The sequence below is a fragment of the Symphalangus syndactylus genome, chromosome 4 (assembly GCF_028878055.3).
Source record: "Symphalangus syndactylus isolate Jambi chromosome 4, NHGRI_mSymSyn1-v2.1_pri, whole genome shotgun sequence".
In the NCBI taxonomy this organism is placed as follows: Eukaryota; Metazoa; Chordata; class Mammalia; order Primates; family Hylobatidae; genus Symphalangus; species Symphalangus syndactylus.
Window position 1 is genome coordinate 81,791,807 of NC_072426.2, and position 246,159 is coordinate 82,037,965.

General features: G+C 46.3%; 5 protein-coding genes and 1 long non-coding RNA gene across 13 annotated transcripts; 3 read left to right on the plus strand and 3 right to left on the minus strand.

The window, feature by feature from the left end:
• Positions 1-98,338: 98,338 nt before the first annotated feature.
• On the minus strand, positions 98,339-153,034 carry LOC134736375 (uncharacterized). The gene is made up of 4 exons (XR_010120351.1): positions 152,020-153,034; positions 127,751-127,895; positions 104,904-105,277; positions 98,339-100,162 (listed from the first exon to the last, which is right to left on the minus strand). It is a non-coding gene; the product is annotated as an uncharacterized lncRNA (long non-coding RNA).
• TMEM72 (transmembrane protein 72) lies at positions 116,177-141,619 on the plus strand. 8 transcript variants are annotated; one of them, XM_063637394.1, is made up of 7 exons: positions 125,004-125,908; positions 127,173-127,235; positions 127,730-127,777; positions 132,526-132,592; positions 136,617-136,688; positions 138,255-138,394; positions 139,260-141,619. In XM_063637394.1, exons 1-7 carry the CDS (start codon positions 125,815-125,817, stop codon positions 139,736-139,738), a joined length of 963 nt encoding a protein of 320 aa, XP_063493464.1. In that variant the 5' UTR covers positions 125,004-125,814; the 3' UTR covers positions 139,739-141,619. The 8 variants fall into 8 exon arrangements, with proteins under 8 accessions (XP_055131245.1, XP_063493464.1, XP_055131241.1 ...); XM_055275266.2 differs by lacking the exon at positions 127,730-127,777; XM_055275267.2 differs by lacking the exon at positions 127,730-127,777 and having other exon boundaries at positions 127,178-127,235.
• An 11,356-nt stretch (positions 153,035-164,390) lies between the features above and the next one.
• RASSF4 (Ras association domain family member 4) lies at positions 164,391-200,188 on the plus strand. The gene is made up of 11 exons (XM_055275264.2): positions 164,391-164,534; positions 175,238-175,337; positions 176,840-176,915; positions 187,679-187,821; positions 189,188-189,279; positions 189,978-190,144; positions 194,768-194,869; positions 195,160-195,211; positions 196,424-196,545; positions 197,383-197,480; positions 198,747-200,188. Exons 2-11 carry the CDS (start codon positions 175,276-175,278, stop codon positions 198,805-198,807), a joined length of 975 nt encoding a protein of 324 aa, XP_055131239.1. The 5' UTR covers positions 164,391-164,534; positions 175,238-175,275; the 3' UTR covers positions 198,808-200,188.
• Positions 181,444-184,037, minus strand: DEPP1 (DEPP autophagy regulator 1). Its single transcript, XM_055275274.2, has 2 exons — positions 183,804-184,037; positions 181,444-183,242 (listed from the first exon to the last, which is right to left on the minus strand). Exon 2 carries the CDS (start codon positions 183,215-183,217, stop codon positions 182,579-182,581), a length of 639 nt encoding a protein of 212 aa, XP_055131249.1. The 5' UTR covers positions 183,218-183,242; positions 183,804-184,037; the 3' UTR covers positions 181,444-182,578.
• Positions 200,189-203,190: 3,002 nt separating the features above from the next.
• Positions 203,191-206,362, minus strand: LOC129480118 (uncharacterized protein ZNF22-AS1-like). The gene is given in 4 exon segments (XM_055273891.2): positions 203,191-204,175; positions 204,815-205,914; positions 206,028-206,141; positions 206,144-206,362. Coding segments are annotated over 3 exon segments (372 nt in total). The 3' UTR covers positions 203,191-204,175; positions 204,815-205,875.
• On the plus strand, positions 206,188-210,815 carry ZNF22 (zinc finger protein 22). Its single transcript, XM_055275272.2, has 2 exons — positions 206,188-206,481; positions 208,770-210,815. The coding sequence occupies exon 2, from the start codon at positions 208,859-208,861 to the stop codon at positions 209,531-209,533; it is 675 nt and encodes a 224-aa protein (XP_055131247.1). The 5' UTR covers positions 206,188-206,481; positions 208,770-208,858; the 3' UTR covers positions 209,534-210,815.
• The last annotated feature ends 35,344 nt before the right edge of the window (positions 210,816-246,159 follow it).

The window sequence follows — 246,159 nt, forward strand, 5'->3', positions numbered from 1 at the left end:
TGACCACTAAGTTAACATCTTCCAATGCAAGTTATAGAAAAGACACATATGAATTTCTTAGGTAAGTTTGATAGACTAAAAGACAAATATCAATAACATTCAGTAGAGACCAGTATTTACCATATAAATGAATATGGGTATTTTAAACTAAAACAAATAAATGTAACTCATTAGATTGTAATCCAAAAGAAGTTGATGAAAACAAGGCGAACAAAAGTTTGTTTCTGTAACTTTAGAATGAATATTTGTTCCTTTCTCTTCAACATATATTCACTCACTGATATGCTTTAGATGTTCATCGCTTCCAAATCGCATGTCAAAATGTGATCCCCAGTGTTGGAGGTGAGGCCTAATGGAAGGTGTTTGGGTCATAGGGGCGGATCCCTCATGTATGGCTTGGTGCTGTTCTCATGAGAGTGAGTGAGTTCTCACAAGATCTGGTTGTTTCCACTGTGAGTGGAAGCTTCTGAGGCCTCACCAGAAGCAGATGTCAGCACTGCACTTCTTGTACTATCTTCAGAATCATAAGCCAATTAAAAGTGTGTGACACCTCCCCCTGCCCTCTTGCTCCCACTGTCACCATGTGACATGCGTGCTCCTCCATTCACCTTCCACCATGATTGTAAGCTTCCTGAGGCCCTCACCAAAAGCAGATGCCAGCACCACACTTCCTGTACTCTCTGTAGAACTATGAGCCAATTAAACTTCTTCTTTTCTTTATAAATTACTCAGCCTCAGGTATTTCTTTATAGCAATGCAAAAATGGCCTAATACAGAAAATTGGTACTGGGGAGTAGGGCACTGCTATACAGATACCTGAAAATGCAGAAGCAACTTTAGAACTAGGTAACCAACAGAGGTGGGAAGAGTTTGGAGGGCTCAGAGGAAGACAGGAAGATGAGGGAAAGTTTGGAACTTCTTAGAGACTAATTAAATGGTTGTGACCAAAATACTGATAGAAATATGGATAGTGAGGGCTAGGCTGATAAGGTATCAGATGGAAATGAGGAATTTATTGGGAACTGGAGCAAAGGTCACCCATGTTACACTCTCTCAAATAATTTGGTTGCATTGTGTTCACGTCCTAAGGATCTATAGAAGCCTGATCTTAAGAGTGATGACTTAGGGTATTTGACAGAAGAAATTTCTAAGCAGCAAAGTGTTCAAGAAGTGACCTGGCTGCTTCCAACAACCTATAATCAGATAAGTGAGCAAAGGAATGACTTAAAGTTGGAACTTATGTTTAAGAGGGAAGCAGAGCATAAAAGTTTAGAAAATTTGAAGCCTGGCCATGTAGCAGAGAATTTAACCAGGCTGCAGAGAAACCACTTGCTAGAGAGAGTAGCATGACTACAACAGAGCCAAGTGATAATATCCAAGACAATGGGGAAAAGACCTCAAAGGCATTTCAGAGATCTTGAAGGCAGTACTCCCCAATACAGGCCCAGAAGCCTAGGAGGAAAACAACGGTTTCAGGAGCCAGACCTGGGACACCACTGCCCTCCACAGGCTTGAGATGCTGCTCCCTGCATCCCGCCTGCTCCAGCTCCAGCTGCAGCTCAAAAGTCCCCAGGTATAGCTCAGGTCACCATTCCAGAGGGTGCAACCCATATGCCTTGGTGGCTTATGTGGTGTTAAACCTGAAGGTGCACATAATGCAAGAATGAAAGAGGCTTGACAGCTTCTACCTAGATATTAAAGGCTATATGAGAAAGCCTCGGTGCCCAGGTAGAGGCCTGCTGCAGGGGCAGAGCCCCCATAGAGAACCTCTACTAGGGCAATGCTGAAGGGAAATGTGGGGTTGGAGTCCACATGCCGAGTCCCCACTGGGGCACTGCCTAGTGATGAGCTTCAGATGAGACTTAGTACTTTGAACTTGATGCTGGAATGAGTTAAGACAGAAGAGTTGGCAGGCGGGGATTGTATTTTGCAATGTGAGAAGAACATGAGATTTAAGTGGCCAGGGGAGGAGTTATAGAGTTTGGATGTTTGCCCCCTTCAAATCTCATGTTGAAATGTAATACCCAATGTTGGAGGTAGGACCTAGCGGGAGGTGTTTGGGTCATGGGACAGATCCCTCATGAAGGCCTTGGTGCTGTCCTCTTGATAATAAGTGAATTCTCACAAACTCTGGTTGTTTAAGTGTGTGGCACCTCTTCCCTCTCTCTCTTGCTCCCACTCTCACCATGTGAGATGCCTGCTCCCCCTTCACCTTCCACAATGAGTGGAAGCTTCCAAGGCCTCACCAGAAGCAGATGCCAGCACCACACTTCTTTTGCTATCTTCAGAACCATAAGCCAATTAAACCTCTTTTATTTATCAATTACCCAGCCTCACATAGTTCCTTACAGCTGTGCAAAATGGCTTAATACACTCACTGAATTGCTCGGCATAAACTGAAGCAGTAAATTTGGGGAAAACTGAATTTCTTTCTAGTCTACTACCTTAGGAAGGCCTTAAAATTCCATCAGTGCATTTTTAAACCAGGGTTCAGGCCTTGCTCTATTCAATGAGTGTGTACATTTGAGGAGCCTCAGAAGAGTCTGAATATGCAGTCAAGTGTTGTCATTCTCCTCATAAAAGGAATTTGGGCAATCTCTTTGATGGAACAGTCGATGATGGAGCTGGACACACAATTTCGGTGTGCTGAGCCACTCATTTATTTATGCGTACTCACTTTGTGTTTCCTACAAGCTAATCTTTGTGTAAATATAGCCAAGATACCATGAAAATTCCCATGTGGAGTCTGTTTGGAAGGACATTAGTAATGCATTTGAAAGTTTCCAGCAGATAAAGACTAGAATGAGAAAAAAAGAATACTAAGTGACAAGAAAGGCATCCAGAGGGTAGAGGCTCCATTCAGCTGCTGACCTGTGGTTCCACTGTGGAGAGCACGTGAGAAGTCCGGTTTCCTGCACCTCTCTTGAAGGCCGCAGTGGCTGACACAGAGCTGCTCTGAAGCAGCAGGTCTCTCTCTGGGCAGCGTCCAGCAGAGGCAGGTGATGGCTGCAGAGTGTGGAGAGGGCACCATCTGCCTGGAGAATGGTAGATCTGCTGTGGATTTTCTCTGCTTTTAGTTTTATTTTGAATACAGATTTGAATTGTGGACATTGTTGCAGGACATGGAATCTCTCTCTTAAGCTTTTTACATAGCCAATTCTAGGTCTGATCACAATCCACACCTGGTTCTGGAGAACGACACCACTTTGCTCCTGTGGAGAGGCAGGATGCTGTAATCAAACTGCAGTATGTGGGAGGCAGGCTGTGACTTGGGGAGCGTGTTCCTGCCTCCTGGTTCTTAACTCTACATTGATGGAGGCCAGGCAAAAGACAAACAGGAATGAGTGATGAGAAACTGACCTTAGGTGGAGTCCTGGAGAAAGTCTTGGAATGCCACCTTCCACTGCTGTTGCTCTATGACCCCATCTTTTTCTTAATCCCTTGGCTGGAGAAACTGTAGGAAAAGCCTTTCCTTCCCTCAGCTCCTGGAAACCCATTTGAAGTCTGGTTCCTGTCATCCTTGCAGCCTAACCTTTTCTCTGGGAGAACCTGATTGAAGAGTGTGACCAAGAGATTTATTCTCAGGACTGCCACCAGAGATAAAAGAAGGGTCTGGGAGTGCAATGAAGAATTAGAAGCCTCAAAATCAAGCCATATTTCACAAGTTCCACTTGCACTTGCGGAGGGGAGGGGAGAAGAGAAAAGAAGGATGTTTTCACGCTTGCTCCTGCTGCGCTCCAGCTGAGAAACCACACAGCGACCATCCTGCTGGACTCCTCGCCTTGCCCATGGCACTCGCTGTGGGAATAGGGACCCAGGTAGCATATTTGTCATTCACACTTTCTTGAAATCAGCATCATACAATCACCAGCTTCCTTGGCATCTGCTCTCTATCCATTCCATAATAAATACCTCTCATTTCGTTCACATCGATATACAGTTTACTCCTTTCACATTAGTTCACTCAAATCAATTTCCTGAGGAAAGCACCATGTGAGGTTTTTGGGGGTCTAACAGTGAACAAGACTTGGAATATATGAGCAGGGAGCTTACAGCCCAGTGGGGAGACAGGCATTGCCAATATAAGAAATCAATGACAGTAAAGTAATTGCACATTGTTGTAAGTGTTGTAAAGCAAACAAATAGGACCTGAGATAATGTATATACTATTAAGAATTATATTAAATGCAAATCAATACAGTTCTCAAGTTAAAAGGCAGGAGAGGAGTGTCTGTTCATGTCCTCTGCCCACTTTTTGATGGGGTTGTTTGTTTTTTTCTTGTAAATTTGTTTGAGTTCATTGTAGATTCTGGATATTAGCCCTTTGTCAGATGAGTAGGTTGCAAAAATTTTCTCCCATTGTGTAGGTTGCCTGTTCACTCTGATGATAGTTTCTTTTGCTGTGCAGAAGCTCTTTAGTTTAATGAGATCCCATTTGTCGATTTTGGCTTTTGTTGCCATTGCTTTTGGTGTTTTAGACATGAAGTCCTTGCCCACGCCTATGTCCTGAATGGTATTGCCTAGGTTTTCTTGTAGGATTTTAATGGTTTTAGGTCTAACATATAAGTCTTTAATCCATCTTGAATTAATTTTTGTATAAGGTGTAAGGAAGGGATCCAGTTTCAGCTTTCTACATATGGCTAGCCAGTTTTCCCAGCACCATTTATTAAATAGGGAATCCTTTCCCCATTTCTTGTTTTTGTCAGGTTTGTCAAAGATCAGATAGTTGTAGCTATGCGGCATCATTTCTGAGGGCTCTGTTCTGTTCCATTGATCTATGTCTCTGTTGTGGTACCAGTACCATGCTGTTTTGGTTACTGTAGCCTTGTAGTATAGTTTAAAGTCAGGTAGCGTGATACCTCCAGCTTTGTTCTTTTGGCTTAGGATTGACTTGGCGATGCGGGCTCTTTTTTGGTTCCATATGAACTTTAAAGTAGTTTTTTCCAATTCTGTGAAGAAAGTCATTGGTAGCTTGATGGGGATGGCATTGAATCTATAAATTACCTTGGGCAGTATGGCCATTTTCACGATATTGATTCTTCCAAGCCATGAGCATGGAATGTTCTTCCATTTGTTTGTATCCTCTTTTATTTCATTGAGCAGTGGTTTGTAGTTCTCCTTGAAGAGGTCCTTCACATCCCTTGTAAGTTGGATTCCTAGGTATTTTATTCTCTTTGAAGCAATTGTGAATGGGAGTTCATTCATGATTTGGCTCTCTGTTTGTCTGTTATTGGTGTACAAGAATGCTTGTGATTTTTGTACATTAATTTTGTATCCTGAGACTTTGCTGAAGTTGCTAATCAGCTTAAGGAGATTTTGGGCTGAGACAATGGGGTTTTCTAGATATACAATCATGTCATCTGCAAACAGGGACAATTTATGCAGCCAAAAAACACATGAAGAAATGCTCCTCATCACTGGCCATCAGAGAAATGCAAATCAAAACCACAGTGAGATACCATCTCACACCAGTTAGAATGGCCATCATTAAAAAATCAGGAAACAACAGGTGCTGGAGAGGATGTGGAGAAATAGGAACACTTTTACACTGTTGCTGGGACTGTAAACTAGTTCAACCATTGTGGAAGTCAGTGTGGCGATTCCTCAGGGATCTAGAACTAGAAATACCATTTGACCCAGCCATCCCATTACTGGGTATATACCCAAAGGACTATAAATCATGCTGCTATAAAGACACATGCACACGTATGTTTATTGCGGCACTATTCACAATAGCAAAGAGTTGGAACCAACCCAAATGTCCAACAACGATAGACTGGATTAAGAAAATGTGGCACATATACACCATGGAATACTATGCAGCCATAAAAAATGATGAGTTCGTGTCCTTTGTAGGGACATGGATGAAACTGGAAAACATCATTCTCAGTAAACTATCGCAAGGACAAAAAACCAAACACCGCATGTTCTCACTCATAGGTGGGAATTGAACAATGAGAACTCATGGACACAGGAAGGGGAACATCACACTCCGGGGACTGTTGTGGGGTGGGGGGAGGGGGGAGGGACAGCATTAGGAGATACACCTAATGCTAAATGACGAGTTAATGGGTGCAGGAAATCAACATGGCACATGGATACATATGTAACAAAACTGCACATTGTGCACATGTACCCTAAAACCCTAAAGTATAATAAAAAAAAAGAAAAAAAAATAAAAAAATAAAAAAAAAAAAAAGGCAGGAGAGGAAGTGGGAGTGACTGCTTGATGAATACAGGGTCTCCTTTGGAAGTAATGAAAATGTTTTGGAACTAGATAGCAACGATGGTTGCACAACACTGTGGATGTATTAAATGCCACTGAATTGTTCAATTTAAAATGGTTTAATTTCATGTTATGTGAATTTCACCTCAATAAAAAATAAAGAAACAATAATCTGTGCTTATCTGCTCATATATCTGATATCATTCATCATAATCATATCCAACTTTATTTGCTGGAAAACTACAAGTTTATGTTTTATACCACAATACCCATTCATATTTGATATAGACTTAAAATCTTCTACTATCTTATATGTAAGTATATATGTTACATAGTACATATGTTACATATATAGCATGATACATGTTATATATAAATCATATATTTTATATATATAAAACATATGTGTTTTATGTACATATAACTTTTCTATATCTACAGTGTTAAATTTGACCCAAGGCTATCTCCATACTTTGAGTTCCTACATAACAAACTGCAACTTAGCATATAAACAAACTGAAACCTAATTTGGGAGTATAATTTTTAAGCTTGTTGTAACAAACAGCCAGATATCAGCCAATCATAAGCAGTCAAGCAGTCAAGCTTCAGCCAGTCACAGGCAGCCAACTGATAAGGCCATGCCCTAATAAGGCAATGGCTAACTAATCAAACTATTTCTGTGCTTTACTTCTAGGGTCTGTCTATAAATGCTCACAGCTCATGTAGAGTGGAGCTCTCTGAACCTCTTCTGGTTCTGAATGCTGCCTAATTCATGAATCATTCTTTGCTCAAATACAATCTGTTAAATTCATTTTGTCTAAAGTTTTTCTTTTAAGAATAAATAATTGAATTGCTTTTTGCTATTAACATAGATCCATTTCCCTTCATAGAAAGGTAGCAGCCATCTTGTGTGAAATTCTTGTATCTCATTGTCTGTAGTAAACTTTTCCTTAGTCTTTTCCTCCAGGCTGAACTATCCCAGGACTCTTTATATTTTCTTCCTGATCAAGTTTCCCATCCCTTAAAGTCTTACCATGATTATCTTTGAAGCCCACCCTATGGTCTTCATATTCTTTCCTCAGTGAGGTTACCTTATGGGGCTCTTTGCAAGTGTCCTCTCCTACAAGGGTACACCTGGATCATGCCAGATATGCACCTGCACTGAACACAGAGGCTCCACATGCTGGAATATGTTGTCCTGGCTCCATCTTTCATAACTCTTACCCTTTCTGCACTCAGCCAGCTCTCCTGAGCTTTGGTTTCACCTGTCCATTCTGCCTCTCTGGGCCAGCTCCACACTGGTCTGCACACTAGTCTCTTATAAATATATTTCTGATCTCTTCTCTAATTGAATAAAGTGATCGAATTGTTCAAATATCATGGAGATGAATGCCTCACTCAAAGATAGCAGACTGTATTCATATGCTCCAGCCTTTACATAAGAAAGATCATGCATCCATTGCACTGCATAGACATGTGTCCCTGGCAAGAGCCCCTGGCTTGGGCATTTATCCTGAACAGCCATCCTGCATTCCTCCTATACTTGATATCCCTCTTCTCTCCCTGGTTCCTCATCTTCCTAGTTATTCTTCACCTGGTTTCATGCCTTTAGTCTTCTTTTTTGCTCTTCCTCTTTGTTTTAATAACTTGTTGGGAACTCTTTTCCTGGGTCGAAAAATTATGTTTTCTACTCTGTTTGGCTCTTAACTTTATACGGCTTGAACATACCCTCTGGCCGCTTTGGTACATGAGAATTACATGCACAGGAGTTTTGTCCCCACTGAACAATTTCATCAGCTGAAGAGAGGAAGTAGGTGGCATACATGGTCTGTGCCATATTCCAAACACATATCTGTTTTCTAAAGTAAAACGAGTTACTTAAGGACAAGAAACTCACAATTTGTAAACAAAAATCACAAAGGAAGTGCTCAGAAAATGGTTTCCAAGGTGGATTTTCTCTAACTGAACAAGGGCCCAGGCATCATTCCATTCCACCTCTTGAAACAGATGACTTCTCCTGGTTCCCACAAAACAGATTCTGTACTACACTGACACTTGTTATGGGTCCAGTTAATTCTAAAACTCTGTGAAGTAGATGGGACAGCATGGTTATCCTTTCCTAGCAAAGGAAAAAAAGAAAATGCCTGTAAGGTGAAAGGATTTACCCTCTGTTATGCATGAATTTATTGTGGTTTGAATCTTTGCTTGTCTGAAAATATCTGTATTTTCCCAAGCTTGTAGAAGCATTTCTTTCCACTGCTCTCCAACTTCCAACATTGCTATCAAGTCAGCACCTCTCATCCTAATCCTGTGCATGTTAGCTGTATTTATTTTCTCTCTTTCTCTCTCACCTTTCTCAGTTTTAGTATCATGTCTTTGTTTCTGAAATTTCACAATGATATCACTGGTAGATTTTTTTGTGTTCATTTATGCGAATTTATGATACTGCATACACAGAGGTTTTTCAATCTGAAATCTCAAGCCCATTGGTTCTGGGCGTTTGTCCAGTATTATTTTTCCAGTAATTTCCTTCTGATTTTTTTCTGTGTTCTCTGGAATACTTCTTAGTTAGATACTGTTCTTCTGGATTGAATCTCTAATTTTTTTTCTTTTTTCTTTTTTTTTTTTTTTTAGATGGAGTCTTTCTCTGTCACCCAGGCTGGAGTGCAGTGGTGAGATCTTGGTTCATTGCAACCTCTGCCTCCCGGGTTCAAGCAATTCTCATGCTTCAGCCTCCTGAGTAGCTGGGATTACAGGAGCATGCCACCACACCCAGCTATTTTATGTATCTTTTAGTAGAGACGGGGTTTCACCATGTTGGTCAGGCTGGTCTTAAACTCCTGACCTGGTGATCTGCCCACCTCAGCCTCCCAAAGTGCTGGGATTACAGGTGTCAGCCACCATGCCTGGCCTCTAATTTTACATCTAGCTATTTTCCATTAATCCCTACTATGCCTTTTTGTCTGCATTCTATGTTTTTTACCTCTTTACCTGCCACTCCTTTGTAGATTTAGTCTTGATCTGTTGCCCAGGCTGGAATGCAGTGTCATTATCTCAGCTCACTGCAACCTCCACCTCCCTGGTTCAAGTGATTCTCCTGCCTCAAGTGATTCTCCTGCCTCAGCCTCCCAAGTAGCTGGGATTACAGGTGTGCACCACCAAGCCTGGCTAGTTTTTGTATTTTTAGTAGAGACAGGGTTTGACCATGTTGGCCAGGCTGGTTTCAAGCTCCTGACCTCAAGTGATCCACCTGCCTCAGCCTCCCAAAGTGCTGGGATTACTGACCTGAGTCGCCACACCTGGCCTAATGTTTTTAAATCAAAATCTTTTTTTTTAATTTCTGAGAGATCTTTCTTGTTTTCTTATTGAATTTGTTTTTAGCATCTCAGTTGAGATACAAGGCAAGATCGTGACTGAAGGGAAGCAGCCTGCTCTGAGTTTCAAATACAAAATTGGTCTTTTTGTCAGAACAAACAGCTTGAGAAAAAAGAGTCACTAAAACTAATTGTTTTTCATTATCAAAAACATTCAGTGCTCATGGAGAACAATATTTGAGACTCCATTCTATTATGAAATAATTGGGGATTATGTATTCCAGGTTTTATCCCAATTATTTTAAAAATCAACACTTTTTTAGAATCAATAATTAACTATTTAGCTAACCACTACTTCCTGCATCCCAAGTCTTCCTCAGTTTAACTACTGATATTTTTGTTTTAGTTTGCTTGAATAGATTTGCCAGAAATTTCTGATAATAGGGCTTATGATTAGTAAACTTCGGGTCCTTAAAAAAAAAGGGCTCAAAGTTTCTCAAAACAACCATTTTCAACCTTGTAATTTTGGGGGCTTGGATTAGAATTCTAGCTCAAAATCACACATTACAAAATTTTAAAGATACTGATCTATTGCTTTCAGAAATTTCTTGCTTTTAAGAACTCTGATTCCAATCTGGTATGCGTTCCTTTATAGACAACGTGTAGTATTTTTTGTTTGCTTCGTTAGCTCTTAGAACTTCTTTTTCGTTCTTGGTTTTCTGAAATGTCACCACACGGTGTGCTTATGGTTTGTCTGTTACAGTTACCCTATTTAACACCCAGTGAGCTATTTCTACTTGAGGATTCATGTCTTCATTTATGAAAAAAGAAAAAAGTCTTCTGTTATTTATTTTCTCCCTTCAATTCTCATTTCTTTTTCTTTTTCAAGTCCTATTAGACAGAATTTGGAACTCTGATAAATCCACTTTGTCTCACAATGTTTCTTTAATACTTTCTATTTCTTTGTCCTTTGGGGATACATTTTACAACAATTCTTTGTTGTCATTTCCCAGTTTACAAATTCCGTTTTCAGCTATATTTATTCTGTTCCTTAATCCACTATTTTTATTTTATTTATCTTTTTTCCCTCCAGATCTCAAAGTTTTTGCTTTAATTTATATATAAAATACTCTAATCCATTTCTGTGACGTTATACATGTTAATATTAACTACACTTATTCTTAATAATTTCTTGATTTTCTAAACTTCCTTTACTATTGCAATATCTTCTTCATGTAATTTGAAATTTTAATGTATTCGACATGTCCTTTTAATGATGTTGATTTCCTGCCAGGGTTTGGAGATTCTTGATGGCCATCTTTGCTTTTGCTTCTTTGACTGAGAGGGGAATTGAACATATATTTCTGCTGGGTAAGGTTTGCTCTGTGTGTGTGTGTGTGTGTGTGTATACATACATGCTTCTACTAATATTTATATGTATTAAATGAATGAAAAACAAGTCTCTGTCTTCACAGATTAGTTATAACCTATGGCATCAGTCTACCCAGAAAGGCAGTCTATCCTGGAATTTAAGTAATTTTGGTGGTAGACAAACCAGTAATGCCAATTACTAACTCTACGACTTTGGATAAATTATTATTCTCTGAGCCTCAACTTTCTTAGCAAAGTGAATATAGCTCAAGAGTAACGGGAGGATTAAGTGTGCTCTTGCAAATCTGTACACTAGTGCCTGGCACTAGCAAACAATAACACAAGTGTTAACTGTTATTTAGGTTGTCTCCAGTCGGAACCTATTAATGGAGAAATTGACACGGAAAGGAAGGAATCATTTAGTAGAATTGGTAATGTGATGTTGGGTGAAATACTTTGATCCAAGAAATGTCCCTGTCCTTGCTTCCTCTCTCACTGTCCCCTCATAGAAATCCTCGGTCCCCCTATGTCTCATGTCCTGAAACGTCGGGTGGGAGAGGCCCTGAGACACATCCACACAGCCCTGCAGCACGGAGGTGAGCATACTAGGCCAAGCCTGGGCATGAGGAGAAGAGAACACTGTAACCGCCAGAGGTTTGCAGCTTTCTCTGAGGATGGGAACCCACGTCCCCCCTCAGGGTTTCATCCTGCAGGCCCATCTGTTCTGTGTTTTTGCTTTTGATTTCCACTGGTAGCTCTTGTAGACAGCTGAGCATCTTTTCTCCCAAGAAGTGAGCAAGAAAACCTTAGCCAAAATCAGCAGCTGTTGGTGTGCTTAATAGAGAAAATATCTCCCAGAGCTGCCAAGGCCACATGATACAATGAGATCTGGGAAGCCCAAGGTTCTTTTCCCAAGGCACAAAGCAAATTTTAGCACAAAGAATCCACTTGGCTCACTTCTGCCCTTGGGTCATAAGTGCAGGACCCCAGACTCATTCTTCAGAGGTGCTGCCCAGCCATTTAGAATGGATCGTGGTGGTCCATGGATGTCTGGGAAGTGGTTTGCTTCTTGTCTGTGTTCCTTCTCTGTGGCTGCAAGCTTGCTGGGGCTGGATTCCCAGGCTCTCCGACAGCAGGAGTGCACACGCCCTGACCCAGCCTGGATTATGTCCCTCTATAGATTGGCCATCATTCCCACCTCTCAGGTCTCAAATCAGGCTATGAGTGCAGATTTCGTACCAATCTGTGGACTGTGGGTTTGCTCAACTGGGACCTCTGGGGCCTCCAGAGGAGTGAAGAGGAGACAGAGTGCTGACAGATTGGGCAGATGACCTTCAAGATCAATTAACACTCCCTGATTGCAGCCAACTCCTCAGTTCTAATCCTAGCAGATGAGCAACAGGGCCCGTCACTTGCCCCAGGTCTCACATTCCAAGTCCTGCACTCTCTCCTCTCCTCTTACCGCCCCACCCTGGAGAATCCAGGAAAGCCACACTGCCCCTGACTGCCTGGACTTCCCTCACCAGCTGAGCTGCTGAGAGGCTGGTGGACTGTGGGGCGGAGCGACTTCTGACTCTCTGAGGAAGAATCCAGCTGAGAGCCCCTCTTCTTAAGTGCTTCCAACCCAGCCAGTCCGAGTAAAGCAGGTCTGCAAACAGGGTGAGCAGGGGTCAGAAGGGAAGAAACAGCCTCTGTAGACATCAACACCATGCCTTAGAACTGAGGCCCCAGCTGGAGCCTCGCTAGCAGCCTCCCAGTCAATCAACAAAAAGATCCGGAATGGGGGACAAGGAAGATGCATCAGGGCCAAGCCTCGCGCCAGATCCGGCCTGATGTTTCTTGGTGCCATTGATTGTCCTGGCTGCATTCTGTTCGCCTGAGGTCAGTCCTGCCACCAGGCCAGGGCTGGCGTAACTGCCCTCCCAGCCAGGCCTTAATCCCATTCCCTGGAATTAGGCCTCATCTTCCTATTTCTTCTTGGGGGGCTTGTAGGGAAGGGCTTTTCCTGACAATGGACAGGGCTTCTTCTGGTGCCAATGACAACTCCAGGGTTGCAACTGTAATGTTTCCCATGGCTCCTTCCATCCAGACATTCTCTCACCTCATCTGTGGATTTCAACAGTTGCCCAGACTAGACCTGAGTTTTCATTTGATATCGGAGGCATAGAAGAGGGGAAGAAACAGGTGCTTTAGTGTTAGATCTCTGTCAAAGTCCTGGCTCTGCACTTACTACCTGTGTGGCTTTGAGCAAATCGCTTACCCTCTCAGAGCCCCCACTTCCCCCACAGAGAAATGGGAGAATGGAAGCTATCACGGTGGCTTCCATTTAGAAGGAGCTCCTCCCAGCCCTTCTCTAGCAGGTCAGAGGAATGGATGTGCATCCACCACTCCCTGGCATTTGGAATCCCAGCCAAGTGCCGATTCTGGCCTGGCCATGTGCTCCATCGCTCCCAGCACACCACTCTGCATGGTGGGACAGTTACCCATCTATGGTGCCCTCCTGAGCCATCACTGACCAGGCTTGGGTCTCCTTGGACAACCTTTATTTTGTGGTCTGCCCATCGTGGGTGGCCCTGGCTGCTCCCAGGGCAGGGACCATGGCACTCAGCCTGCATCTCAGGAGTACCTGTCTGCATTTTACACCTAGCAGTTTCTCCATGAAGACTTGCTGGGTTGAAAAGAGTTGAGAACATGGCATAAGGTCAACAGCTGCAGGTTGGGGATCAAGAGAACCTCAGCTTCATACTCTAACTTTACTCAAATTACCCAAACACTTCAGTGCAAACGCATCCTCAAAACTGTTCCTCTCGTGTGTCTTCTGCCTTAGAGAATGACACCAGCTCCCACTCAGTGCCAAAGCCTGGGCTTCATTTCTCACTGTGGCCCTCACCCACCCTCCCCACTCCACCACCCTCTCTATCACCCTCTCCACCACCCTCTCCATCATCCTCTCCATCATCCTCTCCATCACCCTCTCCACCACCCTCTCCACCAGCCCTCCACAACCATCTCCATCATCCTCTCTACTACCCTCTCCATCATTACCCTGTCCATCACCCTATGCTTCACCCTCTCCCTCCTACCAATCTCCAAAACCTGTGGCTTCTGCTTCCTCTGTCTTATATCTCATGTTTAGTCTCTAGAAGGCAGGTTAGTTTAGTGACCAGAGAAGAGGTCCCATGCCACTGGGCTTTCACTAATGTCATTTCCACCACCTGCATGATCTCATGCCAGCAAAATCTTTCTCCCAGCCTGAATAACTCTTACTCATCCCAAAGACCTCAACTCCAATATTGCCTCTTCTAAGTATCCTTTCTTGCCTCTTTCCAAATTGAATTAGGTGTTTGCCCTCCCAGCCTATATGGATTAGATGTCCACCTGCTCAACCTATATGCTCCCTTCTCACCCCCATAGAGTAATTGACATTCTTTGTGAATACTGCTAGTTTTCTTGTCTGTGTTCAACACTAGATGGAGTGCCCTCCAATGGCAGGGATGGTGTCGGTACTTTTCAATGTGATGTTCATTCCTAGCAGGCTACAGACAGGGTTTAGTAAACACTCGGCATTTCTTGAATGGATAAGTTCTCTTTCTGTAGAAATGAACTTGCCAAAGTTGTAGGTAAGACTCTCCCAGATTAAAGGCTAAGGAGCATGACCACTAAATTCATCATGTAAACCTGGGTTGGATCCTGGATCAGGAAAGGGCCATTCATGGGACAATTGGTAAAATCTGCATGAAGTCTATGGATTAGACGAATGTTCTATCAATGTTAATTTCTTGATGTTGTTCCCTGTACTCAGATGGCCTGAGAAATTGACATCTAGGAAATCTGGACCGAAAAGTATATGGGAATTCTTTATGCTTTTTTTCACCTTTTTTGTAAAGTATAAAATTATAGAAAATCGAAATTTAAAAATGCAGACAAAATAAAGGTGTATATTAATTGAAAAAAATGAAAACTAACTTCAGGATTCCCTCAGAACTTGATTTTTTCATTAGTAAATTTATCATCAGTTTTCTTTTCCTTCTGCTTCTCCTTTTCCTATAAAAAGCAGTATCTGTATGACAGGGCGTGGGAGGGACTCACTGCTGAGAGCTTACATGACAGGCACGTGTGTGATAAGTGAACCCTGCTGGGTGCCACCAACCAGCCTAGCAGGTGACTGCAGAGCCCCCAGTGGTCAAGGTGGACCAGGCCAGCCCAACACACTGGCCCAATGCACCGGCCCAAGCGCCTCCTGCTGGACGGGCTGGGCAAATGACTCCACTGGACTCTGAACACTAGAGCTGCTTCCTACTGTGCTGAGGACAGCACCCGTTCATGGGAATGGGTTTCACAAACAGAAAAGACCCCCAGGAAGGAGAGAGCCTAGCCCAACCCCTAACTCCACCCCGTCTTTCATCCTCAAGCCAAGACAGCTCGTCCTCCGCCTCGTCCTCAGGGTGCGGACAGACTGTCTGAGTCTCAGGGTTGGGGCCTTCCCTTCAGATGTCAGGAGTGCAGGAGAGGTTGCAGGTGAAACCCCAGGCCTAGTTCACCAGCTTGAGACCCAAAGCTGGACAAACATCCCCTGTGGCAGCTGGCAGGCCTGTGCCCTCCAGGAGTACAGCTGGTACAGGCCGGCCTTCCCGTCCAAGACTTGCAGATGTGGGAGCCATGCCACTGCCTCCTCCTACAGCTGCAGAGCCCCTGCACTCAGAGTCAGGACACCCCACACTTATCCACCCAAGCTCCAGAAGAAGGGCAGCCAGCCTTGGCTTGGGCATCTGGGGCAACATGGTAAGCACTTTCCCACAGGGCTGCCCTCAGGGCTGTTCAAAAGCTACTCTTTGGAATGAAATCAAATCTGCCCCCAGCAACATCCACCTACAGATCAAAGTCCTACCCTATGGTGATTACACAGAATCGGTTTGTTTTCTCTGCCTTGTTGCAGTCGTTGAAACATCTGGAGACAGTAACCGTTTTCCTCCAGTCTTTTTTTAGACAGCGCTGTGGGATTAGACAGTTCTTCCACTCGTCTTCAAACAGCATGGTTTCTAGATCCCTCAAGATGTTATCACTGTCTCGTATACTCACTTTCAAGGTTCTTTCTATAATGCAATGGACAATGAGACTACAAAGTTCCAGACAAACTAGCCAGCACAGAGGACAGTAGGGCCGTCGCCTCCTCTGATCTACACCCCATTTTTGCATTAATGCATCCCATCATGGCCTTGTTAGCAATGCGTGACGTCATTGCTCCCACTGAAGCTGCAAGACACCCACAAACTCCAAAACATTCACTCTCTCATATTTGCACAATTAACTTTTGAATGCCAAATAAATGTTATATGTTAATCACTGCTAATATTTTATCTGTTAGTTTTTGTCTCTACAGTTAACACAATTTCATAACTATTCCTGGGCCTCCCAAGAGCATGGGAAGTCCCTGCTAATGATGTGCATGGTGGCTCCAAGCATGTCACCTGAGATGGGAGAGTGTGCAAAAAGACAAAGCTCTGCAGGGCCCTGCCCACCTGATCATGCTCCCTTACTCCTGGGGAAGCCAAGCAGAGAAGACTCCAATGCCTTGAACCATGGATATGAGGCATTGTGAAGGGACTGTGTGCTCTAGAGAGGGTGTGAGGGGATGCAAGGGATGCTGGAGGCAAGGTGCACCTCTGGACAGGTGCACATTTGGAATCCAGTCAGGAACCAGCAGGCCTATGGGCCTGGAAGGAGGGTCCTGGCAGCCCAGACACCCCTCCCCACACTGACAGGAGTTAAGACAAAGGCATCACTCTGCTTCATCACTTCTAAAAGAAAGAGAGGCAAGGAGATTGAATGTACACCTCACAAAGGGTGTGATTTACTGCTCCTGAAAAAAAATGCTGAACCTTTTTCATTCTGATGATATCCAGACTCCAGAGGGGCAGCAGTTCACTTCAGCGGTAGACAGTAATGTACATCTCTGCTCTGGAACTTCAACCCACAGTCTGCAAGAAGAAACCCCACCTAGGAAAGTGGCACCAAGAAAATGCTTCCTGCCAAGACAATGCATTAAATTTATTCCTTACAAACACATCTCAACTGGGGCTATTTCTGCCTCAGTGAACTGTCAGAAAGGGAGGCAATGTGGTGGTTTTTCTTTCATCACATAAAGGAAGTCAGTAAAGTGGAGCACTAGGATTGTACTAGCAAATGCATCAACAACAGACACAAAGTAGCCTTGACCTCATGCAGGATTCCACAGATGTTAAAGTGTCTGTACAGATGAGTGGGGTCACCTGTGGCCAAGTGGTTTCATCATTAAACCATCCAAGGATTAGACCATGTCTAGTCTAGAGTTCATTGAAAGCAACTTCTGGGTGGTCACAGCAACAATTGGGAGGTTTGGGGTACTTACTGTGGTCCCAGGAGGTGTATGTGGTCTCCGGGCATGGATGTTACTCATTCATTTCTTGTTGGTCCAAAAACATGGTATTTAGTGAATGTTTTACATCATTTCTGCTTTGAAGTTGTGGCAATTTGTTGTTTCATTTAAGATGTTCATTTTCTCCCTCTCTTTTCTCTACTAGTTTTGGTTTATGTTTTCAGTAGCATTCAAAGCAACTTTAACCATAAATCTCAGTGCCTTGAAATTATTTTTAATTAAACAAAAAACTCATTTAATATAAAACAAATATATATTAATTAAAACTCTGAGGACAGCCTTAGCAGAGGTATAAATTTCAAATCGAACCAATCAGAAAAAAGAACCAACAGAAATTTAATAAATGGAAAAATTCGGGAAGAAAGTAAACAGTAATAGCTGATGGTGCATTTACATGGTGTCATGCACTATTCTGAACACTTTATAAATATCAAAGAATTATTTCACTATCCTATGAGTTACGCATCTTAAAGACAAAAAACCTTAGATGCAGAAAGGTGAAGTGGTTTTCTTATGATGGCCTTTCTAGTAACATTAAGAACTAGAATTTGAATTCAAAACCCCCACCCTTAACTATTATACTGCTTCTTTCTTGATATAAAGTCTATTAAATAGAAGTCAAAAAATTAGACCCATTGTATAAATAATTCCAAATATATCACTGATTATAATAACTATTACTGGGCTAAATTTTCCCTTCGAAAGGCAAATTATGTCAACTTAAATGTATTGTTAATACAAAAATCTTACACACAAACACATACAGGATTGAAATTAAGATAGACAACAGTATCAGAGTTGTCACAGAAGCCTGCTAATCCCCTGCTCACATTTCTAGAGAGATAAGCATGCCACTCCAGCCATTGGCTGGTCCCCCTTCCACTCCCCCATGTGCAGGTCTCTATCCAGAAGGGAATTCTCTGACCAGGGAAACGCAGGGAAAGTGACTTCTATTGGATTCTCATGACCACGTTACTGAGTTCCCCACATTAAAAGGTGAGCAGGGAGGGCATGTTCTACTTTCTCCTGCAGCTTCCAGGACCTGCCTGTGCTTTGTCATTGCAGGGCTGGGCACATTGCTGCCTCTGGGAGGCCAAGCTGGTGCTCGTCTCATGCTCCTCACTCCCAGGCTTTGGCTGGTTGAGCACTTTAGTCATCCAGTCTGCAGGACCAAGAATCTCCAATTCGGGGAAGAAGGAAAAGGAGAAGGAAATTCCATTTTTCCCTTAAGCACAAGACTACTTTTCCATAATAAAGCCACCTCTGTTCTTAGGACTCATCCAGCTGTGCTCCCAGTGGACTAAGAACCCAAAAGAGATGTGCAAGTATTTATCTCCTTCCAAAAGCTGGATGGGATTTTAACAAACATGTCAGAAATTGAAAGAAGCAAGAGCACAAAAGACCAAGGGTGTAAATAATAAAACTAACAAACTTGATTGTATAGCTAGAAATAGAAAACAGACAAATATATGGAGATGTTGTTTCTACCAAAAACAATAAATAATAAATAAAAATTTTATAAAATTCTACTGTGTACAATACCACCTCCCTATCCCCCGGAGATTTGTTCCAAGACCCCCGGCAGATGCCTGAAATCTTGGATAGCACCAAACCCTATATACTGCTTTTTCCTGTACATACACACCTGTGATAAAGTTTAATGTACAAATTTGGCACAGTAAGAGATTAACAATAATAGTAAAGCAGAATAATTATAACAATATACTCATGAAAGTTATGTGAATGTGGTCTCTCAAAATATCTTACTGTACTGTACTCACCCTTCTTGTGATCTGTCAATCTTATCATCAGAACAGTGAGTGAGTGACCAACTGGCAGGTAGCATAGGCAGTGTAGATACCTGGACAAAGAGATGATTCACCTCCCCAGTGAGACACAGCAAGATGGCACCAGATTTCATCGTATTACTCAGAATGCATGCAATTTAAAACTTATGAACTCTTTATTTCTGGGAGTTTCCATTTAATATTTCTGAACACCTGTTCACTGGGGTAACCAAAACTATGGAAAGCCACACTGCATATGAATGAGAACTACTGTACTTTGCTCCCAATACAATTTTAATTTTGAAAGAGGAAAAATTATAACAACTACATATGTAGAATAACCCAGAAATGAAGAAGAAAAGAATAGCCTCTCTGCCCAAAATAAGGTTAACATTTAAAAATATGAAACAACTTCAAAATAATATTTAGATTTAAAAAGAAATCAAAGGTAAAAAGGCTCTTTAAAAGGAAATGTAATTCAGAACATTATTTATCGAAACCTATAAGATATGGCCAAAAAGTACTCTAAGGAGCATTTACAGCCTCAAATGCATTGGCTTTAAAATACACTGAAAATAAATTAAAATATTGTACTGAAGTAACATTCAATTTCAGAAGAACTCCAAAGTAAACAAAAAACAATTTTAACAGAGGAAAAAATACATTAAGTTAAAATACAAGTTAATGAAATAAGAATGATTATTAAATAAGAATGAAATAAGAGAAGGTAATAAAAGGCCAAGAGTTCTCTCTGAATGGAGGGCTCACACCTACCTGACCCTTTGCTGGAGTAATCTCTGAGCTGCAGTCTCAGATTACCTGGTACCCCACAGGCACTCTCTCTGAAGCCAGAGGGTTCAGACCCACCTAACACATCACAAAGCCTCAGTGATGGTGAACACATGACCTCAGAAGCCTCTCAGCCCATCTTTCCCCAGCTCTACTCAGAAAGTTGTTTCTCAGTTGAGCCACACTCTGACAGTTCCTAACCATAGACAAGGGAGGAGAGAATATATATGTGTCAGGCAGAAGTGGCCTCTCTCTCCTTGGTGCAAATGCACCACCAGGGCCCTCAGACTGCACCCACTGCAGGGAGACAAAAGAGGAGAGCAGGGCCAGAAGAGAGAGCTGCCCTGAGAGACTTCCAGGTGCTTGATTGGCTCCCCTGGCATGGATCAGTGAGAGCCAACCCCGGGAGACATCTTGGGCTGAGCTACTAACACTCAACTCCTCCTGCCTGCACCTTGTGGAGGGAGTAGCTGGTCAAGCACCAAGTCCAAGGAGAAGGTCTGGCCTCCTCTCCTGAGAGGAGGAAGGATGGGGACAACCAGGAACAGGGAGGACTGGGGCTTCTCTAGGAGACCAGGCCCTCACAGGAAAGAGAAGCCCCACAGACATGGAGGCCGGCCAAGCTTTGCCCATTGGGCAGTGCTATGGACTGAGCTGTGTCTCCCCCAAAATCAAAGTGTTGAAGCCCTAATCCCCAGTATGACAGGATTTAGAGGCAGGGCCTTTGAGGAAGTAATAAGATTAAATGCAGTCGTAAGGGTGAAGCCCTGATCCAACAAGACTGCTATCCTATAGGAAAAGGAAAGCACATGAGGAATACACACACACAAGGAAAAATCCACATGAGGACACAGTGAGAAGGCGGCCATTCCAAGTTCAGAACAGAGTCCTCACCAGAAACCAACCCTGCTGCCACTTTGTTCTTGGACTTCAGGACCTTGAGAAAACGAGTTTCTGTTGTTTAAGCCACCCAGTCCGTGGTACTTTGCTATGGCAGCCCAAGCAGACTAACACAGTGAGAAAAAATAAATAAATAAATAAATAGCAAAACAAAACACAGCCACTTCCTCTATTGGAATAGCCAAGATTTTTCCTTTTACACACTATATGTTAGAAAGAGAGAGAGTAAAAATGTAAAGAAAAGTGTTGGCTTTTTTATTTTAACTAGTGCTTAGCAAGTTTAAAACAATATAATGGTGAAGACCATCACACACGCATCCCCTCATTTGACACTTCAGGTCACGGCATCTGTCTGAACCTCCATGGCTCATCCCATTCAACAAATGTTTGACTGAGCAAATGTTTGACAGCAGGTCTTGCGGAACATATGTGTGAGAGGGAAGGACTGACAGGGTGATGCCACAGAGATGAGCAGCAGGGACCCAGCTCAGCACTCTCCCTTCCGGGCAGAGCCGTGTCCTCCCACAAGTGCGTCGGGGCAGAAGCCACAGAGTCCACGTGGGGTCCCTTTCACAGGTGCACCTGTGAAAACAACTGCACCTCCCTCATCCTCCATGTGCGTGCCTGACAGGGCCTGGCTCTCTGGCCAGGGGCCAGGGGGAACTGCCCAGAGACGGCCCTTCAACACAAGAGCAGCAGGAGTCAAGCGGGAAACCCGGAGAGCCGCTCCCTGAGGAGGAGCAGCCCCAAGGGATTGTGGGGGCCGGTGTCAGCTTGACCTCGGACATCCCAGCACAGGTGCAGAGGAGCACAGCACCGTAGTCCCCCCAGCTCAGTCGCTCTCCCTGCTGCCTGGCCCAGCTGCCCAGCCTCTTTGTCACTGGTCACATGATTCTTTCACAAAACAAGTAGAAAAAGGCATGGTTGTATGAATTTCCAGCTCCCTACCCTCCAGCCTGGGCAGGTCACGGCACCTGTCTGAACCTCCATTGCTCATCCTATTCAACAAATGTTTGAGCAACCATTTGATGGCAGGTCTTGCGGAAGACATGGCTTATACAACACGAAGCACATGTTTCTTTTGCAATTGCAGCACATCTTACATGTATGTAAAAAGTAGCTCAATTAAACAGATGAGTGTTAATATTCAAAGATGAGGAAACACATTCTCTACATTGTTGGTGGTGTTTATGTCTGCAAAGGGAATTCGGATTGGGGGTATGGATGGAAATTAGAGCTTGGAATCCACAATCAGACCAACACAGGCCTTTGGTGGCTGGGAGAAGGGTCGGGTGCCCTGACCTTCAGGGCCTCCAGCGCTGGGTTCGGGGTTCCTGACCAGGATCCTGAAGCTCCACCCGCTCGACAGCCTTGCAGAAAACACCAAGGGGAGCTCAAGACTCTGTAAGTATCTGTTCTTTTTCTGCTCACAGTCTCCACAGGAGGGGATGGGGCTGCATTCAGCTGCTAAAGCCTCTTCCTCTGTAAGTTGGATATTAAGGGATGGAGTCCAGCTAGATAAATAAACCAAGTCCCTGAGGCGAGACCGTTGCTGCCCCCATAGACTGGAGAAAGTTCCCATAGTCGGACTCCGAGCCAGCAGCTGAGGGGCCTCCTCATGTTTCAGGATTCGGGGGAGGAGGGGCCACGAGGGATCAGCTGTGGATCACATCCCAAACCTCGCTCCTCTCTGGGCTAACACCGCTGGGCCTGGAGATCCTCGTGTGCGGAGGAGGACGAAAGTGTGCCGGCTGCTGGCTGGATCCTGGAAAACGCAGAGGGGAGGGGAGGGCCTGTGGGGACCCTAAAGGCCCCAAGGAGAGGCCGCGGGAAGGCCAAAGGCTGGCGCTGTTATTCCCGGGCATGCCAAGCCCCTGGTGCACACAGGCCTGTCGGGCTCAGTAAAGGACACAACACAGCCCTTCTCTGGGCTCCTGGCTGTCTGGTGGGGGAAAGGAGTTGGAAAAAGAAGGCCCATGTATCTTAAAATGACAAAAAGTGATGGCCACATACATTGTCAGATGCCTATGTCATTGTCACTTAAGGCAGTATGGGGACAGGTGGCAAGACAAGCACCGTGCAATAATGAGTTCCAACCTGAGTTCTGGTGCTCTGCTAAGGGGACCTGTGTGCTGGTTAGAGGCCAGGGAGACAGTGTTGATCCACAGACCTGGGAGGAAGAAGTCACCAGGCTCTGTGAGGATCAGCAGAAACCAAGCAGCCATCCCACTGCACTGCCCAGGAACCTGGTGGGCATCACACATTTGGAAATACATTTAGGGAAAGGGGGCAGAAGACAAAAGGGAGCAATAAAGCAAGTAAGAGTGTCTGTCCAAAAGTCACCAAGAGCAGCTTACAAATCCTGTTCACAGGCGCTCTTGCCTAGACGCCCCTTCCAGGGTCCCAACGCTTCAGCGCAGCCAGTGTCTTTCCTGTCTTTCCACCCTGAGTCCTCAGGCCAGGCCAGCTCCGTGTCCGGGTGCCTCAGCACAGCCTTTGTCCCCAGCCGTGGGATTGGGAGGCTTCACACCACTCCCTCCAGCCTGATCTGGGTGTGAAGGCAGCACCTGCATGCAGTCCTAACCCGCACCCTGCCTGGAGCACACAGCCCCAGGTGAATGCTGGCTGGAAGGATCAGTACACTCATCATGTAAGACAAGAATGCTATCTCCATTTTTGGACAAATAAACTGAGGTTTTGATTTGTTTGTGTATGTAATTGTAAGAGTAAACTGGGAGTAGTTCCACAGCTTCTTATTCTAAATCTGTCTCACACTACCTTCTCAAAGTTAAGTGGAGACCCTGCCTTGATTGTTTCAGCAGGCCCACTTGAAAGTTGCCAGTGAAGGAGTGTTCTGGTCCTGAATTGAAAGGGACACAACAAAAGGAGCCAGTGGCCAGTGAGAACACCTCAGAGGGTGTCCACACATCAGCCCCCCTGCTCTCTCCACCATATAAGCGTTTAGCATTTGCAAACGTGAGTGGAGAGCCTCAAGGTTTCGCTGAACTTGGAAAGCATCAAAGAAGAGCCACTAATATCTCCATTCACTATGTGCTAAGCACCCTTTGATACACATTGCAGGGTTAAAAAGGTAAACCAAAGCACAGTAAAATTTTTAAAGAGTTTGAGCAAACAGGGATTCGTGAATTAGGCAGCTCCAAAGAGGAAGTGGTTTGTGAGTTCCGTCAAAGGAATGCAAGAAGGAGATTTCTGTAATACAAACAGGGAAGTCAAACAAAAGAAAATATTTAATTGATTATGGATATGCCATTGCCTTATTGAGTCTATCCCACTGAAAAACCTCTAGTTACATACAAGCATACCTTGGAGACATTGCGGGTTCAGTGACAAACTACTGTCTGCAAATACTGCAAATATCACAATCAAGTGTGTCACATGTTTTTGGTTTCCCACTGAACACCAAAGTTATGTTTATATTATACTACAGTCTATGAAGTGTACAATAGCATTGTGTCTAAAAAAGCAACGTACATACCCTAATTCAAAAAGACTTCATTGCTGAGAAATACTAATGATCATCCGAGCCTTCGGAGACTCTAATCTTCTTCTGGTGGAGGGTCTAGCCTTGATGTTGACAGCTGCTGATTGATCGGGGCAGTGGTTGCTGAAGGTTGGGGTGGACATGGCAATTTCATAAAATAAGACAACAATGAGGTTTGCTACATCCGTTGACTCTTTCATGAAAGATTTCTCTGTAGCATGTGATGCTGTTTGATAGTATTTTACCCACATTAGAACTTCTTTCAAAATTAGAGTCAATCCCCTCAAGCTCTCCCACTACTTTATTGTAATCTACATTTATATAATATTATTAATCCTTTATTGTCATTTCACAATGTTCACAGCACTTTCACCTGAAATAGATCCCATCTCAAGAGACCACTTTCTTTACTCACCTGTAAGAAGCAATTCCTCATCTGTTCAAGTTTTATCATGAGATTGCAGCAAATCAGTTTAATCTTCAGGCTCCACTTCTGATTCTAGTTCTTTTGCTGTTTCCACCATATCTGTAGGTGCATTCTCCACTGAAGCCTTGAATCTCTCATAGTCATCCACAAGGGTTGAAATCAACTTCTTTCAAACTCCTGTTTATGTTGATATTTTGATCTCTCATGAATCATGAATGTTCTTAATGGCATCTAGAATGGTAAATTATTTCCAGAAGATTTTTAATTTACCTAGATCCATCAGAGGAATCACTATCTATAGGAACAATAGCCTTACAAAATTTGTTCCTTAAATAATAAGACTTGAAAGTCAAAATTACTCCTTGATTCATGGGATGCAGAGTGGATGTTGTGCTAGCAGGCATGAAACATTAATCTCTTTGTATATGTCCATCTTGGGTGACCAGGTGCCTTGGCAATGAGCAGTAATACTTTAAAAATAATCTTCTTTTCTGAGCACTAGGTTTCACTTATGTGTTTAAAATATTCAGTAAACCATGCTGTAAACATATGTGCCATCATCCAGGCTTTGTTTTTTCAGAAAGAGGATATTTAGCATAATTCTTAAGGACTCTAAGATTTTTGGAATAATAAATGAGCATTGGTTTCAACTTCAAGTCGCCAACTGCAGTGGCCCCTAACAAGCCTGTCATTTGAAGCTTTGAAGTTAGGTATTGACTTCTCTCTACCTATGAAAGTCCTAGATTGTATCTTCTTTCGACAGAGGACTGTTTTATCTACACTGAAAATCTGTTGTTTAGTGTAACCACCTTCATCAATGATCTTAGCTAGATCTTCTGGAGGACTTACTGCAGCTTCTCCATCAGCTCTTGCTGCTTTACCTTGTACTTTTATGTTATGGAGACAGCATCTCTCCTTTAACCTCATGAACCAACCTCTGCTAGCTTCCAACTTCTCTTCTGCAACTTTCTCACCTCTCTCATCCTCTATAGAACTGAAGAGTTAGGGCCTTGCTGTGGATTAGGCTTTGGCTTAAGGAACACTGTGGCTGTTTTGATCTTCTATTTGGACCACTTAAACTTTCTCTGTATCAGCAATAAGGCTGTTTCACTTTCTTATCATTCATGTGTTCATTGAATACATGAATGATGATTTTCTCTAAGAAATTAATTTTCTCAAGAATGTTTCCTTTGCATTCACAACTTGGCTAACTCTTTGGTGCACAAGACTTAGCTCTCAGCCTGTCTCCACTTTTGACATGCCTTCCTCACTAAGCTTAATCGTTTCTAGTTTTTGATTGAAAGTGGGAGATGGGGACCCTTCCTTTCACTTGAACACTTAGAAGTCATTGAAGAACTATTAATTGTCCTAATCTCAACATTGGTATTTCTCAGGGAAAGGGAGTCCTGAGGAGAGGGAAAGAGAGGGAAACAGTCTCTCTCTGTTCAGTAGAGCGGTCAGAACACACACAACCTTTATCTACTAAGTTCGCCGTCTTATATGGGTATAGTTTGTACCCCCTGCAAACAATTACAACAGCAACATCAAAGATCACTGATGACAGATCACTATAACAGATACAATAATAATGAAAAGGTTTGAAATATTGTGGGAATTACCAAAATGTGACAACGAAGTGAGCACATGCTGTTGGAAAAATGGTGCCGATGGACTTGCACAACACAGAGTTGCCACAAACCTTCAATTTTTAAAAAAGCACAGTATCTGTCAAGTTCAATAAAGTGACTTGCAATAAAACAGGGTATGCTTGCAATTATAAGTGAGCTGGCTGCTTCTGACTGGTTGAGATTACGTTCTGCTTTTCTTTAAGATAGATATTTACAAGAAATAGCTCAAGTTAAGTCTCTGTAATGTTTGCAAAGCAAGTAAGGTTAAAATCATTTAGGAGACTTAACAGGCTTTATCTGCTCAGGGTTTCTTCAGGCCTGGTCTCAGTGTTAACTGTGGCAGCTGCCTCTGAGATGGCCCCCGAGGATGTTCATTCAGTGTGAGAGTGAGTGGCTTCTGAGGCTACAGAATCACAGCCATTGCAGTTTCCCCACTCTCACAGTGGCTCGCTCTTGGGGAAGCCAACTGCTGTGCTGAGAGGACACTCACGCAGCCAATGGCAGAGCCACTGGACCACCTGCCAGCCGTGTGACTGAGCCACTTTGGAAGAGAAGGCCACATGGCTGCAACCACAGAGACACCAAGCAAGAACTGCACAGCCCAGCCTTGCCCAAATCCCTGACCCACAGAAACCATGAAAGGTCATCAATTGCTCCTGGTGTTTTAAAGCCACAACATTTGAAGTGATTTGTCATGTAGCAATAGATAACCAAAGCACATTAATAATTTAATCATCACAAAAAACAAGAGTACATATACTATTACCTTTAATAAATGAGGAAATGGGACATGAGGCAAACAGCCAGTATACATTTGGTAGAGACAGGTTTTGAATCCATATGGTTTGCTTCTCATTGCACTATCCAAGACAGTGGCCAAAATCCATTAAAATTTTTTAAAAATGTGACATTCAGTTTCTCAGTTTGTACTATTCACAATTCAAGTGCCCAGTGTGGCCAGAGGAAGCTATATTGGAGAGTGAATATAGGACATTTCCATTATTGCAGGAAGTTTGGTTGGACTGTGCTGGTGTGGGGCATGTTCAATTAACCACCACATCTAACATCTAAAAATAAACTGGAGATCCTTGCTTGAATTCACCAAGGGAATTATCAATTGTGGGTTGGTCCTGGAGTGTAACTGGATGGTACAGACAGCAGGCTCTAGGCATTTGAAGATTCATTCCCCACTCTGGATACACCAGGTTGGAAGAAACTCACACCTCATAGAGACCCTCCACCTCCTTCCCATCTTCTCTCAAGTTCCCTGGCATTTTTTGATCACTCAGCTTGTTAAAACTCAGTATATCAAAACACCACCAGCACCCCAGGGTGCTCATCTCTCAGGCCCATCACTGCTTGGTTTTCTTGTCCATTGATCAGCACACGCATAGAAGACTTACCTGGCCTGGGCCCACTACTGGGCCAGACCGACACCAAGGAGAATAAGATGCAGCCCCTTGCTTCATGGTCCTCACAGTCTTCTGGGAGGTTTCCTGCAAGGTGGTGCTGTGCTCTGCAATAGAGGAATCTTGGAGGAGCTGTGGAAAGGCAGAAGCTGAAACAGGAACATGCAGCTGCTAGAGGTGCTCAGGAAGGACACATGAAAAGATGCATTTGAAGTGGTAGGACAGGAAGGGATGCCTGGCAACAGCAAAGAAAGGCTGGGGCACTTCCCACACAGGCAGTGGCTTCAGAGAGCACAGCTTGCTCCAGGAAGAAGAAAGAGTCTGAGGGTGCCACGATGATGAAGACAGATGCCAGGCTCTGCAGGGCCTCACATGGAAGGAGAATGAAAAGAGGATGTGTTGCCTTTCCATTCGCCTCTACACTGTGGGGCTGCATTTGGGTCTAATGGCTGCCTGGTCATCAATGCACACTGGAGGGTGACTGGGGTGGCCACACTGTTTTGATGTGGCTCCTCCACTTCCCCACTGATTCTAGCTGGGCTCAGGTGGGTGGCAGAGAACAGCATGTAGAAGCATGGCAGGCACCATCGGCCTGGATGCAGAGGGACTCTCACAAACCTGTAGAAGGGCTCCAGCCAATTCACAATAGACATCAGATGAGTATCTTCAGCAGCAAGAGGGAGGTTACTGCAGCTGCTTTGCAGACAGAGGCCAGGGCAGGGGCAGGGGGCCTGGGAAAAGGCAGTACCGCATACAGGGTCAGCATAGAGATGCACAAAAAGGGCACGACAGCAAACTGCCCACCCATTCACATATGAAATGGCAGCCACAAATGCAGAAGGAAGTAGACCTTGGAATAAAATCTTCAATAAATCAATGAGCAGGTCATTCCGTGACTTGGAGTTTTGGTCACTTGCTTCTCAATGAACTAGCCATTCACAAATTGTTTTTCAGTGAATTGATCTGGTTTCCAGAAAAAGGCCCTAAGCAGAGGACTCCACTGTGGCTTCCAGAGTGTTCACTCTGGTCACCTGCTCAGATGTAAGAAATGCAAAGGAAACTGAACTGCTCAACTCTCCGAAGTCCCTCTCTTTCCTTATCTCTGAGCACAAATCCTCTGCACAGAAGGCTGAGGTCATTCTCCATGGTATGTTTCAAACCTTCCCATCTTCACTAAAACTTCTTTTCTTCAGGTTTCTTTCTTGTTCTCTTGCTGTCATCTTGCCCTCCTGCCTGCTCTTGCTCTTTCTTTCTATAAACAATGATATAAATTACCACTTAGCCTGAGCTGCTTAGCTTATTCCCTGTTCTTTATGGAGACAGCGTGTTCCATAATGGATCGCCTTTGTGCAAAGAAGCAATCCCAGTAATTAGGCACACTTTCATGGAGAACCCAAGCACCATAACTCAGGAGATCATAAGCATTTCTACCCTGGTGAAGTTCAGTTTAATGCAAAATAAACATGTGTTTCCTGTCCCTTATTCTAAATCGATTGGGCCATTTGTCTAATTTAAACACTATAAATTATATACATCCTCCAAAGATAGGGATGAGGTAGAGGCCCTTGATGTATGCTTTTTCCTATGGCTTGAATCCATCACTGTCTCCTGCAAGGCCCCTTAGCTTTCTCATGAGTGGATGGAGGCCCCATAACTCTCTGATCTGCTTCATTTTCTCTGACACCCCTTAGGATCCTTTTTCAGACAATTTGGCTAGAGAATTATGGCTGACTTTCAGAAGAAAAGGAATGAAGGTTAAACTTGAACTGAATCTTGCAATACCTTGTGTTTTGTTAGCACAACCTTCAAATTCTCTCCAATTTCTCTTCTCTGTCCATTATAAGATTTTACAAGGGAAAAGTCAAAGAAAGTAAGGCAGTTTGGGTATGGATACTTGTGGCGTGCAATTATGCACCATTTTTAGCCAATTTAGCACAACTGAATATTGGGGGAGGGAAACTCTCTTGATCAAATCATTAGTTTCTCTGGCATATGAGCTTTCAAGAAGGGTGAAGACCTCTCTTGGGATTTACATCTCCAACTGGGAGGTTTTCTTGACTTTTCAAATCTTGTAGGTAGATTGTAACCTGGTTATCAAATAGATTCCATTTTATTATAAATAAATTAGGCCCTATTTTGTTCCCACTTTCACTTTTAAAAGCTAATCTTTGTTGTCATGCCTATCTGTTAAATCACGTAATACATGAAAAGGAAGGAAAATAAGAGCTCAATGAATTCAATTTCCTTATTTTATAAATAGGCTGAAACTAACAAAGAGCAGCAACTGAGATGGAACTAGAACTAAGATTCTTGAATATTGGTTCAGTTTGTAGGGGTTAGAAAATATGACAAAGTCAGGCATAAGATAATTCTGTAATCACTGCTACTGTGTGGCATTGCACAGAGGTTTCAGATAATAGAGTAAGTTAAGAAAAATAAAGCAAAGCTATGATTTTGAAAACAAAAGAGAAAACTCTATGTTTCCAACTGAAAGGATTATATACCTAGAATACCAAGACAAATAACTTACTAAACAAAACTGTAATAGAATTCAGGGAGATGGGTGATTAATAAGAATGCCATACAGAAATCAATATTTTGTAGTAAAAAAAAAGAAATAGAAAAAAGTCCTCTTTTAAAAATTTCTTAAGCCCTTAAGACTCCTAAAAACTAATAAGAAATGTTTATGGCATATATAAATAAAGCAATCATACATTCTTGAAAAACTATAAAATACCTGAATCAACGAGAAACAAATCATTTTTCTGGCTGAGAATCCCCCATACTGTAAAATTACCAGTTCTACCAAATCAGTTAGGAGATTTATTACACTCAAATCAAGATTCTCAAAGGATGATTTATAAAATGTGACAAGGTGATTCTAAAGTTCTTCTAGGAAACACATAAGTATAACCAATAAAATTTTGAGAAAGAAGAATTATGAAAAGAGGCTTGCTGTTTCAGATAAAAGAATACATTTTGAAACAATACTGATGGCGGAATTGTTAAGCAACCGATGAAGCAGAAAAGGAGTAGAAATGAGTTCATATATAGTGTTTCAAAACGGTATATCAAAACTGTGGGGAAAAGGTGAGTTATGATTAATAAATAAATAAACTGCTGTACAGCCAGCAATACAATTAGAAGAGAAAACAAAGTCAGTTCCCTCTTTGACCGATATGCAAATGTGAATTCTAGCTAGAATAAAAGGATAAATATAAAACTTCCAGTGGAATAAAAGTACATATAGGAATTTTTTAAATACAAACTTAAAAAGGTGGAAGAATCCTTGCTGAACAAGGCACGTTGTTGATGAATTATAAATAAAAAGAAGGAAATGGCCGGGTGTGGTGGCCCATGCCTATAATCCCAGCACTTTGGGAGGCCAAGGCAGGTAGATTACTTGAGGTCAAGAGTTCAAGACCAGCCTGGCCAACATGGCAAAACCCCATTTCTACTAAAAACACAAAAATTAGCCAGGCATGGTGGCGCATGCCTGTAATCCCAGCTACCCGGGAGGCTGAGGCATAAGAATCACTTGAACCCAGATAAAACTTAAGAGTCCAGCCATCCCATTACTGGGTATATACCCAAAGGACTATAAATCATGCTGCTATAAAGACACATGCACACATATGTTTATTGCGGCACTATTCACAATAGCAAAGACCTGGAACCAACCCAAATGTCCAACAACGATAGACTGGATTAAGAAAATGTGGCACATATACACCATGGAATACTATGCAGCCATAAAAAATGATGAGTTCATGTCCTTTGTAGGGACATGGATGAAACTGGAAAACATCATTCTCAGTAAACTATCGCAAGGACAAAAAACCAAACACTGCATGTTCTCACTCATAGGTGGGAATTGAACAATGAGAACTCATGGACACAGGAAGGGAAACATCACACTCCAGGGACTGTTGTGTGGTGGGGGAAGGGGGGAGGGACAGCATTAGGAGATGATATACCTAATGCTAAATGACGAGTTAATGTGTGCAGGAAATCAACATGGCACATGGATACATATGTAACAAACCTGCACATTGTGCACATGTACCCTAAAACCTAAAGTATAATAATAAAAAAAATAAAATAAATAAAAAGGTAAGAGTTCTGTATGACAGAAGACACCATGAACAAAGTATAAAGATAAGCGGCAGAGTTACAGGCAGGGAAAATGTTTACAACAACAAGAATGAACAGTAATAATTCCCAGAATATATGTGGAAATCCTACCAAAAAAAATAAGACAAACAATATAAACATATAAGCAAAATGTATGAACGTTAGATTCATACTAAAAGGTACTGATGGTTAATAAATATATAAGATACAGTACTTGAGTAAGTTCTCATATAAATAATGACCTATAAGTAGAAACCAGGAGCCTTCCTTCTTTCTCTCTCTCTCTCTCTCTTTCTTTCTTTCTTTCTTTCTTTTCTTTCCCCTCTCTGGCCCAGGCTACAATCTACTCGGCTTGCTGCTGCCTGCGCCGCGGAGTGCCTGGGACTCCCGGCGCGCGCCACCGCTGCCTGCCTTTTCTCCGTTGGATGCAGGCACGCGTTCGCCATCTTGGCCACGCTGGTCGCCAGCTCCTCACGCCGAGTGCTCTGCCCGCCTCAGCCTCCCGAGGTACTGGGACTACAGACGGAGTCTCGCTCACCCAGTGCTCGGTGTTGCCCGGGCTGGAGGGCAGTGGCGTGGTCTGGCCTCGCGGCAGCCTCTACCCCCCAGCCGCCTGCCTTGGCCTGCCGGGGTGCTGGGATTGCAGCCCCTGCCCGGCCGCCGCCCCATCTGGAAGGTGGGGAGCGCCTCTGCCCGGCCGCCCCGTCTGGGAGGTGAGGAGCGCCTCTGCCTGGCCGCCCCGTCTGGGAAGTGAGGAGCGCCTCTGCCCGGCCACCCACCGTCTGGGAAGTGAGGAGCGCCTCTGCCCGGCCACCCACCGTCTGGGAAGTGAGGAGCGCCTCTGCCCGGCCACCCACCGTCTGGGAAGTGAGGAGCGCCTCTGCCCGGCCACCCACCGTCTGGGAAGTGAGGAGCGCCTCTGCCCGGCCACCCACCGTCTGGGAAGTGAGGAGCGCCTCTGCCCGGCCGCCCCGTCTGGGAAGTGAGGAGCGCCTCTGCCCGGCCACCCATCGTCTGGGAAGTGAGGAGCGCCTCTGCCCGGCCGCCCCGCCCGGGAAGAAGTGAGGAGCGCCTCTGCCCGGCCGCCCCATCCGGGAAGAAGTGAGGAGCGCCTCTGCCCGCCCACCCATCGTCTGGGAAGTGAGGAGCGCCTCTGCCTGGCCGCCCCGTCTGGGAAGTGAGGAGCGCCTCTGCCCGGCCGCCCCGTCTGGGAAGTGAGGAGCGCCTCTGCCCGGCCACCCCATCCGGGAAGAAGTGAGGAGCGCCTCTGCCCGGCCACCCTGTCTGGGAAGTGAGGAGCGCCTCTGCCCGGCCGCCCCATCTGGGAAGTGAGGAGCGCCTCTGCCCGGCCACCCATCGTCTGGGAAGTGAGGAGCGCCTCTGCCCGGCCTCCCATCGTCTGGGAGGTGAGGAGCGCCTCTGCCCGGCCGCCCCGTCCGGGAGGAAGTGAGGAGCGCCTCTGCCCGGCCGCCCCGTCCGGGAGGAAGTGAGGAGCGCCTCTGCCCGGCCGCCCCGTCCGGGAAGAAGTGAGGAGCGCCTCTGCCCGGCCGCCCCATCCGGGAAGAAGTGAGGAGCGCCTCTGCCCGCCCACCCATCGTCTGGGAAGTGAGGAGCGCCTCTGCCCGGCCGCCCCGTCTGGGAAGTGAGGAGAGCCTCTGCCCGGCCGCCCCGTCTGGGAAGTGAGGAGCGCCTCTGCCCGGCCACCCCATCCGGGAAGAAGTGAGGAGCACCTCTGCCCGGCCACCCTGTCTGGGAAGTGAGGAGCGCCTCTGCCCGGCCGCCCCGTCTGGGAAGTGAGGAGCGCCTCTGCCCGGCCACCCATCGTCTGGGAAGTGAGGAGCGCCTCTGCCCGGCCTCCCATCGTCTGGGAGGTGAGGAGCACCTCTGCCCGGCCGCCCCGTCCGGGAGGAAGTGAGGAGCGCCTCTGCCCGGCCGCCCCGTCCGGGAAGAAGTGAGGAGCGCCTCTGCCCGGCCGCCCCGTCCGGGAAGAAGTGAGGAGCGCCTCTGCCCGGCCGCCCCGTCTGGGAGGTGAGGAGCGCCTCTGCCCGGCCACCCATCGTCTGGAAAGTGAGGAGCACCTCTGCCCGGCCACCCATCGTCTGGAAAGTGAGGAGCGCCTCTGCCCGGCTGCCCCATCTGGGAAGTGAGGAGTGCCTCTGCCCGGACACCCATCGTCTGGGAGGTGAGGATGGCCTCTGCCCGGCCGCCCATCGTCTGGGAAGTGAGGAGCGCCTCTGCCCGGCCACCTATCGTCTGGGAAGAAGTGAGGAGCGTCTCTGCCTGGCCGCCCCGTCTGGGAAGTGAGGAGCCCCTCTGCCCGGCCGCCCCGTGTCTGGGTAGAAGTGAGGAGCTCCTCTGCCTGGCCGCTCCATCTGGGAGGTCTACCACGGAGGCCAGAAGCAATGTGGGGGCTGGACGTGGTGGCTCACGCCTGTGGTCCCGGCACTCTGGGGGGCGAGGCGGGTTGATCACTTCGGGCTAGGAGTTCGAGACCAGTCTGGCCAACTTGGCGAAACATGAAGAATACAACAGACAAACCAACCAACCAACTCAATGACAACAAAACAGGTCTACCCTGGAGTCATACTCTAATTTTTTCTATTTTCCTCCCTTTCTGATCCTTTATCCCACTTTCTTTTTCTTCCTCTTCCTTCTCCCTCTTCTTTGTCAAATAGAGGATTGAGTTATTATCACTGATCCATATAAAGTCCCTCTCTCATTTATTTTAACTCCCACCCCCATTTCTATTCCCCGACTTCCCATGTGCAACCTTCCTAATATGTTTGATACGCATCTTTTTGTTTGTATGTATTTTTAGAAAATGTTTATTGTTTTTGTATGCAAAAAAATTAATAAAAATCACTCTAGTAAGGAAAAAAAAAAAAAAAAAAAGAAACCAGGAGAAGAAGCACTGGATTAGCACTGAGACAAAATAGCATCCACTGATTTGGGAGAACCAGTGTCTTCACTATTGAATCTTCCCATTCAGGAACATGCTTGGTCTATTCATTTATTCAGATCTGTATCCTTCCATTAGTGTAATTGCTTCATTTGTAAAGACATAGATTTTTCATTGACTTTGGGAGGTTTTTTTTGAAATTCCCTTTCAAATTTTTCTTATTTCTGTGTCACTCCTTTGTTCCCTAGTCCTTCATTGCCCTCCTATAAGACATTCTGTTAATATATCACATTAAATAAGAAATGAATAAAAACTCTAGCAACATTCAAGCAGCATTCTCTGAAGACACAGAAAATCTTGTAGAAAGAATTGTTTAAAGAACGCATGGCATATAAGAAAATGTAGAGGTGGGAAGCAAAGGAGATGATGGCTGTTCGTGTGCACCTGAACCAGCTGGGGTCCTAGTGCAGAAGACTCTGGGATCTGATTCAGAGCAAGGAGTTATCCTCATGCCAGATGAGGGGACATTCCAGGATGACCAGGGCTAAGAAGGCTTTCAGCACACACTCCCTCTCGCCTTTTCATTTCCCTCCACCATAAGCTGCGGGCCCTGAAGTTTTTCCCTTGTCTTTTTTTTTTTTTTTTTTTTGAGATGGAGTTTCCCTCTTGTTGCCCAGGCTGGAATGCAACGGTGCAATCTTGGCTCACTGCAAACTCTGCCTCCCAGATTCCAATGATTCTCCTGCCTCAGCCTCCCTAGTAGCTGGGATTACAGGCATGCGCCACCATGCCTGGCTAAGTTTGTATTATTAGTAGAGACGGGGTTTCACCATGTTGGTTAGGCTGGTTTCGAACTCCTGACCTCAGGTGATCCACCCGCCTCAGCCACCCAAAGTGCTGGGATTACAGCACCATGTCCTGCCTTCCCTTGTCTTTTCCACACTTTCCTTCTTTCCTCAGGTTGACACTTCAGACCTCCAGGCTGCTTGACTCGCATAAGTCTTGAACCCAGCTTCCCTGTGCAGGAAAACATGCTGCTGCCTCTTGCTTGTCTATGGATCCCATCAGGTTTACCTGGATGGATGGATGGATGGATGGATGGATGGATGGATGGATGGATGGATGGGCTTCACCTCTGGCATTTGTTCTTCTGGATTTAGACATCTCTTATCTAAGAGATTATATACTAGTAACTAAGTTCTAACCATTTGATGTGGCTTTCAACTCCACCAGCCGATTCTCTAGCCCTCCTGTGGCTTTCCTGGTTATCCTATTGAGTGCTGCTTTAGATATCTCATTCATGTCTTCCCAGGTGTGAGGACAGATCATGCCTCTAAAGATGCATGTTAATTTTCCAGAAACAGAAACAATTTGAGTTTCAGATCCATGTGCATCAGTTCCATTTAAATCTGTCATTAGCACCATGAAGTCAAACTGCGTCAGAACTTTTCAGCATTAAATATGACCTGATGGATGTTTCCTGTGTTTCTTTTCCTTTGCCTTAGAAAAAATAAGCTGCCCTTAGCCATATGAGAATTTAAACACAGCTAAAATATCAGTCCCCTACAACCCATGTCTATGGACACTTACACAGAATAGCTCCAATGGTTTAACCGATAGCAAGTCCAAATAAAGAGACCACTGCAGTGAAAGCCACCTCAAAATAAGGAAGCTCATCCTGGATTCACCACACTCCACAAACTCCCAGGAGGACAAAGTTGTGACTAGCACATAAGAATGAGAACAACAGTGCCAGGAATTGAGGTGAGCCAGGAGTCCCTCAGCAGGAGGTAAATCATTTCTAAGAGATGAGTAAACACCTCATGCAGCTGCTGTTTTAATTTATCATGTGCTTGACTGAAAAGCAGTTTGGAAAGTTGAGATGAGCTTTTTTTTTTTTTGGAGACAGAGTCTCACTCTGTAGCCCAAGCTGGAGTGCAGTGGCGTGGTCTCGGCTCACTGCAACCTCTGCCTCCAGGGCTCAAGCGATTCTCGTGCCTCAGCCTCCTGAGTAGCTGGTACTACAGGCATGCACCACCATGCCCAGCTAATTTTTTGCATTTTAGTAGAGACGGGGTTTCACCATGTTGCCCAGGGTGGTCTTGAACTTCTGAGCTCAGGAGACCCACCCGCCTCAGCCTCCCAAAGTGCTGGGATTATAGGCGTGAGCCACCATACCCGACCTGAAATGAGCTTGCTTTTTTCTTTTTTTTTTTTCTTTTTTCTTTTTTTTTTGAGATGGAGTCTAGCTCCTTCACCCAGGCTGGAGTGCAGTGGCGTGGTCTCGGCTCACTGCAACCTCTGCCTTTGGGGCTCGAGCGATTCTTGTGTCTCAGCCTCCTGAGTAGCTGGTACTACAGGCACACACCACCATACCTAGCTAATTTTTGTATTTTTAGTAGAGACAGGGTTTCACTATGCTGGCCAGGCTGGTCTCGAACTCCTGACCTCATGATCCGCCCACCTTGGCCTCCCAAAGTGCTGGGATTATATGAAATGAGCTTTCTTAACCTCTCATGCACTCAGGATACTGGATGATTTAGTTTCTGTCTATCAGATAGCATTCACAAGGCTTTAATTTGGAATAGAATTAAGTACTCCATGAATGCACTAAAGAGGCCAAACAAAAGGTAGACGTTGGCAGAGAACACTCTTTAAATGGCCCAAATATATGTTGTTTATAAGAAATTCACTTCAAGTATAACAATATAGGCAAGTAGAAAGTAAATGGATAGAAAATATATATACATATATATATATATAATGCAAACACTAATCAAAAAAATGAGTAACGATGTTCATATCAGATAAAGTAGACTTCAGAGCAAAAACAATTACCAGAGACATTATTTAATGATAAAAGAGTCAATCCATTTAGAAGGCATAGAAATGCTAAACGTGTAAGCACCAAACAACAGAGCTACAAAATATGTGATGTGAAAACAGATAGAACAAAAGGGAGAAATAGACAAGTCAACGGTTATCATTGGAAACTTTAACACCCCCTCTCAACCACTGGTAAAAAAAAACTAGACAAAAAGTAATCAATGACACCATCAAACAGCAAGAGCTCATTGACATTTATAGAACACTCCACTCAACAGCAGAATGCACATTCTTTTCAAGCACCCACCAAACCTATGCCAAGATAGACACTGCTATCATTTGAGTGTTTGTCCCTTTCGAAACTCATTGTAAAATTTAATCCCCAATGTGGCAGTATTGGAGGCCTTTAAGAGGTGATTGTGTCATAAAGGCTCTGTCATCATGAATGGACTAGTTCATTCATGGATTAATTGGTTAATAAGTTGTCATAGAGGTGGGACTGGTGGCTTTACAAGAAAAGGAAGAGAGACTTAAACTAGGACATGAGCATGTTAAGCCCTCTTTCTACGTGATGCCCTGCACCATCTCAGGACTCTGCAGCAAGTCTGCCCCAGCAAGAAGGTCCTTACAAGATGCAACCCTCAACCTTAGGCTTCCCAGCCTCAATAACCATAAAAAAAATTTCTTTTCTTTATCAATTGCCCAGTTTTGGGTATTCTGTTATAAGCAACAGAAAACAAAAACGACACTATCTTAGGCTATAAATCTAGCCTCAGCAAATGTAAAAGAATTGAAATCAAGAGAGTATGTTCTCTAATCACAATAAAATCAACTAGAAATCAGTAAGAGAAAGATAACAGGAAAAATTTCAAGCACTTGTAAACTCACAAGCACATTTGTAAATAGTCTATGAGTCAAAGAGGCTATCTCAAGGAAAATTTTTAAATGCATCGAGCTAAATAAAAATGAAAACATAACACTAAAATTTGTGGGACACAGTTAAAAGCAGTGCTAAGAGGGAAATTTATAGCACTGAATGTACACAATAGAAAACAAAAGTACCTTTATCAAGAATCTAGAAAGAGAAGACAAAAATAAATCCAAAGCAAGCTTCCAGAAATAACAAAGATAAATCAGTGAAATTCAAAAGAGAAAAACAATAGGTTATCAATGAAACTGACAAACCTCTAATAAGATTGGCAAAGGGAAAAGAGAGAAGATACAAATTACTAATATCAGAAATGAAACGAGGAAAAACAATACAGACCCTTCAGACAGCAAAAGGATGATGAGGGAAAGCCATAAACAACTTAGCACACATAACTACAAAAACTTAGATTTAATGGACCAAGTCCTTGAAAAGGACAAATTACCACAGCTCATCCAATATAAATAAATAGTTTGAATAGCCCATAACTATTAGGTAAATTTAATTTGTAATTTTAAAACCCCCTAAAAGAAATATTTATGCCCAGATGGAAATATTTATCTCCAGGATTCTGCTGGAGAATCCTACCAAATGTAAAGAAGAATTAACACCAATTCTGTACATCTTTTCCAGGAAATAGAAGGGGAGGGAATGCTTTATCAAAGTTTAAAACTTTCGTATTATTACTTTAAAGAGACAGGGTCTTGACATGTTGCCCAGGCTGTTCTCAAACTCCTGAGCTCAAGCAATCCACCACCTCAGCCTGCTGAAGTGCTGGGATTACAGGTGTAAGCCACTGTGCTTGGCCTAAAAACTTTTGTTGAAAGAATGATAAGATGAGTTACAGAGTGTAAGAAAATATTTGCAGATCATATATCCAACAAAGCACTAATATCTAGAATATATAAAGAAGCTTCAAAACTAACAATTAAAAAAATCGAATTAGAAAATGCACAAAAGACACAAAGACAAAGTGGATATACAGATGGAAAATAAGCCCGTGAAATATTTTACATCATTAGCCTTTAGGGAAATGCAAATTAAAAACACGAGATACCACCAATATACCTACATTAATAGCTAAAATAAAAAATAGTCACAACACCCAATGCTGGGTGCAACACCCAATGCATGGATGCAGAGAAATTGGATCACTCGTACATTGCAGGTAGGAATGTAGAATCATTCAGCCATGTTGGAAAACAGTTTGGCAATTTTTTTAAAAAATAAACATGCCAATAACATATGACCCAGTGATTATACTCTTGGACATTTGTCCTAGAGCAATGAAGGCTTACATTCACACAAAACTTGTTTACAAATGTTTATAGCAATTTATTTACAACAGTTAAAAACTGGAAACAATTAGATGTCCTTCAGCAGATAGATGGTTAAACAATTGGGTACTATTAATATAGATCCATACTATGGAATACTACTCAGCAGTAAGAAGAAACTGTAAATAAATACATCAAACAGATGAATCTCCAGAGAATGATGCTAGTGAGAAAAAGCCAGTTCCAAAAGATTACACACTATCTGATTCCATTTACATAATATTCTCAAAAATGACAGAATTATAGATGTGGAGCACACAGTAGTGGTATCCAGGGTCTAAGGAGGGGTGGAGATAGGAGAGAAAGTGGGTATGACTATAAATAGACCATATGAGGAATCCTCATGGTGGTGGAATGCCCTGTAGCTTGGCTGTTCTGATGTCAATATCCTGGTGGTGATACTGTACTGTAATTCATGGTACCATGGATATACCAGGATTTGTTTAACCACTGAAAGCAACTGGGTAAAGAGCACATGGGGTCTCTGTGTAATATTTCTAGCAACTGCATGAGAATCTACAATGATCTCAAAATAAAAGTTTGATTTTAAAAAGGAAAAAATGTTTTTAATCCGAATATTTTTAATCCTAAAGGCATATGGCACCAGAAAATAAATAAATACTATGTTAATTCTTTTCACCACAAATGGTCCTTCATAAACTCTTCAGAGTTTTTCTAAATGGAGAATTGTAATTCTAACTAAAAGATCTACTACTTATCCTGAATGTGAAGTCAAGGTAGAGTTATCACCATCCCAATAAACTGCACATTTCGCCTCTGCCTACGCCAAGGATCAATCAGTGTGTCATCTCCAAAACTCTACATCAGCTTATGGACTGAAGCAGCCTGGCTTATGACATAATCATTTCACTATTGGTCACTAAAATGATCTAATTACATTCCATGAAAATGTAACTGGAAACAAGACATTGTTTGACAGTGTTTGTTGAAAACCTTTATCACAATATTACCCAGAGGAGAGTGGGAAGAAACAGTTTCCAAACAACTCAGTTTCCAAACCTGAACTCAATAATAGCCCCTTCTCTTTCACGTACATCTAAATATCTGATCCAGGTTTTAGACAAACTGTATGTGTGTGCTCATGTGCCACAGCACAAAGGAAGAGGAGCCCCACCCTACTCTCTGCTGATGATGAGGTTTACTATTGAGAACCAGGAGGGATCTTCAGAGGCAGCCAGCCTTGTGGGCTCACCATGCTCAGAAAGAAGAGTGAACACTAATTTAGCTGGTGTGGCCCTACTGCTCTAGTCAGACTTTCCACAACATTCTATTCAGTGAATCCATGGACTCCCTGACATCACTCAGGGAACATTTGTAGTCCACATAGCCTGTCAGTCTCAGCCAGAGACAAAAATCCAAAATTCTACTCAGCTAGCCAGTGGATGCAACCAAAGCTGCAAATTCCAGATATCAGAGCTTCTACATTCTGTGGATCTAAAGCCTTGATCCCCACCCTAGGACTTGAGCAGCCCCTGGAGTTAACGTAGTGTTCTTTCCTCAGGAGCCATCTTTCATCTGCCTAGAGACCTGCTTCCACGCAGAGTAGGACAGCTCTCCATTTGGAGATGACTCCATCGAGCTTTGTAATTTCCATAACAGGAAATTAGACCAAAGACGATGAAGGCCTTAAGGGGTAGGCTGCCCCCACTGTGTCCGGAATCACTGAGAACTAGGCATGGCAGGTGTTACCATGCCCCTACCAGATGGAAGGGTGCTGTCCTGTGGTGATAACATTAGGACCCCATGTCCCAGTGCCCAACCAAGCCAGCGCCTTGCTCCCAGTCATCACCACCAAATAGATACAGTGGCTAAGACTGGGTTTCTGCTCTGTCTCTAATTTTCTATTCTAGTTACCTAGAATAGAAATAGAATAGGCTGTAACCCTCTTCTTCTGGCCTGTCTCTGCTTCCTTTTCTCCAAGGGCTGAAACCTAATTCCTTTATCTCCCAGCTACTGACAAGATGTTATCACTCACCTGACTTTGGGTTTTGCCAATTCTCAAAGATTCAAAGAGGCCATAAGGTAGAAACTCTTGTGATTTTTCTTCAAACAACCAGATCCGCAAAAAAAAAAAAAAAAAGGCAGAAAGAAAAAAAAGAATCTTGAATTAGAATCATCTTGGATAACCCTGGACAACAGGGATATTTAATTCAATTCAACTCAACAAAAACATCTCAAGTTTCTATGTGTGTCTGGCATTTTTTCAGCTTTTGGAATCGTAGAGACTAACACAATACAGCTCCTGCCTGCCTGCCCCAAGCATGTTGCTAATTGGGAAAACATACATATAAACATAACTCCTTAATTTAATATAGTACATCATGTGGCTGGAGGGTTTCATAAAATATGAATTTTTGTTTCATCAAGAGTAGTGTATGGGTCCCACAGAGGAGGACAAAGGGAAAGCAGGGGAGAAAGGACTGGGCAAGAGCCAAAAGAGGGAGAAAGAGAGTCCCCAGCATTAAAAAGGACACATTAGATGAGGTTGTGTGAGCAGCAGGCACCTGCACTGCCCCGGGGGGTGGCAGGACCTCCGAGGGAGCTCCCTGGGGGTTGGCTGCAGGGAGACTGCCCGCAGGTCCCAGCAAACAGCCCCACACGCAAGCCTGGGATGGGATCCTGGCACCGTCTGCTTACCAGGAGCCAGGCCAGACAAGGGGGAACCAAGGTGTGGAGCACTGGACAAGGAATGAACCAAAGGTGGCCAGCTCGACCATGAATAGAGTCCTCCTAGATGCCCTCCTCAAACTAAGTCCCCCTTCATAGACTTTTGGGATGAGTGGAACAAACCCCAGTTGTAGAGATGAGGGAGATTTCTGCCAGCCCTGGCAGAAGTGGGGCAGAGAACTGATTATAATTGATTGCATAAAACTAAAGCTCTGACTATTTTGTGTGTGTGTGTGTGTGTGTGTGTGTGTGTGTGTTTGAAGATTTTTTTTTTTTTGAGACTGAGTCTCGCTCTGTTGCCCAGGCTGGAGTGTGTTGGCATGATCTTGGCTCACCTCCCAAATTCTCCCACCTCTGCCTCCGGGATTCAAGCAATTATCCTGCCTCAGCCTCCCGAGTAGCTGGGACTACAGGCATGCACCACCACACCCAGCTAATTTTTGTATTTTTAGTAGAGACGTGGTTTCACCATGTTGGCCAGGCTGGTCTCGAACTCCTGACCTCAGGTGATCCACTTGCCTCAGCCTCCCAAAGTGCTGGGATTACACGTGTGAGCCACCACACCTGGCCGTGAAGATTTAAAACCACTCTACAGTGATAAGCACAGGATATAGAAGAAATATGGTGGAGGGCACTAGACCCAGATGTGGACTCCTATGAAATCTACATGGAGAAGCTGATGGGAAGACTGAGTCTTGAAGCATGAGTTAGAGAGACTGTGGTAAGGAAGGGGCATAGAGGGAGATCCAAGTGAGATGACGTGTGTGGAGGTGGGGGAGACTGAAGGGAAAGCTTAACAGAGGGCCCCCCCATGGATCTACCTCTGGATCCACCTCCACAATGCTCTTAGGTTTGGCACACTGCTGCTCCCTACCTTCTGTTAGCAAGCAGCCCGTGATACCTGGCAACATATTTGCATGGCCCACTCTGACCCTCTGTCTCTTGTTCAGGAAATACCCTAGAACCACAAACATAAGAGCGTCTTTTACTTTGCAGCTAATTTAGGGTTCATAATCTTTCATCAACACTAGGATGATAGAACATTTGAACTGAAGATTTAACAACAACTTTGTTCAAAACTGTTCTTTTGCAGATGGAGAAACTTAAGACCAGAAACGAGAAATAACCTGTCACATGTCATGCATCCAGAAAGGGGTGGAGTTGAAATCTTCATCCAGGTCTCCTGATGGCTAATCCTGTGCTGGAGGGTCAGCAGCTGCTTTGTAGAACTGCAAGGGGCAGTATTCAGCTTGTGTTCTATGAGGTTGGCTCCCCGGGTGCCCCTCAGAGTTGTGTGATGCCAAGCCCTGAGGCCACGCTGCACTGCCCCCAACAAAGGGCAGCCGAGACTGGCCAGAGGCTCACAGCTTCACCAGCTACCTGGGCATCAGCTTCTCTGCAGTGTCCATGCCCAACACATCGGGAGTTAACAATGGTGTGAAGAAATGGCAGGAAATTGTACCAGGTGTTCCCACCTTTGGGGATGAAAGGGCCCAGTGTCAGGGAAAAGCATGGTGCCTTCTTCTGCCACAGAAATGAGCTAGGCAGGGAGAGGAATCAGAGATGACTCTGTTTCCCTTCTTGTTCTATCAACCACCTCCCAAATTCTTCCACCTCCAATTCTCCGCTACTGCCATCAAGAAGCCAAAAGAAAAGCATTTGAAGGAGATGTCCCAGAACATAAGTGGAGGGCAGAAAATGTGCTGTTGTCACTGGAGCAGCAGAGGCCAAGTGACGTCCTTTAACTGCCCTCGCCCTGGACACCAGCCTCCAGCCCCAGGTGGCATGCATCCTGAGGGTGCAGTGGTGGGCTGAAGAACTGTCTTTAAAAACGCACTTTTCCTAGGAAGGGGGAGCTTGAGAAGCTCAGAGCATTGGAAAGTAATGAAAACCTTCTTGATGGAGAAGCTAATAAAAAGGAGAGACCCATGGACAGCACGGAGGGGGCCAGGCCCAGAGCCCAGGAGGCAAGAGCTTTCCAGCCAAGGGCGACTCTCAACTGGCTGGAGAAGGGAACTTTGTGACAACTGGCTTGTGTTTGGGCTACAGCCACTCGGGGGAGTCTTTAAAGAAAAGTAAAAAGTAGGAGAGCCAGCCAACTGGAGATTTCTGGAAACGGGACTTTCAGATACTCCCCAATTCAGATTTTTATGTACCGAACTAGTTTTACGCTAAAGTTACTCAGAACAACAACGACAAAAAAAAAAGACAGAGAGAGAGAGGGAGAAGTTAGACTATCCTGCCCCTTCTTAGATGGTTACAATTTCCTGTTCTAACCTAGTGTGCAGGTTTGATTGGGAGGTGAGTGAACTTTAGGGAGCAGGACTGGCAGAGCAGGGCTCCAGGAAGCCAGGGCCTCACAGCACTGCCACACACCATGGCCTGGGCCCGTGGCCTCCTTAGAGGTGGAAGGGGCTTGGAAGGTGGTAGTATCAAAGCTTGTACACAAGGATTATTTGACACTTCTTCTGTCGAAAAGTGGAGTCTACTCCCCCTCTCAACTATGGGCCAGTCTTAGTGACTTGCTCCTAACTAATAGAATGCACCACAAGTAGTTTGCAAGACTAGATCATAAAAGATGATAGATGATGCACTTTCCATCTGATGTGCTCCCTCCTCCCCTCCCTCTCCCTCTCACTCTCTCCATCAAGATCTCTCCCTCTCCATGGGAATGCTGGCACTGGGAACCCAGCCACCATCTTGTGAGGAAGCCAGATCACCCCTTGAAAAAGCCACACAGCCACACATAGGCATGAAGGAGACTTCAGATGACTGCAGCCCCAGCCCGTGACTGGGAGCTGCCCCAAATGGTGCCAAGTGGGACAGAGATGAGCTGCCTCTGCCTGCATTGCAGATTCACAAGCAAATTAAATGTTGTTATTGATCTCAGCTACCATGTTTTGGGGGCAGTGTTTTATTACATACTAGTCAATGACCATACTAGAAAGCTTCTTGCTCAAGCTTTTTCTTAGTATTTGGAAACTGAGACCTCAGAGCTCAGGGAGAACAACACACAGTCAAGGGTGCTCTGAGGTGAGGTCGAGCTGCTGCTCGGACTCCAGTTTTTGGCCTCCCTAGCTGCAGTGGTTGATTTTGAGTGTTAACTGGACTGGATTAAGGGATGCCCAGATAGCTGGTAAAGCATTATTTATTTTCAGTTGCTGCATTAATTATTCTCAATGCTTCAGTAGGCAGTTTAACATTTGATGAGAGTAACTGGGTTGCCCCAGGTGTGTCTGTGAGTTTATTTCTAGAGGAGATTGGTGTGTGAGTCAGTGGACCCAGTGGGAAAGAACCACCCTCAATGTGGGTGGGCACCATCAAATCAGCTGGGGACCCAGATGGAACAAAAGGTGGAGGAAAGGGAATTCCTTGCTCGTTCACTCTCTGCTGAAGTTGGGACACCCTTTTTCTCCTGCCTTGGACAACTTAACTCCAGTTTCTCCAGGCTTTGGACTCCAGGACTCACCCTAACTGCCCCTACACACCCTAACTCTGTGTTCTCAAGCCTCTGGCCTCAAGCTGAGCCATCAACTTCTCAGGTTTTGAGGCTTTGAGCCTTGGACTGAGCCAAGCTGCCAGCTTCCCTGGGCCTCCAGCTTGCAGACAACCTGCCATGTGACTTAGCCCTTATAATCATGTGAGCCAATTCCCCTAATGAACTCTACATATCTCTCTCTCTTTCTCTCTCTATTGCATATAGATCATATATATGTATGTATATATATATATATATGTGTGTATATATATATATGTATATATATATATATATACATATCAGTTCTATCTCTGAAGAACCCTGACTAAAACATCAGCCTGTGCCTCTCCCTCTGCCCCACAGGTGGACACATAGACTGTGTTTACCACCTGAGTACTCCCAGCAGAGAGGGGAAAAGGAAGCCGCCCCATCCCACTGGGTGCCCCCCCCCAAAAAAAAACAATCTTTATCTTCTCATGCAGATGTCAGTCCCTGGGCTGGGCTGCTCCCCACACCCAGGCTCCTGGGAATGGTATGTCTTTCATGTCACCTGTTCCTGTTTGTATGAAAGAGCCTGGACACCAGGCAGGGGTTGGGGGGACAACTACAATGCCTTTTGCAGGGCTCTACACACTGAGGCTGCAGCCCCACACAGAGGTGGGGAGAGCAAAGCTGTTCCCAGCCCTGGCGTGGCTGCCTGGACACACCAAGGGCCTTGTCTGAAGTCGGAGGAGCCCGGATCCTGGAATTAACAGGAGAAACATGAGAGCAGCCTCTTTCACAGGCTCTCTTCCAATCATAAAGGTGCCATCCAGTTCCCCACAAATAAAGCACAGGCCATCTTACAGAGAACTTATTATCAGAAGAAAAAAGTGCCGGACTCCTTGCTGGGCTCCGGGGAGCTCACTGCTGGGATGGATGGAGTAGAGTCTGCAGGCAGCAGCCTCACAAAGCCCAGAGGCAGGGTCACTAAGAGCCAGGAGAAAAGCCCCAGGCCCTGTGATGACTCCCATTCTTTAATGCATGTGCTTCATTGTGCATCTTGGATGGCAGTCCTGGCATCCAACAAGATCCAATTAGTCAGTAAAAACATGCTCAGCAATTACCGGGAGCCCAGGTGACTCTGGAATGCCTCGAGGAACTGAGACCCTTCCCCTGCAGCTCCTACCAAAGGAAAAAAAATCTAAACACGTTGCGCAATGGGAGCTGAGGGGATGCTGCCCAGGTAGGGCAGGAAAATGACAGGAAGGCACAGAGGTGGGAGGAGAGGCAGGCCTGAAGGTGGAGCCTCAGGAGCTCAGTGAGAAGTTGTTGAGCATCCTCAGTTAGCCCTGGTCTGGACCCACTGTTCTGGCACAGGCCCGATGCTCTTCCCCTGAAAAGAAGACCCCCAGATTTGATCCCACCACCTTTCCAGCACCCACCCTCTCTGCCCTGCTGCATCATCCATGCACCTCCAGCTCAGAACAACTTAGAGCCAGGCGCAGGCCCCCTCTTCTGGACACCCCTGTGAGCACCCACCACTCACTCCAGCTCCTTCTCACCCTAAGTGCACCTCTCCATCACCCTTACTTCATGAAACTTCTGAATCTGTCTCCCACTCTGTGGTGGGATTTCATGCCCTTCCTCTTGGCAGATGCAGTATGTGTTCAGGTCTAGCACAGAATAAGTCCCTCATAATCTCTAGGTGACTGGAGGCTCAGAGACCCACGGGAAGCTCCCGTTTGATAAAGTAAGACAGACCCACAGTCCTTTTCTGTGCAGGGCTCTATCGACATAATCAGGCTGTAAGTGAAGGCCACACACAAATGCTGTTGAGCCCAACAGAGGGAGGCAACACTTCTTAGGAGGCTTCAGGAAGACTTTCTGGAGGAAGGGGCATGGGGCACATTCCCTGCAGAATCTAGAAGATTGGAAGAGTTGAAAAACAAGAAGTGGAGAGGAGAGGAGGTTGCTAATCTAGGCAAATCAGTTCTAAGCAAGATAAGGTAGTGAGAGACTGAACGACATAATTCAATCAGGGAAGAGCACACTGCCCCCAGATAGAAAGAGAGGATTCCTGTCTGCGGCAGTGGGCTGGGGCTGCCATAACAAAGTACCACAGACTGGGCAGCCTAAACAACAGAATTGCATCTGCTCCCAGTCTGTAGGCTGGAAGTCTGAGATCAGGGTGTCGGCAGGGCTGGCTTCTCCCGAGGCCTCGCTCCTTGGCTTGCAGATGCCATCTTCTCCCTGTGTCTTCAATGGTTTTCCTGTGTGCAAGTCTGTGTCCTTGTCTCCTCTTCTTATAAGGCCATGAGTCCTGTTGAATTAAGGCCCACCCTAATGGCCTCATTTTAACTTAATTAACCTCTTAAAGGCCTCATCGCCAAATACAGCCACATTCTGAGGTGTTAGGGATTAAGGCTTCAACATAGGAATTTGGGGGGCACACAATGCCCCCCATACCAATGCTGTCATGATGCCCCCACACAGTGGGCCAAGGTGGATGGTAGGGGCCTGGAGAAGGGGCCACCCAGGGCAGGGAGAATGCAGCCGGGCCCAGGATGGCACACATGAAAAGCAGGCACAGGAGGGTGAGCCAGTGCCTCTGAGCAGCCCTGAGCCCCAGGCACACCAGCAGGGCTGGAGTACAGGGAAGAGCTAGGAAGCATGTCCTGGGCCCAGCCTTGCATCTCACTCCTGCCGTGACAGCCAGCGTCGGGAAGGCTGGCCCTGCCCAGGAGACCTGCACCTTGTCTCTAGTTGGATTCCCCAGAAGCAGACTCTGAGATGAGGACACACACACAACTGAATCACTAAAGATGTGATTCCCAAAGACAAGTAGGGGCCTGGGTGAGGAGAGGAGGAAGACAGCTGGGCTGTGGCCTTGGATCGAGGGTCCTGTCTCCGACAGACACAGACAGGGAAGGGGGTGCAAAATCCCCCAGGCACTTCTGCTCCTTGCAGGTAAAGCAGCTCCTATAACCCAGGAATCCTGCAAGGACCAGCCCAGGCCCCAGTGCCAGCACTGCCCTCAAGTGAGAGTGGGAGGGAAACAATAAGAAGAGATCTGAGGGGATCTCAGCCAAGAACCGAGATGATCTGGGACACACCCAAAGAGAGGCTATACCTGCATGGGTGCTGTCAGCAGCATAAAGCGAAAACGCAACCACAATGGCTTAAACCACATGGGCATTGATTATTTTACAGAACAAGAAATCCGAGCTATGGTGGCTATGAGGTTGGCTCGAAGATGTCTTGAACAATTCAAGTTCGTTCCACCTCTTCACATTAATCCTCCAAGCCTATTGACTTCATCCTTAAACTTGTTGCTTCATGATTATAAAACAGCTGCCACAGTCCCAGGCATCACAGGCAGACATGAAGAAATTCAGCCAAAGCAGAAATGAGAGTTCTCACCCACACTCTTTTGAGAACATTCCAGGTAAACATCCTATCAAGCCTCAATAACAAAGTTAATATCCCTGCCCCTTAGTAAAGCAATCACTAGCCACAAAAACTGAATGACCATGATTATTAGGCTGGGGTTAGCCCTTGAGCCTTCAGCCTTGGAGGGGCCCAGCATCCCCCATGCATACTGCAGCCTGAGCACATATATATATATATATACATATATATATCAGCTAACAAGATGGGGGAGGGATGGCCTTGGGCAGTATCTACCATAGAAGTAGTACCTTAAGCCAAAGAAAAGCAACTGCTGTGCTGAAATTCTCAACATCTGTGTACCTGGAGGGGAATTGTTTGTGGTCTCCAGGCCTTCCTAGTGATCCTGAACTAGCACTATGTGTTTCCTTGGCAGCCTCTGCTTCCTTGCCAGGCCCACTCAGCCTGTGGTCACAGAACTTCTCTGTCCCCGCCTTCACTTCCTGTGCACACGGTGCCCTCTCCTGCACAGCAGTTGCCAAAGCCTGGCACATCAGCTCATGGTGCCTCTAGTGTCCACACACAGTGTACCAAGCACACGTCCAGCCCCATTTTCCCAGCTTTGTACCTCATGTCAGCACCTCATCCAGAGCCAGGGGTTAGGGTTAGGTGGGGACCGGAGGGGCCCAGAGAGCTGAACAGCCTGCCCCAGCCATTCCCACACTCCATGCATGGCCTCTGCCACCTGATCTTTTCACAGCAGCTTGTAAAGAGTGAAGAGGAGTGGGGAGTTCCCTGGAGATGCCTCCTCTGGCAGCACAAAGAGTTTCTGAAGACTCCAGCTGGAGGACAGGATGGGCTGGCAAGAGGCTGTCTAATGCCTTCCCCAGCCCCTTCCTCAGCTGGGGTTTCTGATTCATAGCGCTGGACCTGCTCTCTGACTCCTCATGGCTCCAGGAGGGCCCCTGGCATCAGTGTGCCCCTGAGCACTAGACTCTCCCCTCCAAAGGCAGTGAGGGCACCGCCCGGCTCTCCCCAGGAGCTGGCACCAAGTTAAGGTGGCAGCTTCCCAGGGCACCCTAAGAAAGTCCATAGTCACCAAATGTTGAGGGCTGGCCTCATGGGGGTGGTGGGACAGGGTGTCCTGGGGCTGGACTTGGCCAATTTAAGGCTTGCTGCCCACTCTGGGTCTTTGGACAAGCTCATCCCCAGGGCCAGGGGAAGCCCCGTGAAGGAACACAGTTTTGCTCTGCTGTGCACTGCTGCCTGCTGCTCAGGGCCCTAACGTCAGGACTCCCACCTCCTCTGCATGTCCACTGCCTCTCTGGGGTTTGCTGTCAGCTCAGACCAGGGGACAGAGAGCAACCGTCTTTCCATTGTGTCAAGCTTTGCACTGGCTCAGTACATCTGGGCAGCCAGCTGGCTGTGCTTCCAGGGCTGCCAGCACTTCAGGTAAGCTCTCTGCCCAGCTCAAATGCCCAACTCTCCGTGAAATTTTTGCCTTTTTAATTTAAATCCTTGCTTTGTCACTTAAACTTAATGGCACTGTGATAGCAGGCAGGGGTGGGGAGGGGCAGCCTGGACAGAGCACGGACGTGGCTCAAGTCATTCATTCCTGAGTTTGCTTCTAGGTGTCCTGGGACTCACAGCAACCCGCAGAGCTGGGAGAGGCATGAGACCCTGCTAACAGATAAGGAAGTCAAAGTCAGAAAAGAGAGACCACTTGTTTAAGTCTCATACCTAAGTGAAAGACTTCTCCATTTACATCATATGGCTCCAAAGTTGGATTTTATCAGGCTTGGTGTACCCAGCTGGAGAATAAGAGAATAAAGATGGTTTCTTTTAAAATGCTTTTGTGCAGTCTCTCTCTCTCTCTTTCTCTCTCCATTTCTCTCCTTGAATCTAAATGCTACAGCCGAAAGCACCCAGGGTCTACCCCTTCCCTCCCTCCAGTGTGGATCCTGCAGGAAAGCCAAGATCTACAGGCAGGAATCTCCTGTGGAGGGAGAGAGCAGGTCCTGGCGGCCCCAGGAGTCCACCTGCTTGGGGAAACTTTCCTGTGTCACTCAGGGCATCCACCCAGAAGAGGCGGGAGAGGGAGCTGGAGCCAGGTCACCAGCAGCCACCTGCCCGGAATGAGGAGGGGGACCAGAAACCAGGCGTTCTGGGTCTGTGGGTACAGAAAACAGGAAGGAGCTGCTCCGCTCCCCACCCATGGGGGCCTGTAGGAGGGGAGGAGAGGGAGAGAGGGCCAGAGCCCCCAGCGCTGCAGCTGCCGCCACAATAGAGGCATTGAAGCTGGTGCAGCAGAAGCGTGCAGGGGCTGGAAGAGGAGCACGGAAGGGAGGGGCTACCAGGAGAGCCCCAGATGAGAGAGTCTAACGTCCTCCTGACCTTTAAATCTGGCCTCAGTGCCAAGAAGGAGGGCAGACCGGACCGCAAACAGCCCCCTGGGCTCATGCCTGCATCTCATTATCTGCCCTGCCCCCAGAGGCATCAAATGCCTGGTTGTTCTCAGATTCCCCACCCTGCTGCCTGTCGCATCCTTTGCTGAAAGATGTGCTGTAGGCGCCATGAAAGAAGGAGCAGGACCTGAGCAGAGTCCCCACTCCATGCTTGCTCCTATACTCTTTCTCACTCCCCAGGTCCCCTGGTAAGCAGATGCCTCTGGAGGCTGGAGACCTGGGTCCTCTCCTTTCCTCTCCCTGCTGGGATGATGGGGCTTGCTCCAGGGAGAGGAAAGGAGAGGACCCAGGTATCCCCAGGGAGAGGCCTAGAGAGGGCCTCGTCCAGCACTGGGCTTTGTTGTGAGTCCCCAGTGTGGTTCCCATGTGTTTACACCAGTCTCAGCCCTGGCTCTGCCTCTCACTTGCTGTGGGCCCCCAGAAGTTCCTTTGCCCTCAGACCTGCAACCTATCTCTTGTACAACAAGGAAGTTGGAACACAGGATCCCACGCCCGGTACGTAATCCATTGAATTGACTTTGCCATTGGTTGAACAGATACTCTGGCGGGAGCAGGTTACACTTTTAGCTTCTTAAACATCTCTCAAATCTGTTCACTCTTTCCATCTCCACCCTCACTGCCTTAATCCTGTGTGCCACCATTCTTGCCTGGACCAATATTCTCCAGGCCTCCAGATCTGGAGGCCCCCATCCAAATCATCCACTTAATAGTGAAATGCAAACCTGATTGTATTACTCACCTCCTAAAATCCCTTCAAACACTTCACATTGCTTTTGAGCTAAAGATGCAAATCCTTCGCATGGCCCAGAAGGCCTTACATGGCCCAGCCTCACCTCTCAGCATCCTATTTCCCTCTTGGCTTCCCTGCTCTCCAGCAGACAAAAAAGTGCCAGGTTGGGAGCCATGTCTTGTTCTGTTCATCAAGCTGTCTCCAGCGTGTGGTGTCATTCCAGGCTCAGCCAGCAGAATGAAGTGGACAAATAAATGATGAACACTAAAGATGGCAATTATCTCTCATAGAGACGAAGAGAACAAACCCCTTGCCAAAGTGCCTTGTCAGGTTGATGCCCAATGTTCCACCATCAGAAGCCAAAACTAGATCCCTCCCGGGTCCCTTCAGACTCTAGAGAGCCTTTGTTGCAAGAGATCTGATGTATATTTATAAGACATGCAACCCATGCTGACACCGTGAGGCAGCTTCCTTTCGTTGATTGCCTGTAATGTGACAAGCACTTTGCATTTGGAGCAGACCTCCCGGATGGGCCTGTGCTCTCACTCAGATGCGCAGAATTAGGCAATCCTCCTGTTCAACCTTCCATGCAATGACCAGTATGGAACCAGGAGCTGCTTGAGGAAAATAGGAACCATGTGTTTTTTTGTCTGGAGATAAACCAGATTCCAAGGGGACACAGGTGCCCTGGGAAACATGTCAATGAATGAAGTTTCTCAAGCCAAGAGACAGTCAGCAGCATATGTATGAGCAAGGGGTCAGTGGTGCTACAGCATCTTTAGGGTTGGTTCTGCAAGAGGCCTCCTTCTCCAAGCCTGCACCAGCCATGGGCATTATCAGGAGGCCACACGTTCTTTTGTGGCCCCATGAAAGAACAGTTCTCTGGCCAAATGTTTACAGCCATTGTCATATTTTCCAAGGCAAGGCCATGGGGGCTCAAGTCAGCACCAGCTCTGGGAAGGAAGAGATAAGCTGAGGCTCAAGAACCAAGGTCAGAAGGAGAGGAACCAGCACACGAGGAAGGTGAGGAATGGTATCGTCTGAGAGGCATGGCCGATGCCCTTGGGAGGCATTACGGGACCAGGTGCACCCTTGAGCCACCAGAGCCATGAGAGTGGGCCTGAGCTAGAGCCCCCAGCCCTGCAGGGGTCAGCTGGGATGTCCCCAGGCCTGGGCACTGAAACACACCAGGGTGAACATTTGCGGGAAAAATAAATCCATGAATGAGCTGAGCTACTGTCATCTTGAAGCTACCTGTGTTCTCTTGTGCAGCCATTTTTTCCATTTGAAACCCAATTCCCTCACCTACCCCATCCTATGGCTGTTCTGGAAGAGTGAGCAGGTGTACGGACACCTCACGCAGGGCTTGCACGCTACAAGTGATCAGGAAACGCTCATTCCCTCCCTGCCTCTTTTGGGTTCTCAGGCACAGTTTACCCCTGTCAAATTCCCATCAGACTAGATGCTCTGCCCAGCCCTTTCAATGCTGAGGTTTCACGCATCTGTAAGATAAGCCCTTGGGTCTGGCCAGGCCTGGGTGTGGACAGGGATGCTCACATTGAGCCTGTGGACACAGAAGAGTCTTTATTCGGGCAGACTCATGAGCCCTTGTTCTGACTGAGCCTATTGGTGCATTTGAGGGGGGTCTGGGGGAGTGAGGATTTAAAAAAAAAAATGTCTTGAGGGATACGGGGGAAGGAAGAGGAGCCAAGTGTCTGGATGGTGTGACCCCAGGCCACAGCGCTAGAATGACTCTCAAAACATTCTCCTTTATCAAGGAAACAAGAATGTGAGTCACACTCTTCCCGCACCCCAGGGGTTTCTTTGCTGAGCAGGGCTGCAAACTGTTCAGCTAATTAGGCTGCATCCTGACCTTAGCCTCCATCCAGAGCAGGCCTCCCTCGAGGGGAGCCGGGGTGCTGCTGCCACCTAGGGTCAGGAGAGTGCACTGCAGGGGGACGGCAGGGCCAGGAAGGAAAAGTCAAGACCCTGAATAAAAGGGCAAGTGGTCCCAGCGTGGTTCCGTTTACAAAGAACTTCCCATCTACCACTGCTGGGCTCTTAAAAGAATCCCATGAATTCAGCAGGGCAAGGTTTTACTAACTTCTCTTTACATATAAAGACGCTAGTGATTGCATGGCTGGGGACAGGAGTCTGGGACATTATGGGTAGACTGTGGGAATTCCTCATGGGGGGTTTAAAAAGCTATTGCTGGTGTAAGTTGGTCTGTAAACATCCTTGGGAAGAACTGGGGAGCTGACGAGCCATGGGGTCCTGATAACTGCACTGAGCTTCACTAAAGGCCACAGGGTCAAGGGCTTAAGAGACAGAGTCAGGGCCACTGGGTCTCTTAGCCCATCATCAGGGCCCCCACTGCCTGCCGGGAAATGCCAGCAAACCCACCATCCTCAAGGTGCTGGCCAGTCCAGCTAACAGTCAAAAAGGAGGAGGATGGTGATAGATAGAAATGTTATTTTGTGTATTTATTTTATCACAACCTCAGGTACATGACTGCTATGGGCTGAATGTTGGCATCCTCCTGGAGTAGACATGTTGAAGCCTGACCACGATGTGATGGTATTTGGAGGTGAGGAATCCAGGAGGTGATGAGGTCATGTGCATGGAGCTCTCATGATGGGATTAGTGCTCCTATAAGAGACCTGAGGGCCGGGCGCGGTGGCTCACGCCTGTAATCCCAGCACTTTGAGAGGCCTAGGCAGGTGGATCACGAGGTCAGGAGATGGAGACCATCCTGGCTAACATGGTGAAACCACGTCTCTACTGAATATACAAAAAATTAGCCAGGCATGGTGGCACATGCCTGTAGTCCCAGCTAGTTGGGAGGTTGAGGCAGAAGAATCACTTGAACCCAGGAGGCAGAGGTTGCAGTGAGCCAAGATCACACCACTGCATTCCAGCCTGGGTGACAGAGCAAGATTCTTGTTTCAAAAAAAAAAAAAAAAAAGAGAGAGAGAGACCTGAGCTAGCTTGCTCCCTACCTCCCTGCTCTCCCTTATGTGAGACCACAGCAAGGTGCCATCCCAAACCCAGAAAAAGGCCCCCTGGACACCACATCTGCCGATGCCTTGATCCTGGACTTCCCAGCTCCGGAACTCTGAGAAGTAAATGTCTGCTGTTTAAGCCTCCCAGCCTGGGGTGTATTTGTTACAGCAACTCAAGCTGACTGAGACAGTGACTCACCCTCTAGCCTGTTCTGCAGGAAGGAGAATCAGGAGTTATGTAGCAGGAACACAAGGGAATAAAATTCTAAATATTCAGTTCTTCAACTTCCAAGCTAGGTCTTGAAATTCACATATTAAACAATAGAGAGAAAAGTCAAAACTTGGAATTTACCAGAGCCAAGTTGTGGTAAAACAATTTGGAATTCTAAAGGTAAAGCCCCAGGGAAGTGGGGACTACTTTTTCTTTCACAGATTAGAAAGAGAAAAGAGGACTGGGGAGAAGAGATGAGTGTCAGGTGCTAGGACTGGGAGAAGGGGGAAAGCTGGGGCCTAGGGCCATGCAGAGAGAAGGGTCATCACTGAAGGACTTCCCAGGCCCTTCCATCCCAGCGCCCTGAGCCACTAAATCAATCGCCCTTTGTGAGTGGCCTTGCAGGTCTCCTGTGTGGGAAGCCAAGTGAGCTGAGGCTGTCACAGCCATCAAGTGAGGTCCATGCAGCCATCTTTCTCTGTGTGCTGCACAGGGACCAACCGCAGATGTGATTCCCCCCAGTGCCCATCCACGCAATGCCATCTACCAAGCACCACTTCCAACTCTCACAGGTGCCCTGGGACAGAGGCTGCTGTCCCTAACACCTAGAGGGTCTGTTCTTGCAGTGTCTGTGTCACAGGTACTGGACAACTCAACCTGAGTGTGACTTAGTCCCATCACTGTCATCACCATATTTCGTTTTATGGATGAGCAACAGGACCCTAACCTTCGTGACTTCCACTTGGTATGGAGCTTAGAGGAAAGTGACAGGGATGAAGGTCTCTCCTGTCCAGTCCCTTGACACACTGCACTTGCCTCCCCATCCAGGGGACCCCGCTGGGCCAGGTGCCATTGTCTGCTGTCTCTGACCCTCCCCGTGTGTGTGTGTGTGTGTGTGTGTGAGCATGTAGCTGTAAATAGTACTTTCGTGATTTAAAAATGCCCAGAAAATCCCAAAACGCAGAGATTTAATGTCCATTTATTCCCTGGGGCAATGTTGCCTCCATTAAAATGGTAAAGAAAAAAACAAATAATAGAAAGAACTCATTTCATTTTGTCAGAGGGGTACTCAGCATGTTTGCATTTTTACCCTCTATTCTTTGCCACAGTAGGAACTTGCTTTTTTCTGAGTGTACGCGCACACACACACACACACACACACACTCACAGTCAGTGCTGTACTAGGCTCCTGCTGACTGTCCTATCATAGTCTTTCCTACAGAACCATCTCACCTCTCTCTGGGCTGATTGTCTTCTACAATCAATAAATGGTTCAAAGCCTCGCAAATTCTGTAGATGGGCCTTTGAAGGGGGCTGCACAGTCTCCCAGCTGACCTCAGGATGAGCTTCAGGCCACGGGAATGAGAAAGTGCACAGAGGCCCCTGCAGGAACCCTGGTGCCTGATGCTTCCTCCAGAGCCAGGCTGCCCAGGTCCCAGCCCTGTGGCTCACAAGCTGTGTGACCTTGGGCAGGTGCCTTTCTCTTTCTGAATCTCCGTTTCTTCCTTGGTAACTGGAGATGATATTAAATAGCACCTGCCTCCTAGAGTTGGTGTGGGATTAAACAGTTAAAACCAGAACAGTGTTTACAGCAGCACCTTTGGTATAGCAGGACAGGAGCTCCAGATCTTGGTCCTGAAGGCTCAGGCTCTGGGGCCTAGAGGCCTAGAGGCTCAAGCCGCATTCAGAGCCACACTCCCACCTGAGCCTGTTGTCTGGGCCTTCGGTGTCTCTGTGGTTAGGTCCCTTGGTCCTGATTCCTTTTTCAGGTTTCCAAGTGAAAGTTTCTTGTTGAGCCTGTGAACCTGACCTTCGACCCCTGCTCATCTGGCCCACCCGGACGCCACAGCTGCTCTGTTTGGGGGTTCTCTCCTGTCCCCACCCTTGCTTGGCAGCTGCTCCCATCAGACAGGTCCTCCTGTTTATCCCCAGACTGGGAGTGCAAACCTTGCTCAGGGCTCTTGTGGCCACAGGCACCCCCAAGGCAGAGAAGGAAGCCAGGAAGGATAAGGCTCTGCAAACTCCTGGAAACAGTTCAGAGATGAAGAAAATTACACCACTTGAACTCTACTGGCCAGAGTCTTGGGAAAGGCAAACTCTCCTTGGGCCAAAGTGGAGGGAACCACCCCACCCCTCCACAGGCATCATGCACATGGCCCATTGGAATGCGCTGAGATTCACAATGACTTGATAAGGATTGGGGGCTGAAAGCCCAGCAGGATGACTCTGAGCTGGACCCAGCCCCACCCTGGGGGTTCCTGCCACACAGCAGTCAGTTTGGAGCCACGTGGCTGCCATTCCTGGTGACTTCCCAAAGCTACTGCAACTTTTTAAAAAGATAAGCACATTTTCATTGTGTTTTTAACATTCTTTAATGGTTTTCAGCTTTTTCAATATATAATTACCGAAAAAATCACTATGAATAATAATAACCAGAAACCACCAAAACCTACATGCAAAGTAATATGTTAAAAACTTTACTCATTATCTTGTCTAATGTTTTACAATCTGCATGAAGCAGGTAGTACTGTCATCCCCACTTTACAGAGGAGGAAACTGAGGCCTAGAAACAGGCATACAGCCGGTAAGTGGCAGAGGCAAGACAGGAGCCCAGCTCCTTCTCCACCAACTATTTTGCTGCATCATCGTCATCATCAGCATCTTCTGGTGCCTGCTACACCATCCTCTGCTTCTCAGGGACATGTCTGAAGCCACAGAATCACTGTTCCGCCGGAGGCCAGGTTAGATTCAGCCTGCGAGTAGCCTACATTCTAGGGTATCAGATGGAATGTCTTTCTCTGTCCTGCAGCCACAGCCATCAGCAGCACTCTCTCTCTGGCCTCCCAGGGCTTCCTCTGAGAAGCCCCCATGGGCACTGCAGGTGGCTGACCTCCAGGAGCACACAGCTTTTGGAGTTCCAGGTGTTCCCCTGAGAGCAACTTGCTTGGGCACTGCAGGCTGCTGGGGTTGCCGGTGACCACTTCCTTTCCATTTCTTTTCTCGATGTCATGAGCCAGTCTTCCTGGTCTCTGCTCCCCAACTCCCTCCCATGGTTGAGAAGGCCCTGGCTCTCCATATTAAATCTCTCTCTACTTGAAATAGCTGGAGCACTTCTGCTTTCCCACGAACCCTGACCAAAGCCTCCCAGCCCCAGCTACAGCTGACAGGCTCAAGAGCACCACAGGCTCTCAAGGCTGGCCTGGCTCCTCCACACACAACCCCTGCAGATCTCTGCTCACTCCAGACTCCCCCTGCCTCTGGCCAAGGCCCTGCCTTCCTGCCTTCAGGCCGAGCGCCCATTTCTCCAGGAAGGCTTTTGTGACTGGGCTTCATGTCCCTTGCACCCTGTGTATTGATCTTCCTGCTTGATGCCAAGCCCTATGAACACAGCAATTCTATCTGGCTTTGTACACTATTGTACCCAGCACAGGGTCTAAAAATACTTTTTGCATAAATGAATGAGTAAATGAAAAAATATTGAGAAGTCTTTGAGATCCTGATGCCATGAGTATAGAGAAAGAGAATATATGCATCTTAAATCCATTAAAGTTTGATTTAAAATGCATATTGGCACTGGCTTAAAGCTGGGTGGGCTCCATGGGGTACAAAGACAAGCCCACCAGGAGCCGAGAGTTGAGGAGTATGAACAGACACAGGTCTCCATGCAGCTGCAGTATGTTACAGCTTCCGGTGATTTCTGCCACCCTTTGTCTCTCTAGGGTCTGTGTTCCTGCCAAGAGAAAAGGCAGTGGCAGGAAGGACGCTGCTCCAGATGTCAGAAAGGCTTAGCGAATGGTTTACTGTAGTTCACGAAGTTTCTACAAGAGTAACCAATTGGCATCAGCTCCCTGAGCTGCCTGCTTAGAGAAGGAGCCTATGGCACTAAACCATTTTTGTATATTCCATCAAGATCTAGGAAAGCAGATTTCCTTTTTCAAAAAGCAGAGAAACTGTCCCACCCTGCAGTCATTGTGAGTGCAGAGGGACGGGGAGCCAGCGATCCATGAATTGCCAAGCCAGATTGCAGCTATAACCAGATTTTAGTTTGTGAAGGTTTTTTACAGACCTTTTTATACCCTATCCAGTGAGTATGAGTTAGGCTGGAGAGCAAAGGAATTGCAGCTTTTCCACACCACACACGGTTTGCGGTTGGCCCCCACCAGGTGGCTCCCCTGGCGGAGGACTCTGCCCTTCCCGCACCTGAGCGTAGCTGGGGCTTGTGGTGTGCGTGGAAGTGGCTGCGGAGTTCTTGCCTATAGAAACTGTTCAAAGTAACCACCTGAATTACTCCTACCATACTCTTTCTTTGACCTTTTGTTTCTTTTAAGCATGATGTCAGCACTGATTTGAAATCATCAGGTAACTTCAACCAACGTAAAAATCCTGAGTTGCTTAAAAAAGAAAGAAAGGCTGCCCCCAAAGTGACAGGCTTTCTAACTTGCCTGTGTCTTTGCACCTATTTCCCCAGGACGTGGGAACACCCTTTTCCCACACCCACTTCATTCTCCTCCATGTGCCTCACGTTCTGAGAACATCCTCCTCTTGACTGCATTTCTTACCCTCCTCGGGCTAGGGAAAGTGTGGTCTCCCTTTCAGCAAACTCAGTTCCATATACGTTTCTTTCTCTCTGAGTGTCTGATGCTATATTGCATTTATTGGTTTTCTTGTTTCTCTCCCTAGCAAACAGGACATTCTTTGAAGTCCTGCTGGCACATATGCAGTCCTCACACAACACCTGGTGGATGATTAATTCATTTTAAGAGAGCAGATGAGCTAGGCTGTCTACAAAAGTGTCGGATCCAGCTCCCTCCATCCTTCCTTCGCAAAGCAGAGCTGGCCAAGCCTGCGCACCCACGGGCTGCCTCTGCTTCAAAGGGCGGAGCCTGTGCAGTGAGCTTTTGGCCACCTGGTGGCACACTGAGTGCTCGTCAGCGCGCATGGCCTGAGCGTTCTGCCCTGACACTCGCTGGCCTCTGGGCGCTTCTGTCTTTGACAACGTCCTGAACACTGTGGGAAGGCTCACTAGCATTCCACTCCTTCCCTAATGTGGAGTGGATGTGATTTGAGGGGTTTGGCCCCCACCCCAGCTGCAGGGGTAAGTCACACTAGTTTGGGCTAATTAGTAGAATCTCATCTCCTTAGCGCAAACAACATTGATTCAAGAATGATCAGGGATCCCAGCCCAAGCCAAGCCTTGCTGCAGCAATCAGCAGCTCCTGGGTTTGCGGGGAGGATACGGCGTGTGTCCCAAGGTGGGTCCACCCAGCGAAGCCGGTATTCCTCCTTGATGACTTTGGAAAGAGTCTCTCTCTCGTTCCGGAGGGTGTGATGTGTGAGGCTGGAACCACGAGGGACACCAGCTTGAGAACAAAGCCAAACTAAGGGGCAGGCGGAGCCAAGACGGAGGAGGCGAGTCCGGATCCCAGGAGCCCCGTGACTGCTGCTCTCGGCTGACTCATCACAAAGCATCCAGACGCGTCTTGGCCCTGCGTCCAAGACGCAAAGTTGTGCGGCAACCAAGCCTAGAGCTAAGCATTCACCAGGAGTGGAGACAAAAGCAGTGACAGGATGGGAGCGAAAACACGGATCCCGAGAACGAGGCCACGAGTGCGAAGCCGGGCGTTGTGCAAACGTCCCGGGCCTCTGCTGCCCTCTGGCGGACACCGTGCGGGAGCCCAGAACCGGAGCGCTCCGAGCGAAGCCGACTCTATCCGACACCGCCGCCTCCCAGAAGGCTGCCCTGGGAAGTCACTGAAAACAGCCTGCGGAAGATTTCTCCTGTGTCACGTGGAGGGAAGAACAGTCCCTACCTGTTAGATTGCCATGAGGTTGAAATGGCCAAAATGGATAACCGTGACCAGAGTTATCCTCCCACCTGAAAGAAGCAGGAGGAAACCGACAAAACTATAGAGACAACTATTTTCAAAACCCAGCACACCAGACGCAGAGGACAGTGATCCTACCGCCCAGAGAGTTTCCGGGCCACAGTACGGTGTGGGGAACTGGACAGGGCTTGACCCCATGAGCGCAACCTCACGAGTTGAGGGACTAAGCCGAGTCCTCAGGGCAGGCACGGCGTCCCTGGAGGAAGAGGGGGCTGCACAGACACAACTCCAGTGATCCACAAAGGCTGCGGCCGGGGTGCAGCAGAGCGGCTCAGCACGTGCAGGCGAGGAAGCTGCCAGAGGCCCAGAAAGATCCCCGTGGGGCTGGAGGGATGATCACCCTGTGTACACACAGGGCGGGAACAGCTCCTCCTCCATCAGCCGGACTGCAGGCCCACCACTCAGGAGGCACGGGACAGCCCTGCTTCAGGGGTGGGAGCAGTTATTACTAAACGCAGCTCTATCCCCATCTGAGAAACGTCAAAGGCAGGATCGGAAAGCATCAGACTGTTACAAAGTTACTTAACCGTATCCCGGAACAAAGCCCGAAAATACATACAGGAAAACAAAGATACCCAGCACACAACAAGAAAAAAGTGACAATGTATACCAACCAGTAAAAAATGACCATGCATGAAGTGAGGGAGAAAAAAATTACCCATAATGAAAAGAAAATGCAATCAGTGGACGAAGTGCCAGGACACAACCTGTCAAAATGGGTGGGATTTGGCTAAAGCAATACTTAGAGGGAAAATGTTAGCACTATACTAGGTTAGAAAGGAAGAGGGATCTCAAATCTCAGCTTCCGCCTTAAGAGCGAATTAAACACAAAGTAAGAAGAAAGGAAACAAGAAAATTCAGAGCATAGGCCAGGCGCAGTGGCTCAAGCCTGTAATCCCAGCACTTTGGGAGGCCGAGATGGGTAGACTATTTGAGGTCAGAAGTTCGAGACCACTCTGGCCAACATGGTGAAACCCCGTATCTACTAAAAATACAAAATTTAGCTGGACGTGGGGGCGTGCACCTATAATCCCAGCTACTTGGGAGGCTGAGGCAGGAGAGTAGCTTAAGCCCGAGACGTGGAAGCTGCAGTGAGCAGAGATCGCACCACTGCACTCCATCCTGGGTGACAGAGACTCTGTCTCAAGAAAGAAAGAAGAAAGGAAAGGCAAAGGGAAAAGGAGAGAGAAAAAGAGAAAGAAAGATCAGAGCAGGAAAGGAAGAGAAAGAGAGAGAAAGATTGATTACAGCAGGAAAGGAAGAGAAAGAGAGAAAGAAAGATCATATCATAAATCAGTGGAATAGAAAAGAGAAAAACAAAAGGGACAAATCAATGAAATTAAAAGCTGGAGTTCTTTGTTTGTTTTTAGAAGATCAATACAATTGATAAACTCCTGGTCAGGTTGATCCCCCCAAAAAAGAAAAAAGACTCAAATTACTAACATCAGGAATGGGAATTGTGATATCTATCACTATAGATTCTACAGATGTTAAAAAGAAAATTAAGAGCATATTATGATAAACTTAAGACCAATATATATGACAAATTAAATATAATAGACGAATTCCTTGAAAGACACTATCGGCACTTAAGAGTAAACAGATCATCTGAATTAGCCTTATGTCTATTTTTTACATTAAACTTGTACTTTAGAACCTTCCCACACAGAAACCTCCAGGCCCAGATAACTTTATTATCCAACTTAGGAAGAATGAACATCAATTCCATACACACTCCCGGAAAATTGTAAAAGACAGAACACTTCTCAAATTGTTTTACTCTGGTACCATGACCAAAGACATTACAAAGAACGAAAACTATAGACAAATAACTCTATGAACATAAATGCAAATTTTGTGTGTGTGTGTGTGTGTATATATATGTGTGTATGTATATACACTGTATTTTATTTGATTTTACTTTATTTTATTTTATTTTATTTTATTTTATTTTATTTTATTTGAGATGGAGTTTCGCTCTTGTCCCCAAGGCTGTAATGCAATGGCATGATCTCGGCTCACTGCAACCTCTGCCTCCCAGGTTCAAGCGATTCACTTGCCTCAGCCTCCCGAGTAGCTGGGATTACAGGCACGCCACCACACCCAGCTAATTTTTGTATTTTTAGTAGAGACAGGATTTCACCACGTTGGCCAGGCTGGTATCAAACTCCTGACCTCAAGTGATCTGCCCACCTTGGCCTCCCAAAGTGCTAGGATTACAGGTGTGAGCCACCGCACCTGGCCTCTATATATACACTTTATACCAAAATACACTTTAAACAAAATTTCAGCAAATGAAATCAAATCCAACAGTATGAAAGATCATGACCAAATGAGTTACATGCCAGAAATGCAAGGTTGATTTACAATTTGAAAATCAATTAATGTGATTCAGCATATTTCGAAATTAAAAAAGAAAAACCACATAAGTGTCACAATAGACATAGTAAAAGCATTTTCAAAAATCTAACATCCATTCTGGACATAAACTCTCTCAACAAACTAGGAGTAGAAGGAGCTTCCTCAACCTGGTACACAGCCTCTACAAAACCTTCTGTTCGCATTACGATTAATACTAAAAGACTGAATGCTTTTCCCCTAAGATGAAGAACAAGACAAAACTATGTACTCTTACAACTTCTTTTCAACATTTTTCAACATTTTCTAGCAAATACAATACAGCAAGAGAAAGAAAGAAAAGGCACTGAGATTAGAAGGGAGAAGTAAAACTGTCTTTATTCATAGATAACATGATTTTCTATATTGAAAATTCAGTGTGGCCTACACAAAAAGATACTAGAATTAATAAGTGAGTTTAATAAGGTTGCAGGATAAAATAAAATAAAATAAAATACAGTGTATATACATACATACATATATATACACACACACACACAAAATTTGCATTTATGTTCATAGAGATATTAGTCTATAGTTTTCATTCTTTGTAATGTCTTTGGTCATGGTACCAGAGTAAAACAATTTGAGAAGTGTTCTGTCTTTTACAATTTTCCGGGAGTGTGTATGGAATTGATGTTCATTCTTCCTAAGTTGGATAATAAAGTTATCTGGGCCTGGAGGTTTCTGTGTGGGAAGGTTTTAAAGTACAAGTTTAATGTAAAAACCAATTGTTTTATATTTTCACTAGCAATGACAATCATAAATTAAAATTTAAATCTAGTATCATTTAAAATAGCATCAAAAATATGAAATACTTAGGGATACATTTAACAAATGATATGAATGAACTGTACACTAAAAACCATAAAATATTGCTCAGAAAAAAATTTTAAAGAGCTCAAAAAATGGAAGATACGTTGCATTCATGGATCAGAAAGTATAATACCACTAAGATGTCAATTTGCCATCAAATTGATCTAAAGATCAAAAGACCCCCTCCCTGTACCCTAGATTCCTCTCTATCTCCTGGCATCTCCACTTGAATATCTAATACCACTAATATGTCAATTTGCCCCCAAAATGCAAAAAAAAAAAAAAAAAGAAAAAAGAAACTTCTAGAAGAAAATACAGAGAGAACTATTTGTGAGAAGCTTACTGAGGCGATTCATTCAACGAAATGCCACTCAGCAGTAAAAAGAAACGATCAGTCCCCATATAAGCCCCCAAAGCAGGGAGTAGGGGGTTTGCAGAAACTGACAAAGTGATTCTGAAAGTCAGATGTCCCTAAATAAGAAGAGCTACACATGGCCCAGACACATAAGAACAAGTGAGATTTGACAAAGGTGCAAAGGTAATCCAACGTGGGAAAGATAGTCTATTCCAGTCTATCAAATGGAAACAATTTGATATCCATATGAATCAAAATGAATTAAATTCATATTTTGCAGCACCTACCAAAATTCACTCAAAACAAAACAAGGAATCTTCTATAAGAATATATAGGAGGAACTATTTGTGATAAGCTAATGTGGTGATTCATTCAGTGGAATGCTACTCAGCAGTAAAGAGGAATGAACCATCGATACAAGCAACAACGTGGAAAAAACTCATAATCATTATGCTGACTGAAAGCAGCCAGACAAAAAAAAGGGTTTTTGTTAGAAGCTATTTATATAAAATTCGAGCAGACTAAGCTATACTGATGGAAAGCAGATATTTTGTGGAGAGTCTTCCCATGTGCAGAGATGCAATGGGGAGGGCAGAATGGAGGATTACAAGGGACAGGAGGCAATGTGTGGGGTGACAGATAGGGCCACTATAGTGATTGTGGTGGTGATTTCATAGATGTAGACATATGTCAGAACTTAGATCATGCACTTTAAACATGTACAATTTATTCTGTGTTGTTTCTACCTAAATAAAGCTGTAGACATTTATAAAGAAGGAAGACAGGAAGGAAGGAGGGAAAGAAGGAAGGAAGGAGGGAAGGAGGGAAGGAAGGGAGGAAGGAGGGAAGGAAAGGAGGAAGGAAGGAAGGAAGGAAGGAAGGAAAGAAGGAAGGAAGGAAGGAAGGAAGGAAGGGAGGGAGGGAGGGGCGGGAGAAGGAGAGGCAGGGAGGAAGGAGAGGGAGGGACAGAGGAATTTACACCCTTGTGGAAGGAAGGAAGGAAGGAGGTAGAAAGGGAGGAAGGGAAGGAGAAAAGGATTCACTCCCTTTTGTCACGTGTTCAGACTCTCAGAAAATATCATCACTGAGCATTTTCTCTACAGAAGCTTTCTCCACCTGACCTCTGGGACACCGTGTGCCTGTAGTTTTCCTCATACTTTCCTGGATGGTCTTTCTCCTTCCCCCAACATTGCCCCAACCTCTCAACTGGCAGCGCCCTAAAACTCAAGTCTTCTTTTCTCTAACTCGCCTCCTTTGGTGAGCTCACTGGATTTCATAGCTCTGAATCGCATCTCTACACTGACCACCCTCAAATGTCTCCCTGTAGCTCAGACCTCCTCCCTGAACCCTAGAGTCCTCTCTATCTCGTGACATCGCCACTTAAATATCCAGTAGAGATCTCAAACTTGGCATTTTCAAAATTCCCACAAACTATGCTTCCCACTGTCTCCCCATCTTAGTAATTCCCAGTGCTCGAGTTAAAAATAGCACATGCACAACAAAACCAAAAAAACACAGAATTACCCTTGGCCTCTCTTTTTTCTCGTTCCCCACTTGCAAATCCTTTGACAAATTTGTCAAGTACATCTTCAAAATTTACCCAAAATCCAACCACTTCTCACCACCTATATAGCTACAGCCTCGGCTCAAGACGGAGTGATTTAGTGTCTGGTCCGATCCCCGTGGCCTTCACTCCTGCCTGTCACTGGCCCTCAATAAAGCAGCTAGAATCTCTCTCACACACCAACTCTTACAGCTTTTTTTTTTCCTCTTTTTACAACATTGTCCAGAACCTCAAACACTGTGCCAAACAGAAGCAGTTAGAATGGGTGTTTTAGTCCATTTGGGCTGCTATAAAAAATACCCTAAACTGGGTGGCTTATAAACAACAGAAATGTATTGTTCACAGTTCTGGAGGCTGGGAATTCCAACATCAAGACACTAAAAGATTTGGTGTCTAGTGAGGGCATGCTTTCTGCACACAGTCTCACTGTGTCCTCATACAGTAGAAGGGATGAGGGGATCTCGGGCCCTAACCCCATTCCTGAGGATTCTGCCCCCATGACCTAATCACCTTCCAAAGTCCGCACCTTTTAATACCATTATCTTGAAATTTTCAACATATGAATTTGGGGAGGCCCCAGACATTCAGACCATAGCATTGGACATCCTTATTTTGTTTGTAATTTCAAAGGAAATGGGTCTTATGTTTCTCCATTAAATATTAGGTTTGTAGTAGGTTTTTTTGAATATAACTTTTGCCAAGTTAAGGAAATTTCCCCCTGTTCCTCGTTTTCTATGCTTTTTTTAATCATAAAAGTTGTTGAATTTCATAAAGTAGTATTTCTGTATAAATTTTAATTGCCATGTAATTTTTCTTCAGTAGTCTTTTAATATGGCAATATTTTTAACAAAAGATTTTATGACAACTTTTCCAATGATGAGTCACCCTTGTATTCCTAGGTGGCACCCTACTTATTTATAATACATTCTTAACAAAAGATTTGATTCACTTAGCCAAGATTGAGTTTTTCCTTCAGTGTTGATATACTAATCAATTGAAGTCTTCTTCTCTTTATATTTATTGCTGTTATCGGATACTTGAGTTATGAATTACGTTAGACTCATAAAATGAGCTACACAACTTTCTCTTTTCCGATCTTACGGAACCACTTATAAAGATTAGCAATTAACTGTTCCTGGAAATTTAGTAAGATGCATCTATAACCCATCCGGGCTTGGGGCTTTGAGGAGGGGAAATCTTTGAATACCACCTTACTTTTCTTAGTAGTTATTAGTTTATATAACTTTTCTAATATCTTCATCATTAAGCTTTGCCTCTTAGTCTTCCAAAACTGTTTCTATTGAATTCAGTTTTTCAAGTTCATTAAAATATAATTGAATGCACTATGAGTGTTCAAGTAACAGGAAAATGCTGATACTTTTAGCTATGTTCACACACTAATCTGGGCTTATTTGAATAGGCCACCCTTCCTCTCAGTTGAAACAGAAAATCGTGTTGTTTGATAACATTGTTTCCCTACATCATTCATGTCCCTAGAATTATGTACGACAAATAACATCTCCAATAGATTGTGTGCCCCACGTCTCCCCTTGAAAGTCTATATTGTTTTAATAGAAATTCTCAGAGCCCATGGCTTGCCTAGCTTCTTTCTATGATGAAATGTGGGTGCATCCTTGACAGCCTTCATCATAGCCTTGGTATTGCTCATCACCAAGGGCTGATGCTGTGGCTCCCACATTCTTAGGATGCATCCCTCTCCAGTCAGTGCCTAGTGCATTGCTCATATAATAATGTTGCCGTATTGATTACAATTAAACATGTTATCTCTACTGTGTTACAGTAAATCACAGATTCAGCAGAGAGAACAGTTACCTAGGACTCCCAGTTAACAGTAATATCTTTCTGGCATACCTTCAGTTTGGGGAATGACAAGCTGAAACCATAATAACTATTATTCACTGAGCACCTATGATAAGCCTGACATAAATTGGCACCTGAGAATCTAGAATCTTAAAGCCACAGAAGGAAAGCCTTAGAAACTTTGGTTCATTTTTTTTTCTTTTAAAGACAGGGTCTCATTCTGTTGCCCAAGCTGGAGTGCAGTGGTGCAATCATAGCTCCCTGCAGCCTCAACCTCCTGGGCTAAAGCGATCCTCCCACCTCAGCCTCCTGGGTAGCTGGGACCACAAGTGTATGCCACCATGCCCAACAATTTTTTTGTATTTTTTGTAGAGATAGGGGTTTCACCATCTTGCCCAGGCTGGTCTTGAACTCCTGGCCTCAAGCCATCTTTCCACCTCAACCTCCCAAAGCATTGGGGTTGCAGGCTTGAGCTACCACTCCCGGCTTGCTTCATTGATGAAGAAAATATTGATCACATGGGTTAAGTGACTTGCCTGAGGCCACTTAGAGAGTAAGTTAGACCAGGGATTCAAATTCGAATCCATCCGTTTTTTAACTTCTCACTGAAATCTAGATTTTTTTCAAAAAGAATTTTCCAAAGAATAGCCTAAAATCAAATGGTTTCTGCCAAATCAGGTATAGCTACAAATTTTTAGGCTCCCAGTTACCATCTTAAGTCCTGGACAGCTATTAAGTGGCATGCCTATGCTGGCTCCTGCCTATTGAAAGCAGTTGTCTGGAGTCTTGCACTGAGAAGGATTGTGCAGCTGAGCTTGGGCTAAATGAGAAATTGCAGAGATTGGATTCTAATGCTGTTTGTATTTATCAGAGTTCTCCAGAAAAACAGAGCCATAGGGTATATATATATGAGAAGAGATTAGGAATTGGCTCACACAGTCGTGGGGGCTGGCAATTTTCAAAGTAAGCTGGCAGGCTGGAAATGCTGGCAGGAGTTAATGTTGCAGTCTTGAGTTCCAGGACAGTCTGGAGGCAGAATTCTTTCCTCCCCATGGGACCTGGTCATTTCTCTTAATGCCTTCAGCTGATCAGATGAGGCCTACCCAAATGATGAAGGGTAATCTGCTTCTCTCAAAGTCTACCTATTTAAATGTTTAAAAAATACCTTCACAGCAACTTCTAGACTAGTGTTTGACCAATCAACTGGGCAGCATACCCTAGCCACATTGACACATAAAATTTGCCATCACACTATCAAGATCAGGAAGACAATATTCCGTAACAGTGGGTCTCAGACTTCAGCATGAATAGGAAGCCCCGGACGGGCTTGTTAAAGCATGGATTGCTGGGCCCCAGCCCCAGAGCTTCTGATCCAGTAGAGCAGGGCTGTCCCTGTGAGAGTTTCCTGAGATGCCGATGGTGTTGGCCCAGGGCCACACTTTGAAAACGCCCCTGAATGGCGTCATTGCTACATTGCTGAAGTGATTACACTGAAGCATCATGAAAAATCATCATACAATATGTTTCTAATCTATAGTTTCTATATAATAAAAACAATTTGAAAATTTTCTGAATGCCTAAGTTTTCAACACGAAAAACTTTACTTTTAACCCAGGAAAATATCCACCCAGTCCTTAGCTTCTCATAAGATTATAATAAAAAGTTGTCTCAGAAGATTATAATAAAAAGTTGTAATCACATACCTTCAATCAATATTCCAAAGTAACAGAGACATGTCACTCACAGAATTAGGAGTTGGGCCACCCGGGTTGGACAAGATCCGGTCACAATTCTCAGTTTGTACAGCTGATCAGAGCCAGATCTCCTGATTCCTGGTGCGTCTCTCCCTCAGGCCTTCGTTTCCACGTCCATAAAATGGGATAGTTGGCTTGTGCTCCCGCCAGACCTGAGAATTCTTTTACCCAGGGTTTACGTATCTTGACTCAGTTTGAAGCAGAACATTCAGACAGGTAGTACTGTCAGAGAGGAGATGGTCTGCCCTGTAAGGCGGGACTGTGGGTGCAGGAATCTGCGCTGGAGGGCACTGGGTAGAAATTTCATAGGGAAGATTCAGATTGCAGATTGGACACTTCATTCCTCTCACACTGCGAACTTCTACAAGTCCCTGAATTACAGACCCCATTCCTGGGACAAAGCTTAAAAGAAAGAAACAAACTTTAAAGAAATATAGGAAGGTGCCTTTGTTACTATAATGATTATGGATATCTGTTGTAAAAAATAATACTCATTGAGCCCATACATCGTACTTGCAGAAATGCAAAGCTATGTTATTAAAGCTGTTTCAGGGTTTCAGAAGATTAATAAATTGAAGGTCTCTAAACCTTCAGCAAAACTGTTCCAACTTGGATTAATCTGGAACTGAATGTCACATTGAATCCTGCCAAGGCTTGGCAGGGCCCCAGGCAGGAATGATTTACATTCCGTCCAGAAAAGCGGCTTTGGGTCCTGGAGGAACCAGTGGTTTCAATGCAGCCCTGACCAGGATAGCTGGATGGGAGTGTTCCCCTGGGTGGGCTCAGGTGGCACAAGTAAGATGAGGGTCACCCGGTTGGAGTCCCAAAGCACTGCTCATCTCTCAGTCACTATGACTGGTAGAAATGCCACCAGTTTGTGCAACGAAACAAATCTACATTTATTTCCCTGTGAAGCTGTGATTCTTAGTGTAGCACACACAATCCAAGGTCAGAGTTGAGACTCAGTTCCTGCTCTGGGAGTTTGTGGACATGACCTTCAACTCGAAGCCGGAAGAACTGAGTTTAAGACCAGGCTGTGCCCCCTTGAGAGCTCTGTGATTCGGGCAAGTCAGATCGCCCCTCTGACTCTTCAGTTCCTTATCAGTAAGTGAGGCTAAACTCCCAAGCCTGGTGGACTCCACAGGGGACCCCTCACCTAGAGTTACTAAGGTGCAGCTTTCCCCACTGTTAATACCTACAGTTCATGCAGATCAAAGAAGACTTAAGACCCAACTTGAGTGGCTTTTATAGAGTATGTCACAAAGGCAACACTATGGCATAAAGTACTCAGCACCTTTCCCTGCCTCACCTTCAGTGGAAGCCTGGTCTTGAATTGTTTGTGGTGTTCAAGGACACCAAGGAGGCTCACCCTGTGCTAAGGCGTCACTTCAGGGCACCAGGAGAGCTATAAGAAGAGGTAGGTGGGAAGTGGTCATGAAAGAGGGCCTGCTAGAGCTTTTAGGGGAGGCCAGAAGAGGGACTGTGGCCCGTGAAAGGGTGAGGAGAAGGCCATGCTGACAAGGACAGCGGTGCACATGTGTGAGGATTTTTGGAAATCTTTTGCTGTGTGTCACATCCCCGATATGCCAGCCCTCCAAAGACTTAATTAAAGTCTTATGTTATCTTTTTTTTTCTCTCTTTTTTTTTTTTTTGAGACAGAGTCTCACTCTGTCGCCCAGGCTAGAATGCAGTGCTGCGATCTCGGCTCACTGCAAGTTCCACCTCCCAAGTTCACGCCATTCTCCTGCCTCAGCCTCCAGAGTAGCTGGAGGTGCCTGAACTACAGGTGCCTGCCACCACGCCTGGCTAATTTTTTTTTTTTTTTTGTATTTTTAGTAGAGACGGAGTTTCACCGTGTTAGCCAGGATGGTCTCAATCTCCTGACCTCGTGATCCTCCTGCCTCTGCCTCCCAAAGTGCTGGGATTACAGGCGTGAGCCACTGCACTCGGCCAATCTTATGTTATCTTAAAACACTTTTGGAGTAGAAATTATATTTCTCTTCATGCATCACAGTGCTAAGACTAGAGCTTAAGGCTGAGGCTGACAGGCCTAGATAACTTTGGGTTGCATATATTTAAATTAAGAGTCAGCACATTTTAGGATGAAGCTTCAGGTAATGATCATGAAAACAATTCTTAGCATCTCTACAGACTCCATCATTTTCGAAATGCTTTCTCACGTTAATGCAACTCCATTCTATGTGTTAAGCAAAGCATGGGCTTTGCTCCCCTACAGAGGTGGACACTGAATGCAGAGGCTACTTTTCCTAAGCAGAGTAACCAAAAGAATTCCATGTCCAATTACAGCAGGATAAGGAAAGCTGTGAGGTATTTTATTAATTAGAAAATGCTGGATCCTCCTGTCTAGCTGAGGTAAGGATGAACTTTGACCTCAGAGCCTGCATATGGCAGTGTTTATGCAGAGACATAGTCCCATATAGACAAATAAATATGGTTGTCTTTATACATATATGTGTATACACACACACACACACACACACACACACATCTCACTTAGCTAGACACAGCCCCATCTTGAGGGCAGAGAGTGGTCCTGTCTTTCCAGTTCACCTCTTCCAGTGTCCAGGGGTGACCAGTAAGTGTTGGTGGTGGTGCTAAGGAGAATGGGCCCATCTGTGTTCCTAGACTGTTAGTGGGAAACAGAAGCCATCTGATGAAAGGTCACCTATCTTTGTGACTGGGTGAATGAGTTGGGGTGGGGGCAGCTTTCGAGCTTTCATACAGCTCTAAAGACAAGGCTGGTCCACCTCTAGTCTGAGCTCCATACCAGGCTCTTGCCAGCACCTTCCTCCCCACTCACCTGTGAATGAGGTTCTTCTCATTACTCTCCCTTCTCATACGCATGTATTTCTGATGCGTCTATACATCAGCTCTGGGTCTTGATCCACCCATGTCAGCCCAGTTCATCTACAGGTCACTCTTGTGTTTCTCACTGTGCCTGGCAAGGGCACCACAGCACGGCTCATGGATGTAAAGGCAACATGGTTACCAGGGGAGGGGTGCGTGAGGGTACAGGAAGGAGGACATGGAAGTCACAGGTGGTGGGCCAAGGCCTGACCTGACAGGGGAACCAGTGCAAAAGACGGCCTTGCCCTCCTTGCTAGGACAGTGCCTAGAAGTTGCCCACTGTGTGGCCAGTTCTGGTCACTCCCCTTACAGTAAGGGTACTATGAAACAAGAGGAAGAGAATCAACGGGCAGAACTAACCCCACATATTGGGCAGACCCTGCATGAATTGTGGTAAGTATAAAAACACAGTGGCTTCCCAGGTCTACCAAGCCAAGTCACTGCTACAGTATGGGCCAGCGGAGCAACAACCTACTGGGTCTCGGCACCCCCCGTCAGCTTTCCAGGCCTGCTGAGGGGGCTGGTTCCTTTCACTCCCTCTGGGTCCCCCACCCTGCTCCAGCAGCACAGTGTCCAAAAGCTTGGTACCTATCAGCTCAGTCCACAACAGTGCACAGTCCCCTTCTCAGTGGAAACACTTCTGCCCTAATCACCCCCTCCAGCAGGGCTGGCAGGTATATGACCATCGTTTTGCTGCCCCTGTCTCTGGTCTCCAGGGCTCCAGCACCTAGCAGGGACTGCAGGATAAATGCTCCTCACCAGCTACCTTGTATCCAGTCCAGATTCCTTTCTCCTTCAAGGGCAGGTGGGGGAAGTTTGCATTTCCCAGGCTCCTTCCAAAAGTAAGGAAAAGCTAGCAATTCTCATTAATCAAAACAGCAGTAAATCCAAGCAGACAGGACTTCACTCCTCTCTCACTGTGAGGTTCTACAAGTCCCTGAATTACAGCCCAAATTCCTGGGACGGAGCTTAAAAGGAAAAACAAACTTTAAAGAAATACAGAAAGATGGCTTTGTTACTATAATTATTATGGATATCTGTTGTAAAGATAATACACACTGTGCCCGTATATCTTACTTGAAGAAATCCAAAACTATATTCACCTCAGCCACATCGAGAGCTGAATTATCATTTGTAAGAGACCAAATTATTTTATCAAAGTAACAAGATAACTTTCAAATGGTATTTATTTGTGGGGCTGGGCCAACAGCCAGAAAATATCTAAATGAGAACTCAGATTCATCTAAACTTGACATTTTCAGTTGATCTAATGGCTAATTTGTATTCGGTCCACTAACTCTTCAATGGCTTCTAATTAGGAGACAAGCAGAGAATTCCAAGTCCTGTGGTTTGTGATCTGGGTGCCTTATCTCCTAGATGGTTCTAGGCTATCCAGGTGGAATACTGGAAAGTGGGACAAATGGAGGCAGGCCTGGAAAGGAGATGAAAGGAAAGACAGTGGCATAGAGTGACTATAATTAATGACAATGTATTGTCATTAATATATATATAATATAATATAAAAAATATATATATTTTTTTTTCTCGAGATGGAGTCTCACTCTTTCTCCCAGACTGGAGTGCAGTGGTGCAGTCTCGGCTCACTGCAACCTCCACCTCCCAGGCTGAAGCAATTCTCCTGCCTCAGCCTTCCCAGTAGCTGGGACCACAGGTGTGCACCACCATGCCAAGCTCGTTTTTATATTTTTTTTTTGGTAGAGATGGGGTTTCACCATGTTAGCCAGGCTGATCTCGAACTCCTGACCTCAGGCAATCCGCCCGCCTCAGCCTCCCAAAGTGCTGGGATTACAGGCATGAACCACCACGCCAGGCCTGTATATTTCAAAATAGCTAAGAGAGGACTTTTAATGTTCCTAACACAGAGAAATGATAAATGCTTCAGGTGATGGACACCCCAATACTCTGGCCTGAACGTTACATGTTACACGCGTGTAACAAAATTTCACATTTACCTCATGGATATGTACAAATATGTATCCATTTTCTTAATTTAATTTTCTTTTTAAAGACGGGTGTCAGAAAGCCAAAATTAGATGCTGCACAGCAAGGTTTAAGTTAAGGGCAGTGCTGGAAAACAGAACAAACCCTTGTGGCCATGCCTCTCAGCCAGGTCAGGGACCCATTCCTGCAGTCAACAGCTGGGAAGGCGTGGAACCTGGGAAGGGGCAGCCTGGGGAGGGGAAAAGGCTGCTTGGAGGTGGAGGGGAGGCCTCCTCGCTCACCACCCAACGGCAGAGATGAGGCGTTGGAGGAGCCAGAGAGGAAAAGTACCCGTGCCGCAGCAGCGCTCTGCCAGTGCGCATGCGCACATGTCCGTGAGCCCCGCGCTGGGGTTGGATCTGCCTCCCTCAGCCTGGCTGAGCTGCAGGAAGATCGGTATTCAGGCAGAGAGCATATGCAGTTTGGAAGAAAGCAAAGTGCTTTGCAAGTGAAGGGGAGCGGAACATGCAGCCCCAAAATCTGCCACTTTGGCATAAGGATTAATTGGAGCTGTCGGCAACTGAGAAGAAGCAGATACAAGAGAAACTCTCAGCCCTCCCCTATTTACCAAAAAGCAGGACATAAATTTGTCAAGGTGTGCCCCCGCCCCTCTCTACCGGGAAGGACGGAGTTAATCACCAGACACAACCCGAGCCCCTCCTCAGCCTGGAGAGGGCACCAGAGGAACCCGCACAGCACGTCCTGGTCCCACTGAAGCCCTTCCCTTCCCTCAGCTCCCCGTAGGGTGGCCTTCCTGCCCTGCGCCTCCCCAGAAACTCAAGCCCTTCTCCTCTGTCTTGTCACTTCTCTAAACAAGCATTCTCTTGTGAGGTGCTATGAAAGCTCGAGCTCTGGCCACCCCTTGGAGTTCCTCACTGCGGACGTTCCCATGGGTGTGCGTGATGCACGTGCTAATAAACTCGTGTCTGTTTTTCTCTTGTTAATCTGCCTCTGTCAGCCTTTTTCAGAGCCCCAGCTAGAGAACCTAGAGGGGCAGAGGAAAAAGATTTTCTTCTCCCTACAGAAACAAACAAACCTGCACTCGAATCCCAGGCATGCTGGGCGCTCTCTGGGTGCTGCTGGTGGAGCCCCTTTCTCCCTGTGTCCGACTGTCCTCACTGGCAAGGCGAAAGCAGTAACACCGCCTGGAAACAAGCCGGCTCTCCACAGTCTCAGCTGTTTGCATCCTCTCTCGTCCCTGTCACTCCCTCATCTCTGAGGGTGTCCCGGGGACGCTGCTGCCCTGTGGGCACCTAAGACGGTTCTGCCTCATTCTCCCCACTCCTCATGTCCAGGGTGGCTCCAGGGGGTGTCCTTAGAGAATCTTTTCCCGTCCACACCCGAGTCCTCAAATTCCCCAGGCGAAGCTTCCTCAGCTCAAGGGACTTCCCCAGGACCACCTCCCACCCAGAACCCCTTCCCACACTCCACTTCAGACCTTCTCATGCCTGCTGGGTTTCCTGGGGTCTAGCCACGACCTCAAATCTAAAGTCTCCCCTTTTCTCCATTCTACTTCCTTCTTTCTTTCCTGCCTCCCTCTCTCTTTTCCTTCTTTCCTTTTTTATTTATCTTACTTCCCCTCCAACCCCGCCTTCCCTCTCCCAGTTGAACACTCACTCATGAGCAGGACCTTCCTAGCTCTGATTGTGTCTTACTAGCAAAGACCCTGCCCATTGCCTGGTTCTCCTCTCAGATCCTTTGCCCTGGATCCTGGGAGGTCGTGCCCTGGGGCAGGCTCCACCTCCTTGCCTCCGGACACTATCGCAGTTGGCAACTCTAGTGGACACCTGGTGTGACACAGCGAAGTGAGGGAGATGGGTTCGTATTTTCCAGGGAGCCCCTCAAGCCTGCCAGCTCCAGGCCTGGCTCGCCAGCCCTCTGCAAATCCACCGGCAAACTCACACACTCCAGTGCACTCCCATCGCTCACGTTACCAGAATAGGTTCCTAAGACTGTGAGTGAGAGAGGGCAAGGCACCCAGGGCCACGTGGAGCGGGGATGCCACAGCGGGGGACCCGTCCAAGATAGTTTCAATAGTCATGGTAAGAAACGATCAGTGCCTGAGGAGTGGCAAGAGTGAAGAGAAGGGAGGGATGAGAGCTGGGAGGAAGGAGAGGCCACTGGAAGGCAGGTGTGTGGATAAGCTCAGCAGCAGGCTCTGATCAGGGTGTTGGGTTAGAGGTGGGGGTCTAGCAAAGGGAAGAGCTGTTGATGGGGGAGATGGTGGGTTCCCTTTTGAGCAGGGAAGGACAGACACGCCTGTGGGACACCTGGGTGAGGATATCAGGAGGTGGGGGATGGTGTCATTCTGGAAATCACTCCAAATGTACCCCAAGAACAGAATATTTCCCAAGGGTGCTAAGGAAACCTTCCTGCTTGGTCTCCTGGTAGAGAGCAGGTGTCTAATGGGGAAATCAGGAATGAGGCTGGACGAGGAGTCAGGGTGAGGTGGACGGAGAGCCCAGAGCCGTGATCTAAAGACCTGGCTCCAGCTAGGCTCCCCACCTCCCCTGTGTCCTCAAAAGCAAGCCACGGATGCTCGAGCCTCAGTCTGCCTGTCTGCAGAAGGTGGGAAGAGCCCCTCCCTCACACCTCCATCTGGGGGAATGAGGAACCGGGAGGCCTGACAGACCATGGGTTCTGAAAGCACGGCAGGCCTTAGGATAGAAGGGACAGCTTCAGACCAGGGTGGAGGCTCCAGGCTGGAGAGCAGGAAGCTGAAGTTTCAAGACATAGGGCATTGTCATATCATTTTACTCAGCGTAGCTGCCTTGAGCAGCCAGACCGATCTATCCTGGAACATGGGACAGGCTTCTTTCTCTTCTTAATCACATGTGACAGCTTCACTGGACACTTGCTGTAGCCTCTGAGTCCTTGTGGACCTGCTGCTTTCCTCTTAAGAAATTCAGACTTAAATCCCAGCTGAGGAAAGTCTTGTGAGAAGCAGGTATGCTCTGGGCCCTGGGACCTGGAAGGTCATAGGATGAGGCAAGGACTCACCGATGGGTTGGGAATGTTTCCTTCCAAGGCTGGCAGGCTGAGACATGCCCTGTCTGGGTGACCATGCCGCTCCCAGGCCCAAGCATGACCAGGGGAGTCTGCAGAAGGCACAGAACATGCAACAAAACAGAGCATCACCTGCTCCTTCAGCCACTGGAAAACAGTGCCATCAGCGAGACCAAGGTGAGCTGCCCATGCTCCAGGTGCACAGAAGGCCAGATTGAACGCCATCAGCCCAGAATAGTAGTGTTTAGTGTTCACCCCTTTTCAGAGCTCCAGCAAAGACCAGAGGAAGTGGAAGTGCCTGATTCAGGGTCACCCTTCACATCCCCCACAAGGGCAAAGGGGAAGTGGTCTTTGGTGATAAGGGACCAACATAAGCCAGAGCTGCCGACAAACACTGGAACACTGGCACCAGAAAGGACCCCCGAATCCAGTCATCGTCTGAACAGTGAGAGTACGCCCAGCCACCTGGATCCGATGGTGGATGGACAGCACTTGCAGTCAGAGCCCCCAGTTCACACTGCACATGCCCCCTCGCTTCACCTCCGACCTTAGAGAGCTCACTTCATGGACCCAGGCTCCATGCCCTTGTCCCTCAGGGCTGTGGCTGCCATCAAGCACTGATAGGGGCTGGCCCATGGTCAGTGCTCAGTAACTTGCAGTTTTTTCTTTTCCTAAGGCATCACTGCTCTCTTCCTGTCCTCTCTTTCTAGGGGCAAGGCTTCTTACAACCTTCACCCAGCACAGCAACAAAGGCCCAAGGGAGAGGGTTCCCCCTCCTCTGCCTGTGGCCAGCCAACAACTTTACCTCTCCAGGATCAGCTTTCCACCTGCCAATGAGTGGAGAAACAGACAATGTGTGCAGCTGCTTCTTTCAAAAATCTTCGGACTGCCTGTCCCACACTGCACGGTTCTCTAGCAATAGATGCTCACATTCCCATGTGGTCTCAATGCCCAGGAATTCCCTGGCTGCTTTCCTGGGCAGGTGACCATGAGCAGCTCAGTATTCTGGCTGAGACACCTCATGATAAAGTTGGCTTCAGACTCTAACCTGCAGCGGACTCCAAGCTTAACAACTCAGTATGAGAGAGGAAGTCCTAGACATTCTGGGAAAACATCATTTCTGGAAAAATTCAGACTAGCAAGTGGTCTAAATAACGATAATGGATATGCTTATTATGTACAAATAATGAGAAACCAGAATTGTGATAGGGTCCCTCTCTTCCTGTTACCAGTATTTTCAAATGCACAAAACATCATAAAATGCATAAAACGCCTCTAAGCAACACTCCACTGCCATTTAATCTCCCTCACTGATGCCATTTACATGTCCATTAAAGGGTTCTCACACGACTTCTCCACGCCACCTTCCTCTGCTCACACGGGCGGTTTATGCTTTCTGCCTGCGCTCCTGGGCTCTGTGACATAGTCAGGAATGCAGTCTTTGTAAGAGTCTGTGCTGAGAAGATTGGTAAATTGCGTCTGGCAAATCCACGGAGATGCCTGCTCACACCCTGATTCTGTTGTTTTCACTGGAGCATCGCACATGCCCCAGGCCTCCGAGGAGGTCTTTCTCGCCACTCTTCTGTCCCAACACAAGCAGGTCCTATCATTCAAAGGGCAGCTCAGAAAACAATGGGCACAGAAAACAATGGGCAGTGGAAGGGTGCTAAGAATGAGCCCATGTGGTTTTCCTAACACCATTACATCTTTCCAACACCAATTCTCTGACACCAACTGCATGTCCAACAATTCAATTCCATTCTGACACTGAACACCTAGAGTTACTCAGCCCCCACATGGTGAGGCTCCATCCCACAAGACTGCCCCCATTCAGACCCAACTGCAAATGCAATCCCCAGGACACCCACACTTCTGCCTGGCCAACTACAAATTTGGGGGTGCCCATGACTCCCCCTTAGGTTTAACAATGCACTTGAATGACTCACAGAACTCAGGAGGACACTCCTCATAATTACAGTCGTATTCTAAAGACACAAATGAATGGAAGAGGGGCACCAGACAGGCTGGATGGGGAGTCAGTGCACAGAGCTCTCACACCCTCTCTGGGTGCACCTACGTGTCCCCCGGCCCTGAAGCTCCGTTAGCCTCCTGCTTCCGATATTTTACTGAAGTTTTGTTATGTAGGCATCATGATTAAATCATCAGCCATTGGTGATTGCACTCCATCTCCAGATCCTCCTCCTTCCCGGAAGGTCAGCAGACAGGCTGCAAGTTCCCACCCTCTAATCCTGTGGCCAGTGCCTCTGGCAACCAGCTCCATACTGAGGCTGTCTCGGGGCCTGCCAGGTATTGACTCCTTGGAATAAACTTGGGTATAGTCCAAGGGGCTCATTATGAAAAACAAAAAACACTCCTGTCACTCAGGAAATTCCAAGAGTTTTAGGAGCTCTCTGTCAGATATAGGTTCAAAGACCAAATATGTATTTCTCATTTTGCCACACAGGCAGAGCTGGGTTCACCTGGCTGACTCTCAAGGCATTGGCTCTCAGTGAGCTTCAGGGTACTGGTATCTGTAAAATAAGCATCCTGAGAAATCCCAAATCCACCCAGCAGGAAGGCTGTGCACACCCAGGATGGTGTGAAAGGCCAAAGGGTGCCAAACAAGTGTGCACCCAAACAAGTGGTCAGACAGCCCACTGTCCCGGATGAGACGCCGGCTCCTGCCCACCAGTGCTGCCGGGATCAGAGCCAGAGGGGGCTCACCTGCCCCACCGGTGGGAGTGCAGGATGGCGCCCCCACATCAGAGCACAGCTCCTAGTTTCTGTCAAGCTAAAGGTCCATCAGCCCTGTGACTCAGCAATCCCACTTGTGTGTATTCACCCCTGAAGAAATACAAGCCTGTGTCTACAAAAGAGAATTGTACCTGAGTGTTTGTAGCAATTTTCTTCATAACAGTCAAAAAAGTCCTAGAAACAATGGGTGAATGGCTAAATGAATTGTGGTCTAATAAAAGGAAATGAACTACTGAATGTGTGAATCTGATCCAGCAATCCCACTCCTGGGTCTCTACCCAGAGGAAAAGAAGTCATTATTTGAAAAAGATACTTGCACATGCATGTTTATAGCAGCACAATTCACAAAAGCAAAATCATGGAATCAAGCCAAATGCCCATCAATCAACAAGTGGATAAAGAATCTCTGGTATATATATATATATATATACGTATATATATATACACACATATATATACGTATATATATATACGTGTATATACACACGTATATATACGTGTATATATATATACACACGTATATATACATATATATGTATATATATACACATCTATATATACATATATATATATACATATGATGGAATACTACTCAGCCATAAAAAGGAATGAATTAACAGCATTTGCAATGACCTGGATGAGATTAGATACTATTATTCTAAGAGAAGTAACTCAGGAATGAAAACCCAAACATCATACGTTCTCACTGATATGTGGGAGCTAAGCTATTAGGACGCAAAGGCATAAGAAATGATACAATGAACTTTGGGGACTTGGGGGGAAGAGTAGGAGAGGGGCAAGGGATAAAAGACAACAGATATGGTGCAGTGTATACTGCTCAGGTGATGGGTGCACCAGGTTCTTACAAATCTCCACTAAAGAACTTACTCATGTAACCAAATACCACCTGTACCCCAATAACTTATGGAAAAATAAAACTTAAAAGAAGAACTCAATAAATATTTGAAGATTTAAAAAAATTAAGAAGCCAGACACAAAAAGGTACATATTTTATGGTTCCATTTATAATAAATCTAGAATCATCAAAACTAATCCACAGAGACTGAAATAAAGTATGGTTGTTGGTGGCTGATTGGAAAGGGGTAGAAAGGGGCTTCTTAGAGGCTGACAATTTTCACATTTTGTTTTGAGTGTAGTTAAACAGGTATAAATGATTATCAAAATTCTGCAAACTGAAGGCTTAAATCATGCGTGTTACTGTGTCAAAAGACAAAATTACAACAGATATAAAGATCTCTTTTTTTTTAATTTTATTATTATACTTTAGGTTTTAGGGTACATGTGCACAATGTGCAGGTTTGTTACATATGTATCCATGTGCCGTGTTGGTTTGCTGCACCCATTAACTCATCATTTAGCATTAGGTATATCTCCTAATGCTGTCCCTCCCCCCTACCCCCACCCCACAACAGTCCCCGGAGTGTGATATTCCCCTTCCTGTGTCCATGAGTTCTCATTGTTCAATTCCCACCTATGAGTGAGAACATGCGGTGTTTGGTTTTTTGTCCTTGCGATAGTTTACTGAGAATGATGTTTTCCAGTTTCATCCATGTCCCTACAAAGGACATGAACTCATCATTTTTTATGGCTGCATAGTATTCCATGGTGTATATGTGCCACATTTTCTTAATCCAGTCTATCGTTGTTGGACATTTGGGTTGGTTCCAAGTCTTTGCTATTGTGAATAGTGCCACAATAAACATACGTGTGCATGTGTCTTTATAGCAGCATGATTTATAGTCCTTTGGGTATATACCCAGTAATGGGATGGCTGGTTCAAATGGTATTTCTAGTTCTAGATCCCTGAGGAATCACCACACTGACTTCCACAGTGGTTGAACTAGTTTACAGTCCCACCAACAGTGGAAAAGTGTTCCTATTTCTCCATATCCTCTCCAGCACCTGTTGTTTCCTGACTTTTTAATGATGGCCATTCTAACTGGTGTGAGATGGTATCTCATTGTGGTTTTGATTTGCATTTCTCTGATGGCCAGTGATGATGAGCATTTTTTCATGTGTTTTTTGGCTGCATAAATGTCTTCTTTTGAGAAGTGTCTGTTCATGTCCTTCGCCCACTTTTTGATGGGGTTGTTTGTTTTTTTCTTGTAAATTTGTTTGAGTTCATTGTAGATTCTGGATATTAGCCCTTTGTCAGATGAGTAGGTTGCAAAAATTTTCTCCCATTCTGTAGGTTGCCTGTTCACTCTGATGGTAGTTTCTTTTGCTGTGCAGAAGCTCTTTAGTTTAATTAGATCCCATTTGTCAATTTTGGCTTTTGTTGCCATTGCTTTTGGTGTCTTAGACATGAAGTCCTTGCCCATGCCTATGTCCTGAATGGTATTGCCTAGGTTTTCTTGTAGGATTTTAATGGTTTTAGGTCTAACATGTAAGTCTTTAATCCATCCTGAATTAATTTTTGTATAAGATGTAAGGAAGGGATCCAGTTTCAGCTTTCTACATATGGCTAGCCAGTTTTCCCAGCACCATTTATTAAATAGGGAATCCTTTCCCCATTGCTTGTTTTTGTCAGGTTTGTCAAAGATAAGATAGTTGTAGATATGCGGCATTATTTCTGAGGGCTCTGTTCTGTTCTGTTGATCTATGTCTCTGTTGTGGTACCAGTACCATGCTGTTTTGGTTACTGTAGCCTTGTAGTATATAGTTTGAAGTCAGGTAGCATGATGCCTCCAGCTTTGTTCTTTTGGCTTAGGATTGACTTGGTGATGCGGGCTCTTTTTTGGTTCCATATGAACTTTAAAGTAGTTTTTTCCAATTCTGTGAAGAAAGTCATTGGTAGCTTGATGGGGATGGCATTGAATCTATAAGATCTCAATTGGCTTTACTTATGATTCTAGAATCAAGCAACACTTCATTCTGTACAACAGAATAAGTGTTCCCATGAGCTGGGCAGGGGAAGTTGGTTTTGTAGACAGAGAAAGGGCTGAAAAAAGCGGAAACAAAGAACAAAAAGCATATTGTTCATTTCAACATTACTTTTCTTATAAGGTGGGACCTGGACAGAATAACAGAAAAATAACAGATTGATTAACACCAGGTTGCTTCAGATTACTCTATTTTATAAGGATTGAGGGCATGAACTTCATCATTACACCAACTGAACATTGAAAACGAACCTGTGTGGGAAATGTGGATGTTATCTCATCTGATTTCTCAGCCCAGATAATGACTCAGTTTCAGTTTTCTGAGCATGGCTGACTCCATTTTGATTTTTAGTCTGGCCTGTTGGGGCCTAATGCAGTTTAGTCCAAAACAATGGCCTCCTATAATTTTTGTTTAACAATTGTGTGCTGTATGTATCTCAGTTTTTTAAAAGCCCTCTCAGTGAGGATCATGGGTCTAGGAACCATATGGAGGTCTGTGACTCAGTGGGAAGGGGTGGCCCTGGCCTGTGAAGACAGAAGGGGGTCCATGTTCCAATCCTACAGGCTCTGAAATCCAGAATTGAGTCAGATGTGGTGACTTGCTGAGGATGGGTTTCAGAGCCCACATGGACACTGCTCTATCCTTGCCTCTCCCTGAATCCTCTGAAGGCAGTGTCTATGCAGTGCATTCTCGGATCACTATCCAGTGCCTGCCTCCCTCTAGTCCTGAGCTCCTAAATCAGAAACTCCTCGGACACAGGAAGTCCAGTCATTTGTTTCACCTCTGTGTCCCCCAAGCCTGGCAAGGACAGGCTGACCAAAGACGTTCTGTGAATGCAGAATTGTTCTAAATTGCTAAATACCAACATCAGCTATGGATGACTCAGAAAACCCAACCTTACACACCAAAGTATCCAGGTAGTCAACACACTTTGACTATATTAGCCACATAATTATAGCATTTCTACACCCCAGTGGTGGTGGGGAAGGAATGATTTCCTACGCCACACAGCAGAGAGACAGCAGATGCAGGCCACTCACTCAGGAGTTGTGTTGTGAGGGCAGCAGAAAAATGGGGCAGGGACTACAGGGTGATGTTCTCTCTCTCTCTCTCTCTCTCTCTCTGTCTGCCCTCCCCCTCCTCTCCTGCAGGAAATTCCAATCATGTATGCATTTTATGAAGCAATTGATTAGGGAGAAAAAAAGCCACCTGAAGTCCTCTCTCACCCATTAACTTCTACTTTCTCCAACTTTCTTTTGCAATGAAGTACAGGGAGACTAGGGTTTAAAACTCCTGCTTCAGACCTGTTGGCCCCAAGATAGACCTGCATTCAGGTGGTCCTGACAAGTCCCTTAGGTAGGTCAGAGCTGAGGGTCTGCACAATTTCCAACATCACCGTGGAAACCTCTTGCTATGGTTTGAGTATGTCCCCTCCAAAATTCATGTGTTGGAAACTTAATCCCCAGTGCAGCAGTGTTTGGAAGGTGGGACCTTTTGGGAGATGTTTAGGTCATGAGCACTGCACCACTATAAAAGGGCTTGCGGGAGTCCATTCTCTGTCCTGTGAGGATGAAGCATTCAAGGTGTCACCATTCAAGGTGTCACCTTGGAAGCAAAGAGACCAGGCCCTCACCTTCCACTGCCTTGAGCTTCACCTTCCCAGCCTCGAAGAGCTGTGAGAAATAAGTTTCTGTTCTTTATAGATTACACAGTGTAAGGTATTTTGTTATAACAGCAGGAACAAAGACATGCCCCTGTCATGGGGTACATATATTGAACTTTGATTATCCAAGTATACCACCCTAGGCATGTGAGACCCCAGCTGGGCAGCAGAAGCACCCACACCCCGTGGCACACCCCGTGGCACACCCCGTGGCATGCCCAGTGGCAGCAGGAGCAAGATCAGCACTGGGGCCGCTCCACAGGAAACAGCTTCTGGCCCCAGCCATGAAGTCCTCCAGTCTCAGCCCATGGGGGAAGGGAGAAGAAACTGCGCTAAGCTTGCAGGCCTAAGTAAGCGTCCTGTGAGTGCACTACATTTATTATAGGAACACGGCCCTCCAGAGGACAGAAGGGCCTTCTTTCAAAAGACAAAGGACCAAAGCCATTATTCAAGCAGTAAATAGAAATGAGATTGATTTTATAAAACACATGGTTACAAATCAATTGATGCAAGTTCCTTTAACAAATATTTTTAGGGGCACCTACTGTAAATCAAGCATTGTGGTAGCCACCAGATAAAGGGGACTGAGTTGTATTAAACATGGTTCCTGCCTCCCAGGAACTCACAGAAGCAGGGGCGGAGGGAGTCAGGCACACAGACAGCTGAAACTGCTCAGCCCTGTGCTTAGCATCTTGTGAGTGTTCAGAAATATTAGCGGCACATGTAATCCCAGCACTTTGGGAGGCTGAGGCAGGTGGATCACCTGAGGTCAGGAGTTTGAGACCATCCTGGCCAACATGGTGAAACCCCATCTCTACAAAAACACCAAAAAAAAAAAAAAATTAGCCAGGTGTGGTGGCAGGCACCTGTAGTCCCAGCTACTCGGGAGGCTGAGGCAGGAGAACGGAGTGAACCCGGGGGACAGAGCTTGCAGTCAGCCAAGATTGTGCCACTGTGCTCCAGCCAGGGTGACAGAGCAAGAATCCATCTCAAAAAAAAAAAAAAAAATACAAAAATTAGCCGGGCTTGGTGGTGGGTGCCTGTAATCCCAGCTACTCAGGAGGCTGAGGCAGGAGAATTGCCTGAACACAGGAGGCGGAGGTTGCAGTGAGCCGAGATTGCGCCACTGCACTCCAACCTGGGTGACAGAGCGAGACTGTCTCAAAAAAAAAAAAAAGAAAGAAAGAAAAGAAAAAGAAATATTAGTGGTTACAATGAGACAATGATGATGATTACAATGAGATAAGGGCAACCATAGCAAATGGATGAGATTTTCGGGCAACATAGAAGATAAATGGCCACGTCTAGTGGGGTGGTCAGGGAAGCGCTCATGGGTGCTGGAATGCTCACACTGGTGGGCAGACAAACAGACAAGATACAGAGGGCCAGGAGAATGTCTCGGTAGATTGCAAAGGGCCTACAAGTTCTCCTGGGTAGTCAGAAGCCCTTCTGGAGGACTGAGGAATACACCACGGACCCAGAATCCTGGCCCAAGGACCAGGTCTGTTCACATTAAACCTTGTGCTGGTACCATTGCTATAAGCAGTCTTCAAGAAAAGCTATGTTGTTGTTTTTGCCCAAGCAAGGGTCCCTTCCCATTTTATCATCACATATTTGAAGTGAATATCAGAGATGAAGATTAATTAATTGCAAAGAAAAATTATTATGCAATGATCTGTACAATGTCCACCATAAGTCTTACCAATTCCTTGGACTTCTCCTAATGGGAAACCATGTAACAATTTCAAATGGCATTTTACCAGAGTCCAGGGGCTTTTCAAATCCATCTGCACTCTGGTTCCACAAATGAAAAGGGTGCACAAATTAGAGATGAAATGTTGGGTGTGTGATGCTTTGTATTTCAATTCCACGGATAGCTGACTCCATGCTGGTGTCCAGGATGGCCTGTACTCCAGGTTCTCAGGCTCTGGATTGTGCCGCTAGCACTCACTTCAGTGTGGATCCAAATCTGAGGATGGCTTTCCCAAGCGTGCACAAGCCCCTCCATGGGAGAAAAAGAAGTGATCTCGATTCAGAGGGTGGACTCTATTTGAGCTCCTTAGGTAGGTGTGAAGGTCGCTAGGGCTTGTTCTGATTCCATAAGCAAAAGCAGCAGTTCTCTGAGAGCCTGACCTCATAAAAAGATGGGCGTGGTGGGAGACAGGCCTCTCCTTCCCTCTGTCTTCTCTTTCACTCATTAATCTTCCTGGACTTTTCCAACTTCCTGCATTCCCAGAAGACAATACGACTGATGTGCAAGCTCAGAGCTTCTTTTGTTTGATTGGGCTTTGATTTTGTTTCTAATACACTTTCCTCTGCAGGAAGAAGTCTAACTCCACTAATGTCTTCTAGGGAGCCATCAAGTGACATCCAACAGTGTGCATTCAGCACAGCAAGAGGGTTGCAGACACAAAGCCCAGGCCACAGGCTGTCCAGCTCGCCCCACCACACTGGTTACAGGACAGAGCTTCTGCCTTCCAGCTCTGTGAGAATGATGGTGCCAAGGAGATGGGTGGTCAGGGAAAGCAGAGCCACATGGAAGGCATGGCCTGTGTACCCTGCAGAGGCCATGGCAGGGACTGGCTCTGGCTGCTGCAACTATATCACAAACACATATGGGAGTAGACAGACTCCTGAAGTTGAAAGAAACTGAGAACTGCAAGACAGGACCACTTTATGGAGGACCTGAGATTCCGCTCAAGAAACTAGAGTAGGACAAGACTTACCATGCTGGACTTGGTCACTGGAAAACAGAGAAGAGTCCACGTGCAAGCTGACTCGGCTGGACTCCAAAACCCACAGCCCTTTGCTATACCCCCAGTCAAAATGGAGACAAGCTTGGTCACAGGCAGTTATGCACTGCAGTTGACTTGTGCTAGCTTGTGAGAGCTGACGGTTAAATTTTCAGCTATTTTTAGAGCTGGATGTTAAACAAAGCCATCATTAAGTAATTTTCAATTAAATAAATTCGATAAAGTGTAATAAGTACCCCAAACTCATCAGATCCTAATTATTTGACTACATTTTCCTCTTATCTCTGCTCTTGGTCATTTAGTGTCCATTGTACTGCACAGGGGAGATGCTGTCTAACATTGCGATTCTAGGCATCTCTTGCCAGTCCTGCACTCAGTGACATCATGTGGGTGGCTGGAAATCAGCCACAGTGGGAGTATTTTTACCACAGAAATTGGCAAATGCTACAGGTAAGGGCTTTTTCCCTGGACTGTTTTTGTTAAATATTTACCGGCCAGCACATTATTGTCCCAGAGCTTCATGAGGGCTGCCTACATGACCTGCAGGGGAACTAGAAAGCTATTAAAATCTTACACTGGGGAATAACATGGTTATTCTGTTTTTGAGCCACCCCTTGGCTGTCCTGTGGCAGAGAGTCAGCTAGCAGTCGATGGCACCGCATCAGAGGATACATAGGCAGACCCTGGGGCCCCAGCAGCCACTAGGGTGGTAGCCAGGGAGGTGGAAAGGGCAGGGCTTCTGTTGAACTGGGAAGCACTAGAGGAAAACTAGAAGCAAATGCTGGCCTTGAGGTTTTAAGCCTGAGATATTGGCGGATGCCGATGTTATCAGCCAAGTTAGAAGCCTCAGAAGGCTTAAAGCAAGGACCAGGACTGAGAAGAGATGAGCCGCTTTAGGCTGTTCTGAAGCAGAAGAAACTGATGGTGCCCATGACCTTGAACACAGAGTGCAGGCTAAGAAGAAATTGGAGGACAGATGCTCACGTGCTTAGCTAGCAGATCTTGTCTGTGCCCAGTAGTTTTTACAGTTTTACAAGCCTGTCACTCCCTGTCACTCAGAGCCTGACTTCATAAAAGGATGGGCGTGGTGGGAGACAGGCCTCTCCTTCCCTCTTCCTTTTCTGCCACTCATTAATCTTCCTGGCCTTTTCCACACCACACCCAGAAAGCAGGGGTGTAACTGGGTCCACCAGGGCAGCAATTGCAGGTTCAGCAAGGAGCCTCTGGATCTGTGGCCAGCACAGACCAGACAGACACACTGTGCCAGGGTGGGGAGAAGTGGAGATGCAATGGCGACCCCAGGCACAGGCCCCCCTGGGAGGAGGATGTGGGAGGAGAAGGCTGCACAGGTGAGGGTTGGGCCTGGGGTCAGGCTCCACCTCCCTATGAAGTGTGCCCGGCCAGCTACTGGCTCTTGGCCACCCTGGGAGGGATGAGGTCAGCTTCCCACTCTGACCAAGGACTGGGGAAGCAGAATATGCCTGGGTCCAGAGGTGGGGAGACAGGAGAAGAGGCCACACCTGTGTGGGCACACCTACCAGCACTGGGACAGGGTCTAAGTAGGGTGGAGTGGGAGGCTGGGAAGAGTTCAAGCCAAGAAAATGGGGTGACCCCAAGGCAGAGGCCTGTTGTCCAAGTGCAGCTGTTCAGAGGCCATTTGCCCTGGTTTGGGGTAGGAAGGGCCTTCATGTGTATGGGGTTCCCGCTCGCCCTCCAGGCAGCCTGAGGCATTGGAGAATACAGGGCCAGAGCAGGAGGACTGGGCAGTGTTCTGGGCCTGCTCCTTATTAGCTCTGGGGCCAGCCTCACACAAAGTGTGCCATTCACGTCTTCATTCAGTGCAAATATCTTCTATGTGCCAGGCCCTGAGAACACTGGGGTGAGTGGCCCCACGAGGTCCCCCCACTGAGAGAATGCACACCCCAGTGTAGGGAGGCAGAACAATGAACAGGAATGTGAATGAGAACACACAGGTATGTCCCTGTGACTTGTTTAGTCACCTATAAAATGGGACCAGCAATGTCACCAGCCCGCAACAGGACTGTGGGACATCATGGATGGGACCTGCTGGAACTCAGGGGAAACGCCATGAACTCACCCACAGCTGCCTTTGCTCTCTTTTTCTTATAATAAAATGTACATAACATACAATTTACAATTCTAACAATTTTTTTTTTTTTTTAATTATACTTTAGGGTTTTAGGGTACATGTGCACAATGTGCAGGTTTGTTACATATGTATCCATGTGCCATGTTGATTTCCTGCACCCATTAACTCGTCATTTAGCATTAGGTGTATCTCCTAATGCTGTCCCTCCCCCCTCCCCCCACCCCACAACAGTCCCCGGAGCGTGATGTTCCCCTTCCTGTGTCCATGAGTTCTCATTGTTCAATTCCCACCTATGAGTGAGAACATGCGGTGTTTGGTTTTTTGTCCTTGCGATAGTTTACTGAGAATGATGTTTTCCAGTTTCATCCATGTCCCTACAAAGGACACGAACTCATCATTTTTTATGGCTGCATAGTATTCCATGGTGTATATGTGCCACATTTTCTTAATCCAGTCTATCGTTGTTGGACATTTGGGTTGGTTCCAACTCTTTGCTATTGTGAATAGTGTCGCAATAAACATACGTGTGCATGTGTCTTTATAGCAGCATGATTTATAGTCCTTTGGGTATATACCCAGTAATGAGATGGCTGGGTCAAATGGTATTTCTAGTTCTAGATCCCTGAGGAATCACCACACTGACTTCCACAATGGTTGAACTAGTTTACAGTCCCACCAACAGTGTAAAAGTGTTCCTATTTCTCCACATCCTCTCCAGCACCTGTTGTTTCCTGATTTTTTAATGATGGCCATTCTAACTGGTGTGAGATGGTATCTCACTGTGGTTTTGATTTGCATTTCTCTGATGGCCAGTGATGAGGAGCATTTCTTCATGTGTTTTTTGGCTGCATAAATGTCTTCTTTTGAGAAGTGTCTGTTCATGTCCTCTGCCCACTTTTTGATGGGGTTGTTTGTTTTTTTCTTGTAAATTTGTTTGAGTTCATTGTAGATTCTGGATATTAGCCCTTTGTCAGATGAGTAGGTTGCAAAAATTTTCTCCCATTGTGTAGGTTGCCTGTTCACTCTGATGATAGTTTCTTTTGCTGTGCAGAAGCTCTTTAGTTTAATGAGATCCCATTTGTCGATTTTGGCTTTTGTTGCCATTGCTTTTGGTGTTTTAGACATGAAGTCCTTGCCCACGCCTATGTCCTGAATGGTATTGCCTAGGTTTTCTTGTAGGATTTTAATGGTTTTAGGTCTAACATATAAGTCTTTAATCCATCTTGAATTAATTTTTGTATAAGGTGTAAGGAAGGGATCCAGTTGCAGCTTTCTACATATGGCTAGCCAGTTTTCCCAGCACCATTTATTAAATAGGGAATCCTTTCCCCATTTCTTGTTTTTGTCAGGTTTGTCAAAGATCAGATAGTTGTAGCTATGCGGCATCATTTCTGAGGGCTCTGTTCTGTTCCATTGATCTATGTCTCTGTTGTGGTACCAGTACCATGCTGTTTTGGTTACTGTAGCCTTGTAGTATAGTTTAAATTCAGGTAGCGTGATGCCTCCAGCTTTGTTCTTTTGGCTTAGGATTGACTTGGCGATGCAGGCTCTTTTTTGGTTCCATATGAACTTTAAAGTAGTTTTTTCCAATTCTGTGAAGAAAGTCATTGGTAGCTTGATGGGGATGGCATTGAATCTATAAATTACCTTGGGCAGTATGGCCATTTTCACGATATTGATTCTTCCAACCCATGAGCATGGAATGTTCTTCCATTTGTTTATATCCTCTTTTATTTCATTGAGCAGTGGTTTGTAGTTCTCCTTGAAGAGGTCCTTCACATCCCTTGTAAGTTGGATTCCTAGGTATTTGATTCTCTTTGAAGCAATTGTGAATGGGAGTTCACTCATGATTTGGCTCTCTGTTTGTCTGTTATTGGTGTACAAGAATGCTTGTGATTTTTGTACATTAATTTTGTATCCTGAGACTTTGCTGAAGTTGCTAATCAGCTTAAGGAGATTTTGGGCTGAGACAATGGGGTTTTCTAGATATACAATCATGTCATCTGCAAACAGGGACAATTTGACTTCCTCTTTTCCTAATTGAATACCCTTTATTTCCTTCTCCTGCCTGATTGCTCTGGCCAGAACTTCCAGCACTATGTTGAATAGGAGCGGTGAGAGAGGGCATCCCTGTCTTGTGCCAGTTTTCAGAGGGAATGCTTCCAGTTTTTGCCCATTCAGTATGATATTGGCTGTGGGTTTGTTGTGGATAGCTCTTATTATGTTGAGATACGTCCCATCAATACCTAATTTATTGAGAGTTTTTAGCATGAAGGTTGTTGAATTTTGTCAAAGGCCTTTTCTGCATCTATTGAGATAATCATGTGGTTTTTGTCTTTGGTTCTGTTTATATGCTGGATTACATTTATTGATTTGCCTATGTTGAACCAGCCTTGCATCCCAGGGATGAAGCCCACTTGATCATGGTGGATAAGCTTTTTGATGTGCTTCTGGATTCGGTTTGCCAGTATTTTATTGAGGATTTTTGCATCAATGTTCATCAAGGATATTGGTCTGAAATTCTCTTTTTTGGTTATGTCTCTGCCAGGTTTTGGTATCAGGACGATGCTGGCTTCGTAAAATGTGTTAGGGAGGATTCCCTCTTTTTCTATCAATTGGAATAGTTTCAGAAGGAATGGTACCAGTTCCTCCTTGTACCTCTGGTAGAATTCAGCTGTGAATCCATCAGGTCCTGGACTCTTTTTGGTTGGTAAGCTATTGATTATTGCCACAATTTCAGAACCTGTTATTGGTCTATTCAGAGATTCAACTTCTTCCTGGTTTAGTCTTGGGAGGGTGTATTTGTCGAGGAATTTATCCATTTCTTCTAGATTTTCTAGTTTATTTGCATAGAGGTGTTTGTAGTATTCTCTGATGGTAGATTGTATTTCTGTGGGATCGGTGGTGATATCCCCTTTTTCGTTTTTTATTGCGTCTATTTGATTCTTCTCTCTTTTCTTCTTTATTGGTCTTGCTAGCGGTCCACCAATTTTGTTGATCTTTTCAAAAAACCAGCTCCTGGATTCATTAATTTTTTGAAGGGTTTTTTGTGTCTCTATTTCCTTCAGTTCTGCTCTGATTTTAGTTATTTCTAGCCTTCTGCTAGCTTTTGAATGTGTTTGCTCTTGCTTTTCTAGTTCTTTTAATTGTGATGTTAGGGTGTCAATTTTGGATCTTTCCTGCTTTCTCTTGTGGGCATTTAGTGCTATAAATTTCCCTCTACACACTGCTTTGAACGTGTCCCAGAGATTCTGGTATGTTGTGTCTTTGTTCTCGTTGGTTTCAAAGAACATCTTTATTTCTGCCTTCATTTCATTATGTACCCAATAGTCATTCAGGAGCAGGTTGTTCAGTTTCCATGTAGTTGAGTGGTTTTGACTGAGTTTCTTAATCCTGAGTTCTAGTTTGATTGCACTGTGGTCTGAGAGACAGTTTGTTATAATTTCTGTTCTTTTACATTTGCTGAGAAGAGCTTTACTTCCAACTATGTGGTCAATTTTGGAATAGGTGTGGTGTGGTGCTGAAAAAAATGTATATTCTGTTGATTTGGGGTGGAGAGTTCTGTAGATGTCTATTAGGTCCACTTTATGTAGAGCTGAGTTCAATTCCTGGATATCCTTGTTAACTTTCTGTCTCGTTGATCTGTCTAATGCTGACAGTGGGGTGTTAAAATCTCCCATTATTATTGTGTGGGAGTTTAAGTCCCTTTGTAGGTCACTGAGGACTTGCTTTATGAATCTGGGTGCTCCTGTGTTGGGTGCATATCTATTTAGGATAGTTAGCTCTTCTTGTTGAATTGATCCCTTTACCATTATGTAATGGCCTTCTTTGTCTCTTTTGATCTTTGTTGGTTTAAAGTCTATTTTATCAGAGACTAGGATTGCAACCCCTGCCTTTTTTTGTTTTCCAGTTGCTTGATAGATCTTCCTCCATCCCTTTATTTTGAGTCTATGTGTGTCTCTGCACGTGAGATGGGTTTCCTGACTACAGCACACTGATGGGTCCTGACTCCTTATCCAGTTTGCCAGTCTGTGTCTTTTGATTGGAGCATTTAGCCCATTTACATTTAACGTGAATATTGTTATGTGTGAATCTGATCCTGTCATTATGATGTTAGTTGGTTATTTTGCTCGTTAGTTGCTATAGTTTCTTCCTAGCCTCGATGGTCTTTACAATTTGGCATGTTTTTGCAGGGGCTGGTACCGGTTGTTCCTTTCCATGTTTAGTGCTTCCTTCAGGAGCTCTTTTAGGGCAGGCCTGGTGGTGACAAAATCACTCAGCGTTTGCTTGTCTGTAAAGTATTTTATTTCTCCTTCACTTATGAAGCTTAGTTTGGCGGGATAGGAAATTCTGGGTTGAAAATTCTTTTCTTTAAGAATGTTGAATATCGGCCCCCACTTTCTTCTGGCTTGTAGAGTTTCTGCTGAGAGATCAGCTATTAGTCTGATGGGCTTCCCTTTGTGGGTAACCCGACCTTTCTCTCTGGCTGCCCTTAACATTTTTTCCTTCATTTCAACTTTGGTGAATCTGACAATTATGTGTCTTGGAGTTGCCCTTCTCGAGGAGTATCTTTGTGGCATTCTCTGTATTTCCTGAATCTGAATGCTGGCCTGCCTTGCTGGATTGGGGAAGTTATCCTGGATAATATCTTGCAGAGTGTTTTCCAACTTGGTTCCATTCTCCCCATCATTTTCAGGTACACCAATCAGACGTAGGTTTGGTCTTTTCACATAGTCCCAAATTTCTTGGAGGCTTTGTTCATTTCTTTTTATTCTTTTTTCTCTAAACTTCCCTTCTCTCTTCATTTCATTCATTTCATCTTCTATCAGCGATACCCTTTCTTCCAGTTGATCACATCTGCTACTGAGGCTTCTGCATTCTTCGCGTAGTTCTCGAAACTTGGCTTTCAGCTCCATCATCTCCTTTAAGCCCTTCTCTCCATTGGTTATTCTAGTTATCCATTCTTCTAATTTTTTTCAAAGTTTTTAACTTCTTTGCTATTGTTTTGAATTTCCTCTCGTAGCTCAGAGTAGTTTGATCGTCTGAAGCCTTCTTCTCTCAACTCTTCAAAGTCATCCTCCATCCAGCTTTGTTCCGTTGCTGGTGAGGAACTGCGTTCCTTTGGAGGAGGAGAGGTGCTCTGTTTTTTAGAGTTTCCAGTTTTTTTGCTCTGTTTTTTCCCCATCTTTGTGGTTTTGTCTACTTTTTGTCTTCGATGATGGTGATGTACAGATGGGTTTTTGGTGTGGATGTCCTTTCTGTTTGTTAATTTTCCTTCTACCAGACAAGACCCTCAGCTGCAGGTCTGTTGGAGTTTACTAGAGGTCCACTCCAGAGCCTGTTTGGCTGTGTGTCAGCACCGGTGGCTGCAGAACAGTGGATTTTCGTGAGACCACAAATTCAGCTGTCTGATAGTTCCTCTGAAAGTTTTGTCTCAGAGGAGTACCCGGTTGAATGAGGTGTCAGTCTGTCCCTACTGGGGGGGTGCCTCCCAGTTAGGCTGCTCAGGGGTGAGGGACCCACTTTAGGAGGCAGTCTGTCCGTTCTCAGATCTCCAGCTGCGTGCTGGGAGAACCACTACTCTCTTCACAGCTGTCAGTCAGACAGGGACATTTAAGGCTGTGGAGGTTCTCGCTGAGTTTTTGGTTGTCTGTGCCCTGCCCCCAGAGGTGGAGCCTACAGAGGCAGGCAGGCCTCCTTGAGCTGTGGTGGGTTCCACCCAGTTCGAGCTTCCTGGCTGCTTTGTTTACCTAAGCAAGCCTGGGCAATGGCGGGCGCCCCTCCCCCAGCCTCGTTGCTGCCTTGCAGCGTGATCTCAGACTGCTGTGCTAGCAATCAGCAAGACTCTGTGGGCATAGGACCCTCCGAGCCAGGTGCGGGACACAATCTCCTAGTGTGCCGTTTTTCAGGCCCGTTGGAAAAGCGCAGTATTAGGACGGGACTGACCCGATATTCCAGGTGCCATCTGTTTCCCCTTTCTTTGACTAGGAAAGGGAACTCCCTGACCCCTTGCGCTTCCCGAGTGAGGCAATGCCTCGCCCTGCTTCGGCTCGCGCACAGTGCGCTTCACCGACTGTCCTGAACCCACTGTTAGGCACTCCCTAGTGAGATGAAACCGGTACCTCAAGCAGAAATGCAGAAATCACCCGTCTTCTGTGTCGCTGGGGCTGGGAGCTAGAGCCAATTCTAACAATTTTTAAGTGGCATTGGGGACATCTACAATGTTGTGCAATCACACTATCGTCCACCTCCGGAACTGTCTTATCTTCCCCAGCAGAAACTCTGTCCCCATTAAATGATAACTCTGCATCCTCCCCTGCCACAGGTCCCTGCAGCCTCTATCTGACTTTCTGTCCCTAAGAATCTGCCTATTCTAGGTAGTTTCATATCAGTGTAAACACATCATACTACATTTGTCCTTTTGTATGACTTATTTCAGTGAGCTTCACCTAGAAGTGGGATTGCTGGATCCCATGGTGATTCTGTTTAGTGTTTAACTTGTTATTTTTAATTTTTATGGATACCTCAGGGTTGTACATATTTATGTGGTACATGTACTATTTTGATGTATGCATACAATGTTTAACGACCAAATCTGGGTAACTGGGATATCCATCACCCCAAACATTTGTGTTGGGAATGTTACAGATCTTCTCTGCTCGCTATTTTGAAATACATAATAGACTGTTGTGGGGTGGGAGGGAGGGGGGAGGGATAGCATTAGGAGATATACCTAACGCTAAATGACGAGTTAATGGGTGCAGCACACCAACATGGCACATGTATACATATGTAACAAACCTGCACGTTGTGCACATGTACCCTAAAACTTAAAGTATAATAATAAAAAAAGAAATACATAATAAATTATGGTTCACTAAAGTCACCCTACTGTGCTATGAAACACTAGAACTTATTCCTTCCACCTCTCTGTACCGTTTTAACCATTGACTGATCCCTCTTCATCTCTCCTGCCCGCTACCTTCCACAGTCTCTGGTGTCTGTCATTCTACTCTTTACCTCCATGAGATCAGTGTTTTTAGCTTCCAAGTATCAGTGAGAACTTGCAATATTTGTGTTTCTGCATCAGGCTTATTTCACTTATGTGTTTGCCTTTTGGATAACTGCCATGCTATTTTCCACAATGGATGTGCCATTTTCCATTCCCACCAGCAATGCACAGCACTCCAGTTTCTCCACGTCCTCGCCCACTCTTGCCTTTCCCATTCTTCTGGTAGCAGCCATCCTAATGAATGTGGACTGGCCTTTTGCTCTATTCTATGCATATTGTCAGATTGTATCCCACACGCATCCATCTCATACCTATATTGCTCTATAGCGTTCATTTGTGGTGTGCTATTTCTGGACTATACACTGTTTCTGTACTGTACACCAGCCTGTGTACCCTATACTTTAAGGGCAATGTAAGGCATTGCCAAAGGTAATCTCAACAAATTTGTAATTGTCTCTATGTTTCTTTCCTTAGAAATAGAGGTGACAGGAGCTACCAGCCTGTCTAGAAAGCTTGGTAATATGTTACTCTCAGACTAGGGATCCTGAGGGTCGGTCCCAGCGCTATCATACTGCCCATCTTGCCTGCCCTAATCTGCCTCTCCTGTGCACCCCAGAAGAGGAAGCACAAACCAGTGCCAGGGAGGACAGCAAGGCTCAGGGCAATGCACCTAAGCTTTGCTCTCATATTTATGGACCATTGTTCATTTTCAAAATAATTGGCACCAACATGAATGGGTAAAGAACAAGAGAAAGTAACCCAGGGCCCTGTAATCTGTCCCCAGCCAGACTCGCCTGGTCCACATCCAATCCCCCATGCATATTAACCTCAAATAATAAATAACTTAAGCCCTAGAGCAGGACACGCTCACAAGTATAATTCATATCTCAAAATCCAAGCAAGTGCCAAACAGCGGCCAACACTATGAATATAAATTCCAGCTTGTTCATATGCTGACATTCTAAAGTCTGACAAGAGTGAGCAAGAAGGTGTTTTTCCTGGCTAATGAGTTGAACGCCTTCAGATTTAGAACTTTTATAGAGGTGCGCTCTTGGGAACCTCGACAAGAGCTAAGAGCTTGGGAGAGGATGCCTATGTCCTTGCTAACGGATCATTTCCCTTGCTCAGCAAGTTTTCACCTCATTTTACAATCTCAGGGTGTCTGAGGTGGCAGGATGTTTGTGATGCTCATTGTACAGATGCAATCACCAAGGCCCAGAGGGTTGATCTGAGGTGAACAGGCCCCACACCTGTCACTCACAGGCCTGCAAGATATATTAAGGGCAGCACCTGCCATTCCTCAAATGGGAGAGTTTAATTTGAAGTCATTGACAAATCTGTTCAAAGAAACTGACATTTGAGTCCAAGCTGACTTACTTGGCAAAAAATATATATATATATGTGTGTGTGTGTGTGTGTGTGTGTGTGCCAGTGTGGGGGCTGAGACATGACACCCCTTTCATAGAAATATGAAATATATCATTGTGCCGCGGAGGACCCAGAAGGAGGGGAGTCAGGATGGACTGGAAACTAGGAGGCATGAGAAATGGTCCTGGAAGATGGCACCATGGCCAGCTCCCAGGAGCACACAGCCTCCTGCCTCAAGCATGGGCACCCCAAGCTCGTAGGACAAGAGAGAGGGAATGACACCCAGGGAGGGCACACAGCCACTCCGAGCGGCTGCTCCACCTCTGCTCCATGGGTCATGTGTTCCTGTCACTCCAGGTCCCTCTCAGTGCCCTGGGCACCTAGACCAAAAGAGGCCCTGAGAGGATGAAGAGCTGAGTCCCACGGGCTCAGGTAGTGCTGGGGCTGTCACATCACGCAGCCTGTGCCTCATGAGGAGCAGGGTCAGAGGGGCAAAATTCCCCACATCTGATGGGCTTGGGCTGGGATGCAGCAAGATCCCCCAGGCCCCCACTCTCCCTTTGACAGGACAAGTGGGAGAGCAGCTGGCATGAGGGCAATAAATATTTTGAGCATGGGTGCCGGCTGCTTAGGCAAGGACAGAACTTGGGACACCCTCCTGAAGGAGGCGGAGTTGGGCACAGCCCCTCAAGCTGGTGGTGAGGAGTCCCTGGCCCAAGTGCATTCGTTGCCCTGGAGAGAGATTATCCTGCCTGTTCTGAAGCAGCAAGAAAGGGAAGGCACCAGGCAACAGGAAGGCCAGAGCAAGCCTAGTGGGGACAGGGCAGCAGTGAGGTAGAAACAGCCCCGCCCCACCACTTCACAGTGACCACAGGCCCAGCACCCACACATTCCATCTTCATTTAGCAGTGAACGTGGGCCCAGCGCTGTGCCCAGCACCCACATATTCCATCTTCATTTAGCAGTGACCATGGGCCCAGCACCATGCCCAGCACCCACATTCCATCTTCATTTAATAGTGACCATGGGCCCAGTGCTGTGCCCAGCACCCACACATTCTGTCTTCATTTAATAGTGACCGTGGGTCCAGCACCGTGCCCAGCACCCACACATTCCATCTTCATTTAGCAGTGAACGCAGGCCCAGCGCTGTGCCCAGCACCCGCACATTCCATCTTCATTTAGCAGTGACTGCGGACCCAGCACCTGCACATTCCGACTTCCTTTAGCAGATACTGGCAGGCACCACTCCTGCTTTGCCTGCAGAGATGGTCCTTTGCTTTCTGTGCTCTAGGGACTACAGAGAGAACAAGAATGGTATGACACTGTCTCATCTAGAAAGGGAACCCACTGTGTGTTCTGACATAGGAGTCCCCTCCCAAGAGAGCTGTGGCTGTCATTCGAGTTTCAGGAACAACACCTCAAGTCACACAGTGCCCAGGAGAAGGATGCACCTGCTGCATAAGCTTTAGTTTGCTGAAAGAAGCCAAGGCTGAGAGGGAATTAGCAACACTAGGAAGGAGAGGCTGGGGATGGTGGGGTTCCTTTCTATAAGTAGCAGCAGCTTGGTCTCCCTCCTTGCAGAGAACTGAGAGAGGATAAAGAGTGCTCTGTCAGAGTAATAAACCTTCTAAAGCTAATGACTTAAAATGCAGCTACTTATTATCTCCCAATACTGCAGATTGGCAATTTGAGGCAGACTCAGCTACATGGTCCTTTGTGTGCCTCTGCTGCTGGGTGAGCAGGGGCTGACTGGTCTGGGGGGCGCCTTGCAGTTGGGCCAGCTCCCACAGTCTCCCTGCTCCTCCAGCCAGCTAGCCAGACTTGCTCCAGAGGCAACCAGGTGGGGTTCAGGGAGAGAGAGAATGCAGGGCATGGAGGCCTTGCAGCCAGATGCAGGTCCAGAGCTGGCCCCTCATCACTCTGCTATTGGCCAGAGCCAGACACAGTCCAGCTCAGATTCAGAGTGGAGAGAAGCTGCTGCAAAGCCACGTTATAAGGGTTGTGGACATGGGAAGGAGAGGAGGACTGTGGCCGCTTGTGCACTCTGCTGCCATAGGCCTATGAGGTGACCCAGTCACCTGCCTTCAAGAAACCTCTGGATTTGCAAAGAGGATTTCAGAATTTCAGTGTGGAATGAATGCCAGAGAGCCTCTTCTGAAAGCTTGGACGTTTCTTTCTTTTCTTTTCTTTTTTCTTTTCTTTTTTTTTTTTTTTTTTTGAGACAATGTCTTGCCCTGTTGCCCAGGCTGGAGTGCAGTGGTGCAATCACAGCTTTCTGCAGTCTCAAGCTCCTGGGCTCAAGTGATCCTCCTGCCTCAGCCTCCCAAGTAGCTAAGACCACAGGCACATGCCACCATGCCCAGCTAATTTTTTTAAACTTTTTGTAGAGACGGTGACTCACTATGTTGCCCAGGCTGGCCTTGAACTCCTGAACTCAAGCAATCCTCCTGCCTCAGTCTCCCAAAGTGCCGGGATTATACAGGTGTGAGCCACTATGCCCAGCCATGCTTGAACCATTTAAAACTCTTGATACTTGCTCAGCTGGACAGAGTGCATTGTCTTCCACCAGCTCGGTGATTGGAAACTACAGCAGTTATCTAATTTGGAGAATGGGACAATTTTTATACTCAAGTGTTTATAAACTAAAATGCATACCCACTAAAAACAGATAATCTGACCTAGGCTAAGAGAAGCTGAGTGACTTGACCAAGGTCATACAGCTGGTAAATAGCTGAAACTGACCAGCCCACCCACCCTGCTTTTAACAACCACATGACATGATACTATGGGTGCCTGTATCTCAGGAAGAGTGGCCCACTGACATTGGAAGCCACAAAGTGAACCTCAGGGGCTGAGAGCTGCAGAGAGGGTATCTTGTGAGAAGTATTGGCTGCCCATCAGAAAGAGCAGCGTCCAGGCGCAGAGCCTTCAGTTTCTGCACTGGGGAGCTGCTGCTGCTACCTCACCAACCTTCCCAACCAGGGACCTGGAAGGCACATATGGCCACTGTGTTGTCATACCTGTGTTAAAAACAAAAATTAATCGGGAGGCCATCGGGCTGAGGCAGCTGCAGCGCCCCTGACTCCTTCATTAGCAATCCACAAGCCGACTCAGCAAAAACAGTCATATTCTAGGCCTATCAGAAACTGCTGACTAACCCCTAACTGGCGACTTTCTACTAGTTAAGGTTAACCAATCAGAAACCACCAACTACTCTCTAACTAGGGACTTTCCACTGGAATGATCTGAATGAAATTACTGCTTCACTGTGAACAAGCATGTATTTTCTTTGCCTTGTTCCCACCTCTGCCTTGTAAAAGCCTTCCTCTCGCATGCCTTCCTTGGGGCCCTAACTGCTTTCTATCTGGCACTGCCCAATTCATGAGGTGCTCAAGAAAATCTCTTTAATATTTTAATATGTGCCTCAGTTTATCTTTGAACACCTGCAAGTGCTGAGGAGTGGTTCTTCTTGATTCCTTTGTCCGGTTTTTCTCTGTGGGTTATCCAGAACTGCAAGAGCAAAAAGATAAACTAGGAAAATCATTCCGTAAGCTATCAAAATCCTAGATCTTTAGTTTTAAAGTCCTAGATCTTTAGTTTTAAAAATAATCTCTAAAGCCAACCCAGACCTACACAGGCCACCTCTGGGGCAACTCTCAGGTCTCACGTGTGGGGCTCAAGCCTTCCTTCTGCCACAGGTTTCCTTGAGGCTCACAAATAACAGCCAGTTTGCAAACAACAAAGGACGCAAAGGAAGGCTTACCGAGCACTGTCATGTCTTGGAGTTTAAAAACAACAATCCCACCCTAGGGATGGTGGCGCTGAGCCCAGGGACCATACACAGCAAACAAGAGACAGCACCACAGCCCGTGGTGCCAGGGTTTCAACCCTGCTGTGCTTCAGTACAATCACCTGGGGACTTTTACCACCTGCAATGCTCAGGCCCCCTCCCCAGAGACTCTGACTTATGGCATGGGGGAAGCCTGCTTTATTATTTTTTAAAATGTTTCCCAGTTGATTTTAATGTGCAGCCAGGACTAAGAGCCACTTTTAAACAAGTAGTATTCAACTCAACATTGCCTGCACATTGTGTACACACTGAAATTACCTGGGGAGCCTTAGAAAAAGTACTAAGACTGGGTCCTACCTTACTCATTCTGATGGAATTGGTTTGAGGTGTGACCTGGGCATCAGGATTTTTGAAAGCTCCCAGGTGATTCCTACGGGCAGTCAAGTGTGAGGCCCAATGTCTTAAGTGACACTTAGGTGAAGAATGAATTTGGGATTCTCAGAAAAGTTTTTGTTTGTGTGTTTTTTGTTTGTTTTGAGACAGAGTCTTGCTCTGTTGCCCAGGCTGGAGTGCAGTGGCATAATCGCAGCTCACTACAACTTGCACCTCCCGGGGTCAAGCAATTCTCCTGCCTCAGCCTCCGCAGTAGCTAGGACTACAGGCATACACCATCACACCCAGCTAATTTTTGTATTTTTAGTAGAGACAGAGTTTCACCATGTTGGCCAGGCTGGTCTTGAACTCCTTACCTCAAGTGATCTGCCCACCTTGGCCTTGCAAAGTGCTGGGACTACAGTGGTGACCCACTGCACAAGTTGAAAGGCCCCCACCGCCTGGGTGCTTGCTAACCCCAAGGAGTTCCATGCACATCATCCTCCAAGGTCAAGATCTCTGGCCATGGAGACAGCCCCACATGCAGAGAAGCCCTGCAGCTGGCACCACAAAGCTCAGGCTGCCCAGGCCCTGCATGCGGCTGTCTTGAGGCTCCTCCCCTGCAGTCCTGCCTTCCTCCGTCCCTGTCTGAGCCAGGAGCCAGGCAGGCTTCCCTGGAGACCCTGCCAAAGGCTTTTCAGTTCCTGCTGGTCGATTTTCTGGGTCATGTTACCTTTTCAGAGCATTAGCAGCCTGGCTTCTGAGGAAATTGAGCTACCCATCCTCCGGGGGTGGCACAAAGTGGCCGGGAGGCACCGGCAGTCTAAAAAGAGCTCCTTGGGCCAAGCATGATGCAGAGGGCCCTACCTGCAGTTTCCCTGATGGGCCCACCAGAACCAAAGCAAGAGAAGCGGGATGGCTGTTCTGGAGCAAAGGATCTCATCAGAACCTCCTAGAGGGTTTGTGAAACCAAGACTGCTGAGCCCCACCCCAGAGTTTGTGATTCAGTGGGTCTGGGTGGGGCCATAATTTGTCTTTCTAACAGATTCTTGGTTGGGCTGATGTCGCGGGTCCTGGGAGCCTCCTTGGAGAACCGCAGGCCTGGGCTGCTGCTTTCTACTTTCCCACAGTGTAGCTTTTTCTCTGACATGAGCATTCTCTGCAAGTCTAACTAAAGCACTCTGACTTCTTGTGCTGAAGTTCCTCACCCCAATCTTCAGTAGAGGCAGAGTGTGTAGAGGAAGGATGGAGAGTGGTTGGGGCAGAATAGTGTCCAGGTCCTAATCCCTGGCACCTGTGAGTGTTGTGTTGCTGGATAAAGGGAATTCGGGCTGCAGACAGAATTAAGGCTGCTAACCAGCTGACCTGAAGATACAGCGACTGACTAGCCTGGGTCATCCAGGTGGGCCCGTTGTAATTACAATGGCGCTCCCTTCCCAGTTGAAAGAAAGAGAGGAGCAAAGAAGTAGAGACTCACAGGTGAGAGGGACTGGGTCACATTTGCTGGTTTGAAGACAGAGAAAAGCTGCAAACAAAGGAATGTGGGTCCCTCGAGAAGCTGGGAACAGCCCTACCCTGACAGACGGCAAGGAAACAGGGACCTCTGTCCTACAGGCACAAGGAACTATCTCTACCCACAGCCTGAATCAGCAAGGAAACAGGAAAAGCAAGAAGGCAGAGGAAAAGTGAGAGCCTGGCTTTTAAAGCTGGGAACATACAGACAGGAGCTGACTTGATAGGGTCAGAGCTGGGAGCATCAGCCCACATGGAAGGTCATGGGGGCATGCCCTCCACCCCAAACTCAGAATCGCTTGCCAGCAGCTCAGAGAGGTAGCCTGGCCTCTCCCAAAACCCCCAGTGGCAGGGACCTCACCATGCTCCAGGTCGTTGAGGTCATCAGTTCCCGGCTCACACTGATGGAACTGCTGGAAACTTCTCAGCAGAGAAAGCTTTGAGTCTGCTGCTGCAAGGCTCATAATCACTAACATGGGCCCATGTTTCCAGCAAGACTCAGACAAGCACTTCAGTGGCTGTGAGTGGCACGGGCTGGCTGGCATGATCCTGGGCTGATTTCATCCTCTTGGGTGCTGAGGCCTCCCATTTGTGACTTGGGGTGATTCCCGAAAACACCTCCTCTGAGAAGCCTCCCTGGGTCAGCTCAGCCTGCTTATTTCTCCCTCGTGGCACTCAATTCATGTAGCCTTTATTGCCGTGAACTGTACAGGGCCTCATTCTTTTCTGCAGTATCTGTAGTGAGACATCCATGTATAAGCACTCTGAATATTTCTGTTGGCACACAGATGATTCCAGTATTTAGGTTAAATAAATCATTATTTAGCAACATGCATGTTAACTTTTTATGGTAAGAAAATGTTTTTCTGTATATGCATAAAAATACATCTAGAAGGATGTATTTTAGTATATTAAAATCTGGATGGGGAGGTAGTATTTTCTTAATGTTTATGCTTGTTTCTTTTTTTAAATAATTTTTATTTTTTTCAAAGTAATACATGCACTGAGTTTAAAAAGCCAAGAAACAGTAAGTCTTAAAAAGGCAAAGAAAAACCACAGTAACACAAAGCAGTCCCATTTCACCCATTCCACCCCCAGTTCTCCCCAAAGACAAACATTGTCATTAACACTTCTAGGAAATTCTTCTTATCTTCACTTTCATATTTTTGGTACTATATTCATGTTGCAATTTTTAATTGATTAGCTGTAGGCATTAACTTTTGAATTCCCCATCACTAACCCTCTTCCCATCTTCCTAACACATAATCACTTTGAAGACTCCTTTTCTTCAGTTTTGGGAAATTTTCTTGCATTACATCTTTGAAGCTTTCCTCCCCCTGTTCTGTTTTTGGAACTCTTGTAGGTCAGGAGACTGGCCTTGAGAATAAATCCTATAATTTGTTTTATGCTTTCTCTTCTATTTCCCTTTGTCTTTTTGTTCTACTTGATTTTAGCTTCTAACCATTCTGTTGTTTTCTTGTTTTATTTTATTTGGGTTTTTAAATTTTTTGCCTGTCTTTAATTTTGAGGTTCTTGTGGTCTGGTTACATTTCATGGTATTCTGTCCTTGTTTTATAGATGTAACATCTTCTCATATATTACTCAATATATTGGTAGGGTATATATTTTTTTAAGTTTTCTGTATGTGTCCTACATTGGCTGCACTGCCCTCTCCAGGTCCCCTTTTTCCATTTGTCCTGGTTTCTGTGCTTCATGTTGGATTCTTTTCTCAAATACCAGCTGACTTTGGGCTGTCCTCATACCTAGGACAATGCCCTGAAAAATTGATTGAAATTATTACATGTGAGTGTTGAAGATTTCAAAGACTTGTTGGCTTCACCAGGGGGTCATAGAATTTTTGGTCCCCCAAATGTTAGTATCCCTGTATTAGTCCATTTTCACACTGCTGATAAAGACATACCCAAGACTGGGCAATTTACAAAAGAAAGAGGTTTACTGGACTTACAGTTCCACATGGCTGAGGAGGCCTCACAATCATGGCAGAAGGCAAGGAGGAGCAAGTCACATCTTACGTGCATGGCAGCAGGCAAAGAGAGAGCTTGTGAAGGGAAACTCCCATTTTTAAAACCACCAGATCTCAGGAGACTCATTCACTATCATAAGAACAGTGCAGGAAAGACCCACCCCCATAATTCAATCACCTCCTACTGGGTTCATCTCACAACGTGTGGGAATTGTCAAGTTACAATTCAAGATGCGATTTGCGTGGGGACATAGCCAAACCATATCCCTGTCTTTTCTGGGGTTACTGACACTCTCCAGGAAGAGTCCTCTAACTGCCTGGGATAGAGGTACTTGCTGCTGTTCTGGGGACGGGGACTGAAGAGCCACTGGTTGGCACAAGTCTGGCTTCAGTCCCCATCTCCATCCTCTGTGTCACCCAGCCTGCCAAGGCCTGGCCCGTCACCACTCAGTTTATCTGGAGAATAAACCTCTGGTCTGCATTGGATGGGGAAGCAGGAGAAGAGCAGGGAGGGGGCAGGAAGGAGAGGAGGGATGGGGGTCCCCATTTTGGGTGGGGTGGGAGAAGGAGATTGGGGTCCGACTGCTGTAGAGGCAGACTTTCAGCTATCCCCTCATTTTCAGCCCCAAGCCCAATTTCTGCTCCTTAATTCCTGGTGTTTCTGGGTGCAAAGCCCTTCAGGTGGGCTCAGGTGAAGCACTCATTGCTCACAGGAACAGCCCACTGCAGGCAGAACCTTCCTGTGTTCCGCAAGATCAGTTACCCCCCAATCCTTCACCAGAATTCCTGTCTGCTCTTATCTGTGTCCTCAGAATGAACGTTTTTTAAATTCTCACATTCTTTTTTGGTAGGGAAGAGCCAAATGCCGATCACTGAGCAGCTATATGTATCTGGAAGTCCATGTGTTTTCAAAAATAGGCCTGTTTTTTGTTTTGTTTTTCAGTTATGCCAGGAAGTGTGTATTTTTGCTATGTGGATTGGCAATTGGTTGATGGGGGGCGAATGAACAGAGCCAAATGAATAAAACACAATTTTAACACTTAGGGAAGTTACAAATGACTTTTACTGACTAAATTCTCATTTTTCCTGATAGAACTTTGGCCATCTTTTGAGAATTAATTTAAACTGAAAAAGTCAAATGTTCAGAGGCATTATCATAAAAAGCACTGACACAGATGGGAGGTTGTAGCTTCCCTCCAAAGTCTACTCCAGCCCTACACCCCTTGAAGAGCACAGCCCAGCCCTCACAGAGGATCCTTTGTGCTTTCTCCTGGGCCAGCCCCTTGCCCCTGGAGGCTCTGATTAATGAGGAAACTCCTTTCTCACAGCAAGAGCAGAGGGGGACCCTGTCCACAGACACTCAGTGCCTTCGCCTGAAATATTGCTTCCTCTGCATGTTGGAATCCGTTCCTGGAGGCATTGGGGACTTAACCTCTTGAATGCTGTGTACTTAGTCTCCTGGGTCTCTGGGGAGGACTGACATCAGACACCAATTTACAGAAATCTGCCTTCATCTAGAAGGCCAGGCCCGGGAAGGTTCAGACTCTCCCATGACCAGACATTGTAAATCTGCCTCGCGACAGCTCATGCCAGGAGACAGAGCTACCCAGCAGGGCCGTCTGAAGGATGTCCAATGAGCTTACGCGGCAAAGAGGCGATCCCTGGCCTGACCCCGGCTGGCATGGCAATCCCTCACTCTGTCAGTGCCCTGTCTCAAACTCCTGGGCTCGAACGATCCTCCCGCCTCGACCTCACAAAGTGCTGGGATTACAGGCATGAGCCACGGCACCCAGCACCTTTGTATTTGAATTCCCTAAATTAACGCTGGCATTTCCCACCAGCTGGGAAGACTTGTAAAATCACAATGAAATGGAGTTCATCGTGATAAAGACCTCAGCTTCAGTGACTCATGAGGATCTGAAGGGTTCAACTACCTCTTTGTGAACAGAAAAACCAATGCTCAAAAAGTGTGCTGCACAAGCTCTCACTGACCTTTAGCTCCAATCAGGATTCACCCCCAGGTAATCTGGCTGGAAAACCACTGCACCATCCCCCTACCAGAAACCAGGTGGCAAATGACAGCTGCTAAGGCCCCCATATGAGCTGCAGGGGGAGCAGAGCCAGCTGTTCTGCAGCCCCATTGTAGAGCAGGTATCTCACTCCATCCCACACAGACCAATGCCCAGTGGCCTAGGCAGTTCTAATGCCCTGGAAGCTAAAGATTGACTTGCTGGGCAATGGTCAGGAGAATCATGCACAATAACAGGGTCTTTCTGCTTTGCTGGGAACACAAGCCCTGCACGTGCTCTAGATACTGCCCACAGTGTGAGGCAGGAAACGGGGACTGCATCTAACTCAGAGAAGGAGGAAGAGGTGAGGGAAAAGGTGAACCTGAAAATGTATCCACTGCACCCTGTTCCACGGTTGGGTGTGTGGCTTTACCTGCTTCATGGATGTTGGCCAATTGATTCTACGGAAAAGAATCTAAATAAAAGGGCCCCCTTGGACAAGCCTCCTTCATTCATTCCATCCTCTACCGCCTCTGATTTTACAAGTCTTCCCAGCTGGTGGGAAATGCCAGCGTTAATTTAGGGAATTCAAATACAAAGGTGCTGGGTGCGGTGGCTCGTGGCTGTAATCCCAGCACTTTGTGAGGTCGAGGCGGGAGGATCGTTTGAGCCCAGGAGTTTGAGACCAGTCTGGGCAACATGGCAAAACCCCGTCTCTACTAAAAATAAAAAATAAAATGGTCACGTTTGGCAGCACGCACCTGTAGTCCCAGCTACTTGGGAGGCTGAGGTAGGAGAATCGCCTGAACCCAGGATGCAGGGGCTGCAGTGAGCCAAGACAGCACCACTGCACTCCAGCCTGGGTGACAGAGAGAGACTCCATCTTAAAAAAAAAAAAAAATACAAAGGGATGAGTGCTGGGAGCTGGAGGGCAGGTAACTCACTCTGACTGTGGGGATCAACAACTGTTGGGGGGTGACTGATCTGGACTTTGAATAATGTGTGTAATGATGATAAGAAGAGAATGTTGAGGGGAAAAAAGGAGAAGGAGGAAACAAAAGAATAAGGAGAACATGACAAAGGTAACAGGAAAGCATTTGTCTGCATGGCCTGGGAGTCAGTCTGGAGGAGAAGGAGAAGGATGGAAGGTGGAAGGATGGAAGGTGGAAGGACAGAGGTGGTGCAGGGGAAGCTTGCAGAAAGCCCAGGATCTGGACGAAGGAACTCAGACTTTAGGCAATGGAAAATCTCTGGGAGTCTTAAGCAGGGCTATAATTGTGAAGACCTGCTGTTTCCAAAGTGAATTCCAGCAGTTGGAGGACAGATTGGAGAGGGATGATGCTGGAGGCTGGGAGGCTCATTAGGAGACTGGGGCAGCATCTGTACAAGAAATGAGAGGGATGGGAGCCACAGATGAGAGATGGCAGATGTGGAGCAATGAGGATGAGGATTGGCAGAACAGAAGAGGAAGAAGTATTGTCAAAACTTATTTTGTTTCCAGATTTGGTGGCAAGGATAATAATTAAACCAGTAGCCAAGATGTAAAGTCCAGGAAGTGGAAAGGAATTGAGGTGGAAAGACGGTTTGATTTGGAATACATTGAGTGTGACACAGAGGTGGCCAATAGGCAGGTGGAAATGGAGCTCATGGCTGAGGAGAAATGCTGGTGTAAATCCTTGCTAGGAACAGTCCTTGCGCTTATGGTGCTCAGGCCACAGAGCCTCTTAGCAATAACCAGGAAGAGAGTGGAGAGTGGATGGGAGAGAGAGGGTTGCAAATGATGCCTTGGTCTATTGCTGAGTAACAGATTACCCTGACACCTGGTAACTTGAAATAACAAGCATCTATTATCTCACAGTTTCTGAGGGTTACTGGGAGCAGCTTAGCTGGGTGGCTCTGGCTCAAGGCCTCTCATGAAGTTGTAGCCATGCTGTCAGCTGGGGTTGCCATCATCTGAAGGCTCAACTGGGGCTGGGGCATCAGCCTTTAAGCTCCCTAACATGGCAGCTGCTGGCAAGAGGCCTCAGTTCCTCACTGCATGGGCCTCTCTGCAGGGCTCCCCATGGAGGCAACTGGCTTCCCCCTAAGAGAGCAATCCATGAGTGAGAGAGTGACCAAGGTCTTATCTTTCATAATTCAACATTTGGACTATTGCTACCACTTCTGCTGTGCTCAGTCCTATAGGCAAACCCAGGTATAATGTGGGAGGGGACCACATAAGGATGTGTATAACAGGAGGGTGGTTCATTGGAGGCTGCCAACCACAAATCACCAACCCAGGAAACAGCAAAGAAAGACGAGTCTGTAAATGATGCACAGAAAAAAGAAAGAATGCAAGCCCCAGTGCATGTAGGATGATTACCAGAGAATAATATATATGGGAGATTGTCCAGAAGGACAGGGTGGTTTCAAATGCTACAAAGTCCAGGCAATGGGAACTGAATGAGCATGGAAATTAGGTCACTGGACTTGGTGACCAGCTTCCAGGCTGGCATGGCCAGCCACAATGCTACAAAAGCAGGTAAAAGCCACCTCTTGGCAGATGGAGAAGTGGGTGGAAAATGAAGACATAATGGCAGGTGGTGGTAAAAGTAGACGACTTTCCAGAGTATTGATGGTGATGTGAGGAGAGACTGAGAGTAGTTTGCAGGGGAAAGCTGTTCTGTACACAAAAGCTTTGGCTGGTGGGAAGAGGTAGAGGGGAAAATTGGAAGACATGGGACAGAGACTTAATTGATGATCTAGAGTCCCAGAGGACATATGAGGACAGTGATTGGAAGCACAAACAGATAATTAACTCCCCTTCCTCTAGTGGCAGGAAAGGACAAGTGAGGGATGGTTGCAAGGGATGCGAGAAGTATGCAGGCTGCTCGTCTGAGGGTCTCTATTTTCTTCTGCTGACATTGAGTTGAGGGATGAGGTGGTGGAAGGGGTTTAGAAGAAATCAAAGGCTTAGGTTAGCTCTGGTGACTTGTCTCCAGGGACAGGCACTGGCGTTGAGTAATGCCCATGACCTTCCTGCTGTGTTGTGGAAATTTCCTCACCCCACAGCTGAAGAGTAGTGCACACCCCTGTTTCATCCTCCCCCGACTTCTCATGCTCCCCAGAGCCACAGAGGCATCTGGAATTTGTGTGCTATTATCAATGGTGCACAATTTATGTCCATCCCCTATGGCTGGGAATGTCTACAAAGCATCTCTTTATATTAATAGAAGCTCCAGTCAAGGCTGGGGGAGCTGTGGTCTTGACTGCTTGGGGGAGCTTATTCACCTGGACCACCTGGAAGGAAGATGATGGGAGCTTTCCCCAAATCCATCATCAGCTCTGCAGATCTAGGAACAGTGAGATCAACACCTCTGCCTCTAGTCCTCCCAAATCATCTGCCCCAAGGCTGTGGAAATGGTTTCTTCTCACTAGGCAGCTCTATGCCTGAGGTACCTATGAAACCAGAGTGGCAGCAGAGGGTCAAGCCTTGGGCAAGTCCACTTAACCTCATATGACCCTGCTCCCTCATCTGTAAAATGGGAAGAATAGGGTTGTTCATGTATCATTTAGCACAGTACCTGGAATGTATTTAATGTTAAGCAAACACTAGCTATTTTTCACAAGCCCTGGAGGTCAGACATGACTGCCAAGGGACTTGATTATAGGTTTATTGAGTCAGTCTGTCTTCCTATTGCTCCCGCACATAGACACTTTGCTTAGTGTACAGTGAAATGAAACAATATAGTGAATATGGGCTTTGGATGAGCCCGTCATTCCAAAGAAAAGCTACTCTCTTTACCCCAATTTTCCATGGCCAGGGGCCCAGGCTGTGTCCCCAGTTTGGAGTGTTGGTTCAGTAGGTGGAATCCTATAACAAAACCTATGCAGGATTGATCAGGGTGGCCAGTTTTCTTTGTTCCCTTATGATATTATCTTCCATTTCCTGGCACCCTCTCTAGACACAGTATATCTGACCCAGTAAGACAACTTCTAGACCCATTTTACAGATGAAGAAATTAAGACCGAGAGAGTAAGGAATGTCCCAGGCCACACAGCTGCTAACTGCAAAGCTGGGCTTTGCTCCCCTCCTGTCCCCTCCCCTTCCCTCCCCTCTCCTCCTCTCCCCTCCCCTCGTGCCTCTTCTGGCCTCCTTCCCTTCATACATGGCTGCTCTGCCTGACCAAACACCCAAGGACCATGGACAAGAAAGAACAGGCAGAGGGGGAAGCTCCGGCTCTGGTCCTTTGTATGCTGGGGTCCAGCAGAGGTTGTCTTCCAGAAGTCCTTTTCAACTTCTCAGAGCTCTCAGGGTTCTTTCAGGAATTGCAGATGCCCAGAATCACAGACTCCTGGGTCCAAATGGTTGAGTCAGTGTGTGAGAACTGTCCGGGACATCCTCCCCAACCCAGCACCCAAACGGGCTCCAGGGTGTCACTACCTCCCGCAGCAGCTCAGCCTAACACCTAGTGGCGGGTTACTGGAGCGTCTTCCCCTACTTTGAGCTAAAAGCTCTCCTACCCAGCTTCCCCTCACTAGCCCAGATTTGGACTCCTTAGGATGCAATGGCAATTGTGCTTTCTTTGTGTAATATCTACATCGCACCATTTTCCCCAGGCAGCTGGGCCCCTGTCCACTCTGCTTCATGAATGCTGTAACTTGAGACTCCCTTCTCAGAGTACTTTTCCACACTGGGCAGGTTTCCACCTCCCTCACTGCCTTGGGGCTCTCTGTCCTTCCCCCTCTCACAAGCCTGTTAGAAGCAGAGCTCCCAGGGCGTTTGCTGATTTCTCCAGGAAATGCCCCTTCTCTTTTACCTCTGGGTCTATTAGCAACTGCTGGGTCAGACTTGGATGTCTGGGGCTTCACCACCTTCTCTTCCAAGTTCTATTTTAGGGTGTGGCCCTTGGTTCCTGGCAACCTCTTCTCTAACTCCGGAGAGGTCTAAGGAGCACACTCGCCCAGCCAGAACTCCCCCTCCTCTGGGGACTCCACAGATGGGCTTAGATGGCAGTAGAGGAGTCGGAAGTTCCACCAGAGCCCTCTTTGCGGGTTCTTCAATGGGGACTTTCTCTGGGGTTCCTCCATATTTTGTTTTTTGCCACAGGCGCTACTTTCTTTCTACCATCACCCAACACCCCCCTCTTCCCTCCCTCTTATGGGGGCAGTCCCAGGATAACCCTCAGCCTTGTTAGTTCTCAGCTCCCCTAACCTGAGCCCAGTGCACAGAAAAAAAAGCCTCCTGCAGAAAAGGCTGTGGCGAGAGCAGAGCTCAGACACAGTCCACTGTCAGCAAAATGCTCTTAGCTCTAACTGGAAGCTGACATCACCCATCTGACAATCAGGAACAGGTAAGTTTAGTAGCTCCAAAATGTCCCCCACTGCCCAGTGCTGCTCCTGTCTCATGGGCCAGGACCCGAGCTGGTGAAGACCTTGGCTGAGCCCTGCCACAACAGGAGACAGCTGGCCACCCTGAGCAGGTGCATCCAAAGGGAGGGAGTGCAGCTGGTCCTCTCCCTCTTGTTAAAAGCAAGGGAGGCTTTCCCAGAAGCTCCTCAGCACACACCCTGTCTGGGCTATTTGACCAGAACTGGGTCACACCCTCTCATTCCTAAAGCAGTCTCTGGGAAGGGGAGACGGTGGACTAACCTGTGGACTGAACAAAGCCTGCCAAGCCGGGCCCGGAAGGAATTCATATCTTCTGAGCAGGTGGCCATCGGATACAAAACAAAAATAAGTGGCTGTTGGCCAGCAAGAAGCAAGTGAGCACTGTGGGGCAGCCAGAGCTTCCCGACCCATGTAAATCAAGGGTTCCATCTGTGCAATTCAGCCTATGCCACAGAGAGAGGAACACCTGCATTTGGGGGAGTGGGTGTGCGTGGTGTCAAGATATGTCAAAGTTTAAGAAGATTGAAGTTGATAGAGTCTGCTAATAGATAACAACTAACCCAGGAAATAAATATGTAAATCATACACTTATAAACTTGATCTTGAAGATCACATGAGCACAGAGGTTCCTAAACTCATTCAAGGCAGAAAAATACAAAAAAGGGTAATCTTTATGGAATGCCATGATTCTTGATCAAATTAATCAATCAAATTAAAATAATTTTAATAGCAAAAAATATCTGTTCATTATATATGTTGAAGGTGTATCATCCTCAACCAAGAAAAATGCAAGCCAGGCATGGTGCACGCCTGTGGTCCCAGCTACTCGGGAGGCTGAGGTGGAAGGATCACCTGAGCCTGGGAGGTTGAGGCCACAGTGATTGCGCCACTGCACTCCATCCTGGGCGACAGACAAGACCTTGTCTCAAAAAAAAAAAAGAAAAGAGGAAAGAAAGGAAGGGGAAGGGGAAAGGGAAGGGGAGGGAGGAGAGGGGAGGGAAGGGCCAAACTAATTGTGCTGGAGTTTTCCGTTATTATTGGCAGACCTTGGCTTTCCGTGGTTCAACTTAGGATGGTATGAAAACGATGTACATTCAGTAGAAATTGTACTTTAAATTTTGGATTTTGATGTTTTCCTGGGCTAGCGACATGCCCTACAATATATTCTTACATGAGATATTCTACACTTTATAACATAAACCTTGTGTTAGATGATTTTGCCCAACCATAAACTAAGTGTTCTGAGCACATTTAAATAGGCCAGGCTAAGCTCTGATGTTCAGTAGGTTGGGTGGATTAAGTGCATTTTTAACTTAAAATATTTTCAATGTCCGATGAGTTTTTTGGGACATAACCCCATCGTAAGTTGAGGAGCATGTGTATTGGGTTTCTTGGAGTTTTTTTCCTTATTTGGTTGTTTTGTTTTCTATCTTATATGAGCAAAGGGGTAAAAGATTTCAGAAAAACACCTGAGAGATAAATCTTAATACCATTCAATCCAGCACATCCGTTAGTAAATTAAGAATGAGCAAAAGCCCACCACTGTCCATGTGTAAAGGCTGGGCTCCCCGAAACAGCTACAGGGACACTCCAAGTACTTCAAAATCACCAATTCAGCCAAAACCTCACATTTATTTTCTGCAAAAGTTACCAAGACTCACAGATGCCTTTGCGTTTCCCCAAGGTCACCTGGTTAATTATTGACATAGCAACTCCCCTCGCAAAGCAAAGAATCAAAATGATTTCCCACGTCCCAGGTTGGGATGCATGTTAATGAGGAAGGAAGGCCTCTGCATGGCGGGGCCTGAGCTAAGTATGTCTAGTCAGAGTACAAATCCGGGACAGACTTGAAAAGCTTTCTAATCCACCTATACTCGAAGAATAAAGCTTGGATTTCACAAGTTGTTTCTACTGGTGATTTAAAGACACACTCCTCTCTCCCATATGCACACAAGCACAGACCTGCAAGAGCACTGTCCCCTCCAGAGCCTGACACTCCAGGCCCCCAGCAAGTGTGAAATCCAGGTGTGACTTTCTAGGCATGGCCTGGTAAGGAAGGGCCTGGCCCACTCCTCGGCTCCCTCCTCCCAGCCAGAAACAGTTAATTGCCAGCTCCAGACTGCCTCCAGCCCAGCCCTAATCGCCGATCTCAGGCGGCTGGGCTGAGCAGCTCCAGCCCAGGCTAGGGTTGTGTGAGCAGCGGGAGCATTCTTCCAAGGTAATGATTAAGCTGAGTGCCTGGCAAGGGCACGGGCTGAGAGCAGGGAAGGTGAGCCCTATTCACACCTCGGCCAGGCTGCAGTGGCCAGGACTGGTTTGGGAAGGCAGGGCCCCAGTGTGCAGGGGCCCCAAGCCAGCAGCCACAGCCTCCTACCTACACAAGAGTGTTCGGGAGCATCTCAGGGCCAGAGACTTTGCTGCCCGCCCTGCCAGGACTTTGTCCTCACCCCTGGCACCATGAAGCTCCAGGTGTTCTGGACTGGGCTGGAATACACCTGCCGGCTCCTGGGCATCACCACTGCTGCAGGTAAGACCCCGCCTCCTGGCTGCTGATCCTTGTACACTGGCACCGCAGATAGGGCTGCCTGAGGGGTGGGAGGTGGCCGAGAGACAGCAGGCACATCTGGCCACTTCTGTGCTTCCATTTTTTTCCCAAGACCCCCAGAAACACTGCTCTGTAGAGCAGCAGCAGGTGCAGTGGGGTGATCCTAGGGCCAGGGACCAGAGGGCTGGGTGCTGGATCTTTGCTTGGCAACTCACCCTCCCTGTGACCTTGGGAAGCCTCCAGATCCTCATCTGCAAAATGATTCCAGGGGTTCACCCCACCTACTCAGAGTTGTCATGAGATGGAGGTGGAGACAGAAGGTGAAGGTAGAAAGGGCTGGGCCTCACTGTGTAGCTACAAAAGGTCAACTGAGCTCATCCTGCTTTACTCAAACCATCCCTACCGCATGGAGAGAGAATTCCCAGTCATGAGCAGCTCTGCCCTGGGGGGACAGGCTGAGCTCGGCTGGACATGGAGATCACAGGCTTCCCTCAGGCCCATGCTGGACCCTGTTAACAGAACACCCTGTAGGAACCCAGACCCCTCTCTGAGGTCTGACTGCAGGAATGCACTGTGGTCTTAGTAGCAGAGATGCTTCCCAGAGATGCTGGGCTCCCTCCCTCACCCAGCAGAATCACAGGGCTGCTCAACTGGCCAGGAGGGCAGACTGTTAGAGCAGAGCCCACAGCCACCATCCTGAGCCCTGCCTGCTCACTTCCCCAGGGCAGGCCTGACCCTCAGCCCCATTCCTCCTACAGGGCCAGGATCTGTTTTGGGAAAGTGAACAGGCAGAATTCTGAGCCCTTAACTCTGAGCCACATTGTCCCTTGGGGACAAAGAAGAGACACACCCTCTATCAAAGCCCTTCCCCACCACTGGGCAAAAGCTTACCCACAGGTCTTGCCAAATGGGAAAGTTCTCCTAGGTCAAAATCACATAGTGCTGGTTCCTGCCCCAGCCCAGTCACTTGCATGATATATGACCTTGGGAAGCCCCTGACCCCTCTGAGGCTGCACTTTCTGATCTGTATGATGGAGATGCTGGACCTGCTGGCCAGGTGTTTGGACAGATTAAGGATGCAGGAACTGAGCATGGCTAAGTAGAACTGAGGATGAAAACCTCTCAGCAGAAGCCCCCATGACACACTCCAGACCTCAATGGGAAGCTGGGTCCTTTCAGGAGCACTGGGCTGGGTTCAACCATGAGCTGGCCAATGGGCTCTTCCAGCAGCTAGGCCGTGAGTTAGATCATGAAGGGCTGCTGGATGGTTTAACCCCACCCCTCCTGCTACAGGATGGGGCACCTGAGCTCAAATGCGGGTGGTGACCTTGCCCAAGGTCATGCTGCATGTCAGAGGGACAGCCAGCCTGGAGCCCTGGTCCTTCAACTTTCACAAAGGCCAGGGCTCTGGCCAAAACCTTCCCTGTCTTCCAGAATAGGCAGCAGGAGGAGGTTCAGAATTGCTCTGCTGAGGCTCTGAGTGGAGGCACTGATGGAGGAGCCAGATCCAGCCACTTTCAGAAGCATGTTGCCATCTACACATAAGGGAATGATGGCCAAGATCCCCAACAAGCAAACAAGCCATCCTGGGGAGAGGAAGGCCACCCCAAATAGGTTTCCATGTCTGTTGATCTGAGTCCACCCTGCTCCCCCAGGCTTTGGTTTCCAAATCTGTAAAATGCCAAGAATCCCAGTTTCCCCAGCCACACTCCACCCAGAGCTGAGGCCCACCTCCTGTCAAGAGGCTGTTCTAAGATGTGTGTAACTATGCTTCTAATGGATTAGCTAGAGACAGTTTAACAGTCTGATTTATCTCAGTCACCGGAAGAGTCTGCAGCCCCTGACACTCCCATGCGCGCGCACATGGGGCTCGTCTTAACCACAGCCTTTATCTCCACACAGGGACTGCTGTTAATGCTGAGAATGGGCCTCCCTCTTGGTTTTGATAGGAGATTCAGACTAAAAATAGCCATGAGCTCCCTTCTAATGGCCAGGCTTTCAAATGATCTTGCTTGGGCTTTCTAGAGTGCTGGGAGCAAGTGGGAGGCTAGAGAGAAGGGTTTGGTGTTCTTGGGCAAATCTCGAGTTTCTTCCAGCATCACTGAACTCCTGGCCTATTTCCAGTACATAAGATTTGCAAATTCCTTATTCTCCTAAGCCTCTTTTTTGTTGAAATCCTCTGTTGAGAAATCCAGGCTTCATTTACAAGGGCACTGCTGCTAGAGAGGAAATAAGACCGGAAATAGAGGGCCTCACTTTGCAGAAACCCTAGGGAGGTAGGGAGTGTGGATTTCTTAAAAGCTAGGAAGACATGTGACCCAAGGGCACTCAGAGTGTCACCTGCGGGGACCAGGCAGCTGCTAAGAGGCTACAGCCTCTCATTAGCAGCCTCTTCCCTGGACCCCCTGCAGACAGGATCAGGGCTGTCAAAATCACTGAGGGCATCTGGTGGGTGCCTCTGCCAGCATGTCAAGGCCCTATGACTGTAGATGAAGCCACAGCCTTTGGATGAAGACTCCTTAGGATTCCTCGAAGTCCCGCAGACCGTTCTTGCCCCACCTCAGTGTCCAGCCCCACATCATGAGGGGTCGTAGAGCACAGACGGATCATTGCCGCCACCAAATTGGGATAAACAGGCCTTGGGTAGTTGCACCTGGGTGGAAGTGTTTCTAAAATTAGAAAATTCCCTCCTTCTGGAGCAGTCTTGTGGTTTCCAGGACATCACAGACCACTCCCGCATTGTTTACACCGGGTTCATTTGCATCACCTCCCTGGCTCGGGATGTGGGTGTGGGGGGCAGGCGCCCATGGGTCCATGTGCATGCATGCGCCCGTGTGATGTCTAAGTGCCTCAGTTGCTGAGACGCGGCATCCATTGCTGCCCATGGAAGCAGACACAGTTGGGAAATGGCACACAGGCTGTGAGCACTCCACATCCCCCTGTGCGGATGCCAGGGCTCCCGCCTGTCAATCCCTCAAAGCAGGTTCTCCCTGTGTCCACTGGAGACAAGGTAGATGTCCTGAGTGTGAGACTCAGGCCCCAGAGGAGGCTCAGCCCTGTGACAGGTTCTCAGCACAGAACAAATGGCAGGAAAGGGGTCCTGGGAAATGGGTTTAACTGAGCCTGGAGCACAGTGGTCCAGGGCATTCCTCTTCTGTGAGATGAGAAAGGACCTGTCCCACAGCATTGGTCCCAGTTGGAGGCTAGGAAGGCAGGGTTGGCTTCCCTTTGAACTTCAGTCATCCTCTTACCCTTTAACCTCAGGGGAATCTTGAATAACTCTCTCGCCACTCCCCAGCTCCTGCTGAGGTGGCCAGGAAGAGCATGGGAAGAGCCCTCTTTGTGGGGCAGAGGAGGCACCTCTCAGGCCGTCCAGGCTGGGTATGGAGGGAATAGGAGACATGTCCCTGGGCCTCGCCTTGTAGAGAAAGCTCTCCCCTCAGGCTGTGTCCTCACACAGAGATGTGCATGGGCTTCCCCAAAAGAGGCTTGCTCAGAAAATGTCTCTGGGCACTTGAGCAAGGCCTCCCAATTTCCCTCAGAGCAAAGAGGCTCCAGCTTGAGGCCCCACTGCCCCATCTCCAGGGCTGAATTTCACTCTTCCAGCCTCTGCCCAGAGCAGGGGTTGCTGAGAATGAACATGATCATTTGAGTATTTACTCAAATAATACTCAAAGCCCAAGCTTTGCACTACGTATTTTAAATGCAGTATCACATTTCATCCTCCTGTCATTGGAAGCATCATCATGTTCAACCTCATACCCACTGTACAGGAAGGGAAACCAAGGCCTGATGGAGTGAAGCATCTTGCTCAGGGTCTCACACTAGGAAGCAAGAAGACAAAGTTCCACCTGATGATGGTCTGCTCCTGAGACCCCACTCCTAATCGCTATTTCCTCCACCTGAATCAGGATTAAAAAGCATGTCTCATAGTATTTTGATGACCCCAAGATGCAGGATGCAAAACACACAGAGGAGAGCAAGAGAGGCTTGATCATAACTTCCCCATCCTCTACCCTCATGCTCCTGACCTTGGTCAGTTCTGATCAGGCAGGTGGGGTCATGGTGAGGACACAGGTACACTGAAGCACATAGTGAAGGGTCACCAAACACTTTCTAAATCTCAAGACACCGATATTCATTGCAGCTATCCATTCTCTGTCTCAAGATTGCCACACATGCTTTAACCAGCACCACCATGACCTTCTCTAGCCAAACCTGCTCCTGGAACCCATCTGGGGACAGACAAATCTGCACACATTTCCAGAGGGAACTATCACGGTAGGGCTTGCCTTGATGGGTCCAGAGGTGCAGGACTGACTGCATGCATTACGGTCATTGTCTCGCTCCAGCCCCACAAATGCCTGAGAGGCTGGAGTGCTGGGCTCAGTCCCATTTTACAAATGAGGAAACTGAAGCTCAGAACACTGAGGTAACCTGGCAGAGGTCACATGGCCAGGAGACAGAGATCTGGTGTCGGAACTCCACTCTGTCCAAACACAGGGCTGTGTTATGGCAGCTCCAAAGCAAAGGGCATGGCAGAGCCAGCAGGGCATGAGGGGATGGAGGCAGAGCCATTCTGAGTGAACTCTGCTTGTCAGGCTGTTTCTCACAAATTGAGTGCTTGGGATCAACCTGGGATCACTGAGGGGTTTTATTTTGTTCCAGGTTTTGGCCCATTAACCTGTTTCTCTATATAATGGACACGGCCACATTTTCAACTGCTCCCATGCTTCCCACACAGTTAGAGCATTGGCTTATTAATGTAGATTAGGAGAAAAGAAGTATTTAAAACCCAGCTGTTCTCATTATATTTTAAAGGATACAGCAAATGCATAGTTCGACCTTAGCCCTGTTCAAAGCCTTCAGGAAAACAAATGCTTCTGAAGCAGCCATATTGGGCTCTCCATGCTGATTTCACCCCTCTTACATGTATATCCCCATGACCACCTCCTGCTGTTTAAGAAAGCGTCACGTACTCCAATGCCTCGCAAGAGATTTATCACCCAAGTGAGCCCACATTGCATTTTCAGACCTTCCAAGTGAATGTTGACTGTTTTCCTTTTCTGTTACAATTGGCTCCACAAGTAAATGAAATCTGCCTCCCTCTCTTCCCCCCACCTACCACCGACAGGCAATAGGATTTGGTTCAAACATTTCTTTTTTCACAACTTTGTGCCTGTGCCTTGCTTCTAGATTTATAACAAGAAATCTGAAACTTCAATTAGGTTTCATTTACTTGGCAAACTGTTGCTGAGTCCCCAGTCATGCAGTGTAGACACATGGATTAGAATGGCAAGAACTTGCCCTGTGGGAGCACATGGGCTGGACAGAGAAGCAAACTAGTAAGTGCACATTCGAGCACCAAGCACTGCAGCATAGTGTTTGGGAGGTGGATCTGTGTCCTGGGACAACCACTGTATCTACCCTCTGGAGTTGTGAGGGCTCAATGAAACAATGGCTAAAGTAGCAAGCTACCTGGCACATAGATTCTCACTCAGCATGGGCTAATTTTAGAGGAACATGCAGGGCATGGAACTGTGTACCATGAGTTGTCGGCTCCTTTTGTTGGAAGGAAGAAGAAGGAAGATCTGAGGAAAGAAGCAAAGCAGTATGTGACTTATGAGGCTGGACGGAGGAAGGGGCTACACTGTAAAGAGCATTATACTGGGAAACATTTCCCATCACATTCTGAGCTTGGGTTGTGAAGATCAGCCCACAGGAACTTGGCTATTTCTACGCCACATATAGTAAACCAACCAGAGGAAAGACGGCAGCCTTGTTTTATTTCTCATGGGATGACAGCTCTTTCAAGATTGTCCTGGGTTCTATTCAGCCTTCTGAAGAGGGCTGTGAACAAAAAGAAATGCTGTCTGACATAAGTGGCTGACACTGTGAAGAAGGGGCTCAGGAAGCCCCCCAGGAGGTCAGGTAATGGTCAGATGAAGAAGCCTGGTGTGTGTGGAATGGACAGAGAACAACGGGGGCATGGACAATGCTTTCTGGAAACCTGCCATGTGGATGAGTGAGCAGATGCATTCTCCCTGAACACTGAGAAGGAATAGGAAGTGAATACCTTGGTTCTCCCTGACATTGAGACCTGGAAGAAATTTCTCCTGTGGGCCTGTATAAGTTTGTTTTCACACTGCTGATAAAGACATGCCCAAGACTGGGCAATTTACAAAAGAAAGAGGTTTAATTGGACTTAAAGTTCCATGTGGCTGAGGAAGCCTCACAATCGTGGTAGAAGGCCAGGAGGAGCAAGTCACGTCTTACATGTATGGCAGCAGGCAAGGAGAGACAGCTTGTGTGGGGGAATTCCTCTTTTTAAAACCGTCAGATCTCTTGAGGCTTATTCGCTATCATGAGAACAACACGTGAAAAACTTGCCCCCATGATTCAATTACCTCCTGCCGGTCCCTCCCACAACAGGTGGGAATTCAAAATGAGATCTGGATGAGAACACAGCCAAACCATATCAGAGTCCTTACAAGGGAGATGCTATTCTACACGGGAGACACTATCCTCAATAGTGCCAATGAACCATGTGGGTCTGCAGAGTCCTTCCTCATCACCAAAGAGTGGGGTATCGGCACAGATGGCCTCACAGGTGAATTCTACCAACACTTAAGGAAGAAATTTCTATTCCACACAAACTTTTCCAGAAATTTGAAAGGAGGGAATACTTCTCAACTCATTCTATAAAATTAGTATTTATGTGGGTACCAAAACCAAAGATATTACAAGAAAACTATAGACTAATATTCTTTTCAATATAGATGCAGAAATTCTAAGCAAAGTTTTAACAAATACAAATATATTGAAAGAATGATATATCATAATCAAGTGGAGTTCATCTCAGAAATGCAGGGTTGTTTTCATATTTGAAAAATCAATTAATGTAACTTACCATGTGTTATAGACTAAATGTTTGTGTCGCCCCAGCCAAATTCATATGTGGAAATCCTAACACCCAAGATGATTGTATTAGGAGGTAGGGCCTTCTCTGAATGGAAATAGTGCCCTTATAAAAGAGACCTGAGAGAGCTCCCTAGGCCCTTCTATCATACAATGTGTGGTAACAGTGAGAAGACAGTTTTCTATAAGCAAGGGGTCCCTCAGATACCAAATCTGCCAGCACCTTGATCTTGTACCTCCCAGCCTCCAGAACTGTAGGAAATAAATTTCTGTTGTCTATAAGTTACCCAGTATATGGGATTTGGTTATAGCAGCTGAAATGGACTAAGACATCATATTTAAAAACTAAAAAAGAAAAACCATATTATCATCTAAATAGACACAAAGTTTTAAACAAAATCCAACATTCTTTTATGATTAAAATAAAACTATCATCAGCAAACTAGTAACAGAAGGAAACTCCCTCAACCTTAAGAGGTCATTACAGAAAACATACATCTACTTAAACGTAAAAGACCAGGTGCTTCCTCCTAAGATTAGGAACAAGGCAAGGGTGTCCACTCTACCACGTCCAGTCAGCATTGTACTGGAGGTTCTAGCCAGTGCAAGAAGCAGAAACAAAATGCATACAGATTGTCCAGGAAAAAGAAAAATTTTATTCACAGATGATGTTATCATCTATAGAAAATCTAATAGAATCTACCCAAAAACCTACTTGAGGAAATAGCAACATTGCAGAAGACAAGCTTAATATATAATAATCAACTGTATTTCCATACATTAGCAACAAACAATTAGAAAATGAAATCTTTAAAAATACAATTTATAATAGCATTGAAAATCTGAAATATTTAGGGATAAATCTGACAAAAGATGTAAAACAAACTACACTAGAAACTAGAAAACATTGCTGAGAGATAACAAAGAAAATCTAAATGAATGGAGATGTATCTTGTTGATGGGTCAGAAGGCTCAATATCGTTAAGACATCAGTTCTCTCCCAAATTGCTATACAGTTTCAATGGGAGCTCAATCTGAAGTCTCTTCCAACTGAATGTCCAGAAATATCTGCCATGAAATCCTTCCCTTTTCCCACACTGTCTCTGAACCCTGGCTCATGTATGTCAGCTGAACTGATCTCCACACAAAGGTAAACCTCCCCACCATGCTTACTGTTTGCCACAACTCCTGAGCTAAGAAGCCTGTGGCTACTACCTTACTGTCCCAGTGAATTCACAGCAACTGTTTCCAGCAACTCTGTAGTCTTGGAAATGGTACAAATCTAGCTTTTCACCTCTACCCTGGCGGTGACCACCTCTCCTGGACCATCCACGCCCATTGTCATCAGCCTGGAGCATCTTTCCCTGAGGTGTCCTTGGAGACCCTGAGTCCAGCAGGAGATGAGAATGAAAAGAAGCAATAAACATACATGGTGGGTTCTGAGGCTGCCCCAGTGAGTACAAAATTCTCATCCAATGCCCAGGGCATCCAGTGCCAAGGTTAGTGTGGCCTGATGACTGTGAAGCATCCCATGTTGCCACCAAGGGCATCACAATGAATGCAAGACATATGTCACAATTCAACCCATGGAGTCAGAACGGGTAAGCAACTGTGGATCATGAGGTCAGCCCTATGGCAAAAGCAGCAGCAGCCTGAGGCCAGGGGAATATCCCCTCAGTAGGCAGCCCCACAGGTGGCCCCAGCCTCAGGAACATGCTGGCCTGAGCCCCGTGGGGTCCCTAGCAGGGTTATGGAGGGCTAACACAAGAGATGTAGAGATAGATGGGAGTTTGGGTCACTTACATCCCAACTGGGCTTTGAGAAGGGACCTCAAAGTAAATTAGTGAACAACAAACAACATCGGTGCACAGGGAACAGCTTTTTGGCCACAAAAAAACCCACAAGTGTGTTAATGGGAGCAAAGGATGAGAATAAACCCTCTCCTTCCACTGGAGAATACTGATGGGAACTGCCTGCCTCTTATAATAGCTTTCCTAGCCATCATCTGCATTTGTGCAACACTCTCATTTACTTAGACTGAGCAGTGTTGGGCACCTTTTTGCATGTTTTTATTTTCCCAATTTTCCAGAAGAAGATGCAGACCAAAGAGTTAATCACTTTCCTGAGGATGCAGGACTCGGCTTTTCTGATGCAGGCCTCGTATTCTTTCTGCTCCGGTGCAGCCCCCTCCTAGCTTTCGTCCACCCATGCTGAGACCAGAGCTCCAGGATGAGAAGGATACTCACACAGTGGCTGCCCTGCCCAGGGCTGTACCACAGGCCCTTGGCCCAGGATCTCTGATCTCTGCTAAGCCTGAACTACAACAAACAGCTCAGGAAAGCAACACAGAAGCAAGCCCTGGACCCTGAGAGAAGAAAGGTCTTGTACCAAGGTTGGATCTGGCCCAGACAGGAGGGACAGAGACTGGAGGGAAGGAGCTAACAAGATGAGAGAGGCCAGGCTTGTCCATGAATGGCTACATCAAGGTGCAATGCAAGGCACTTCCTGGGATCATGCAGGGAGTGAGACAGAGGCGTGGGGTGAGCTGTGCTGGAGTGGGCATAAGGTACCCCTGTTGGGCTGGGGTGAGAGTAGCTAGGGAGCCTGAGGTGGGATAATAGGGAGGGATGGAAGGAGTCAAAGGCCACTAATGGCGGTGTCAAGCAGTGCTGTTCAGTGTTCCCGTGCCCCTCCACCTGGGCGGGAAAGACAGCACAGCCAGACTGAAGCACGTTTCAGGGCAATTATTTCTGGTAGAGAATTTGGTGTCATAAGGCTCTGATTCTGCAGGTAGCAGGGCCTTTGTCCCATTGTTTGTCTCCATCGATTGGCTCCTGATCATTGATCAGCTAAATCCAAAGATCAGCTCTACAGTCCCTGGTCCCAGCTCAGGGTAATGCCCTGGGGGTATCTGTTCCAGTGAGTTGCTGATTCAGGCCAACCACTTCCACACTGGACTAGCACCCTGTGAAGGCAGAGCTTCCAAGACACCAGCCCCACTGCCCTGTGAGAAGGATGGAAGGCCAGAGAGCAGGCTAAATTCCAAGAGGAGCTAGAAGCCCGCAGACCCTGGGCCTTCCAAATCTCTAGATGCCAGGGCCAGAGCTACCACTCTCAGGGCCAGGGAAGGGCCTACACTGCCCCTGAGGGAGGGAGTGCCACCTTGGGCTTTGACTGAGGGCCACATTAAATTACAATGAGGCCAATTTAATTTTACAATAAGTACCCCCTTAATTTTAAGAGGAGCACCTCCTTCATTTTAGAACACCTCCTTAATTTGATGGCAAATATCTTCTTAGTTTTAGGGAGAATGCCTCCTTAATGAACGAGCACCTCTGTAATTTTAGGAGGTGTGCCTCCTTAATTTTGAGCCCTGGTGTCTTTCTGGGCCCACCCTGCTCCTAGTTCTCCGGGTGCCATAACTTCTTTGTGTTTAACAGAGATCCCTGCCTAAATCTGAAACCTGGCAGAAACCTAAGGTCCACAAAACAAGGAGTGGGCCGTCCTCATCCACAGGTTGAAGTGAGGCCTTTGAGAGGGTGGGGGCCCACCTGTGCCGTCTCCGGGAACAGATGCTCAGCAGACTGGAGAGGAGCTCCTTCTTACCTGTGCCAATCCCATTCTTCATTCAAGCCCCCACTAAATTTCAGGCCACACTTCATGTTCACCTCCTGCCAATTCTGGAGATCAGTCCCCCGGAAAAAAAACTTTTGGGAAACTCCAGGCCCTGGGTGAAAACACTTTGGGGTCCTATATCTATGTCATGTGGAACTGTGATACCTTCCAAAAATATTTTGTTCCCAGTACAGTCCAGTCAGCACACCAGGCTAGGAGCTTCCACAGCCAGGCCCAACGTGGCTCTCTGGGGTGAGTGTTGGATACGGTTCACGAAATTCCTGCAGCAAGGAATCTCACTTCTTGCTTTCTTCACTTTTTCTACTGAGAATGTTTGCAAAATGCAACTGTGGGAGGGACCTGCTTTGGATGATACAGGGTTCTCCTCCACAGATCCTCTACGAAGTCTTAAGTTATGAAACCACCAATAGGATTCCATGACCCAGTGGAAGTCCCCAGACACCATTCCTATTCCTAGGAGCCTGAATCTCCAAGGCTATAGGGCAGGTGCTGCAGGACCCAGAAATGCTTACTCCTGAGGAGTCAGAACATAATGTTTACTCTAAGGAGTCAGGCCAGACACAGAGACTTCTAACGCCAAAAGCCTCAGGTGGCTAGATGACTGAATAAGCTGCTTTTCCAGTTACCCTTACATGGCTGCATAACAGCCCACTATAAAACGTAGTGATGTAAGACTGCAATCATTTGATTATACTCAAAACATTGTGATTCAGAAATTCTGGCAGAACGCGGTGGAGGCGGCTCACCTCTGCTCCATGATGACTGGGCCACAGGTGGGGTCACAGGTAGGGTGGCTGGCATGGCTCATGTGGCTGAGGTGGCTCATCTAGTGCTTTGGTTCTGATTGTTGTCTGGGTCCATCACTTCCAGTCTGTGTCACATCTGCTGGAGCTGGAATGTCAAAGATAACTTCTTCTATCATTTGTCCTGTGCAACGCTGAACCAGCTGGGGTTGTTGTGCCTCTCTCTCTCTCTCTTTTTCTTTCTCTCTCTCTCTTTCTCATCCTTTCTCTCTTTCTCTCTCTCACTCTCATTTCTCCCTCTCTCTTTTTAGAAGTCTCTCTGTGAGGCTGGCTTGGGCTTCCTCACAATATGTCAGTCTCACTCCTCAGGGATTAGCAGGTGTGTCTTCACAGCAAAACCATTCTTAGCCAACTTTCCTGAGAGATGGCAGCCAGCACATCGCTGAGAAAACTGGGAGACCTTAGAGTTGGCAGTTCCCACTTGGGAGATGTGCAGATGAAACAAGACGTACGGAGAGGGCCTACTGTCTACATGGTGTGTGGTGGCACCTGGGTGAGAGGCAACAGGGCTGACATGCCCAGGAAGCTTCCAATCCCAGACACCTCCCGGCCAGCCCACACCTCTGCCCCCCTACTGCCCAGATAAAATCCAAACATCAACATGCAATGGCAGGGCATGCCTTCTGCTTTATGCCTGGGAAGCCTCCTTCTCTGGGTTCCCAGACAGAACAGACCCTCTACTCTCCTGGGTCTCTATGCCAAGCACCTTGCTGTGCCACTGGACAGCAAAGCCACCTGCACCACACCACCATGAGCCACAGCCAGAACTGTGCTTCAAGCCCAAGTCAACAAAGAAACTAGCAGATACCCTGTGCTGGGAGAGGGAGTGGCCAGGAGCACCTGGAGCTGGTCTCTGTCCCTCAGCCACCACCAAATATCACCGAAGTCTCTCACCATCTTCACGGGGTCAGGGAGCTTTCTGAAATACCAATCTAAACACGAGTCCCTTCTGCTCACGCTGCAGAGCCCAATATTTAAGAACCCCACAGTCACCTTGATCCACATGCACTGCCCATTGCCCCCCACTGTGCCCCTGCTTCTGCTGTTAGGGGCCCCCACACCCTGCAGTGCCTGGCCCCTCCATCTGCACAGATCTATTCCTGCTGCTTTCCTAGTCTACTCTACCTTCATCTTTATTCATCTTCCCTGATAGTCCCACGAGTGGCCCCTCCTGTCTGGCCCCAGAACTCTTGGGTGAGTCCCTCGTCCAGCCTGGGTCACTGCTGTCGCTGAATGCACTTCTCTCAGTCCACATCACATCTCTCCTGCTGGACTAAGCATACCCCAGCCATGAGCCTAGTGCCTGGCCCAACCGGTAACCACAGAAGACCAGGTGGGCCTCGGAGAAGTGGCCAGGAGCCACCCCCCAAGGAGGGTGGGCCTGCCGCTCCCAGCAGAGCTGCCTGAACATCGAGACCAGAGGCAAACAGAGCGGGGGACAGAGGAGGGACTCTGTGTGAGTCCGTGTTGTTTCAACCTGGCATACTCTGCATCCAGGAACACGAACCCCAAAAGTGGGAGGATTGAGCAGAAAGTGGTGACCCATTGGCCTGGATATCAAAGAGCTTTACAGCTTCCCATGAGCGCCCCACTGATCCTCTTCCGCCTTGGGTAAATTGAGGAGCCATACTCCTGGCTCCCCACACTCTCCTCCTCCTGCCAACTGGCATCCCTCAGTCTCGGCAGGCAGAATCCCGCTGGCTATGGTTGAGAGGGAGCTTGTGGGAGTGACCCCATGCCCCTTAGTACAAAGTGGCTGACTGGACACTGGCAAAGCTGTCAGGGCCAAGTTGGGGGGAAGGAGTCGCCTCTTTGCATTGATCACCTGACATCTATCAGGCACTAAGCCGTGCATTTCAGACTCCAATCCAAGCAATTTTCTCCAGTCCAAACAATGACTCTGTGAGTTGTAACTTATTCTGCCCCTTCCACAGATGAGAAAACACAGCTTGGATGAGTTAAGTACTGTAATAACACAGAGAACTGGGATTTCCATCTGGCTCTCATTTCTCTGTTGCCATTTTTTGGTTTTTTTTTTTTTTTGCAAACCAGCACTGTCTCTACAGTGTTCCTCAAATGCCCCTCTGACCGCTGACCCTCTGTTTGTCTAAAGAGTACAAAACAAAAGCCATCAAAATAGCTCTCCACATGCCAAATGGGTGCAGGTCAGGAAAGAAGCTGAGTTCCCAAGACCCTTTCCTGCCATCTGCTGGTCGTCTGCCCCAAGGCCCTGCAAATTGGCCAATATGACATGCCACGTGAGTGGAGCCCATGCCTGCCCTACAGAGTGCTCAACACAGGCATCAGCCTGGAGTCAAACACCCCTTCCCAGGCCCAGGGCAGGAAGTACTTCTTCCCCAGCCAGTGATTCACTGAGCACCCGTGACACGTTTGGTATCAGTTAGCTCCCTACGGTCCTCATGACCACTGTGTGCAGGAAATACAATGAGGAAACTGAGACTCAGAGAGATTGGCTGACTGTGCTATGAACTGGGAAATGAGAGACTGAAACTCAGGATCTGACCTGGGCCTCCATCCGTGGTTGGTTGGTTGGTTTGACTTACATTCTGTGTGCCTCAGTTTCCTCTATGTAAACTGGGGATAACAAGAGTACCTTCTCATAGGACTGCTGCAATGATTAAAAAAGCAAATGAATGCTGGGTGCTGAGAATAGGACATGGCAAAAACCAAATAAACGGCCGTTTGCCTGCACGACACACATATACTCACATACACTCACATATTCACACAGGCACATTCACACACACACACACTTACACACACACACACATATATACTCACACTCACATATTCACACAGGCACATTCACACACACACTCACATGCACACATATACTCACATACACTCACATTCACACATACATTCACACATGCACTTACATACACACCCACATACACACACATACACTCACACACTCACATATATACTCACATATGCACATATACTCACACACTCACACATGTACACACACATACACTCACACATGCACTCACAAGCCTACCCACACACACACGTGTCCACACATGCATGCACGCATGCTGGCAGGCAGTGGGTAGCAGGAAACCGCACACCACCTAGAGCTGGCTGCCTCCACCTGGTCTCTAGGCCCTCAGTGTCCAGCATGTATCCTTGAGTGAACTACACAGGCCACTGAGCCTCACTGTCCTCCTCTGTAAAATGGAGAGAGTGGGACTTCTGTGCCACGGGCCTGCTGGAAGGGCCGGGATGTGTGCAACATGATGTGGAAGCTCTGAAGTGCTCTGTAAGTTTGGACTCTTCAGTTACGCTGACACTGCAGGGGGATGTGGCCCACTAGCATCATCTGTCCTCGCCCCAGGTGAGCCAGCAGGGCAGCTGGAACCTGGAGAGGGTGGGAGACTCGGTGTCTGCCTCTGGTGAACCAAGGGACTGGTGGCACGTTAACATGGGCAGTCGCCCATGAAGCACAGCGGAGCCCCAGAGCCCTCCATCCATCACTCAGAAAACACAACCGCCTCTTCTTGCCTGCCTAGATCCAAGTGCTCTGTCCCCTTTCCCCTGCCCCGTATCTCCATGATTGCCCATCCCACCCCCCACCCCTGGAATCGAGGGGTGGAGTGCTGGTAGCTTCAGTGCAAGGCTCTTTCTTCCCTGCTCTCTAGAAGAGGCGTTTCAGCATTGGACGAAGGGCCCCCATCAGCTTGAGACACCAAGCGATGAAAGCCCACACAATGTCTCTACCAGGGAAGAGAGGAAGCACCAGAAGCCAGGAAGCTGCGCCACGAGCAGCAGGGAAGCTGCGCCACCCCCAGGCAGCCAGGGACGACAGCCCAGCCCACCATCTTTGACTGGGAGGAAGAGAGGATGAAGCCACCCTTCAGCACACAGCAGGGGCATCATCAGAGCCCAGAGAGAAATAGAGTCAGCAGTGTAATCAGTTAGGAACAGAAAGACTTCTGGTCAGCAGGCCGATGCACTGCCCCTGGAATGTTTCTATCGGGGACTCCAAGGGTCAGTGCTGTGCTGGTTGTGGGAAGCCATGGGAGCAAGCAAATCCCTGTGAGGAGAGCACCCAGAGACAGCAAGTCTGGAAAGGCAGGTCCGAGATGAAATTCACCTATGACAAATGAAAGGTCAGCACCAACTGCCAAGAAAGGGGAGGAGGAGAGCTGAAGTTGAGTAACATTTCCTTGTCAGAGCAAAAGCCCAGGGGTTTAATCAGCACTGGGTCCAAAGCAATGAGCAACGAGTGTGACCCGCAGCCACCCCTCAGCAAGCAAGACCAAGGCCACACAACAGCAACTGGTGACCCAAGCAAGAGAACAGGGCTGGGGCAGGACCCGTCCACAGCCAAACACTGAAGCTAGACACACAGCACACACTGGGGTGGGCCCCAGCACGTGACAGAACAGCTGTGAACCAAGGGGCTGGTAGCACATTAGTGTGGGCAGTCGCTGGGGGCACTAAGGGTGGCTGCTCTGGGGAAGCTTAATCAGAAGACCTCTGGGCCTCTGCCTGGAGTTCCAGGGAGCAATCCAGGAGGCTTCCTGCTCTCTTGCACCTTGCTGGTCACAGCTGCCTGTGTCATGAAGGGAAGAACCTACCTTGGCTGTCAGTCCCCCGAAAGAAAACACACTCCACAGCCAAGGTACCCTCAACAGGGCAGTGCTGTGGTATAGAGCACCAGGCCCACTCTTCCTTCTCCTCTTGCCCCTTAGTGTTGATCGGCGTGGGCACTGAGACCTTCCTCCAGGGCCAGTTCAAAAGCCTGGCTTTCTATCTGCTGTGAGTAAGTGTGCACGTGCCACTTTTGACCTGGAAGTTCTGCTCAATTCACCCTACATCTTTATACTCAGAATAACTCAGAGCAGTCCCCTTCCCATGCGAATTCCATCCTATCTCAGGGGTGAAGGGAGTTGAGGGGGGCTCTAGAATAGCTCCTGGTTTGTGCAGACCATCCCATAAATCAATGAATTACCCTTTCTACCCACCCATCCATCCATCCACCAGTTCATCCAGCCAGTCACCCATCTATCCATCCATCTGCCCATCCATTCATCAACCCACCCATCCATCCACTCACCCACCAATCTATTCACCCATCTACCCATCCACTTATCCATCTATCCATCCATCTACCCATCCATCCAGCTACCTATCCATCTACCCACCCACCTCTTCATCCACCTGCCCATCCATCCATCTATCCATCCATCTACCTATCCACTCACCTATCCATCTATTTGCCCACCCATCTATTTATCCATCCACCCACCCATCCATCCATCTACCCATATATGCATATATACATACACACACCCATTCACCCATCCACCCACCCATTTATCCCTCTATCTTCCAATTCATCCAGCAAGCCACTCATCTATCCATCCACCTGCTTATCCATCCATCTATGCACCTACACATCCATCCATCCATCCAACTACCCATACACTCAACCATCCATCCATCCACCCACCTATCCATTTATTCACCCATCCATCTATTCATCCATTCACTCACCCATCCATCCACACACCCACCTGTCTATCTATCTACCCATCTATCTATCTACCCATCTATCTATCTATTCATTTACCCATCCATACATCTATCCATCCATCCATCCATCCACCCACCTATCCATCCATCCATCCATCCACCTACTCATCCATACACCCACCCATCCATGCATCTCATCAATCATTTATTTATTCAGCAAATATTAATTGAGCTCTTGTTTAGAGAATGGGGAATCAGGTCAAACAAATATATATTTGAGCTTCTCTACATGCCAAACACAGTTAAATGTCTTAATTGCATTGTTATCTAACTTTCACAGCACTGTAGGAGAAGGGCATATTGGCCTAGTTTTACAGATGAGAAAATTCAGAAAGAGTAAGCAGGTTAGCTCACGTCACCAAGCTCATGAACAGCAGGATCCAGATTCAAACCCAAGACCATTTTGTTCCCCAGACAATGTCTTTTCTTCTCCACTACCAGCTACCTCTGTAAATGTGTCCTGGCAGGAAGGTGATCCCTGTGCAGTGGTGTCCCAGGGGATTAGAAGAACCTGGGTCTCTGCCCCAGCATCTCTGCAGCCCCATCCTGAGGGGCTTCTAGCAGTTTCTTCCTAATGATATAGGAAGGCTCTGTGTTCTAGCCCCCCAAATCCTGAAGAGCTTACTGAACTGAGAAGCAATAGATAACAATTTGCCAGGCTGCCCCACAAATGTCCTGTTCTGCCTACAGGGTCCACCAGGCTGTGACCTCCACTCCCCTCCCTCCTCAGGATCCACCTCCACCTTCAGGTGGCAGCTGACCTGTGCTCTTAGCAGCCTCCACTCTCCCACCTCAGGGCAGGCCCTTTGCTGTGTTTGGGGGCTCACACCTGCCATCTCCCAGATGCAGTCCAACCTCCGAGCCCATTTCCACACTGCCATCTAGACACACAGATCTCTCTGACAACCTTCAAGGGCTTCCACCACCTCTGGTCCACACCCTGTGCCATATTCTGGCCTCTGCCTCACTTCTTGCCACTTATGTACAGCCAGGGGCTTCTGACTCTTTTTCAAACTCACCAGCATGGCCTCGCCTCCAAGCTTCACTCATTCTGTTGGGTGCCCAAGCACCTTCCACCCATTTCCACCTGCCCAATGCCTGACACTCCTTCCTGGCATTCCACCCTGGCAATTGTGCCCTGAGCCTGAAGCCCCTGCTGGCTGGCAGTGACTTCTCCTGGTTCTGAACACCCTCCATGTCTAACTGACCATGTCCCTAGCCACTGTGCACCATTGCCCTGGGATCCAGAAGCAGGCTGGCCTTCCTCCTCTCCAGTGGGTCCCTAACTCTCAGGTCAGGCCACGGCAGGTGAATGCAGGCTGCCTTCTGCCCAGAACCCTGTTTTGTCTCTGTTTTGAGGGGACCCTATGCCCATGTGGTCTCTGGGAGGTCCAGTCCAGCCTGGCGTCCCCTGCCCCTCGCTGTGCCCTGCTCTCTAACACCCGCAGGATCAGCACTCAGTACCTGCCCTGTCTGTCCCTCCCTACCACTCAATAGCACCAGACAGGAAGTCTGAATGAGTCGCTTTATTCCCCAAGCCTTGATATACTCCTCTGTCCCAGGGCATAGAAAAAGGCAGTGGCAATTATTTTGCAAAGCACATGTCTTGATGTGCCTGTTAGGCACACAAGCTCTGGAGCCCAAGTGCTGGGTTCTGATGTTCCCCGTGCTACTGATAAGGGGCCATTGGTGATGGGGCAAACCTTTCTGTGCCTTAGTTTCCTCATCTGTAAACTGACAGTAATTATAGCGTTTATTATAATATAATATAGTGTTTATTATAAAATTGTTGCAAGGACTAAATGAGTTGATATTTGTAAGGCCTTTAGAACTATGCCTGGCCCATAGCAATCGTTACGTAAATGTTAGTTATTATCATTTTAAAACCGAGGGGTAAGAGTTAGGCTGACACTGGGAGGCATAGAGAGTGAGAGGAGTGGAGATCACTAAATGATCTAACTAATCACAGGCAGAGAGAAATGATAACTAGAATTGAAATAATCACTGTGTGCCAAGCATGGACCTAAGTGCTTTACAATATCGTTTAATTCTTAGAACAGTTTTACTGTTGATGCACTATAATAACCCCAGTTTACAGCTGAGGAAACTGAGACACAGAAAGGTCACACCTCTCATCTGTGATCACACAATCTAGAAACACCCATGGCTCCGAGGAAACCCTGACCCCAAGCCACCTTCTGCGCAACACTATCCACTTTCATTCCTTCATTTATTGCAATGCTCATTAATGGAACCCAATAAGCCCAACCCACTGTGAGCTTGGGCTGTATAGAAGAATTAGACAGGGAACGCCCTCTGGGAGTTCACAGACTGGTGACTCTGGTCATATGGTACCACATGGAGAAGTAAGAGGAGGTCACCAGACAGACTGGAGAGGGAAGGGGAAGGCCTTCCAGGAAGAGCTCACTTGTGCAAAAGCCCTGTGGCACCTGATAGCTTCTTGTGTTGTCAAGGGAACATGGAGGATGGGCAGTGAGACCCTCCGTAAGTACATATTCCATTTCCAAGGATTCTGATGTGAGTCTAGGGGTGGCCTGGGAGCCATGAATTCTACATTCTTCAGGAGATGCTGATTGCAGGGTCCCTGGACCACACTGGGAACACGAGGAGCCTTTGAGGCATCCTGTATCAGGAGGAACATGATCAGATTCAGGTGTCAGGCAGCCCAGAGTGACACAGTGGGGGAGCAGGAGATAGGGCTGGGGTAAGTGAGGAAGTGGAGCTGGTGCAGGGGTCCAGGGGGGCAGGGCCTGAACCCAGGCAATGCCCATGAGGTCAGAGAACAGGAGAGATTTGGAAGGTATTGAAGGAATGTAATCAACAGCTCCTGGTGACTGGACAATAGGAAAAGGAAGAAGGAAAGGGTCAAGAACAGGTCCAGGTTTAAGGCTGGAACACAGGCAGTGGGTGTCCATTCTGGTGACCAGCAGGTAGAAGGACGTGCCTGCCAGTGTCACACAGGGTGCCAGATGAAGGCCATGTCACCTGCTGACCACGGTGCCCTCCCCACCCATCTCTGAACCCCAGACCCCACCTCTCCCCAGCACGGCCCAGTCTGGAACAGGCCGTGGCCTGGAGACAGCCCGTGGTGAATGTTGTCTGGGGGAATCCAGGTCAGTCCACTGGCTGTAGATGTGATGTCAGGAGGCCACGTGTGAGAAGACAGCCCTCAGGAAAGCAAAGGAAGACAGAGGCGCCAGCCTCCCTCACCTGTCTCCATCTACAGGTTTACAGGAGCCGCTGTCTCCATATGCGAAGGGGCCTACTTTGTGGCTCAGCTGCTGGCCATCTGCTTCCAGTAAGTAGTCTCCAGAGAGACCCCTCCATTGTCCACCCCAGCCCCAGACACCACAGATGTCTCCACCCAAGTGCCCACAACCAGGGGATGTCCTGCTCCTGAAGCCACCGTGGACAGGAGCCTCCCAACGAGGTACAGCCAGCCTGGCCTGGAGGTGGGCACAGGCCTACGGGGCTCCATTGCCTTCTTTGCCCTGGTCCCAACCAAGAGAACCAACCGGCACATTCATTCAGGGCCTGTCCTTGCCCAGAATCCCCAGAAAAGTCCAGCTCCCCCTCACCAGGAGCAGCCAGTCACTGGGCCCCAGTGTCTGAGCCATTTGCCATGGGGTGAGGACCCTGCGGAAGGCCCAGCTGAGAGTGAGTAGACCTGGGATTGGGAACTGGCTCTGTCTCTTCCTAGGGCCAGGGGTCAAGTCAGGGGCGGTACGTCTCTACACCCTTTCGTGGGGCAAGAGTGCAGACCCTGCAGGATCTCGTGAGGCCCTTGCTGCTTCCCAGCCTATGCTCAATATGTGGAAGCTGTTATGGATGAGACCAAGGACTGTGGCTCTCAGAACCTAGACACTGGTCCCTGGGTGGTCAGTGAGAGAGCCAGTCTTCAGATCCAGCTGTCCCAGCACCTTGCGAGGCCACTGGCTGCCTCTCAGGCTCACCAGCCCTAAGGCAGAAAGCTTTCCACTTTCTGCTGAACTCCACTGCCAAGGCGTGCTTGGAACTTCAGCTGGGGAGAAGGCTGGGGAGGAATGGACCCTGGGTGGAGTCCACCGCACCCTGCCACCATACACACACAGGAATGGGCACCAGGGGGCACCAGTGAGCCATGGCAGTCCAGCTGGCTGAGCATAAGAGCAGTGCTTTGGGCCACCTGGACAGCCTGAGCACTCCCTCAAAGCTAGAGGGGCAGGATGCGGCTGTGTAGAGCCCCAGCTCTAGGCCAATTCAGAGGATGAAGGTGCTGGGTCTAAAGGCAGGCACTTGCCCCCTGTGAAACATGGAGGCAGCGCCCCTGAAGGAAGCTGCTCAGCATCAGGCTTCTGCCAGGGCTATGTGTGGTCCCTGTGTATACAGTTAGAAAAGAAGCCCTTCTGGGCCAACACTGTACTGTGCCTAGGCAAGGCTGGGTGAACAGGGCACAGCTGGGTGCCAGCCTGCTCACTCACCTGGCCAGGCCTCTTGTGCAGTGCACTACAAGCACAACTGTCCCAGGCAGGTGGCTCCCGAACTGCACACTTTCTCTGCATTAGTGCAGACTTCGCAGTGAGCCCTGAGCCTCCAGCTGTCTTCCTCACTAACTCATGCAGCATCCTGAGAACATTTAACTTGCTTCCCCCTCAGCCAGAAAAACAGGTCTGGGCAGCCTTCCAAAAACTTGTGGACCCTCTAGAGGGACTCAGGAAAATCCACTCATTGTAGAACCCACACCAAGGACTGCTAGAGCTTCCTGTTCAGCCAAGGCCCACTGCAGAGCATGCCCACAGCAGGGCCCGGCCCAGACTCCATGGCATCCGATCTTGCTGGGGTTTTCCTGGGACACATTATGGTAACCTGGACTCCCTCTCACCAGGTGTCAACCAGGGTCCCTGGCAGGCAGAGTAAGGGAGAAAGCCCACTGGCTGGGCTGCTTCCAGAAGTTCCTGGCCTACCTGCTGCTGTCGGTGGCCTGCTTCCTCCACCCGGTCCTGGTCTGGCACGTGACCATCCCAGGTAAGAGCACAGGGGTAGAGATATGCAGCCCCTGCACAGGTGGACTCTGAGCAGGAGGAGCTGAGCCCCTCCACGTCTAGCTCCAGTGGTGGCTCCAGGGACCTTACCTACCCCACTGCCCTCTCTGACCTAGAGGGTGGACATGAGGAATCACGGGAATACCAGACATCCTCCATGCTGACCAAATGGCAGGAATGTCCCAAGAAGTGCATCCTTCCTTCACAGAGCCGTCCAGAAGTGGAACCGCAAAGGGGACCTCACCTTTCCTCCCACTGACCATGTGTGGTCTGAGCCTCCAAAGGGTGTGACATGGCCACTTCCCTGCCCAAACCCTTCTGAATCTCCCCAGTGCCTACTCATTCAGCCTGGGCTGAAAGGCACTTCAGGGTGGGACCCCAGAAAATCTTCACAGCTTCATCTCCTACTTCCACTTCACTAGGTGCACACCACTGGCCAGCTGGTTTCTGATCACAGAACCCAGGATTTCTTGCTCCCACCTCTTCAGTTTCATCCATGACTTTTTCTGCTAGTGTCCGTCTCCTCTCTGCTCCCTATCTGTGAAAACTGTGCCCCCTCCTCATGAACCCATCTACAATATAGGGAAGACAGCCCTCCAGGGAGACCACGTTGAAAAGCAGAGCCTCCATCCTTCCTGCCATTTAGCATCCCCGTCCCAGCCTCCAAGTGGACCCCCAAATCTGATGTGGGGTGTGAGGACAAGCCAGGCAAGAGGGCCAGGGCCACAGGGGCCTGTGAATGGCCACACAGTGCCGGGTTGCGGGGGCCCTGCTGCACGACATGCTTGCAAGGACTCTGGATTTTTTCCGCGACTCATCTATAGCCCTGACCTCTGGCTCTTTTCCAGGCTCCATGCTCATCATCACTGGCCTGGCCTACTTCCTTCTGAGCAAGCGGAAGAAGAGGAAAGCTGCCCCCGAGGTGCTGGCCTCCCCAGAGCAGTACACAGACCCCTCCAGCAGCGCTGTGAGCACCACTGGCTCTGGGGACACAGAGCAAACCTACACCTTCCATGGGGCCCTCAAGGAGGGGCCCAGCTCCCTTTTCATCCACATGAAGAGTATCCTGAAGGGGACCAAGAAGCCCAGTGCCCTCCAGCCCCCCAACACCCTGATGGAGCTGAGCCTGGAGCCAGCCGACTCCCTGGCCAAGAAGAAGCAGGTGCACTTTGAAGACAACGTGGTCCGCATTGTCCCCTCCCTCGCCGAAGGTCTGGATGATGGGGACAGTGAGCCAGAGGAGACCACCTCTGACACGACACCCATCATTCCCCCTCCCCAGGTCCCTCTCTTCCTATCATCTCTTACAGCCACTGGCCTGTTCTGAGCACTTGCTCCAGCCTGGAGGACGCTCAGTGAGGGGTCTACCTAGCTCAGTGGCCCTCCCTGGAGTTTCAGGGTCTTCTCGGGTCAGCTTTTCGAGGGGTAACCAGACACCCCCCCACTGGCTGGGCCCCTGAGGCCATCAGGAGGTGTGACTGGCCAGCATTTCTGCAGAGGCCTCGAGGGAGGCACAAACAAGGCTCACGCCACCTCAAGCCGGCACAAGCTCCTTCCTCCTGGCCACAGGTGGGGAACCCTTTTTGCTTCCCCAACGAGACCATCACTGCCACTGTGCATAAGGCTGCAGGTGCCATTGACTCAGCCCAGAAGGGACAGAGGATGTCTGCCCAGCAAAAGCCTCTGGGCTTTTCATACTCCTGACCCAGGGCCCAGCACTCAGTGAGGAACCTATGGTCCACCTATCTCTGAAGGCCCAGGGAAGTGTCAGCAACTTAAGCATCTCTAAGGCAGGAGAAGGTGGCCATGGGTCTTGACAAACCGAGACTGCTCAGGGTCGGGAGGGGAGGCTGCAGGCCTCTGGTGGGAGCAGCCGGGCCGTGGGCCGCATTCTCTGCATGCTCTAGGGCTGGGGCTGAGCTGCTCAGGGAAACAATGCCACTCTGTGCTCACTGTGGGAAAGCCAGGCCAGATGAGCAAAGCTCATTCCAGAAACATGGCTGGGGACTTCCAGCCTTCTTACTACACGGCCTTTCCAAGATTCCAAGTTGATGATGCAAACTGAAAGCAGTGAATGCCAGGGCCCAGAAGGTAATGTCTGCTGTGTGCAGAACCACAGAGGCTGCCCAGGGGTGGCACAGCACAGAGAAGTGGCAGTGCCATGTTTAGGCACCTCGTAGCAGAATAGGTGATAAATATAAATTTCTTCAAAATGAAAGGAAGTGAGGGGGGAAGAAGAGGAGGGAAAATGGGAGGATATGAGGAAGTGGGCACGCAGGCAAGTTCTCTGCCATGCGGCCACGGAAGTGACAGTTAACCCAGAAGGAACAAAGACATCTGAATCCGATATTCCTTTGTAAATCTGTAAAGGCTCTGCAATATAGGCTTTACTTCTAAAAATTGCTGTCGGGTCCATGAGGCTGTTGCCAGGAAGAGCAGACACACCATTCTTCATGGCAACTGCAGGGATGGAGCAGTCAGGAGGAAGAGTCCTGTGGCTTCTCAGTCCCTGTGGGGGCTAACGCCAAGCTCTGTAGAACGAGCCTTAGAGCGCACACTCTACAGTCTAATGAGAAACTTGTGTTTGTGCTTGCACACGTATCAGTGTTCCCTGCAGGATATTTTACAAAGGTATGAAAATAATGGCCAACCAGAAGCTAGTATCAGTTTGGGGCCTAAATGCAGCAGGTGTTGCTGATAAGCAGATAAGCAGAGCTCTTCCTGCAGTAGCCCAGGTCTCACCAATCAAATGACAAATGGCTAATCAAGACATTCCTGCAAGCCCTCGATGGTGAGAGCCGCAGAGCTGCTTCTTCAGCTGCCATCAAGGCAGGACCTCAGGACCTGACTGTCTACAGTCAGGGAAGAGTGAACAATATGGGATATGGGTATAGGTAGGTGGTAGGCAAGGATGGTGCCCCATGGCTGATGGGCCGGGTGTCTCAGGCAGGCCCCCTGTGCACAGAAAGAGCCTAAGTGCAGAGGAGCCAGGCGTCTTTCCCCTGTCATCTGTGGAAGGGGAATGCAATGGCCACAGACACCCCCATGGCACAGACATGGCCAGCCTCTGACATTCTTGTGCATCAGAGTAGCTCTGTCCTCAGAGCCCCAGTCAGCAGAGCTGGATGACCAGGTCGCAAGAAGCAAACCAGGAAGTGTGATGTCAGAGCTGTCAGATCCCATGTAATAAACACTTCAGTAAACCCAAGTGTGGAGTGTTGTTTTGGGTGTGTTTTAGAGATGTGTGTTGGGAGCACCCTTTTGGAGGTGTCTTAGAGTGTGCGCTGGGAGTTCCATCATGATGCGATGGAATTCTGAGGCACCTAGGCTTCCTGGAGATTGTCATCAGTTAAGAGAGTGTCTGCTGGTGTGCAGCATTACAGGACAATTATGATCTTACCTAGGTTAGTAAAGTTCTCAAACACTCATGGCTACAAAATAAAAAACAAAAAGCTGGAGAGAGATCATTAAATAGGCCAGAACTCTCACTCATCAGTGGACCAAGCAAGAAAATGGCATCTTCCTCATAAGCAAATGAGCACCACGTGTCTCCATTGATTCTCAGCCTGTGACCTCTATGACCACATCTTTGTCCAGTAGGATCCCTGCATAGCAGATGTTGTAATGATCTGCATCCTTGCCAAGAAGCAAAGACTAGAAGGGCTGGCCCTGCTCTGATCCCCCTCCCTGTCTCAGCAGAGAGGGGAGCATTTTGTATATGAAGAACAGAATGACAGGAAGAAGAGCCCCGGGCTGAGCACGTTCGACCTCCACAAATACACATCTGACCTTGTTCAAGCCCCTTGGCATCTCTGGCTCAGGTTCCCCTATTAAGTGGGAATCACAGCAGTAACTCAACAAGACAGGGGCAAGTGCTTTTCAGAACTACAAACAAGTCACTGTGATTGCACTACATCCCTATCCCTATGGGGGACTCACCATGAGAGGGCACTGAGGAAGCACCACCCTGACTTGCGTCTGTAGCAAGGCCAGTTCAGGTCCAAGAGCTCCTGTCTCCACTCCAGGTTCCAGGGCTAGAGCCTGGGGAGGGTACAGCCCCCAATGCCTACCTCAGAGGAAAGGCATAGTGGATCCCACATTTGCTAGTAGCTGCACCCTGGGGGTCACACCACGGGTCCTCTGTCTCCCTCTCCCATCAGCCCTAAGGTGGTCTTTTGTTTTTAGTTTTCTGAAATATCTTTATTGAGATATAATTCATATAACATAAAATTCACCAATTTAAAGTGTACAGCTAGGCCAGCACAGTGGCTCATGCCTGTAATCCAAGCACTTTGGGAGTCCAAGGTGAGTGGATCACTTGAGCCCAGGAATTTGAGACCAGCCTAGGCAACATAGCAAAACCCTGTTCCTACCAAAAATACAAAAAATTAGCCAGGCATGGTGGCACACACCTGTAGTTCCAGCTACTCAAGAGGCGAAGATGGAAGAATGGTTTGAGCCTAGGAGGTCAAGGCTGCAGTGAGCTGAGATAATTCCACTGCACGCCAGCCTGGGCAACTGAGTGAGACCCTGTCTCAAAATAATCTTTAAAAAATTTTTAAATAAAAGTGTACAGCTAAACAGTTCCTAGTAGATTTTTTTTTTTTTTAATATAAATGGAGTCTCGCTTTGTCGCCAGGCTGGAGTGCAGTGGTGTGATCTCGGCTGACGGCATCCTCTGCCTCTAGGGTTCAAGCAATTCTCTTGCCTCAGCCTCCTGAGTAGATGGGACTACAGGCGCATGACACCATGCCCAGCATTTTTGTATTTTTAGTAGAGACAGCGTTCACTATCTTGGCCAGGATGGCCTTGATCTCTTGACTTCATGATCCACCCGCCTCAGCCTCCCAAAGTGCTGGGATTATAGGCGTGAGCCACCATGCCAGGCCTCTAGTAGATTCTTAAACTATGTTCATCACAATGTAAATTCACAACATTTTCATCATCCCCCAAAGCAAACACAACCTAGCACCCATTCGCACTCACTCCCTACCTCCCATCACCTGCCCTAAGCAACCATTAATCTGCTTTCTGTCGTATACATTGAATCATATAATAGTGGTTTTTCTGTGACTTTGTTCACTTAGCGTGATATTTCTGAGGTTCATCCATGTCGTGGCACGTATCTTTATTTCTTTTCATGGTTGAATAATACTCCATTGTATGGATATACTACCTTCTGTTTAACCATTCGTCTGTTAATGGACACTGGGGTTGTTCCCACTTTGTCCCTATAAGGAATAACGCTGCTATGAACATTCACGTAGATGTTTTTGCGTGAACATCTGCTTTCATTTCTCTTGGGTATAAATCTAGAAGTGGAATTGCTGGGGCATATGGTAACTCTGTGTTTAACTTCTTGAGGAAATGCCAAACTGTTTTCTAGAGGGGCTGCGCCATTTTACTTTCCCACCAGCAGTGTATGAGGGTTCTGATTTCTCCACCTCCTTGCCAACATTTGTCATCGTCTTTTTTTATTACAGTCATACATGCACTGTGGCTTTGTATTTCCTTAATGACCAGTAGTGTTGAGCTTCTTTCATGTAATTATTGGCCTTTGAATATCATCTTTAAGAAGTGTCTATTCAAATGCTTTGCCTGTTTTTTAATTGGGTTATTTGTCTTTTCATTTTGAGTTGTAAGAGTTTTTAATGTACTCTGAATACTATACCCTTTTTAGATATATGATTGGCAAATATTTTCATCCATTCTGTAGGCTGTCTTTTTACTTTCTTTCTTTCTTCTATTTTTTTATTTTATTTTAATTTTTTTTTTTTTTTTTTTTTTGAGACAGGGTCTCACTGTGTCACCCAGACTGGAGTGCAGTGGTGTGATCTCAGCTCACTGCCACCTCCACCTCCCAGGCTCAAGTGATTCTCCTGCCTCATCCTCCTGATTAGCTGGGATTACAGGTGCACGCCACTACTGCCTGGTTATTTTTGTCCTTTTGGTAGAGATGGGGTTTCACCATGTTGGCCAGGCTGGTCTTGAACTTCTAACTTCAAATGATCCACCCCCTTCGACCTCCCAAAGTTCTGAGATTACAAGCATGAGCCACTGCGCCGGCCTTTTTTACTTTCTTGATAGTATCCTTTAAGGAAGAAACAATTTAATTTCAGTGAAATTCAATTTTTCTTTTTTTCTTTGTTGTTTATTCTTTTGTGGTCAAATCTGAGACTCTATTGCCTAACCAAAGGTTATGAAGATTTATTTCTATATTTTCTTCTAAGACTTTTATAGTTTAGTTCTTACATTTAGATCTATAATCAATTTTGAGATAACTGTTGTAGGTGGTATGAAGTGGAATCTAACTTATTTTACATGTGAATATACAATTGTTACAGCACCATTTGTTGACTTGAACTGTCTTGGCCTCTTTGTTAAACATTAATAGACTGTAAATGAAAGGGTTTATTTCTGAACTTGCAACTCCAGCCCGTTGATCTGTATGTCTATCCTGATGCCATTGCCACACCATTTATTGCTGTAGCTTTGTGGTAAGTTTTGAAACCAGGAAGTCTGAGCCCCCTCCAAGTTTGTTCTTATTTTTCAAAATAGTTTTAGCTATTCAGGGTCCCTTGCACTTCTATATGAATTTTAGGATCAGCTTGCCAACTTCTGCAAAACAGAAAGCTGGGATTTTCATAGGGATTTCTCTGACTCTGTAGATAAATTTGGGGAGTATTCCATTCCATCTGAACAATATTAAATCTTCTGATCCATGAATGTATGGTGTCTTTTCACGTATTTAGATCTTTAATTTTTTCAACAATGTTTTGTAGTTCCCAACGTGCAAGTCTCACACTTCTTTTCTTAAAATTATTCCTAAGTGTTTTCTTCTTTTCCTTGCTATTGTGATTGGGATTGTTTTCTTAATTTCATTTTCAGATGCTAGAATGTAGAAATATGATTGGTTTTGTACGTGGATTTTGCATTTTGGAAACTTGCTAAACAAATTTATTAGTTACAGTCTTTTTGTTTTGTATTTTGTTTTTGAGACGGGGTCTTTCTCTGTTGCCCAGGCTGAGTGCAGTGGCACAATCACAGCTCACTCCAGCCTGGACCTCCCAGGCTCAAACAATCCTCCTACCTTAGCCTCAAAAGTAGCTGGGACTACAGGTGCACACCACCACACCTAATTTTTTACTTTTGATAGAGACAGGGTCTCACTGTGTTACCCAGGCTGATCTCAAACTCCTGGACTCAAGCAGTCCTCCTGCCTCAGCCTCCCAAAGTGCCAGGATTATAGGAGTGAGCCACCGTGCAGTATTATACAATCTTTTTTTAATGGATACATTGTTATTGTCTACATACAATATCATGTCATCTGCAAATATAGAAAATTTTACTTCTTCCAATTAGGAAGCCTTTTCTTTCTTTTTCTTGCCTAATTTCTCTAGCTAGAACATCTAGTACAATGTTGAATAGAAGCAACAAGAGCCAACATTCTTGTCTTGCGCCTGATGGTTGGGGAAAGCATTTCGTCTTTCACCACTGAGTACCATGTTACTGGTGGATTTTTCACAGATGCCCTGCATCAGATTGAGGACATTTCCTTCTACTTCCAGTTTGTTGAGTGTTTTTATCATGAAATGGTACTGGATTTGTTGCATGGTCTTTCTGCCTCTATTGAATTGATTATGTGGTTTTTGTCCTTTATTGATAAGGTTCATTACATTAATTGACTTTCAGATATTTAATCAACCTTGTATTCATGTAATGCATCCCACTTGCTCATGGTATGTAATCCTTTTACATGGTGCTGGGTTATATTTTATATGTTGATATATTTTGTTGAGGATTTTTGTGTTTCTCTATATAAGGAATACTGGTCTGTAGTTTCTATTCTTGTGATGTCTTTCTCTTATTTTGGAATCAGGGCAATACTGCTCTCACAGAATCAAGAAATGTCCCCTTCTCTTCTATTTATTGAGAGTTTGTGAGAGACTGATATCGATTTTTTGTTGTATTTTGGTAGAACTCACCAGTGAGGTTATTTGGGCCTTGGGCTAATTCAAACTCTTCACTTGATATACAGCCTCAGATTTTTTTAAAATTTCACCTTTGAATCGGTTTCTACAGTTTGTGTCTTCCTAGAGTTTTTTCCATTTTATCTAAGTTATCTAATTTGTCGGCATAGTATTCCTTTGTAATCTCTCTTATTTCCATAAAATCAATAATTATGCCCCCTCTTTTTATTCCCCATTTTAGTAATTTAAGCCTTCTCTTTTTTCTTGGTCAATCTAGCTAAAATTTTGTCCATTTTCTCAATATTTTCAAAGAAACCACTTGTTTTCATTGATTTTCTGCTTTGTTGTTACAGTCTCTATTTCATTATTTCTTTTCTATATTTTTTCCTTCCTTCTACTTACTTTGCACTTAGTTTACTCTCATTTTTCTAGTTTCTTAAGGTGGAAAGTAGGGTTATTGGTATGAAATATGTTTGGGTTTTGTTTGATTTTGTTCTTTGTTTTTTTTTTTTTGAGACGGAGTTTTGCTCTTGTTGCCCAGACCAGAGTGCAATGGCACGACCTCAGCTCATTGCAACCTCTGCTTCCCAGATTCAAGCAATTCTCCTGCCTCAGCCTCCTGAGTAGCTGGGATTACAGGTGTGTGCCACCACGCCCAGCTAATTTTTATTATTAGTAGAGACAGGGTTTCACCATGTTGGCCAGGCTGGTCTCGAACTCCTGACCGCAGGTGATCTACCTGCTTTGGCCTCCCAAAGTGCTGGAATTACAGGCGTGAGCCACCATGTCTGGCCATATATTTGTTAATATAGACATTTACAGCTATAAATTTCTCTCTGAGCACTGCTGTAACTGCATTTCATATGTTTTGGTATATATTGTGTTTTTGTTTTCATTCATCTCAAATTATTTTCTAGTTTACCTTGTGATTTATTCTTTTGAACTGTTGGTTATTTAGGAGTGTGTTATTTAATTTATACCTATTCTAACTCAATTCCACTGTGGGTGGCAAACACATTTGCTATGATTTCAATTCCTTTAAATGTACTGGATTTGTATTATGGCCTACCATACTGTCTAACTTGAAGTGTATTCCACATGCTCTTAAGTAGAATGTGTGTTCTCCTGTTGTTGGATGGTGTGCTTTGTGGAGGTCTGTTAAGTCTAAGTGGTTTGTATTGTTGTTCAAGTCTTCTATATCCTTGTTGATCATCTGATTCGTTCCACTCATTATTCAAGGTGGGATATTAAAGTCTTTATTATAATTAATGTGCCTGTTTCTCCCTTTAGTTCTGTTAGGTTTTGCTTAATGTGTTCAAGGCTCTAATGTTAGATGCATGCAAGCCAGTAATTTTATATCTTCTTACGCATTGACTTTTTATTATTATGGAATGTCTCTCTTTACCTTTAGTAACTTTTTTGTTTTAAAGTCAATTTTGTCTGATATTACTGTAGCTACTCCAGTTCTCTTATGATTGCTATTTGCCCAGGAAATAGTTTTCATCTTTTACTTTCAACCTGTTTGTGTCTTTGAAACTAAAGTGTGTATCAGGTTTTCATCTTTTACTTTCAACCTGTGTCTTTGAAACTAAAGTGTGTATCCTGTAGACAACATAGAGTTAAATCTTGTTTTGTTATCCAATACAGTAACCACCACCTTTTGATTTGATCACTGAATTCATTTACATTTTATGTTATTGATATGATGGGATTTATATATCTCATTTTGCTTTTTTATATTGATACACAATATTTTACATATTTATGGGATACATTAGAGTATTTGTTACATGCATAGAACATATAATGATCAAGTCAGTGTACCTGGGTTATCCATCACCTTAGGTATTTATCATTTCTATATGTTGGGAACATTTCAATTCCTCTCTGCTAGCAACATTAAAATATACAATACATCGCTGCTAATTATAGTCACCCTACTCTGCTGTCAAACATTAGAACTTATATATATATATATTCTGTCTAACTATATATGTGACCTATTCGCCAACTTCTCTTCATTTTCTCCTCTACTTTGCTTCTACTTTTGTATATATCTTGTGTATTTTTTGTTTCTGTGCTCCCCTTTTACTGCCTTCTTTTGTATAAATAAATACTTTCTAGTGCAAAAATTTAGTTCCTTTTAGTTAATTTCTTGGAGATTGCTCTAGTGATTATAACACAGGTCTTAACATATCAAAATCTACCTTAGATTTATACTAACTTAATTCCATTGAAATATAAAAACTTTACTCCTGTATAGCTCCATTCTGTCCTCAACTTTCTATACTACTACTAATATGTATTAGATCTATAAATATTACAAACCCAGCAACACATTGTTGTCATTATTGCTTTTTACAATCAAGTCTTATAAAGAAGCTGAAAGAAGAAAAGAGTATATATTTTTCACTTCTTATATTAACCTTTTTATTTATCATTTCTAGTTCTCCTCATATCCTTCTTTGAGTTCAAGTTACCATCTGGTTTCATTTCATTTCTGCAATGTAGCTTTGTTTCCATCTGTCTCCTTTGTGCTGCTATTGTCATTGCCTGAAGAGCTTTCTTTATTATTTCTTATTAGGTGGATATGTCTGCTAGCAACAAACTCTTTCAGGTTTTGTTTGCCTGGGAATATCTTTATTTCAGCTTTGTTTCCGAAAGAGTTTTGCTAGATATACTATTCTTGGTCAACAGTTTCTGTTTTTGTTTTTTGTTTTTACTTTCAGCACTTTGAATGTCCTCACACTGCCTTCTGGTCTCCATTGTTTTTGATAAAAAATCAGCTGTTATTCTCACTGGGGTTCCCTTATGTGTGATGAGTCATTTTTCTCTTACTGCTTTCAAGATTTTCTCTTTGTCTTTGTCTTTCAACATTTTTACGAAAATGTGTCTGAATGTAGGTCTCTGCATTTATTCTTGAAGTTAATTGAGTTTCTTTGATGTTCATATTAATGTTTTTCATCAAACTTGGGAATTCTTCAACCATTATTTCTTAGAATATTTATTCTTCTCCTTTTTTCTCTCCTCTCCTTCTAACACTTCCATTATGGATATGTTGGTGTGCTTAATAGTGTCCCACATTAGTTTGATGCTGTGTTCCTTTTTCTTCATTCTTTTTACTGTCATTGAGGTTGCATAATCTCTGTCAATTTATCTTCAAGTTTGCTAATTCTTTCATGTGCTATCTCAAATCTACTGTTGAGTCTCTTTAGTGAAGTTTTATTTTCATTTATTGTAATTTTCAAATCTAGAATTTCCATTTGGTCTGTTTTAAAAATAATTTATATCTCTTTTCTTTATTTTGTAAGATATAATCATACTTTTATTTCATTCTTTAAATGTAGTTTCCTTTAGTTCTGTGAACATATTTATAACAGCTGCTTTGATGTCTTTATTAGCTAAGTTCAACATCTGGGCCCCCTCAAAAGTTGTGTCTATTGCTTGCAATTTTCCCTGTGGATCACCCTCCCTTACTTAAACATTTTAGAGCATAATTGGTATCAATTTTGGATACTGATTCTCCCTCCTTTTTCACCTGGTCTCTTGTTATTGTTTGTTTATTCATTTGTTTATTGACTGGTATGGGCTAATTCTATGAAGTCAGTCACTTTTTCCCCAATGTTTAGCTTTTGATGTCCTTGCTCCCTGTCCTTATCTTTTAGACTGGTTACCTCAGAATTTCTCCTAGGTCAGCATAAGCCATTTACTGGTCAAAAGTTGTGGTTAAGACCCCTTAACCAATAAGATACTTACCTCTTAAGTAAGTATCTAACTAGGGGCATAAGGCTTGGAGGCCTCTATCAAAATTCAAAGAGGTTACATTTATTCCTACATTCATCTAGGGACCAGTAGCTTGGATGTCTCTTCTCTGATCACTTCTAAGAGGACACAATCTTGAGCCTACAAAACTGTGATCTAGACTGCCTGAGATATATGTGATTTTATTTTTTTGACCTAGCTTTCTAGGAGTTGCCCCAGTCTAGGGTTTGGTCAGAGCATGTGCTTAAGCCCCTTGTGCCAGTGAAGGCATCTATACTTTTTTTTTAAATGGATTTGTGTGTAAATTGGGGAGTGTTTTCAAGTTGCCCCACATTCTGCTCTGATTGCTCCTGACTGGCTATAGCCTAGTATTTGCCCAGCCTTCTCAATTCCCAGAATTGACTGTGATGCCAAGAGGGCTCTTGGGATCTTGGCTGTCTCTTTTCCCAGTTACTTGTTAAATTTCTGGGTGTCCTGCCCTTTTGTTTTTGCTACCGGTTTCATGGAGTTATGGGCACTTTTAATTCCTCTCCCCAAGATATTCATTGTTTTCAATAACAGTATGATGCACAGAATTATCCATATCCTGTCCTGAACAAAATCCTTCCTCTCAGGCAGAGCTATAAGCTCTTCATTCTTACTGTCTGCTTTCTCCCTGGGTAAAACGTCTGCAGCACTGCACAGGAGCTGAGAGTGGGAACTACCTGCTTCCCTGGAGTGACACCTCTGCTCTACAAGTAGGTACTAGGGGAAGTGACACCTCTGCTCTACAAGTAGGTTCTAGGGGAAGTGGCCCCTGGTATTCTCACCTTGCCCCTTTCAGTGTGGAACCTCTGCCCTAGGAGTGAGTTGGGGTGGAGTAATCAAGGCTCCAGTATTCTCAACCAGTTGCTCCTGCAACAGAGCTTCTGCTAAATGACTCGGTGCTCAGAAGAGAAAGTAAACCTAAGTTATCTTGGCCGTGCCTCCCTAGAATAGAGCTTCTGCAACACAGGGCCAAGTGGGATGAGACACAGCAGCATCTTGTCCCTCCCAGAGTGAAATTATAGCCTAGACTGAGAGCTACAGGGAGAGGAAGCCCCCGTGTTCTTGACCACACCTGCCCAGAGTAGAGCCCCTAGGGCAGAGTTTCCATAAGGCAGAGCTGAGAGAGGGTAGGGGAGTGGGTCATGGGTCAAATGCCATGGACCCTCCCTCACTGTTTTTACCAAAATTTAGTAGATTTTCTTAAATGAATGTTTCTCCATTTGCTGTGTGCCCTTAGGACAATTTCCAGAGATTTAAATGAATTAATATTTGTCATTTTGTCCAGTAAAATAGTTGTTTTGCTAGAAAATGAGGCATCTGAGCTACTGAGTCCTAAAGTACTGCTCCTAATTTTTACTTTTTTACCATGACCATGAGGAAATGGAGTGCACTGATGAGAACTTTGACCATCAAGTACACAAGACCTAGGCTTGAGCCCTATATCTGCCCTTCACCAGCTATGTGGCCAGCTAGTGGAACTCCTCTGAGCCTTTGTTTCTCCATTTATAAAGAAGCAATAGTAGATTCTGGATATTAGCCCTTTGTCAGGTGAGTAGATTGCAAAACTTTTCTCCCATTCTGTAGCATTGAACAATGAGAACACTTGGACACAGAAAGGGGAACATCACACACCGGGGCCTGTTGTGGGGTGGGGGGAAGGGGGAGGGAAAGCATTAGGAGATATACCTAATGTAAATGATGAGGTAATGAGTGCAGCACACCAACATGGCACATGTATACATACGTAACAAACCTGCACGTTGTGCACATGTACCCTAGAACTTAAAGTATAATAATAAAAAATACATTAAAAAAAAACAGAAAAAAAAGCAATAATAATAGTACTGACCTTCACAAATGGCTGAGAATTAAATATTATGATATAAGTGAAGTATTGGCAGGATCTTCCTGGCCCCAGAATGCTTCTTTCCTGGGACATTGGTGCCTACAGCTGCTCTGGGGCCATGTGCTCCCTTCTTGCGGGAATGCAGCTCTCTCTGCAGGCTGGAAGTCATGCTCATCAAGCCCTATCTGCTGCTGTCAGCTCAGCCTAGAGCCCATACCTTGCTGATGGCATGTTTGCGTGAGAAACAAACTTCATCCCCTTTTCCTGGAATTCTACCCCATCTCACTCCTCACCAGTCTCTCAAAGAGAACTTACTCTTCGGTATGTCCAAATGGGAAAATCTCTTGCTGCATTCCCTGTGTGCCCAAGATTTCAAGCTTTCTCTGCAAGCTGGTCAGCCATCCAGCTGTCATCTGTCCCTCAAAGCCCTGGGCTCAGCTGCTAACCTGCTGGTGAACAGTTAGCTGTTTGACTACCTGGAAAGGGGAGCAAAAGGGTAGTGTTCTCGGGAGATAAAGAGGAACTGTCTCTGCTGGCCAAAATGGGGCTTTCCCATGGGACTTGCTTGACTGGCTGAATGTCTTGTCATTGTCCACAGAAGAAGGAAGAACTGAGTCATGATCTTTGCACAGAAGAGAAGAGATATTTCGAGAAGCCAAGTTGCAGTAAAGTGGAATGTTATGCCCTGAGTTTCCCATTATGACAAGGGTGAGACAGCTGCATAGAAAGAATAGCAGCATCCAGGAAGTCAGGAGTCCAGGAGTATGGTCCCATTTGACTCTGCTGGGATTTGGAGCCTGGGGTCATTGCCCACATGCAACCCAAGGGATAAGGCCATCCCAAAAGGTTTTGCCAGCTCCAAGCCTCAGGGATGCCCAGCTGTGCACATTACTAGGGAGCATTTGCCCAAACTTAAGAGCAAGCCCAAGGAAAACCCAGCACTGTGTCTAAACATATGCTGTGCAATTCTTTTCACAGTATGAGCTTCTAGAAAGCTTGCATAGGCTCAGGACAGGGATCTGGAGGAAGTGGGGAGCATCAGAACCACAGAAGATTGTACTGGGAATAACTGGGGCAGGAGCAAGAGCCCATCCAAACAGATGTCTACCACCTCATTGACATGGAAGACTCTGTGAGTTTCAAATCAAATTTCCCATTAAAGAGCAGATCAAGAGTAAAGCAAATGGGCCATGCCTTTGATTATTCATTTGTCCCTAAATAGGTGCTTCTACCTGAGGCTGCACACGCTCCACCAGGGGTGAGGGTGCCACCAGCCCACTATAGCTTCAGTTTCCAGCTTCCAGGAAACTGGGTGAGGTATTTGCAGGCCCCAAGTCTTGAGTTCCTCTTTCCACATTGAAACATGTTCCTTTCTTTTAAACCAGCAGCACCAGCATAAACTTAGAGAATAGGTTGCTAAGGGCAAAAGTCAGTTTAACTCAGAAAACATTTACTAAGCACCTACTGTGTGGACCAGGCATCACACAAGGTGCTGGACTGAAGGGGTGAGTCTGGCATGCTGTGTGCTCTCTAGACAAGCCAAATGTGTGACTGACATGAGGCAGACATGGCACTACAGTAAAATCACAAACAGTGTGCTATGAGGAGGAAGTCAGGCAGAGGGAAGTCTTGGAAGGTAGATTTGAGTTGACCTTCAGAAGCAGAGCTAGAATCTTATCATGCACATCATTGTCTATCTTGGGACAAAGGAAGCATGGCCAAGTCCATCAGAGTCTGAAGCAGGTGGATTTATTTTCCATATATAACAAAGAAGGTGTTTGTGCAGTACAAAGAATATAAGGCAAGCAGGCATATCAACAACGATGATGATAATCACTGAGAGACTGAGACCTCAGTGGATTCAGTGCTTTGCCTGCTCCATCTCCTCCAATCCCCAGAGCCTGTGAGGCCAGGTCCCTTACAGCCCCGTTCTATAGATGGGAAACCATAGTGCATGGTAATTTGCACACAACTAAAAAACAGGTAGAGCCTGTATTCATTCCAGGCTCAGAGCAGAGATTCTTAATGCCATCAGGAAACCAAAGTCTGAGGCTGGCCATAGACCTCACCTGCCTGATGGCCTGGGCCTCTCTCCTCTCATCATCTGAACAAGGGGGGTTTTGACCAGGTAACCCCTAAGGTTCTATTTCACTCAGTTTGGGCTGCCATAACAAATACCATACACTGGGTGGCTCAAACAACAAACATTTATTCCTCGCAGTTCTGGAGGGGAGGCTAGAAGTCCAAGATCAGGGTGCCAGCATGATCAGGTTCTAGGGAGGGCTGGCTTCCCGGGTCACAGACAGCTGCCTGTTTGCTATAGTCTCACGTGGGGGAAAGAAGTCATCTCTCTTATGTCTCTGCTTACAGAAGCACTAATCCTACACAGCAGGGTTCCATGCAAATGATCCAGTCACCCTGCAAAGTCCCTATCTCCTAACACCATCACACGGGATTAGAGCTTCTACATATGAATTTAGGAGAACACAATTCGGTCCATAGCAGGTTCCCTCCAGCTAAGTCACCTGGGATGCTAAGTGTTCAAGGTGGGGTGTGGCAGTGGAGATGAAGAGGAGGAAAAAGTGGCTGATCGATGTGGGAGATAAAGGAAGCACGAGAAAGGGGAGCACTAGCTCAGGTGGAGAAGGCAAACGGAGCCACTCCCCACTTTGGTTGTGACTGCTGCTGACTGCTGGAGGCCTAGTGCCCTTTGGGTTTTCCCTGAGTGACTGATAATTCCTGAGCAGAGCTGGGCCCTAGCAGAGCCTGGGAGCTATGCCAAGCTCTCCCACCAGGCCCCAGCCCTACCACCTCCAAGACCAGAACAAGAACCCTAGCCTCAGCAGGGTCTCCCCAACACCATGCAGATAAAAAGTGGCCAAGAAAATGTCACCTTAATACTCAGGAACACAGCATGGACATCCAGGCTGCTCCTCAGTTTCCTTCTAAGGGCCCAGGTCTCCTGTTATTCCTGTTTGCTGTGCTCCAATGCCTGGGACTTACAGAGAAGGCTGGCAAACAGAGTCCAGCCAGCACCCAGCCTCCAAAAGCCTCTTGTGCCCAGAGCCCAGAGCTCACTGCCACCTCCCCAAGCCTCCAGCAGCCCATGGGGGCTTTTCTTAGGCCCAGCTGCTGCTCTCCTCTTCACCAGAGCATTTTCAGTTCCCATTTCTCAGGCCTGAGTGGCCCCCTGTGCTCCTGGCCACACACCCTCTCTCTCTCCCCATATCTGGGTCCTCTCCCAGCTGCCCCAAGCCTCACTCCTCATGCATGGTGCTCTCCCAAGGAGCTGCTCTCCCAGACTTCCGTCTCTCCAGCCTGTTCCCTCTCTCCCTCTTGAGACCCAGCTCACACATTGTAGGCCGTGATCTCGCCCCTGGAATAGACCCCCTCAGCTGCTGGGACTCTGCAGGGTTGTGGCAGGCATTGCAGAGCTTCTCCCAGGGGATACTATTGACCCCCAGCTTTCTGATGGAGCTTGAATTGTCCTGGCTTATGTACCTTCCTCCTCTTGGCCAGCCATGTCCTGCACTGGGTCAGTCACAGTGGTCCACCCTCCCCAAGGTGCCTGCACCCTAGTCTTGGCCAATGGGAAGAAAGGGAAGGTGACTGGGAAGCTTCTGGCAAAGGTTTCCTTCCCTCAGTACTAAAAGGATCCCTAGGTGGGGCGCCATGGCTCACACCTGTAAACCCAGCACTTTGGGAGGCTAAGACGGAAGGATTGCCTGAGCCCAGGAGTTTGAGACCAGCCTGGACAACAAAGTAAGACCCTATTTCTACAAAAAATTAGTCAGGTGTGGTGGTATGTACCTGTGATCCTAGCTACTTAGGAGGCTGAGGTGGGAGGATCACCTGATCCTGGGAGGTCAAGGCTGCAGTGAGCTGTGATCGTACCACTCACTCCAGCCTGGGAAACAGAGTGAGACCCTGTCTCAAAAAATAAAAAAATAAAAGGAGCCTCATTGGAACACTCTTCCTCTTCTTCCCCTGAATGTGGGCGTGTCTGAGGGAAAGCACAGAAATCATTTGCAAATATCAAGGAGAATTAAACCAATATGCTGAAGATGGCAATGAGCAAAGAAAGAAAGAACTTGAGTCCTTCAAGATGACTTTGGGACACTGAATAAACCAAGTCTGGAGCTACCCATTGCTGGGGATTTTTATTATGTGAGGTCATAAAATCCCCATTGTTTGGGTTTTTTATTCCTCACAACTAAAAGCATCCCAGCCCACAGTGTCACTTACCCATCCCCTTCACCATGTTTGGCGGGGAGAAAATATCCCTGCCAAAGGGAGATATCATACAAACTCTTCTTCACCTATGGCCCAAATCAGGCCCTCTGCTTATATTTGTAAATAATGTTTTATTGGAACACAGCCACACTCATTCACTTACATATTGCCTATGGCTGCTTTTGCTTGAGCAGTTGCAAGAGAGATAGTGCGGCCTGCAAATAGGAAAATATTCATTATCTGGTCCTTTACAGAAAATGTTTGCCCATCCCAAAGGTTGACTCATTAGACCAATGGAGTAGCAAACATTTCTCAAAAATTGCCACAGGTTGCACAAGTAGATAAAATCCCAGGGAAAAGAGACACCATTACATGCTAAGGAACCTTGGAATGCCGTGGCATCAGGCCATGCTCTGCTACAGAGTCTGTCCTGATAAAACATGGTATGAGCTGTGGGTCAAACTCTCCACGCTTACTGGTTGTGATGGTTAATTCTAGGTGTCCACTTGGTTAGCCTATTATGTGTCTGATCAAACACCAGTCTTGATGTTGCTGTGAAGGTATTTTTTCAGATGACACATACATATAAATCAGCAGACTTTGAGTAATGAAGACTTCCCTTTGTAATGTGGGTGGGCTTCATCCAATCAACTAAAGGCTTTAAAAGCAAAGATTGAAGTGCCCTGAAAAAGAAGCGATTGTGCCTCAAGACTGTAACATGGAAACCCTGATTCAGTTTCCACTTTGCTGGCCTGCAGATTTCAGACTTAACAATGCAACATCAACTTACCTGAATCTCTAGCCTGCTGGGGTCAGCCTGGCAGACTTTGAACTTGGCAGCCCACAATTACATGAGCCAAATATTCCTTATAATCTATCTATCTAGCTATATAGTGAACTACCTAGCTAGCTATACGCATGTCTTTCTTGACCTCAATGGGAGATATACATAAATATATATACTGTTTCTCTGGAATAACCCTGATTAATACACTAATCATTCTAATTCTGTCTCAGCTGTAAGGTTGACAGCTTATTCATTATTTTGAGAGCATTTGTTTCCAAGGTAAAAAGCCAGAGATGATCCCCAAATGAGACAAAACTTAAGACAATTTGCAATTACATGGCTCTATCCTTTCTTAAACACTAGTCCTTAGTTCACAGTTAGGAAGACTGGGAAGGCAGCTTGGGCATGGGCAGCCCCCATCAAACGGGAGGCTTAACAGAGGTGGCTTTGATGGCAGGCTGGGAGGTGAGGTCAACTCAACTGAAGCATCTTTAAACACAGGGTTAACAGGTCAAGTCTAGCTAGCTGTGGGCCAGCTTGGCCCTTCCTCCTTGTGGAATGTTTTACATTCCTTGGAAGCTGCATACTTAAAAGAGATAGAGAGGACAGAGCTTCCCCCCAGGACGTGGGAGCAGCCACATTGTCTGGCTGGTGGGTTTTCCCAGAATGCCCTGAGGATGGTGTGTTTTAAAATGTGCAGTCCAGGAGCTGGACAGATCGCCCTTGTTTGCGCATATGTGCTGTGCCCTCTCAAGGTTCCTTTCCTTCTCCATCTGGGAGGTCTCCACTTCCTCTGGCTGTTTCACATCCTGGCTTGAGGGAAGGTCCTGATCACTTACTAGTTCACAGCTTTGCATCTCAGTGGTATCTCACTATTCATAGGAATTCTGCAGCCCAAGCTGCAACACCAGGCTCTTTGTGGAGGAAAATCCATTTTTAAGACATTCTCCTTTGAGAAGCGCCGTCCTTCTGTAAACCCTCCTACACTGAACTGTTTTGTGCCTACTTTCCTTTTACAGTGCTGCTGTTTGTTAAATGATCAAAATATTGAACAACATAAAGCTGCTTTCTGATGCTGTTAAAATTAGAGTTATATTGAAAATGCAGTTTGTTCAGGAGTCTTGCATCATCGTAATTATTTTTGTCTTATTTTTAAGATGTTATCAACTCACAGCAGTTACAACGTCCATTAATAATAATCAGCTTACCAGCAGCCCCACACTGTCTGTGCCCCACACGAGAACAGCCCAAGGCAAAGGTAGAAGGGTAGTGAAGTGTGGATGGGTGGGGAGGTGACACAGTCCTGGGGAGGCAGGGGCAGCCTAGGAAAGTGAAGAGATGTCCTCTTCCAGCCTTCCAGTTTGTTCTGTTGGATAAATCTATATCTATATCTAGATAGATTAGATAGATAGATGGATAGATAGATGATAGATAGATAGATAGATAGATAGATAGATAGATAGATAGATAGATATTTTTAGTAGCAGGAAGATAGGGAGGTGAGGATAAAGGGAAAAAGCTATCAACAAACCAGGCCTAGTTATGTTCTCTGCATGTAGGCTTTCAGACCGTCCTTGTCCTCACAGATGTGTTCGGAGTAGACATGTGTGAGATAGCTCACCCTTTTCTCAGAGACCAAGTAGAGAAAGTGCTTGAGCCAAGCATTTATTTTTTCCTCAAAAACAAGTTTCAGCAGCAGTTTTTAACTACACCATCTTTTAAAGCAAGCTCCCCCCATCCTAGGAAACCCTGTGCTCAGGCACTTATTAGTTCTGCAGAGTGGCATGCAAAGGCTTTTCTAAAGCATAATCATAATGGAAAAATAATACATAAAATCTGTGCATTTATGTCTGTCTGTTTAACAAGAAGGCACTTACATAGCATATATCATTAAACTTTATGTGCATTTGGAGAATAAATTATCATTTCTAGCCTGCCTCTGGTACGGGTTGAAGAGTAAAATATATTAACCTAAAGTTATTATTCATATGCTAACAAATGGAGTTAATGAAAACTATTTCATATAGAAATCAAGATAAGTGGTATGCAGATTTTTTGAGAATTCACCTGAAAATTGATGGTAAATACAAAGTCTTCTGTATGTTAAGATCATGCAATGGCATGACCTCATTGCTCAAGGATTTCACCAAAGCAAACAGAGCAAGAAACGTTCTGTACATGGTCTCTTCCTATCAAGCACGCACAATCATCAACTGTTTTCTAAAGAATACACATTTGGAATCACACAGACCTTTTGAAAAATTGCTTGAAAAGGTCATTTGTGGTGAGGCATAGTGGCTCATGCCTGAATTCCCAGCACTTTGGGAGGCCGAGGCAGGAGGACCATTTGAGTCCAGGAGTTAGAGACCAGCTGGACAACATAGAGAGACCCTGTCTCTACAAAAATTTTAGAAATTAGCTGGGTGTGGTTACACATGGCTATAGTTCCAGCTACTCAAGAGGCTGAAGTGGGAGGATCGCTGGAGCATAGGAGGTCAAGGTTGCAGTGAGCTGTGATTGTCACTGCACTCCAGCCTAGGGGACAGAGCAAGCAAGCCCTGCTTGAAGAGAGAGAGAAGAAAGAAAGAAAGAAAGAGAGAGAGAGAGAAAGAAAAAAGGAAGGAAGGAAGGAAGGAAGGAAGGAAGGAAGGAAGGAAGGAAGGAAGGAGATAGAAGGAAGGAAGGCAAGCAAGCAGGGAGGGAGGGAAAGAGGAAGGAAGGAAGGAAGGAACGAAGGAAGGAAGGAAGGAAAGAAGGAAGGAAGGAAGGAAGGAAGGAAGGAAGGAAGGAAGGAAGGAAGGAAGGAGGGAAGGAGGGAGGGAAGGAAGGAGAGAGAGAGAAAGGAAGGAAGGAAGGAAAGGAAGGAAGGAAGGAAGGAAGGAAGGAAGGAAGGAAGGAAAAGAAAGAAGGGGAGGGAGGGAGAGAGAGGAGAGAAAGAAAGAAAGAGAAGTAAAAGTCATTTGTTTTAAATTTAATGTTGGATACAATGAAGGGGGAAAAAATCACATAAAGCCATCCATAAAAGGCCTTAAGGAATCAATCAGATCGATCGGAAATTAATTCAAAATCCCATTTACCGTCTTAAGAGAATGGCTTGAAAATGGTTCTCATTATTAATATCATTTACATCAAGATATATAAACCTATTTTTCAGGACTCAAAAATCTAAATTACATCTCAACAACATGTGATTGTACCCAGGCATTTCCCCCTGGGAGCACCGAAGGGAAAAAGGTAATTTTTCGGTCTTTTGGAAGCTGTGCCCTGGTGCCAACATGCCTCAAGCCAAAACCACACAGAGCAGCCTGCCTGACAGACGGGCCCAGTAGGCTTTATCAAGCTCTTAGGCTCTTATGAGCTTCCCTACTTGCAAGTCAAACACAAATTTATCCTTTGTGGCTCTTTCATAAAAACACTGGCTCGTGAGTGTTTCCATTTGTCTTTTTATGGATCTTATAAATCAGTCCAAACTGTTTGCAGAATAACAGCATTTCCTAAGTCTTTCTGAGGTAGGAAGGCCAAAAAGAATGCAATTGCCCAAGATGAACAGGATGCCCTGCTCACTTAATGGACTCCCAAAGGCCTCCTTTACTGGGGTGGTGCCCTGGAACAAGGAGTCTTGCAGGAACTTCTGTGTGGCCTTGGCTCCCCTGAGACCCAGTGTGTTCCATTAGAGGTAGATGTTTTTTCCTCACTCCCGGGTGGTACAGACACCACCACATGGGGCCACCAGGCACAAACCTGGACTCTACCACTATCTGCACATGTCATTTGGAGGGGGAACTCGGCCTCCCTGAGTCTGGTTTCTTACCTGAATCTCGCAAAAAGAAACAAAAAATCAATCATACTTCAGATATTGATTAAACACTGTGACAATCCAGACAGAATCAGTATTTAAGGAAGCATAGTTGTCTCTTCCTCCAGGAGCTCATGATAAAGACTGGAATATACAGCATGCCAGAGTGGTATGTGTGGGTCAGGGACAGGCATTTTACAGAGGGCCCAGGGAAGGCCTTAAAAAGGAGGTGATTTGTGATTAAAGACCTGAAGCAGGGAAAGGAGGGAGCGCTGTGGACATCTGGGGAAAGAGCCCTCCAAGGGAAGGAATAACCCTGACAGGAACAGGCTGGGTATGTGGAAGAAACAGTGTGATCAGAGCAGGGAGGAGAGGCAGTAGGAGGAGATGAGGTCAGAGAGACAATTAAGGGACAAGATCATCTAGGGAAGGGGTTGGCACACTATAGCCCTGCCATCCATTTTTTAAAATAGTTTTATGAGAACCACAACCATGTCCTTTGGTTTACATATTGTCTATGGCTACTTTCAAACTACCCCAGTAGTGGTAAGTAGTTGTGACACAGACCATTTAGCCCACAAAGCCTAAAATATTTACTATCCAGCCCTGTACAGAAAAGGTTTACCAACCTCTGCCTTGAAGAAATAGGGGCTAATTTTTCTCCATGGTAGGGAGTCTGGAGTAGGCAGTGCAGGGATGGTGCAGAAGCTCCATGATGTTAAGAAGGATCCAGACACCTTTGATCTTTATGCTCTGCCAGTCTCAGCATGCGGACATGTTGCTTTATGATCTCAACATGGCTGCCAATGTTCCAGACATTACACATAATGTCCTCATTTGAGACAGGCAGGCAGGAGAGACATCTGTTCTTTCTACCAGAAAAGCAAAAGTTATCTTCACCATCCCTCAGATCTCTTCTCCCCCAGCACACCTTCCCCTGTCTCTGCGTCCAGAAGTAGGTCGTAGTACGGCCACTTCTAGCTTCACTGAAAAAAAAGCTATGAAAAGGATTGTCAAGACTTACACAGCTGTTTTGTTTTTTTTTAACTGTAACCCACAGTAAGAGGCACACATAACTGAAACATAAACAATGCAAACAAAAAGTTCCACAAAACACAACTTATATTTACTATTTGTGCTGTACACTGATATTTTCCCTTGCATTTTTTAAGTACTAGTCACATCATCGACCAAATTAATTTCATGACCCACTATTGGGTTGTAAGTAGAGTATGAAAAATACAAGTGGGCATGAGCCATAACTAGGGGCTGGCATGTTGCTGCTACAGACAAGTTGGTTTTTCTCTCTCCTTTCCCTCCCTCTTTCCCTCCCTCCTTCTCTCTTTCTTCTCTTCCCCCTTCCCTCTTTCCTCCCTCCCTCCTTCCTTCCTCCCTTCCTTCCCTCCTTTCCTTCCTTCCTTCCTCCCTCCCTCTTTCCCTTTCTTCCTTCCTTCCTTCTTGTCCTTTTCCTTCTTTCCTATCTCTTTTTCTTTTTTCCAAAGAAGGAAATGGACATTGGCTGGCAACCAACAGTATCCGCAGCCTCCACCATAAGTGAGCTGGAGACCACACCCAGTTCTACTGAACACTGAAAGAAAAGGTGACCCTTCCTTCTGAGGGAACTGAGGATGCTGACAATGGACACCTGTGTCTGATGTAAAATGCAAGCACTCACAGCCATAAAAGAGAATAAAATCGTGTCCTTTGCAGCAGCATGGATGCGGCTGGATGCCATTATCCTAAGTGAACTAATGCAGAAATAGAAAATAAAACACCACATGTTCTCACTTACAAGCAAGGGCTAAATATCGGGTTCACCTAGACATAAAGATAAAAACAATAGACACTGGGGACTTCAAAAGTGGGAGAGAGACAGCGGGGCAAGGGGTGAAAAACTTCCTATTGGGTACTATGCTCACTATCTAGGTGACAAGATCAATCCCAAACCTCAGTACCACACGATGTACAATTGTAACAAACCTGCACATGTATCCCCTAAATCTAAAATAAAAATGGAAATTTAAAAAAATGCAAGCAGTAACACCAACTGCCCAGGAGTGCTGAGGGAATTGCATGGGATCCCCAATATAAAGCACTAGCATAGTGTCTGAGCCGTAATGGGTGCACAGGACACATGGGGTTGCTGTCCCAAACCCAGTCCTCACTCAGAGCCAGTCATGGCCCTGTGAAGAGCATTAATTAGGTCAGAGAGAACGATTCACACTCGAGTTCCAGAGAGCCCAGGGAAACTGTTATGTAACCCTGGTGCTATGTTTACTTCTCCTATCAGGAGTGATTAAATTCTTAGGATCTCATGCTCAGAGGTTGACAGTTATATTGAATTTTACCCACTTTTAAAAAACCTTTGGAAGCACCCAATTATTGGTCTCAGCTTTGATGAGGGCTGTGGAAGAGCAAATGTGTCATGACAAGTCACCAACCACAGGGACCCTCAGAGCTGTCAAAGGATGGGCCATTCTCCAAAAATTCAAGCAAATGCAGAAATGGGAGGGCCCCTGGACTGGGTATCTTCAGTCCTGTCACTTTTTGCAGGTGGGGGTTGCAACATAAGTCATACAGCAGCCATACAAGCATTAGCACAGCCCCTCTAAGTCGAGGTTCAGGGACCCATGAGACTCAAATCCTAGGCTGATTTTGGTGCATGTGGCCACCTGCATTTTCTAGAAGATCCATATCAGATTCTAAAATGGCCATGACACCCTTAAAATATTAGGAAACGCACATTGAATGAAACTAAAATGATTTATGTTAGGGGTGGGAGAGAATAGGTCCAGAGGTCAGAGCTGGGAATGGTGAGATGAAGCAGAAACTGCAAATGTTTTCCATCAGCCCCATCCCCCGCCTTGCCACCCCCACACCCCAGAAACACTGAACTGTTCCCAGTTCCCCAAATGGCCTGTGGTTTTCTGTCCTCTCTGCCTCCGTGCTGGCAAATATTCGTCCAGGAGGCAGTGACTGGGAGAGAAAGACTAACTTCTTCTTATTCACCAGATCGGATTTCTTAAACGATAAGGAGTTCTAAGAGGCCATGCCAAGCAAACAGCCAGACTGTACAAAGTTGCCCCTTGAGCAATAAATAGCAAATGCTCTGGGCTTCACTGATAAGCCTCCCCAGACTCCAAGCCCCACCAGGCATGCAGACAAGTGACGGCAGTGATTGCAGCGCCTGCGCAGCGGCCTTTGTTGGAAGTACAGGAGTCCGCGTTACCCCGCAAAGTCCCTGGCCGCCGCCCGCACACCGAACCTCTCGGGGCTGAGTCGGGCTGCTTTCTCCGCGCGTCCCGGGTCGCCCTCGGGAACTCAGGAGCGCGCGGCGCGCTGAGCAATGGCCTGGGGACACCTGGCAGATCGCAGGCCCCAAACCTTCCCCGCCGCCCCTCGGGTACCGCCCGGCGCCCGGACCCTACCGGCGTTCCCAGGGCGGGGCGGACGGGGCGGTGCCATTGGCCGGTGCGGTGTGAGGGGCGTGCTCGGGGCGGGACGGAGAGACCGGGGCGGCACCATTGGCAGTGCAGGGCGAGAGGCGGGGAGCGGGGCGGGGCAAGGGGGAGGGGCGGGGCTCGGGGCGGGCCTGGCCCCGTGCAGCTGAAGCCGGGGGTCAGCAGGCGCTGGAGGCGCAGCTCCGGTGCAAGCGAGGGCACGACACATGCAGTGGCTTCTGGACTGCGCGATGACTGGACGGTGAGTGATGAACGAGCAGGAGAATGCTTGGGCGTCCATGGAGCATCCCCTCCGACCCAGGACTGCCACCAGGCAGGGACGCTGAAGCCTGGGTACTTGTGCCCTTCGGCCGCAGCGCGCAGGGTCCCTCCCCCTGCCAGCCTGGCGCATTGCGGGCCTCGGGCTCATTGATGAGAGTGGGCACTGCGCCTGGCACCTCTGTTAAGCATTTTAGGGGCTACAACCTGAGCACGACAGGTGAGCGCGGCCATTGGCTACACCTTTTTTGTTCACCTTGTCCTTAGCCAGTTTCCTAGAAGCACTGATCCTAGAGTTGGGGAGAGAGCCTAGAGGCCTCTGGCACAACTCTGATTTCACTGATGGAAATCAAACGCCAAGATAATAGTAGCAGCGGGATCTGTCTCACAATCGCTGTCTGTAGAGGGCTTGCCTTGCTCTGGGCCAAGTGCTTTAACACTTGTTTAAAGCACTTTCGTTATCCCGTTTTGAGAAAACTGAGGCTTAAAGAGTTATAAAATTGTCCACCTTTACCGGATGAGTTGGTGATGGAGCCAGGATTTGAACCCAGGGCTTGCTGTGCCCCCGAGTCTCTGCTCTTCACCCCTAGTCTCGGAAGCTCAGCCTGCCTGCTGCCCTGCTCTTCTGGGCTCCTGACTCCGGTCCCGTCCTGCACTTCCCAATTCCAAAAGATGCCTCAGAGTTTTCATTAACCTGGCACGGCAGAGGGAGGGAGGCCTCCTCTCACACCAGAATCAGTGCCCAGGCCAGGGCCAGCACTTTCTTAAAACACAGTAAGGACAGCTTCAGGAGCCCCATTTCACATAGGAATTAAATAAGGTCACACAGCAAATAAGGGCTGGGCTTCTGGAATTTGAACCCAAGCAGGTTAGACTCCAAAGCTATGCTGTGCACTCACAGAAGAGCCCCTCGCTGGCTTTGCTGTAGTTTAACTGCCTACAGTACTAAGGTGTCAATCAGGATTTGTTGCCAGAAACCATTTTTTTTTTTTAAGTTAGAAGTGAATTGGTGAAGTAACAGGTAAACGTAGACCTTCCTGCCTTCTGTTCCTCTGTGTGGTTCCTTAGCTACTGCTGCCAGGACAGCAGGTTAGGGGAGAAGACAGGGAGGGAGAGGGTCAGAGGAGAAAGAGGAAGGGAGAGAAGAGGAGAGAGGAAACTCATTAAACTTGGGTTAAAAAAATGCTGGCCGGAAATTGTCATGGGCTGTTTCAGCACTTTGTCAGTGTATGTGAAGGCTGTTGTCATTAGTTCTAGCCATAATTCTCTCTGTGTGTAGTGCTGGTGATCTGACAATAAAAAGGTTGATGCCACAGATTAAAGTGTCTATCTGAAACTCAGGAGATGGGGCTGTATTTCCACCATGAAGCTCCAGTGGGTGGCCTGGAGGTCAAGAACAGAATCAAGGTCCAGGGTCCCCCTGGGTCAGGACCAAGTGGACCATGACAGATAACAAAGAACATGAACGAAACTTGGGTGTGTGTCAGAGTTCAGATTCTGGAAGTGCAAAGCCTCAAAGGGGAGACCCTAACTAGAGGGTCTGCCAGAAAGCCCTCTGCCCCAGGCCCCTGGGGTCTGGGGCCTGGTTTCAGGGGTCAACTCAGACTCTCTCCTCACTCATGGCCACTCCTGCAGGGAGGTCTCACATTCCCATGTCTGGGGCCCCACTGTCTCTCCAGAGCCCCCGACTCCCAGTGTCAATAAGAATAGTAATGGGAGCCTCTTTTCATTATGGGTGAGCCCCACACAAGGCCCATCTTACAGGTCTCCTCATTCGTCTTCACAGAAGTCATCGAGGATTATGGTTATTTAATTGATAAGGAGCCCAAGATTCAGAGAGGGAACTGGACTTGCTTAAGGTCACACAGCCAGGCAGTCACAGAGCAGAGCTTTGAACCCAGAGCCTTGCAAGGGCTCGGTGGTTATTCTCTCACAGATTATGTTTGGGGAAATTGTTTTAAAATAAAGAGAATCAAATAGGAAGTGGCTGCACTTCCTAAAGCTTCAACAGTTTTCTTATTTTTGTTAAAGAGAAACTTGTAGTTCCCAGGGTCTCCTTTTCTGGCTGTCCCACCTTCTTCCCTAGGATATACTGTTGAGGAAGAGGCTCGGAACCACCTCCCTTTGCCCTGCCTGACCTTGTGAAGCAGGGGTAGGGTGTCATTGAGCCCCCATAGCTGCAGTGCTGGGAAGAGCCCTGAAGACTCTATCAGCTGCCACAGCAGCTCTGGCTAAACTGAGGCCCAAGAGACGGTGCAACATGCTAGGATCACAGGCCAAGTTAATGCCACAGCAAAACTCACATGCAAGGCTCTACGACGTTCCTCTGCCTCCTCTTTCTTGCTGTGACAGGTTTCAGCAGGGATTCTAAACCTGGGATCTGGGGATCTGGGAGCACATGGACAAGAGCTGTCTCATCCCCCTGCAGTGATATGCAAATTGTGTGTGTGTGTGTGCACGTGCATGCAGACTGCAACAACATGCACATACATGCGTCTTCTGGGGAGAGTGCACTAAGCTTTCAAGAGACTCCAAAGGACTCTATGACCCAAAAGATTCTGAGACCCTTGTGTCTCACAGGGCCCTTGTGTCCCCAGCAGTGACATGTGGCACACAGGCCTGGGGCAGTGGACAGCACAGGTGAGGGCAGCCGTAGAGAGCCTCCAGAGCAGCCCTGCAGCAGCAGGCACCCAGAGGGGTCTGCTCCTCTGCATTGCACTCCCAGCCCCAGGCAATCAGGATATTGGCCAGTGCCCATTTTAAGCACATGTTTGGCCCGAAGACTATAGCTAAGAAGATATTTGTTTCTGTGGATCTTCTCTTCCATAGGTGGGAGGCAAGTCTGGTTGGTGGGGAAGTTGAGGAGTGGTTCAGGGGGTTCCAGGAGCAGAGAATGTATGTTTAAGGTGTAAGGGGGAGCAGGAGGACTGGAAATGGTTTTCTTGTCCCAAATTGCTTTGCCTTGAAACAAGGGCAGAAGCCAAAAGTCTTGCCCACTGGGAAGGCTGGTCTGTGATCTACATGGGTGCTCAGGGCCAGACTCTCAGAGGAAGGGGAGCTGTATCAGGGAGGCCTGGATGCTGCACTGGACTCAGAGAGACCTGTCAGTGAGATTCCAGGACCGCAGCGGGGAGTAAAGGTGAGCCGGGCCTGTGTGGTCAGCCCGGGGCAAGGCGGGAGTGGAAGTGGAGGGGAGCTCTGTGCCCGCCTCTCTTGGACTCCCCTGGTCTCCATCACCTCCACCTGGACAGTGCAGAGTCTTCTGGGGCAGGGAGGAGTGAGTTGAGTCAGAGGGATGATGGTGGGAGTGGAGAGGAGGGGTCTGGTGATTGGAACTGGGCAGCAGGAGGGGACAGCAGTGTGGAAGGAGGTGGGAGCAGCAGCTGCTGAGTCGCTGCCTGCCATCTACAACCAAACAGCCAGCTCTCACCACAAAAATGCTTGGCTGAGGGTACCCCCTCAGAGGCACCTGGTGCTGGCAGGCACTGCAACTTCTTCCCCGGCCAGGCTCCTGCCATTTGCTGGCTAACAGGTGCTAGGAGGGGCCTTTTAAAGGTTCATTGTCCTCTGTGCCCTGCTGCGGTTGTGGCTGGCATTCGAATGTGGTAGCCACAGACTGCAGCCAGGGACTTAGTCCCCCCAGGAATGCTGGCAGCGTGGCCTGCACCTGCTCTGTGGTCTGCACTTGCTGTCCTCCTCCAGTGGGGGCAGCTCAGGCCCCCAGCTGTGCCCCACACCCTTGTCCTCCTTTCTTTTGCTTCCCAGGTCACTTTCTTTATGACCTATTTGATTTAAATCATGCTGAAATAAGAAAATAAAAATCATAATTTCAGGAAATGTGAAAACAGAGGTAACCAAGCTCTCAGACTTCATAGACATGCTTAGAACATTTTAATTTGAGTGCCCGTATGTTTTCCCTTTTGCCAAGTGAGGACACCACATCTATGTTGGCCATGTTTTATGTAAGAAGGGACACTGTCAGAAGGAAAAGCAGGCAGCACAGTCTTAAAATAAAATGCTTTCAAGTGGACTCAATTTTGTGTCATGAAAGCCTCACTTCACTGGGCATATTCTGTTCCTTTTGCCACTGGCCTGTAGGAATTGGGCCCCGGGGGTGACTGGAAGAATCACAGTCACCACCTTCTGTAATAACTGTCCTCACAAACACAAAAAAGGAAAGAAGGCCCATGCCTAGCAGCTCTAAAGCCCCCGGCGGCCTTTGTCCCTCAGTAGCGACAGCAGGCTGCCTCTCTGCATGGCTGGCAGAGCAGCTGCTGAAGTGGAAAGGGTGAACAACTCACTGCTTGTTCACTGGGACAGGTAGCCGTGGCTGGCATGCTGCCCAGGGGGCCTCCTCTGGGATACAGAGAGCCCTGGCTGCAGCTGATCACTCTGGTTGAGGACAGAGTGTCCTCCAGCCTTGGAAACAGGCGTGGAGGCCTGAGCTGTGTCCTGGGACCTGGGGGAGGGGAACGGGCCCAGACAAAGAAAGCTGAACTTTCCCAGCAGAATGGCATGGCTGGGGGGAGGGGAGGGCCTGCTGGCCGACTTGGCCTGTCCAACTGCATCTGTCACTCTGTGGTTTTGAGCCTGAGCCTGAGTGGCAGGCCAGCCCCAGCCCATCCTCTCCTGACTCCTGCTGCCACCCATGCAGCCTTGCTTTAATCCATTTGTGTATTGGGCTTCTACCTAGGATCTAATTTCAAGATAAGGTTGTGCTGTTTACAAAAGACTGAAAAATACTCCGGCAGAGATTCTCAAAGTCCCCACCCAGTGCACTTGGAGATTCAATGCAGAAGGCTGTTCCAGGAAAATGCTCCAAATAGAGAGATGGCTCCCTTACCTCTCTTGTTGGGTGTGCATGTTCCCCCTTGCAGCTTGCTCCTGCCACAGCTGTCTTTCGGACACCTCTTAGGTACTCATGCAGCTTCCTGTAGATGTGATGTCAAAACGAATGAAATTCATCAAAATGAATGAAAGTCTGGTAAAGGGAATAGGGCGCAAGCACAGTGTTGAGATCTGCAGTGGAATTCTGTGAGTGATCCTGGAGCTCAGGGAAAACAGGTCTTCTTGTGGTGCTGGGTGTGAGAACCAGAGAGACCAAGTGACTTTTGTGGGAGCCATAGGCTCTTGGCCCCTTAAAGTTTCACTAAAAATCACAGACATGAGGTGGATTAATAGGAGAAAAGGCATACACATGTACTTCAGGTGCATGCATGGGAGCCTTCAGAATGATGGTCCAGCTTCCCAGTGAGTTACAGAGACTTATATACCATTTTCAGGTTACAGAAAGAATGGGGCTTAGATTCTGGTGAAACAGGCTATGGCAGGAGGAGAGGTTTGGCTAGTGAAAGTGACCTTGCTATGTAGATGAAGCCTCCCTCAGAGAGACTTTTAAAGGTGTGGATTCTCAATCTCTCCTGGATGTGGGGAAAGACCTGGAAAGGGGAGGGGCCTGGCTGCATTAATGGAGATTCTCTACAGATGCAAATTTTCCCACTGAAGACACTCTGCCAGCCACTTCTCTCAGGATGGGCAAGTGGCAGCCATTTAAGAATATGTCAAAGAAATATATGTTGGGGATAAAATATTTTCATCTCCTGGGCTGGGCACGGTGGCTCACGCTTGTAATCCCAGCACTTTGGGAGGCCGAGGCGGGCGGATCACGAGGTCAGGAGATGGAGACCACGGTGAAACCCCGTCTCTACTAAAAATACAAAAAAAAAATTAGCCGGGCATGGTGGCGGGCGCCTGTAGTCCCAGCTACTCGGAGAGGCTGAGGCAGGAGAATGGCGTGAACCTGGGAGGCGGAGCTTGCAGTGAGCCGAGATTGCGCCACTGCACTCCAGCCTGGGCGACAGAGCGAGACTCCATCTCAAAAAAAAGAAAAAAAATATTTTCATCTCCTTCCCTTGCTTAGGGCCATGAAGCTAATGAGTGCTAGAGGACACAGAAATGTGTGCCTCTCTCAAAGGAGAGACTCTCTTTGTGTGGAGCCGAGGTTCCCACCCTGTAAGGCTCAGGACCCAGCCCAGCAAGCTGGAAGAGGCTCCCTTTGCTGCAGTGAGCCCTGAGCCACCTCCCTCAGCCTTGCTCGCTGACCCCCCTGCCCTCCTCCCCTGGGATGGTGTGCTCGGTTCTCTGCCCCAGCTGTTTACCCTACAAGCCCACCTTGCCCTTTATCCCTTCACTTTGCCATCTGCAGTCTAGGACTCCCCTTTACTTTCCTCCTGGTTTCTCTCCTCTGAGCAGCCACCCCCAGCTGGTGCCATTCAATCATGGCTGGAGACACTCAGCACATTGGTTGTGTCCTATAAAAAAGCAGGCGTGCAGGGGAAAAGCACTCCTGAAGGCCAGCAAGGGAGAACCATGCTTTTCAAGTAGTATTACCCAGAGCCCTAGGAGACAACGCTGTCTGCCACCACCTCACTGTCAACCATGGCAATCCCCTTTAATCTGTTTTGCATACATTTTCTATTTGAACAAAGAGTTCCACAGTTAAGAAAATTTCAAACCCATTGGAGGTCAATATTCTTGTTGTACAGATGGGAAAATTAAGGCCCAGAGAGGAGAAGGCATGCAATGAAGCACCCCAGAGCTCTTTAGAAGGCATCTTCTATGAATAAGTAACCACTGCCTGACTTATGGGAAATTCCACTTCTAAGTGTTCCTACTACATATGGCAAAATGAACTTCTTCCCCACACGCTATAGGAGACCGGAAGTAAATGTAAATCATGCCGTGTCGTGAATCAGAAGTCACAAACTGGAGCCTCACTGTCCAGTGGACTAGGAGGGGTCCCCAAACACTGGTGGAACTTCGACCCCAGCTGATGTCCAGGCTCTTGACTCCTTGAATTCCTTCCCATACAAGTCAGAAAATAGTGAAAGTACACACTCGAGAAGGGAGAGTGTGCAAGGGGGTTGGGAGCTGCTGCCTTTATGAGTTTCTTTAACCAAGGAGTGCAATATCCAAGAAGATTCCTGGAAAAAGGTGGAACTTTCTCGAAACTGTGGTGCTACCCATTTTTACATCAAATATGGGTGTTCTGGAACTGTCACGGTGCCTATGGGTGTGTGATTTAGCATCCCAGAGAGTTGCCTAGTTAATGAGCATATAGAGAGGTCCTAGAAGAAACCTAGGTCGAATCCAGCACCATGTTGGGTTCAGTTGGTCTTAGCCAGCTTGGCCCACACGCTGATTTTTTTAGAGTCTTATGACCCCTAGCTTCTTATGACCCCTATTTTAACAGTTTCCTTTTGCTGGTCATGTGAAATGGCTGCCTGGAATTTTCTATTCTCCTGCGACCATCTGTATTATTTCTGTATCACGACTAGGTGTATCTGTCTTGCAAAGGTGTTTAGTTTATTTATAAACATATTTAAATATAAAGTATTACATTAAATATATGTTGTTTTGATTGGATTACATATTGCATGAGACTTGGTCTGGGTTATGCTGCAGTAACAAATCCCTGATACACCAGTGGCTTGTCACGGCAGAGTCTCTCTCAGTCCATAGTCCATATCCAGTGTGTCCCTCTCAGTCCATATTCAGTGTGGGTTGGCAGACGGTTCTGGTCCACAGTCACTCAGGGACCCAGGCTGACCATCGATAGCTGCACGTGGCTTGAAACACATGGCTTTCTGGGTCACCACAGTGGAGACAGGAGAACTGGAGGGTTGTGCACTGGCTCTTAAAGCTGCTGGCCTAGAAGGGACCCACAACACTTTTGTTCACAGCTCAGTGGTCAGAATGAGGCCCACAGCCCCAGCTAGCTGCAGAGGGCCGGGGTGGTGAGCGATCACACGGGCATTCCAGGGACAGGGCATTCCAGGGACAGTGCATGCCTCTGCCAGCCAGCCACCTTTCAGTAGTGAAATATAGCCCAGAAAAATCCAGATTCCTGGCTTCTTATGAAACGCCGAAAGAGTTGCCCCGTCAGAGAAGGAATGTGCCCCCCATTTCCCATGGACCCCGTGACGAGTGTCCCTCAGTGGAGTCACCTCCGTGGCCGTCGGAGACTTTTATATTATTTATTCCTGCTGTATGTGCACAGCTCTGGAAGAGTAGGCTTGGAGGGAGTCTAGAAGCTTCTTGTATTTATTCAGCAATTTAACAACCATGTATGGACTTCCTGCGATGTGCCAGGCTTATGCTTGAGGCTGGAAACTAGTGGAAAAGCACCCCCCGCCCCCACTCCCACCGTGCTCCTGTTCTCCTGGGAGGGAAGTCTAAACAAGAGCTGGGTTCTGCAGGGCCCAGTGGGGAAATGGGAAGAGACGATGGGGCAGAGAGGGGCTGCCCCAACATGGACTGGGGCTTTTCTGGCAAGGGTTTCCAGGAGGAGCTAACATCAGAGGACAGGAGTAGTTCTGGGTTCTGAACAGAGAACAGCACTACAAAAGCCCTAAGGGAAAAAAAGCATAGGGCCCCTTAGGGGAGCCGTGAGCAGTTCAGTGAGCCCAGGGCTTAGAGCAGGAAGTTGGGGTGGAAGCTGGATACAGAGGAAGGCAAGATAAAAAAAACACCGCCTGTTATTCTGGGGTAAATCCAGCCCTTCCTGTAATGAGTTTGCTGAAAGCAAGACTTCGTTATGCTGAAGACCCACAGAAGCAGTGTGGGCTAAGAAACCCAGTTCCATGGCTCACCCTGGGCTGCACTAGGCTTCTGCCTTGCAAGTATATGAGGAACTACCCAGAGAGGGGAGCAGATCACTTTTTCCACAGGCAAGCAGAGGTGCCGAGGAACTGAAACTTTATGTTGAAATCCCTGTTGCCTGGCCAAGAAAAATGCAGCAATAAGTCCCCGGCTCCACGCCTTGCTGCTGGGGGCCTGACATCTCTCCAGGCCCTGAGGTGCCTAACTCTGGAGCAAGGCAGAGGGGAGGTATGGATAGGATGATCCTGAGGTCATCAGGAAGCCCACTCCCTCAAATCCTTCCCCTTCTCCAGGCCAACTGTATTTCCCTGCCTCTTGCGTCACAGGCTCATGCAGGACTGATGCTAGCACAGAGGGCAGGTTTGTCACATTTGTGGGTGTCAAGCAAGGAGGGAGAGAGCAAACTGGACTGGTCCGAGTGAGTGCCTGAGGGGATAGGCATTCTGCAGGGACGGGCTCTGAGGACATTAATAAATACGACAGCAGGGGGAGTTGAGCTTGAGCCCCCCACCCCCCCGTGGCATTTGCACACACTCGGGTCGGGAAGACATTATGGGTTTGTGTGAACAGATGTGGGGGAGTTGTGAATGAGCAGAGCTCTGTCGTGGGAAGGATGTGGTGTGGCCCCAGGCTGTGCCCCCTCCCAATGTGTCCTAACACCCCCAGCCCTGAGCTGCAACTTGGGAGATGGAAGGTGGAGGCAAGGTCAGCACTGGAGTGTGTGTGTGTGTGTGTGTGTGCATGAGATTGTGTGTGTTTGCATGTATGTGTGTGTGCATGTGGGCGTATGTGTTAAGTGTGAGTGTGTGTGTTGAGTGTGTGTGTGCATGTGATTGTGTATGTGTGTGCATATGTGTGCATGTGAGCGTATGTGCTAAGTGTGAGTGTGTGTTGAGTGAATATGTGTGTGCATGACTGTGTATGTGTATGCATGTGTTTTTATGTGTGTGTGTGTGTGTATGAGTGTATGTGAGTGTGTGTGTGTGTGTGTGTGTGTGTGTGTGTGTGAAGCTTTACCTCTCTGCCCAGCATGTAGGAGGCCTTGATAAGAGTCCTTGGCCACATTGACATGGGGGAGAGAGAGGAACAGGAAGCTGTGCAGATGCCAACAGGATCGAGAAAGCTCTGGGGGATTTCCTGCCTGTGAAAGAAAACTGGGCAGGGCAGGAGCGGCTCCTCAAACCAGTCAAGGCTGTGCATGGAAAGAGGGAACAGTATGTGTGTGGAACAGTGTGTGTGAACAGCGTGTGTGTGGATCCACTAATGATCCTGTGGGCTTGAGATTACCTTGTGGCACAGACGAGGAAAGGAAGGTTTGGGGGTTTAAGTCACTGCCCGTGATCGATACAGAGAAGGTACTAAGAGACCAGAATCAGGGGTCCGAATGCTTGTGCTGGAACAGTGGCTTTGTTGCTTACTTGCTGGTAATCCTGGGCAAAGTGCTTCAGCTCTTGTCCCTGTCTTCTCATCTGTAAAATGGGAATATGGTGATACCTCACAATATTGTTGTAGGGACTGGAGGAGATAACTCAGAGAAGATGCCAACCGTCTACAGCACATAGGGAACACACTGCCGACTAACCCACTGCCGGGACAGCCAGTGATGGGCCACTGCCTGGCTGAGTGGGAAGGCAGGAGAGAGGCCCAGGGTAGCTCTGGAGGATTGCAGGAGCAAACGAGGCAGAAGGCTTTAGTCAGGCGGTCCCTGCCAAGGGAAGGGAGCACGTAGTCTAAAATGCTTAGGAGATGGATCTGGATTCTTGGGGATTATGGAGAGTCTTCTGGGGTGGGCGGCTGAAAGGACCAGTGTCACTGGCTCAGCATGACCTTGCCCAACCAAGGGCAGCTTGGCTGACATGTGGCCATGTGGGTCTGGGCCAGACCCTTTCAGCCGCAGCCACCTTATGCCAAGGCGGTGTGATGCCAAGGCCGATGGTGTCTGTGCCAGGGCTGCGGGTGTTGGGTGCTGCACTGGCCAGCACTCCTCCGGCTCACCTGTCTGTCCACCCTTCCTTGTCTTCCCAGCAAGTAACTTCTAGGTCTGCAGACAAGAGGAAGAGAAGATGAAGGAAGATTGTCTGCCGAGTTCTCACGTGCCCATCAGTGACAGCAAGTCCATTCAGAAGTAAGCCTTGGTGTGCAGGTTGGGTGGAGGAGTCTTCACATTTGCCATCCCCCTCATCCTGGGCAGCCTTTAGGTGGAGGGGTTCTGAGCACTTGTTCAGATATCTGATGGGGTGTCCTGGGGGACACTGATGGGGTGCTTCTTTCTGAGCCTGTCCAATAGGGGATCCCCAAGCCACACATGACCATGGCTGGGAGGCATGGGCAATAGAAAAGAGGCTCCAGATGGCAGGCACTTTATAGGAAGTAAGTGTGTACAGGGCCTTATTATAACTTTTACATGGATCGCATGTTGACAAATACTAATTTAGATATATTGAGTTCAATAAAATGTGTTATTAATGCCAATTTCACCTGTTTCATTTTCCCCTCTGTATTAGGCCATTCTTGTGTTGCTATAAAGAAATACCTGAAGCTGGGTAATTTACAAAGAAAAGAGGTTTAGTTGGCTCACGGTTCTGGAGGCTTTACAGGAAGTATGGTGCTGGCATCTGCTCGGCCTCCAGGGGTGCCTCAGGGAGCCTCCAGTCATGTTGGAAGGCGAACGGGGAGCAGGCACTTCACATGGCGAAAGCAGGAGCAACAGAGAGGGAGTGGAGGGCGGTGCCACACACTTTTAAACGACCAGACCTCGTGTGAACTCAGAGCGAGAGCTCACTCATCACCACAGGGATGGCCCAAGCCACTCATGAGGGATCTGCTCCCATGATCCAAACACCTCCCACCTGGCTCCACCTCCAACACTGGGAATTACAATTCCACGTGAGATTTGGGCACATCCAAACCATATCACCTCCTAACATGTACTAGAAGATTGAAATTACCAGTGTGGCTCACATCCCACGTCTGTTGGCCCCGCTGCCCCACAAAGCCCAGCTTGGGTTCAGGCAGCTGTCCAGGCCTCCCCTTCCTCCAACATTAGCCAGGGCTGTGGCTTTCCCTTCGGGAAGGGAGACAGCATTGAGGGAAAGTGGCTTACTGCAGACTTCAGGGCCTTACTCACAGGACCATCACCTTCCGCTGTGCCTTTGGAAAGTCAGGGTGGAGAAGAAGGAGGCACCCCTCAGGGTGGCCCACAGCAGCCACAGCAGGCCTTGTAGGAAGTGATATGGGGAAAAGCAAGAGGCTACACAATGCCAAAAGCAAGTCCAGGGCATTTACTGTGAGGAAGCAATGCAGGTGGAGGGCAGGGAGGCTGCCAGGGCCTTACCTGTGATAGTGAAAGTGTCGGCACCCTGGACATCCTGGACCAGACGCAGGCCTGTCCCGTGAGTCTCGCCTCCTCCTCAGTCCCACCCCCGTGCCCCCCACCAGGGCCATGTGCAAAACCATCCAGGTGCATCGCGACGGCACAGTCTGGTCTCCTCTGGTTATGCCTGGCCGGCGAGAAGGGTGCTGTCACACTCCTGTCACAAATGAGGAATCAGAGGCCAGCGAAGCCAAAGGTCAGAAGTTGAGGCCCTGCCACACCCCAGGAGTACATGTGTGTCTTTCCCTTTCTAGGTCGGAGCTCTTAGGCCTGCTGAAAACCTACAACTGCTACCATGAGGGCAAGAGCTTCCAGCTGAGACACCGAGAGGTGAGCCTGTTGCTCTTGTTCATGGGGTCACCATGTACCCTGGGAGGCCCTGCCTGACATCTGTTGTTTCAGGGTAATGATGAAGACCATCCCCTTCACTTTCAGCAGTGACCCAGTTTGGACAATAAATTATATGGTCACTTTCATCACTCACCTCTGACCCTGAGCCAGGGACCAGGTTACCAGCAGCCAAGTCATCTCCCTTGCAGAGGGTCAGCGCATCCCTTCCAGAGTTCCCAGTGGCAGAAATCACCTTGGGGGTCTTCCCCCTTCCCCCTTCCCCCGAGACCTTTTTCCATGTGAACTGCTGCTGAGAGCAGGTCCTTCCTCCGCCCATCACACCACTCAGCAGACAAGAGGAGTCAGTCCCTCTCTGTTCCCTGCTGGTCCCGCCACTTATCTGCAGGGTCTCACCTGTGGCCCCTGGTCCCCAGCGCTCTCATTTGTAAAGTGGGGTGTGGGGCTACACAGGGGCTTACAGGCTCAGATGTTCACAGCAGGCAGCGCAGGTGTGGGGAGTGGGTCCCCACTCAAGGAGTCAGCCGCCCATCAGATCAAACCATCCCTACTGTGCAGGACCGTGGGCCTGGTGCAGCCAGACCCTTTTTGATTTTTCAAAAGAGGATAGATTATTTGGAATTTCATGAGGAGTTTCCCAAATCTTGAAACATCATGTGGGCTAAATACATGTCTGATGCCAAACACAGCCCTTGGGCACTGGCTGGACTCTGCAGGGCCTAGGCTTGGGGGACCACCCACTGGGCAGGGCAAGTGGAGCCCTAGTCTTGCAGTCATTCACATCCTCTGATGTTTCATGCAGGAATCTTGGTTGGGCTTTGTGGCCCTATCTTGGTCTAATTCAACATAGTTGTACCGCCTAATGGCAAGTCTTATCGTGGTAAGGCTGTTTCTTGGGGGGGTTCTGAAGTTGAGATTGGGTTGGCTCCCGGACTTTCTCCCATCCATCAGCGTCTGACCAAGGCTGATGGATTCCAAGTGCTGCTCTGTTGTTGAACACAGGAATGGGCAGGGCAGCCCCAGGAAACCCAAGACCTCCTCACTAGTCCTAGTCCTCCCTCTTCAGTAACTCAGACACCCTTCTACAGCTCCCAGGCCAGAGCTAGCCCAGGCATCCAGGCAGCTCTGGGCAGCCAGGGGTTGCCAGACAGTGGCAGATCAGAGGGCCGGCCAGAACCTGCTGCCAGACGGCCTCAGCCAGCCCCTGAGGCGTCCCCTCGGCCGGCCAGGCCAGACGTCACACCCTTCAGGAGCTTCTGGCTCCTGGTCCAAGCTGTGCTGGGCTACCTGTGACCACCAGGCATGGTACAAACCTCACACTCTGCCTCCTTGACCTGCCCAGGCCACGAGGCCCCACAGCTTGCTCCCTTCCCTCTCCTGCCAACCCACCTCCTCACGCTCGCTTCTGTGACACCTGTCTCACCCTGCCTGCCCCCATCCTGCACTCCCCAGGCCAGGCACCCTGTGGGTCCCTGTGCAGAGTTGGTGGGTGACTTAAGCAGCAGGTGTAGGCCTGGAGAGAGTTGGGGTGAGTCCTCAGTCCTGAGCTCCAGTGTGCTGGGCAGAGGGAGGCATTGGGGAGATGGTGATGGCGCCACAGGGATTTCCTCCTGTGCTGTTAACACACGCCACTTCGTATCTCCTGGTGGAGGCCTGGGGTGTGGTCACTGCTCTTCTTCAGCTCTGGCTGTTCAGGGGATTGATCTAAATCCCAGGTGGCTCCCCACAGGTGGTCCAAGCACCAGCTGCCCTGGGAACTGGTTAGATATGCAAATTCCTACCACGCCCCTCTCCCAGCCTGCTGAACCGAAAACACTTAGTCCTCCTGTCCAAGTTTAACGAGCCCTCCAAGGCATTGTGGTGGAAGGTCAAGTTTGAAAACCACAAGTAAGAGCTTAGTTTTGGCACTCGGGATTCCCCAAGATAATCCCCTCTGTAGGAACAGTTGTCGGGGGCAGGGGCGCGGGAGCGGGAAGCCCCAAGAGCCTCCTGCGTTTGTGGTTTGTGTGTGTTGGTGTGGGCTGCGGGACAGCCCACATAGAGAAGTAGGGGACTCTCAGGCTGGGAAGAGGTGTTCTTGACAGCCCTTAATGATAGAAAGTTAACCCACCAGGGGGATTTTCCTGTCCCTAACGCTGAAGAAAGTGTAAGGGTTTGACCTGGTCTCCATGGAGCCAGAAAGTACCTTTCAGGAAACCTCTGTAGCCTTAACAGCCCAGGGGGTACCAGCCTGAAGAAGTGTGTGTTTTTGCTGGGTCACAATCACCACATAAGACGACGCTTTAGGCTGTGACGCTGATAGGCACAACTGGTCCTTGCGGCACCAAGCCCCTCCAGGTCTCACTGCCACCCTGTGATGCACCCACTACAACCTCCTGGGCCACTGGGCACTTGCTGCAGGGGCAGGGCCATCCCAGGCCAGTCTCTCCTCAGGCACCACAGGCCCCAAGGGCTGGGCAGACAAGAGGAACGGACACTTCCCCGGGGAACCTCCAATGCACCAGGCACTTTGCCTCTCTTTTGTTTAACGTAAGGTGATATAGGAATGATTATTTTCCAGGCAAAGAGATGGAGGCTCCCAGAGTTTAAGTCTCTAGTCCAAGGTCACGTTGCAGTAAATGAAAGGTGCTGGCCATGGCCCCAAGCTCACAGCCACTTACAAAACAGCAATACCATTTCCAGCATTAGGCTTTGGAGGTCTCCACCCAGTATCAGTGAACAGGTCTCAGGGACACAGGGAGCTGTTTGTTGCCCTTGAGCCCCAAGCTAAGGGGCTCTCAGGCTGGCGAGGGACTCACGACCCGGGGCGCGCTCCCAGAGCCGCCTGAAAGAGACGGCCCCCCCCCCCCGTGTTGTCACTGCCCCTCACCCGCAGCACCGGCAGCCTGAGCAGTACGGTTTGGGGTGCCTTCTCCTCCACTGTCTCATCCTACTTCTCCGAAGGTGGGCAGGGCCACGCCCTGGGGCCAGCGTCACGCCCTGGGGCCAGCGTCTCCTTGTGAGCCTTCTCCCGGCTTCCGAGGGGCTAGAGGAGGGATACCTTCTCTGGAGGCTGAGGCGCCGACTTCCTGTATCATGAACCTCGCCTTTGGGATAATTTTGCTTGTATTACAACAAAAAGCCTGAGCAACAAGGAACAGTCTGTGCCTTTTGAAGATGGCAAAGGGCTTTAGCCAGGCTGGCTGGTATCTCAAAAGAAAAAAGGACCGCCGGGAAATGACCTCGTGTAAACCCATGGCTCTGGACAAGCAAGTGAGCCCCAGGCGGCAGGACCTTTTCTGGGTGCTGTGCGTCGGCCCGGCCCGCCTGGGGCGCGGCTCCGAGGCTCGGGGGCGCCCCCTGGTGACCGCGGGCGCTCTCCACATCCAGTCCCGCTCCTCGGCTCCTGGGACCCCTCAGCAATGCGAGAAACGGAAGGGGCTTCCCCTGGTCCGGGGGCTCTGTCTCTCCCAGGGGTGCGGAAAACCAGCATCCCGCCTTGAGAGAGTTGCCCCGTCCCCTCTCCGAAGGCCTGGCAGACCACTGGCCCCCGAAGTGATTGGCCAGCCCCACGAACATCCGTTTTCTGGGAGCCGCAAAGCGCTTCCCAGCCTGCCGGCTCTGGGCAGGGCCTTGTGTCCCACTCACTCCCCTCTTCGCCTCCCATCCCCACCTTCCACCCCCACCCCCACTTCCCTCTCCACCTTCCACCCCTACCCCCACTCCCCTCTCCAGCTCCCACCCCCACCCCCACTTCCCTCTCCAGTCCTCTCTCCACCCCCAGCCCCACTCCCCTCTCCATTCCCACCCCCACCTCCATTCCCCTCTCTGCTCCCCTCTCTACTCCCCTTTCCACTCTCCCCACCCCCACCCCAGTGGCAAATAGGAAGGAGAATGTAACTGCTCTACAAGGGCCCCACCAGGAGGCTTAGCTGGAAGGGAAAGGGATTCCCCTGGGCCTCTCTGCAGGAGCTTGGGACACAGCCAGAAGCCCCTACCACAAACCTGTATTCGACTGGGAGGGAGAGCCTTCCAAAGGTGCCATTGGCCTCTTTCACATAGCTGGGTATTAGTGAGGAAGCCCGGGGATGGTCTCCTCAAACTGCCAGACCTCCCCAGATGCAGCGAGGTGGCTTCTGAGCATAGGGGAGTCTGCTGACCTCATCCTAGTTGCCGGACTCTCCCTCTGACCCAGTTTCATGATGCTTTGCAGAAGGGGCTGTAGTGAGGCTGGGCCCAGCAAGCCTGGACCTCGCCCCCTCTGCCTTGGTGGGTGGGCCCTCTGGATCTCTCCTGAGGATGATGGTTGGCTAAAGGCTGCCCTGGCTAAAGGCTGCCCCACACGTTTGCCCAGTCAGGGACCTGCAGGTTTGAGACCACCACAGAGACACAGTGGGCTGTGACAGATACAAACATTTGTCTACAGTGCTCGTAAATGCAGCTCCAAGTTCATATGCGCAGGTTCCCAGCCCTAGCAGGGTGTGAAGAACATTGTTGATGTCACCATTTTATAGATAAGGAAACTGGGTAATTGCTTGTCTGAAACTTTTTCCTTTTAATATGGTTTACATTCTATCTCCCCAGAAAACACACACAACAGAAGACAGATAAACATTTAACAAATCCAAAGCAATTAAAAATAGCCACAAAAAAAGAGAATAACCTAGATTGACAGCTCACAGAGCAAGGAGGTGGCAGAGACCTGCCCAGGTGAGCTTGGCTGTTGCCCCCAGCTCAATCTTCCTCCTCTCCTCTCTCTGTCCCTTCGCCTCTGATCAGTGCCAGCCTGATTCCCATTCCCTGATGCCTCACCTTCTTGCTGCCAGATGCCTCTAGGAACTAGGGTCCTTCAGACTCCAGATGCCCTGGCCTGGGCCTTAGGACATCTGGACTCCCCCGGTGGAGGACAGCTGGACAGTGCCCTGCTTGTCACCCACAGCTGGGACCCTGACCGTGCCATGAGGCCCCTGGGTGGAGGCGGTGTGGGGGTGGGGATGGTAGGACTGAGTGGTACAGATTCTATCTTGGCCCTCATCATGGGGGAACTCTCCCAGTGCCACCACAGGACGTATGAGTTGTAGCCAGCAGAGTGCCCCAGTGGTGCCAGGGGACAGTCCCCCTGGAATACATCAGTGCATTTGCTAAGACTCCATGTGTTCTCTTGGGCCTCCCAGAACATGGGCTTTGAGGGTGGGGGCCAAGAGGCGGACTTGGGAGTGCCTGAGGCCTTGTTCTGAAACACCTGGGGGGCTGACACCCCACTACCCTCACACCCCTACCACTGGTTTCCCCACCAGCAATGACGGTAGCTACTCAGCCAATGGGCTCCTATATGCGGTTATGCGTCAGAATGGCCTGGGAGGCAGGTGCCAGTAATCATCCCCATATTACCCATGAGAAACTGAGGAACACAGCTGTTAAGTAAGTTGCTCAAGGTGATCAGCCAGCAAGGATCAGAGTGAACGGGATCAGTAACATCTTCTCATGTGAGACAGGCTGTTATCATACTCAGAGGGGGTCGGTCTCACTGTGAACTGCCGAAGCAGGGGCCTCTGCAGAAAAGCATTTCCCTTCCAGAGACCTGCCAGGGGCAGTGACCACCATGGAGGAGACTGGAGGAGATGCAGACCAGCGTGCTGCTTACAGAAGCCTTTACTGGGGAGGGGTCAGAGTTCATGGATCACCGGGAGGTGCGAGTAGAGAGTTCTGAGGACGCTGCTGGGGCGGGGGTTGTGGGGGGAGGCCATGGCTTGGGCAGGCTGCCCAAAAGTCCAGCTTCTTAGGTCAGAGCTCTGCTGCCCATCCCGTGGTGGTCTTGCCAGGGAGTGCCCAGGCATCCTGGCTTCACAGAGCCTCCCTCTGGGGGCCCCCCTGGGCTTGTTGCTGTCCATCTGCCTGTGTGGACCCCAGAGGCCAGCAGAGGGGCCAGTCCTCCTTGGCAGGTCCCTCTGGCTTGGCTGCTTTTCCTGGGACTCCCCAAAAAGCCATTCCAGGGGGTCCACAGCATCAGCCGTGGACAGTGTGGGCTGCTGGCCACTGAAACGTGCGGTGATGTCTTGCAGGGACACAGCAGGGTGGCCCTTCCGGCAGGCCTGGGCTGGCCTGTGGGGTGGCCTGGGTTGGCTCTGGGCCGTGGCCTTGTCCAGCACAGAGGTGGGCTGTGCCAGTCGAGATATGGACCTCACGTAGTCATCCAGGCTAGGAGAGGGCAGGGGCTCCTGCCCAGGACCCCCAAGCAGCATCTCCTCCGTGGTCTCCCGAATTGTGGGCAGATGGGCCACGGAGAGCAGAAGCCGGGACCTCATCACTCTGGCGAGAGGTGGCGGCAACCTGTTGGGAAACAGAGGCCAGGTGGTGAGGGCCTGCCCTGCGTCCCACCGCCCCTCAGCGTCCCCACACTCCTCTGGGGCTGCCTGTAGGAATCCGGTGCCCTGAGAGCAGTTCGAAGTCTACAGAGCCCAGACCAGAGCTCAGACTCCTGGGCTCTTTCTTCCTGCTTAGGTTAAAAACCCCAAAGGCTTAAGATTTTATCATTATCATTTCAGAACATGCACAGATAAGAGAACCCAACCTAACAAACACTGGTCAGAGGAAAGCTGGGTTTAAAACCAGGATCGGCCAGGCACTGACCTTGGGACCTTTGGCAAGGCCACCTCTCCAGGCTTCCACTTACCCATCCATAAAACAGGGTTATAAATACCCCTGGCAGGGATGTTGTAGGAAATGCGTGAAATAATCCCTGAATCCCTTTGTAAATGCAAAGCCCTCTACAGACAGCCCTGCTCTCTAACCCATAGGGAGGCTGTGCACGTTCAGGCTAGGAATTGCCTTCAAAGATAAACAAAGCCCTTGTGTTTTGTCTCAAACCCAAGGGCAGCTGCTCCCTCTTACCTGGAGCCAAGGAGGTCTGGGGGTGGCAGGAGAATGGATGAGCAGGGATAGTCCAGCCCAAAGGAAGCCCCTGGGAAGCTTGGGGGCCGAAGGGTGGAGGGTCCGGCAGGGGGTCCAGCGTGGGGTCGCTGGGAGGAGGACAGTGCACTGAGTCTCACAGTCCACCGTAGCAGGCTCTTCCCTGAGCACGGTGAAGAACCTTGGTAGGCAAGCTGCTTTTATACCTTCCCAGCAGCTATCAATCACTGTCACGAGGGCCAAAAATAGCCTGCTCAGGAAGGCTCTCTTAGGAAAACAGCTTGGGGGGTGGGGCCTGGCCCAACTGCCAGCTAGGAGGTGTTTTTCTGCCTGTAGGAGGCTGGGGAATGTTTAAGCTGCAGGGCAGGAAAGGGGTGGGTTCACTGTTGGTCAAGTAGGGGCACTGGGAGACGGAGGGGTTCCACTGGGCCCTCACAGGTAGCCCCAGGGCCACCCCTGCCCCAAAGCTTGTTTCCCACTCTGTATTACACCACCCCATCATGACTCCTGTGAAATTGGGCCAGGTCTTTGGCAACTTTGATGAAAAATCAGTAGCACAGGACCCCAGTCTGGAGGCAGCTGAGGCTGGGTCCCTAGGCCTGCTCCTAGGAGATTCACACCCTGCTCCCAAGGGACCAAGGGCAGTCTGCGGAGTGCTTTCTGGGGATTTGTTTGTTTACGTGTTCACCAGATGTGAGGTGCTAGTGTGTGCTGTGACTGCACTAAGCACAGCAAAGGTAGCAGCGGACAAAGGGTGTGGCCCCCTGGAGCTCGTATTCTAGTAAGGGAGGAGATCAAGCCAGAGGTGAATGGGTGCTGTGATTCAGGCAACAGCAAGAGCTGCCTGAAGGAAAGCAGCACAGTGGCACCCTGTGGTGGGCTGCCGCCGCAGGTATAGTGGTCAGGGCTGTCTTCCCTAAGAGCAGATATTGGAGCAGAAACCTGAAAAAAATGGGAAAATGCACATTCCAGGTGGCGGGGGCAGCACGTGCAAAGCCCCTGTGGTGAGGGCGCGTGGGACGGACGTGCTCAGGGCACAGCAAGGGGCCTGCAGACTGGCCCATGTAGGAGGGGGTCAGTGGACCTTGGGGTGGATGCTGTGTTTCCCTCTAGGAGGGAGGGAAAGACGCTGCAGGGTTTGAACAAGGGCTCTGCAGTCTGGCTTCTGCTTAAAAGGATCGCTGCAGCTGCTGGGCCTGGGCTGGGGCTGGGGCTGGGGGGCTGCCAAGGAGCACCTGGGCAGCATTAGAAAGCCACTGCATCTGTCCAGGAGTGACCATGCCAGCAAAGGAGGCTGCCAAGGATGAGAGAGGCAGCCCCTGGGAAGCTCCTGCACTCCCCAGACAGGCCACAGATCCTCTGCCCCAGCCACAGCCCCACCTGGGACACGCCTGCCTGTGCTGCAGGTGGGGGAGAAAGAGGAGTCTCCAGAGTTAGCCCAATCCTGAGCTCTGAGTACTGGGCAGACCCCAGACTCCCTAGGCAAGCAAGAGGGACCGTCAGTCCCAAGTTCTTGAATTCTAGGTGGGAACTCCATGTGCGCAAAGGCATCGGGGCAGGGAGTGCCTGAGACAGTGACCAGGATTTCAGTGGCACATGGCACTTCTCACCTTGCCCAAGCTCTTATATCTTTTGTAGACCCTTTGTCTAGTTCGCTGGCTCTTCTTTGAATTTATTAGCAATGAGCAGATTAGTCCAGAGAATAAAAGGAGGAGGGAGGTGGAGAATTCGCTGCTGGCTGACAGGGCTTTCCCTCCATTTAGATGCGGCCAAGCTGGGGGAGGGTGAACAGCGGTGGGCGGCTATGTTGGGGGCACACACGTCACCTGTGTAGGGATGTCTGGCCTGAGTCATGGCGAGCCAGCCTGTCCCCAGTACAGCCAAGCCCCCAACCTTGTCCAGGCAGGTCCTGAGGTCAGGGCCACCTGCTCAGCTTTCCTCCCTGTCCCCCTTCACTCGTCTTCCAGGGTGCAGTGCACAGGCACCTCCTCCAGGAAGCTCCATTGCATCTCCTTCTGTGTCCAAGCCTGAGCCCCTCGTGGCCAGGGCTATGTCTGCTCCATCTCCCTCTGCCTGGGGTCCAGGGTGGGGCTGGAGGGCAGTGGGTCTCCATGAGTGAGCCATCCCCACAAGCTCTCTCCACTGAGAGGCACCTGACACCAAGAGGCAAGAACAGAACCCCCCACAGACCTTTGAACTCCATAGATCATGCTGGCCTCTCCTTCATAGGAAGCTCAGTGACACATCTGTGCTTGTAGAGCGCCAGTGAGTATCAAAAACAGCTCTGGTTTCTGCTTGTTTGTTTTCCTTTTTTAGCAGATAGTGTAAGGTCATATCTGGAAGCTGTGTGTATTTTTGATAACCTTTGGATACACTATTTTCTCTGTGGATAGCAGGATGTTTGAACCTAGAAACCCCATTTCTAACTTACCATGAAATCCACATTGTGCAGGGTCTTCCTGAGTGCTGCCAGGGATACAAAAAAGTTTCCATGGTGTCCCTGTTCTCACAGGGATTTTAGTGCCAACGAAGAGAGAGAAATGGGATTTGTGAATCTAAAATATGGGTCAGAAATACTGCATGATTCCCTTATATAAGGAATCTAAAATAGGCTCATAGAGGCAGAGAGTAAAAATGGTGATTGCAGGGACTGGGGCAGGGGAGGAGGAAGTGGGGAGTTGCTGTGCAGCTGATATAATGTTTCAGCTATGCAAGATGAGTAAGTCCTGGATATGGGCTGGACAACATTGTGCCTACAGTGAACAATACAGTATTGTGCACTTAACAGTTTGTTTAGAGGGTAGTTCTTATGTTAAATGTCCTTACCGCAATAAAACATAAATAAATAATAAAATTAAATGTTAGTTGAGATGGCAATGAGAGAATGATATTCAAAGTTAATTGTGGAGAGACTAGTGTCAGAGCACATTAGGAGTGCGTAGCTTCAAGACTGAGGCTCTGGGTAGAGGGCAGCCGAGGTTGCTGGCAAGTATTCTGGCAAATGACTCAGCTTGGCCAGGCTTACACACAGAGTGACTGGGACTGGCACAGAGGCCTGGGGTGGTCTTGCAGAGACAGAGGCCTGGAATAGGTCAGAGGCACTGAATCAAGGGCCCAAGGGGTGCCAACCAGCACTAGCAAGGTGCCTGCAGAGGACTCTGTTGATTAGGGCCCCAGGTTGGCAGCAGGAGAGGAGCCATGTCACCTGCAGACCTGGGGAAACCGAGGCAGGTTGGGGACATGGGATGAAGGCTGTTGTAGAAATTATGGTATGGGATATAGGGCTAGTGATGTCTAAGCAGTGGTGAGAAAAGCAAGACCCTTTGTCAGCCCTGGCAAGTGGACGCTGCTGCTGTTGAAGGCACCGGGAGAAGGGTGAGGCTGAGGCAGCTAGGACAGAGAGTACCCACTTCTGCTCTGGTGGGCGTGGGACTCTGCCGGGCCTGGTGGCCACAGCACCTGGTGGCGCAGGACCCCCTCCCAGGTGCAGTGTGGGCAGAGAGGTCCCCTGCTTGGCACGAGCAGACAGGCTGTGCTTCCCTGGAACCACTTCCTCACCACGGTGTGGACATGCCTGCCGGCCAGCAGCCGGGTTCCTGTGGGACACCTGACTCAGCCACTGCCTTCTGGGCTGTGCCCCTGGCCAGGCATGAGCTGAGCACATCTCAGGCTTCCTCCCACAGGGCCTGGTCACGCGCCCCAGGGCACGTAGTGGCTGATGGTCCTTCCTGAGGGGATGGGGCCACTCAGGAGGAGGGATGTGCAATGCCTGAGTGTTCAGAGCATCCCATCCCTAGGGGGCACAGGGAAGGTGGGCAGCTGCTCTGGGGGAAGGGCTGATGTGTGGACCCCCACAGGAAGAAGGGACTCTGATCATCGAGGGGCTCCTCAACATTGCCTGGGGGCTGAGGCGGCCCATCCGGCTGCAGATGCAGGATGACCGGGAGCAGGTGCACCTCCCCTCCACCTCATGGATGCCTGGACGGCCCAGCTGCCCTCCGTGAGTACCCAGTGGCTTCTTTGACACCTACTCAGCCTGAGCTCCCTGTCTGGGGTGCGGGTTGGGAATATCCCGAGCCTCAGGGAGGGAGCCCTGTTCCCTTATGGGACACTGGCACAGGAGGGTGACCCAGCCTCATCCCCATACCCTGTGACTATCTCAGTCCACAGCCTCGCCCAGGATGGCCTCTCCCTCCTTCCTGGAGAACATTCCAGGCTCCCATGACCTCCATTTCTGTTTCTCAAACCTTCCTGCAAGCCACCTTGCTGGCAAGAAGGGACGACTATAGCCAGGGGGGCCCCCAACACCTATGCAAGCCGAGCATGTCTCGCCATCTCTTGTTCTATCTTTAAAATTCACATGAATTTAGCCTCTTACTACTCTGTTTTCATTTTAATGTCAAAATTTTAAAAATACATTTATCAGAATTTCACATTACATTTGTTTAATATCAGAATAATGTTTCCATCAAGAGGAAATGGTCTCCTGCCTGCCTTACCGTTCAATGCGCATTTATCTCCTCAGCCCACTCCCAAAAGACGCAGTTAGTGGCTGGGCCTTGCCTGCTTCTGCAGTAGTAACTCCTATAGAGGGCACACATTCAGAGCTTTGCCCCCTTCAGATTTCACATAAAACCCATGCTGTGACAGCATCCACCACCCTGACAGCCCCGGCACATCTCTAGGTGTCCCCAGTCACTCAGCGAATTCTGAGCCACACAGAATTAGAGCATAAAGTCAGACTCCTTAGGAAGGCTGCAAGTATGACTCACATGTGCCCCTCTTCGAGGTAAAGCACTCACAGACAGCAGTGGCGGCTGTGCCCGTGTGTTCTACAGGATCCTGTCTGTCTTCTCCTCCCCAGGTCGCCTGGGCTGCAGGGCTCTGTCCCATCATACCCACTCCTTCTCCAGCCCAGCACTGGCTACGCTGGCCTGGGGTTCATCCTGCCAAGAGGCCTGGAGGTTGGGCCCTTCTAGGTGGTGCCTGCTTGACACCCCACCAGGCCTTCGGGAAGCCCAGCAAGCCTGTTTGGCACACAGCTGCTGGCCTGGCTAAGCCTGGTGCCTAGGAATGCGCAGGCCCTGACTACGTTCATGTGTCCGTGTGTCTGTGCGATGCAGCCCAGCACAAGCCCTCGGGTCTGCAGGGCCAGGCTCACTCTCCATCCAGCAGATGCTGGGGGAGGCCTCTACTTTTCTTTTATTGTTTCAGACTGACTCTCTCGGTTTGAAATCCAGGCCTCACCTCAGCCTGCCTTGCTTCCCACCTGTGTCCTACCCCAGAGGCTGTTGGTCTCTTCTCCTTGGCCTGAGCTCCCTTTCTCTGCCAGCAGCCATCTCAGCACTGCAGTTGTCTCTTTTCAGAAAGGAGCCATCGCCCCAGGACAGGAACGTCACAGCCCAGCGGCCAAGCATTCAGCCAGTGCACAAGGCTGAGAGTTCCACAGACAACTCGGGTAAGCGGAGCCCGCAAGCTGCCCAGACCCCCGCCTCATCCAGGGTAGGAGCAGGGGGGCTTGGCTCAAACCACAATCTCCGAAGGACAGCTTTGCACCCCAGCAAAAGAGGGGCTTCACCTGCTGGACCCCTACCCAGGTGCCTGCCTGGGAGGTGCTCTGCCCTCATTCTCGCTCCTCTTCATGGAAAAGTGAGCAGAGGCTTGGAAGGTGACAGTGACAGTGTGGGGGTGGCCTGAGTCTCCCGCCCTGTGTGTGCTATGGGAAAGAGGAGCATCCACAGAAGGCACTGTGCTCTCCTAGCCCCTCGCCTCCCTCTGGGACCTCGTCCTCACCCTCTGTACCTGCTCATTCATCCTCTTTGTTCCCCTTCCCTTAGCACTCAGTAAAAGGCCTGTTTCAGAGCAGGGGCTCAGAAGACAGGGCTGGGGCCACCAAAGACCTCCGTGGGCACCCTAAGACAGAGACCAAGAGGGGTATGGCCATGTGACATTGTGATTCAGGTTACCCTGTCTGGGTCTCACCTTCCTATCTGCAAGCTGGGAATATCCAGTCTCCAGTCCAGAAATGGCCCTCACGTCCCCATCTGCCCCAATGCACATGACTACAGGGCTCTAGGGAGCCAGACCTCCCGACAGCAGGCAGTTGCTCTGTCAGCATCACCCACCTTGCCATTCTCTCACCCATTTCTCATGCAGGGCCCCTGGAGGAGGCGGAGGAGGCAGAGGAGGCCCCCCAGCTGATGCGGACCAAGAGCGACGCCAGTTGCATGAGCCAGAGGAGGCCCAAGTGCCGTGCCCCTGGTGAGGCCCAGCGTATCCGGCGACACCGGTTCTCTATCAACGGCCACTTCTACAATCATAAGGTGACGCCCCAGCCTGGCCTCTCCCCTGGGCGCATGGGGAGCCAGGCCTGAGCACAGGCACAGCAAGCACCATGACCTGTGTCGGGGCTGCTGGCATTCCTGTGCCCTCAGGAGGAAAAACCTCCTGCCAGGTTGCATCCACATAACAGCCCCGTTTATGACCTAAGCATTTTCTAGCACATGCTCACTGTCAGTACATCCTCAAAAGTCATGCAGATTTCTGGCAAGTAAGCTGGGGATGCCCTGGGCAGACAGTAACGCTGACCACGTCTTCAACGAGGGCGCTTTCTAGGAGGCTTCCCCCTGAACTCCATCGGTTGATCCCTGGGAACACTGTGTATCCAGCCATCACTCTCACCGAATAATTAAGCAGGGGTGTGCCCAGGGCACATGTGTCTGTGCCCCAGAGAACCTGGACGACCCCAGATTCCCAGCACACAGCCTTTTGTCCAAGGATGCATTGTACTGACCTCAGGAAAAGCTTTCTTTCCCGAAATTACATCATTCTATAAACAAACTGAACTGTAACAAGAGAAGTTGATTGTTACCATAAATAGAGTGATTGACCGTCTGGGCAAGGCCCTGGATGGAGCGTCCTGTGGCAGGCCATATCTTGCCCGCAGCACTGGGAAATGCAAGCCGAGATTTCCAGTTGAAGCAGCTGCCCTTCTTGACAGAGGATGACTTATGGCAGGGAGGGGGCTCAGGAGGAGGGTCTCGGGGTCCAATCTGAGGAGCAGGTGTCCCAGGTTAGGCCATCCAGGGTCCATTCAAGCCACACTTGGGGTGCCCTGGACTTTGGAATGTCTACTTTGGAATTCTGCTGGGCAAGCTGAAGGGATCCTGCTTTCATCTCAGGATCTCCCTTCCACCCCCTGCTAGGCTTGTGGTGAGTGAATGAATGACAATAGGGTTGCCTTTGCTAAATCTGGAAAAATCCAGGACTATTCCAAGGTAGAGTCTCCTGAGAGAGTAAAGGGGACCCAGGATTGAAGTTAGGCAGAGATTAACAATGGTGTAGATTAGCCCAAGGACACATAACATGACTTGAGTATTCTTTAAATCTTGTTCCAAAAGGGGTTTAGTGTGTAATGTGTTGAGTACCCATTGTTAGCATTCAAATAAATGTTGACATGCTAGTTTAAGGAATTATTCAAAAATTTTCCAAAATATGTGCGTGGGTTTAGGTATTTTCCAGTTCTACGTTCTTTACCAAAAAAAGGGGTGGGGGATGTTTTGCTCCATGATTCAAATTACTGAATGGTGGAGTTTAGCATTGGTACATTCGCTTCTCCTCGAAGGGTCTCATTCATCACTAAGAGGTGTGTCTGGTACATTAAACCTTATTGTAGTGATTGCCAGTGTCATAGGAACACCATGTCCCGAGCACTCTGCAGCCTTTGAAATGAACAGTGAGGGTTTTCATCACAGCCTCTTATTTCCGACTGAACCACACTATCAAGAAGAGCTACTCAGTCAGACGACACGGGGTCTCAGCCTGTCACCCAGTGAGGGCAGCTTTTCCTCCTAGTGACAGATTTGCCTGTGGAATGTGAATCCATTCTTCCGGAAAAAAGTACTGCTTTCAAGGACACGGAATAGTGTCTTAAGCACTTGGGACAGTAGCTCCCCCATCTCCTGGGTGAGTAAGGGGAGTCCCAAAGAAAAGCACTATGCCAAAAGCCCTTTCTTACCACACTCAACATCCATACAGAACTAATGTCCTTAGAAATGAGGGCACAGATTCCTTGAGTCAGAGGCAACAATTGAAAAAATAAATAATTCCTAGCATTGAATTTCTGAGATAGTTCCAGGTTTTGTTTCTTAGAACTGTGCACTATTACTTCACTCGGTCGTTTTCCAAAACCGTTCTGATTCCCAGAAATGTTGGTTTTATTTCCAGACTGGTTGAAACTTTGTAGCTGTTTCTACTGCCTGACCTATTGGATTCAAATGCGTTCTGTTAGACAGAAACCATTTGTGGTTAGAGATAAGAAAGTAGCCACCGGGCCTTTGTCCCTACTTGGAGTTGGTTGGTATCATCTTGAGAAAAGGCTTCATGCAGAAGAAACACAGTGTCTTGTTAACAAGACTTTTTGTCTCTTTGAAATAGCCTAACTCCTCTGTTTCATATTTCTTTCTTTTCTTTTCTTTTCTTTTTTTTTTTTTTTTTTGACATGGAGTCACACTCTGTAGCCCAGGCTGGAGTGCAGTGGCGCAATCTGGACTCACTGCAACCTCCACCTCCTAGGTTCAAGCGATTCTTCTGCTTCCTTAGTAGCTGGGACTATAGGTGTGCACCACCATGCCTGGCTAATTTTTATATTTTTTGTAGAGACGGGGTTTCACCATATTGGCCAGACTGGTCTTGGACTCCTGACCTCGTGATCCGCCCACCTTTGCCTACCAAAGTGCTGGGATTACAGGTGTGAGCCACTGCACCTGGCCCTCTCTTCCATATTTCTTTGGACAAGAAAGCCTAATCCTAATCCTGGCTTTCTGTGTAACTCAGTCATTCTGCACCTCAACTAGAATCGAGCTGGGGGAAGCAGGTCAAGGTTGAGTCTGACTCTGGCACAGCATGCTTCATTTTATTGTGCTTCTTGTTACTGTACCTTGCAGATTTTTACAAATGGAAAGGTTTCCATTTGTAAAAATCTGCAATTTTTTTTTTTTTTTTTTTGCTGCACCTGCGTTTTCTGCAAATTGAAGGTGTGTGGCAACCTTGTGTTGAACAAGTCTATCGGTGCCGTTTTCCAACACTGTGTGCTCACTTTGTGTCTCTGTGTCAGATTTTTTAGCAACAAAGTAGTTTTAATTAAGGCATGCAGATTTTTTAGATGTAATACTGTCTCACCCTTAAGAAACTACAGTATAGGCTGAGCGCGGTGGCTCACGCATGTAATCCCAGCACTTTGGGAGGCCGAGGCGGGCGGATCACGAGGTCAGGAGATCGAGACCACGGTGAAACCCCGTCTCTACTAAAAATACAAAAAATTAGCCGGGCGTGGTGGCGGGCGCCTGTAGTCCCAGCTACTCGGAGAGGCTGAGGCAGGAGAATGGCGTGAACCCGGGAGGCAGAGCTTGCAGTGAGCCGAGATTGCGCCACTGCACTCCAGCCTGGGCGACAGAGCAAGACTCCGTCTAAAAAAAAAAAAAAAAAAAGAAACTACAGTATAGTATAAACATATCTTGTATACGCCCTGGGAAACCAAAACATTTGTGTGACTCACTTTATTGAGATATTCGCTTCATTGTGATGGTCTGGACCTGAACTCACAATGGCTCCCAGGTGTGCCTCGACTTCTCAGAGCAGGGATACTGAATAGGTCCTTGAACTCTCTGAGCCTCAGCTACCTCCTTGGGAAAACAGAGCTAGGATCTCAGACGAGGAATATGCGAATCTAAACTTGAGTTTGAAAAGCAAGGACAGGTTCACCTGCAGAGGAGTCACATTCGCTGAGAGGCACCAGCACCAAGGGGGTAACATGTAGGTTTTCAGGAATCATGGAATCCTTTGAGTCAGGGTTCTGTCTTTTCTAGATGGGTGACTCTGAACAAGCTGGTTAACCTCCTAAAGCCTGTGATTCCTTTCTAAGAAAAGGGGACTAGTTATAGGTGCCTCAAAGGGTTGTTATGAATATTAAATCAATGATTGTATGTAAAATCTTAGCGGGTTCAATACACAGCTAGGATTTATTGAGGACGGACCTATTATGTGTCAGGCAGAGTCCTGGTTGATTTCATATATTGTGTCTCTTAGGCAAAGGCAAGACACCTGCAAAAATATAATGTGTCCCCCTGCCCCCCAGCCAAATTGTGAAGCAGCTCTGTGACTGGAGCACATGGTGCTTGTTAGGCAACCATAGTGTCGTATGTGCGAGACAATGAGAAGAACTACAGATGATATTGCACAGTCCCCAGGAAGCCTTCAGATACTTTTAGACCCGTGCGTTCAAACAGTGCTTCTCACATTGAACTGCACAGATCGCTTTGCCTTGTGTTCTACAAACGCAGACTCTGATTCAGGTGGTATGGAGCAGGGTAGGGAAGGAAGCCCAGACTGTATGGATGCAGCTGGGCTAGACGTCACCCGGAGGTGCAAGGGTTTTAGAAGTCTGTTCTTGTAGGCAGCGATGCAGACTACGGATTAGAGGGACTGAGACCAGAAGGGAACAGGGAACAAGCTGGGAAGCTGATATGGTCTGACCAGTGCCTCTACTAGGCACCGCTGGGAGAATGAAGAGGAGGAGACAGATTGGGTGACTTTCAGCCTTAGAATCAACAGACAACTGGTGACTTAATCAATAGAAAGAGTGAAGGAGAGACTGGTTCCCCCACCCTTGTGAATGACTTCCATGGCCCTGGTTCCTCGGTTCCAGAGAGCTGGCCCTTCTGGGTGTGCAGACATCTTCCTTAGGCCTCTGGAAGGCGTGCACTACTACAGCTTCCCCGAGTGTCTCCCAGGTCTGGGAACAGCTTGTGTGTGCATCAGCGTGAATGGACAGGTGCAGGTGTTCCCAGATCTCAGCGTCACCTGCTGCCTGGGTCTGTTCACCATCGTGATGTCAGCCCCTTGTCCCCTCTGGGCCTGCCCTGAACTTCTCTCCCTTCCTGGTACAGACCTCCGTGTTTACTCCGGCCTATGGATCCGTGACCAATGTGAGGGTCAACAGCACCATGACAACCCTGCAGGTGCTCACCCTGCTGCTGAACAAATTTAGGGTAAGCCTGGCCAGGAGCGGCCTTGCCCCAGGATGCCAGTGGTCTGCTGTTCTGTTGGGGTTGGGATTCTGGGGAAAGCTGCCCATGGCTCCTGGGCAGAAGGTCTAGCAAGGGTCCCTCTGCTGAGCTTTTGTTTCTCGGATTTCAAACAAGAGGAGCCTGGGAGAGGGCAGGTTCCTTGTGACGACTTGTGTGTGTGTTACTGGGGGTGTAGTTACTGTCAGGGGACCCTCTCGGTTCTCTCCCATCTCCAAGCACCGTGATCTGACTTCCTGTGACTGCCTGTGCAGGTGGAAGACGGCCCCAGTGAGTTCGCACTCTACATCGTTCATGAGTCTGGAGGTAAGTACCTGCCCCACTTCTGGATCATAAAAGCAAAAGGTCTCTACCTGTTCAGCAAGCCCCTTCCCCACCAACCACTGACTGTACTCCCTCCCAGACAGGCTCTGGGCTGGCTTGCCTAGTGGGCTGGGGCACACTGTGCCTCCCAGCATGAACATTTCTCCCCCACCCAAACCCAGGCACGCTATGGAAGCCTTGAGGAAAATAAAACATACTTTTGGCTTCGAATTTAAAGCACATTAAAATGTTCTTGGATTTTCTAGGTCACTCAGTACATTCTTTCAGGATTCTGAAAGAGAATCCCACCAAGCTATAGGAAGCCTTCCTCTCTGCCTCTTCCAGAGAAATGGATGGGTCCCTAGCTCATTGGTGCTGAGTCAGGAAGGGTGGGGTGCGTGTCACAGTACATCAGGCCCTGGCCCTCCCATCTCAGCTTTCCTTTCTCCCACCCCCTCAGATCTTGTTTCTCTTCAAGCTGCACCTTTGCTGAATGACACTGCAGGGGAGGAAAAATATCTTTTCCTTCTACCCATTTAGGTTCATTGGCTGGGGCCCTGTATTTAGATTAACAAAAGACAGATTAAGGAGAAGAACAAACAGAAGTTTGTTAACACTTGCATCATGCATGCCCTTTGGAATATCCAGGGATGAGTGGTTAGAATTTGGGCTTAAATAGCATATTCACAAAAGAGCAGTAAGTTTTTAGAGAAGTGACAAGACAGAGGAGAAGGGCCTGAGTTTCTGGGGAGGTGAAGGGCGGGAAGGTCACCGCATAGGGAGTTGCGGGAAGGGAAGGGCTTCAGCGGGATGTGCTGTGCAGGTTCCTCTGGTGCCCTCTCCAGGCTGAGGAGGGGCTCGGGTTGTCTCTGGTAATTAACTCCATCGTTCCCTAGAGAGGGGCAGGGGCACACCTTGACAAATTTATGTCCTGCTTTTCGGCAAATAGGGGAGGGCAAAGAGCCTCACTTGTATCTTCTTCTTCTCAATTGCCAGCCGCTCCACTTAATCCTTATGCCAAAGTGGCAGATCTGGGGGCCCTGTTCTGCCTCCCTTCTGCATGAGCAGGAATCTCTCAGGGCAGCGCTGTTAGCGAGGTCTGTGTTCTTAGGGTTCCCTGCGCCCCTAGACGCGCATTTTCTATCAGTTCCTAATCTGGAACAGACGGAAGTGATCCTAATCTCCCATGATTTTTGTAAACCCCTTCTTTTTCAGAGCGGACAAAATTAAAAGACTGCGAGTACCCGCTGATTTCCAGAATCCTGCATGGGCCATGTGAGAAGATCGCCAGGATGTTCCTGATGGAAGCTGACTTGGGTGTGGAAGTCCCCCATGACGTGAGTGGGGGCCGAGGCTGGGGAGGCCTGCTATAAGGTGAGGGGTTCTTGGGTGACGGGGCCTCCCAAGGACTCCTGGCCAGAGCCCTCTCAGTTGATGTCTCCAGGAGCTCCACACCCTCCCAAAGGGCTCCCAGCCTACCACAGGGAGGCACCAGCCCTCCCTTTCCCATCAGTGACCACCAGCGCCAGCAGCTTAGAGGAAAGAAGAATTTGGGTCCTATAAAACCATGGCCCTATCCTTTTCCTCTTAAGGAAGTAAAGTCTTTTCCTTCATTGGAATGTATTTTGTTGTCATTATGTGAGAGACCTATGCAAAGGCTTTTTAACTAGGCCCTACCTCGCACCTGTGGAAGACAGGGAGCTATTTAAGTCTTACCAACAGCCTGAGTTCTGATCAGACAGTGAGTGCATTTCCAAACTCCTCTGCATAGAAGATGCTTACAGGGTTTGAACTTCAAGTAGGAGGCCTAGTGACCCCGTATCCCTCAGGCTGCTGCAGTTGCATTCCATTGTTAGAAACAATGGTGCTCTCACCTCCCTACCCCCCAGCCCAGAGGGCACCCAATGTGACAGTGCTGCTGTACTGAATGCTCTTCCTAATATTCAGTTTAATATTTCCTCCCAGGGATAACAGTTGCCTTTGAGATAATAATAGGCTCCTGTCCTGGCATCTGTACACAACACAGCAGTGTTGGGGTGGGGTGGGGAAAGTGGCAGCTCCTTCCGTGGATACAAGATGTTGGCTGGATGGGCCACTATGGAAGCCTTGAGGAAAAGAAAACATACTTTTGGCTTCGAATTTAAAGCACATTAAAATGTTCTTGGATTTTCTAGGTCGCTCAGTACATTAAGTTTGAAATGCCGGTGCTGGACAGTTTTGTTGAAAAATTAAAAGAAGAGGAAGAAAGAGAAATAATCAAACTGACCATGAAGTAAGCAGCACTTAAACAGCCAGTCATGGGTCCTGAACATCAGGGCAGGTCTGCAAGGCACAGCACCAGTGCCGGCTGGGAGGTATCTCTCTTCCGTGGGCACCAGTACCCTGGCACGGGAAGGCCTGCTAACCCTAGCTCCCCAGCATCACCCTCTGGCCCCCTGCTTGGTATTGCCACCACTCTGGGATGACAGCTTGCCAAAGCAGTGGGACACAGCCCCGATCACCCATCCAGTCTTGGCATCCTCACCAACGCAGGCATGAGCTGCAGAACACCTGGCAGGAAAGTCAGGCAGGAACCCAAGTGGGCACTGGGTCAAGCTTCTGAGTTCTGCTGGTGATGTGCCTCCAAGGAGCAGGCACGCTGAGGCAGACTTGGCCTGGTTAGGGCCTTTCATCCTAGTGGGAATTCTGAGCCTTCCCCAAAGTGGCAGATGCCGGAACTCCCAGCCTCAGCTGATGTTTTCAGGTGCAGAGGGCTAGTTCAATGAAAAGGTGAGCAGGTCTCACCTGCCAGCTCCTGGGGACACCACGCCAGGGCCCGGCTGCACGAGGTTAGCCAGGCTGTAGTCCCAATGACGTCTCCCCCTCAGCAAAGTGAAATGTGGTCCAAGACTTGTGGAGGGCACCCCACCAGGGCTGGTGGGGAGACAGCTAGGAAGGAAAGGGCAGGAGCTCACTGAGAGGGCCAGGAGTGGGTGGGGAAAGAATGGATGTTAGCCTCTGGTTGAATGACCCGTGGAAAGCCACATGCTCCACAGGCTCCTGTCTGTGCAGCCAGATCCCACACAGACAGAGGAGACCAAAGTCAGAGGGAATCTTGATTCTGCAGTCAGTCCTGACCCCACAGGATTTGAGAGCTGAAAGGGATCTGGGGGTCAACTAGTGGGTCCACTCAACGTGCAGAGTAGACGCTGAGGCTCAGCACAAGGAAGGTTGCTGCACAGGTTATGGTAGAATCTGGGCTGAAACATGGGCTTCCCGATCTCTGCCCTACCGCCCTGTCCACTCCAGTGTGCTGTTGTCTGTATTAGAGTCTGCAATAGAAATGACAACACTCTGCTTTGATGCTCTATGCAGTCCGCAGCCCGGTTTGACTGCACCTCATGAGGCGCAGGCCACAGCCTTCCCTTTCCTTGGCAGAGGAGAGATGAGGCTGCTGCAGGGATTTCCTGAGCTGGCCATCTGCAGGTCCCTCGCTCTGCTGCCCACTTCCCTGCTCTGTCTGGCCTCAGTGAGTCCTCTTGGCAATGTCTCCCTCCAGGTTCCAAGCCCTGCGTCTGACGATGCTGCAGCGCCTGGAGCAGCTGGTGGAGGCCAAGTAACTGGCCAACACCTGCCTCTTCCAAAGTCCCCAGCAGTGGCGGGTGCACACTGAGCCCTGGTGGCTGGCCCCGGCCGGTCACACTGACTGATGGCCACCGCCTGATGAATCGAGTGCCTGTGCATCTACCTGTCTGAAGCCTGAGCACCATGATTCCCACAGCCAGCTCTTGGCTCCAAGATGAGCACCCACAGGAAGCCAACCCAGGCTTGAGGGGCCAGGAACTTGCTGGGTCAGATCTGTGTGGCCAGCCCTGTCCACACCATGCCTCTCCTGCACTGGAGAGCAGTGCTGGCCCAGCCCCTGTGGCTTAGGCTTCATCTGCTTGCTTAGTGCCTGTCCCGGAGCCCCTGTGGGTCCACAAACCCCTGTCCTCTTCCTTCATATGAGATTCTTGTCTGCCCTCATATCATGCTGCCCCGCAGGAATGCTGCTGGGAAAAGCAGGGCCTGCCAGCAGGTATGAGATCTAGCCTGCTTTCAGCCATCACCTCGCCACAGCGTCCCCGGCCTCTAAGCCTTCATGTCACCCTGTGAGCCTCGCACAGCTCAGCCCCAGCACAGAGGTGAGACCAGGAATAAGGCCACAAGTATCTCACTTTCTCTGCAGAAATCAGTCTTTACTTCATCAGAGAGACCTAAAGCGATTCTTACAAGGAGCTTGCTGCAAGAAACACGGTCATTCAATCACATTGAGGAGGGTCCACATGGCATTGAGAGGGTGCTGCCCTCTCAGTGCCCAGCAGCAGCTCCAGAAGGCAGTGCTCAGCCCCATCACCACTGTCCCGTGGATGCCTGTGTACCTCTTGCCTTTTCTGGGCTTGCGTTTCTCTCCTCTAGTGGGTGGGGATGACTTTCAATGACTTTCAATACTTCCCCTGAAGGAAGAATGATAGGGAGAAATGTCTGTTTTGAGGAAAGGGCTTTGAATTCCCCAGATACTGAGCAATTTGTGTTTGTGACTGAAGGAGAATTTCAGGAATGAATGAGAAAGCCTTTGCGAAACTATGCAACAGTTTACATCAGTCATGTGAAGTATTTGTCTAAAACAGAGCAAACGGAAGACCAAATTATTCTCCTGTTGAGGACCGTGGATGGCAGATTTAAAGGGAAGAACCACAAAGGCTTGCAAAGATAGGAGAGGCTCCATCTCTAATGCATGTAGAAGCTCCTTACGGGTGCCCATCAAGAGCATAGCTTGGAAGCCACCACGCTGTGTGGAAATGCTTGTCAGGGCAAATGTCACAGCAGGATTTCCCCAACCCAGCTCCATCATCACAGAGATGCTGCAGGAGAGGCCTGCCCACTGTTTTGTCGACTCTGCCCTCCTCTGGCAGCATAGATCCTTAGGTGCTCAATAAAGGTGTGTTGTATTGAACTGAAGAAGTGAGAACCAAGGTTGTTTTTTTTTTTTTTTTTTTTTTTTTTGCTTTCTGTGCTTCCACCCTGACCCCTGGCTCTAACTTCTGAAACTCTTATCCTAAAGGATGTGTGATCATGTTTGGCAGAAGAGCCACAACTCGCTGCTCCAGGAGCCGACATGACTCCTTCATTTCTGTGCATGCCCTGGGGACTAGGGTGGAGCCAGAGGAGAGGCTGCCATGGAACACGCAGGCGTCACTGGTGGGAGTGTAGAGGTGACCTGGATGATGAGCAAGAGTCACCCCGAGTCACCGAATCTTGGCATCAGGAGGGCCCCAAGAATCTTCCAGGCCAGGGCCTCAGGTGGGATGGAAGCAAGGCCTAGGAGAGGGTACAAAACAAATCAAACAGGAGCTCCCAGGTAATTGTACTCCCACGCTATTATTTACAACCTCAGGTAGAGGACAGCTCCTGCCCCATTGTTCAGCTGTAACTGAGTGGCTGCCTTGTGCCAGGCCTGTGCTCAGCCTTGGAAGCAAAAAGATGGAGCCAGTCTGTCCTGTGTCTAGGGGTCTTCTCATCAGGAGAAGAAGGCCAGACACTGGGAGGGTCAGGAGATCAGCTGAGCAGTGAACCGGCAAAGCTCCTGGGAGTGAGGTAGAGGCAGAGGCAGAGTTGGCTAAGAAGTGCATGTGGTGTTACAGGCCAAGATGCACCTGCCAGCTAGGAGCAGGCCAGGTCCTGGCACACAGGAAGGCAGTGGAGCAGGATACCCTCTCTAAGCACCAGCCTGTTTGGTTGGTTGGTTTGCTTTTGCAAGTTATTACAGTATTATTTAAGGCCTTTTGGATAAGTGTCACTTTTAAAGTAGGTGTTATCAATCTAATTTCTGAACGTTACGGGTCAGAAAAATCACTAGCAAGTGGCTCAGAAAAAGGGAAAAGGTACACTTCTGCAATCAGCCGAGGAGTTCACACCTTTTTTTTTTTTTTTATCAACATCATATTTGCTGTTCAGAGACAATCTGAAAAGCTGCAAATTCAGCTCACCTCAACCCCATAATTTCAAACATTAGAGGCTGGTCTCTGTGGTTTCCTACTTGTTCCTGTGGGGAGCTCCCGCTTTCTTTCTACACAGAGCTTAGGGTATTTCTCATATGCCCCATTGGCTACCTAGTGTCTCAGGTAATAAACGTATCCGAAGATAAAGCAAAGATTGCTATGGGAGAGTGTTGTCTCCTAAAATAGGACTATCTTGCCAGGCGAGGCTTCAAGAACCAGAGAGAATAATAAACAGCACAGGATGAAATCAGCATGATTGCAAAAGGACTGGACTCAGGAAAAACAAGTTTGTTTGCCCAGAACAAATTACCAGAAGGGATCAAAAACATCTTGTTTTTCCTCAGTGATAACCATATGCTACCTGCTTGGAATGTTTACCAGAAAATGGAATAAAGACCTTCCCACTGGCAAAATAGAGCGAGCCAGGGTTCACCCAGGATACACCTGGCCCCTTAGTCCCATGGAAACAAGGCCCAAAGCTTATCCAGTCCGACCAGACGATTTGTGGAGGAACCAGCAGTGCAAAATGTGTCCCAGGTGTGTAGGACGCAGGTGCCTTGCAGCTGCGGAGGGGCAGCGGGATATCTTTGCCAGGTGCAGTGGTGGGCAGCAGCCCCCTGCCCTCAGTTCCTCAGTGGTGATCAGACAGGAAGCTTGGTCGATCAGAGCCAAGAAACTGAGTATAAAAACAGGCAGCTGCATGGGCTATATTTAGGCCCTGAGAGCTGCGATTGTTTGGGATCAGGCTAGCTGCTCACGTGCCCTGCCTGAGACTCACATTGTACAGGGTAGGGCCCTATGCCCTCCTGGTCAACTTTTAACAGAGATGTTTTCTCAGACCTAGGAATGGGAACTCCCAGGGTTTTCTTTCCCAGACAGTCCAAAGGAAACAGAAAGCCAAGTCTCAGGCTTGGTGGAAAGAACCATTGTTCAGGATCCCTGGGCTGAGAGTTCTTGATGGGAGATGGACCACTGTTGTTACTGCATATGAGCCACACCTATAACTGCCTTTGTGGCACTTGGGCTGAGGATCCATGTTGCCAAACACAGACCCAAGGCAGCAGCGCTCCCTGCTGAGACAGTGTCTGTGTGTGTGTGTGTGTGTGTGGGCGCGCGCGCGCACGCGTGCGTGCGCAAGCCAGTGGGGTGCAGGGGACAAAGACATAGGAAAATGAAACTGTCTTGCCAGGGTTTTTCTCACCCCAGAAGACTCTTCTTCCTAGAATGAACCCTTGAAATACCACTGGGCTCAGGGGCACACTGGTCCCTGCTGGGTAGTTTCCCAGAGATGCCCCAGCCACTAAGGGATCTGCCCTCTTTTGGGCCAGAATCCCAGAAATATGTGCAGAAAGATGCCCAGACTGTGTCCACCCCCTGCCTCCCACGCCCTTGTTCCCTTTCTCCCTTGTGTTTTGTAAATATCATGTGTGACCACTTTCAATAATTTAATTTGCATAAAAATTGCCTAGAATCCCATTTGGGAGATACACTGTTATAGACAGGTTAATAGGCTCTGGAGCCAGACTTTCTGATTTCAAAGTCTGGCTTTGCCACTTACAAATGTGCATGACCTTGGGCGAGTTTCTTGCCTCAGTTTTCTCATCTGTGAAATGGGGATTCTGTGTGGAAGAAAACAAACTCAAAGTGCTTTCCACTATTCTCTCACTCAGTAGCAATAATCACAAAAGACTTCTGTGACCAAATGGGGTGGAGGAATTCTCCCCACACACCAATCAAGCAATCATTTCTGCAGGGACACCAGCTGGGTGTCCTCTAATTCAGTTTTGACACTACTTGGAGATGGCATCACCTCCCATAGGTTGAGGGCTCAGTCCCATAGGATGGTCTCCACCCTTCCCATTAGTTACAAGCCCTGGCCTCTGGAACTTTTGAACTACCCACTTCAAGTTGGGATTCCCATGACCCCCTCCTTGGGTTAATTTGCAAGAGCGTTCACAGAACTCAGCGAAACACATTTCCTGGTTTATTGCAAATGATATTCCAAAGGATATAGAAAAAGAAATGCATACAGTGAGGTATGAAGGAAAGGGTGCGGAGCTTCCATGCTCCTTCCCCTTTGCACCCCCCGACCCCAGGTTCCACCCTCCAGTAACATCCATGTGTTCAGGTATCCAGAAGCTCTCTGAACCCAGTCCTTTGGGGGCTTTTATGGAGACTTTGTAACACAGGCATGATTGATTAATCCATCAGCCATTGATGATCCACTTCACCTTCAGTTGCCCTCCTGAAGGCATGTTGAGGGGGTGGAGCTGAAATTGCCATCTTTCTAATCCTGCCGTGGTCTTTCCAGTGACCAGCACCATCCTGAAGCTACCCAGGGGCTGTCAGGCATCAGTCAACTCATTAGCATATAAAAGACATCACTTTGGAGATTCTAAGGATTTTAGAAGTTGTATGTCAGGAAACGGGGAGAAGACCAACTATGTATTTCACAAGATCACAGGATAATAACAATTCCTATCTCTTAAGGTTGTTGGGAGGTACATTAGTCAACTTTAATGCAATAATACTACCAAGAATCTCAGTGTGACAAGAGCATTTGTTTCTCTAACATTACGTGGGACTGTTGTGGTTACATGTGAGCTTCTGTGGCTCTGCTCCATGTGTCTTATCATCCTGGGTCCTAGACTAAAGAGGCAGCCCCTACTTGGGACATGCTATTCTTAAGGCAGAGTTAAAGAGCAGAGTCCTGGCAGAAATACAATGACTCGAAGCTTCTTCTGGGATGTGGTGTACTCCTTGCATCCAGTCACATGCAGTCAGCCAATTCAAATCAGTGGTCACGTCAACATCAGTGGGACAGGCATGTGGTTCACCAGGAGGCACCAGAGTCACACCACAAAGTGCATGGACCAAAACCAGAGAAGGTGGAGCAAATCCTCAGGAACAATCATGCCTCAGGAATCTCACGTGAGATCCTCAAATGCTGCAAACAGTGTCCGGCACACAATAAGCACTCAATAAGTGTTAACTATTATTATACTAATAGCTAAGCTGAAGGCATAAAACCCTACCTGCTTTCTCTCCTTGTCTTTTTCCCATTCTTCTTTACCCTCCTCTCCCTCATATCTTTTTCTGGCTCTCCCTCCTCTCCATCCTTACTGCCTAGGACTCTGTCCGCACTTAGGAACACACACCCCTTTATTTCCTGACTTTCGTCTCTCTGTTTTTAAAAAATCCATCTTTGTTTACCCAGTGCTTTAGTCGACATACCTCTGGGCCTTCTATGGCTGGCCCCCAGTTGTTTCCAGGTATAGGAAAAAGGGATAATCCATCATTATGTAGACATTAAAAGAGTTAGTTTTAATTAGTAACTACCTTACTAACAAAATCATTTTTTAAAATTATCTTTTTATTTTAGTGTACATACAGCAGACAGTCCCAACGGGTCATGTTTGCTCCTGACACTTTTCCTAAACCATTTCTAGATCTCTGGCCATTGCCCTTTACCCCCAAACTCTCCAACCACCAGCATCAACCAACTTACAATAATTTAATAATAAAAGTAACAGCAATGACTCTCATTTCTTCTGTGTTATGCATTGTGCTAAGTGCCTTACATTACCTCATTTAATCACTGCAATAGTCCAGATACTCTCTAGATTGCGAGTGGAGCTTCTTTGTCCAGACCTCATTCAGCTTTGTGCTTTGCCAGATGCAGAGACAGCTCCCTACAGAGCAGAAAGCCCCAACTTAAGAGAATGAACCTATGACTTAGTTTAGCCTCCACCAACAACCCACTGTATTACTTCAGGCAGGTCGGCCTCTCTTGCTTCAGTTTACTGATTTGCAAGACAGATACGATAATCTGTGCTTCATGAGACTATGGTGAAGATGAATAACCAGAAGACAAGATGTAAAAGCACTTTGTAAACAATAAGGCATCTTATAAATTCATTCATTCAACAAATATTTACTGAGTGCCTGTGCCCTGCTGAGCACTGTTTTTAGCACTGCAGACACAATAAAGAACTAAAGAGACAGATCACAACAGGCATCGAGTGCCACTGCGAGGCCCTTGACTTTGCTCTAATAAGTTGGGAAGCCTTTGAAAGTTTTGAACAAATGAATGACGTGATCTGACTTAGGTTTAAGAGGATTACTCTGGGGCCGTGAATAGACTGTAGGGCAACCAGTCTGGAAGCCAATATAATAATCCAGAAGGTGGATGAAGGTGGCTTGGTGGTTATAGCAGTGGAGGTGTTGAAAGTGGCTCGATAATGAATATATTTTAAGGATGAAGCCAACAGAATTTGCGGATAAATCACAGGTTAGTTTTGGATGAAAAAAAGAAGAGACAACAATGACATCAAGGTTTTCGGCTTGAGCAACTGGAAAGAAGATGGGATCTTCATCCATCCCTGGGAAGAAGACTGTTGCAAGAACAAGTTAGGTAGATATCAGGAATTCATTTTGGGGGTATGTTAGGTTTGGGATGTCCATTACACATGCAAATGCAGCTCTTGAGTAATCAGTTCGATATACAAGTCTAAAGTTCAATAACATTTACGTCCCACAGTCAGACTGGAGTTACCAATGCGGAAGTCTTCAGCATGCAGCAATAGCATTGGAAGCCAAGAGGCGGAGGAGTTCCCCAGGGAGTGGGGAAACACAGAGGTCAGCTTGTCAGATGACTGAGCAAGGCCAGGATGGCTGAGGAGGAGCCTGGAAGGAATAAGAACAAAGAGAGATCATTAATAATGAGCAACAAAAGGGGTGTGTTGAAATCAGACTTTGGAGCCACAAAGAATCACTCCAATTCTGGGTCGTCCGCTTACACACGGTGAACGGAGCAAATTTCTTCTCTGAGCCTTGGTTCCTTTCCTATAAATGGAGTATAACCGCTCCCATCTTGCAGGAGCTTTTTGGTGATAATTAAATAAGCTGACTTCGTGAAAAAGTACCAGGCTCTCAAAAATCTCAATATTTGTAGAAAGTACGCAGTTTCTAGGTTGGAGAGGCTGGAGTTTGGTATCAAAAGCCTCGACCACACACAGGGGCGGTTACAGCTCTTGAGGTCCCGGGGGTCACAGGACGCCTTCCGAGTTGGGGGGAGGAGAAAACAAAACCACAGGAAAAAACGAACAACGCTTTCGGGTGGGCCCGGGACCATAGAGGGTCGCTCCGCCACGTTCCTAGAGCGACCGCGGCGGCGCCAGAGCGCGGCGAGGCCCTCACTTCCGGCGGCGCGGTAGGCGTCCAGCGAGCCAGGGTGGTGGCTGGTCTCGCGCGGTGAGTGGGCTTGGAGCACTTGGGGCGCGCGGGGCCCGCGTCGGATACTCGGGTCCGCTCGGGAGCGCGCTGGCCGCAACGAGGGCGGCGCGGGCCCGGGCGATGGCGTGGCTGACGTCTCCCGCCTCCGGGCAGGGCCTGGCCACCGGGCGGGGGCGGGAGGGCCACGCGGCCCCAGGGTGGGGTCGCGGCCTGCGCGGCGGGCGGGCAGGATCAATGAGGAGCGGCCGGCGGAGTGCTGGGAACAGGGGAGGCTTGGACTGGGGGCCCCGGCGAGGCGCGGCCCGCGGCGAGTGGAACCGGGCGGGTGAGCAGCAGCCCGGGCGCCTTCCGTCGCTCGGAGAGTTCGAGGACTAGATACATGGAACAAATGCTTAGGCAGCACAGGGCTGCTCTGAGCGGTTTTCAGATTCAGACTCATTGCAACTTCTAACATCCTGATGGTGTTGCCACTTTATCATTACCCTCCCCATTTTACGAGGAAACTGAGGCACATTCCAGTTAGCTGGGTGTGCAGGAACAGCAGCTTCTGTCACTCAGGTTTAACTTCGTGCTTGCCCCTGCTGGGGAGCTATGCAAAGCACGGGTCGTCGCGCTGGACTGAGCAATGGAAGATGTGGCTGCCACTAAGAGTACAGGCTCTGGAGTCAAACTGCTAGGGTCTGGGAACCCCGGCCTTCTAGCATTGTGCCCTCGTTTCCTTAACTTAAAACGGAAATAACTGCATAAAGGTGCCAGGAGAATTAAAGAGCTAGCACAGAATCAAGTTACACAGTGTCTGGCACATAGTAGTGTGATTGCCTCATCCGTAGGTGGATTTGACAGTCTGAGTTTCTGACTAGATCTGACTTCCATTGTATTAAATGCATGTGCTTTTATGTATAATGACCATTATAGTTATTAAAAGAAAAAAACTCAACAACACTAACACCATGTACCTAACACAATGTCTCCTGTGGTGTAGATGTTCTGTAAATATTTGCTTAAGGAGTGGGTAGTCCTAACTGTAATCTTGTGTTATATGCAGCTTGCTCTTATGCTGACCATAATTACAGCTGATGTAATTATTAAATATCCAGATAAAGTCCTGGGCCTAAAGTCTCAATTATACAATAAGATGAAAGGAAGGCAAAAAAAATTATGTTTTTGTTTTCATTTATTTGCTTTATATGCTTGTATGCAAAGAAACCCAGAGTAATTGTTTCTATTTTAAATTCCACATTCTGACACAAGATAATGAAAAATAGTTCCAATAATTTTATTGCTTTTTGAAGTTCTAGATTTTCCGACATTGCCACCTATGTGGGGTTTGTAGGGGTTTTTGTTGGTTTGTTTTGGCTGTTATTTTAAATAGCCACAAGTCAGCCTTATAAATAAATAAAATTATTTGAAATTTTGAATTTTGCAGCATTTGGGTATTCTAAAAATTCCATCCTAGTTTTACATGTAAACTCATTTTCTCCCCTCTCTCCTTTTCTTGTGTCCTACCTACCATACTTTTTATACTCAGTTTCATTCCACTATCTGGTAAAAGTTCTTTTGCAGTTTTTCTGTCTCCGAAAACAATACTTTTGGGTTTTCAACAAATTGCTTTCTTGGATCATTAGGATCTATAAAAACCAATAATAAAACGTGTCTTCATAGACTAAGTAAACCTACCACTCCCTGTAGAGAAGTTTGAATTTGCAAAACACTTTATGCTACAGAATTAGAGCTAAGCTGTCATCTAGAGCTATGGAAATCGAATGCTAAATACAGATAAACAGGAATATATCATAAAGTAGTGTAATTTGTCATATCTTATTCATTTGGATACCTTAGGCAGTTACTAGTGAGTAGAAGTTTAACACGGAACTAAATATTAAAACATAGTAATGTTCTATTACACAAATTTTGATTGTCTTTGGAGTTACTCCATTCCCATTAAGATTTACCTTATCTCCACTTTTTAGTTCTTCAAAATTATGTACTCATTTGGTAATGCTTGGAAAATTTGTATTTCACCCGATCACTTTTTTTTTGTCCTGTCCCAATAGACAGAAACTCCAGTGGTAAACTCAGTCAAAATTTGGTGATATTTGTTAAGCTTAAACTGTGGAATTGTTAGAATTACTTTGCAAGTATTATCCCCAAATTTCCCCCCATATTATCTTTGTTTGCATTTATACTTTTTAAATTTAAACATGAATGCAATTTTGGTGGGTTGAAGAGATATTAAAATTAAATAGTTAACAGATATCTATAATTTTTTTCTGGTCATCTCTAATTTTTTTTCCTTCTACACACAGAAAATTCTGAGCTGTACACCTCTAGGAAATGAAACACTAGTTCAGAAGAAGCCTGTAAACTCTCTTACAAATACATTTGGTTATTCACCATGAGGTTAGCAAAGCCTAAAGCGGGTATTTCTCGGAGCTCAAGCCAAGGAAAGGCCTATGAGAACAAGCGCAAAACAGGCCGGCAGCGGCAGAAGTGGGGCATGACTATTCGATTTGACTCAAGCTTCAGTAGACTCAGAAGAAGCTTGGATGACAAACCCTATAAATGTACTGAATGTGAAAAGAGTTTCAGTCAGAGTTCAACTCTTTTTCAACACCAGAAGATCCATACTGGAAAGAAATCCCATAAATGTGCTGATTGTGGGAAAAGTTTCTTTCAGAGTTCTAATCTCATTCAGCATCGACGGATCCATACTGGGGAAAAGCCCTACAAATGTGATGAGTGTGGAGAAAGCTTTAAACAGAGCTCAAATCTCATTCAGCACCAGAGAATTCATACTGGAGAAAAACCCTATCAGTGTGATGAGTGTGGCCGGTGTTTCAGCCAAAGCTCCCACCTTATTCAACATCAGAGAACCCACACCGGGGAGAAACCCTACCAGTGCAGTGAATGTGGCAAATGTTTCAGTCAGAGCTCTCATCTGAGGCAGCACATGAAGGTGCATAAAGAAGAGAAGCCTCGTAAAACCCGGGGCAAAAATATCAGGGTGAAGACTCACTTACCCTCTTGGAAAGCTGGTGCAGGAAGGAAGTCTGTGGCTGGTCTCCGTTAAGCATAGGGCTTTTTGACAGCTTTTTGAGACCTCTTAAGAAAAAATAAAAAGTAGAAAATGAAAGAAATCTTTTTTAGAAATAGAGATGCTTTATAGTAGATCACTTAAATACTGGATCTTTTGCTAGTGTGAAAACATTGGGAATTTAATGACATTATTGAGCTGAAAGAAATTACATGAGTCCAGCTACCCTCATTTCTTTTTTATGTGACATGGAGCACAAAGAACTGAAAATATGTTTTGAGGGAGCATGACATCCTTGACCTCGTTTGAAATTACTTCCATTTTCAAAAACCATCATGTTTTGCAGATACATTTTGAGAAGAACCATCATGTTTTGAGGATACATTTGTGAAAGTGGAGGCATGCCAATGACTACTCAGTTTTAGGACTTTCTGTGGAAGAAAAAATTAAAAGGGAGAAGAAATTAATTCCACTACTTTTGAAGTTCTGCAACAGATGAGATTTTGTTTGTAAAGTTTTGTAGTATATTAACCATTGGTTTATGACTCTAGATTCAACATATTAAAATGTATTCAAGCTCACAGATTTTTAATCAGTAAGGCCTATCTGTATTAGTTGTCTTTTAGTTCTTCTCCTTGTGGACAGTTGTTAAAGGAGTGAGGATTTCCCTGTTTTTGTTTTGTTTTGTTTTTTTTAACTAAATTCTTAGAGATACTATAGAATCCAAATGAGAACTGAAATTGGACCTCAAGTCTCCTATTCCTACTAATAGAGTTCTTTGTGATGGTAACTGCTGTGTCATTTGTTTTCCACAAGTTGAGATAGATTCGTGTCGATCCATCCCCATGCCCTTGACCTCTTCTGGCATTCTCTTGTGCTCTGACAAACTGAGCCAGCCTTTTAGATCTACATGAATAAACAAACTATTTTACCAAGAAAAATCTCAGCTTGCTTCCTGCTAATTAAAAACCTACAATTTACACACCTCCCTGCCTTCAAGACTGTGAGCTTTGGATAGCCCTGCTTAAATGTTTTTGTCAACAAGAGTCATGTAATGTGTCAGTGCATTGTAGCTCCTTTGAAATTTAACTCTTTCTGTGTTACATGAATTGTTTTAAGGAGTCCAGCAAACATGTTTCTTCACTTCCATGAGAATGGTGCCAAATGTCAGACTCTAATGAGCCCTCAGCTCAGGTTTTAATTTCTATTGAATGCTAACATTCTTCTGATTTTTTGGTATCTTTTATAATCATATCGGTTTCTGCTGTATTAATGACAATTATTCATGAAAATAAAAAATGAAATATTTTGTATACTACTACCTTCTGTTTATTTTTCTCCTGGGGATTTGTTTCAATTATTTAGACAATAGATCTAAAATCACAGCTTTTGGATGGATCACTTGTTTTGCCTGTTTTTGATTTCCTCAAACTTGAACTTTGCCTTCCTCCTGGCCTTGCATTTGAGTGCAAGGCCATAGAAGTTGGCCTTGTTATGGCCTTGTTGACAAGTGTCATTCAACAAGATATTCACAAGGTGTTTTGTAAACATGAGGTGATCACAATTTTTTACAAAAGAAGTGATCTTTGGCCGCCTTGTTATATCCAAGTCACTCCTTGGCAGGATTGTGGCTCTGGGGCCCTTTTGAGGATCTATCAATGCTATTCACATTAGTTTTGTGTATGCAATAGCTTCTGGCTAGGACCAACACTTCTTTCTTACATTTCAGGAATTTGCCCATTTTGACAGCAAACAGGGCTGTGCACAGTAGTGATATTCAAAGTAATTTAACGAGCAGTATGCCCTTCAGGACAACAGAATTATCACAGACTAAGATCTCCTGTGCGTTTTGAGCATGGGGATGCATTACTCTGTTCCTCCACTGTGTTGGGGAACATGTGGAGAGGAGCACAGATAAGGGATGTTTTTGGTTAATAAAGCTCTGGACCAGTGGGAGATAGATGGAGCCAGCCTTGATCTAGAGATGTCCCAGGGTTTTCAGAGTGTAGTAACTATGGGATTTGGGGTTGTCATCCTTGGGTAGAAGGTATGTTGTGTGTGGAAGGAAGAAAGAGGGATATTTGGTGAGCAAATACCCAGATATTCCCCCCCATGTTTCCTGGCACCCTTACAGTGCTGTGAGAAACAACACTAGGTCTGGCCATTTGAGTTAGTGATGTTTTTAAAAGCTGTTGCGTGATTCTCTGTGCTCCTATTTCCTAGGCCAAAGTGGAGCTGACATTTAGGTAGTTCTTGAGTCTCTTGCCAGCCTGCTTTGGGTATCCCATGAGTGAGAAATAAACTATTGAGATAGGCCACAGATTTCAGTGTAGATTTGATACCTGTCCTGATTGATGCACCCATCCTGCTGTTTTTGTGCATCTCCGGACCCAATCATCAGTCTTAAAAGTTCTATCCTTTTAGTGGCCTGATGAGAAAAAACAGCTTTTTGAGGTTCATAATTGAGAAACACTGACTCGCCTCCCCCACATTCTGTTTCTAGCCGATACCCTGTAATACTTCCATACTTCCTTTTTTTTTTTCGGCCTCAGACCCTTCTCTTTGTTCCTTACTGAGACTTAAAGGCAGCATTAAAGCTTGTTTGTGTGTTTTATTTGTATCCCATGACTCTGTGGCCTGGGGTGAAAGTCCCCACACATGGAGTTGCCGGAATGTCCTGTGATACCAGCCCTGGAAGTTGAAAATCTGTCCTGAGACTGATATGCTGTCTTCAAACGTGGGAGAAAGGAGTGATTGTCCCTCCACCATGCAGAGTCTGAGTGTGACAGGACCCATGAGAGGATGCTGAGTGGGTGCCAGGAGGACTCACCTCCAAGAGCAAGAGCCTCTGGTCCCTGTTCCACATTGATTTCAAACAGACCAACCAGCTTGGACAATTGAATTTCCCAATTGCAGTCATGATGAACTGAAGACCAGAGGACCTTCCTCCAATTCCCCGGTCCACACAAAGCACTAGATTGTAATGTAACCCTAGATATGTTGAGGGGACTCCAAAGTAGGATTTCTCACCACACTGGTAAAATAGGGGGACTGCCTATTTTAGTCTCATTTAGGGATAAGTATAATGGCTGTTTCATAAATTCAGAGTTCTGTAGTAAACTGATAACTAAGAGATTCTTTTCTGTCATTTTTCAAATAAAGCATTGTGACGTCTGGTAAAAGAATTACTTTTTTCTTGTTTTATTGTTCAGAAGAAGTGCAAAATAATCCAGACCAGTTTGAAATGGATAAATTTTACTGCTGAGTGATGGAAAGAGGCAAAAATGACAGAAACATAATTCATAGCTGCATTCCTTACAGTAAAGCCAAGCACAAATAGCTCTATTGCTTAGAATCATTGCATTTAAATATAGCAAGATCAAATCTTTCATAGTCTTTTTATAGATGATAATTTTTTTCCTTTGATCCACATGGTTGGTAATGTATCAGAATAGATTCAGCAATTTAGTCCTACTAAGTAATGGCATTTTATAATTCTGGTGTTATAATATCTGACAGTATTTTATTTAGAACTTTTACATCAATATACATCAACTGACGTAGTTGTAAGTTTCTTTTTGTATGTTATCTTTGTCATAAATGTCGATTACATCGTAGAGCATTTCAGGGACTGTGCCAAGTTCATAACACCAGGTTACTAATGTGCTATGCTACCTCCCAATTTGTCAAGAGACATCTCAGGCACAGATTTTTTGAATTCAGGAATTCAGGATGGGTATGCCAATTTAAATGAAGCTTCTGAGATGAATAACCTTAAATCCCAGAGAGACCCTGGTTATATCTTTATGTTCAGGGCAATCTAAATGGGTCCCCTAGGACACAAGAAGCCTCTCCATTCAGTGAGATTAAAAGGCTAAATATCAGAATTTAGGCAGGTGAGTCAAAGAGGGGACAATATGATGATTCGGGGGCAAACAGTCATGAAGACAAGTTCAGGTTCAGTGAGAAAACTGAGGCCATTCTGTGTATTCCACATAGTTTAATATAGCTAGTTAGACTTTCTGTTATGTCCATGTTTCTTCTTTGCCTGGTAAGTTCACCAATTCAGTTTAACCCAGCACCTGTATTCCTTTTTCTCTATTAGAATAATTGGCCTGGTTTCTCTTTTTCTGGCTAGACTTTGGCTGAAAGGACAATAATAAGAGAAATAAAACTACAAGGAGCTACTATTTCTTATGTATCAAAAGTGATCAAAAGTGTAAAACCTACTCTGTTGGTAAGGCCGTGGAGAGCCAGCCAAACTCAGGCACTGATGGTGGGATACAAAATTTACAACCCATACTGAGGAGGGATTTGGCAATATCTAGCAGAAGTATATATGCATTTACTCTCTGATCCAGAAATTATATTTCCAAAGATTGTTTCCAAAGATACAGTACCAACAATATGAAACAACGCATACACATGGCTGCATATTTTTATAGAAAAGATTCATTTCCCACTAAGGCATCTGGCTCCAATGTAGTGTCATGTATTTGTTCGATAATAGGCTTTTTATGATGCTCTCATGACCTTTGCTTGTGCTGTAGTTGTACCATACGTCACTTTCAGAGGTCAGCTTGCCTCGCTTTGTGCAGGACCCAGAGTGTAGTTTAGTAAGTGCTCTTGAGGAGATTAAGTGTCACTGCTGATGCAAACCAGCAAATTAAATTCCCAGGCTCAGTTGGAAATACTTCAGTCCAGTGAGGGCGCTGCATAGGTAGAGGAAATAGCCACATCAAGACTTCATTGTTAGAAGACAGACTTTTTCTATTTGACGTTACACAAAACTGTCACTAGATGGCAGCAAAGGAAAGATCATGGAAAACAGCCTGTCCTGTAGTTTCTCCACATTCAACTTGCACAGGTTGAGTGTCCCTTATCTGAAATGCTGGAGACCGGAAGTGTGTCAGAATTCAGATTTTTTATCATTATTTGGGAATATTTGTATATACATTATGAGATATCTTGGGGATGGGACTCAAGTCTAAACATGAAGTTCATGTGTTTATTATATCCCTTGTATACATAGCCCGAAGGTAATATTTTTAATAATTCTGCACATGAAACAAAGTTTTGACTGTGACCTATCACATGAGGTCAGGTGAGGAATTTTCCACTTGTGGCATCACACTGACATTCAAAAAGTTTCAAATACTAGATTTTCATATTAGGGATGCTCAACCTGTGTTTTCCTTTGAAAATACCATGCTCAAAATGTAGAGACTACTCTTTACAATCAACTAGGGTCCGGTTAAATGTCTGAAAATACAAGCATAATTTTAAAAGTTGAGCACATTTTACTCAAATTACCTGAATGCCATTTCTATTTCCACTGTAACTTAGATGTTAAATAACTTACAAGACACAGGAGGATAGGCAAGTCCCTTTCTTATCCTGGTAGAAAAAGAAATTATCCAAAGTGTTTGCTAAATAAATAATAGCTATTTTCTCAGTTTCTCTCTTTTGCTCTTTTCTACAGCCAGCTCCATGAAAGATTTGTCTACATTTATCTTCCCTGTTTCCTTACCTGGCAGTCTCCCCTTAGTCTATTTCCATCAAGTTTTAATCCATCACTCTGCTTAAAAGCACTCTCTCCAAGGAGTCTCCATGAAAATCTGTGCAGAACAGGTGCCCGGACTTTGAGAGGATGGCTAGAATCCAAGGCCAGACCTTTTGGGAATGAAATGCAGATGTAGAGACTGAGGCAAGAGCTGCAGAGTTGGGAGAACAGCTTACTTTTCATAGGCAAGCTGTTTGAACTTCTTACCATGTGCAGACATTCTATTTACAGTTGAAATGTAAATTAAAAGTAAATTACATTCCAGTAGCAAAACAGAGACTGGGAACAGCCTAGGGAAACAGAAAAGGGGATCCTAGAATAATACTTAGTTTCTTTCTCGCCTTTGCCTGGTAGATGAGAAGTCACCACTGAGAAGTCAGTTGTGAGCACTGAATTTCATAAAGTGACCATCTCATCTAGTACTTATTCTAATCCTTCTCCTGTTGCTTTTCTTCTCCCCTCTTCCAAAAGGCTAAGCTGTACCACAGAGCCTACACATGTGAACCTCTTCATGGTCAGCAGTTGAGTGCATCTGGAGTGGGATGTGGAATCTGAAAGGCAGTGTGATGTAAGAGAATAATCTCTGAATTGGAGTCATTAGTCCTGAGTTTTAGATCCAGTTCTGCTATGGAAAATCTATGTGCCTTTAGGCAAGTCATTTTTTCTCTCTGGTCTTAAGACTAGATGAAGCCAAAGTTGGCAATTAAACTTGTTTCAGTTATGATCCTATGGCTTCAAGGTGCTGAAACCAACATTCACTAACTAAAGCAAAATAAAGAGAAGTAAAGAAAGATGACTGAAGAAAGAGTTGAACCACCGGGACTTAGGAAGGGTAGCCAGGGCAGCCCTAGGTATCTCAAGGTTATGAATGGGCCTTCAGGGACTACCATTAGAAGTTCTCAGCTCTAGCTACAACCTGCCCAGAGCTGTAATGACAGGGCTCCTTCCTGTCTTTAATGTGTGTGTTTTGTAGAGGGAGGAAAAAAAGGAGGGAGGAAGAAGAGAAAAGAGAAAACAGACAAGAGATGGAACTTATATTCTTGAAACTTATTAGCTCTAGAGGCAATTTCTAAATTTATAAATTAGTATTCTAACAATATTTTGAGCAATCGCAGCATTGCAATGAACATATAACTTTCACATATGACTACTTTGAAAAAACAATAATTTGTCAAATGTGTAAGTCTTGGTAATATGTTTTGTTATGTAAGTCCTGGTAGTATGTTTTATATCCATTCTTGCAAAAAATACTAATAAATTTTTATATTATTGAGTCAGGTCTTCTAAAGACTTCCAGTAAGTGAATCCTATCTACTTAGAAGCAATAAAACACAAAATTGTAGGTATACCTCAGAGATACTGCAAATTTGGTTCCAGACTACAGCAAAAAAGTGAATATCTCAATAAAGTGAGTCAGACAAATTGTTTTATTTCCCAGTGCATATAAAAGTTACGTTTACACTATACTGTAGTCAAGTGTGCAAGGGCAAGATGTCTAAAAAACAATATGTATACTTTAATTAAAAATACTTTATGGCTAAAAAAATGCCGAAGATGATCTGAGCCTTCACAGACTCAATCTTTTTGCTAAAGGACGGCCTTGCCTTGATGTTGATGGCTACTGACTGATCAGGATAGTGGTTGCTTAAGGTTGGGTGGCTATGGCAAATTCTTAGTGAAGTTTGCCACATGAATTGACTCTTTCATGAAAGATTTCTCTGTAGCATATGGTGCTGTTTGATAGCGTTTTACCTGCAGTATAATTGTTTTCAAAATTGGAGTCAGTCAAAACTGTTTTCAAAATTGGAGTCAGTTTCTCAAACCTTGATGCTGCTTTACCAACTAAGTTTATGGAATATTCTAAATCCTTTGTGGTCATTTCAACAATGTCCACAGCATCTTCACTAGGAGTAGATTTCATCTCAAGAAACCACTTTCTTTGCTCACCTATAAAACACAACTCCTCGTGCATTCAAGTCTTATATCATGAGATTGCAGCAATTTAGTCACATGTTCAGGCTCCACTTCTCATTCTAGTTCTCTCACTACTTCCACCACATCTGCAGTGCCATCCTCCACTGAAATCTTGAACTTCTCAAAGTCACTCATGAGGGTAGGAATCAACTTCTTCCAAAGTTGATATTTTGATCTTCTCTCATGAATAATAAATGTTTTTAATGGCATCTAGAATGGCAAATACCTTCCAGAAGGTTTTCAATTTATATTGCCCTGACATGTCAGAGGAATCAATATGGAAGCTACAGACAAAATATATTTCTTAAATAATAAGACTAGCAAATCCAAATTACTCCTTGATCCATGAGCTACAGAGTGCATGTTGTGTTAGCCGCTCTGAAAACAACATTAATCTCCTTGTACGTCCCCATTAGAGCTTTTGGGTGACGAGGTACATTGTAAATGAATAGTAATATTTTAAAAGGAATCTTTTTTCTGAGCATTAGGTTTCAACAGTTGGCTTAAAATATTGAGTAAACCATACTTTAAACAGATGAACTGTCATCCAGATTTTGCTCAATTTACAGAACAGAGTCAGTAGAATTAGTAAAATTCATAAGGGCCTTGGGATTTTCAGAGTGGTAAATGAGCACTAGCTTTAACTTAAAGTCACCAGCTGCATTAGCCCCTAACAAGAGCCCTTTGATGCTTTGAAGCCAGGCGTTGACTTCTCCTCTCTAGTTATGAAAGTCCTATCTAGATGGTATCTTCTTCCAATAGAAGACTGTTTCATCTACATTGAAAATCTGTTGTTTAGTGTGGCCACCTTCATCAGTGATCTTAGCTAGATCTTCTGGATAACTTGCTGCATCTTCTTCATCAGCACTTGCTGCTTCACCTTGCACTTTTATGTTACAGAGATGGCCTATTCCTTTAAACTTCATGAACCAACCTCTGCTGGCTTCCAACTTTTCTTCTGCAGCTTCTTCACTTCTCTCAGCCTTCATGGAATTGAAGAGAGTTAGGCCCTTGCTCTGGATTACGCACTGGCTTAAGGAATGTTGTGGCTGTTTTGACCTTCTATTCAGACCACTAAAACTTTCTTCATATCAGCCTTAAGGTTGTTTCAGTTTCCTGTCATTTATATAATCACTGAATCCATGAATGATGATTTTTTTAAAAAACATTAATTTCTGGCCGGATGCGGTGGCTCACGTCTGTAATCCCAGCACTTTGGGAGGCTGAGGCAGGTGGATCACCCAAAGTCAGGAATTCGAGACCAGCCTGACCAATATGGTGAAACCACGTCTCTACTAAAAACACAAAAATTAGCCAGGTGTGGTGGCAGGCACCTGCAGTCCCAGCTACTCAGAAGGCTGAGACAGGAGAATTGCTTGAACCCAGGAGGCGGAGGTTGCAGTGAACTGAGATCGTGCCACTGCACTCCAGCCTGGGCGACAAAGTAAGACTGTCTCAGAAAAGAAAAAAAAAAGAAAAAAATTAATTTCCTCAAGAACATTTTCTTTGCATTTACAACTCGGCTCACTGTTTGCATAGCTTTTGACATGCCTTCCTCACTAAGCTTAACCAATTCTAGCTTTTGATTTAAGATGAGACACATGCAGCTCTTCCTTTCACTTGAACACTTGGAGGCCATTGTAGGATTATTGACTGGCCTAATTTCAGTATTGTTGTGTTTGAGATATTGTGAGAATTACCAAAATGCGAATGAAGTGAGCACGTGCTGTTGGAAAAATGGTGCCAATAGACTTGCTGTATACAGGATTGCCACAAACCTTCCATTTGTAAGCAATGCAATATCTGCAAAGTGCAAAAAGGGAAGCAGTAAAATGAGGTCTGTCTGCATTTAAATTGCTTTTTACTCCACACTTACTTGAGAAAAGTTCCTCACAGGCAATTTTCCCTTTAAAAAAATCTTAATTTAACTCAAGTACTGGTTTTAAACTTTATACTTAGCAGCAGAATTATTAAGCCATATTTTCTAACTTCTTAGCTTTTCAGACTGCATATATCTACTATGACCACATTATTTTGTTCTCTTTCCTGTGCTCCAATAAAAAGTGTGCATTCTTAGCTAGATGTGTATAAACTTTTAATTAACATGTAATTAGGAGAAAAAGTTCTCATATTAATATTCTGATATTTATTGAAATATATATAAATTTATTTTAATCCTACTATACTCATCTTTTTAAATATTACAACTACTATTTTATTACATAATATTAACTCTCCTCTTTTGAGTACTTTATGAACTCATGACCTTTCACTGGCTTAAGCTCTTCTAATTAAACACAATTATGATTCTGGTGTTTGATTCTTACTAGTGGGAGTCCATCAGCCTGACATCTTGAGAGCATCCCCATTTTCTGTTACTAGTAAGTCCAGACCCATGGTGATTTTTCCTGAGGCTTGGAATCAGTTGTCCTCCAAGAGGTGAAGGTTCTTTTTCCTGGAAAATAATCTTGGAGATGCAAAGCTGGTTACTGTGCATGGGCATAAGAGTGGCAAAGTGGGAACAGTCATACTTTCTAAGGTTGTGTTTTTGCACTGGCTTGTCTTTTCTTTTTCATTTCAAAACGTTATGTAGCCATGTCCCACTCGACTCCAGGTTTTGTCTATCTCCACAACTTTATACTATGCAGACACCAGGCTGCTACTCAGTTCTGATGTGACTCTGGATGGGCGGCCACCACTCCACTTTGTGTCTTTAATCAGCAAACACTGATGGGCTCCATGCCAATAGTGCCAGTAGGGGGCTCGTTGGGCCCCAGCTACAGCAAAAAGTGAGCCACAAAACCAAATCATGCCTAAGGTGGGGATACATGCAGAATGGAGACATGCACTGGCCCCAGCACAGCACCAAGGATGAGAGAACCTCCTCTGGTTGGGTGGGCCAAGAAGGATTTGCCAGTTCAGCCTGAGATGGTTGGAGGAAGAGAAGCCATGCCAATGTAGGAACACATGCTCAAAGGCACAATGCATAAAGGAGCATGGAATATTCAGGGGACTGTGCACAGCCCTGTGTGGCTGTTACTTAGAGTGTGTGCTGGGAGTGGGGGAGATGAGGATGAGGAAGTAGACAGGGCGCCAATCATGGAGGGTGTGAATGACCAGCTGAGAAGTGTGACCAATGTTCCTGAAGTCATTGTGGTATTACCAGAGGGCTTTAAGTAGGGGCAATATAGAGTCAGATTTTTATTTTTATTTTTATTTTATTTTATTTTAAATTTGAGATGGAGTCTCACTCTGTCACCCCAACTGGAGTGCAGGGGCGCCATCTCGGCTCAGTGCAACCTCTGCCTTCCTGGTTCAAGCAATTCTCCTGCCTCAATCTCCCAAGTAACTGGGATTACAGGTGCCTGCCACCACGCCCAGCTCATTTTATATTTTTAGTAGAGATGGGGTTTCACCCTGTGGGCCAGGCTGGTCTCAAACTCCAGACCTCAAGTGATCCACCCGCCTCGGGCCTCCCAAAGTGCTGGGATTACAGACCTTAGCTACTGTGCCCAGCCAGATTTGCATTTTTAATAGATCTTTCTGGCAGCCATGTAGAAGAATGTCTCAAGTATATAGGCTATTGCACATTACACAGATTCTTTTCAGTTTCCTCTTCTCCATTTTCTGATGCTGAGGGTATGTTATTCCAAATAATACAACTTGACAATCATATATTCTTTTATTTCCTTTCTGAAATTGAAGGGAAATTGACTGGCTTAGGCCTTTCCTTTCTGGAGCTGGCCTTTTAAACCTCCAGAGCCCCAAAGCCAAGGCAAAGTTTATGTAGTGGATTGAAGGACTTACTTATCTTCTATCAACATTTATTATTTTGATAATTAATTAATGCCTCACATGGTCCTAGAAAAAAATTATAATAAGTTTCCAAAATGTGCAACAACAACATTCAGAATGATCATGTTACAGAGTGGTTATGATGGTTAATTGTATTTGTTGACTTGACTGGGTTAAATAATATGCACGTAGCTGGTAAATCATTTCTGGATGTGTATGTGGGGAAGAGATTGGCATTTGAATCTGTAGACAGAATAAAGAAGATATGCCCTCACCAATGTAGATGAGCATCATCCAATCCCTTGAGGGTTGGGATAAAACAAAAAGGCAGAGGAAAGGTGAATTCACTGTCTCCTGGAGCTGGGAAATCCATCTTCTCCTGCCCTTAGGCCCTGATACTACTGGTTCTTGAGCCTTCATATTTGGAGGCTGACACCAGCAGCCCCCTAGATTCTCAGACTTTTGGACTCAAATGGAATTACACCACCTACTTTTCTGGTCCTTGAGCTTCAGATGGCAGATAATGGGACTTCTCAGCCTCCATAATCATGTGAGCCAATTTCCATGATAAGTCTCCTTTTATAGGCTGGGCGTGGTGGCTCACTCCTGTAATCCCAGCACTTTGGGAGGCCAAGGCAGATGGATCACCTGAGGTCAGGAGTTCGAGACCAGCCTGACCAACATGGTGAAACCGCCGTCTCTACTAAAAATACAAAAATTAGCCAGGCACCGTGGCGCATGCCTGTAATCCCAGCTTCTAGGGTGGCTGAGGCAGAAGAATTGCTTGAACCCAGGAGGCGGAGGTTGCAGTGAGCTGAGATTGCACCACTGCACTCCAGCCTGGGTGACAGAGCGAGACTCTGTCTCAAAAAATAAAATAAAATAAATCTCCTTTTATGTATCTATATCTATATATATATCTGACTGATTCTGCTTCTCTGGAGAGCCCTGACTACTAGAGCAGTCTCAAAAAGAGCTTATTTCAACCGCCCACTGATATCTTCCTGAACACACAGGTGATAATACAAACCCATGCTCTCAACAAAACCTCAAAATGATAGACAGCCTATTAACAAACAAGCCTAGATTAAGGAATACGGTCCAGACTTTGTTACATGGAAGGCTCAGGCTTTGATTGATGAAACAAGGACCACATAAAAAGAGCAGAAAAACAGTTAGGTCCTGTATTAGTTTTCTAGCCCTGCTATAGCAAAGTAACACAAACTGGGTGGCTTTCAATAACAGAAATTTGTCTCCTTACATTTCTGGGTGCAAGAAGTCTGAAATCAAAGTGTACGCTGGGCCATGTACTCCCTGTGGGGTCTGGAGGAGAATAATCTGTTCCATGCCATTCTCTTAGGTTTTGTTGCTGCTGGCTATCTTTAACATTCCTTGGTTTATAGACACATTGTTCCAATCTCTGCCTCCATCTTTCCAAAGCATTCTCCCTGGTGTGTCTCAGTGTCTGTACCTCTTCTCTTCTTATAACAATACCGGTTAGAATGGATTAAGGGCCCATTTATTCCAATAAGACCTCATTTTAACAGTAAGTACATTTTCAATGGCCCTATTTCCAAATAAAGTCACATTCTAAAATTCAGGAAGGACATGAATTTTGGGGAGACACTATCTAACCCAGTACAGGTTCTATCTCTTGGCCTGCTCCTATGATTCAAGATCAATGAGAAAACAAGGTAACACCAACTAAGTAGCTTAAAACAACATAGGTCTATTGGTCAAAAGTCTGGATGGGCTGAACAGAGTTTTCTGCTTAGGGTTTCACAAGACCAAAATCAAGGTTTAGGCTGGGCTCTCATCAGGAGGCTCTGGGCAAGAAGATGCTTCCAGGTCATCTAGGTTGCTGGCAAATACTACAGAGTAGTAAAAAAGAATTGTCCTGGCATTAGAAAGGAAGAATATACTTGGCTTGGTTTGGATGCTACCCAAAACAGTAACTAAGCAAGAATATATATAGGATAATTTATTTGGGAGAAAATCTGAGAGAATGGAAGGGAGGTCCCTGGGAAAGTGATAAAAGGAAGAAAGGCTGAGAGCAACTGGAACTTAATTTCATCAGGACATTCAAAGGAGCCTATAGAGTGTCTCTCCCATTTGTCTATCTAAGGACCCACAGGGAGCAGCAGTCTTTATCCACTGGCTCTGATAGGGCTGCTGCCCAGGACACTAAATCCCCCACATACTTCCAGATTGTGATGATTCTTGTGTGCTGGAGAGAGGGCTGCAGTCTATGATGACAAAGACATCCAAAAATAGAAAGTAAAGGATGTTCAGGGCATATTTGGAGCAAGAAGCTCATGGTGTGAGGTGAGTCAAAGCCCATGCTAAGTTGTTTGCCTCAGTCACTGCTGGAATCAGAAGCAAGACTGAAACGATGGGAGTTTGGCACCAGACCTGGTACAATACTTCTGAAAACTATCTACTGAAATGCAGCAAAATGCTTCTCATCCTCACAAATATGAGAGAAGCCAAGTTCAGAAAGCAAAATGACAAAATAAGAAAACAGTTGGATTAGGAAAGATTGCAAAAAATCTAAAATTGAAATCCAGGCAATTGAAATCCACACTGAAAGCAGCAGAGACCAATGCAGATATTTTAGACAACAGAATGATGTAAAAGAGAGCTCAGGAGACACATCCAGAGTGTGGAGAAAAGGAACATAGAAATAAAAATGAGGCTGGGCACAGTGGCTCACACCTGTAATCCCAACATTTTGGGAGGCCAAGGAGGGTGGATCACTTGAGGTCAGGAGTTCCAGACCAGCCTGGCCAACATGATGAAACCCTGCCTCAACTAAAAATACAAAAAATTAGCCAGGCGTGGTGGCATGCACCTGTAATCCCAGCTACTCGGGAGGCTGTTGCCAGGAGAATTACTTGAACCCAGAAGGTGGAGGTTGGCAGTGAGCTGAGTTGGCAGCACTGCACTCCAGCCTGTGCAACAGAGCGAGACTCCATCTCAAAAAAAAAAAAAAAGAAAGAAAGAAAGCAAGAAGAAAGAGAGAGAGAGAGAAAGAAAGAAAAAAAAAGAAAGAAAGAAAGAAGAAAGAAAGAAAGAAAGAAAGAAAGAAAGAAAGAAAGAAAGAAAGAAAGAAAGAAAGAAGAAAGAAAAATTAGAATTACAATGGACAGAGTTCAGCTCTCAAATCTCTGGCTAGCATGATGGGGAATGCACTTGGTGTACTGGAATCAAGAGGAAGGAGCATCCCAGCCTCGGATGACCAAGAGTTTTCTGAATTCAGAGGCTGTATTAGTTATCTATTGCTGCATAACAATAACTACAAACTTAGCAGCTTAGAACAACACACATTTATTATCTTATGGTTTCTATGAGTCAAGAGTTCAGGCATAGCTTCTCGGGGTCCTATGCTTCCTGGCTTCCCACTAGGCTGCAATCAAGATGTTGGCTGGCATTGTGGAAAACCGTGTGGAGGTTTCTCAAAAAACTAAAACTACCAAACAATCCAACAATCTCACTACTGAGTGTTTTGCAAAGGAAATGAAATCAGTATATCAAAAGCATACTTGCACCCCCATAGCACTATTCACAATAACTAAGATATGGAATCAACATAAACATCCATCAACAGATGAATGGATTAAAAAAATTTTGGTATGTATACACAATAGAATACTACTCAGCCATAAAAAAGGAAATCCTGTGCTGGGCATGGTGGCTCATGCCTGTAAGCCCAGCACTTTGGGAAGCTGAGGTTAGAGGATTGCTTGAGAGTTCAAGACCAGCCTGGGCAACATAGTGAAACCCTGTCTCTAGGAAAAATACAAAAAGCAACTGGGCATGGTGGCACACACCTGTAATTCCAGATACTCGAGAAGGCTGAGACAGGAGGATCACTTGAGCCCAGTAGTTCAAGGCTGCAGTGAGCTATGATCATGCCACCATACTCCAGCCTGGGTGACAGAGACCTTGTCTCAAAAAAAATATGAAATAAAATCTTGTCATTCATGACAACATGGATGGAGCTGGAGGATGTTATGTTAAGCAAAATAAGTCAGGCACAGAAAGATAAATACTGAATGTTTTCATTCATATGTAGGAGCTAAATAAAAACCAAACTCATGGAAGTAGAGAGTAGCATTGTGGGTATTAAAGGCTGGAAAGGGTAAAAGGCAGGGGAGATAAGGAGAGGGCTAACTGATACAAAGTTACAGCTAAATAGAAAGAATGAGTTCTAATGTTCTGTAGCACTGTAGCATGAATATGGTTAACTATAATTTATTGTGTACTTTCAGAAAACTAGAAGAGTGAATTTTGAATGTTCACGACACAAAGAAATGATAAGTGTTTGAGGTAATGGATATGCCAATTACCCTGATTTTGTAATTATACATTGTATACATAAGTCAAAATATTATTCTGCATTCTATAAATATGTATGGTTTCTATGTGTCAACTAAAAAGGAAAAGAAAACAATTGGGGAGAAAAAAGATGGTGGCTGGGGCTGCAATTTCATCTCAAGGCTTGACTGGGGAAGGATGTTCTTCCACAATTATGTGGTTATTGGCAGAATTCAGTTTCTTGTGTTCTACTGACTGAGGGCCTTAATTTCCTTCTGGCTGTTGGCTAGAAGCTTCTCATAGTTCTTTGCTATGTGGGCCTGCCTCCTCATATAGCAGCTCATAGGATAGCAATTTGTTTCATCAAAGGCAGCAAGAGACAGTCTGCTAGCAAGGTAGAAGTTACAATCATATGTAACATAATCATAGAGGTGATATTCCATTATGCCTGCTATGTTCTATTGGTTAGAATTAACTTAGAGCCCCCCCTCCATCAACACTCAAGGGAGGGACTCACACAGGATGTGAACATTAGGAGGCAGAGATGACTAGGGACCATCTTGAAGCCCACACAGCACAGGAGCAGAGGAAGGGTATTCCAGAGATAGAGCAGTTTGTACAAAGATATGAAAGCTTAGGATAGAATGTCACATTTAGGGACTTGCCAGGGGGAAGCATAGCTGGAGAACAGAATACAAAGTAGAGATTAGTAAAATCTGAACTAAGCAGGGACCACATCTTTGTGGGCTTTTTATGCCAAGCAAGGCTCTAGATTATGTTACTAGATCCCACAATTGGCTGGATTATATTGGTGGTCAGAACATTACATGGGTTGTAGGTTGCTAAATTCAGGACCACCACTAGTTTAATTGTTTTTGTATGAATAAGAAAGGAATCCTTTCCTCCAAGTTAACAGGACCCTGCTGCAAGACATATAACATGTAATGTGGAGGAGAAGTGAGGTTTCAGCCCCCTTCATCCTTCCACTGATGAGTGCACAAGTAGAGCACAGAGCAAACAACCTTGCAGGTGCCAATTGAAAGAGTGCAGCATTTTTTTTTTTTTTTTCAGAGAGAAAAGATATGGGCCTGATTAATGAGGCCATTGTTTGTGACGATAGAAGAGGGGAGCAACAAAAGTGATTTTTTTTTTTTAAAAAGCAAGAATCACACAGACTCAGCAACGGCTAGGTATGAGGGATAAGAGAAGGCAAGGGCGCTAGGATGATTTTTTTTACGTCTCTGGCTTGGACAACCTATTGAAATGTGACATTGCTAATTAAGATAAAGTAATATGTTAGGAGAAGGATATTGGGGACAAAGGAGCTGTATCAGTGAAAGTCACAGCAGGAAACAGTTGCTATGTTCCAATTAGTATTGTCTGTAGAGGGTTTATTAAAGAAACTATCTCTTATAAAGAAAATTATTAAAGGTATGGTCAAGACGTGGGAAAATCACAAGAAACAGTGCAGCACCCTGGGGCTAGTAGCAGTGGGGCTGGAACCACCCTTAGGCTTAAAGAGGGGAAGGAATGATTGTCATAGGGGGAAGGATAATTGTATGGTGAGGATGACCATTGAGAGGAGCTGGGGCACTTGATGGAGGCATCCAGCCTCCATTCCTCTGAAATGACACAGTAGGGAGGAAGCTGTTAGAATAAATACCCTGACTTCACTCTCCTTCCAATCTCCAATCTGTCAGGGTACCCCCAAATGGAAGAACAGAGAACAAAGAACTCCTATTGGTATAGTCCTTCCAGGGAAGAACCCAGAGAATGATATATATGAATTAAGCAAAAAACTGCCAAAATATCATTTTATTATTTTAAAAATATCTGTAGTATTTGGAATGATGTCCCTTTTTTCATTCCTGTTATTTGTAATTTTTGTTTTTTTCTTTTCTTTATCAGTCTTGCTATCATTATCAATTCTATTAACATATCAAAAAAGTCCTATTTTGTTGAAATTGTTGAGTTTTCTATTTTCATTTGTTTTTTTAATTTCATGGAATTCTGCTATTTTATCTTTTTATTAGCCTTTAAAAAGTTTGATTTACTTTCTTTTTCTAGCTTATTTAGAGGAAAGTTAAAAAATAACATTTCAGATGTACTTTTTCCTCTAAATATGCATTTAAGGCCAGAAATTTTCCTCTATAAACTATGCTTAGAGTACATACTTTGAATAATTTTGATTATTTTGTATTGAGATTTACTTTGTACCCAAAATATGGCCAGTTTTGGTGAATGTTCCATGTATACTTGAAAGATTTTGTATTTTGATGTTGTTGGATTCTATGCACATCAATTGGGTCACATTTCTCAGTTAAGCTTTTCAGAATGTTTATCTTTACTATATATCCTTTTTAGATTATATTATTGGTTATTGAGAGAGGTGTATTATAGTCTCCTACTTTAATTGTGTTTTTTCTGTTTCTTCTATTTTGTCAATTTTTGTTTTATATATTTAGAAACTATATTATTTGGTGCATATAGATTGAGAATTGTTATATCTTCCTGGTAAATTGATTCTTTCCTAATTATGAAATATTCCTTTTTCTCTAGTGACTTTTCTTGCCTTAAGTGTCCTTTGCCATTAATTTCTATATCAGTTTCCCTTTTTCACTGTTTTCTTAATACCTTTTCCCACAATTTTGCTTTTAAACTTTGTGTCCTTAACAAGTTGTTTACTTGTAATAGCATGTAGGTGAATTAGTCTTCTACTTTTCTAATTCAGTTTGATTGTCTATTTATTGGCACAATTACATTATTTATATTTAACATAGTTACAGAGATAAATATGTTTATATATACCATCTTTTTTCTTTATATGGTTTAACTTTTTTCTATTTGATATATTTCTTTTCTTCTCTTTTTTTGGGGGAGAAGGATTTAACTTTATATATACTAAACATCTTATATGTATAATATTCAATAATTAATTACATAAATATACATATTAGATGTTTATATATAGTATATCTAATAGTACATATTAGATATTTATATAGTGTATCTAATAGTACATATTAGATATTTATATAGTGTATCTAATAGTACATATTAGATATTTATATAGTGTATCTAATAGTACATATTAGATATTTATATAGTGTATCTAATAGTACATATTAGATATTTATATAGTGTATCTAATATTACTTATTAGATATTTATATAGTGTATCTAATATTACGTATTAGATATTTATGTAGTGTATCTAATATTACATATTAGATATTTATATAGTGTATCTAATATTACATATTAGATATTTATATATTTATATATCTAGTATATATTAGATATTTATATAATCTATTTAATCTATATAGATATTTATATAATCTATTCAAATGTACAATATATTATTTAATTATATAATTTTTATATATAGTGTATTTATATATACTCTATATAATACATTTTAAAATATATGAATGTACTATATATTATTTATAGTTATTACATATAGTGATTATATAATTACTATATATTTACCATACAGTACTATTTATTATTTACTATATATTATTTATTTTAATTATATTATTATATATTAATTATATTACATTAATACTAATTATTATAAATGACTAAATATTACTTAATTTTATAAATATTATATAAATATATATATCTTAACTTGTTCGCCATACAATATTTTACCCTTTTAGTTGTTACTCTAATAATTATGTGTATTCTTCGGTATTTGTAGTCCAATATAATTACTTTTATTATTTCCCTGATCATACCAATGCCTTAGAACAATTTCACTTCTTTTATCATCTGCATGCCTTTTATCTTAAGTTTGGCATGCATCTTAATTCTATATGTATTTTAAATTTCATAAGAAACTGTTATTATTGCTTTGTACAGGCAATATTCAATCACTTATATTTCCTTATATGTTCCTTTATTCCCTCCTGCATTTCTACATTTCCATCTAGCATCACTTTTCATCTGCCTAAACAACTCCCTTTGGTGTTTCTTTTAGTGAAGTTACTTGGCAGTAGAGTTACTCAATGTTTTTTGCAAAATATCTCACCAAAATATTTTATCTTTATTTTTGAAGAATATATTTCTTGGTATAAATTTCTAAGTTGACAGTTATTTTATTTCAACACTTTAAGTATTGTTTTCTTATAATCTACCTTCTATTGTTTCTATTGAGAATTTGACTTCAGTTTTATTGCTACTAATTTAAATTATTTTCTCTGGTTGTTCCTAAAATTATCTGTTTGTCTTTGATTTTCAAGTCTTACTATGATATATTTAGGTATGGTTTTGTTTGTATTTAATGTATTTGTCATTCACAGACCTTCTTGAATCTGCAGGTTGAAGTCTTTTTCTTAGTTCTGGATAGTTCTTGACCACTATTTTTCAAATATTTCTTCTGCCTCATTCTTTTTTCTTATATGTCTCCAGTTATATATGCATTTTTCGCTGTGTACCTCATGACTCTTACACTCCTTTGTTCTTTTTTTTTTTATCTCTCTGTGGTTTCATTCGGATATTTTTTATTGAGCTGTCTTCTAATTTACAAAATGTTTCTTCTGTTGTGTCTAATCTGCTTGTTAAATCTATTCTTTTCCGTTATTAATTTTGAATGTTTTTCTACTGCAGAATTTCAACTAGATTCTTTTTATTAAATTCAAATTATCTGGTGAAATTGTTCTGCATTGTTTCCTCCACCTTCTCCTCTATATCTTGGATATGTTAATCTTTTTAAATAACTCATTTTAAGCCCTTATCTGCTAACCTCAATATCTGAATCACCTGTAGGTCCTTTTATTTTTAATTTTTATATTTTATATTTATATTCCCTCTTGCATTTCTGCATTTCCATCTAGCATCATTTTTCTTTAATTTTTTTTTTGAGACAGGTTCTCACTTTGTCACCCAGGCTGGAATGCAGTGGCACAATCACAGCTCACTGCAGCCTTGACCTCTCAAACTCAAGAAATCCTCCCACCTCAGCCTCCCAGGTAGCTACAACCATAGGAACACATCACCAAACCTGCTTTTTGTTTTGTTTTGTTTTGGTAGAGACAGGAGCTCATTATGTTACCTAGTCTGGGAGTTGGCTGATCACTTTATTTTCATGAGGAATTGTGTTGTGTTGAGTCAAATGTGATCGCAGCTTCAGAAAGGCTCCATCTGCCTCTGGCTAATCCATGTTCTTAGGGTACAGTTTTTTAGTGATTCTAACTAGTAGCCTAGCATATTCACCTGGGCCCCTTCTCTTGGAGGTTCCTGAACTGCCTTGTTTCCTCAACTAGCCATGCTTGCTAAATATGCTTCACCACTGTCCAGATGCTTTCCCCCCAATGCTCCCACCCCCTAGCTATGCTCCCGCTTGCCTTCTTTTCTGTGAAGCTTCAGGACTCAGCAAATGTCTTAAAGGGAAACTTGTCCACGTATCTGGCTTAGGATTTTTTTTTTTCTTCTCATTAAGATCTTGTTTCTTCCAATCTCTAATTTCTCTTCTTCAACTCCAGAAGATTTCTAGAGTTTCCACTGGTTTCTCTGCTTCCTACTAATGGTCCTCTACCTGACCAGATTCTTAGCCTCTTTCCTCTGCACTAGGAATCAGCAAATGCTTCTAGGGAAAAATGTGACTGCAAAGCATCATCTAATCAATCCATGATTTCTCTCCTCTATGTAAAATATTTGTGCTTCTAGTCCTAGTTAATTCAACAACTCCTCAGTGACTTTAATTTTTTTTTTTTTTTTTCAGGACAGAGTGTTGCTGTGTCGTCCAGGCTGGAGTGCAGTGGCACAATCTGGGCTCGCTGCAAGCTCCGCCTCCTGGATTCACACCATTCTCCTGCCTCAGCCTCCCGAGTAGCTGGGACTACAGGTGCCCGCCACCATACCTGGTTAATTTTTTTGTATTTTTAGTAGAGATGGGGTTTCACCGTGTTAGCCAGGATGGTCTCAATCTCCTGACCTTGTGATCTGCCCACCTCGGCCTCCCAAAGTGCTGGGATTATAGGTGTGAGCCACTGCGCCCGGCCAGTGCCTTTAAATTAAAAAAAAAAGAAAAAAATCTTATCTGGTTTTAAAAATTGATCTCAAGACCTTTATTATTTTTTCTACCATAGCACATGTTGTAGTCCACTACACATAAGTGAAGCCCCTCATTGTGGTATTTTTAAGATTGAGATTAAAAGTGGGTCGATATCTTCCCAGTTGTAGAAGCTGTAAGGCATAAAACCTGAGTGCTATCAGTAGCCATGTTTAACACTGCTGGAGAAATTTCACCATGATAAGAAACAATGAAGCTAACACACAAAGAGATGCATTTATGAGAGATGGAAAACATGTCCTGATAGCATTTAAAGTGCTGGAGTCCTCGTTTCAGTTTTTGTTGAGGCCCATTTTTACTTTTTTCTTTTTTTTTAATAGGGTCTTGTTCTTTCAGCCAGGCTGGAGTGCAGTGACATGATCATAGCTTACTGCAGTCTCCAACTTCTGGGCTCAAGCAATCCTCCCATTTCAGCCTCTTGAGCAACTGGGACTACAGGTGTGTGCCAGCATGCCTGACTACTTTTTAAATTTTTGGTAGAGATGGGGGTCTCACTATGTTGCCCAGGCTGGTCTTGAACTCCTGACTTCAGGTAGTCCTCCTGCCTCAGCCCTTTAAAGTGCTGGGTTACAGGCATGAGCCACCATCCCTGGTCTCTTCTCATAGTTGGAATATTCTTTTATTTCTTGTATTTGTGAGTTAACAAATTTAGCTTCTTCATAAACTAGTTTTGGTTTGGTGTTTATTTTAAAACTGGCAGCCCTGATTAATATAGAAATATGTTACTTGGAATTGGAGTGTTATAAATGACAGATTAGAAAATATGATGAGATGAGGGAATGAGGAACATGAGCATTCCTCAATCTGTGGCCAGGTTGTCCCTGTTATGTAGTGTTGTGGTGGACAGACTCTAAGATTGCCCCTATGCTGCTCACCTCCTGGTGGTCAGACCCTGTGTGATATACCCTTGAGTGGGAATGACCTCTGACTTGCCTCTATCAATAGAGAATATGGCAAAGATGATGGGCTATCACTCTCATGATTACATTATCTAAGACTCCATCTTGCCAGAAGTTCACTCTCTTTCTGCCATGCTGGCTTTGAAGAACCAAATTGCTATGTTATGAAAGGGCCTCTGAGGAGGGTCATGTGTCAGGGAACTGCAGGCAGCCTCTGGGAGTTTAGGATGGCCTCCAGCCAACAGCCAGCAAGAAGCTGACTCTCAGTCTTACAGCAACAAGGAAATGAATTCTGTCAACACCTTAGAAGTGGATTCATCACCAGTTGAGCCTCCAGATGAGAACCAAGCTCTGACAGACACCTTGATTGCAGCTTTGCAGAGGACCCAGTTAAACCATGCCCAGACTCTTGGCCCAGAGAAACTGTGAGATAATAAATTTGTGTTGTTTTAAGCTGGTGTATTTGTGATAATTTGCTATACAGCAACTGAAAAGTAATACAATTAGTTAAACAGTTGAGGGCAAGGAGAAGATAATGGAATGCACTTGTCATTGGAAGGGGGGACTTCTTTCCAACTCCTGATGTTTCTTGTCATGCAAAGAGAGCTCCTCCAACCGTAAGACATTTGCTTTCCCCCAACCTCATTCACTGAGGAGACGTGAGTTGGAGGAAGATCTATGTTATTGGTGAATTTTGAGAGAAAACTGGGCAGGTATGTCCTCATCCTTCCTTTTCCCTTCTTCCTGGAATCAGGCTGCCCCACAGTTGGCACATGCTCTTCCTGGTGTTTCCAGTGGCATATCCCTATGGAATTGCTTATGCCCCCAATTCCCAGCAGGGCCTATTTGGCTGCATCCATGCCAGCATTCAGTATTAATGCACACCTTGGCCTTTCCATTTTATAGTCAACATCTAGATCTTGCCCTCTTAAGTGTTATAGTTTGTTGGATTTTTCACACATTTATTAGCACTTGAAATGATTTTGCTATTTTCTATTACTATCTTTTGACAATTTTAAAATGTGTATATTTTACTTAGTGACTTGGTTGAGCTTTTTTACATATTAAGAAATTAACTCTTTCTGCTATATATTCTGGCTATTTTTACATTTAATAGAGAAGTTTAGCATTTTATACAGTTAAATCTTTCATGTTTATCCTTCTCCTTTTTCTCTTCTTTCCCTTTTCTCTTTCTCCTTCTCCTCCTCTTACTTCTTCTCCTTCTTTTTCACTTTTGTGCTTAAGTTTTGTGATTAACAGATGAGTTAAATATCCACTGTACTTTCCTATTGTTTCATTATTCATATTTAACTCTTTAATCCAACTAGAATTTAGTTTACCATATATTATAAAGTGAGTAGCTATTTTTGTAAATAATTCATTGTTCAAACACCAGCATTTATTTGTGAAACTATGTGCTGCAGGTTTGTTTGGAGCCCATTTTTCTGTTCTATTAGATTATGATGATTTTCTATAGTCAAGTGTTAAAACCCATTTAACAAACTTTCAATTGCACAGCCTTAATTTCAAAGGTAAATGGAACTAACATGTGCTGAGCTCTTCTGTGGTTTCAGGCCTCTTTACACAAGACAGAGATTTCAGAGGCGAAGTCACTGTGACAGGCACATGACAGGCAAGTGACAGGGTGATTACCTAACATTGTGTAACTCCACATTACCTACATATTCCTGCCTCTCTGCACAGACCAAGGGTCTCATAGAATTAACTCCAGCCAAATTCTAGTTACCTTACTTATCAGACTAACATAATAGCATTGTCTCCACATTTTATTTTTTTTAAAAAGAGTCTCGCCACCCTAAAGCCAGTGAAGTTGTTGTTGAGAGGGTGGGAGATGGGGTAAGAGGGATAAATGTTGGGTGATGGTGAAGGAGAGGAAGCCCTATAAACACTACACATCTCTCATTACTCAAAGCAAGCATCCTAACCCTGCAGGCTTTTTGGAAAGCTCACTCACTAACTTAGGACATTATTAGTAGAAAGATATATGATTCCCAAAGCAAAGGGTCCTCTGCAGCCTCTATTTTCTTGGCATACAGTTACTCCAGCCTGTAGACTTTTCTCTTAGTCATAATAATTCCCCTGAATTTATCCATCCCTTATCTACTAGGAGAAATTTCCCAATGGCTCTGAGTCACTTCAGTCTAGAATTGGCCTCGGAAAACACCCCAGAGCCTCCAAGCTGCCTGGAAGAGCCCACTGGGAGGCCAGCCTCCTAGAGATAACAAAGTCCTCAGAGACAGGCAGATAATGACTGAACTCCAGGATCCCTGCAGACATGGCCGGAGCTGTCTCTGCTTCCAAGATCCAGAGGCTTCTTTTTGCAGTTGCCCCAAACTTTCTGGGAGTAGTTAATACCAAGGGAAACCTCAGTGGACTAGTTAGTCAAAGGTCCAGAAAGTGGCCCTCTAGGGTGGCTCCATTCTGGGCTGAGGAAGCACAGGCTTCTCTCCTGCACTGTCACATTTATCTCTGCTATTTCCCATGTTATGTCCTCTGAGTACTGCACTGTGGGAAACACAGAGGATGCTGTGTGAGGAGTCAGGGTAGGAAATCTGGGATCTTCTTTTGGAAATCCCACAGTATTTCCATGTTGCCATGTGTTTTAATAGTGATAACTAATTTTCAAAATGCATTTCCTGTTCATTAGCTTTAACCCCAGTAATGGATTTAGGAAGTACACACCACAGTCAACTATTTACCAGTGTGGAAGCTGAGACTGGGATACAAATTTTGCACATAGATCTTTCTGTACTAGGGCTTTAAGTTCTGTGGGATAGACTTCCCCAAGTGTGATTGCTGTATCAAAATGTATGCCTGTCTCTGCATCCAACAAGTATATATAAAAAAAAGCTCAACATCACCAATCATTAGAGAAATGCAAATCAAAGCCACAGTGAGATTCCATCTCACACCAGTCAGAATGGCTGTTATTAAAAAGTCAAAAAAATAATAGAGACTGGCAGAATGTGGAGAAAAAAGAATGCTTTTACATTGGCGGGAATGCAAATTAGTTCAACCATTGTGGAAGACAGCGTGGCAATTTCTCAAAGACCTACAGGCAGAAATACCATTTGATCCAGCAATCCCATTACTGGATATATATAAATTATTCTATTATAACGACCCATGCATGCATTTGTTCACTATGGCACTATTCACAATAGCAAAGACATGGAATCAATTGAAATGCCCATCAATGATAGACTGGATAAAGAAAATGTGGTACACATACACCATGGAATACTATACAGCCATAAAAAAGAATGATATTATGTCCTCTGAAGGGACACGGATGGAGCTGGCGGCCATTATCCATAGTAAATTAATGCAGGAACAGAAAACCAAATGCCACATGTTCTCACTTATAAGGGGGAGCTAAATAATGAGAACACATGAACACATAAAGGGGAACAATGCACACTGGGGCCTACCAGAGGGCAGAGGGTGGGTGACAGGAGGGAGAGGATCAGGAAAAATAACTAATGGATACTAGGCTTAATACCTGAGTGATGAAATAATCTGTACAACAAACCTCTCAATACCTGTTTACCTATGTAACAACCTGCACATTCTGCATATGTACCCTGGAACTTAGAAGTTAAAAAATAAAAGTGTATGCATGTCTCAGTGTCACTAGGTACTGCACAATCTGATCCACGAAGGCTGCAGCAACTCACCCAAAGCAGAAGAATGGGGTCTTTTTTCCTGTATCTTTTGTTTGCCCTGACTGTTGTACTTCTTTTAAGTGTGGGCCAATATCATGGATAAATGTCATTTTACTGTTATTTATTATTTTATTACTTACTATGTATTATGCATTTTTTTTCTGGTGACCAGCATGATTGACATGCACACTTCCTCTTCTGAGAGTTGTCTCTTTATGCTGTGTGGCAATTTTTCTATTGGATTATCTATTAGGAGAGATTTTTGTGTTAAGAAAACTAGTCTTTGTCTGTCAAATATGATGTAGGGGAGGTTTGATGAAAACTGTGGATAGAAGGCAGGACTAATTTGCAGCTCCCACTCAGGTGGACAGAACAGCATGTGGAGACCCACATCATGAACTTTTGCTCCAAGAACCACCACAGGAACATAGTCAGGAAAACTGAAAGAATTCACAGACACCTTGACAGAAGCAGCTTGCCACTGCAAATGCTGTGAGACTGGAAGAAGACAAGGATGCCCACTTTCACCACTTCTATCCAACATAGTACTGGAAGTCCTAGCCAGAGCAATCAAACAAGAGAAAGAAATAAAGGCATCCAAATCAGTAAAGAGGAAGACAAACTGTTGCTGTTTGCTGATGATATGATTGTATACCTAGAAAACCCTAAAGACTAATCCAAAAAGGTCCTAGATCTGATAAATGAATTCAGGAAAGTTTCAGGATACAAAATCAATGTACACAAATCAGTAGCACTGCTATACACCAACAGCAACCAAGCTGAGAATCAAACCAAGAACTCAACCCGTTTTACAACAGCTGTGAATAAAATAAAATACTTAGGAGCATACCTAATGAAGTAGGTGAAGGACCTCTACAAGGACAACTACAAAACACTGATGAAAGAAATCATAAACAATACAAACAAATGGAAACACATCCCATGCTCATGGGGGGGTAGAATCAATATTGCAAAATAACCATACTGCCAAAAGCAATCTACAAATTCAGTGGAATTCCCATCAAAATACCACCATTATTCTTCACAGAACTAGAAAAAACAATCCTAAAATTCATATGGAACCAAAAAAGAGCCCACATATGCAAAGCAAGACTAAGCAAAAAGAACAAATCTGGAGGCATCACATTACCCAACTTCAAACTATGCTATAAGGCTGTGGTCACCAAAACAGCATAGTGCTGGTATAAAAATGGGCACATAGACCAATGAAACAAAATGAGAACCCAGGAATAGAGCCAAATAATTACAGCCAAATGATCTTCGACAAAGCAAACAAAAACATAACTTGGAGGAAAGAACACCCTATTTGAAAAGTGGTGCTGGGATCTTTAGCAAGCCACATGTTGAAGAATGAAACTGGATCCTCATCTCTTACCTTATATAAAAATCAACTCAGGATGGATCAGACTAAAACCTAAGACCAGAAACTACAAATATTCTAGAAGATTACACTGGAAAAACCCTTCTTGGCATTGGCTTAGACAAAGACTTCATGACCAAGAACCCAAAAGCAAATGCAACAAAAACAAAGGTAAATAGATGGTACTTAATTAAACTGAAATGCTCCTGCAAAGCAAAAGAAATATGAGCAGAATAAACAGAAAACCCATAAAGTGGGAGAAAATCTTCACAAACTATGCATTCAGTAAAAGACTAACATCCAGAACCTACAAGGAACTTAAATAAATCAGCAAGAAAAAAAAATAATCTCATCAAAAATTGGGCTAAGGACACAAACAGACAATCCTCAAAAGAAGATATACGAATGGCTAACAAACATATGAAAAAATGCTCAATATCACTAATTATCAGGGAATAAAATATGGAATCAGCCCAAATGCCCATCAATCAATGAGTGGATAAAGAAAATGTAGTACATATATGTATGTACCATGGAATACTACTCAGCCATAAAAAGGAACAAAATAATGTCATTTGCAGCAACCTGGATGAAGTTGGAGACCATTGTGCTACATGAAATAACTCAGGAATGGAAAGCCAAACACCATATGTTCTCACTCATAAGTGGGAGTTAATCTATAATGACGCAGAGGCATAAGAATGATACAATGAACTTTGGGGGCATGGGGGAATGGGTGGGAGTGGGGTAAGGGATAAAATACCACACATTGGGTACAGGGTACATTGCTTGGGTGATAGGTGCATCAAAATCTCAGGAAACACCACTAAAGAGCTTATCCATTGAACCACATACCACCTGTTCCGCCAAATCTATTGAATTTTTTTTCTCTTTTTTGAGACGGAATCTCACTCTGTCGCCCAGGCTGGAGTGCAGTGGCGCAATCTCGGCTCACTGCAAGCTCCGCCTCCCGGGTTCACGCCATTCTCCTGCCTCAGCCTCTCCGAGTAGCTGGGAATACAGGCGCCCACCACCACGCCTGGCTAATTTTTTTGTATTTTTAGTAGAGACAGGGTTTCACCATGTTCTAGATCTCCTGACCTCGTGATCTGCCTGCCTTGGCCTCCCAAAGTGCTGGGATTACAAGCGTGAGCCACCACGCCTGGCCGAATTTTTTAAAAAGATATAACTATTTTCTTTCAATGTATCATTTTGCACTTGGCTTGTTCATATAAATGTATATTTTGCTATGCAGAATCTTAATAATCTTTTATGTTCTTAAAATTCAGCTTTTAATTTAGTTGTTTTAACAATTAGCTTGATAGCTTCTGAGTTTCTTCTCTTGCTTAAGAACCATGGCACAGTTGTACAGCTGCTAATTAAAGGAAATCACACTTTTCTTAAATCTCCAACAAAAAAATTTCAAAATTCTTGCTTATGCAATCAGGAAACCAAATGTAGTATTGACCTTTGTCATTTTTTAGATAAGACCCATCAACAAATAAAGTCACATTAAGATTTTGAAGGGGAAAATCTAGATTATTAGCCTTTGGCATTCTTCCTGATAAAAACATCATTGTAGCTCAGTCATCAGGTAAGGGGAAAAGAGTAACTAATTTCACTAGCCGAAAAATTTAGCTGAAGCTGTAGTCACCTGGAGGCAAAAGGGTAAGTCCTGGCTTCTGGATCAAGAGACAGGCTATAGGCAATGAGTCACTGATTGGGTGTTTTACATTCATGCCTCAAGACCATGACCTGAACTTATCTGGACACATGGAAAAAAAAAAAAAAAAACTGTTTATCATAATCTGGAAGACCCAGCAAAGGTAGTTATTGAAGGGGCATTTTGAGGTTACTAAGGGCATTTTTAAATTTCTGAGTTTCAGAGAAGTGAAGCTCATGTATAGGCCTTGCTATTTCAGTAAAGCTGAGTCACCATTGTATAAAAATACAGCAAATCCAAAAAATTTTGTCTTTTAGAAAATAGCTTTGGATAATTTTGAATAGTCAACAATATTTCCCCAGATAACACTCTAACTTTGGCTGGCAAATCATGATTGAGGTAATGATTGGCCTTTTAGGACTGGAAAGCTTTTCCTTAATCTATGTATCCTTCTTTTTTTTTTTTTTTTCTTTTGAGACAGAGTCTCGCTGTCGCCCAGGCTGGAGTGCAGTGGCGCGATCTCGGCTCACTGCAGGCTCTGCCCCCTGGGGTTCATGCCATTCTCCTGCCTCAGCCTCCCAAGTAGCTGGGACTACAGGCGCCCGCCACCTCGCCCAGCTAATTTTTTGTATTTTTAGTAGAGACATGGTTTCACTGTGTTAGCCAGGATGGTCTCGATCTCCTGACCTCGTGATCCACCCACCTCGGCCGCCTAAAGTGCTGGGATTACAGGCGTGAGCCACCGCGCCCGGCCCTATGTATCCTTCTTAAACCACTTTAGTGAATAGATATTTAGAGTTCGTTGTAGAAGAATCTGAATCAGTGAAGTGTAGAAGGAGATTATCTACATATTGTAAAAGAGAGATCAAAATGGAAATTTTGTTTCAGACATCCTAGTCTAAAAGTTGAGAGACATGAGCTAGGGCCCCAGTAATTACACAGTTATCACTGTCCAAGTAATATATTTTCCCAGGAAAAGAAAATAAATATTAACTATCTTAGTTACTGGGATAGCAAAGAATGCTGAATAGAAGTCTACGTTAGAGAAGAATTTTCTATCTTCAGGGTAAGACTGAGCAAAGTATGCTCAGTGGGTTAGGAAATATCAGAAAGTTGTAGGGTCCAGCCCCACAGGGTCAGTGGGTTTTCTCCCCATGCGTGGAGATGAGAGCGTGTAGAAATAAAGACACAAGACAAAGAGATAAAAGAAAAGACAGCTGGGCCTGGGGGACAACTACCACCAAGATGCAGAGAACAGTAGTGGCCCCAAATGCCAGGCTGCACTGATATTTATTGGATACAAGACAAAGGGGCAGGGTAAGGAGTGTGAGCCATCTCCAGTGATAGGTAAGGTCATGTGGGTCACGAGTCCACTGGACAGGGGGCCCTTCCCTGCCTGGCAGCCAAAGCAGAGAGAGAGAGAGGAGAGAGAGAGACAGATTATGCCATTATTTCTGCTTATCAGAGACTTCTAGTACTTTCACTAATTTGCTACTACTATCTAAAAGGCAGAGCCAGGTGTACAGGATGGAACATGAAGGCAGACTAGGAGCATGACCACTGAAGCACAGCATCACAGGGAGACAGACCTCTGGATAACTGCGGGTGGGCCTGACTGATGTCAGGCCCTCCACAAGAGGTGGAGGGGTAGAGTCTTCTACAAACTCCCCCAGGGAAAGGGAGACTTTCCTGGTCTGCTAAGTAGTGGGTGTTTTTCCTTGACACTGACACTACTGCTAGACCATGGTCCACTTGGCAACGGGCGTCTTCCCAGATGCTGGCATTACCACTAGACCAAGGAGCCCTCTGGTGGCTCTGTCCGGGCATAACAGAAGGCTCGCACTCTTGTCTTCTGGTCACTTCTCACTATGTCCCCCATCTCCTATCTCTGTATGGCCTGGTTTTTCCTAGGTTATGATTGTGGAGCGAGGATTATTATAATATTGGAATAAAGAGTAATTGCTACAAACTAATGATTAATGATATTCACATATAATCATATCTAAGATCTATATCTAGTATAACTATTCTTATTTTATATATTTTATTATACTGGAACAGCTGGTGCCCTCAGTCTCTTGCCTCGGCACCTGGGTGGCTTGCCGCCCACAGAAAGTAAAGTATAACCACATAGCTATTGTATTAGTTACTTGGAACTCTTGAAAAGAACTACAGTCTCATCCATTTGGCTCTTATGGGCAAATTGGGCATATTACATAGACTAGTGAAAGGGGTGATTAGTTTTGCTTCGTTTTGATTTTCAGTAATATGAGACATTGGCTCTACCAATGGCTTTTTTGCTTGCAATAGCTGTACATATCCTCAGTAATAATTCCCTAATTCTTAGACTATGGAAGGCCCTTCAATTCAGATTCTATTTTAGGGACTTGTTGTTTTACCTGAAGGGCCATAAGTTTGTCTTGGCCTTTAGCATATCAATTGTTGTAAGTCCACTTGAAATCACTCAGCCAAATATTGGAGACTCCCCCATAACTGCAATTTTCCAAGCAATTTTTAACCAAATTTTATATTTCAGACTTTAGCCCATCTATTACACAAAGAGAGGACAGGGCTCCTTTTACAATAGCTTTGGGTCTGCTTCAGAATATTGTTTGAAAGTCTCCTGAAGCAGAATACAAAAATCTTCTCTACATTTTTCTTTTTCTTGTTTATAACCTTGGATATTAGTTTATAAAAGAAAATCTTCAAATGGCTTTCTTGCAGTTTTGCCCTACTTTTCTTGCTCTTTCTAGTTCTTGTTTGCTGTTATGCATGGTGGAATTTTAAAAATCTTTTTCAATTTCCACTTGGTAGGTTTCAGTAATTATTCTTCTGTATCTGAGAAAGATTTGTTTGTTTAGGTCTAGGATCCCTGGACAGCAAGCATATAATAGGATTCAAATTTTCATAGCAATGTTTTGTCTTCTCTGTGTGGTTTTGTAAGTCTTTTATTATGGCTTTTCACTATAGCTCTAATATGACTACCCTTTATTCACCTTCCACTGCTTTACCTTCTTCCATTTTTATCTCCTTTTTCAAAATTATTGAAGATATTCTAGTCTTTTGCATTTCCATATATAGTAGAATCAATTTTTCTATATCTATAATAAATCTTGCTGAGATTTTCATTGAAATTGAGTTAAAATTTAAATCAATCTGGGAAGAATTTATACCTTTACAATATTGATTATATAGTCTATGGACACAGTATTTATTTAGGTCTTTTTTGATCTTGTTCCTCATTAATTTGTGGTTTTCAGCGCACCACACCTGTACATATTTTGTTATATTTATACTTATTTACATTTTTTAGATATTTTAAATATTGTTTTAAAATTTGTTTCTATTTACATTGCTAGCATATAGAAATATGATTGATGTTTGTGTTTTCGCTTTGTATCTTGCAACTTACTGAATTCACTTATTAGATCTAAGAAGCCTTCTAGAGTTTCCTTGGGTTTTTCTATGAAGATAATCATGTCATCTGTTGGTAGGTTCAGTCTTTTTTCTCCCTTTACAGTCTGTGTGTCTTTTACTTTTTTATCTTACCTTATTGTACTTGCTGGGACTTGTAGTATGGTGTTAAATTGGGATGGTAAAGGGGAACATCTTTGATTTGCTGCCGACTTTTAGGGGGAAAGCATTCACCCCTTTACCATTTAAGTATATCATGACTTTTTTTGTAAATGCCCTTATTACATTGAAGAAGATTTCTGGGAAATTTTCACCATGAATAGATGTTAAATTTTGTCATATGTCTGTTCTGCATCAATTGGTATTGTGATGTACTTTTTCTTTTGATTAGTAATATTATGCATTATATTTACTGGTTTTTAAAAATTAAACTATCCTTGAATTCCTTGGATAAGCCCCATAAGTGGTATTTTATTATTCTTTTAATATTTTTCTAGATTGAGTTTGCTAATATTTTGTTGAGTTTTTTTAAATCTATGTCCATGAAGGATATTTATGTGTAGTTATTTTTTTCATGATGTCTTTGTCTAGTTTGAAGCAGGGTGATATTGAACTCATATAGTGAGTAAGAAATTGCCTCTTTCTCTTCTATTTTCTAGAATAGATTTATAAAATTAGTGTTATTTCTCCTTTGAATTTTTGGTAGACTTACCATTAAAACCATCTGGACCTAGAAATTTCTTTATTAGAAGTTCTTTAAACAATATTTTTATTTTAAAATAGTTTTAGATTACAGAAATATTTATGAAAATAATATAGTTTCCACATACCCTATACCCAGTTTACCTACTATTAACGTATTATCATGGCATATTTGTTACAAATAAACCAATATTAATACATTATTTTTAAAGAAAGTCCATACTTTATTTAGATTGTTTTTAGTTTTTGCCTAATGTTCTGTTCTAGGAGCTCATCTAGGGTGCCACATTATATTTACTCATAGTGTTTCTTTAGGACTTTCCTATGACAGACTATTTATTTCTGATGACTTTGAAAGTTTGAAGAAGCACTGGAAAGGTACTTTGCCACTCAATTGGGATTTGTCTGATTCTTTTCTTATTATTAGACTGGGATTATAGATTTTTGAAAGGAAAACCACATAGATAAAGTGCCAATTACATCATATCAAAGATATATACCAGCATTCTTAGGGTAAATATTATATATCATTGTTGGTGTGACCTTTGTCACCTGGCTATGATAGGATTTGACAGGTTTTTCTACTGTAAAGTTACTCTCCCCAACTCCCTGCTATACCCTGAAGGAAAGTCACTATGCATAGCCCATACTTAAAGAGTAGGGAATTACTTTCTTGAAGGTGAAGTATCTACTTAAATTATTTGGAATTCTATATTGAAGATTTGTCTGTTCTCTTCTGATAGGGCTCCAATGAGTGAAGGAACACCAGGGCTCTTGTCTCCACTCGAATTGGATAAAATGACACAGACGCACGTGGAGTGGTTTTAAGGAGCAGAGAGTTTAATAGGCAAGTAAGAAGGAAGAAGCTCCTCCAAACAGAGATGGGTGGGGAGTGCTCCAAGACAGGAAACCCCATGTGCATTTGGAAAGTGGCTGCTTATATGAGTAGGCTGGAGGAGGTGGTGTCTGATTTGCATAGGGCTCAGGGGATTGGTTTGACCAGGCATGTCATACAGGCAGCTCACACAAAAAAACTGGCCTTTCCACCCTAGATTTTTGATATGCAAATGCGGGGAGCCATGATGTTCTACACACGTGGTGATACATGGTGGCAGCCATGTTCCCAGGCACATGTGGGGGCAAGGGCAAGAAGAAGAAGGCAGAAATCGCCATGTTTGGGTGGACCCAGTTTCTAATGGTTTGCATTTGCATATTAAAAGTTGCCGACCTGGCTCTAAGAGCCGGGGCTTTCCTGCTCGATAAGTTTCTGGAGCGGCTTTAAAAGAAACAAAAACTTCCCAAGGACTCCTTTTCCTATCTGCCTAAAATAATTTCTTTATAACTCCTGTAACACTTCATTTATTTCTTCAATTATCTATTTATATCAGTATGAGGTTGTATATATTTATTTTGTAGTTTATGTTATTATCTAATACTTTTTTATTTATTGTATTGATCAAATCTTTCCAGCATTGGTTTTTGGCAGCTATTTCTGTTGACTGCTTCTCTTTGCCATAATTCCATTATTTGCTTTTTTTTAAAAAAAAAAAAAAAAACACTGGCTTTTTCCAGACTTACAAGATGCTCCATGCTTATTTTGTGTATTTCCTGTAGCAGTCTTACAATCTGCCCTTTCTCCAAAGAGTTCTGATTCCTTCTGTTGGTGAACAGTGTCAGGAACCTATGATCTGGGTGCTAGGTCTGTTCATTGCTACTCGGTTGTCATTGCTTCTAGGCCTTCTCAGCTGTCAGATTAAGGAAATACATGTGTGTCTAATAACCTGTGTATATACACTTACCTGTAAACATTTCTATGTGTAATTGTATGTATCTATGAAATGGCTCCATTGTCTGGGGTATACACCCTAGTTCTTTGTCTCAGTTGAGAAAGAGTTCAAGACACGGACACACACAAGGAGTGGGTTTAGGAGTGGAAAGTTTAATAGACAAAGTGGAAGAAAAAGAGGAAAATCTTTCTCATGCTGATAAAATGGGTTGCCCAAGAGAGGATCTCTGGTTTGTGGCAGAACACAATTGATTTTATACAGAGGCCTGAGGACGCAGTGATTGATTGACATAGGGCCCAGGTGATTGGTTTGACCAGGTGTTCCATTTACATAGCGAAAAGACGGACCCTCCCACAACAAAAGACTAGGCTCTTTTATTGTGCCTATGTGCCTTCTACCTAAAGGTTGCCATGGTATCTGCGCACGTTTTTACCTGGAGATCACCAAGAGACACCGGCACATGTGGTGACAAGGAAAAGAGGGTGGGAAATGCCATGTTGAAGGTACCTGGCTTCCAGGTACAGCTGCTTGCATTTACATATGAAAGCCCCTAGTTTGCATATCTATCGGGCTGCTTTCTGTTAGAAAAGAAACGGTTTAGGGCTGCTTTCATTAAAGGAAAATTCCACTGAGAACTTTTACCCTTTCAATCTGCCTAAAAATAATTTCTTAATAAGTCCTGTACTGTCTATATTAAGCCAAACATGAGTTCATACTGATGTCTACAACTCTCATTCATTACCACATGGATCATTCTAGCCTCCTTCCCATTATTACCAGTAATTCCCAGCTCCAACAGTGTGAAACCTAGCTCCCATCTGCCAATTATTTGTGCAAATTTCAATCCCTGTATACATGTATTGTGGCATCAGAATTGTTAAAACACACCCCTGTGAGAAATAACTATCAATTAGAATACAGTGCTTACATACAATTTCTTTAGCATTTAGGCTTACAGGCTCTATTCATAGCAAAGTTACTTAAATCAGCAACTTTTTAGCCCAGCGAGGTTTTTTTTAATACTTTTATTACATTCTGCATTCCATTTTAGGATCTTCTAACCTTTTCTCATTTTTAAATTATATTTTTCTCTGTGCATTTTAGTTGAGGAAGTTTTTACTGACCTATCTTCAAGCTCACTGATTTCTCACTTGTACAACTCTGCTGATGAGCCCATCAGAGGCATTCTTTATTATTTTTTTTTACAGTGGCTTTTTTATTTCTAACTTAAAAAAAAAAAACTTTCTCTTAGAGCATTTCCTAATAAATGTTCTAAGAGCGTTACTAACCTTGCATGTTATTTACTTTTCTATTACAGGCTTTAACATATTAGTGATAGTTATTTTAAATTATCTGTCTGATAATGCCAACAACTGTGTCATATCTACCTTGGTAA

Bases quoted from the DNA above. Each gene is read 5' to 3' on its own strand.
- ZNF22 (XM_055275272.2), top strand. From the start codon at position 208,859: ATGAGGTTAGCAAAGCCTAAAGCGGGTATTTCTCGGAGCTCAAGCCAA.
- DEPP1 (XM_055275274.2), bottom strand. From the start codon at position 183,217: ATGAGGTCCCGGCTTCTGCTCTCCGTGGCCCATCTGCCCACAATTCGG.
- RASSF4 (XM_055275264.2), top strand. From the start codon at position 175,276: ATGAAGGAAGATTGTCTGCCGAGTTCTCACGTGCCCATCAGTGACAGC. The intron at 187,822-189,187 runs GTGAGTACCCAG...GTCTCTTTTCAG, and splicing joins GGACGGCCCAGCTGCCCTCC to AAAGGAGCCATCGCCCCAGG. The intron at 196,546-197,382 runs GTGAGTGGGGGC...TGGATTTTCTAG, and splicing joins GTGTGGAAGTCCCCCATGAC to GTCGCTCAGTACATTAAGTT.
- TMEM72 (XM_063637394.1), top strand. From the start codon at position 125,815: ATGAGAGAGGCCAGGCTTGTCCATGAATGGCTACATCAAGGTGCAATG. The intron at 127,236-127,729 runs GTGAGTGTTGGA...AAATTCTGGCAG, and splicing joins GCCCAACGTGGCTCTCTGGG to AACGCGGTGGAGGCGGCTCA. The intron at 132,593-136,616 runs GTGAGTAAGTGT...CTCCATCTACAG, and splicing joins AGCCTGGCTTTCTATCTGCT to GTTTACAGGAGCCGCTGTCT.